Source organism: Oncorhynchus clarkii, chromosome 2, assembly GCF_045791955.1.
Source record: "Oncorhynchus clarkii lewisi isolate Uvic-CL-2024 chromosome 2, UVic_Ocla_1.0, whole genome shotgun sequence".
NCBI classification, from domain to species: Eukaryota; Metazoa; Chordata; class Actinopteri; order Salmoniformes; family Salmonidae; genus Oncorhynchus; species Oncorhynchus clarkii.
This window is the reverse complement of record NC_092148.1, coordinates 33,839,656-34,095,171: the sequence shown is the minus strand read 5'-3', so window position 1 is coordinate 34,095,171 and position 255,516 is coordinate 33,839,656. Positions and strand designations below refer to the sequence as shown.

At 43.4% G+C, this 255,516-nt stretch overlaps 1 protein-coding gene across 13 annotated transcripts; it reads left to right on the top strand.

Annotated features, from left to right (window-relative positions):
• Positions 1 to 65,185: 65,185 nt before the first annotated feature.
• Positions 65,186 to 236,731, top strand: LOC139367021 (plectin b). Of its 13 annotated transcripts, none has more exons than XM_071104956.1 (35): positions 65,186 to 65,491; positions 186,003 to 186,064; positions 191,847 to 191,861; positions 192,739 to 192,828; positions 194,638 to 194,715; positions 194,931 to 195,023; positions 197,490 to 197,656; positions 205,369 to 205,484; positions 206,000 to 206,100; positions 206,794 to 206,913; positions 208,738 to 208,833; positions 209,027 to 209,154; positions 211,706 to 211,799; positions 212,243 to 212,397; positions 212,651 to 212,951; positions 213,168 to 213,245; positions 213,415 to 213,576; positions 213,779 to 213,883; positions 214,121 to 214,216; positions 214,348 to 214,473; positions 214,799 to 214,951; positions 215,191 to 215,348; positions 215,601 to 215,727; positions 216,501 to 216,684; positions 217,937 to 218,094; positions 220,703 to 220,884; positions 221,069 to 221,207; positions 221,468 to 221,824; positions 222,080 to 222,163; positions 222,287 to 222,388; positions 222,529 to 222,627; positions 224,265 to 227,609; positions 228,119 to 235,369; positions 235,626 to 235,742; positions 235,900 to 236,731. In XM_071104956.1, the coding sequence occupies exons 1-33, from the start codon at positions 65,401 to 65,403 to the stop codon at positions 234,470 to 234,472; spliced, it is 13,716 nt and encodes a 4,571-aa protein (XP_070961057.1). In that variant the 5' UTR covers positions 65,186 to 65,400; the 3' UTR covers positions 234,473 to 235,369; positions 235,626 to 235,742; positions 235,900 to 236,731. The 13 variants fall into 13 exon arrangements, with proteins under 13 accessions (XP_070961057.1, XP_070961068.1, XP_070961087.1 ...); XM_071104976.1 differs by lacking the exon at positions 65,186 to 65,491 and adding an exon at positions 92,376 to 92,667; XM_071104915.1 differs by lacking the exon at positions 65,186 to 65,491 and adding an exon at positions 147,928 to 151,285 and having other exon boundaries at positions 235,643 to 235,742.
• Positions 236,732 to 255,516: the final 18,785 nt, after the last annotated feature.

Here is a 255,516-nt window from a genome sequence, read left to right as displayed (position 1 = left end):
AGAAAAGGATGTAATACCAAGCTACAGATTCAAAAAAGACTGAAAATGAAATAATAAACATAGCCAACACATAGCTATTACATTTATATGGTATATATTTGATTTATTTATTGATTCTATTTTGTACTTTTGTGTTCGGTGACAATTTTGTCTCGTACTGTTACTCCTCTGTGCTGAAATATGATTTGAATCCCACAATACAGATATCTTTAAAAGAGCCTCTTGTTTGTGTCTGGTCATGCGAAACAGTTTGAGTGTTGCATCGCGTTCATGTGGTCTCATCTACTGATTTCAAAGTTTCAAAAACGGCAAAACTAAAGTGCGTACTTTGTTTGACATTCTTTAGGTTTGAAACTACATATGTGTTTGATTAAAATACATTTCATGTGACTGTTGATGTAGCTTTTCAGTCTTACGGTTCATGGACAGCTAGGAGCGCTAGCTTTAGCTACGTGACACAAGCTGCCTTCGACACAAGCTGCCTTCGAGCCAGGGAGATTCGATATGGTCAATTGACCGTGACAGCATGACGTCACTGTGAACGGCCTGTAAGCCATCTTGACGTGTCCTCACGGATGGTGCAATGCCACATTGTGATGTCACCACCGTATCATTAATTTCCACCCTCATTATCTTACACATGATTTGGCAATAGAACTGCCTACTGTGCTTCCTTCACACACACACACACACACATACTCACCCCCTCTTTATTTGAGCACACATTAGATCTCATTCATTTCCAGGGTTTCAAAACATCAAATAAGTATAAAAATCATAAATGTGCTGGCTTGCCAAGAAAGGTTTAACGCCAGTCATGGCTAATTAACCTAGTGATGCATACTGTGTAATCATTGCCCCTTAAAAAATGTGAGGCTGTATCTGCCAGACAGCTTATGGACACACAGTAGCGAATGAAACAACGTTGTGTCCTATATCATCCTGGGAGACACCGACCGCAGGCTTCCTGTTCCTAGTAATCCTCTGAAGTCACACATGATTTTTCCAGAGGGAAAGGGGTGACGGTGTTGATGCTCAAATAACCCATAATACCCGGTTCGCCCATGTAGCCTTCTCGGAGAAGGAGTGAAACAAACCTCTTGCAGTGAAACAGTAGCCTCAGCTAGGAATGGTGAAGGCCTCAACATACAGTATGGTCTTTCACAGGTGTTGGAAAGGAGCACGGAGAAGGATGCTTGACATACTCTTCATTTTTACAGCTTAACACTTCCCTTAACCTTTCCCCTTGAAATGTATGGGTACTTATTGTCATAAAAGTGGAATATCATCTTTGATGCACCTTATAGAAATGAGAGATATCCATAAAGCCTAGAGTGCAGAACAGTGAGTGAATGGAAATGTAAAAGTAATACTAAGTGTTTTAAAAGACATCTGCTGCTGGTTAAAAGTTAATGAACGATTTACAGATGTCATCCCTAGGGCCAGACTGTCACTGTTTCAGACTGGGAATGAACTGCATTGAAGTGGATTCATTAAGGAGAAGACCACCAACACCACTGAAACACTACACAAGGTCTAGTGGGGGGGAAACTAAGTGCACACTGGAGAATCTCCCTTACCTTTCCGTTTCCAATTATTCCTCTGTCTTTCATCCATTCTGGGTGTATTTGTGTCGTCGGTGAGAAACTGCATTCAGGGTTTCTTTAATGTTGGTTAGTGCATCAACGTTCACCCAGACATCTGAAGGTAGCCCGGCTGATCCCTTTTTATTAGTGAAACCACTTCTGTAAACTTTGAGGCAGCTTAAAGGAAGCGTCTGTGTTTCTCACTCTGTGTGTGTGTGTGTGTGTGTGTGTGTGTGTGTGTGTGTGTGTGTGTGTGTGTGTGTGTGTGTGTGTGTGTGTGTGTGTGTGTGTGTGTGTGTGTGTGTGTGTGTGTGTGTGTGTGTGTGTGTGTGTGTGTGTGTGTGTGTGGTTGAAGGACATAGTTAGGTGGTTGAGGCTGAAGCTCCCTTTTAATGTGACTGGGTGCGTTTTCATTAGTTCAGTTCAGTCCTATTATTAAAGCCCACTTCAAAGGCCCAACAAGTGAAACCACAAACAGGAAATGTCGCAGTGGGCTCTGCACACTAGAGATCCATACTGTAAAATAGTGTTAAAGGGATAGTTCACCTAAATTGTATACTAATATCGAGTTTTGACAGATCACCAAAATGCCCAAATCATGTAATTTTGTAAATTTGGTGACTATATCTTTAGGAACGGTGTATCTTGCAGGTAACAAAGGTAAAAGCCAATTTATGCTCCGAATGGAGGTTGTGACGCAATTGCAGAACCTCCGGAGGCATGAAGAGGCCAAATTGAGTTCCACGCTGCATCACCGTGCGCCTCCCAAATGTTGTGACAATATGGAGGGCTCCGTATTGCTCCGAATTGACATGATTGGTTGACGGTAGGTGGGGTTGGGAGGTCCTGTATGAACACAAACTCACTTGCTCGATAACAGCTCTGCTCAACAGCTCTGACTTCCGCAGAGGCTGTATCACCATAAATGCTGCACGTCCAATGTAGATGGCGGATTGAACATGCAGCGCCTTTAAGGTTTTTTAAGCATACATATATTGCAGTCCCTCTCTTCAGCTACTTCAAATGTGCAGCACTTTGTGAGTGACACATTCGTTCCAACCCCAGATGGCAGAAGTGGAAGTTATGACATCGGTGGGTTAATAACATTGCCCGGGACAATAAACGTTGAAATCATTTGCTGTGTTTAATAACTATATAATTGGGCATCGGTTGCCCTTTGAGCTGAAGGAAATCTGGAACTATTAGCGTTCACATGGGCTATGATGACGCTTGGCATAGCCTGTTGCAGGCAGCACAGAGTAGGTACAATGAAACCAGTCTAAGGCTTTCTACAAGTTTACCATATGTCAGCTATCATATGCAGAGGCACAGAATGAAGGCAAAAACGCCATGTCTTTCATCCACCAAATTCGGACAAATTCCCTCATAATTGCAAAATGGTATCCGGTATCCACGTCCTTTTGAAAAGCAGATTGGCTTCATTAAGAAAAAGTTGCTAAGTAACATGTTTATTACAGGCATAAATAAATATGTAAATAAAAGGTAATTGTCTGTGACCCTCTCTCTGCGTTCTCGGGAGACAAATCGGATGGGTAATTGAAAGGGACCAGGCCCGGTAATGGGACTCCATAGCTAATGCTGGTGTGTTCTGCCTGAGTGCAGCTGAAGTGAGGCTTTGAAGGTGGCTATCTTAGGCAGTGCTCGTGATTATAGCTGTCAGACCTCTTATATCTGTCCCCACTGCTGGAGAGAGATGGACCAACCTAATGATTCTTACTGAAGTCAATTGTTTCCTGTTTACACTGCGCGTCATCATGTTCTGTTTGATTCTTTCAAATGGCCAGCCTTCGACTTTGTCAAGTAGGGGGATATTTCTCATGTCCAGACTTCGACTTTGTCAAGTAGGGGGATATTTGTCATGTCCAGACTTTGACTTTGTCAAGTAGGGGGATATTTGTCATGTCCAGACTTCGACTTTGTCAAGTAGGGGGATATTTGTCATGTCCAGACTTCGACTTTGTCAAGTAGGGGGATATTTGTCATGTCCAGACTTTGACTTTGTCAAGTAGGGGGATATTTGTCATGTCCAGACTTCGACTTTGTCAAGCAGGGGGATATTTGTCATGTCCAGACTTCGACTTTGTCAAGCAGGGGGATATTTGTCATGTCCAGACTTCGACTTTGTCAAGTAGGGGGATATTTGTCATGTCCAGACTTCGACTTTGTCAAGTAGGGGGATATACTGTATATGACTTATTGCCTTGGGCTGTGTTTCTTTAGTTACATTTCAACAGGTGCAGAATATATTATATTCCTGACCTGGTATGAGGTTTCCTTAGGGGCTTGGCAGTCGTTTTCGGTCTGTTTCACCTAACATTCCTCTTCTCCTTTCCAATGACTCATTTTGCTGATGGTGTACCACCACCAGCAGCACCATGGAGAGAGTGTTGCTTTTTTTTCTCAAGTTCAATAAATCAACAGTGAGGCCCAAACAATGAAAACACACAACCATTTCCCCTTACCTCCACCTACCTTCACCTGAGGGAAATAAGCACAGGGACCCTGTCCTTCCATTCAGGATGTGACACACATGGTCTTTATGACCCCAGCTGAATCATACTGTGCACTTAAAAAACATTAGTGATTACCTAGCGGAGCAAACAATTCCCCTTACAGGCAGACAGAGAGCCATGGGCATAACTAACTGTATTTAGCTCGGGAGCCAGCTGGTAAGGACGTCCACGAAGACTACTATTTTCCCCCCTTTTTTTGGCAGCCCTTCTCCATTCATTGACTTTTTATATGTGCCTAGTAGCTGCGTTACCACTGGTTTCAAGGGAGAATTCATCAACAACAGCTCTCATTAAACCATGTTAAGACCACTCGTGTTGGATATAAGGTGACCAGCATAGGCCCAAAAGGGCCATGTCTGTTCCATGGAGCTGACACAAGTGGCCCCTCAAGAAATGGGTGTCCTCTATCATGTAGGGGAGCACAGGTTCCAGGGGGGCCATTTGAGCATGAGAGCCAAGAGTCGTGCATTCATGGTGAGAGGGGTTAAGTGTGGTTAGGAGGGTATAAGTAAAGTAGAGGGTAATGGGGTCTCATTGTCCTGGAATGCTCACCCCACTTTCCCCCATGCCTTCATTGAGCGGGGGATTATGCAGCGCCATGCTTCATAGTCAACCTCTGCCTCGATTTGGAGGATCTTGAGTGGAAATCTTCATCCAGTCACACCACACACATAAACACACATATGCACGCACGCACGCGTGCACACACACTCACAAACGTCACCACACATAATCTACACCGCAATAAGGAGCCTGTTGTTTCCTGCTTCCAGCCAGCGATGGCGGTCTCCTCTTAGAGTTGGTAGGTGTGGGTCTGGTCTGGGCTGGAACCGGGCCAGGCTGCAGCAGGGTGTCATGGCTGCTGTCTCTCCTGACTCCTCTGTTGTCTGGAGCCATGGAGCCAGCCATAGAACACCCTCCACTCCATCAGCCCCCCCTCAGACTCCCGCCTGCCCGTCTTTCCTCCTCAGCAGCCAGCGCCAGCTTTTATTGGCTGCATTGTGCGATGGGTCTCAGAAATGGGTTTAATCAACTAGCCATAGGGGAGGTCGTGACCTCATGTCAATTGTTCCCAGGTCTGGGTGTGAAGTGTGATCTGTGGTTCAGTCACTATTTCACACTCAGGACTTATTTTTGGTTAAAGTGATCAATTATATGAAAGTAATGACTAATGGGAGGTAGCCTGACAGACAGCGCAATCCATATAACTGCACATTATCCACAACAATCAATTTAAATTAATAATTTAATTAATAATTATCTCAAGGCACTGGTTATTGCAAGGCAGTATAGTTCCTCTGCTTCTAGAACAGGGAAAGATTGCTTGTAATCTTTCATCTATAAGTGTGTGTGTGAACAGAACAGGCGATATTTCAGTACATGTACAAGCTACATCCCTCTGGGGTGTGTGTGAGTGTGTGTGTGTGTGTGTGTGTGTGTGTGTGTGTGTGTGTGTGTGTGTGTGTGTGTGTGTGTGTGTGTGTGTGTGTGTGTGTGTGTGTGTGTGTGTGTGTGTGTGTGTGTGTGTGTGTGTGTATGTGTGTGTGTGTGTGTATGTGTGTGTGTGTGTGTGTATTTTAATGTGGTCGTCTAATTATCACAGTGATTTGTTTTTACAGTAGGCTGAACAAATCCACCTACCAAGTATCAAATTACCAAACAAACAAACAGTAGATTTTCTGGGATATAAATCAATAGCATGTACTTATTCTCTGGGAAAGTGGAGGAATTAGCAATTAATACATCGGAGCAGAGATATAAATGCTATATTCAGGCTGTACTATCAAATCCTCACTAAAGTACTTCAGCAGGACCGTCAGTAGCGTTTAACATGTTTTGTCTGCTAATCAAATGACTAACAATGATAGCATCCTGTGGGATCCTCAGTTTGCTGCCCTGCGTGGAAATTTCTTCACTTTAAAACACTGCCGTGAAGATTTATAGAGACAGATTTATTGGAGCAAACCAATGAGACAGACATTTAATTGATGTTGCCTGCCTGGCTTGTATGCATTGTGTGAAATAAAATAAACCACATGGTCTATGTGTGTGTGCGTGCATGCCTGTTTGTGCATTCCCGCGTGTGTGTGCTCGCAAGACAGCTGCCGGACCTAGCTCTCTGACTGCATTGTCTGTCTCCCTGTGTGGCTCGGCTTGGCAGCGGTTGTGCTGGTACGGGGGTGTACAGCAGGCATCTGTCTGGGCGCGAAGCATGGCAGTGTACTGTTCAACCCCCTGCAATGGTTGGCTGCTCTGAGGTCTGTCTATGAGAGTGGGAGTCTAGCAGGCAGGCTCCAGTCTCTGTGGTGGGGTTAAGCCCAAAACCAATAGGCTTATGGAGACCATGGGTTTACTAGTGCCCACACACATACGCCTTTGACAACCACTCACAATCAGACAGATCACACATATGCCACAGCAACTGGCAGCTGATTACAATGTGTGAACACACAATGCCTTGACCTCTCTGGCCTATGTCCGTATCACGCATCTGTTCGTGTGCCATGCCACTGAATCTCAGTCTATGTTTTCTATACATTTTTTCACTAAATTAAATACCATGCCATTAATGAACTTAGTGGTCATTATAACAGCGAGGTGCGATCCATCCATGCCTAACATAATACAATAGCACACATGCCACCCTGGCCAACAGCCCTATCTCCCTGTTGGTGAACAAATTAAGGAGAGTGGGGCTGTGTGTTATCTTTTACCATATCTAAGGTGTTATATACTCCTACATTAATTTCACATTTCCACAAACTTTAAAGTGTTTCCTTTCAAATGGTATCAATAATATGCATATCCTTGCTTATATCCTTGAGCTACAGGCAGTTAGATTTGGGTATGTCATTTTAGACAAAAATTGAAAAAAGGGGCAGATCCTATTAATAATGTTTACATACTGCTTTACTCATCTCATATGCATATACTGTATTTTAGTCAATGCCACTTTGACATGGCTCGTCCTAATATTTATATATTTCTTAATTCCATTCCTTTAGATTTGTGTGTCTTGTGGGGAATTGTTCGATACTACTGCACTTTTGGAGCTAGGAACACAAGCATTTCGCTACACCCGCAATAACATTTGCTACATTTGCTAAATATGTGTATGTGACCAATACAATTGGATTTGATGTCCTGGTAAAAAAATGTAAAAAAAATAACACAACCATTCACTACCCACATTGACTAAAAGTTTCTCTCCCTGAAACAACTCAAAACGGTTCTAGAAGGTGGGAGCAAATCATTGACGATGGTTGATATGGTAAATCACCAACAGGCTATCAAGAGATTCGACAAAGCACTAGGTCAATGCAGGGCTGAATTACCTCATGGTTGTGGGCACAACACAACTGGGTAATACAGCTCAAACTGTCAACCGTTTCCAGACCTGAGTCCACCAGTAATGAGTTCTAGACAAACAGCCTGCTAAAGGTATGTCAAGTGTTGGATAAGTGAGGTTCTTTTGGATTTGGGTTGAGCAGGCAGAGTGAAGTAGAGACCAAACAATGTTTTTTTTTTTAAATGTATTAAAAAAACAAAAACACAGAATATTTAATAGAGCATGTGGCTCAGGTAGTGTACATTCCACAGCTTTGCTAGCCAATGCATAGTTTAAAATACCAAAATCATCAAACCAAACACAAAGGGAAACAGGAAGTGATGCAGCCCAGGAGGCAGGTGTCCAATTTCTAAAGTTCTCCATAGCTCAAACAACTCCATTATCCATGTGCACTAAGCAAATGACTCCATTACCTCTCTGCACTCAGGGACCTGCCATTATCTCTCTGCACACAAGGACCTGCCAATATCTCTCTGCACACAAGGACCCCCCCATTTGCTCTCTGCACACAAGGACCTGCCATTAGCTCTCTACATACAAGCACCTGCCATACCTGTGGACTGCATTCACTTCCTGTGGACAGCCACCTAGAACACCAAAAGAGTAGGTTTTTATACACATTGAAGTCACATAATCAATGTGAAAATGCTTGCTGCATTAGCTGAATGAAAAGGGGCCATCAGTCACACCTGTGACAGTTACTCCTCACATCCAACATGGTCCCATTAGAATATGTCATCTTGAGGCATGAGGTCTTGCTACCAGGAATACATATCTCCAGGGATTATTTCGTTTTCTGGAGAATTTGCAAACTGCTAACCATTAGAGCAGGGCTCCCCAACTGGCGGCCCAAGGGACAAATTTGGCCCACAGGTGGTTTTATATGGCCCCCCAAGTCTCCCCGTCTCCCCCCCCATTAAAACAAAATATATTTATCATTTTCATTGTTTGGACATCAGAGTGACCAAAAATATGGAAATCTGTATTCCCATGCATAATAGTGATCGTAATGGTGATCGTATACAAATGTAAGCAAGGTTTGAAATGATTTGAAATGATTTTAGTCAACAGCTTATTGCAGTCAATTTGCAGTCACTACATTATATTATTTGTAATTATGATCCAGCCCCCCAACCATCAGCTCAAGAAAAAAAAATGGAATCTACATATAGTTGATGATCCCTGCATTAGAGGATGTGCAAGTCAAAGTAATCTTGGAAGAGGGGGTGGGGTTATTCCGCTCTCATCTATGTTTTTTCATTGGTTGAAGCAGCCTCTTCCTTGGTACAAAGGTCACGCTCTCACTCACACACATGCATGCATACACGCACGTATGGTATGCTGTATTTCCTCAAATATAGTGACATTTAATATGGTGACACCCAAGCTGACCTATTAGCTACAGTATGTCACTTATGGTGGGTAACGTCACATCAGAGTGAAGGTGAACAAAGGGCAACTAGGGGGAACTTCTCTCCATAATTCACATTGTAGGCTAATGTGCTTCTTTTCCCTCCTTCCTCTGGCAATGTGCACAGCCACGGATAAAAAGATGTTGTGACATGGGAACTCTGCCAAGGCATCTGTAAACACAGGAAGAGAATTCAATGGGAGACCGGTGTAATTAGCCTAATAAATGTTTTAACGTGGGTGTATTGGAAACAAAGCAGAGCTTATTGCAGCACGCATGGCTTTTATTGTGAGACCTTGTAAGCGGATGATGTCTTCTGCTCCGTGTCAAAGGGCTCTCTCATTCGGTGGCAATGAAACTAGTTCAAGGGAGCACTTGCACTAACAAAAACCGGTGTTCTACTACTGAGGAAGCAAAATGTGGAACTGCTCTCCTTTTTTTTTATAATATGAGGATGCAATAAAAATGCGTGTATGGATTTTGTTTTAATTCAAGACCTTTTTTAATGATCGCAGTAACCCCGATAAAAGATATATGAATGAAAAGTGAATGAGGGATTACAAAAGGAGAGCATGCTGATTTGATTCCGTTTTTGAACGATGTGCTAAGTAACATGGACGCTTGTTTGAAGCATCCGTTAAAAAAGCCATGTGAGACTGTATGAATGGTGGTATATAGAGTTTACTGAGGTACTGAGCAGGGTGACATGTTTCTGGTTTAATACTGTTACAATAGGCTGTCATGCTCATTACCGAGGAGGCGGCTGTACTGGTTAGGAACAGCTTGCCCAGAGCCTCTGGTTAGGACCTGCACACACACCAGACTGCCCTCCTTTAATGGGCTGGGGCTGCCAGTTAGTGCATTGCTGGTTCCTGCCCTATAGATGTGGCTTTTGAGAGGGTGTCGGGGGGGGGGGGGGGTCAGGCTCGCTCTCCACTGAGTGTCAGCCGGCCAAATTGCTGCCACATGAATGCCTTGTGCACTTGTGATTACGAAACGAAGGAAAATTATTTATTTTTTGAAAATGGCTTCCCATGGCGCATAATTGAGCCTTAATGGGACACGGCCGAACTTGAACGCATCTTTAGAATCTACACAATCCAAGCTCGAGGGATGAACAGTGTGTAGACACAACACATCCATCTAAGCAGGGGTCTCTGAGCATGGAAGAGGTATGTGAGAGGAGCTGGTCACATCATGGCCACCATGTGGATCCATCCAGTTACACAAGTTGTGTTGGTCTCTTATTTACTATGTCCTGTGCAGTGTTGGGGAGTAGTGAACTAACTACATGTATTTCAACTAGTCATTTAACTACATTTTGCAGTAGCTTGGTGGTACTGTAGTTTAACTAAATTCAAATATTGGTAGTGTTTTCAGTAGTTAATTACTTTCTTGCCATGTAGCGTGTAGCTAACTTCTGGAGCAACACAATAATTTCCTTTCCTTTTCAGGCATCAGACCTGCCTAATTCTCACTTGAAACAATGCTTTTGTGTTTAATGGGATAAATTACACATTCTATTAACATCTGACTACAGAGTGATCTGTTCTTGCAATTTGTATTCTATGACATTACAGAATTCTATATGATTTTATCTTTCATGAAGTAAAAGTAGCTTTAGTTAAGTAAACTATATTTTTCTTATGGGTAGCTTTAGTGTAGATTAACTTCTTCTAGTGTGAAGTAATTGGTAGCTTGGTAAACTATATTTTGAGAGTAGCTTCCCCAACTCTGGTCCTGTACTACTTAATTAACCCCCGACAGGCTAACGTCATCAGGCTCAACTGTTTTATATCTTCCTTTCTTGATGGAGGCAGATATATTTAGCCATTTAGTGTGGCACTGTGGCGTGGTTGTTTAGAGGAGGTTGCTGTGCGCCGTGGCCTTCTCAGTTGTAGATTACAGTTGAAGTTGTAAAAATGTTTGTGAAGTGAAAACCTCTCAGAGCTGTGGTGCTCATGCCAAAAAAGGGTCTTCACAGCAGCCCTCAAGTTTGTTCAGCTATCTATCTACCCAAGGGAATTACACACACACCTGCTCTTATTTTAGCTGTCAATGACCCCACGTATTAAACCTTTTCACTACTAAAGCACCTAAAAACCATGTCTACATAACTATGCTGTAAAGTAAGAAGCTTAACCTCAGGCAAGCCAATAAACGTCCTTTATTCATTCAATGTCTCTCTAGTGGTGGAAATAGCTTGAATCTCCATCCTCTGTCTACTATTACTGTAAGCCTAGCCTACCTACTTGACTAGAATTAGCCTGAGATCTTAATTTGCTTACAAAGTTAAGTCATCAAAATAACTCGGGAAAACAGACTCGTAAAGACATACATACACTAGCACTTGTATTACATTATTGAGACATTCACAATGGAAATGCTTAGCCTTGTCTTTTATTTATTTTTATTTTACCTTTATTTAACCAGGCAAGTCAGTTAAGAACAAATTCTTATTTTCAATGACGGCCTAGGAACAGTGCCTGTTCAGGGGCAGAACGACAGATTTGTACCTTGTCGGCTCGGGGGTTTGAACTTGCAACCTTCCGGTTACTAGTCCAACACTCTAACCACTAGGCTACCCTGCCGCCCCTGCCGTCTTGCAGCCACGCAGGACTATTTAGTAAGCAAAATGGGCTTTTTCAACACCACGTTATGTCCTTCTTTCGTTGGTTTCTCGTCCCACCATTTCTTCCAGCATGCTGTCAAAATGAGGCACATTGGAAATAGCTCCTATTTGATCCATGTTGCTTTACACCCAGCTTTTATAACTTAACGTGGCAACTATTACATGGTAAGGGACTAATGATATATTTTCTCAGCTGGAACGTGGGAATCGCACCGCGGACACGGAGCAGTCTCGGGTCTCAGTAAATTAGTGCGTGAAGCTAAGTGAAAAGTGAGCCGCTTGCCAGCCCAGCGCCGCGCTGGTTTGTGATCCATGGGGAACCCGCTGCCCACATGTTATGAGAGGGAGGGAGTTGCGAGGGATTGAGAGAACCTATAGTGAAACGAAGTCCTCTTTCACTGGAGAGACACTCAAAACCCAGACCCTCTGACAGCTCGGAAATACCCATTTTAATATGGGGGAAAAGTGGATTTGGCCAGACAGTTTCGTTCTTCATGTGGAAACTCATCTGTCCCGACTCTCGTCTCTCTCTGATGTGAGGCGACACCCAGTGACTTTAGGAAGAGGAGATCATATTCGGGCAAGCACGGAGTTAGGTCACGTAAATGAAGGTTCTTCTGAGGTCTGGTAATACAGGGTGTGGGTCAGAGGCCATAGAGGGAGCTGGAGACATGGGTTTGAGAGGAAGGTTTGAGTGGCTCACAGCCTTCAGCATTCTACACTATCCTGCTCGGATGTGCACCTTTCACATATGCCTCTCTATTGGTCTTTACTTTACTTAATCAAACCTTAAACCTCAAACCTTGAGTTTCTGGGACTAAAATCTGTACACTGTAAGAATGCAGATGTGAAATGTAATGTTTTACTTAAGCTACATTGACAAAAGAATGTGGACACCCCTTCAAATGAGTGGATTTGGCTATTTTCCGCCCCACCGTTGCTGACAGGTGTATACAGTCGATGGACAAACATTGGCAGTAGAATGGCCCATACTGAAGAACTCAGTGACTTTCAACGTGGCGCCTTCATAGAATTACACCTTTCCAACAAGTCAGGGGCAGATCAAATTTCTGCCCTGCTAGAGGTGCCCTGGTCAACTGTAAGTGCTGTTATTGTGAAGTGGAAACGTCTAGGAGCAACAAGGGCTCTGCTGCGAAGTGGTAGGCCACACAAGCCCACAGAATGGGGCCGCTGAGTGCCGAAGCGCGTAGCGTGTAACAATCGTCTGTCCTCGGTTGCAACACCCACTACGGGTTCTAAACTGCCTCTGGAAGCAACGTCAGCACAAGAACTGTTCGTCGGGAGCTTCATGAAATGGGTTTCCATGGCCAAGCAGACGTACACAAGCTTGATCACCATGCTCAATGCCAAACGTTGGCTGCAGTAGTGTAAAGCTTGACTGGCCTGTACAGACCCCTGACCTCAACCCCATCGAACCCCTTTGGGATGAATTGGAACGTCGACTGTGACTGGCCTAATCGCCCAAAATCAGTGCCAGGCCACACTAATGCTCTTGTGGCTGAATGGAAGCAAGTCCCCACAGCAATGTTCAAACATCTAGTGGAAAGCCTTCCCAAGAAGAGTGGAGACAAAGAATAAGAGTCCCTGATGAAATCAGAGCCACGATTGTGGACCATGTCATAAACCACGGTCTTACAATGGAAGAGGCTGGTCAGAGAGTACAGCCTAATGTAAACAGGTTCACAGTGTCATGTGTCACATGGAATTGACGCTGGAGAGACGAAGCAGGTACGGGGAGTCAAACATTTAATAAGGAACGGACATGGAACGAGACAGGAACAGCGTCAGCATACAAGAAAACAAAGACAACAAACAATCAATGCATCAGCAGGGAACAGAGCAGGGGAACTGACAAATATAGGGGAGGTAATAAACAGGTGATGAGTGAGTCCAGGTGAGTCCAATATCGCTGAAGCGCGTGACGAGGGAAGGCAGGTGTGCGTCATTGATGGCAGGAGTGCGTGATGCCGGGCAGCCTGGCGCCCTCAAGCGCCAGGGGAGGGATGAGCGGGAGCAGACGTGACAGTCATCAATTGTGCAAACATTCAGTAGGGAAATCAGGTAAATATGCACTCGTTGTTTACTTCTGTTACAGCATTTCATTCACAACAATACAGAAAAGTTATAAAGGTAAATGCAAGTCACAATGTACCGTAAGATATGTATGAGGAATACACAGTAATACAGCATAATTTCAATACAATATACTATCTGTAACACGATCTATTGGTGAATTCTACATGTCATATATAGGACTGCACAACGACCACATGCTGGTGGCAGAGCAGCAGTATTCAACCATCAGCAAGAACAAGACATTTGAAACATGGTCATAGCCAACAATTCCATCAGGCTAAGAGAGATCCAAAGTGCAATCATAAATGGCAACCATATCTTGGCAAATCAATTCTGTCGGCATTTCCACTATAGACAGACTTTTGAAAAAAATCTAATGACTATGAAACAACTCTACAAGGTGCCATTTGAGAGGAATCGTGACAGAGTGAAGGAGCTGCAGTACCAGTATGTCCAGGTAGGAGCTGCGGTAGCAGTATGTCCAGGTAGGAGCTGTGGTACCAGTATGTCCAGGTAGGAGCTGCGGTAGCACTATGTCCAGGTAGGAGATGCAGTAGCAGTATGTCCAGGTAGGAGCTGCGGTAGCAGTATGTCCAGGTAGGAGCTGCGGTAGCAGTATGTCCAGGTAGGAGCTGCGGTAGCAGTATGTCTAGGTAGGAGCTGCGGTACCAGTATGTCCAGGTAGGAGCTGCGGTACCAGTATGTACTGGTAGGAGCTGCGGTACCAGTATGTCCAGGTAGGAGCTGCGGTACCAGTATGTCCAGGTAGGAGCTGTGGTAGCAGTATGTCCAGGTAGGAGCTGCGGTAGCAGTATGTCTAGGTAGGAGCTGCGGTACCAGTATGTCCAGGTAGGAGCTGCGGTACCAGTATGTTCAGGTAGGAGCTGCGGTACCAGTATGTCCAGGTAGGAGCTGCGGTACCAGTATGTCCAGGTAGGAGCTGCGGTAGCAGTATGTCTAGGTAGGAGCTGCGGTACCAGTATGTCCAGGTAGGTGCTGCGGTACTAGTATGTCCAGGTAGGAGCTGCGGTAGCAGTACGTCCAGGTAGGAGCTGCGTTGCCAGTATGTCCAGATAGGAGCTGCGGTACCAGTATGCTCAGGTAGGAGCTGCGGTACCAATATGTCCAGGTAGGAGCTGCGGTACCAGTATGTTCAGGTAGGAGCTGCGATACCAGTATGTCCAGGTAGAAGCTGCGGTAGTATTATGTCCAGGTAGGAGCTGTGGTACCAGTATGTCCAGGTAGGAGCTGCGGTAGCAGTACGTCCAGGTAGGAGCTGCGGTAGCAGTATGTCCAGGTAGGAGCTGTGGTACCAGTATGTCCAGGTAGGAGATGCGGTAGCAGTATGTCCAGGTAGGAACTGCGGTAGCAGTATGTCCAGGTAGGATATGCGGTAGCAGTATGTACAGGTAGAACAATGCTGATGCATTGATTGTTTTTTGTCTTTGTTTTCTTGTATGCTGACGCTGTTCCTGTCTCGTTCCATGTCCGTTCCTTAGGTAGGAGCTGCGGTAGCAGTATGTCCAGGTAGGAGCTGCAGTAGCAGTATGTTCAGGTAAACCATTGGTGTGCGCGTGGTATATTGTACAGGGAGTTTTACTGTACTTCAATGATGCCTGTATATACTTCTTGAAGTTGTAGATACCCATAAGAACAGAAAACACTTATACTTTACTATACTCTCTGATTCTAGAATAGGCTATATAAAACTATCTTTATATTTTGTTTCTGTGTTACTATATAGAGAATAATGGAGCTGGAAGGACATGAAATGACCCACATTCTTATTTTTGTGGACGAGGCTGGGTTCAATCTGGCCAAAGGCAGGAGACATGGCAACAATCTCATTGGACGCCGAGTCACAATTGGCACACCAGGCAATATTACAATGTGTGCTGCCATTTCTGAAAATGGTGTGAGCACACATATTCCACACATTGGGCACTATAACACCCAACTTCTCCTGGCCTTCCTCAATACACTTTACGGAGACCTAATACCAGAACGCGAAAGAGGTTTAGTTATAAAGTGCCTTGCGAAAGTATTCGGCCCCCTTGAACTTTGCGACCTTTTGCCACATTTCAGGCTTCTAACATAAAGATATAAAACTGTATTTTTTTGTGAAGAATCAACAACAAGTAGGACACAATCATGAAGTGGAACGGCATTTATTGGATATTTCAAACTTTTTTAACAAATCAAAAACTGAAAAATTGGGCGTGCTTAATACTTTGTAGCGCCACCTTTTGCTGCGATTACAGCTGTAAGTCGCTTGGGGTATGTCTCTATCAGTTTTGCACATCGAGAGACTGAAATTTTTTCCCATTCCTCCTTGCAAAACAGCTCGAGCTAAGTGAGGTTGGATGGAGAGCATTTGTGAACAGCAGTTTTCAGTTCTTTCCACAGATTCTCGATTGGATTCAGGTCTGGACTTTGACTTGGCCATTCTAACACCTGGATATGTTTATTTTTGAACCATTCCATTGTAGATTTTGCTTTATGTTTTGGATCATTGTCTTGTTGGAAGACAAATCTCCGTCCCAGTCTCAGGTCTTTTGCAGACTCCATCAGGTTTTCTTCCAGAATGGTCCTGAATTTGTCTCCATCCATCTTCCCATCAATTTTAACCATCTTCCCTGTCCCTGCTGAAGAAAAGCAGGCCCAAACCATGATGCTGCCACCACCATGTTTGACAGTGGGGATGGTGTGTTCAGGGTGATGAGCTGTGTTGCTTTTACGCCAAACATAACGTTTTGCATTGTTGCCAAAAAGTTCAATTTTGGTTTCATCTGACCAGAGCACCTTCTTCCACATGTTTGGTGTGTCTCCCAGGTGGCTTGTGGCAAACTTTAAACAACACTTTTTATGGATATCTTTAAGAAATGGCTTTCTTCTTGCCACTCTTCCATAAAGGCCAGATTTGTGCAATATACGACTGATTGTTGTCCTATGGACAGAGTCTCCCACCTCAGCTGTAGATCTCTGCAGTTCATCCAGAGTGATCATGGGCCTCTTGGCTGCATCTCTGATCAGTCTTCTCCTTGTATGAGCTGAAAGTTTAGAGGGACGGCCAGGTCTTGGTAGATTTGCAGTGGTCTGATACTCCTTCCATTTCAATATTATCGCTTGCACAGTGCTCCTTGGGATGTTTAAAGCTTGGGAAATCTTTTTGTATCCAAATCCGGCTTTAAACTTCTTCACAACAGTATCTCGGACCTGCCTGGTGTGTTCCTTGTTCTTCATGATGCTCTCTGCGCTTTTAACGGACCTCTGAGACTATCACAGTGCAGGTGCATTTATACGGAGACTTGATTACACACAGGTGGATTGTATTTATCATCATTAGTCATTTAGGTCAACATTGGATCATTCAGAGATCCTCACTGAACTTCTGGAGAGAGTTTGCTGCACTGAAAGTAAAGGGGCTGAATAATTTTGCACGCCCAATTTTTCAGTTTTTGATTTGTTAAAAAAGTTTGAAATATCCAATAAATGTCGTTCCACTTCATGATTGTGTCCCACTTGTTGTTGATTCTTCACAAAAAAATACAGTTTTATATCTTTATGTTTGAAGCCTGAAATGTGGCAAAAGGTCGCAAAGTTCAAGGGGGCCGAATACTTTCGCAAGGCACTGTATTTGTCAAATGATGTCATTGTGTGGGATAATGTCAGCTTCCACCGAACCAACATTGTTAGGGAATGGTTTGCTGCGCATGAAAGGATAACCGTGTGGTTTCTTCCACCATCCTCCCCATTCCTGAATCTGATAGAAGAGTTTTTCTCAGCATGGCGGTGGAAAGTATATGATTATCGGGCACAAGATCAGATGTCTCTGTTAGATGCCATGAATGCTGCTTGTGAGGACATCACAGGCGATCATTGCAGGGGATGGTTGCGCCACTCAAGGAGCATCACAAGGGAAAACATCAGCCGTGATGTTGACGAAAATCTCGGGCCAGACCAACAAGAGCGACATGATGTCCACCAAGAAGATGGGAATTTGTAGTGTTATGTACTGTGAGGAGGTACAATGTTTTGATTTTTTTTACAGAACTACCACAGGGTTTTTTTTTTTTTTAGCACGGATATCATGTGGCAAATTTTCTGTTCACTATATACAGTGGGGAGAACAAGAATTTGATACACTGCCAATTTTGCAGGTATTCCTACTTACAAAGCATGTAGAGGTCTGTATTTTTTATCATAGGTGCACTTCAAATGTGAGAGACGGAATCTAAAACAAAAATACAGAAAATCACATTGTATGATTTTTAAGTAATTAATTAGCGTTTTATTGCATGAAATAAGTATTTGATACATCAGAAAAGCTGAACTTAATATTTGGTACAGAAACCTTTGTTTGCAATTACAGAGATCTTACGTTTCCTGTAGTTCTTGACCAGGTTTGCACACACTGCAGCAGGGATTTTGTCCCACTCCTCCATACAGACCTTCTCCAGATCCTTCAGGTTTTGGGGCTGTCGCTGGGTAATACGGACTTTCAGCTCCCTCCAAAGATTTTCTATTGGGTTTAGGTCTGGAGACTGGCTAGGCCACTCCAGGACCCTGAGATGCTTCTTACGGAGCCACTCCTTTGTTGCCCTGGCTGTGTGTTTCGGGTCGTTGTCATGCTGGAAGACCCAGCCACGACCCATCTGCAATGCTCTTACTGAGGGAAGGAGGTTGTTGGCCAAGATCTCGCAATACATGGCCCCATCCATCCTCCCCTCAATACGGTGCAGTCGTCCTGTCCCCTTTGCAGAAAAGCATCCCCAAAGAATGATGTTTCCACCTCCGTGCTTCACGGGTGGGATGGTGTTCTTGGGGTTGTACTCATCCTTTTTCTTCCTCCAAACACGGCGAGTGGAGTTTAGACCAAAAAGCTCTATTTTTGTCTCATCAGACCACATGACCTTCTCCCATTCCTCCTCTGGATCATCCAGATGGTCATTGGCAAACTTCAGACGGACCTGGACATGCGCTGGCTTGAGCAGGGGGACCTTGCGTGCTCTGCAGGATTTTAATCCATGACGGCGTAGTGTGTTACTAATGGTTTTCTTTGAGACTGTGGTCCCAGCTCTCTTCAGGTCATTGACCAGGTCCTGCCGTGTAGTTCTTGGCTGGCCATTGTGGAGAGGTTGGAGTCTGTTTGATTGAGTGTGTGGATATGTTCTTTTATACAGGTAACGAGTTCAAACAGGTGCAGTTAATACAGGTAATGAGTGGAGAACAGGAGGGCTTCTTAAAGAAAAACTAACAGGTCTGTGAGAGCCGGAATTCATACTGGTTGGTAGGTGATCAAATACTTATGTCATGCAATAAAATGAAAATGAATTACTTAAAAATCAGACAATGTGATTTTCTGGATTTTTGTTTTAGATTCCGTCTCTCACACTTGAAGTGTACCTATGATAAAAATTACAGACCTCTTTGTATATAGGAAAACCTGCAAAATCGGCAGTGTATCAAATACTTGTTCTCCCCACTGTATGACTTTACATGTAAGAAATATGTAAAAATGATCTTGCAATGTGCATTTTATGTTTACATGTAGCACATTGCTACAAAATAAATGTACTGTATACATACAAATGTTCATATCCTTTTTCTGTGTACTACAGTATTGTACAGTATTGACTTTTCACAGTAATCGTTTACCTACTGTTGAAATCGGTATCTAAAAAGCTCAGTGTGATACACAATAGCATTCAGTTAGACCAAACTGCCCTTTTTGTATAGTACTGGAAACAGTCAGTGTCAACAAAAAAGTAGACCAAAACTGACATTTGTACATCACAAACATTTCCAGGGTTGACTGCCATGGTGAAAAAACATAGAAACATTTTGACCAGTACTGCTCACACGATGACAAAAAAACGTTTAATTTTGGTGGCATTGGCCAATTTACTGACAGAATAACTAGGTTTTGAAGCATGAATTAAATGTCTTGGGTGAGTTACTACATTTTTCAGAAATACAATAGAGTTGTGATGTCCCATAAAACAGTTGTGACAATTGCAGTTACAGTTTAGAGAATGTTAAGACTGTTTCAAAAAAATGAGCCAAAGCGATTGAGAACCTGTCATGCCCGTGATTTTGGAACGAGATGTTCGACGAGCAGGTGTCCACATACTTTTGGCCATGTAGTGTATATCCGGCCATCTGTTTGGATTTAATAAGGCCCTACTTCTAGACTTAAATTGAATTTACTGATTGAAAGTCGTTTTGGATATGAGCGTGTGTAAGAGCTTTTCATGTGGGGATCAATTTCCTACATAGGATTGTTTTATTTTCTCCAGAGTATGTTATTGCCAATTGTTGCATGATATTCTGAAAACTCAATGTTTGATTAGGAAAAGGTCTATCTAAACTGTGAAAACTGAGCACAAGAACAAGGCGCACTCACGTGGAAGCATCATCTGTCCCCAGATAAGAATAAGGATCACAAAATATACACCCTTTATGTACTGTAGAATATACATTACCTTGTACTTATGATTGCTACTGAAGCTGTTTTCCTTGAAGTTATTCAGTGAACTACTAAAAAATCAACACAAATATATGAACTAAGGTGTTTTGATTATAATGGGGCCTTATTTAATACACATGTACGTAGTAATATTCAGCAGCTACGCAACCCTGCCTCCAGGGCATTCTTTGTTTTTAACTAAAGAGAAGCTAAAAAAACGTCCACATGCTAACATTTATACAGTGATTTCTTTTAATTGCCCTCTACTTTTTAATTTGCCTTGGACTAATGCTTTTAAAAGCGGTGCTGGAGGTATTTTATTGAAGTCGTGCATAATTGCAGGACAGAGTTTTCCTAATTGCTGTGGCCTCATAGCCGCCCAGCTCCTTCCTTACCTGACAACCTGTGTTATTCGTTTCATTCCCAATGTCCACCACGCCACATAGCATTTAGAGTTGGAACAGCGAGGGGAACACTTAGTGAGCTTCCTCCAGGTTCGAAGCTTCAAAGGATTACCGTGAATTAACATGCCTAGATTCTGGGCTCCCCGGGTTAAAGTCCAAAATGAATCAAATCAAATCAAATCAAATCAAATGTTATTTGTCACATACACATGGTTAGCAGATGTTAATGCGAGTGTAGCGAAATGCTTGTGCTTCTAGTTCCGACAATGCAGTAATAACAAGTAATCTAACTAACAATTCCAAAACTACTGTCTTGTACACAGTGTAAGGGGATAAAGAATATGTACATAAGGATATATGAATGAGTGATGGTACAGAGCAGCATAGGCAAGATACAGTAGATGGTATCGAGTACAGTATATACATATGAGATGAGTAGGTAAACAAAGTGGCATAGTTAAAGTGGCTAGTGATACATGTATTACATAAGGATACAGTCGATGATATAGAGTACAGTATATACGTATGCATATGAGATGAATAATGTAGGGTAAGTAACATTATATAAGGTAGCATTGTTTAAAGTGGCTAGTGATATATTTACATCATTTCCCATCAATTCCCATTATTAAAGTGGCTGGAGTTGAGTCAGTGTCAGTGTGTTGGCAGCAGCCACTCAGTGTTAGTGGTGGCTGTTTAACAGTCTGATGGCCTTGAGATAGAAGCAGTTTTTCAGTCTCTCGGTCCCAGCTTTGATGCACCTGTACTGACCTCGCCTTCTGGATGATAGCGGGGTGAACAGGCAGTGGCTCGGGTGGTTGATGTCATTGATGATCTTTATGGCCTTCCTGTGACATCGGGTGGTGTAGGTGTCCTGGAGGGCAGGTAGTTTGCCCCCGGTGATGCGTTGTGCAGACCTCACTACCCTCTGGAGAGCCTTACGGTTGAGGGCGGAGCAGTTACCGTACCAGGCGGTGATACAGCCCGCCAGGATGCTCTCGATTGTGCATCTGTAGAAGTTTGTGAGTGCTTTTGGTGACAAGCCGAATTTCTTCAGCCTCCTGAGGTTGAAGAGGCGCTGCTGCGCCTTCTTCACAATGCTGTCTGTGTGAGTGGACCAATTCAGTGTGTCTGTGATGTGTATGCCGAGGAACTTAAAACTTGCTACCCTCTCCACTACTGTTCCATCGATGTGGATAGGGGGGTGTTCCCTCTGCTGTTTCCTAAAGTCCACAATCATCTCCTTAGTTTTGTTGACGTTGAGTGTGAGGTTATTTTCCTGACACCACACTCCGAGGGCCCTCACCTCCTCCCTGTAGGCCGTCTCGTCGTTGTTGGTAATCAAGCCTACCACTGTTGTGTCGTCCGCAAACTTGATGATTGAGTTGGAGGCGTGCGTGGCCACGCAGTCGTGGGTGAACACGTTCAAATTGAAAAGTCATGGTTGACTTTTTCGGGTTGGACTTTAAACGCAGATGGCCTAATAGATATATGCGGAGGTGAAGGGGAAATAAAATATGTTTTATAGATTTCAATCTAAGCAGCCAGGAGGAAAAGGTGATATTTAGTTAAAGACTTCCAGTTATAATAAAGCTTCTGTCAAAACAGTGAACATAAACTCTACTTGACAAGCTAAGTCCCTAACTCAGCCTCTCTGACATCTTGGATGTCTTCCTTCTTCCAGGGGAATACACGTCCGTTATTAAAGTAAATATCACACAAAGTGACAGTAACTATGGCTCCATCCAACAGCTTTCAGTTGAACGCCTCAATAGAACAAGCTATGACTTTTACTTTTCTGTCTTGATGGAAAACAATTCTGCACTGATGAGAAAAGCAACAAAGTAAATATCCTCCTAATATTTATGATTATGAGCTTCCAGTTCCTGTGCTGTCCAGAGGCCCTATATCTCCCCCAGTGGCTGTGTGTCAGCTACACACTGGGTGTCAGGAAGGCCAGCCAGGCCCCACATCTGCAGTAAACTAACTCTGCACTGCCACGCTTGACAGCTCCATCGTCTGTTAGCTACGATACCATCCTCCTCCAACAGGAAAAAGAGAGAGAGAAGAACTAGAGAGTGAGGGAGAAAACGGAGAGTCGTTCTGGATGTTAGGAGAGAAAAAGGGTGAAAATAAGTGTTGTGCCGAGGAGTTATGGCTGGGGTTTGACCCCTCGTGCCTTCTGAGCCACAGTGCTACTGTATCTCATCCTCACTGCTGTAAAGACCTCTGTTTTATGGTCTCAATTTCCGATGTGAAAAACTAAGGAGCAGTCCCAGCCAGCAGATGTTCTGTTCTAGGTCCAAGTGTTTCTTCGTCTGATTCTCTCTCTCTCTCTCTCTCTCTCTCTCTCTCTCTCTCTCTCTCTCTCTCTCTCTCTCTCTCTCTCTCTCTCTCTCTCTCTCTCTCTCTCTCTCTCTCTCTCTCTCTCTCTCTCTCTCTCTCTCTCTCTCTCTCTCTCTCTCTCTCTCTCTCTCTCTCTCTCTCTCTCTCTCTCTCTCTCTGTGTGTGTATGGTTGAGGCTGACCCTTTGAATGCATGCATGTGTTTGCCTGCATGCACGGGGGAATTGTGTGTGTATTTACATCCTGGTATGTGCAAATGTTCAGGAACGGTAAGGTGAGAGGTGTTACGAGTTCCGCTGATCAAATCTTATTGGGTGGTAAAAACGTCCTGAAGAGTTAAGTGGCGGCAGTATTTTTGGATGAATTTGTGCGCTCAAAATAAACATGAACGCTTCATTAGAGGGGTAAATGGAAAGTGAGTGTTTATGGTCTCAATTACCACCTTTGCTTTAGTGCCTGCTTTAATCACAGCCATATCCCTCTAACACTCACCAGAACGCAATCTCCCACTGCAACACACATCAACACGGAGACTGGGAAGTTAGAGTTACTAAATGGCCATGAATTTGTCAGCAAGAGAACAGAACATTGTGTAATGTGACTGCATACACCTTGGCCCACAGTGGACGTTGCGCCATACACATAGTACTGAAAACATCTATACTTTCAACAAATAAATATATACACTAAGTATACAAAACGTTAAGAACACCTGCTCTTTCCATGACATAGACTGACCAAGTGAATCCAGGTGAAAGCTATGGTTAAGGAAGGATTTTTTAAAGAGACAATTGAGACATGTATTGTGTATGTGTGTCATTCAGAGGGTGAATGGGGATGAGAACTGCAAGAACTGCAACGCTACTGTTTTTTTCCCCGTGTGTGTATCAAGAATGGTTCACAACCCAAAGGACATCCAGCCAACTTGACACAACTGTCAGCATTGGAGTCAATATGGGCCAGCATCCCTGTGCAACTCAATATTAGGAAGGTGTTTCTAATGTTAGGTATGCTCAGTATACTGTATATCCAAATATGTGGTGTTTTTTGGGGGGTTGGTTGAAATGCCTTTAAGAAATGGAATCAAAACTATTCAGTATGTCAAATAAATATGTTGTAATCACCAGTAATATCAAGTGAGAAAACATCAAATGTTCTTTGGCACTCAACATTTCACATGTACAGCCTGTAGTTCATCAAACTTAATCACCGTTCAATTCCAGTTTCACAAGAGCCCACAAGATCAAACTTGGGTAGAACATGTTTTGAGTTTCCTATCGCATGGCCTCGAACAACAATTCGGAGAAATTGAAACAATATGTGCCATATCAACACTTGCGGTCACTGAACCATCGCCACATAATGGGGTCATATTGTTTTCTGTTTCTGGCTGCCACAAGAGTCCTGCATTATGGTTCATGCTCATACATGCTCATACCAGTGACCCCATCTTGTGGACGTATTGTAGTAGGTAACCTCATGCTCTACAAATGGGAATTTACAGTGCATTCAGAAAGTATTGAGACCCCTTTACTTTTTCCACAATTTGTTACGTTACAGCATTAATCTAAATAGTTTTTTTCCCTCATCAATCTACACACAAAGCAAAAACAGGTATTTAGAAATTGTTGCTAATTTAAATATGACATTTACATAAGTATTCAAACCCTTTACTCAGTACTTTGTTGAAGCAGCTTTGTCAGTGATTACAGCCTCGAGTCTTCTTGGGTGTGACGGTACAAGCTTTGTACACCTGTATTTGGGGAGTTTCTCCCAATCTTCTCTGCAGATCCTCTCAAGCTCTGTCAGACTGGATGGGGAGCTTCGCTGCACAGCTATTTTCAGGTCTCCCCAGAGATTTTCGATCGGGTTCAAGTCCGGGCTCTGGCTGGGCCACACAAGGACATTCAGAGACTTGTCCCGAAGCCAATCCTGCGTTGTCTTGGCTGTGTGCTTAGGGTTGTTGTCCTGTTGGACAGTGAACCTTTGCCCAAGTCTTAGGTCCTGAGCACTCTGGAGCAGGTTTTCATCAAGGTTCCCTCTCTACTTTCATCCTTTTATCTTTCTCTTGATCCTGGCTAGTCTCCCAGTCCCTGCCGATTAAAACATCCCAACAAGATTCTTGTTTCTCTTGGTCTGAGAGTCTTTAGGTGCCTTTTGGCAAACTCCAAGTGGGCTGTCATGTGCCTTTTACTGAGGAGTGGTTTCTGTCTGATTGGTGGAGTTCTGCATAGATGGTTGTCCTTCTGGAAAGTTCTCCCATTTCCACAGATCAACTCTGGAGCTCTGCCAGAATGACCACCGGGTTCTTGGTCACCTCCCTGACCAAGGCCCTTCTCCCCTGATTGCTCAGTTTGGCTGGGCGGCAAGCTTTAGGAATAGTCTTGGTGGTTCCAAACGTCTTCCATTTAAGATTGATGGAGGTCATTGTGTTCCTTGGGACTAGCGAGCCAAGTTAGGCATTACTTACTATGCACTGAATGGAGCTGTATGCATGCTACCGAGTGATGCTTAAGTAAAGACTTTCTAATCAACATTACCTTGGTCTTGTAAGAACAAACAGCACAGAAAACAGGGACCTTCAATGCTGCAGAAATATGTTGGTACAAACTTCTTCCATTTAAGAATAATGAAGGCCACTGTGTTCATGGAGACCTGCAATGCTGCAGACAATTTTTTGTTACCCTTCCCCAGATCTGTGCCTCGACACAATCCTGTGTCGGCGCTCTACGGACAATTCCTTCGACCTCATGGCTTGGTTTTTGCTCTTACATGCACTGTCAACTGTGGGACGTTATATAGGCAGGTGTGTGCCTTTCCAAATCATGTCCAATCAATAGAATTGACCACAAGTGGACTCCAATCAAGTTGTAGGAACATCTCGAGGATGATCAATGGGAACAGGATGCACCTGAGCTCAATTTCTAGTCTCCATAGCAAAGCGTCTGAATACTTATGTAAATAAGGTATTTCTGATTTTATTTTTTTATACTATTTGCAAACATTTCTAAAAAAACTGTTTTTGTTTTGCCATTATGGGGTATTGTGTGTAGGTTGATGAGGAAACAAGTCATTTGATCCATTTTAGAATAAGGCTGTAATGTAACAACGTGGAAAACGTCAAGAGGTCTGAATACTTTCTGCATGCACTGTGTGTGCAGCTGTATTGTTAAACAGTATTTTACATCTACCACAGGAATAAACTGTTACTATTGTTTGGTCCATAACCTTTGTCTGAGGTCACATCAAAGTCAGCGTATGATGAGAACGATTCTCCAGATTAGATGCCTCTAAATTTAGATATTAAACGTAGTACAGGCCTCATGCCTGTTTATGGGATTTACAACCAGGTTTAAGAATACACAACTAAAGGCATTCTTTATTGTTATACACTTGTGGTCTTTTTTCTTCTTTTTTTACAGCGACTACATTTCCCAGATTTAATTTCAAGCTTTCGTATTTTTCTGATTTAGCTCTGCACATTCCTTTTCATGTTGTGCATGTGCCAGTGAGTAGGGTTGACCTGTAACATGGTGAGATGTGACAGATCAAATACACCGTGGTCAATAAGGCATCCTGTGTGACCACATGGAAGCAAGGACCAATGAAACTCCTGCTCCAGAAGAATGCCCTCTAAACCCACACTGGGCCCACCACATCAGTGGCTGAAGGGTGAAATCACAGGACGACCAACGCTCACAATACCGTTTCCATTTGGATCTTTTTCCTCCCGCTCGTGCTCAGTCCTCTTTACCACTTGCGACCGCAAGGCAACCGTAGGACCCGTGACGTTGACATCAGCCAGTCAGACCCATGACGTCCTGCCATCCTTAATGTCAGGTTTTACTGCAAAGGAGGAGCCCACAGGGATGAAGGACACAGTGGTCACAGCAGAACCTTAAGCACGGATGAATTGCACCCTAAAGATACTTTACGCAATGCCGTATATCTACTTAACGAGACAGCTTGTGTTCAAAGTCAATCTAATAAGAGGGAACAGCAGTGTAACTGAGACACAGTGCTAATGACATTCAGGGGGACAACATCAACATTTGGGGCATTAGCAGTACGCAGAAAAGGAGGGCTTTGGCTTTCACAAGGTCATGTTTTAGAAATAAGTTAAGAACCCAGTTCAGGTGACACATAGTGAATAAGTCAACTGCTTTGGTTGGATCAGAAGGTACTGGGTTGGTGAGGGAAAGTCAAGAAAAACACCTCGAGAATCCATCACCCTCACTAAACCTGGGTTGCTTGAGTGATCGGGGAATGTACTGTAGGCCCTTAGTTAGAGAGGGAACCTGTGAAAATGTATTTGCTGACCGTTCTTCACCAGACAGAGTTATACCCGTCATTATAAATCAATTTCCTAAGCTGTGACTTACAGTAAAAGTACGATTTACAAACTGAGACCTGTTCTGGTCAGTGTACTGTAGTACATAATCAGTTTATCCCCTGGATAGCAATAAGCTCAATAGCAGTAGCTAGTACATGGTGAGTGTGACATGGGAACACCTACTTTTGTGCGAAGGGGTATTCAATTTCAGGCCTGGAGGGCAGACACATTTCTTATCTGGCTTTCATTCATTCCATCTAATCATGGACTGATTCAGACCTGAGACACCAGGTAAGTGGACTCTCTGGCCAATCAATTAACTAGGTATAAAGAACCGGAACTTTGGCCCTCCAGGACCCCTGGACAATGCTCACAAACGTGTGTGTGTGGGGGGATGCATGTGTATGAGTGTGCATGTATGCATGTATGCGTGTGTGTGTGCATGCGTGTGTTTGTGTGTGTGTGTTTGTGTGTGTGTGTGTGTCATTCAGTAGCTGTGTACTTAAGACACTGGTGCCCATCTGTTGCTGCTATTGCCCCTGCTGCCTGTGGCTCCCTGTGTGAAGTGCACTGGCACGCGGTGTCTGGGTCTGCAACACAGAGAGGGAGGATGTTTTGTGTGTGTGTGTGTGTGTCATTCAGTAGCTGTGTACTTAAGGCTCTGAATCAAACAGCTGGTGCCCATCTGTTGCTGCTATTGCCCCTGCTGCCTGTGGCTCCCTGTGTGAAGTGCACTGGCATGCTGTGTCTGGGTCTGCAACACAGAGAGGGAGGATGTGTGTGTGTGTGTGTGTGTGTGTGTGTGTGTGTGTGTGTGTGTGTGTGTGTGTGTGTAAAAATGGTTCCAAAAGGGTTCTTTGGCTGTCCCCATAGGATAACCCTTTCGGGTTCTAGGTAGAACCCTTTTGGGTTCCATCTACCTGCAACCAAAAAAAGTGTGTTCAAACGGTTATCCTATGGGGACAGCCGAAGAACCCTTAAGGTTCCAGATAGCACCTTTTTATCTAAGCGTGTACGCATACAGTATGTGTGTGATTGTGGGATGGGTGTCTCCAACTAAACATTCCTCTCAGTGAATAGAATCCAAATAAAGCACTCTGCTGCCCTCCAGGGCCCATGTGCTAATGTACCCTACCATATCAGTCTTACTATCCATTCCAAAACACTACTTTCTCATTTCAAAATGCTCTGGCTGATGTGTAAATTGTAATTGGAGATGACTTTGGGAATGTTTGAGCGAAATGCCGCATTACCACTTTATCTTGTGGCCATGACCATCCATTGCGGGCACTTTTTGGCTCCATCTTCGTGACTAAAATACGACCACGACAAGGGTATCACAGCTCTTTGTCCAATCATATTTTGCATATTTGTTATGCTAAATGACTCGATATACAGGTGGAATATCAGACAATAAAAAGACGAGAGACCGCGGAACAGCTCTGTGTAACGTATTTCCTCTTCTGTCCTAAGTCTGATAATAACAATGTCCATGGGTCTGCAATCATCTCCTCCCTGGTTCCATCTTTTGTGAGTATCCCACTGCCTTAACCCTTCCCTCTCCAAGAAAATGACCACCCCTGTCTTGACCACTAAACGGTCTCCTCAAAATATGATTTTATACTGTTATATACGAAATGTAAATATCCTATGGAAATGTGTGAGAGACAACTATAAATATTACAGTATATGTGAAAGAAAAAACACTTGAGATCAAACACCCATGTCAAGTTATTAGCCAAGTAATTACATAATATGATGTTCAGTGAATATTTAATACTCAACCTATATCAGAGTGGTATAGAGGAGATTTAGGTCAGGTCTGGGGACTTTTGGACTGGACAGACTCCTCTTGGCTCTTGGGGCAGCCTTGCTGGACAAGCCAAGCACTTTACGATGACTCAGCTCCCTGTGAAAGTGGGCCTGCTTGGACTCCTGACAAGTGGGCTATTTCTGGATTGGTCTTAGGGACAGATACTTATAGTGTCAGTGCTGTTTCTCTGAAGCCCACACTGAGTTGAGAGGGCTGGATAAGTGAGGCTCCAGACAATCCGTTACACAGGTGTGTTCTGTGCTACTGAATGAACTGTCACAATAGCAGCACCACCACACAAGCAGAGGGTCAGCGGCAGCCTAACCGCTCACAGAGCTCAGCTTTGTTCAGCCCTTCTGATGCTTTGGCTGCATGGCCACATCTAGGGGTTTTATAGTGAGGATTTGGATCCAAACAAAGACTTCAGAGAGACTGAAGAGAGGATTGAGTGAGCTGAATGTTAGATGAACCCAAAGAAAGAGAGAAGTTTGGTGGAAATTACTGACAGAGGATATAGTCAGATTGCCGTGACTTTAGCCTAGAGTGTCTCCATTGAGATCTGCTCTGACTGATGGCATACATGCAATCTGTTACTATTGAGACCATAGCCCTAAGATACAGTATCCACGAGCCCATCAAATAGCTGTGCTTCATGGAGCTTTAGTGATGAATCATCGGCTGAGAAGTATATTATTTGATCTCTTAAACGTTCAGTTTCACTCAAAATCAACAGGGCAGAAGGCAGAGAAGTGATAATCGGAAAACTGAGGTTATCAACAGAACACCTCATCTTCATAACAAGGGCAGAATATATTTACTGCAGTAACTTGTGATAGGGTTCCACTGAGGCCCCAGGCGAATAGCTTACAGTCATCTTAGAAATACAAAAAAATACCAGAAATGGTCTTGTGGAGCGATATCAACCAATCCACACTGCACAAATTTTAGTTTGAAAAACAATGCATCCTCATTTAGAGATCCTCCTTAGGGCAGAAATAAGGTTAAACGTCAGTCCCACAGAAACACAGCCATAAAACTGATCATGTTGATGGTGTCAGCTAGTTCTTTGCAGTCTTTTTGTACAACATGGTCAGTATATCAGAGGCAATCAACTCATTTAGGCTTTAAAATGCAAGATAATTTATGTTGTGGTTTTTGTCACAAGGAAATCTTCATCATCATAAGCCAAGCACTGGAAGCCAAGCACTGGAAGCCAGCAGGGCTCATCTTTTCAACGAGCAAACTAATCTTGTTTTGTAACGGTTTTCTATATGAGAAGGAGAGTCGGACCAAAATGCGGCGTGTAGATTACGATCCATGTTTATTGTGACTATAGCAACACGAATCTAAATACAAACAGTGCAAAATAATAAACGTAATGAAAACCGAAACAGCCTAAACTGGTGCAAACTAACACTAAGGACAGGAACAAATCACCCACGACAAACTCAAAGAATATGGCTGCCTAAATATGGTTCCCAATCAGAGACAACGATAAACACCTGCCTCTGATTGAGAACCACTTCAGACAGCCATAGACTTAGCTAGAACACCCCACTAGCTACAATCCCCATAAATACACACCACATACAAAAACCCATGCCACACCCTGGCCTGACCAAATAAATAAAGATAAACACAAAATACTTTGACCAGGGTGTGACAGAACCCCCCCCCTAAGGTGCGGACTCCCGAACGCACCTCAAAACAATAGGGAGGGTCCGGGTGGGCGTCTGTCCATGGTGGCGGCTCCGGCGCGGGACGTGGACCCCACTCAATCAATGTCTTAGTCCCTTCTCCTCGCGTCCCTGGATAGTCCACCCTCGCCGCCGACCATGGCCTAGTAGTCCTCACCCAGAACCCCACTGGACTGAGGAGCAGATCGGGACTGAGGGGCAGCTCGGGACTGAGGCAGCTCGGGACTGAGGGGAAGCTCAGGAGTGAGAGGAAGCTCAGGAGTGAGAGGAAGCTCAGGCAGGTTGATGAATCTACCTGGCTGGCTGGTGGTTTCGGCAGATCCTGGCCGACTGGCAGATCTGGAAGAGTCTGGCCGACTGGCAGATCTGGAAGAGTCTGGCCGACTGGCAGATCTGGAAGAGTCTGGCCGACTGGCAGATCTGGAAGAGTCTGGCCGACTGGCAGATCTGGAAGAGTCTGGCCGACTGGCAGATCTGGAAGAGTCTGGCCGACTGGCAGATCTGGAAGAGTCTGGTCGACTGGCAGATCTGGAAGAGTCTGGTCGACTGGCAGATCTGGAAGAGTCTGGTCGACTGGCAGCTCTGGAAGAGTCTGGTCGACTGGCAGCTCTGGAAGAGTCTGGTCGACTGGCAGCTCTGGAAGAGTCTGGTCGACTGGCAGCTCTGGAAGAGTCTGGTCGACTGGCAGCTCTGGAAGAGTCTGGTCGACTGGCAGCTCTGGAAGAGTCTGGTCGACTGGCAGCTCTGGCTGCTCCATGCTGACTGGCTGCTCCATGATGACTGGTAGCTCTGGCTGCTCCATGCTGACTGGCTGCTCCATGCTGACTGGCAGCTCTGGCTGCTCCATGCTGACTGGCTGCTCCATGCTGACTGGCAGCTCTGGCTGCTCCATGCTGACTGGCTGCTCTGGCTGCTCCATGCTGACTGGCTGCTCTGGCTGCTCCATGCTGACTGGCTGCTCCATGCTGACTGGCTGCTCCATGCTGACTGGCGGCCCTGGCTGCTCCATGCTGACTGGCGGCCCTGGCTGCTCCATGCTGACTGGCGGCCCTGGCTGCTCCATGCTGACTGGCGGCCCTGGCTGCTCCATGCTAACTGGCAGCTCTGGCGGCTCCTTGCAGACTGGCAGCTCTGGCGGCTCCTTGCAGACTGGCAGCTTTGGCGGCATCCTGCAGACAGGCAGCTCTGGCGGCTCCTTGCAGACTGGCAGCTCCATGCAGACTGGCAGCTCTATGCAGACTGGCAGCTCCATGCAGACTGGCAGCTCCTTGCAGACTGGCAGCTCCTTGCTAACTGGCAGCTCCTTGCTAACTGGCAGCTCTAAGCTAACTGGCAGCTCTATGCTAACTGGCAGCTCTATGCTAACTGGCAGTTCTGAACAGGCGGGAGACTCCGGCAGCGCTGTAGAGGCGGAAAGCTCTGACAGCGCTAAACAGGCGGGAGACTCCGACAGCGCTGGAGAGGAGGAGGGCTCCGACAGCGCTGGACAGGCGAGGCGCACTGTAGGCCTGATGCGTGGTGCTGGCACTGGTGGTACTGGGCCGAGGACACGCACAGGAAGCCTGGTGCGGGGAGCTGCTACCGGAGGGCTGGGGTGTGGAGGTGGCACAGGATGGGTTAGACCGTGAAGGCGTACTGGAGATCTTGAGAGCGGTGCTGGCACAGGACGTGCAAGGCTAGGGAGGTGCACAGGAGGCCTGGTACGTGAGACTGGCACCATCTTCACCAGCCGACTAACACGCACCTCAGGACGAGTATGGAGCGCTGACCCAGGTGCCATCAAATCCCCGACACGCTCCGTCGGGCGAATTCCATGTTTAAAACACCAACACAGCAACTCCCTCATTTCTCTCTCCTCCAATTTCCCCATTAACTCCTTCACAGTCTCTGTTTCGCTCACCTCCAACACCGGCTCTGGTCTCCTCCTTGGCTCCTCACGATAAACAGGGAGAGTTGGCTCAGGTCTGGCTCCTGACTCTGCCACACTCTCCCTGAGCCCCCCCCCAAGAAATTTTTGGGGCTGACTATGGGGCCTCCGTCCGCGCCGCCTTGCTTGCTTCGCAAACTCCATTCTCCTATATCCTTCCGCGCACTGCTCCATCGAATCCCAGGCGGGCTCCGGCACTCTCCCTGGGTCGACCGCCCACCTGTCTATCTCCTCCCAAGAAGTATAGTCCATACTGTACTCCACTTTGGGCTGTTCTTGCCTGTTGACACGCTGCTTGGTCCCTTTGTGGTGGGTGATTCTGTAACGGTTTTCTATATGAGAAGGAGAGTCGGACCAAAATGCGGCGTGTAGATTACGATCCATGTTTATTGTGACTATAGCAACACGAATCTAAATACAAACAGTGCAAAATAATAAACGTAATGAAAACCGAAACAGCCTAAACTGGTGCAAACTAACACTAAGGACAGGAACAAATCACCCACGACAAACTCAAAGAATATGGCTGCCTAAATATGGTTCCCAATCAGAGACAACGATAAACACCTGCCTCTGATTGAGAACCACTTCAGACAGCCATAGACTTAGCTAGAACACCCCACTAGCTACAATCCCCATAAATACACACCACATACAAAAACCCATGCCACACCCTGGCCTGACCAAATAAATAAAGATAAACACAAAATACTTTGACCAGGGTGTGACATGTTTTCACTTTCTGTTTTAATTACACGTGTTTTCCCAGAATTCTGAGAGCCCCCTGGGGTTGTCTCTCTCTGGCTCTATAAGTATCATTAACATCAGCCATCGACAATAATATCTTTGGGTGAGTTTCATGTCAGTGTGACTGGTTGCACCTCTTCATAACCCCTCTATTACAGAAAACATCTGTATCAGCCATTCATTGTTGCTGTGCTATCCTTATCGCATAAGTTATTGTTCTCTGAATCCTTATCAAATAAAAACATCCTCCTGTAAATAAGGATTTTGTTTTTCTTTCATGAATAAAGCTTGCCAAGGGCCTTTCTTGTCCAGAACAAATTTGTAGGAATGCCTATGATCATTATCATTATCTTATTGGCCTCACTGGCATGCTTACCCTAAATGACTCCACCTCCCACAATTCCTGGCTGCAGCTCAGGAAACAGCTGTGGTGGCCATTTGTAATAACAAAGGCATTCTCGACCAGAGATGGAAGAGGAAGCCAGACACCCCACTTGCTGTATTTTGTAGTTTTTTTCTGGTTCAATGAAAGTCAATGAACTAAGTAGACCAGACCCAGCTGCTATTGACCAGAACTGACAATTTTTTTCAATGGTAAAAGGCCTGAGGGAACTATCTTCACTTAACCACCATCTTTACTCTCTACTAAAGCACAAGGAAGACAACTCCACAGGACACCAAGGGAGAATCTCAATTACATACTCCTCCCGTTAAAAAAAGCTAACATATGGAATTGTTTTAAGGTGGTCATACCATGAATCATTTAGCTATTTGATGTAACACATTCATACATTTTGAAAAATACAGTAAAAAAATAAATAATATCCTATGTCTAGGAGATATAGGAAAGCTCAGAAAATGTGTGTTTTTTTGGACACATATTTAACCCCTATTTTGTTGGCACAAAACTACCTCCATACTTCCATTCATTTGTATGGTTTACCTTCAGACAAGTCCCATGACACTTGTGGGGGTTGTAGAGTGAAACGGTTCATGATAGTATCATCTTGCCATATATGTTTGTAGGCCAAACCATTCGCCCACTACAGACGTTTTCGTGAGAAGACGGGATGCCTCATGGTCTGACAAAGACCACTGTAGCTCGGCCACATTACACCACAGATGCAGAAGGTTGACATAGGCGGATGCGGGGGATTGAGATGAAGCCCATGCCCAGATATCTCTAGCTGAAACTGATGGATTTTGATGGGATTTTTTTTTATTATGCTACTTAGATTAACGCGCGGGTGTCAACCATAAATACTTGTAAAATCACCCACACATCTGATGTCAATTGCAACCAAATTGACCACTGGAGCCTTGTGCAGGCCTTAATACTCAAATCAGTTTTGTTTTTCAAATCCTTTTTGTACTACTGACTGTCCAATCAGCAAGTTACAAGTTACCAAATTGAATTTGTGTGTGTTCAGACAGCAGTCATTTGCTGGCAAGGCTACACTAGTTGTAATAGTAACGACTGGTCTATGTGTTCGGGTGGTGTAGGCTGATTGGTGGTGGTTGCTCTTGCTTCCTATCACTCAGAAGTTATGTAGCAAGCTAAGATGACAACAATGCCTGCCATGGATGTTTCCCAGTTGCTTTGAATGTTCAAAATCATAGGGTAAGAACACCTTTAAAGCCTCAAAGAATAAGATGATCCAACTTTCAAAACAAGTCTTTGGCTAGCCACAGCAGTCAACTAGCTAGCTAGGTAGATGTTTAGCTTTCTACCACATTCACAAATTTGTTTGTAAACTATTAACAAGCTAGTTATCTACCACATGTTCTTGTCAAACTGTCAACCGAGTAGTTAGCAAGAGACAAGAAATGCCGAATAACAATTTAAGAAGGGCAACTAAGTCAGATTTGACCGTTCAGAAATGTTTGAAATGTGGCTTGAAATAGCCAGTTCCATGTGCTTTTTGGCTGTATTTCCTCATTTACCACAGAAAATCTACTGTGGTAATTTACCCTACATGTTGTATGAATGGTTAACACATGTTTCTTATCCAGATTGGGGGTATATCCCTGCACTGTGCATATGAAATGTGTAACAAAATCAAGTCAATTGTGAGTTAATTCATCTATAATTTCTATCAAAGTATAATAAAGTTATTTCAAATGGCACATATTTTGACATTTAAGATGAAATGTTTGAATGAAGTATAGCCCTACTACGGTTCTTATAATAACTATTTTATGTCCATCAGCTTTATGGTAATCCTATGCTCCTGATAGGTTGTTATTTAGTTGAGGGCAGGAACAGAGAACCTAGACAACGAAAGTTGCAGCTGTGTGGTACAGTATGAACATAAGATCAGCTAAATCACTGGCATACAATCTCCTGTTAGTATCGTTTACAAAAAACTGTCACCACTGACATTCCCAATATAGGCCTTTTTTACAGGTCTCTACGCTTATTTGTTACTGTATAGTTTAAACTATAGAAGTTATCATCAATAAAAACAGGGAAGTTTTGGAATTCCCAGACCCTAATAGGATCCAGTGTCATATCATGAATATTTGCATCATTAGGGTATTTTTTTTGGGGGGGGGGCTACTGTCATCTGTAAGCAAAACTGTTTAAAATATATATATATATATATATTATAGGTCTCGGGAACATATTTGTTACTGTACCATTTGAACTATAGAAGTTGATACCATTATAGGGGTTGGATTGTAATCCTCTACTGATAGGAAGATTTTCATCATTAGGCAGTTTTTTTTATATTACTAAAAAAAAAAAAAAAAAAAAATGCACACAGGAGGAACTCAAAATCCCAAAACACCCCACGGCCATCTAAAAATAAAAAATAAAGTTTAAATTAAGTGCTTTAAGCAACTTTAAACTTTAATTTTGGTGATTTGTAATCAGAAAAACATCCTGTAACAGTCAAATAAAAACATTTCAGGCGGACTTTTACTTTTTATTAGAAATATGATCATTTGACCTTAATGTCGCTAGCTTCACAGTGCTCATCGGTGCATTGTGTCAGATCAGTACTTCTTTGAAAGCTGCATCTGAGCATCGCAGCTCCGGTATCAAGCTTCCCATCACTACACTGAAGTGGACATGACAACTTTGAGGGCCTGAACCTCTTTGGCTGATCAATGATAGGTCATTTTTTTTAAAATTTTGCTTGTTGGAAATCTCTGTTGAAATGTAACAGGCTTAAAGAAGTTGAGTTGGACTCGTGCACCTTTTACGTTTTAAAGAAAACAAGTGGGGTGTCTGAACTTATAAATACAGGGTGGCTGCACAAATCCCTCTTTTCAAAGAACGCTTCCTCGCACTAGCCTTAACAGAACCACGTCTTACAGGAACACGCTCAACAGCCAAGCACACGCACGTTTGTGGATGCAAGGGCCGATCACTTCCGATACCAGTATTGACAGGCAGGCAGGGAGCATGTAGTCTGGCTAATACGTGACTCTCGAAGAGCTCCTGACTTCTGAGTTTGGAATGGCTCTTTGATGTTGTCGACACAATGTGTCAATAATGAAGGGGGCTGTGCTTTTACTGGTTGGCTCTCCTCTGTGTCTTTCTCACTCAAACATCCATACGCACAGCCCCCGAGCACCAACCTATTCCATTACAACGGTTGGATTTTCAAATCCAGACAACGACAGGTCTCAACCACCAATAATTGTTGTTGTTGTTGAGAGAACCAATCAAATCATTTCTGAGCGAATACTGTCACAGGTTTTGTTTATTTGAGTGTTGTTTCCTTAGGTTACCGCTGGAGGGCACTCTTACCTTGTTTTCTAGTTTCAAGGTTACCCTAATTATTTCTTATTGGTTTCACCTGTGTTTAATTACCTTCTCTGTTAACCTGGTTGCCTTGGTATTGAGGTTCCTCAGTTGGCCTGTATTATTGCTTTGGTCTTATGTGTTGTTAGTGTGCTCTTGTGCTGTTGCCTTGTTTCTTTTAAGACTCTAAGTAAAAGTTCTGGATTTACCCCTACTTGCTGTGTTTCTCTGGGCCTGGGTTCAAGTTCGTACAAGCATTACTATCACAAATACTGCATAAACAGCCTCCTTTCCAGACCAGCGTGGTCACAGCTCTCCCTGCACTTTGATTCACATGGGTTGCGTCAGCCAGGCTAGGAAGTATGCTTATCCACAGTGGTATTTGAACCCCCAACCTTCTGGCCCATAGCCCAGGTTGCCATAGACTGTGCCACAAAAGCATGCTCATGTGGAAGAGTAGATCAAGCGGTTATAAACACAGGGTCGCTACAATACTGGAAACCAAAATTACTGTACATTTGGGCCAAGTACTGTTTCAAATCCTGCCTATGAAAATGTAACATAATTGAGTTGTCCTCTTGTCAAGCAGAGGTTAGTTGGCCCAGTGACAAGTCTTTAGAAAGACAGAGTCATGTCTGTGCACTGTTTATGAGTGAGTTTGGATCATATCAATTGCAGTGAGTCAAACACAATGTCAATCAACATGATGATAATCAGACACAAAGAGAGTCAACCCTGTCAGTGTCTGAGAGTTAGTGTGAGTGAAAATCAAGTGTACTCTCGTTGGGTGTAGCCTAGCTCTCGTTCACCAAAGTGGGCTTCGTCTTTGGTTCTCAGTTGAAGCATTAATGAAGGCATAGGAATGTTTACAACAGTCCCAACGCTCTGTCTAAACGTTAATAATCCTTGCTTGCGATAGGTTTTGAAAACCTTGGGAATTGTATTTTCTTATGATCGAGAAATACATTTCATAAAACAAAAGGTTCAATTATTACACATCCTTTTAACATGATTCCCACCATATTCCTATGTTACTGCTTGTTTACAGAAGAGAGAGATGACCACCTGTTCTAATTAGCTATAGCTCTCCAAACACCTGTGTATAACGGAAGGACTCCAGAAAAGTGTTGTAACTGAGAAATACTGTCTGCTGCAAATGTGTTAAAACAATGTACATTAAGTGTATATTTTGTATTTGCACAATTATTCTGATGTGATATGAAAGGAGAGCTTTATGTTTCTAGAACCGAATACCAATTGAGAATCGATTCAAGTTTAGATGGAGTATTTAGATGTTTTGGCTGCCAGAGCCAGTTTACCTCTGAACAAAACATATAAGTTATTTGGATGTTAAAGGAGTAGGCTAGCCTGGACTCCTTAAAGGAGCTGCGTGGTCAAGCCGACGTCTGCATTGGCCGTGCACCATTTACGGTGGTGATAAGGCGTCTCCAGAAGCCAGAACTTCGCGGAGCAGCGCAAAGCTGTTGTGAAGGAAGTTGTCAGGAGGTCACGTTGTGTTTATACAGGACCTCCTGCCCCCACCTACCATCAACCAATCATGTCAGTACTGAGCTATACGGAGCCCTCTGCATTGTAATAAACGGCGCTGCGTTACAGAGCTACATTTGGGCCTCTGCATGCCTCCGGAGGCTCCGCAATTGCGTTACACTCTCCATACAAAGCCTCTGACCACATTTTCGGAACAATCATAAAGGCCCAGTGCAGTCAAAAATGTGATTTCCTTTGTTTTATAGATATTTCCTCAAAATTAGGTTGGAATAATACTGTGAAATTGTGAAAATTATGACAATGCCCTTTTGGGGCGACAGGGTAGCCTAGTGGTTAGAGCGGTGGACTAGCAACCGGAAGGTTGCAAGTTCAAATCCCTGAGCTGACAAGGTACAAATCTGTCGTTCTGCCCCTGAACAGGCAGTTAACACACTGTTCCTAGGCCATCAATTAAAATGTTGTTCTTAACTGACTTGCCTAGTTAAATAAGGTAAAATATATATATAAAAAAAGTGGAAGAGCTGTTTGAAAAGGCTGCCTGAAATTTCAGCCTGTTTTGGTGACATCACCAGTCGGTAAATTAGTTAATAGACCAATAAGAAACAGAGTTCCAAACCTCTCTGCCAATAACAATTATGTATAATTGTTACCCAGAAATGATTTGATATTGAGATAAAATTGGCTGCATTGGACCTTTAACAGTACATCTTGGGCTAGGTGTAGCCTAGCACATTTTGTCCTGTTCCTTAGACAGAATGATTTGTGAAGTTTGTGCCAGTGTGTGACAGTGATGGATAATCTGGTTGGGCTGTGTATTTAAAGGAGTGCTTTCTGGAGGAATAATTCAGAGCGCTCCAACACCTTGATAGCAATATAATTTAGTCAGCAATACATTTGACATCATCTCTGGATGACTCCTTGGCCGAAGACATCCGGCTTTGTCAAGCACTCCTATTACCCATAGAGCCTACCTATTCATCACTGCAGTGCAGTATGAGACTTCTCCTCCCCTGTGTCTCAATTTCTCTATGAGAATACAGCCATGGATTCAGTGAAATGCTATTGCGGGCGTATGGTTTTCCTAGTTAAATACTGTACTTTATATACAGTAAAATGTAAATGTGGCAAGCGTCGTCATTAAAAGGATGGGATGTTCACTAGATTTATTCTCCATTACACAGCGGTGCCGGGTGCTATTATGATACATGTGCTTGGGGGACCTAGTGGTTGATGCTTGTGGGCTCAGCTCTTGCAGCTATGATCTCTTCTGTGGACTACTCTCACTTTCCTCTGTTTCCATGACAGAGGACCTGAGCACAGAAATAAGAGAGAAATCAATCATTCCATTGTGAATTGTTTCCACCGGAATCTTCTAAATCATAGCCTACCCCACAATAACTGTTTTTGGAATTAGGAAAATAAAAAGTAAAAAGTAAGTTTTATGTGGGATAGTCATATGCATGTAATACTTTATAACATATAATAACAGCCATGCTACTGAGGATGAGGAAGATGATGATGGTAATGATGACGAAGGCATCATGTGTCCTGTCAAATTGACAAATGGGCTATCACTCTGTTAGATTAATCAGTATTTTAGGTTAGTCTTCTGATTTCAGAAACATGACTCAAGAGCATCTCTCTAACCTCGGCTGGGTTCTAGCTCTCCTCAGGACCAGGATAACTAATCATCAACGAAGCACGTGCTCCGGGTTAAATTCACTGCATCAGAATCTTCCAGCAGACCCAGCCCGTGAAGGTACCGTCAATTGCTCTCGAGCGTGTTGTTGGGTCAGTGGGTCGAGCCGCCACGCAATGAAGTCTGATCTTCTGCTTCCATCGTTAAATGATGAAAGGGATAGATGTTTCTAATATTCTCTATCGGGTTAATAATTTATCGTTGACGTTTAGCTCTAACAACAGACGCGGGAGGGGATGGTGAGTGAGAGCGAAGGAGACGTTCACATTCACAAATGCGTCGAGGGAACATAGTAGAGGACTGCAGATTCTGCAATTCGGCTTGTCTCTCAAACCCTGCCTCCCGAAAAGGAGTGGCTATTTAAACATTACACACGCAAGCACGGTCGCTGACAGGGAGCAAGTTTATTTGTTTTGGTTGCAGCCATAGCCATTGCAGCGAAGTCGTATGGACACCCGCATTCATGGCAATTTGACAGCAGCCCTTAATTAAAGCAGCAAGCGGAACCAACATAGGCTACAGTAAGGATATTTTGTCACTCACAACAACTATACAGGACTGTACTTTAATATTCCGTTTGTGTATCTCTATTTAATGCAATGCCTAGACTACAGAGTTATCAATACTGTAGCTTCCATGGTCGATTCACTTATCCACTGGGGGGAATTATGGGCTGCATTTGCAGCAGGTGCTCAGTACTTTCATAACGCAACATCATTGACTTTTTTCAATAGCAAAGTAGTTGTTCCATGAGATGTTTACTCGCTTTGAAATGCACACAAGAATTTGAAGCGTAGGCCTATTATACTTTTACATAGCATCATGCCTTCATGTAAGGGACAATAATTGGTCAATAGTTTGGTAGGAACCCATCAGTGGCGGTTGTTGCTGTTTTCAGATTAGGGAGGATTTTTTTTTTTTAAATGAGCATGGCCTTATTTCTGTTAAAGCATATTGGATGACTGTCATTCATATTCCACTCACCCAGCTCAATGTAACACTGATAGATTTAGGCTACTACATAGTAATCAAATTTTCCCTATACCCATCATGAGATTGCTACAACCTAGCCTATGAATAAAAGTTGATAACGTAGGGGCACAGGTTCAGAGACAAATTGGAGAAATCAAGGTGGCAAATAGTGACACATTCAATACGGGCGGCAGGGTAGCCTAGTGGTTAGAGCGTTGGACTAGTAACCGGAAGGTTGCGAGTTCAAACCCCCGAGCTGACAAGGTACAAATCTGTCGTTCTGCCCCTGAACAGGCAGTTAAAAATGACGGCTGTTCCCAGGCCGTCATTGAAAATAAGAATTTGTTCTTAACTGACTTGCCTAGTTAAATAAAGGTAAAATAAAAAAAATAAAATACCAGCTTGTATACTCTTGCCTGCATCTAGCTGATCTATGGCGTAATCATTATTTCAAACATGAGTTTATATTGGACAAATTCAGGTAGGTGTTATGCCGCTTCGTTCTGTTTGCTTCCTTTTAAGAAACTTTTTTTCTACAAAATCGTCGGAATTAATACACCACTGATCACCCGCACACGCAGTTCACTTTCATAGCAGCCACATACAAACAGCATCATCACTTTGCTCGTTGTATAATTCATTCTTGCATCTATCCTCCACTCACAACTCCACAACAGCTGTCTGTGACTAGGCAAAAAAAACTTTCCAAACCTACATACTGAAATAGCTCCTTGGATTAAACTGGTCCACATGAAAAACTAGGCAAGTAAATTACTTGGTAACAGGAAATACATTTATTTCCGTGACAGAATAAAACATTTATTTTGGACTGACCAATGTAAATACCCTTAACAAAAATAGAAATGCAACACATTAAATGTTGGTCCCATGTTTAAAATAAAAGTTTCCAGAATTCTTCCATATGCACAAAAGTCTTATTTCTCTCTAATTTAGTGTACAAATTAGTTCACTTCCCTGTTAGTGAGCATTTCTCCTTTGCCAGGATAATCCATCCACCTGACAGGTGTGGCATAACAAGAATCTGATTATACAGCATGCTCATTACACAGGTGCACCTTGTGCTGGGGACAATAAAAGGGGACTCTAAAATGTGATTTTTTTTGTCACACAACACAATGCCACAAATGTCTCAAGTTTTGAGGGAGCATGCAATTGGCAGGAATGTCCAGCAGATCTATTTCCAGAGAATGTAATGTTAATTTCTCTACCACAACGCCGTTTTAGGGAATTTGGCATTACATCCAACCGGCCTAAGAAATGCAGACCACGTGTAACCAGCCCAGGACCTCCACATCTGGCTTCTTCACATGCGGGATCATCTGAGGGACAGCTGATGAAACTGAGTATTTCTACCTGCAATAAAGCCCTTTTGTGGGAAAAAAACTCATTCTGATTGGCTAATCCAGGCCCACCCATGGCTCCGCCCCTGCCTAGTGATGCGAAATCCATAGATTAGGGCCTAATGGATTTATTTCGGGTTGACTGATTTCCTTATATGAACTGTAACTCAGTAAAATCGTTTGAATTGTTGCATGTTGCGTTTATATTTTTGTTCAGTGTAGTTATGGTCTTTGATGTCGATCAAAGGCCTGTAATTTCACTTCTTGAAAACATTTAAATAAATGCAATTAATTTGTGGGCCTAATGTATGCTCAGGCTGGTCACTAGATCGCCCAGCACTCATGAGGCTCATAGTGCGCGACTTAGACCACTGCGCTACGACAGTTCACAATGCTATAACAAGCACTAAAAATATTATGAATAGGCTCGTGATGATACATAGGCACACCATTTTTGTATTACTTTGTTTTAAGCCTTCCCCACACCATAGCCTAACCTTAAGCACTTGGAATTAATGCCTTAACCGTTAACCTTTGAGTTGTTTCTGTTTTAACCTTGTAACCACGCGGAATTAATGCATAAAAAATAGACGTTCATCCATGAGTCAAAGGGCAGTGAGCCGGATTCGAACCTTGCTTACTGGCATATGTGTAATGGGGTCAGTGGCTGTAACCGTAACTGACTGACTTGCCTAGTTAAATAAAGGTTAAATAATTTTTTTTAAATTAAACTGCAAGACCATACAAGCGCTGAGGTGACCCAAAAAAATGTATTCAGCCTATTGCTTGCCTTCAACATAAAATAAAACAATTTATTAAAAAAAGGACATTTCCCTAATGAAAATACATCTCCCCCTACAATTATGTCAATGTATTACAATATACATAAGTATTCACGCAAAACACGCTGTAGCCTGCAATGTAGGTACGGTACTGCATGGTATACAAACACCGCTTCCAGCTGCCCCCCTGGCGGTGATTCTAAATATTTATTCAGATATTCAAGTCCTCCTGCTGCAGGATTATTTTACTCCTGTGACGAAAGGGGTCAAATTAAAATCCAACATCTGTACAGTACATTTTCCATGCTCATTTCCAGATGTTAAAGTTACAGTAAGAAGGTGACAGCAAAGTACATATTTTCAAGGAAACCTTGACATACTGGCTGAATGGAATAGAACAGAAGAATAGAATTGTACTTTATTAGTCCATCAGAAATTGGCATTATTCTACTCTGCTCCCGACTGCCCACCAGACAACACACAACGCACGTTGAATGGAGCACAGGGCATCCGCAGTGCAGTGCCCCTGGAGCTAAGTAGGGGTTAAGTTCCTTTCTCAAGGGCATAACGGCAGGAGATGGTACAGAGGAACTTAAACCAGCAACCTTCCAGCTACTGGTCTGTGTTTCTAACACCTGGGCTATCTACTGCCACCAGATGCACTGTGTTTCTATGAAGAACTCATTTGCACTCAGTCCAGGTTGACACTTCACAGTAGCATGTCTCTGGGATAGTGCTTCACTGTCTAGGACCTTGGAGCCACAGGACTGCTTTACACCCATATGCTATGTGTCACAGTAGGAGTGTCACTGTGCCATTGGTACCAATCATTTGCAACTCAAATATGCAATATGCATGTCTATTAAGATAACATGGTTATTCTCTACATCAGCTACAGTTGGTCTTTGTTTTGGCATTGACCTCACACCAACTTGCTGATTGCCACGTTTCATGAGGGGACAGGGAGACACTAGTTATCTTATCGTCCTATCCATCTCGTTAGTAAACCTTTCAGGAAACACAGTTGAATAAACATAAACAACTCTCGCTCCATTGGCTATAATGAGGCCTAGACTGACCCACATCCTCATAGCTGAGGTTAATTTGACTGTACCCCTATATATTTTACTGGCTTCACTGTATCGCCTGTGTACCCACTTTTCCAGAAGTCAGGAGGACTTCGAGTTTGGTATCAGCCAGATCTACATTCCACTGCCAGGGAGCCTTTCTGTCTGTCACCATGCCAACCAATGATTACATGGGAAGCAAGTAAATATGTTAGTAGTTCCCGAGTCAGGAGGGGTTGAAATCTGAACAAGTTGATAAAACTATGCACTGAAGGTGATTGGTAAAGAGAGAGGTAGTTTCAGTTTCAGAATACTAGAGCAAATTTTCCAGTTTCATGCACTGTGGGTTCAACACATGACTTCTTGGTGTGGCAGTTTGCCTTACGGCTAGCTTCAAAATGCTACTTGGAATGTACAGCCTAACAACTTTGCATCTATGTGGCTGTTTTCTCTGCTCTGTGTTTCTCCATTTACTTATAGATTTTGGAACTAAAAGTCCTCCAGGTCCCTTTTCATTTTTGATTTACAACATTTCCAAAAGTACCATATGGGAAGCAAATGCCATAGTCTCGTGTGAAAGATGTGAGATTTGGTTTTGGGAGCTGAGATTATGGCCATTTTCTTATGCGAGACAATGTCAGCGCAGTGACAATGTATTAGACGTAAGAAACAAAGTTGACTTTAGTCCCTTGTCCACAGAAATAAACACACCCAACAAAACAGAAAATCGTAAACAAACCTTTACCATGCACAGGGAAGAACAAGGCTAATGAAATTATGTAATCGGAGGCAGAGATCGTTAATTCATTATGTTTTCCTGTAAACATCATAAATTGAAGACGCAAAACGTGCTCCCACGTGGCCTGGTTGTCACAGCAACGTAACTTCAAGATGAGAGAATACGTGACGCTAGTTTCTTATTTACTTTACAACAAATACATGTATCGGTGACACTTTATTTGGATAGTCCATTTCTAGATGCTCTACAGACTGTCAGTAACATTTCAACTACCTATCTACTAACACTAACCCTAACATTAACCCTTGCCCTAACCCTTATTCTAAACCTAACCCTAATCATAACCTTATCAACAGATAGTTTGCTGATAGTATGACCATCTGTAAAAATCGATGCCTTATGCTTTTGTCTTCATTTTGTTACAGTATAATCAAATAATTTGATTACAAATATTAACAGATTTGGTATAGCTTACATGTTTTTACCCACCAAAAACAAAGACATTAGTGCATTGTTATTGTGTAACATTAGCAGAGTGGGTTTTTGCATCCTGAGCAGAGGTTAAGGTCCATCACCTACCGATAGTGGCCACTTAGTCAGACTTTATCCAGGACGCTCAATAGTTCATAGTCAGCCTCGTCTCGTTTTCCTATCAAGTGCCCAAGTCTATGGACAGTAAGGAATGCAAATGGGAATTTGCACTTTGTTCCACTGTATGACTGTAATATGGAAATATCTTTCCTTAACATTTATCTTGGCTGCATATTTTCATGGTGGTTAATCATCAACTGGGAGTTGGGTCACAGCGAAAGTCTCCCTCCTTTTAACACGTGAAAATTGCCTGGCTGACCCTAAATGAGCTACAAATGTTGGGTGTTTTTTTTTTTGACACCTTGACTGGCAGCGGCTGGTTGATATCCTGGTGTGTTGGCTAAGGCTTGCCATTAATCAAGTGGTAAGTAGATCAAAGAATGGTGTAGTCATTCTCCTACTGATATCTGAATACCGGTCTGGAACTCTTCTTAGCTGACCTGGATGCATGCTCTGTCATTGTTGGATCACGTTTTTTGATGCAACATGACATACTAGGTGATCCCAGAGAGTCATACTGTAAACCACAATAGTTCCGGTGTATCCACTTGACCCATGTTAGGAAAGGCTTCCAACTCAACCTGTTATAGACATTGCCAGTGTGTGTACCTGTGCCTGTGTATATTTGTATAATGTGGACTGTATGCCATGTTCAATTGTGGATCTCAAAGTATGGACAATGTATGTTTCTAATATGCATAGGTCTATACACGTGCAATGTCTCACTGCTGCTCTCCTCCATGTCATTCTACTGTACTGTAGGTGATGGCGTCGGGGCGTAAGGACAGGCAGAAGGACAGGGACCGGGAGAGGGAGAGAGCCCTGCTAGAAAGATATGGAGAGAGAAGCTTCCCTGCCCCCTGCCCTGGGGACACACTCCCCTGGAACCTGGACAAACACCAGAGGGTCAAACGCTCTAAGTCTGCCTCGGGCTCCGGGGACGTCCTGGACCCGGCTGAGAGGGCCGTCATCCGCATCGCAGGTAGGCAGTCTGCTGTCTGCAGCCCCACGACACTCCTCCTGCCACCTCTCACACATGCTACTTTGCTATGCTATTGTTCCCACCAGACCTCATACTAGAAAATTGGGTCTGCACTAGCTTTGTCTGAATGGGGCTAATGACACATTCTGTGTATGAGTGTGTTTAGCATACCAGCCATTGAAGTAGTTGATTTCTGTAGAATTTTGTTGACTGTTTTCATTGGCAGTAGCCTACAATGTGTGTGTGTGTGTGTGTGTGTGTGTGTGTGTGTGTGTGTCTGTGTCTGTGTCTGTGTGTGTGTGTGTGTGTGTGAGTACTGTGTTCGGTAGGTGTCTTTGGACTAAGTTTCACCAACTGAACAGGATGTGTGGGGCCATAGCCAAGTATTAGGTGTGGTTGTCCATATAGGGCTCAATCAATAGAGAGGTGTCTAATTCACATTGTTTATTTAGATAGTGGGAGCACGTAACGTTGATGTTGCCTTCTTATTAGCTGGTCCTCCCATAATACTGTAATTCATTGGGTGGTTGCGCAGTGAGAAAACAGGATAGTTTCAGAGACATTAAGTCAACTGTTTACGTATTTGTCACAACTGCATCTCTCAACTGGTAGTCGAGAATATCTTATCGTGGGGATGGATGTAGATTCTCAACAGCAGTGGTTCCCAAACTTTTTATAGTCCCTTACCCCTTCAAACATTCAACCTCCAGCTGTGTAACCCCCTCTAGCACCAGGGTCAGCGCACTCTCAAATGTTGTTTTTTGGCCATCATTGTAAGCCTGCCACACACACACTATACAATACATTTAGAACCCGGCTCCTGGGAAGTGACAAAGAGCTCTTATAGGACCAGGGCATAAATAATAATAATCAATCATTTTGCTCTTTATTTCGCCATCTTACATATAAAAGTTTATTTCTTCATCAAAAATTGTGAATAACTCACCACAGGTTAATGAGAAGGGTGTCCTTGAAAGGATGCACATAACTCTGCAATGTTGGGTTGTATTGGAGAGAGTCTCAGTCTTAAATCATTTTCCTAAACGCATAGTGCCTGTATTTAGTTTTCATGCTAGTCAAGGCCGAGAATCCACTCTCGCATAGGTACGTGGTTGCAAAGGGCATCAGTGTCTTAACAGCGTGATTTGCCAAGGCAGGATACTCTGAGCGCAGCCCAATCCAGAAATCTGGCAGTGGCTTCTGATTAAATAAAATCTTCACAGAACCGCTTGTTGGTTCTTGTTCAGATATTGGTAAGTGGACTGGAGGCAGGGCATGAGAGGGATAACAAATCCAGTTGTTTGTGTCATCTGTTTCGGGAAAGTACCTGCGTATTTGCGCACCCAGCTCACTCAGGTGCTTCGCTATAACACATTTGACATTGTTCGTAAGCTTGAGTTCATTTGCACACAATTCTTTTTACAATTATGGAAAGACCTGTGTGTTGTCCTTGTTAATGCAGACAGTAAAGACCTTCAATTTCATAATGATAGCTTCAAAAAAAATCATCATTCAGGCGAGAAAAAACATCACCCAGACAGGCCAGTCGTGTGAGAAACTCGTCGTCATGCAAGCTGTCAGACAAGTGAAAATTGTGGTCAGTAAAGAAAACTTTAAGCTCATCTCTCACTTTTAAAAAAACGTGTCAATACTTTGCCCCTTGATAACCAGCGCACTTCTGTATGTTGTAAAAGCGTTACATGGTCGCTGCCCAGATCATTGCATAATGCAGAAAATACACGAGAGTTCAGGGGCCTTGCTTTAACAAAGTTAACCATTTTCACTGTAGTGTCCAAAACGTCTTTCAAGCTGTCAGGCATTCCCTTGGCAGCAAGAGCCCCTCGGTGGATGCTGCAGTGTACCCAAGTGGCGTCAGGAGCAACTGCTTGCATACGCTTGACCGCTCCACTATGTCTCCCTGTCATGGCTTTTGCTCCAACGGTACAGATTCCAACACATCTTCACCACCAAAGTCCATTTGATGTCACAAAGCTGTCCAGTACTTTAAAAATATCCTCTCCTGTTGTCCTGTTGTCCTGTTGTTTCCAGTGGTTTGCAGAAGAGGATGTCTTCCTTAACTGACCTCCCATAAACATAACGGACATATACCAGGAGCTGTGCCAGGCCCACCACATCTGACTCATCCAGCTGTAATGCATATAATTCACTGGCTTGTATGCAAAGCAGTAATTGTTTCAAAACATCTTCTGCCATGTCACTGGAACAGTGGAACAGTGTTGTTTGATGAAGGGTTAGTTTTTAGTTTTTGGGCCTTTTCCCGCTGCGTTGTCTTAGCCATGTCCATGGCAGCAGGAAGAATTAAGTCCTCCACAATAGTATGGGGCTTGCCTGTCCTCATCACTTGGTAGCTCAACATATAAGACGCTTCTAGAACCTTCTTGTTAATGGTATCTGTTGCTTTTATACATGTCTACATGCCAAAAATCCCTGTGGCTTATTTTTTCAAATTGGCATGTTTTGATTCTAAATGTCTGCACAAGAGTGAAGGTTTCATTGAGTTGTGAGATAGTACTTTTGCACATATAACACACTGTGGCTGAGGAAAGGCACTACTCCCAATATAAGTGAACCCCAAATCAATATACTGTAGTTCTCATCATATTTGCGCCTCTTCGATGGTCCAACGTCCCTGTCTGTTGTTCGGTACGTTCCCGGGTAAGGGGGTAGTAGCTCTTCGGCTGCATCAGATTCACAGCTGTCAGTGTCCATGCTAGCTGGGCTAACAAATGTAGAATTACTGATGCTAGCTTTGGATGTGCTCGTGGAAGCAGAACAACTTGTGTCGTCGACAGGTGCAGTTGTAGTACTGCTGGTAGTAGCAGTACTACCAGTAGAGGTGGTATGTGTGTCTATGTACGCGGGCCTTACTTTTTTAAAACCATTTATCAATTTCCGAGCAAACGGAATGAGTAGCAGCTACTTTTGGCTACATAGTGGATTTCCTGCGAGAGAGTAACAGTTAATGTGATTGGATGTTCATTATGTGACTAGGCTACCTGTATTTGACATTGTGTTGTTATTTCGCTGAACATTAGATGGTTTAATTTTATTGTTGGCAGTGATACGAGGCTACTCAGGCGAGAAGAAAAACTCACCAAAATGTATAGCTCCATTGGAAAATATAAATGGACTGTTTGAAAATCCCAAAAATATATTTATCAAATTTTGTTATTTTTATTTATTTTTAAAATGGGAATCACATTTTTATTTGGCGTACCCCCGACGGCATTGCGTGTACGTACCCCAGTTTAGGAATACCTGCCCTACAGTATACTGACACCATATTCACTCAGTCTGTCTGTACTATTGAAGTCCCGGATTGCGGTGTATTGGGCACACGTGTAAGTAAGTAAGTTGGCCTGGCACCAAGAGCCCAATAAGATTACATTTCACCATTGTATTGCCATGGCAACATGGAGTGTGAGTTTATGACCTCAGGTGCACGTTGGACTGAACACATTCCCCTGAGTCCCATATCTGGTCGCAATTAATAGTGCTAAAATCACCCCTCCTCATTACAAATAGTCTTCATTAGAAGCTTGGAGGAAATTGATGTTCCTTCCCCTCATGCTGTAGCATAATTAGAATAAGGACAACGCCATTGTCCACACACCATGTGAAAATGTGCCTTTGGTTCACAATATCATTTTTGACATCAAACACAAACAACATTAATACATCAATATCATTATCGGCATCTTGCTAATTTCAATGAAACTATTCAGTGTTTTGCTGGTCTCCTCCCTGGTTAAAGTAAGGTTAGATCTACCAAGTGTTTGCTGATGAAGGCTTTGAGGCCTAAACGCATCCATCGCAACTGCTGAGATTGAAAATAAGTCTAAGTAATAGCCTACTCCATTTCATTATATACTGTATGATTTTTATTTTTGAGGGGGGGGGGGGGGGGGTTGTCTCCTGTTCCCTGTCTCCTATGCTCTTCCTCTGTCATAGGACCTGGTGGGGCTGTGTCAGCACACATGGGGCAGCCTTTGTTCTCTCCTCTGCTGACATGCTGCCCAACGTAGGCTGTAAACCCTGACAGTAAGGGGAATCATGCATATATCTCAGCCCCTAGCTCTCCAACAGCCAGCCAGGGGCATTAAGCTAAGTCTGTGGGGTGCACATTTCAAATGGCAAGTGTACTGCCTCTGCTGCTGCATCTGTGTGTGCACTGCACAGGTACTTGGATGTGTGTACATTATGTGGGAAGCCTTTGCTGAGATGCATCCAAATTCTCTATACTTCTCCCAAAGTGTGCACTTGCACATTCCACATCATAGATTTAACGATGGTAGAAAGTGCTAATGCTCACTTTGGGAAAAGTATGGCGAATTGGGACCCACACCGGTCATGATTGCTAGTCACAGGTGAATGGCACCAATTAAAGCCATGCATGTGTGGCACAGGAGGCTGCTGAGGGGAGGACGGCTCATAATAATGCCCGGAACGGAGCAATTGGAATGGCATGAAACACATGCTCTAGTCACTACCACAAGCAAGTTTCCCCCAATGAAGGTGCCACCAACCTCCTGTGCTGTGTGGTAGTAGGCGTTGCTCTGAGTGCAGCAGTGTTCGCTTGAGGCAGGTGTGTATGTGCAGGCTGGCAGGAACCGGAGAACTGTGCCTACTGCAGATAGTTCTCTCTTAAACACATGTATCCACTAACCTCTCCCTCGTGTGGCGAGTCTTAGACAGACAGGTTTTCATATGTACTACTATGTATCTAATTACTTCATCGAGGCTGATTTGAATCCCTTATGGGAGCTCTCTGGCTCAGAGGAAGGGGCTGGAGAGTTGTTGGGCTCCTCTGTCATGTGTTAGGTTATAAATGAAATGCCATGAAGCTGCATCACCTAGCAGTGACATGTGGAGTATGGCTATTTATCATATAACACTCTCCTTTGGCACACTTGGAACATGTAAGCGCCAGGGCAGAAGATTGTGTGGCACCCTTAATGTTGTCCCCTGGGACCTGAACTCCAGAGCAGTGTCCCCACTTTTCAGTCACTCACACGTCAAGGTCAAGGGAGAGGAAGAGACTCAGGACAGCCACCCAGTGGTTGAGTGAAGATTGGTTGAGTGAAGATTCACCATTCACAGTGTACAGCCCTAGTGGAACTAGTGTATACCCCTACCAGAGAATTCGCTGTGGGTTACAATACAATACACGTTTTGAACACCAACACCACTAGATATACTAGCCTTGATTTTGGAGAGCTGAAGAAAATCATTCAATGATTTCACCTTAGACAGGAGTTATTAATAAATATGTTGACACTGTTGACACGTATTCATGACATATATATATATAAAAAAAATGCAAAAATGTATTACAACATCTGGTGCCATGCTAGTTGGACACCTTGACCTTGTGTTCAGAGCCGTAATGCGTGTGAACGGTGTCTGTTTCTGACAGGGCCCTCCCGGGGTAAAGCTTTACTTAACCGGCTAACATCCCTACTGAGTGGCTGTCTATTATTCATAACAGAGCTGCTATGATCTAAAAGCTGTCAAAGTCACGGCGCCATGCATGAATGCACACACACACACACACACACACACACACACACACACACACACACACACACACACACACACACACACACACACACACACACACACACACACACACACACACACACACACACACACACACACACACGCATGCACACACGCATGCACACACACACACGCATGCACACACGCATGCACACACACGCATGCACACACACACACGCATGCACACACACACACACACATGCACACACACACGCATGCACACGCATGCACACACACACACGCGCACGCATGTACACACACATACACACACACGCACACACGCACACGCACACACACACGCATGCACACACACACGCATGCACACACACACACACACGCATGCACACACGCATACACACACACGCACACACGCACACACGCATACACACACACACGCATACACACACCCACTCACACACACACACACACACACACACATTCACACACAGAGCAGATTTTAATGTGGAAAATAACCATTAGATGAATAGGTCCATGTGATTCTGCACTGACTGTAATATCGATGACTGGATGAGTCATGCGTCCTCTCTGTTCCTCTCAGAGTGTGTTCCCTGTGCTGTAAACAGAGTGAAAGAGAGTCTCTTCAGTCAGTGTAATAAATAATCCACCATTCACACACATTGGTACAGTCACTGAGGGACTTTGGGTTGAAGCCATGCCTGAGGCCTGCCATCAGTAGAATCACTAAAAAGAACAGGCTGTCTGTCATTACACACTGTGGTACAGCATGTGACTTATTTGTCTCTCGCAGATCTCCAAACGCCTCAGGCATTTGCTTGACAGGGGCCTGTCGTGTGTCAGTGGACCCTTTTCTCCATCCCTCCAAAAGCCTCCAGACTGCAGTAGCCGTATTCACCACCAGGTGGCAGTCCGCATGGGAAAGCTTTCGACCCGGTCCATTTGAGCCTCTGGAAAATGTGCCTCATTGTCTATCGTTTTAAATAGAATGCATTACATAAAATATTCCATTGTGGCTGATCTTTTTGGCACATTGGCTCTCCTTACATTTCATAGAGGATAAGTTTCATACTTATTGAAAAGTCAGTCAGAGGGGCTCAATTTCCTTTTTATGTGTGGAAATGACTTTGGAGACAGAAAAAATGTCTCACTGACAAAGCTCCATTGCATGCTCACGCAAATGAATGACTAAAACACGTTACTAGTATGTCACCAAGATAGAATGTCAGACTGAATGACTTGTCAGTAACCAGAGGGTGGCACCAGCCGGTTGCCCTGGCATTCTCCTGTACTGTCACTGTCAACATCATTACACAGTCCTTGCACAGTCATTAGACACGTAGTAAGTACACTGCTCATAAAACTCCATATAAGCTGGAGGCTACCTAATGCATAGGGATTCTATATGCAATTATATACAGTATGAACCTAAGCCATGTTTTGAGACTCCTGTCCTGGCTGTAACTGATTAGCATAGCGATATGTTGTCAGAGGTAGGAGTGAGAGAGGGAGCGATCAATAAACTGAGAGATGGGCTTTAGGAGGCCTCTGTCAGAGAGCCCTCTCTCTCTCTCTCTCCCTCTCTCGCTCTCGCTCTCGCTCTCGCTCTCTCTCTCTCTCAGGACACTAAGGGACAGCTGGCAGGAAGGTCACTTTGAAACACACACAGACCAGAGACACATTTATGTGGGTGACGTAGTAGCCTGACATGAGTAATATTCTTAGTGTCATCCATCTTGGTCATCACATAGATGTTGGTCTGTGACACAGATTTGATTTGTTACAAATAAATCTAATGAGAAACAAGCAGAGTGCCCAGCCCAAGGCAAACGCAAGGCCCAAAAAAGCGGATATTGTTTCAGTAGAACATTGGAATAATAGTCCTGATAGACAGTATCTCTCCACAACCTTCAATTCCAGATTCATTTCTCACTTGCCATATTAATTTCCTCCCCATTGCAAAGGACTATAAATCATAGCTGCATAAATAAAGACCCACACGCATACGCAGTTGTAACCGGTGTGAAATGGCTAGATAGTTAGCTGGGTGCGCGCTAATAGCGTTTCGATCGGTGACGTCACTCGCTCCGACACCTTGAAGTAGTTATTCCCCTTGCTCTGCGCGGCTTTTGTGGAGCGATGGGTAACGATGCTTCGTAGGAGGCAGTTGTTCATGTGTGGAGAGGGTCCCTGGTTTGAGCCCAGGTTGGGGGCGAGGAGAGGGATGGAAGCAATACTGTTGCATTGATGCTGTTGACCCAGATCACTGGTTGCTGCGGAAAAGTAGGAGGTCAAAAGGGGGGTGAGTGTAACTGGTGTGAAATGGCTAGCTAGTTAGCGGGGTGCTCGCTAATAGCGTTTCAATTGGTGACGTCACTCGCTCTGAGACCTTGAAGTAGTTGTTCCCCTTGCTCTGCAAGGGCCGCGACTTTTGTGGAGCAATGGGTAACGATGCTTCGAGGGTGGCTGTTGTTGATGTCTGCAGAGGGTCCCTGGTTCAAGCCCAGGTAGGGGCGAGGAGAGGGATGGAAGTTATACTGTTACACAGTGGTAGTTATGACTTTAGAATTACAGCTCAGGAGTCTGTTATCTCCCCTGGGATAGGCTTTCTGCCCAAATGAGTTTTGTGTGTGTGTGTGTTTGTGCTTAACTGTGTTTACGTGTGTGTGTGTGTGTGTGTGTGTGTGTGTGTGTGCACGCGCATCTGTGTGTACACGTGTGTATGTGCGTGCGTACTGTGTCTTTGTGTGTGCGAGCCTTTGCTTGCAATCTGCAGCTTCCCTGTATCCGTTCTGCTTACCGTAAATGCGCTCATCGTTACCATCCTCCAGCAGAGTATTCATTAATAACTTAGACAGACGTTTATAAAAGCTGCTGAGATTTGTGTGGCCCCTCCTGATTAATGACTCTTCACTCTCGGGATGTACAACGCTGAGAGAAACATTTCATGAACACGGATGGATGCTTACAGCAACAGAACGCTTCATAAAGGGTTCTACGGCTGTTTTAACTGTCCTCGTTGGAGAACACTTTTTTTGGTTCCATGTAAAACCCTTTCACCCAATCAAGATAGTCAAATAAAAGGTTATAGTTGGAACCAAAATAGTTTTTACCTTGAACTTAAAAAGGGCTCTCCCTACAAGGAAAGTCCAAGAACCATTTATGGTTCTAGGAAGCACCTTTTTTTCTAAGTATAGGCCTACTTGAATATCAAACGATCTCTGTGCTTCCTGCAGAAGAAAGGAGAGTGCAGAGACCTAGAGGTGTGAGGTTACTGAGGTGGCATGTTTCAAGCCCGAGTGCCTTCATCAATGGCATTACACATGGGGAAGCTATGAAGGACTCCCAAGCCACCTGGGTCAAAGCAAATGGCACAGGTCACAGGTCAAAGTTGGGCATGTTTAATTCCCGTGTTTGTGTCAGCTGTGTTTACATGTTAACGTGTTCATGCAGTGTCACTCACCTCATAGGCCGACGTGGACATAATGAATTTCACACCCATGTCAGTTGTGTTCATGTGTTTGTTTCAAGGTCATACATCCCAAGGTGCTGTCAGCACGCACAGTATCATACATCACACACTCAATGTCACACACATGCACTCTAGGGATGTGACAAGTGTAAAAAATTATATTTTTAAACGATAAGAAAAAAAATCTAAAATTACATGTGAATTCACAATGTAGATATGGTCCTGCATATGACCGCTAGGGAGCCATTCAGTCTTGGCTACCATACGGAGCTCACCTTATTACTGTCCCCAACCCACTCAGTAACGAGGGTAGTAAATTACGTTTTTTAGGTTCTCTGCTGTGTGCCTTTCCTCCATTTTCTCAGTCCCATTCCCTCAGTCTCAGTTCTCTTCAATGGCTCGTTGCAGTGATCTATGACAGTGTGTTCATAGATGTCCAACAATCTGTTGTTAACGCCATGTATGGGGAGTTTGAGAGCTTGCGCTTTGTACTTGCAGAGTAATCATTATACAATTTCTCCACCCGGGCAGTCACAGTTTTTCGACTGGTTCTAGATGGTTCTAGATATGCCATTAGGATATTAAAGCCGACATCCCCTACCGTTGACAATGGCTGCATATCAACTGCAATCATTTCTGTAATCAACTCTGTGATTTTCTCACTCCGTCTTTTATTGCACTTATTTTGTGTGAAGAGCCTGTCTGTCTGTTGTCGGGGGGCCTGCAACGGCTTGGGTCTCACGGTGCCTCCCTTTCAAGCATTGCACCTGTACTGCCACTGTAGCTCAATTCCACCTCGCAGAGTTTGCATTTCACAGCTTTTTCCTTTAACTTCTCAAGGTGTTGCCATACAGGACTTCGCTGCTGTCACTTCCCTGTCTTGCCCTCTGCCATTTTCCCAAGTGTTAACAACAATGACATGCGTAGCGCTTTATACCCGTGGCAAATCATTTTAAAGATGCATATCTCCTCCTACTAGCATTGAAAAAACATGCAAGTTTAAGTTTGTTCCACCTGAGCGAGTCTGACCACAAATCAGAGAACATATGATGACATAGAAAATGTGTTGGATGGATCGCGGGAAAAGAGCAGGAATAGGCTTTTGTAGGCTACAGTCCAAGCTGTCTTCCAGTGGTACGACTGCTGTCGGCATCCAAAGATTATCCAACTTGAATCAACGCTTGGAGATAAGGATGACAGCAGTGGTGTAGTCTACGGGGATACGGATATGACTTATTATTGATGTCTACATAACGTTGTGACTCACACTGCTGCTCTCTCATTTAGCTATTTGCGCGTTACGGATTGTGGTTGTTGTGGATGGCTGTTAAAAAAATCTAAATGTGTATTTGAACAAAATAATGGTTGAATTCAAGAAGTTTAAGCTGCCTATCAACCATTGTGTTTGAAACCAGTGGACATCCAGTGACAAATGTGCTCTTGCAACAGCTGCATAGTGCAGATCCAAGCCTGTGGAATAAAAGTGGGGCTTTTATTGCTCAATCTAATTCATGCTAATTAACAAATTTGCACACTTTTGAATAGACTTAAAGGGGCAATCTGTAGTTGCTACATCCTCTTTTGGACTTATAAATGATATATATATCCATTGATTCTTGAAGAATATAACTTGTAAATGCCTCATGTGCTTAGTTCAACTGTCACACTCCACGAGAACCCAAAATATAAGCTTGTTTTTCTCCAATGTTTGTAAACATTGTAAATGTAAACAAACACTGATAACATGGTTAAAACAATAACGTTGATATCATGGATGGTCAGTCCTTGCATCCATAGCTCTGTCTATTAATCTGAGAGTGGTTACATTTCTTCAGGCCCATCCCTCAGCTTTTTACCAAAACAGAGGCGGGGCGTCCGTTTTGTTATTGTTTGGTCTGTGGATTTGCCCTTTAAACAGCTGCATATTAACAAGATATCAAAGTTTAAACAATAGGCCTATAGCAAATGCAGCAAATGACATTCATTTTTCACATTTAAACTGCACTTTTCAGTAGTGCTCAAAGCATGCCATTCCATGAGTGCAGCATTTATTTTTCAACTCAAATCAATGAGCCCAATCAGTCCTCCATGGTAACAAAATAAACAACAGAGTAGGGCTGGCTAATAAGTCCTTAGTTTTGGGGTTATGCTCAGGTAAAACAATTTGCTTAATCTATATTTCCAAGTCCTATTCTTGAAGATCAAGGGGTATAACATTTAGTGGAATGACTGGAATTCTGATAGACTTTGGTTTTCAATGTAAAGATGTAATTTAATTGTATTATATGTAGTAGAAAGCAATGGTTTAGAAGAAGCCTACATAAACAACCCATAAAGTAAAATGTAACATGCATATATGGCCAGCTATGTAAACTTTAACATGGAATTATCCTGCAATAGATTTGGTTCAATTGGTAATGTACATTTTTGTCTTCTTCTAGTGCCTCTTAAGGGGAAAGTAATCTAAAAGTAAATTATTGTAATCAGATTACGTTACTGAGTTTGGGCAATCCAAAAGTTACGTTACTGATTACAATTTTGGACAGGTAACTAGTGACTAACAGGTTACATTTAGAAAGTAACCTACCCAACTGTTCACACATGGTTATCTGACCAAATGATCAGGGGTAGTATCTACCATAATTTCTATTACTATTTATCTCTCACACACACACACACACACACACACACACACACACACACACACACACACACACACACACACACACACACACACAAACCTTCTCGAACCCTCTCATGTGGACAGCGTGTGTGAGTAACTTAATCCCCATGCCAAATGCCTACACACACAGCATAGCACACGTGTTGTCTGCATTGGGAGCTGGGAAACTGCAAACAATCATCTCAGATTGTGGTGACACAAAGTTAGATATACATAGATACACATTCAAATATACACTTAGTCACGCACACACACGCACACGCACGCACACACGCACACTGGTCATCGTTCACCTCATATAGACAACTGGAGAGTCATCAAAGATGTCGTTAACTTGTATCTGGTTAACAACTCACAACTTTAGGGGGGCTAGCTAAAGAGTCAAAGCACGGAAAGAAGCAAGAAATGTAAATATTTCGAAAGGGCTGAAACACCAGTAACAAGTATGCATGTGTGACGTGATGTGTGTGTGTATGTACATCTATGTGTATGTACATCTCCAGGTGGGGTGTAGAGGAATGGGGTGAATGGGGTTGTACAGGAACACACCACTCCACTCATCTGTTAAGCCACAGTACAGTCTTCTAATACCCTCAGCCCTTTAACCATTGTCAACACAGCAAACAGCCCTCTCCCTCCATTGAGAGACTTGCCACACTGAACTGGACTGTGATACCTGTCTAAATCCAGCCCATACTATACAGTATATAGATGCTGTAAAGGAGTCAATGGAACACAATTTTCTAACAACGTGGATATTCGTCAAATCCTTCATGATTTATGTGTTGTGACAGGCCCACAGTGTGGTTACTTAGGTCCGATTGGATATATTTCGCTGTTTTCGCTGCATAACATTTAGAAATTCTCTTTTTTGTCCCTTTTCAGGTTTAGAAGAAGTGACTACTAAATGCTAACTCCTGTTCGTATAAGATGGTTAGCATACAGAAATTGGCGGTTGTAGTCAGTCGTTTTTAACTGTAATGAAGTTGATTGGTGACAATGACATGAACATGTGTTGGGCTTGGTCCATACAAGCATTATTCTCAGAATTCTAGCTCAACATAGTGTGAAATACACATATAAACAATAGCCTAAATGTAGGCTAATTTTGCTGGGGGGCAATGAGGAGACTTGGTTATTTTCCCCATGGCCCTTTCCCCCACACGTTTCCATGGCAATTTCATTATTTTGATCGAGTTCAAATGACCCTCTTTACCGCATCTACAGTATGCTGAAGCCTACTCTAGTTTTCTATTGTTATGGCACATGGCAACGATAGAAAATGAGAGTTAGCTTCAGCACAGTACGTACAGTACAGTAAAGTATGGATGCAAGCTTGGTCCCATATCTGTTTGTGCTGTCTTGCCAACTCCTATGGCCATTGTCACGCCAATGTTTGGCCTGACAATAAGAATAATAATTTATCAAATGTATATTTTGTGCTTTTCATAACAATCTGAAAGTGCTTCAAAAGCAAAAAAACAAGCAATACATCATTATGAGTAGCTTAGCTATAGTTAGGTAAACCAATAGAGGCCAAGTCTTTGAGTGTGTGCATCCTGCATTGATGGAAAGGGACAGTTCATGATTTGATTAGAGAAATAACCAACAATGGCCATAGGAGTTGGATCTTGGACCAGGCTAGATGAAAATGTGGTGAACCACCAGGTGTGTGTAGTCCTAGTCCTGTCATGTGCCAGTAGTGAAACAGTTTCCATTTCCTGTCGAAGTGTGGATGTTTGTCTGGAACGGCAAAAACGGCTCCTTTTCCAGTGGCGAGCGAGGCATTTGGACTTATCCTGTTCCCTCACAGGAAAGCCTCCTGGCTGATGTCAGGGACTGGCCTTTGTCATGAGAAACTCGCTGATAGAAGGGCCAGGACGGAAATGAAACAACTAGGGGAGAATTTCCTACGGTACTGTCTCTACTCCCTGCCAGTGTGCTGCTGAGGGGATCTGACACAGAAATATAATAGACTATACTTGGAGGAGTTAACACTAGAACCCTTGGGCCTCGATGGACCAAGTCATTCTGACTGCAACATTCTAACAGTGTAATTAATATTTTTTTGCAAAAATAATAATTTGGTAGTGTTTATGAAGGCCGTGGGTAACATTAGAAAAACATTTTTATTCAATATTTTATAACACAATAGCATTTCTATGAGTTTATGTTACAGTAAGTTAAAAAAATCATTTTTTAAAATTAAAGTGTTCAATCAATTTTATTCGTGTTTGTTAAAACTATGAAACAGAAAGCATATGTGTTGGAACACATTTTTATAACAATAAAATAAAAATACCCCAACCACCAAAACACACGGTCAAGACACACGGTCAAATGATGAAAACATCAGTAGCCTAAACATCATTATAAGTGCCAAGTGGCCTTGATAAATAGTGAAATTAAATAACAACATTATAATGAATATAACAGCAGTAGATTTTGACAGCAGTCCAAAATAGTCAATTATTGTCAGCTTGTGTGTAACGATCGTTGTTGGAAAGATGGTCCGACCAAGATGCAGCGTGGGATAGGTTAATCATTTTTATTTATGATAACCAGCACAAAACAATAAAGAGAAACAAAACGAAACGTACAGTTTGTAGGGCTAAAAAGCTGCAATACAAAATCAAGATCCCACAAACAATAGGTGGGAAAAGGCTGCCTAAATATGATCCCCAATCAGAGACAACTATAGACAGCTGCCTCTGATTGGGAACCATACCAGGCCAACATTGAAATACACAAACTAGAGTACCCACCCTAGTCACACCCTGACCTAACCAAAATAGAGAATTAAAAGGCTCTAAGGTCAGCACGTGAGGTGCGGACTCCGGACTCCAAACCTGACTCTATGGGGGAGGGTCCGGGTGGGCATCTAGCCTCGGTGGCGGCTCCGGTTCGGGACGTAGACCCCGCTCCCCTCGCGGTTCCCTCCGCTTCCGTGGAACCGGACCTTGGATCGTCGCCGGAGGCTCTGGACCGTGGATCATTGCCGGAGGAACCGGACTGTGGATCGTCGCCGGGGACTCCGGACCGTAGATTGTCGCCGGGGACTCCGGACTGGGAACCCTCGCTGAAGGCTCCAGACTGCGAAGCCTCACTGGAGGCTCTGGACTGGGAACCCTCGCAGGAGGCTCTAGACTAGGAACCCTCACTGGAGGCTCCGGGCCATGGATCCTCACTGGAGGCTCTGGACTAGGAACCCTCGCTGAATGCTCTGGACTGGGAACCCTCGCAGGAGGCTCTGGACTGGGAACCCTCACTGGAGGCTCCGGGCCATGGATCCTCACTGGAGGCTCTGGGCCATGGATCGTCGCTGGAGGCTCTGGACTGCCGCCCGTAGCTGGAAGCTCTGGAATGCCGACCGTCTTTGGAGGCTTGGTGCGTGGAGCTGGCACAGGACGTACCGGGCTGGGGAGACGCACAGGAGGCCTGGTGCATGGAGCCGGCACAGGACGTTCCGGGCTGTGGAGGCGCACTGGAGGTCTGGTGCGTGGAGCTGGCACAGGACGTACCGGAGGCCTGGTGCGTGGAGCTGGCACAGGACGTACTGGGCTGGGGAGACGCATAGGAGGCCTGGAGCGTAGAGCTGGCACAACGTGTCCTGGACAGATGACAACCTTCGCATGGCAAGTACGGGGAGCTGGCACAGGACGTACCGGGCTGTGGAGGCGCACTGGAGACACGGTGCGTAGAACCGGGCACACACTGTACCGGAACAATAACACGCTCCTCAAAGCGAGTGCGGAGAGCTGGCACAGGACGTGCAGGGCTTGGGGAGGCGTACTGGAGACCCGGTGCGTGGAGCCGGTACAGTCTTCACCAGACGGCTAGCACGCTCAGGATAAGTACGGAGAGCTGACTCAGGTGGCATTAAACTGATGACACGCTCCTTAGGGCGAATGTTGTGCCTCATGCACCAACACAACAGCTCCCTCATAACTCTCTCCTCCAATTTCCCCATCAACCCCTTAACTGTCTCTGGTTCACTCCCTTCACTCCCCTCCAAGTTCACCTTCCTCTCCCAGACTGGCTCTGGTTTACACCTCGGCTCCGCCGACCACCCCGTGTGCCCCCCAATTTTCTTTTTTGAGGCTGCCTCCTGGGATTCTGTCGTGGTCGCGAACCCCGGTGTCGTCGTTGTTGCTCCCTCGCTGCCTCCTGGCACCGCGAACCCCGGTGTCGTCGTTGTTGCTCCCTCGCTGCCTCCTGGCACCGCGAACACCGGTGTCGTCGTTGTTGCTCCCTCGCTGCCTCCGCCTGCTTCCATGGCAGGCTTTCATATCTTGCCAAGACTTCCTCCCAAGTCCAGGATATTCTCTCCTCCACCTCCTCCAAAGACCAGGATGCCATCTCCTCCCGGGCACGCTGCTTGGTCCAGTTGTGGTGGGATCTTCTGTAACGATCGTTGTTGGAAGGATGGTCGGACCAAGATGCAGCATGGGGTAGGTTAATCAAAAGGAAACGTACAGCTTTGTAGGGCTGGCCAGTCTTGTTTTCTTTGCAAGCGACTTGTTCGGCAATGACAGTGACGAAATTCGCCGTAGTGACATTTATCCCCTTGCCAACATAAGGTTCCACAAGCCTGATCACCACATTCTCCATCTCTCGCTCACTTGCTGCCGGTTGTGGATATTTTCTCAGATGTGAAAGCCGTTCAGCATGTACAATTACACATGCGCTCACTCTGTAGCCTACTTCAAGTGGGCCAGAGTAGACTGATATGACTGCTTTGATTCGCTGGACTGATGTAGGGTACATCAACTCACCCATTCTCCCCCTTTCTCCCCCATCGTACTTTACTTCATTTATTTCATCTGTTGTCATATGTGTGAAATTAGTTATGGTATAGTTTAGGTTCAGTTTCAAGGAAATTATCGGGGTGATTATCAGCTGGGCACTGCACTTTCAACTGTTGGTAGAAGGACCAGAACAGGCCCTACTGTTGGTAGAAGGACCAGAACAGGCCCTACTGTTGGTAGAAGGACCAGAACAGGCCCTACTGTTGGTAGAAGGACCAGAACAGGCCCTACTGTCGGGAGAAGGACCAGAACAGGCCCTACTGTCGGGAGAAGGACCAGAACAGGCCCTACTGTCGGGAGAAGGACCAGAACAGGCCCTACTGTCGGGAGAAGGACCAGAACAGGCCCTACTGTCGGGAGAAGGACCAGAACAGGCCCTACTGTTGGTAGAAGGACCAGAACAGGCCCTACTGTTGGTAGAAGGACCAGAACAGGCCCTACCAGAACAGGCCCTACTGTCAGGAGAAGGACCAGAACAGGCCCTACTGTCAGGAGAAGGACCAGAACAGGCCCTACTGTTGGTAGAAGGACCAGAACAGGCCCTACTGTTGGTAGAAGGACCAGAACTGGCCCTACTGTCGGGAGAAGGAAGGGGAACGGGACAAAAACATTTAAAAAATGACATGCCCTCCTAAAACTGGTTATAAAACAGTTATGTTTGTGATATTAAGATTCTAACACCGACAATGTGTTATATAGACTTACAGTATTTAGGAGAGGTCAAGGACAGAGGGGGGCATGACTTTCAAAATGGCACAGTAATAATAATAAAACAAATCATGAGCAGTCAAAATGGCTGCTTTCGCGGTTCTACTGTTAATGCACGGAATGGATATTTGATTCTTTTGACGTGACACTTCAGTATGGAATAAACACAGTTTTATGTTGATGTTCCTGTATGGCTGGATGGATGCTTTCAGTACAATGTCAGCAATATTAGTTGTTTTATTGCTTTCCCACCCCTATAGATGATTCACCAACACTTCATGAAACGTTGGCTTGTATGGGTGCAGTAATGAGGCCGCTAAATCAGGCGCGATATTAAATTGATAGATGTCATGACATATAATATCTATATATAATTTTCTGTTGCTTGCTCTCGGAGGAGTGTGTTCCCTGAGGATGTCATGGTCTCATTCTGCACTGTAACTCGTTTTTAAACGTATTCACAATTGAGAGGCAAAACATTTACTTCCACTGCTTGGTGAATGACCCGGACACGCGAGCTAGGCTGCAACAACATAGAGCATTGGCATAATCTGGGGAAAGGAGGGAAAAATATCCTTGTCCATTAGATTTAGTTGCTTTTATTTGGTTTCTGTGATTAGGATTGCAAATACTGTACATTAGAGTATTTTTTTTGCCTTCAAAACTGTGTTTGGGTCTCGCATCTAATAATGAGAATGTTTTTCTTTTTTTCTTTTTTAACTTTAAGTCAGATGGGAATTGGGCCAGCAGTAGAAATGAGGTAGCAGCTTGTTTGTGTGTTTGTGTGTGTCTTACTTGTGTAGGAGTTGCTACTGGGTATGACTGAGTTTTGTTTGGAAAGTATATGCTAAACCCTTGTGCGTGTTTTTTTTACCCAATAAATAGCTAGGAGATTATACATAGGGAGTGTGCGACTCTCTTTGTTTTCATAGCTTTTCATAGCTTTACCGCTGTGCAATAGTTTAATGGTGTGCCTGGCTGACAAGTCCTGCTGGTGTGCCCAAAGCTTCTCTCTCTCTCTCTCTCTCTCTCTCTCTCTCTCTCTCTCTCTCTCTCTCTCTCTCTCTCTCTTTCTACGTGCTTCCACTGCCATGTGTCTTTAAGAGGAGGGACCTGGCATTTATATTGAGTATTTATCTGCTACGTGAGGGGGTGGGGGGGGGGCTGGTTGCTGACCACTGGAATGAAGTTGAGCGCTGTGGAGAGCTCATACACAACTGCGAGAACTACAGAGAGGACAGACAGACAGACCGTCAGCAGAGGTTTTCAACAGGGAAAGAGAGAGAGGGAGCCACTGACCTCAAAAGAAGAAGAAGGGAAAGGAGGAGGACAATAAAAAGAGGAGAAGAGGGTGACGGTCCCCATTGACAGCCATGGCCATGTATGAACCCGCATGCCTCCCCCCCAATGCAGAGGAGCAGGACTTCATCCAGGCGTATGAGAACGTCAGGGAGAAGTACAAAGGTACATGCCAGCCAGGGCCCACACACTCACATAGAGGAGTGACTGCTGCTACTGCCAGTTAGGACAGGATATAGTCCGTGTGTGTGACTGAGGACGTGTGGGGGAGAGGGAGAGTGTATGTGATATTAGTAGCTCTGCACAGGGGTGTTAACAGCATATGTGTTTGTATGAGCCTGTGTCTCTTCATCTGTCTTTCTGCACATCTTCTACACCCTTTTGTGTGTTTGTGTGTGTGTGTGTGCGCAACAGGGAGTGCAGCCAGCCAGCCACACGCTGCTCCTCCAGAGTGCTGAGGGATGTATTGATTGGATCACATGTTTGCTGTCACTCTGCCGGTCTCTCTCTGTGGCTCTCTGTGGCTCTCTGTGGCGGTTGTCAAAGTTCAATGTGTAGATTTACTCCACTGCTTTATCTTGATATGTGAACATAGCCAACTAGGTCTACCATTCTAACCTTTGACCTTAATGAAATGGAGAGGAGAGGGGCTTACATGTACTGTAAGTGCTCATCTGATTGTGCTATATTTTGCCCAGCTACAGTTTATGGGACGTGGACAGGTGTTGCTTCTCTACAATGAAGTATACTGTCCATCAATTTACCGGAGCTTATCATCACATTATGTGTCATCTACCACAATGAATATAAATGTTCTCTTTAATTGTTTCTTTTGAGCCACTTGGCTAATGTTCCTGGGAAAGAATGTTCTGTCGTTCATAGTCTGTCACATCCACTGGTTGAAGTGTCAAGATCTTCTTTTTGTTCATGATGTTCATATTGTATAGAGGCTGGAATTCAATGTACAGTCTTTGTTTAAAGCGATCACCCTGTTTCCACACATCTGAAGGCATAGCTGTGAGGGGAGTTTACCTGGTAGTTTGTATAGGGCTGTACCCAAGACCAGTCTCTGATTTTATATCACCATGGGGAAAAAGAGCTAATGTGTAAATACATAATGCAATGTGGACTTTATTGAATCGAGCCCACAGTCAGAAGATAGTGGGTTGGGGATCTCAATCATAGACTATCATAGATAGTAGACTATCATAGACTATCATACTTCATCCATTGACAATCAGGCCTCATCCACTATCCTCATCCACAGAAAAACCCCATCCACACCCCAAAACCCCTCCATTCCTATTTCACATCTGCATTAGTGTGTCTTTGTACCCATAGCTCCTTCTCTCCATATCCCACATATCTCCACATCTCTCTCCATGTCAGTCCTTATCCCCTTACTGTTCTGTACATCAGAGCATTAACTCCCTCCATTTCTCGCACCCCGGTGTTCCTTCACTCTCCTTCTCCCTACATCTTGCTCCCCTTTACGCATCCCCATTCTGCTTTCCCCAAGTACGTAGTCCTTCCAGCTGATCTTTCCTTCAGAAAACAAGAGAGCTCCTCTATAAATATTGCCCCAGTTTCTTGTCTCGGAGAGAATCTGGAGAATGAGCCCCTGTGCTGAATCAATTTAGCTGTTTTTCAGGGGTGGATCTGCACATTTGTGGGTTTCTGTTTGTGCTCTATATGTGCGTGTGTGTGTATGGGCGCATGCATGCACGTGTGTTTTGTTTTATTTCAAGCTTAGTTCTGTGTGTGTGTGTGTGTGTGTGTGTGTGTGTGTGTGTGTGTGTGTGTGTGTGTGTGTGTGTGTGTGTGTGAGACCTATGACCAAGAACAGTGGCAGCCAGGCAGGTGTTTATATTTGAGAGTTCCTCTGTGTTCTCTCTTCAGTCTCTGTCCTACAGGCAAGGAACGTAAAACAGGCAAGACTGTCCTGCTCTGCTCGCATTATCCTTATTAAGGCACATGAGGCAGGGAGGCAATGAGCTGCTCATCTGTCTCTCTCCATCTCTCCCAGTCTCTCTCTGTCTCAGCCCCCCCTCTTTCTCTCTCCATCCGTCTCTGTATCTCTGTCTGTCGCTCTCTCTCTCTCTCTCTCCATCCCCCATCCCTCTGTCTCTGTCTCAACCCCCCCTCTGTCTCTCGCCATCCCTCCCAGTATCTCTCTCTCTCTCTCTCTCTCTCTCTCTCTCTCTCTCTCTCTCTCCATCCCTCTGTCTCTGTCTCAACCCCCCTCTGTCTCTCGCCATCCCTCCCAGTATCCCCGTCTCTCTCACCTCTCTTTCTCTCACCTCTTATCTCTCTTTCTCTCTCCGTCTCTCTCCATCCCTCCCAGTATCCCTCTCTCTCTCTCTCTCTCTCTCTCTCTCTCTCCATCCCTCTGTCTCTGTCTCAACCCCCCTCTGTCTCTCGCCATCCCTCCCAGTATCCCGTCTCTCTCACCTCTCTTTCTCTCACCTCTTATCTCTCTTTCTCTCTCCGTCTCTCTCCATCTCTCCCAGTATGTCTCATTCTCTGTCTCTCGCCTCTCACCTCTCTCTCCTTCCTGATTGCTTGAGTTAATTATTTTAGAGAGAACCTGTGTTCTTTTCAGTGATGTCATGGTGGTGTTTACTCACTACCATGCACAGGTGAATCTAAGGTCATGACTCATCAGACTTCTTGCCTTCAACTCTTGTTCTTGTTCTTCTCTGTGTATCTCTGTATATAGTAGGATGTGTGTGTCTTAGTGTACCTACTGATGTCCGATAATAGACAGTATTTATTCTGTAAACATTGCTAAGTCTAGTTGTTCTTCCGCTAGGCGTCTTTAGCCATAGCAGCATACCGTGACAGTATTGGAGTTTCACTGGGAGATTTTATTCCATTGTCACACTCACCACTCGCCAGAGAATTCCCCATTTAGTTTTGATCTTTAGCGTGCATCTCGCCTCACTGTTAGAAGTAGGAGCGGTTGCCATAGAAGTGCTGGATTATGGGACACTTGAATGACTGCGCTCGGAATCTGGGGGGGAGTTGTCAGCCGATGGTTCAGAAATGATCGTATTCAATGAGAGAAGAAAGTTGGTGATGCATATTATGGGGTAAGTTGACCTGTATAGAATGCTAAGTCATTGCTCTGGCACTTTGTACTGATGCGCCTCCATTACATTAGTCGGAGTTTACACGGTAGGAGACGTATCCCCCTGGGTGATGAAACAACTATTTGAGAATTCTCCCTGTTCCTCCCATTCTGTCATCCTGCAAGTTGGAAAACATGACACTACAGTCTTACATTCATCACAGTATGTACAGTATATAGAATGTGTCCCTCTCTAGGAGTCACTCAGCCTGCGGTCTTTGATCCACTGTCATATCAGGAAGACGGACAGCATTAATGGATAACTATACTGTCATACGTTTGTAAGCGTTTATATAAGACGTATCCCTCTGTAGGAGTTAGTCAAACATTTCTCTTTGGTTCATTCGCAGATCGGGAGGCAACATGACGCTACTGTCTTACATTCGTCAGAGTTTGTGTGTAGGACATATTCCTCCTCGGGAGTTAGTCAGCCTGTGCTCTACATATTTCATTCTCTTGTGCTGTCTCATTGTCCCCAGCATGGCGGAGGGAGGGAGGGAGGCAGACAGGCTGGCTAGCTGGCTGACTGTCTTCCCAGCGTCCTTTAATTCACTTTGTGACGGCAGGTGATGTGGGCGGGATGTCACTGGGCAGCCGGTGAGGAGGATTGCCCCGGTCTGGGTGGACGTGCCGGGTGGACGGGCGGACTACGGTTGGCATCCACGCTCTCTCCCACCGCCTACTTCCATGGCGCCCTCTTACGCCCTGCGGGGGCTTAAAATAACCCCCAAGTATAGCCTCAGCCTTGTTCGGCCGCCCAATTAAATAGTTATTTTGGGCCCGGGGGCAGACTTTGATTGTACCATGTTTTTCTGGGGTATAAAACAAATATATGGACTGTGGTTAATAATTTGATTTGATCTAAATGTGCTTGTTTTGGAATGATGGAATCATTACTCATGCCACAAAAAAAAATGGATCTCTATAGCTCAATGAAGAATCTATCAGTGGATGACTTCAGTTATATTTAGGTGTCTTGTGTAAAGTCCTTTGGGAAGTGGTCAGTCACCCAGCTTTATGAATGAACAAACTATTTAAAAGCAGTGGTGTCTATTCTAGCTGTGTAGTGTGCGAGTGTAGTGTGTAGTGTGCGAGTGTAGTGTGTTTGCCGTTTTAAAGCGATGAGTGAGTGTGTATACTGAACAAATACATATATAAATGTAAATATTTTTTTTGTTGTCACATGTGCCTTAGTGAAACGCTTACTAATCAAGCCCTTAACCAACAATGCAGTTAAGGAAATACCCCCCCCCCAAAAAAAAACAACCCAGATAATAATAACATTATCGAGCAGCAGTAAATAACAGGGCTATATACAGGGTGTACCGGTATAGAGTCAATGTGCAGGGGCACCAGTGTCAAGGTAATATGTACATGTAGAGTTATTAAATTGACTATGCATAGATAATAACAGAGAGTTGCAGCAGCGTATGGGGGGGGGGGGGGCAATGCAAATAGTCTGGGTAGCCATTTGATTAGCTGTTCAGGAGTCTCATGGCTTGGGGGTAGAAGCTGTTTAGAAGCCTCTTGGACCTAGACTTGGCACATCGGTACCTCTTGCCGTGCGGTAGCAGAGAGAACAGTCTATGACATAGGTGGCTGGAGTTGAGGGAGCGTGCAATGCTGACTGCTGGAACGTCCAACAGATAATTTCCAGATAATTTTGTTAATTTCTCTACCATAAGCCGCCTCCAATGTTGTTTTCGAAAATTTGGCAGTACATCCAAGCGGCCTCACGACCCGCAGACTTCTCAAATTAAAATCACTTGGAGCTGATTTCCTGGTGTTTTTAGTTAATGTGTTTTTGCTCAGAAAACCACCCGTCGGTCAGATTCAGTTTGCGGGCCGCAGTTGGGGAACCCTGTATCACGTTTCAGGTAAGACCCAAATGCAGACTGTGTTGAAGTAACAATGTTTATTACAGCAACAGGGGCAGGCAAACGACAGGTCAAGGCAGACAGGGGTTGATAATCCAAAGTAGTGGGGCAAAGGTACAGGACGGCAGGCAGGCTCAGGGTGGGCAGAACAGGAACAATCACTAGACAGGAATAGAGGGAAAAATGCTGGTAGGCTTGATGAAACAAAAAGAACTGGCAACAGAAACAAAGAACACAGGTATAAGTACCCCAGGGAATAATGGGGAAAATGAGTGACACCTGGAGGGGGTGGAGACAAGCACAAGGACTGGTGAAACAGATCAGGGCGTGACAGTAACCCCCCCTCCCCCTCCCTCTAGTGACACCACCTGGCGTCCTACCTGGGCGCATACCTGGTTGAGCGGGCTGCCGGAACTCAGAGATGAGGCCTGGGTCCAGGATGTCCCTAGCAGAGCACCTCTCCTCTGGGCTATAACCCTCCGTCAACCAGGTACTGGAATCCCCTGCCCCGAGGTCAAACCGTCAGGAGATGTTTCACCATGTACGCCGGTCAGCCGTCGATGAGACGGGGGAGAGGGGTGGGCCTGGAAACAGGAGACAAGGGGCAGTAAGACACGGTTTTAACTCTAGACACAGAAAAGGTAGGAAAAATACAGAGGGTACGGGGCAACAGAGAACGAACAGCAGAGGGGCTAATCATCTTGAAGCGGGGGGAAAGGTCTCGGCTTCCGGGGGTGTAGTCGCGGCCCTATAGCGGCGTGGCATCGCCTCAGGCTTGACCTTCTTGGATACCGGTCGGTGCTGCGGAAGCGAAGCGGCCCAGGCCTTACTGAACCCCTCCCAGAGGTCCTGGTACTCTGCGGGGCTGGCGGAGAAGTGCGGGGCAATTTCAAAGCCCCCAGGAAGATGTTCCGGGACAGGCAGAACTGACTTCAGGCAATGAGGGTGGCAGGACGGGCTGGGCCAGTTCGTACTATCACGTTTCAGGTAAGACCCAAATGCAGACTGTTCAAGTAACAATGTTTATTACAGCAACAGGCAAATGACAGGTCAAGGCAGGCAGGGGTCGATAATCCAGAGTAGTGGGGCAAAAGTACAGGACGGCAGGCGGGCGGAAAAGGTCAAAACCAGGAACAATCACTAGACAGGAATAGAGGGAAAACCGCTGGTAGGATTGACGAAAAAAATCGAACTGGCAACAGACAAACAAACAAAGTACCCAGGGGATAATGGGTGACAGCTGGAAGGGGGTGGAGACAAGCACAAGGACAGGTGAAACAGATCAGGGCGTGACACCCTGCACTAATCTATGGATTTCACATGAATGGGCAGGGGTGAAGCCATGGTTGGGCCTGGGAGGGCATAGGCCCACCAACTTGCTCAGTCATGCCCCTTCTCAGTCATGTGACATCCATAGATTAGAGCAGGGTTCCCCAACTGGTTGGTTTTATTCGGCCCCCCAAGTTTTCTGAGCAACAAAAAAACATGCCCTACCGTTCAAAAGTTTGGGGGCAGTTTGCGCTGTTCTGTGAAGAGAGTAGTACACAGCGTTGTATGAGATCTTCAGTTTCTTGCCAATGTAACTTCCTTTCCAAAACAAGGACATTTCTAAGTCACCCCAAACTTTTGAACGGTAGTGTATATATTTTTTATTTTCATTGTTGGACGTACAAAACTGTAAAAACACCAGGAAATCAGCTCCAAGTGATTTTAATTCAGGAAATCTATAACCAAATATTTCCATAATAGAGTGACGTGATCATATACAAATGTAAGCAAAAGTTTAAAATGAATATGTTTTAGTCAAATAATATATCTGTTGGGGCTTCTTGCGGTCAATTTGCAGTCTACAAATGATTTGTAATTATGTTCAGGACCCCCCGACCATCCTCTCAAGAAAAATCATCCTTCAGCTGAATCTCGTTAATGATCCCTGGATTAGGGCCAACTGAATTGATTTCAATTGACTGATTTCCTGTAACTCAGTAAAATCGTTGAAATTGTTGCATGTTGTGTTTTATATTATTGTTCACGTTATATATGAGATGGCACATCAGGTTTCCCGCAGTGGACAGGCTAGTGAGTGATGGGTGTGTGGTGGGCCCAAGGAGCTATTTGTGGCTGATAGGGATTTTAAGGATCAGAGTCAGTGACACGTCAGATCTCCATGAATCATGAATCACTGCTCTCTCTCTCTCTCTCTCTCTCTCTCTCTCTCTCTCTCTCTCTCTCTCTCTCTCTCTCTCACACTCTCTGTCTCTCACTCTCTGTCTCTCACTCATACACACTGTCCACTCCCTCATTCTTCTTTCTTTAAAACAATAATAATAATTTCACTCCCTCGTTCTCTCTCTCCCTCGTTCTCTCTCTCTCCTTCGCTTTCTAAGACTCTGCATGCATCTCAGTCTCCTGTCGACAGGCTGAATTAAGGACTCCCAAAAGTGTTAAATGAAAGATGTATATATATATTTTTTTTCATATACAGTATGTATGGATCTATTCATATACCACTTGCTTTTACCTTGCTACAGAAGTACTGAAATTGAACAATACATATATTTGAGAACCATGTAACCATGATAATCACGTGTCTCTGTCTGTCTTGTGTTCTGTCTCATAGGTAAGCATTGTCCCTCTCCTTATTGACTCCAACACAGGAGAGGGACACTCTTTATGACTTGGTCAATGGGTGCATTGGAATCAGGTGTTGTAGCCTACTCTGCTGTCTTAAATTGCTTTGCTGACAACATACCTGTGAGTTTCCAGTAGTACCCTCATTGCATGTCTACTTGTAAATCACCCCTCACCCTCTGCGGGATTTGTCCTGCTGTGGCCCCTGTGAATCACACACACACACACACACACACACACACACACACACACACACACACACACACACACACACACACACACACACACACACTGAACTGACGCAGAGGTCAACCAGGCACAAATGCAATGTGAATGCTAAATTAAGTCATGAACAATTGAGCCAGTCTGCTGTGTAAAATGTGTGACATAAGGATATTTTCCTTAATTGAGTAGCTGCCAAAATCTTCCCTTTCAAAGAGCTTAAGCTGGCAGTTTTCCAGAGCAGAAATTTAGAGGGAAAATCTCAGTAATGGAAATCTTCTGTACAGTATGTCTGGGAAATCGTTACAGCAGAAATGCAGCGGGCTCAGAGAGTGTGAGAGTGAAAAAATAGAGCGAGCGAGGGAGAGTATGTTAGAGTTGGAGAGAGAGAGCGGGAGAGAGAGATGGGTAAAGTATGAGTGGGAGAGAGAGAGTCCTTTTTTCCATCTAACTTAACTCTGAGAGGTGTCGGAACCATGCTAAGGGAAAGACACTGGGTTATTCCTGGTCTTTTCCCGGCCTCTATGTGTTTCTGTATTCTTGTCATTTCAGCATTTTTAGGGCCGGTGGCAGCAGCCTGGGATAGATCAGCACTCAGGTGAGAGGTCACTTCAGGGCCAGGAGGATCATGGCTAGACGGGATCCAGCTTTTGTCAAATTAACGTCAGATTTTACTTTTCGTAGCAGGTCAGGAGAACTTATGCAGCACGTTAGGAGAATTAGGTTAAGGTTAGGAAAAGGGTTAGGGTTAGCTAAAATGCACCAAAAAAAATCGCCTTTGGACTCTAATTTGACAAATGCTGGAATACCTCCTGGCCGGTCATGGCTAGACCCTTCTAGACCCTTCTAGCCATGACCGACCAAGGGGGATGATAATAGATGCTTTGCAGAGATTCCTCTGGCCGTATATGGACTTGAGGGTCCGCTGGGAGGCTTCCCAATTATTTACTGTCCGTTTCCTGTCAGAGAGGCCTAGCTGTGCAGAAGCTAGTGTTCAGTTTGATTGGATTACAGCAAGTGCAGAATCACATCGGCTTATTCATCAAATGGCTTTTTTCTTCAGTAAAATCTTCAGTGTCTCTGTGTGGGCGCACTCCCTCACGCGTAATGTCTGTTGAAACTCAGTCTTCAACAATGTTGTCAAGCATTACACGTGAGGGAGCGGCCTGCTGCTGAAGAAATGCAGAGCCGTCTCATTCGCGTACGCTCATGGTTTTTGCCCACCTCATCTCTTCTCTTCAAGCTGCACGACTTGACACCTCGTTTGATCGTTTCTCAGCCATCTTTGTTTGAAAGCGGCATGATGGAGCGGTTTAGTTTGAGTGACAAGGTGTCAGCGTTTGATGGAGTGACAGCTCAGCATACTGCTTTAGTGTCAACCTCGTGGGTCAATTTATACGCAGGAGTCACTGCATCGTTTTGGCAAGAGTTCCTTTCTACGGAGACATGACTTTCATTCAACTGTCGTTGGGAATTATGTGGGAAACACTGTTTGCACCTGGACTGGGTTTGACACAATGCCTCTCTTTTCTTCCTCCCATCTCTCTGTGCCCCTGTTCCTCTGCCTTTAGGTTAGGCTCTGGCACTTTGTTAACTGCGCTATGTGTCTGGGACGGCTGCCCCAAGGCGTCAGTAAGCAATGAAAACATATAGGAGTAATCATATTGCTCCTCCAGATGCACACATAGATGCATGAAACCACATACACGTGCACTCGCGCACGCGCATGCACTCAAGCAGGCACACACACATGCAGGCATGCAGTGACAGTTGCACATCGCAATATTATATCGACACTTTGACTCCCGAGTATCGAGTTGATAAAAAATGCAATATATTGTTAGGTAGAATTAGCTAGTGCTAGGCTGCTGTGCTTGCACACAGACTCTGGTATTGTTCATCCTATAGCTTGTTCTCCAGCTTCTTTTGTAATCGTGAGGCAACATCTGTTCAGCACTTTTTATTTCCATGACTGATCCAAACAAATGTTCTCACGCCCTCTCTCGTTTCTCTGCAGCAGACATATAGTGAGCAATAGGTTCTCAAATTGCACACATGCGTCTGCCCAACTTAGGCGCGATGTATACAGGATAAAGGAAGAAGATGCCATTTGGACAGCGTTTGCTCATGGCCAAGATGTCTTGCAGATGCGTTTAGAGTTCTACATCGTTTATACGTTGGCCAGACATCAACATTCCTATTCTGATGTCTCGCCGACATCTTCCCAATGTGCAAACGCTCTCTAAACTACACATCCCCCACGCAATTTGATACGCCGGCCAATGGTGTGCGTGTTATCAAAGGTTTGAAACATCAAATCCCAATAAAAGCGCAGTATCGAATCACAATACATGAGAAATCTTGAGAATCGCAATACATGTCATATCGGCACGTAAGTATTGTGATAATATCGTATCGTGAGGTCCCTGGCAATTCCCAGCCCTACATGGGCAAGCAGTGGCACATGGACACACGCACGTACAGTAGGTACGCACTCATGCACATATTTGCATGCGTACTTGTATGCATTTGCATGCGTACTTGTACACACACACACACACACACACACACACACACACACACACACACACACACACACACACACACACTCACCCGGGGACTGGGACATGGGGGGAATGGGCCGTTAAAGCAGCATTCGGTGTCATCTTCAGTCAGTGCACTAAGTATCTTCCTTCCCCCTCATTTCCCAACCCTCTCTTCTCACATGCTCATTATAACCATAGTGACGAGGGTGTGTGTGTGTGTGTGTCTGAAAGTCCTGATAGGTGTGTGTGTTTGAACATTGACATCTAAGTCAAGGTGCGTGTCAACGTATCAGGATGGATTGGATTTTAGTGTGAATGGCCACAGTGTGTATTTATTTCCCATGGGCCTAATTGAACCTCTCCTCTGGTGTGGTCTCTGTTCGTGCTGGGATGAGTTTTTAAATGGAAGTGTCTGTCTGTATGCTCTGTGAAGGAGCACTGCACGAGCTCTGTTTGATTGGCTGATGGAAAGTGTTTCCGCTCCAGAGAGAGGGTATGGATTGAAATAGACATGAAACAGTTGAGCATTCTTCTAGCGGGTAACAGTGCTCAAACAAAGTCCCTAAAAGGTCATATGTTTATTAGTGATACTGTGAGCAATCAGTGAGAGATGTGGGTGCTTTCAGTGTGGAAGAGATTTAGATCGGTCTGTGTGTGTGTGTGTGTGTGTGTGTGTGTTAGTGGTCTGCCTTGTCATTCTCTAGAACATTACTGCTTCCAGACACGCTGCGCAATGACGAGCCGGCATGACAGAGTCACCACGAGGCCCGGGGACGCCACAGCAAGTCATCCTGCACAGCTGCCGCACACACGCACACAAGAATGCGTGCACGCATGCATGCACGTGAGCGCACACAAACACACACACACACACACTCACACACTCACACGCAGAAAACCCTGGGGTAATACAGACTGCCCTTGAGGTATCACTTGCTACATTCTCCTCTGGTAGCAGGCTGCTTGGTTTGCCGCACATAGACATGCTAAAGACTTTTGAGAAGTGTTGCCTGGTGTGCAGAGACAAATACCTAGCAAGCTGTTATTCCCCAGCCTGAACAGTACCAAACAAAACTCTGAGCTTACACACTTTTACCTCAGTCTGAGTGACAGAAGTTGCCGTTACCCAAACTTCTTGTATAGATAAGGAGGACCAACTTCTCTATCAGATGTGTGAACAAGGTCTCGGATACGGTTGTGGTAACTGCTTTTGGATGCTATTGATTGCATTTTGTATTACAGTTTTTTTTTGGGGGGGGGGGTATTCTCATTTGAAAAGGAGACCTGGGTCTCAATATGACTCCCTGCGGAAAGAAAGGTTAAATGAAATGTGACGTTGGTCTCTAACCTCTCCAGCCCAGAGGGGTGTAACTCTTCTCCTCTGGGGAAGAATGGCCACACTGGAAATCAGATTGTTTTTATTTTCTCATCAAAGCGCTAAAAGCACAGCTAATTCTGGGCTTCCTGTTGTAGCCGCACTTTGGCACAGGGCAGTGTTGTCTCACAGAAGTAAGGGATTGTGGGGCTTCCAGAGAAGGAAATGGCACTCTCCCCTCTCCCCCTTTTTGACTGATTTTAATCAGTCAGAGCAAACTGGGGTCAAGGTCGTTCAGTGTTTTTAAGCATTCCTCAACAGTAGCAAAGCAAGGTCCTATCTGAGCTCTGTTATTAGTGCTCTCAAAAGCAGCGCTAAAAATCAAATATGAAAAGATATTCAGCAACTTTTGGCAGGACAATGGAAGTTTGCTTTGACATTGTCCTACCAAGAGTTGATGAATATTTTTCAGCTTCAGTCTGCTTCACTGTTCACCTTCTGAAAGTGAGTTGGCTTCAGCATTTGACCTGTGTAGGAGCCTGTGCTCTATCCACGACACAGACTGACCAGATGAATCCAGGTGAAAGCTTTGATCCCTTATTGATGTCACTTAAATCCACTTCAATCAGTGTAGATGAAGGGGAGGAGACTGAAGCTGACGTTAAGGAAGGATTTTTTTAGCCTTGAGACAATTGAAACATGGATTGCGTATGTGTGCCATTCAGAGGGTGAATGGGCAAGACTGAAGATTTAAATGCTTTTGAAAAGGTTATGGTTGTAGGTGTCAACTGCAACGCTGCTGAGTTTTTCACGCTCAACAGTTTCCCGTGTGTATTAAGAATGGTCCACCACCCAAAGGACATCCAGCCAAATTGACACTACTGTTGGAGTCAACATGTGCCAGCTTCCCTGTGGAACGCTTTCGACACCTAGAGTCCATGCCCCGACTAATTGAGGCTGTTCTGAGGGCAAAAGGGGGGGGGGGGGGGTGCAACTCAATATTAGGAAGGTGTTCTTAATGTTTTGTACACTCAGTGTGTAGTGTAAATGTCATGTCTTCGGGCTGACAGCTTCACTCTGCAGTTCTATTGTCATGTTAGGAATCTGTAGCTCAATGACAGCGTTCGTGTACATGGATGCCGTGACAACTATTTGTTGTGTCACCGCCAGTGTACATGTCTGTGTGTGAGCGTGTTTCTTTTAAAGTACTTGTTTCTGTTTTTACTGAACTGATAGTACTTGACCTGAATCGTTGTGCAATAATCTTTACTCATCTCACATGTATATACTGTATTCCATTCTACTGTATTTTAGTCAGTGCCACTTCGACATTGCCCGTCCTAATATTTATATATTTCTTCATTCCATTTTTGTACTTTTATATTACTGCACTGTTGGAGCTAGGATGTGTATTTGACCAATAAAATGTGATTTGATTTTAATAAAGCATAATCCTAATGCATTGTAGTGTGTGTGAATGGATTATTTGTGAAATTCTTTCAAAGACCGTTTCAGATGTCACATAAAGGAACGTCTTTAGTTAAACCAGTGTGAATGCTGATTTTACCACGCTAGTAAAGCCGTGGTCATTTTTATGTATTGTACCTGGTTGCAGACGATAGATTCCCCCAAGGCCTGCTGGATGTGGTCCTTATGAGGAAGCATTTAGAGGAGAGGAGAGAGACGTATGTTTATTCTGGAGATGCTGAGGCTCCTGTAACAGAATCAATGCGACAGTACCCAGTTCCAGACAGACATCTTGGATGAGTCTGGTCAGGCTCCCGGGGAACAAAGGAGCCAAGCCGACGCCTTCAATGAAAAACTCCTTGCATCATTACATTAGAGAGAGAGAGAGAGAGAGAGAGAGAGAGAGAGAGAGAGAGAGAGAGAGAGAGAGAGAGAGAGAGAGAGAGAGAGAGAGAGAGAGAGAGAGAGAGAGAGAGAGAGAGAGAGAGAGAGAGAGAGAGAGAGAGAGAGAGAGAGAGAGAGAGAGAGAGAGAGAGAGAGAGAGAGAGAGAGAGAGAGAGAGAGAGAGAGAGAGAGAGAGAGAGAGAGAGAGAGAGAGAGAGAGAGAGAGAGAGAGAGAGAGAGAGAGAGAGAGAGAGAGAGAGAGAGAGAGAGAGAGAGAGAGAGAGAGAGAGAGAGAGAGAGAGAGAGAGAGAGAGAGAGAGAGAGAGAGAGAGAGAGAGAGAGAGAGAGAGAGAGAGAGAGAGAGAGAGAGAGAGAGAGAGAGAGAGAGAGAGAGAGAGAGAGAGAGAGAGAGAGAGAGAGAGAGAGAGAGAGAGAGTTTGAGTTTTTATAAAACCTTTATTTTTTACTCAAATGTTAACATAAAATAATGACACACTGCCTTTTCAGAAATAAAACAACAAATGTAATTCCTAAACAAAAATAAATACATAACATATACATTCAACTTATTTCAGCAGCAAAAAATAATTTCCCCTCCTCTACAAAACAAAGCGCTCCTTCGTAGGCCCACTTCTCCTCAAATAATAGGAGATCTTTTACAGCTGAAAAGAACTCAAAATCTACTTTTATTCTTGCTTTCACTAAACCTTTAAAAACACATCTTACATCCTGCCCATATCCCGTTTCTATCTTATGTTTCCTACTCAGAAAAATTGACATCTTAGCTTGTCCCAAAACAAAATTTAACATTTGACATTTTCTTTTCTGTTGTTTACTATAATGAAACCCCAAAATAAAAACAGTGTTATTGAAAAACTCCCCTACAGCTTTAAACAAAGATTCCAGCATTTCCAATAGAGGTTTTATCCTCTCACACTCCATAAAACAGTGAAAAATGGTTTCTCTTATATTACAAAAAGGACATCCATCTCTAACATCTGAGTTAATAACAGATACAAAAGCATTAACTGCAATGATGCCATGTAAAACCCTCCATTGCATATCACCAGTACCCTTTTGTAACGGTGGTTTGTACAGTGCTCTCCATGCTGGCTTTACCTTGTCATCAATGCCCAATTTTACCCTCCATGGAGTATCTTTTCTATTTTTCAATTTATCTTTATTCAACACCTTGACACACCCTCTATACAATTCCTTCCCATTCACCTCATCCAAACCCACCTCCTCCAACCCTCTCAAATCCAGCAATAACGCCTTTCTTTCTGACTCTGGGATATTTGGTGTAATCCCTAGTTTTGGAAATGAGACGTCTTCATCTTGCACAATCTTCTTGTGGCTACTAAGCATACCCCATTCTTCCGCTGACAGAGCCTTCCTACAGCTCCCCAGCATTTGTCCGACAATCCTTTCCGACCTCATCCCCAAATGTTCTGCCATCCGTCTTCTATCCATTAAGGCGGGCCCAGCCATGGCCATTAACTGTCTTAAGGTGATGATTTTCCCCTTCACCAGAATCTTGGAGAAATGTGGAACAGCTGCAGTTGTACAGTCCAGTCTTGCCCCATACACCAGAGGTTCCTCCAACAGCCAATGCACTGACTCCGCTGAAGTTCTTCTGGACACCTTCATTACGCTCCACACTCTGAGAAGGCCTCTGTAAAACGGAGGTACTCCCTCCCTAGAAATCTGGCTACTATCAACCAGAAATAAAGCCTTCTTTAAACCTAATCCTCCAACCCGCTGTAATATAAGACCTGCCACCCCTCTCCACACCACATTTTCCGGTCCATAAAGCAACCTTTGAATAAACTGAAACCGGAAAGCAGCAGCCCTACTAGCAAGATGTACAAGACCTTGTCCCCCCTCCTCTTTTGACAAATACAAAACACTTTGTGGAACCCAGTGATATTTATCCCAAAAGAAATCCACAATAATTGCCTGTATCTTAGCCAGAAGGCCAGATGGTGGTTCTAAAACTGACAACCGATGCCACAGTGCAGATGCAATCACATTGTTAACTATAATAGTACGCCCCCTATATGACATACGAGATAGTAACCAACGCCATCTCCTCATCCTCCCTTCCACCATTTCAACCACCCCACTCCAATTTTTTTCCATAGTCCCCTCATCTCCTAGGTACACTCCAAGATACTTAAAACCTCCCTTACACCATTCTAGCCCCCCTGGCAAAGCCATGATCCCCCCAGACCATTCTCCAATCTGTAAAGCACAACTCTTTTCCCAATTTACCTTTGCAGAGGATATTCCCCTAAAACGATCAACCATTAGACTCAAACTATCCACCTCCGCTTGATTTTTCACTAGCACAACTACATCATCAGCATAGGCTGAAAGACGAATAGGAGGAATATCCTCTGAAAGGCACACCCCTGCAATACGACTTCTAATGCTATTTAGTAGTGGCTCTATAGCAATAGCATATAACATCCCTGACATAGAACATCCCTGCCTAATACCTCTACACACTTTAAAAGGAGCACTCAAACCACCGTTAACTTTCAATACACTTTCAATGTCACCATATATCACCTTTATCATGGCAATAAAACCAGAGCTGAACCCAAACGCTTCAAACGTGTGCCATAAATATTGATGTTCAACTCGGTCAAATGCCTTTTCCTGATCAATTGAAATTAGACCAGCATCCAACCCAATAGCCCTAGAGACGTCCAAAAAATCACGAATCAGAGAAATGTTATCCCCTATCTGCCTGCCAGGAACACAGTAGGACTGATCCGTATGTATGATTTGCCCCATCACCTCCCTCAGCCTGTTGGACAAAGCCTTTGACAATATTTTATAATCAGTACACAATAAAGCCACCGGCCTCCAGTTCTTCACCTCCCTCGGGTCACCCTTTTTAGGCAGTAGGGTGAGGACAGCCCTTCTGCAGCTTATTGGTAGTAACCCTCCGGTTAAACTATCATTAGCTACTTCTAACCAATCCTCTCCCAACATAGCCCAAAAAGACTTAAAAAAGTCAACGGGAAGCCCATCAATGCCTGGTGCCCTTCCATTTTCCATTCCTTTTAATGCAGTGTATAAATCCTGCAAAGACAATGGTTGCTCAAGCTCAACCTGAGCTTCTGCAGGCACCTTTGGGAGCCCATCAAAGAACTGCTGTGTCACTGTTTTGTCCTCTTTGTACTCACACTTGTAGAGCTCAGCATAGAACTCTACTGCCCTCTTTCTAATTTCACTAGGGCTAGTGAGCTCTTGTCCAACAGCTGATTTGAGACAATGAATAATTTTTCTTTGTCCATTCTTTTTCTCTAAACCAAAGAAAAATTTGGATGAGGCATCCATTTCAGATATGCCCTGAAATTTACTTCTCACCAATGCCCCCTGTGCTCTGATACCCAGCAGATCTGCCAATGCAGCTTTTCTCCTCTTGAGGGCCTGAGTATGGCCTCGATCTCCTGTGGTCTCAACCAACGTCATGAGTTCCACTATTTCAATCTCTAGGGCTTTCATTGATCTGGTGATATCCTTGGTGACATTCCTCGTGTATTGATTACAAAATTGTTGAATCTGGATTTTCCCTATATCCCACCATTGTTGAAGGGATACAAAACTGGCCTTTTGAGACCTCCACCTCTCCCAAAAAAAACTGAAACAATTCCTGAAGTGAGCATCACTCAATAAAGTTATATTAAAATGCCAGTATGCGCTTTTAGGTTTTACATCGTTAATGAACACCACCTCTGTTATTAAACAATGATCAGAAAATCCCACTGGAGTTATCACACTTGATTTACAGACCTGAGATTGATGCTCAAAAACATAAAACCTATCTAACCTGGCCATAGAGATGATGTTCTCTCTCACATGCGCCCAGGTGTACTGCCTTGTTCCTCCATGTTGACTCCTCCAAATATCACACAGTTCATTTGTTACAATAAGGCGTTTTAAAAACGTCCTTGAGGCTATATGAGGTTCTTGGTGATTTCTATCTAAATCACTAACTGTGCAGTTAAAATCCCCAGCAATAAACAAATAATCTTCTTTGTTACATTTCTCAATGGTATTTGATAATGTCTCTAAAAAACATACCCTCTCAACTGTCACCACTGGGGCATATACATTTATCAGACACATATTGATGTTTTCATACCTTGCTCTAACTTTTAATAACCTCCCCTCAACTACCTCTTCAACCTCATATGACAAAGGCAAAAACCCTTTTGAGAACAAGATAACCACACCCCCACTTTTTGAGTTTTTATGACTACACACCACTGTCCCCCCCCACTCCTGTTGCCACATAACTTCATTTTCCAAATTACTATGCGTTTCTTGTAGAAAAATTATGTCACTTCCCTTTCCCCTCATTAACTCATACACCATGGCTCTTTTTTTAACATCTCTTGCCCCATTTACGTTTAAAGAAGAGATCTTAAAACTGCTCATGGATAAGAAAAAAATACAGAGGAAGATACAGCCACCACATCTCTTTACAGAGTTAAAACTGCAACTGAACTCTTTCATTTTCTTTAGAATTTGCATCACTTATTACTCTCGTGACCACTTTCTTGAGTCTAGCAATTTCAGGGCTTTTCAAACCTCCCCCTGTAATTTTTGACATCAGAAACTTTGCTGATTCAATAAACAATTCACGTTCAGGGAAAAAATCAGTTACATTGTAATCCTGCATATATTTCTTCCCTTTTGTCAACTTCAGAAATTGACGTATCTTCTCAATCCCATACCTCCCTTCCACCCCATCTATCTCACTATATTGTTGTGACGCGTCAGATGACTCACTCTCGCTATCCTCCCCAGAAGAAAACCCCATCTCTACAACCTGTTCATCTTCACCTGATTTATCCATCTCTACCTTTCTCTTAGAATTAGACCCTTCACCACCCCTTAAATTCTTCCTTTTACTCCTCGGTATTTTGAAAACATCCGCTTCCTTTTCCGTTATTTCAATCTCCTCTTGACCTCCAATTTCATTTTCCAGCACCACCTCAGCGACAGCAGTCGCAATCTCACCTAGTGTTTCCCCTCCCTCTTTGTTCTGATCTACCACAATTGCCCCCGTATCCACAATGCCTTCCTCTCCTACTTTTCCAACCACATCTGCCCACCTTCTCTCTTCCCCTACACCTGTAGTATTTTCATCCCTTCGCTGTGGTACGTTAGTTGCACCCGCACTAAAGCTACTACCAGGCTCAGCGCGTTCATTCTCGGGACAATTACGCACCAAATGCCCCTCTCTTCCACATCCAAAACATTTCATTGATTCAGTAGATGCATAGAAGACATAATCAAATCCATCAATCTTAAAACTAAACGCTAAATTCAGTTCATCTCCTTCCTTTTTTAAAATCATATGCACTTGTCTCCTATGAGACACGACATGTTTCAACAACGGAGATTTGCATCCAAAAAGAACCTTCTTTATTGTAGATACGATTTGACCATGACGAGATAACTCTCGCTCTAACACTTCATCTCTAACAAATGGTGGCACGTTAGAAAGCATAACTTTCTTCGCCGGATTCATAAGCGGAAATACCGGCGTCTGTGTCTCCCGCAACACAACACCCCTCTCAACTATCTTATTCACCTTTTCAATTGAATCTAAGAATATCACTACAGCGCTATTCATCCTTGAGGCTGATTTGATGCTATCATACCCAATGATAGCACCCACAGCCAAGCTACATTCTTCCACTGAACACCCAGCCGCAGCAGGAATTTTTACTCCATGCCTCCGACTAAGTTTTTCAAACTCTACATTTCCGCGAGTGGCCATTGCAACCAGCCCCACCCGCTGGTTGTGCCCTCGCGAAAAACCAACCTCAAAGATCCCACCACCCCTATACGTGCTTAGTGATAGTTAAACAATATACCCTTAAAACAACTAAACTAATCAATATATATATATGTACATACCAAAACCCAATAGAGTGAAAAGAAATTTCATTCGCGCTCACAAACACTCTGCTTGACGACTCACTCCCAGCATGCACTCCGAGAGAGAGAGAGAGAGAGAGAGAGAGAGAGAGAGAGAGAGAGAGAGAGAGAGAGAGAGAGAGAGAGAGAGAGAGAGAGAGAGAGAGAGAGAGAGAGAGAGAGAGACTCTCTGTCTTACTGTATTGATCAGCTGTGAGGTTGGCTTCCACTCAGCAGTTTGTTTCGATTATTAGACATGTGTAAGGTGACAGTAAAGCCCTGTCACTGTGGGCCTCATGTTCAGCCCTGAAACGGCTGTCTGTTTCTGCTGATTCACTGCAATGATATCTGGGCAAGCATTAAGAGGCGCAATCACCCCCCCCCCCTCCAAGGAGACAGCCTCTTGGCAAGGGCAACATTTTGAGCCATATGTGAGACATTATAGCTCCCATGGCCTGCTATCCTGCCTGTGAAACTACAACATGCTGACTCAGCATTTTATTTTATTGATCTAGGAAATGCATGTAACCTATTAAAAATGCATGTTACTGTGGGTGGCATCCATAATGAATATGCTGTTTCATATAGGTTTTATGTAAGAAATATGGTAAAACTACCCCATTTCCCCCATGCCCAAGCACATGTATGATTGTGACTTGATCTGTTTGTGACTCATTGTCTTAAACAAACCAAAATAGCATTTTCTTGCTGTCTTGACAGTAACTGCTGTCTTGTTTCCTGGAATGTTTTCTATATAAAAAAAAAAAAAATGGGTTGTCTTTTCACCCTTTTTCCACTGAGAGTCCTACGCAGAGAGTGGGTGATAGTTAGGCTGTACAGTGTAAGCACAGCCCCTAGTGGAACGTAGTCCACATAACAACATCTAAAAACTCTTGGATCCACTGTTCAATTATTTGAAAGAGCAAGGTTGTGTCAGGCTTTGTATAAAAAGTACCTCCGGAATACTATAGCCAAGAAATGAACAGGGACAGCGAATGAGTACTGTGATTATTAACTTTCAAATATTGCAATGAATACTCCCTTTAAAAGAAAAAATGAGTTTGAATTTGAACATGGATTTTTACAGAAGGACATGGATGTTTCGATCATCTGGAACACACTGGATTAGGTCTGCCTTCAGCTGGTGGTTCCAGCATGTCTACATAAATCTGCTGAGATGACAGTGTGTCTCTCCAGTGTCCAGCGGGGCTGTTGGTCCAGCTCCAGCCCTCTGACCTTGACTCCCGTGGCCATTCCCTTTGAGCATGGGTGTGTGCCTTAACCCTGGGGCCTGGTCTGGTCCCTGGTCTGGTCCCTGGTCTGGTCCCTGGTCTGGTCCCTGGTCTGGTCCCTGGTCTGGTCCCTGGTCTGGTCCCTGGTCTGGTCCCTGGTCTGGTCCCTGGTCTGGGACAGAACATAGAGGAAACCTGGCTTCAGTCATCACATTCTGTGCTCCATTACCCTCCAGCCCCATTCCCAGCATTCCTGCACCAGGCCAACGCACGCCACCCCGCCAGCCGCCCAGCCTTTCGGGTCGGAAAACCAGCTCCCTCGGCAGAGTTAGGGCAGCTGCATGCTGTATGCTTGTCAACATTCTGTAGGCAAGCAGACATAGTGAAGCAGATCCACAGTGACAGTGACCCACTCATTCTCTCTCTCCACACATATAATGTATTCGTCAGTTTAAAGACAGAACTCCGCATCAAGATTGTAACATCAATAAAATGTCATGGTGTAAATAATGACTTAAGTAATAGTTGTTTGAAATACATGTTCAGTTCTTATTGGAGACTTTTTTGAATATTGAATGAAAGTTATGGAAGTTGATGAGCTACAGTTACTGCATGGATGATTTGGCCTTTCGGGAAGTGTATTCAGCAATATCCTCCTGAGGGTATAAGGTTGAAACTCTGGGTTCTCTTACAGTGTGTTAACATGATCTTCTTTTCTCGAGAAGTGAATGTCCGGTGAGGTGGAAGATAAGGCAGTATGATCCTGTGGTGGACAGCCTTTAGTAGCAGAAAGCAATGGTAGAGGTGTGTCGGGCCGAATGTGTGCCAAAGCACCCTGCCCTCTCAGTACACTCTTACAGGGGATTATATCTCCTGTGTGTGTGTGTGCATTTTATGCAGCTTATGTGTTTATCACTCTGTCGGCTATTCAGCCTCTAGATTATTCAAGTGCACCTGCAAGAGGTCCTCAATTACCATCACCAGTGACCTGTGCTGAGGATCACTTTTATGAAGTAGACCGTGAGTGATGTTTCACAGGGATATTTGCTAAGTGTGTGAGTGTATGTGTCCTCTTTGTAGTGTGTGATCCATAGACCGGGACCTGTTGTGTTTGGCTTTTGCCCGTCCATTGACTAATAGTTGTATCACCAGATACTGGCTCTGTGCAAGGCTTTTCTCTCAGTGCTGGGGGAAAGCTGTCCGGCCTAGCTGCTGCCCTGCGCTCTAAGCTGTCACATTGGACTGGAGATTTGTGTGGCTGTGTGACCTCAGAGAGATGGAATGTTTTGTCTGAACGTTCACAGCGGGGCTACCGGCGTAAACTGGCCAGGGGGCTGCAAACACACTCGTGTCCCCCACAGTCAGGGGTGGAAGAATAGGGCTCTGAAATGGACAGGACTGTGAGGGAGTGTCCACTCCGATACAAGGTGCCACACTATCCCCACACAGCCTTTTCTGTGATAGATTGAAAGAAAGAGAGCACTGGAAAGAGTTCTATCCTACATCCCACATTCAATCCACATCCACATGCTAGCACAGTCTACAGTACTTTTCCTCTCTGCAAATGTACAGAGTCCTGCCCTTCCCCTTAACCCTCCACGGGAAGCCAGTAATATCTTGACTTAAGCTACGTGTGAAAACCAGAGCTTAGATAGATGCATAGAGCAGTAGAGACATCATTGGGAGAGTGAAACAGGCCATTGGATTCATCATGGTTTTGTGAGAGGAAAAAAGAGGATTCCTTTCGCAGGCGTTAACACTTTGTGAGCCGGGACCGCCAACAAACGGCTGTGTGGATTGACATGTTCCCCCGTAAGTCTGCACTCTGCATGTAAACTGCAGACAAGCACATAGCTCCAACACAGGCCCTACTGTAACAACAAAAGGCCTCTGCCTCACACCTTCATTCCACTGAGACTCTTTGTCAGTAGCAAATGCCCTCTACTGACACAAAGTTCCATCTCTGTATCCTTGACCATATGTGACCTAGATTACTATTACTGGAACAACCCCCTTTAAAAACCCTTGTGGTCACAACTGTTTGTTGTCTCGAGTACACCCCATCCATACTGTAGCTCATACTTGTTTTTAAATAGCATTTGAAATCTTTCAAATAGTTTGGACGTGTGCTGGGGCCTTGCTGGAGTTCAAGATGGGCAGGGTTTCCACTTTTGGGAATATCAAGCTCAATCAATCACAGCTGAAGTATTTGAAAGATGACAAATGTTATGTAAACCAGGTCTGATGTATCTAAATCTCAGTCAGTCAGTAAGGCTCACTCAAACATGAAGTGATGCTGGTGAAATATGTCTGAGAAATACCATTAAACCTCCCTCTGGCCAAACTTCAGACGTTTGCTGACTCATTCAGTAGGCTGTAGTTACAATAGCATAGGATGAATTCGGTTTCCATTCATGCCGCCAAACTAGGAAATCCTTAATTGATAGCCAGCAGCCCTGTTTGAATTTGCTCAGTGCTTATTCAAGCACACAACCAAATACGATAATGACTGAACACAAGCAGTCAACACACTAATCGAGCATGCAAATAAATGTTGTGTAGAGTAGAGGGAATACAGTAGATCTCTGGAATTCTCTTCTCAAACTCATTAACACATGCTGTAGAGATTCTCATGATGAACAATGAGGCACTTGTGAAAAAATATCCGGTGTGGAAAAATGCATTCAGCATTTAATCACATGCATGCAATACTACAAATTAAATTGGCCGGATGTATTCATCTCTCCACACCTTCTATCTTGTTTCACCCTGTTGCACCTGTGAGTGACATGTGGGCAGGCCAGTTCAAGGCAGTCCAGTTTTAAATTGGATCCACTTCTCTCTTAGTCAGCTCACCCATCTGGGAGTCATTGAAGAGTGTTGTTGCTATTGTCCCATCTAATTCATTACAGTTTTTGCCTATTACCTTCTGTTGGTAACAGGCTGGTTAGTCTGTCACACTGACAAATTGGGAGGTACAGGAAGAGAGGGAGGCACAGGTCCAAAAGGATGCTGATGTGAGCCAATCCAAACAACGGTCACCCCATACACAGCTGTGCCATCTCTCTGTGTCTTTCTTTAGCCGTTTAGTCTCTCTGGTACTGTGGCATGCTGGGATAGCAGGGAACACATCCATAAGGAAATAGTCAGGGATCCCAGCCATGGACACACACTGTTTTGTGTATGTATTTTTCCTTGACATTACAGAATGGTTAGACTACCAGTTCCTTTGCTGCCAACAATATGTCACTAATTTCCTCCCCCCTTCCTTTATTATATGAGAGAGAGAAAGCTATATTTATTGTGACTCAATTAATTAATTGTGTACTCTGAATCAGACTGATGCTTCAGAATATAGGGTCATTTCCATGTACAGTTCATTCGGAAAGTATTCAGACCCCTTGACTTTTGTCACATTTTGTTACATTAGTCTTATTCTAAAATGTGTTAAATATATATTTTTCCTCATAAATCTACACACAATACCCCAAAAACAGGTTTTAGGACATTTTGGCAAATTTATATACACTGCTCAAAAAAATAAAGGGAACACTTAAACAACACAATGTAACTCCAAGTCAATCACACTTCTGTGAAATCAAACTGTCCACTTAAGAAGCAACACTGATTGACAATACATTTCACATGCTGTTGTGCAAATGGAATAGACAACAGGTGGAAATTATAGGCAATTAGCAAGACACCCCCAATAAAGGAGTGGTTCTGCAGGTGGTGACCACAGACCACTTCTCAGTTCCTATACTTCCTGGCTGATGTTTTGGTCACTTTTGAATGCTGGCGGTGCTTTCACTCTAGTGGTAGCATGAGACGGAGTCTACAACCCACACAAGTGGCTCAGGTAGTGCAGCTCATCCAGGATTGCACATCAATGCGAGCTGTGGCAAGAAAGTTTGAGGTGTCTGTCAGCGTAGTGAACAGAGCATGGATTCACTACCAGGAGACAGGCCAGTACATCAGGAGACTTGGAGGAGGCCGTAGGAGGGCAACAAGCCAGCAACAGGACCGCTACCTCCGCCTTTGTGCAAAGAGGAGCAGGAGGAGCACTGCCAGAGCCCTGCAAAATGACCTCCAGCAGGCCACAAATGTGCATGTGTCTGCTCAAACGGTCAGAAAAAAACATGTAATTCTGTTACAAAATCTTTAACAGAATGACTGAAATTGAATTGGCTAAAATAGGTAATTATAGTAGTCACAAACCACAGTTGGTTCACGTGCTACTGTTCTTCCACTGGCATACTGTTATGTTCAGCTCATAATTGTGAAAACAGTCTGGACAACCGCTCGCTCTCTGTCTCTCTTTTCTCTGTCACTCTCTTCTCTCTGTCTCTTCTCTCTGTCTCGCTCTCACACTCCTCTCCTCTCCAGTTAATGTCACCTCTTCCGGCTCTTACTGAATAGTTGAGTAGAGTATAGGTCAGTACAGTACTGTAGAGTTTAGTACAGTAGAGCACACTACAGAGTACAGCGTGATTTACTGTACTGAACTCTGCTGTGCTGTACTGTACTCTATTGTGCTCTACTGTGATGTCTAAACTTGTGTAACATAGACGTCTATGATTGGTTCAGAGTTGGTCTGGTCCGTACCAACCAAATGTGGTCTTTTTTGGGGGGGGTGGGGAGCTCATTAGAATAATAGTCAATGTGTAGAATAATACCCAAACAATCAGGTGTTAATCCACTTCACTTACTGTAGTTCAATAAGCAAAATGTATTTTTTTCAAACTCAAGGTGTCATCGTATTTGACACCCCATTATTTTTTGCAAACATCTTTGAATGTTACTTCAGAGTAGATATTTAAGAGAGATTTTGGAAAACTTCAAAACATAAAAAACGGAGGGAGATTTTACCGTCATTCTGTTATGAAACTATACATCTGCGCTGTTCTTCAAGTAGACATGTTTTAGTAAAATGTTCAGTGGACATTTTTGAAATTAGTCCTTGTGCTTAGAGTTCTATAGTTTGTTTTCATTTGGCATACATTTTAAAGTGAGTCATCATTATTTTACCATGGAATTGCCCATAGTCTATCATTTACATGAGGATCTCACTGCTATCATTAGTTATTATGTGGTTTCAGGGAGAGTTGTCTCCATCCATGAGAGTGGAGCAGAGGTTGCTGGGAAATATGCTCAAATTTTGTGCCTCTCTGTTTTCAGTGTAGCCGGGGGGCTCTGTGTAATATTGAAGGAACTCAGGGGACTCTAAAGATGGGATGGGTTCTGTTGAAATTGAACATGGACCGTAACTGGAACATTTGACACAGTCCAAAGACCTGGCAGTTTTTCCATTGGCATTTCAATGTCAGATCAGCAGCTAAACAGTGATATTTGAGCTTTGGTTAGTTGCTCCTGTGGACAGTTCCTGTATGAATTAGAGTAGATGCTAAAGTAAAGTCATGTTGATGGGGGGTCTTAATTAAGTCACTTTTACTGGGTCAATAGTTCTGCAGTGATGATCATGGTTTTGTAATGCAGGTGTCAAGCAGTGCCGGACGATTTGAAATAATATAGCACCAGGTTTGACACCGCTGCAGGTGAAATGAGGTTTTATTAATGGGAGTGGTTCTGATTGTACCTATTCACCCTGTTGTGGTATAGCATAAATGAACACTTAAAGATAAGGTTGTCGTCTCCAATGTTACAGGCCAGATTTAGAGTGGGTTACTGTTTGCGTGTCCTCTCACTATTCCCCCAAGCCTGAACGGGGATAGCTCTCATACGGGTGTGTGAGATGGCGTCTAGCCTATACATTTCAGTGTGTTGATAAGGGATCTTCCTTCCTTCGTTTTATCTTCCATTTCCACATGACTTGGGATTTCTGGTCTGTCTGGTTCGGAACTGGGTGTGGCACGGGGATTTTATTCCTCCCCAGCTTCACTTTCCATCCTTCCCACCATCTCTCTGTATGTCTATTACTCTATCCTTCCCCTTTCCCCCTCTCCCCCCTTCTCTCTTTCTCTCTTTCTAGCTCTCCCTCTCTGCCGCCATCTCTACTTTAAAACTCACCATCACTCAAACTCTACTTGTTACAGGAATGTGTCTGAATGGTAGAGTTACACTGTGATTGGTTGAGCTATAATGAAGCGGATGCCGGTGCCCTGCAACCATTGGCTGAGTCATAGTGAACGAGAGGACTGTGCTGTGCAGTGATTTGCAGAGGCACAGCCCTCAGTGAAAAGCCGGCTTTAGGCGGAGGGAGGAAGGGAGGGGCTTCCCACAGTGTATATTCCTGTACACACAGGGTGTGTGTGTGCATGTGTATTTGAGAAGGACCCAAACACAGCAGCCTCTCCCGGCAAGCAGCACTACAGAGACAGAAAGAAAGAGAGCAAGAAGAGGGAGACAGAGATTGGGCAGTTCCTAAGCCTGTAGAGGAGTACCCAGGACTCACAGACGCTTGCAAAGTCAACTTGAGGCAGAGGTACACAGTAAGAGCTGCACCGAGAACTGGCATCAACATCATCACTGTCATCAACATCACAGAGAACTGTCATCAACCATCAACAGGAGGCCAGAGAGTCCAAATGGATGGCCACAGGTCCATTCAGCAGGAGATCACTTCTCTCAAAGGTACTTTCTGTCTGGACCGGGGGCAGACTTTACTTTGTACTGTCACTGCAGAGTTACAGTATACTTGTATCGGGAGAGACAAAGACAAAGACTGGAGAGAGAGAGAGAGAGAGAGAGAGAGAGAGAGAGAGAGAGAGAGAGAGAGAGAGAGAGAGAGAGAGAGAGAGAGAGAGAGAGAGAGAGAGAGAGAGAGAGAGAGAGAGAGAGAGAGAGAGAGAGAGAGAGAGAGAGAGAGAGAGAGAGAGAGAGAGAGAGAGAGAGAGAGAGAGAGAGAGAGAGAGAGAGAGAGAGAGAGAGAGAGAGAGAGAGAGAGAGAGAGAGAGAGAGAGAGAGAGAGAGAGAGAGAGAGAGAGAGAGAGAGAGAGAGAGAGAGAAACCATACAAATCTATGCAGAATTTCCACTGAAAGTTTTACAAAACACATTTACTATAAGTACATTCCAGATGCAAAGTTTGGTAACAGAATGATGGCACAAACCGTCAATCTGTTACCAAACTTTGCGTCTGCACTGTTCTTAAAATGTTCTGTGGAAATTGTTAAAAGTAATCCTTGTGCATAGAGTTGTATGGTTTGTTTAACTTTACAGTCATTGGTTTTAGTTTGACATACATTTTAAAGTGAAAAATCTGTCTCAGTTGTGGAATTGCCCCAAAGCAACATTGTTTTTGTTTTTTAGGCAGTCTGGGAGGGAGGGGCGTCCGGCAATGGCATTGTTTTCAGAGCAGTGGGGGGAGTTATGGGAGAATATCTCCCAGCTCAGACATTTATACTGAGGTCCTGCATGTGTGTTTCAGAGAGCGAAAGAGAGTGTGTGTGTGTGAGAGAGCGAGAGCGAGAGAGAGAGAAAAGATGGACTGCGAGAAGACATACAGGGAAAGTGTCTGTTTGTGTCTCTTAAGTCTGCATTGTTTGTATAGAAATGCTACAATGTCATTGCTTCGACTGACCTGTCACCTGACGGACACCTGCAGTCCTGGAGGAGTTAGTGTGTAGTTGTGTGCTGACGGGTGTCATGGTAGCGCTAGCATCTCCACCTCACATTTCCTATGCAAACCCATCAGGCAAATCTGACTTGGAGCTTACCAGCAGTTAGTACTACTACGGCTAACCATTTAGAGATTTGTATTGTCTTTTCTTTAGGTCTATGTAAACGTGCAGGAGTAACCAGTCTTCTAAAGAATACTTCCCCATTACAGTTTCTGTTGTCATGATGTGACGACGGACACATGATTTCATCAGCAAAACAATGCTAAGTATGTCGACCTACAACTATCTGCCACCATTTATTTGTATTATTTTGAATAGGGACAACTGTAGGACAATTAGCATGGCCATAGCCTAAATGATGAGTGTTTTGATGAGGATGACGATGAGGATGATGTTGTCCACGGTACTTACTTGCATGTTTGCCACGGTACTTACTTGCATGTTTGCCACGTGTGTGTGTGTGTGTGTGTGTGTGTGTGTGTGTGTGTGTGTGTGTGTGTGTGTGTGTGTGTGTGTGTGTGTGTGTGTGTGTGTGTGTGTGTGTGTGTGTGTGTGTGTGTGTGTGTGTGTGTGTGAGTGAGTGAAAGATGAAGTCATTCAGTAATAATCCTGTGGAGCACCAGACAGTGGTGTGACCTAATGATGTCATGACGGGCACTCCTTGACCCTGCTACTCGGCCAGCAGAGCTGAGATGACATTTCACCAGGTGGTGTGAGAGCAAAGGGAAGGTGTTTGTGTGTGTGCGTGCACATGTGCGTGTGATCTTAATTGAATTGAGTGAGGATACAGTAAATCCACCAACCTCACGCTGACACAAATGCACTTCTCCCACACCCATGGGAAGACTGTCGTTGAGCGGGCAATAGACTTTGACTCCTGTCTTAGTCTGGCTTAAGCACTCCTCTCAGCCACTGTGTTCATCGGAAGTCCAGGATCAATCGCTCTGTATAATTACAGACATGTCACTCGCTCTCTCTGGCGCCCCGTCCCTAGGCTAGCCTGTTAACACTGGCATGCTAGTAGAACACGTTGGGTCTCGCCGTGGTGCTACATATGGGCAAGGCCTACTGATACGTTTTAGATGACGCCTTGTCATCAATGCCCATCGGTCAGATGGAGGAATTTGCAGAGTCCCGGTGAAGAGGCAGGGAGGAGTGGGCATTAGGCTAGTTCTCTTTCAGCACTGGGATAGAGATACTGAACGAATTAGTGACACGTGATCTTGATCAGTCTTAAGCCTACTTGTGTGTTTGTGTGTGTTTACTGCGTTTTGAGTGTGCCTGCATGAGTGCATTGGTGTGTGTGTGTGTGTTTGTATGTTACATTATATATAATATGTGCATCAGTGAGTGCTGTAAGAGGGTGTGTTGCCAGGAAGTGGCTCCTAGATGGGTGGTTAATCTCATCCCCCCCTTCATCACCAACCCAGCAGCCTCTCATATATCAGCACTCCGGAACCGCCTATCGATTTCAGTCTGAGCTGGACTTCCTGATGGAGATCTACAACCATATAAACCCACTGTAGCCCATTTAGATGGGCTACAGCTCTGCAACGTACTGTATGATGAATAGCAGCTTTATGGCTGGCCTGGGGAAGAGGGGGAGAATATCCAGCTTCTCCCTCTCGTCTTCTCCCTCTAGTCTAAATCTGATGCTGTCACATTACATTGTAGAATATTTAGACTCTACCAATGAGGGATGATGCCATTGTGTGTGTTTAAAAATGCCAGGGTATCTTGGAACCTAAAATAGTGTATTGATGCTTTGGACGGTCTAAAAAAACTCCCCACATTTCCGAGTAAATACCAAGTGAGCAGCGGACTGCGAGGCTAAGCATTTGCTTGAGGAAGGACGATCCGCTCATGTGCTGGATGTGCCACTTGACTATTTGATAGGCTGTGAATCTCTGAAATAAAAGAGCCTTTAGCGGTATGGGATAGGTTTTTGATTTAAACTGTCAAAACTCAGTCCATTAAACCATTGCAATGCAGCTGAGCAGAGAGCTGGTGAGACCCAAACACAATTGAAATGCGTGAACGCACACACGCACACACACGCACACACTGAACAAAGGGTGTTGCTGTCGAAAGGAAACACCTCTGATTACACAGGAAATGCTCCAACGACATGTGTGTGTACTTCACCTCCCATCTACTGTATGTGTCAAGAAGAAGTTATGGAGAAGATTACTGTTAATAGGTTAAAAAGAACAAGGTTCATATGCTGCTCAAAGCATAGGTCTATTAGAAGAAAAAAAACATACAGTAAATCAGGTTTGACTCCAGGAAATATCCTGTATATATCATAAATAGCATCAATAAAAAAATAGTAAATCTTGCCTTTATTTTAAGCAAAATAGTGTCTCTGCACATCCTTCAACTAGCCTAGGCACACTCTCTGAACCTCTTACACACAGTGAACAGCTATTTTTACATATTTTTACTATTTCCTACATTGTAGAATAATAGTGAAGACATCAAAACTATGAAATAACACATGGAATCATGTAGTAAACAAAAAAGTGTTAAACAAATCAAACTATATTTTATATGTTAGATTCCTCTAACTTTGACTTGATGACAGCTTTGCACACTCTTGGCATTCTCTCAACCAGCTTCACCTGGAATGCTTTTCCAACAGTCTTGAAGGTGTTCCCACATATGCTGAGGACTTGTTGGCTGCTTTTCCTTCACGCTGCGGTCCAACTCATCCCAAATCATCTCAATTTGGGTTGAGGTCGGGTAATTGTGGAGGCCAGGTCATCTGATGCAGCACTCCATCACTCTCCTTCTTGGTCAAATAGCCCTTACACAACCTGGAGGTGTGTTGGGTCATTGTCCTGTTGAAAAACATATGATGGTCCCACTAAGCGCAAACCAGATGGGATGGCGTATTGCTGCAGAACACAGTCTCCTATGAACAGTTGATGTTGATGTGTCTGTTACTTGAACTCTGTGAAGCATTTACTTGGGCTGCAATGTATGAGGCTGTTAACTCCAATGAACATATCCTCTGCAACAGAGGTAATGCTAGGTCTTCCATTCCTGTGGCGGTCCTCATGAGAGCCAGTTTCATCATAGCGCTTGATGGTTTTTGTCACTGCACTTGAAGAAACTTTCAATTTTCGGTGCAGTTGCCATACCAGGCGGTGATACAGCCCGCCAGGATGCTCTCGATTGTGCATCTGTAGAAGTTTGTGAGTGCTTTTGGTGACAAGCCGAATTTCTTCAGCCTCCTGAGGTTGAAGAGGCGCTGCTGCGCCTTCTTCACGATGCTGTCTGTGTGAGTGGACCAATTCAGTTTGTCTGTGATGTGTATGCCGAGGAACTTAAAACTTGCTACCCTCTCCACTACTGTTCCATCGATGTGGATAGGGGGGTGTTCCCTCTGCTGTTTCCTGAAGTCCACAATCATCTCCTTAGTTTTGTTGACGTTGAGTGTGAGGTTGTTTTCCTGACACCACACTCCGAGGGCCCTCACCTCCTCCCTGTAGGCCGTCTCATCGTTGTTGGTAATCAAGCCTACCACTGTTGTGTCGTCCGCAAACTTGATGATTGAGTTGGAGGCGTGCGTGGCCACGCAGTCGTGGGTGAACAGGGAGTACAGGAGAGGGCTCAGAACGCAACCTTGTGGGGCCCCAGTGTTGAGGATCAGCGGGGAGGAGATGTTGTTGCCTACCCTCACCACCTGGGGGCGGCCCGTCAGGAAGTCCAGTACCCAGTTGCACAGGGCGGGGTCGAGACCCAGGGTCTCGAGCTTGATGACGAGCTTGGAGGGTACTATGGTGTTGAATGCCGAGCTGTAGTCGATGAACAGCATTCTCACATAGGTATTCCTCTTGTCCAGATGGGTTAGGGCAGTGTGCAGTGTGGTTGAGATTGCATCGTCTGTGGACCTATTTGGGCGGTAAGCAAATTGGAGTGGGTCTAGGGTGTCAGGTAGGGTGGAGGTGATATGGTCCTTGACTAGTCTCTCAAAGCACTTCATGATGACGGATGTGAGTGCTACGGGGCGGTAGTCATTTAGCTCAGTTACCTTAGCTTTCTTGGGAACAGGAACAATGGTGGCCCTCTTGAAGCATGTGGGAACAGCAGACTGGTATAGGGATTGATTGAATATGTCCGTATGTATTGACTGACCTTCATGTATTAAAGTAATGATGGACTGTCATTTCTCCTTGCTTATTTGAGCTGTTCTTGCCATAATATGGACTTGGTCTTTTACCAAATAGGGCTATCTTCTGTATACCACCCCTACCTTGTCACAACACAACTGATTGGCTCAAATGCATTAAGAAGGAAATAAATTCCACAAATTAACTTTTAACAAGGCACTGTTAATTGAAATGCATTCCAGGTGACTACCTCATGAAGCTGGTTGAGGGAATGCCACATGCTACATGATTCCATATGTGTAATTTCATAGTTTTGATGTCTTCACTATTATTCTACAGTGTAGAAAACAGTACAAATAAAGCAAAACCCTTGAATGAGTAGGTGTGTCCAAACTTTTGACTGGTACTGTATATGTATTTTTTGTTGTTGCTATGTCTTTGTTGCAAATGCTTTACGGCCAAACTGGTGGCAGTTGTGAAAAAAGACAATAGTTGGAAGAGCTGCAGAGTTAATTGAAAATAATATTTATTAAATTATTATTATATTTGATTTAGATGCTTTAAAAAAAAATTAAGTAGGTTATTTTCTCTTGAACCATATGGTCTATTCACTAGAAAGTCATGGACAATATGGACACAGATTAAAACATGTATACTATATATTAATACATTATTTTTAAGGTATTCAAGTATAATTGACTAAAATTACCATGCATTGCCATAGATGACCTGTTAATTACCTAAATTATCAAAGATTCCGGCAGGGGTATTTCTAGAATTTGCAGATATTGGGGGCATAGCCCAAAGCCAGTAGAGGTTCTGGAGGCATCATTGACAGATCAGAACATTTGAGAGTTTTGATATTTTTCAAGTAACTTACACCTTCCAACCTGCCACAACAGACGTCAATTACAGTGGCTACTGTGGGTCTCTACCCTGGAACATACACTGTAGATGTATTGCCAAAAACCTCCATACCACTCAACAACTTCAAACATAGGCTCTGACCTGTCCAATGAGACAAACGGAGTAATCCTACTGACGTTAGAATCCACAGAGCAGCTTGAAGTGATAGTCTACTGTGTGCTCAACACATCTCTGTTTGCCCTCTTCTGTCACTTTCTATGTGTCTTGTCTGTTGCTGTCTCAGGTTCTTGTATGTTACGGTCTTCTTTGTCTGTCCTCTTCTGTTATGGCCTGTTCTGTTCTTCTGGTCTCTATCTCCATCATATTGGGGTGACAGCGTAGCCTAGTGGTTAGAGCGTTGGACTAGTAATCGAAAGGTTGCAAGTTTGAATCCCTGAGCTGACAAGGTACAAATCTGTCATTCTGCCCCTGAACAAGGCAGTTAACCCACTGTTCCTAGACTGTCATTGAAAATAAGAATTTGCTCTTAACTGACTTATCATATTCTTCTTGTCTGGTGTGTCTCTTTTAGTGTTGTAGTCTAAAACAGTCAAGGAGATACTGGGTCACTGAAATCATTCTCTTCCCTACCAAGTGTTCCACTAGCCTGCTGTTCTCATCTGTCCTCCTCCTTGTTGAATTTGCAAGATAGAAAGCATATTTAAAGGGTGACTGTACTTCCTAATTTGGCCTCGCTTTAGATTTGGTTAATTAAGAAATGCTAGTGGCCATTACTGAATTCAAATGAGTTGGTTTCGGGGTGTGGTTTGATGTGGGTGGTGTGTGTGTGTGTGTGTGTGTGTGTGTTCGCAGGTGGGAATAGTTAGCCAAATTATTTCAACAATTGGCTTCAGCCAGCTGGTGTGCGACTTGACTTTTACTTTGGATGGCCTATCTCAGGGGCTAGTTAAGGACCGTCAATAAATGATGCAATGTAAATGAGACAATATTTTCATGTTGCACACTTTTTTAGTTTTCTCATGAAATGCTTTCAATATTTGTATATTACTTGTGTGCTGCTAGCTGTGGGAATGTGGGCAGGATTGAAACAAACCCAACCTTAATTTATGTTGTGATGCAGTCACGACCACAAGTCTCACAAAACTCTCACAATTTTTGGGGGACAAATGATCCTATTTACACTTTGTAGTCCATTTTGACACTATAATAAATGTTTCGGACTCACATCGATGCCACATAGGCTGTTTTTTAAATGATAAGTTGTATTTTAGGTGCAGTTGCATTTGAAAGTTACTGTATACTGATATGACCAGGGCAACTCAACTGTAAAGAAAAGTGTCTGCATAACCGAGCAACACAACTCCAAACATGACAGATAAGAAGCTATATATAGCCCCTAGGCTATATCAATATAAAGAGACAGGAGAACCAAAACATTTTACCTGTAGAATGGAATAATACCTTTATGATTTATTTAGTCAGTTCTACCAACTAATATGAGATTGTAAAATTACATAACATTTGAAGACACAACTATCTACAAGTAACTGTAAAAATAACGGGGGAAAATGTAGTAAATTAGGGATACAAAGTACTTTCAAAGCAGGCGCTTCCATACAGGTGTGGTTCCTAAATTAATTAAGCAATTACCATCCCATAATGCTAAGGGTCATGTATAAAGTTGACCATTGTTTTGACTACCTTGGCTAGAAGAAGAGAGCTCAGTGACTTGGAAAGAGGAGTCTCAAAGTAGCATAGTTGGTGTGTGTGTGTCTCAGCCACCAGATCTCAACCCAGTTGAACACTTATTGGAGATTCTGGAGCGGAGCCTGAGACAGCGTTTTCCACCACCATCAACAAAACACCAAATTATGGTATTTCTCAATGAAGAATGGTGGCGCATTGAAGCTGTTCTGGCGGCTCATGGTGACCCAGCGCTCTATTAAGACACCATGTTGGTGTTTCCTTTATTTTGTCAGTTACCAGTATTTTCAATGTTTTGTTCACCTACAATCTAACCACAAAACTGGCCATATTGTCCCCTCTCTTTCTGGCTGACCTCCCCTTTCCCTGATATACATGGAGTACACAGCGCAATCAAATGCTTACTTGCAGGTTAACCTCTCGACAATGCAACAAGAATAGAATAAGTAAGTACCTACTGGGCACAGACGTCAATTCAACGTCTATTCCACATTGGTTCAACGTAACTTAACTGAAAGGTAACTTAACTGAAATGTAGAAACAACATTGATTCATCCAGTTTCTGCCCAGTGGGCAGCTAAGTGAATAAAATGAGTAATACAAATAAAAGCTCTGAAATAATTTCACAAATTTTATGTTTAAAAATATATATATATATATTTTTACAAATAGTTACAAAGCCTATATGGAAATTACAGACATGAGCCAAGCATGTTTACCTGTAGAATAGAATAGGTTATAAGACCTGTGTTAGAGGAATTTAATTCCTATATGTTCGTTAACCAATTCAATTATAACAAAGCAAAACACAATAGCGTTTATTCCCGAGAGCTCTGGTCATAATACCATGTACATTGGTTTATATACCTCACATTTCGTCATAAATGTCCCTCCTCCTCTCAGATACAATGGAAATATAGTTCACAAGCCTTCTCACATTGTCTGCCGCCTGTTAAACAATCTACTACAAGCCCAAGGTCTCTCCCCTCCCTGGGTAGGGACAGAATGTCCTGTAAGGAACACAGTATTCCAGCCGGTCTGACGATAGCTCCATTCGTTTCTAACAAGGAACAGAAAGTCCTTGTTCTAATTCTTGACTAAAACTACACACCTTATATTCAGTATTATGATTATAATAAGATTAATACTATTCTGTTTACTTATAATTCTAATCTAAATGTATACATAATTTAGTCATTATTCATAAAAATCCCATAACAACCTCTATGATTCATTTCACTTTGGCAGTTCTTCCACCTCCATATTGCCCATTTTTAACCAGGTTAAATGTCAAATTGTAGTAATGTTCAGCTTCCTTTCACAGGGGGCCGCTGTGCCACTGTCAGAAGATATGTGCTTCTGTCAGAAAAACTTTTTCATCTCTTCGGTCTCAGCTAGCGAGCCAGCCAGTAGCTACCAAAGTGGCTAGCCAGCCAAGCCAGCTACAGATATGACTTATATCAACATGCTTAGCTTGCCCATTCACTAAATATACTGTTAAATAATGTTTATTGACACTGGTCATATACAGCGGGTGTTGCACGTTTGTAAATTCATCAGTTATTCTGCCCTGTGGCACATTCAGATGAGAGTGCTCTGAAATCGGAGTAGATAGCCAGACAGAGTGAATTTGTGAACGCAAGAGATATGCTAATTGGATAACAGTTGTTCAAGTTCTTGCTAGCTAACCAAATGACACCTGCATCTCTAGCTAATGTTAGGCTCCGTGTTTTTAGCTTGCTACATAAATAGATACGCTAGCCTATCAGCGACGTTATGACTGACATGTGATCATTGCCCTTGCTAGTTTGATTGTATTGACATTCCCAGCCTTAGTTACATTCGTCCATTTGTGCCCAAAATATTGAGTAATTGAAACACAAACAGTGCATCCCCAATGGAGGCAGCAAACAATGTAACATGCCAATTATGATTTACAACCTGATAGCAATATCTTTTGGACTACCAAGAAATGTATTGGTGAATTATATTAATCATGCATTGAACTGCATCCAACAATGCCTTAGTGTATGTCATGGAATGTTGAGTCAAATATAGCCTATTTGTAAAACCTCTTATAAAGTTGATTTTATATGATAAACTGGGAATTTTGATATTTTTGACTGATATTATGATTCATAGTAGTTAAACCTCTCTTGGGTAGGGGGCAGTATTTTCACGTCCGGATGAAAAGAGTGCCCAAAGTAAACTGCCTGTCACTCAGGCCTAGAAGCTAGGATATGCATATAATTGGTAGATTTGGATAGAAAACACTATAAAGTTTCTACAACTGTTAAAATAATGTCTGTGAGTATAGCATAATTGATATGGCAGGCGAAACCCCGAGGACAAACCATCCCCCTCAAAAGAATTCAGCCTACCACTTGATTATAAACGTTGTTTGACTTGTTTGGAAAAGTTTATTAGTAACGTTTGGGATTCATTTTGTATGCATTTTGATGCAGGGAAACTGGGTGAATTATTGACTGAAGCGCGCCAGTTAACTGAGTTTTTATGGATATAAAGAAGGACATTATCAAACAAAAGGACCATTTGTGATGTAACTGGGACCTTTTGGAGTGCTATTTCTGACTTTCGTGTCACACTTGCCTGGTTGAAATATGTTTTTCATAGTTTTATACGCGGGACGCTGTCCTGTACAGACCTGCACAATGGTCAGGAGGAATTTTGGACCATTCCTCTTTACAAAACTGTTTCAGTTCAGCAATATTCTTGGGATGTCTGGTGTGAACCGCTCTCTTGCGGTCATGCCACAGCATCTCAATCGGGTTGAGGTCAGGACTCTGACTGGGCCACTCTAGAAGGTGTATTTTCTTCTGTTGAAGCCATTCTGTTGTTTATTTACTTATGTGTTTTGGGTTGTTGTCTTGTTGTATCATCCAACTTCTTTTGAGCTTTAATTGGCGGACAGATAGCCTAACATTTTCATGCAAAATGTCTTGATAAACTTGGGAATTCATTTTTCCATCGATGATAGCAAGCTGTCCAGGCCCTGAGGTAGCAAAGCATCGCCAAACCATGATGCTCCCTCCACCATACTTTACAGTTGGGATGAGGTTTTGATGTTGGTGTGCTGTGCCTTTTTTTCTCCACACATAGTGTTGTGTGTTCCTTCCAAACAAATCAACTGTAGTTTCATCTGTCCACAGAATATTTTGCCAGTAGCGCTGTGGAACATCCAGGGGCATTTTTGCAAACCTCAGACAGCAATGTTTTTTTTGGACAGCAGTGGATTCTTCCGTGGTGTCCTCCCATGAACACCATTCTTATTTAGTGTTTTACGTATCGTAGACTGGCCAACAGTAACGTTAGCATGTTCCAGAGATTTATGCAAGTCTTTAGTTGACACTCTAGGATTCTTCTTAACTTCATAGAGCATTCTGCGCTGTGCTCTTGCAGTCATCTTTGCAGGATGGCCACTCCTAGGGAGAGTAGCAACAGTGCTGAACTTTCTCCATTTATAGACAATTTGTCTTACAAATGAACATTTGTCTTACTAATGAACATGAAGGCTTTTAGAGATACTTTTGTAACCCTTTCCAGCTTTATGCAAGTCAACAATTCTTAATCTTAGGTCTTCTGAGATCTCTTGTTCGAGGTATGGTTCACATCAGGCAATTCTTCTTGTGAGTAGCAAGCTCAAATGTTGGGACTCATTGACTGGACTCCAGGTTAGCTGACTCCTGACTCCAATTAGCTTTTGGAGAAGTCATTAGCCTAGGGGTTCACATACTTTTTCCAACGTACACTGTGAATGTTTAAATTCTGTAATCAATATAGACAAGAAAAATACAATAATGTGTGTGTTATTAGTTTAAGCACACTATGTTTGTCTATTGTTGTGACTTGAAGATCAGATCAAATTTGATGACCAATTTATGCAGAAATCCAGGCATAGGGTTAACATATTTTTTTTGCCACTGTAGGTAAACTTTTGTACTATGGGGATAGTAGATTGACATAGGCTAGTGCTTTTGCTGTTCGTTACTCATCTTGTTGGCTGACGAACAGTAAATGTTGACAGTTCAATATGTGCCTTGAAATTTGAAAAGGACACGTGCTGTTGCATCCCCAATGTGTCTGTCTTCACTTGTAGCCTACTTCGGAGCTATGATACCTGTGAAAAGGACCCGATCACATGACAGGCATTGGCTAATAACAATTGAGATATCTGAGAGAGTCACGTGGGTGAGAGGTGCTTTGGAGCGTTGTGATTGGCAGCTGGGAGAAGGGAATTATTATATTCATCCCAAGCACACAACGGCTGCAAGGCATGGATTTTTTTTACGGGGCAACACAAGGGTCCATGGCCGTCGATGCGGCCGGGAAATTCAAGGCCTGGTGAGTGGTCCACTACATTCTGAAATCTCAACCAATCACAGCAGGCAACGTGCCAGGATACTGGCCTTCTAGACAGAGCTGCAACGAAAAAGCCATATCTCAGACTGGCCAATAAAAAGAAAAGATTAAGATGGGCAAAAGAACAGACACTGGACAGAGGAAGATTGGAAAAAAAAATTATGGACAGAAGAATCTAAGTTTGAGGTGTTAGGATCACAAAGAAGATTTGTGTTGATTCAGCTGCGGGATCGGGGCACCACCAGTACAGAGCTTGCTCAGGAATGGCAGCAGGCAGGTGTGAGTGCATCTGCACGCACAGTGAGGCGAAGACTTTTGGAGGATGGCCTGGTGTCAAGAAGGGCAGCAAAGAAGCCACTTCTCTCCAGGAAAAACATCAGGGACAGACTGATATTCTGCAAAAGGTACAGGGATTGGACTGCTGAAGACTGGGGTAAAGTCATTTTCTCTGATGAATCCCATTTCCGATTGTTTGTGGCACCAGAAAAAATCTTGTCCGGAGAAGACAAGGTGAGCGCTACCGTCAGTCCTGTGTCATGCCAACAGTAAAGCATCCTGAGACCATTCATGTGTGGGGTTGCTTCTCAGCCAAGGGAGTGGGCTCACTCACAATTTTGCCTAAGAACACAGCCATGAATAAAGAATGGTACCAACACATCCTCCGAGAGCAACTTCTCCCAACCATCCAGGAACAGTTTGGTGACAAACAATGCCTTTTCCAGCATGATGGAGCACCTTGCCATCAGGAAAAAGTGATAACTAAGCGGCTCGGGGAACAAAACATCGATATTTTGGGTCCATGGCCAGGAAACTCCCCAGACCTTAATCCCATTGAGAACTTGTGGTAAATCCTCAAGAGGCGGGTGGACAAACAAAAACCCACAAAGTCTGACAAACTCCAAGCATTGATTATGCAAGAATGGGCTGGTATCAGTCAGGATGTGGCCCAGAAGTTGATTGACAGCATTTCAGGGCAGATTGCAGAGGTCTTGATAAAGAAGGGTCAAAAATTGCAAATATTGACTCTTTGCATCAACTTCATAGAATTGTCAATAAAAGCCTTTGACACTTATGAAATACTTGTAATTATACTTCAGTATTCCCTAGTAACATCTGACAAAAATATCTGAAGACACTGAAGCAGCAAACTTTGTGGAAATTAATATTTGTGTCATTCTCAAAGCTTTTGGCCACGACTGTACACTATCATGTAGTTAAAGTAGGTGTGCCCATGCCTGGTAAGTCTGGATGCTATTGTTTATGATTTGATATATTATCTTCGTTGTAATTAAAAAGGTAGCTAATATGACATTATTTTTCTTCTTAGCCATAAAGCTCTAACTGCCCTCATCTGGCTGGGTTATAATATAATAAGATGTGCTATTTAGCAGACAATTGTGTCCAAAGTATAGTGCAGTGAGGCTATACATGTTATGGTTCCAGTGGGTATTGAACCAACAACCCTGGTGTTGCTAGTGCCACACTATTACCAACTGAGCCACAGTTAGCCCCTGTTAGCTCCATGTGATTGTGTGGATTGTTTGCACTGGGTTGTGCCCTCACACTGTGCTGGGCTCGTCCCTGAATGGCAAGCAGGGTGGCATAAAATACCTCAGCCTCTTTCAAAATCCAAGTGCTGAGACTTGACCTAGTTTTGCTGAGAAATGTTGGTGTGCCTAACCCCCTCTCACTATTGTATACGCCTAAAAAAACTCCTAATGCCAAATTACTAGACTTTTAAAGTCAATCAAACACAAATTGGTACTTTACTGAGCAGAGGCCTTGAATCTCAATGTAATTTGTATTTTCCGTAGGTGTTACTTAGGCTAAGGGTAAAGCCTCAACAAAATGTACAGACAATTATCAATATGCAAGGCGTTTGTGATGGTTATTTTCTCGTTACAGATGTTATTCAACTTCAGTAGTTTAGTGTAGCCTATGTTCTTTGACGTGTCAACCTGAAGCTACTCTACCATCATCAAGACCATGTGAACAGAGTGCCATGCCAATAACAAACGGACCCTGATCAAATTACCACCAGTCTGATGATGATTACAGAGCACTGTTAGACATCAGTTTGACAGTCAAATCTACCCCACTGTATTGCTACACTACTTTTCAGTCAGACTTCAAGAAGCGCCACGGTAGGATATATGGTGAATGTTGGCTCATTTGACGACAGCGTGAGAGAGGGGAGTCTCCTAACCTGTGGGTGTTTGCTTAACCCTTTTCCTGGCCCTTTGTGGCGCGCGTGCGTTTGCAGTTCTTTTGTGAGACTAACTAACTAAATCAATGGGGGTAATTCGACCAATAGCTGGCCTGTGTGTGTGTGTGTGTGTGTGTGTGTGTGTGTGTGTGTGTGTGTGTGTGTGTGTGTGTGTGTGTGTATATATATATATATCCATGTTTGACAGTGTTATTTTACAGCTGACTGATCATCCCCAGCGCCTCCCCCACACACCTCCTGACTGATTAGGAAAGACACAAAGGTGTGAGGAAAGACAGCTTCCCAGCAAGGCATGTTCTGGTTGGCCTTTGGGTTGGGGTTCACAGGACCTTACTGGTGGTCCACACTTACCGCACTGTTTATTGTTTGTTCCAATTGCCTGATACATCTCCCCAATAGGTCTTCTTTTTTGATTTCCCTCCATCTTTTTAAGTTTCATCAGTGTTGATATGTTGTAGGATCCCTCCTGCAACATTCTTCATACTCAGGAATGCAAAGTACAGTACAGATACTTGGCGTCATTGATCTCACTTGTTACTGTAATTGTGGAATTAGCTGTTTTGACACATTTAGTGGAAGTCTATGGAAGCAACTAGCTTGCTAAACATGGTGATGGATTTGCCTGTTTGTGTGCTGCTGTGAATACAGTACTATGTTGTGTGTACTGTGTGTGTGTATATATACATGTACATTACTTTCAGAAAGTATTCATACCCCTTGATCAGTTCCATATTTTGTTGTTACAGCCTGATGGATTCAAATCAGTGTTCGTTCTCATACACAATACCTCATAATGACGAAGTGAAAAAACGAAAATGAAATACAGAAATATCTAATTTACATAAGTATTCACACCCCTGAGTCAATATATGTGTAACAGTTTTCTTGCGGTGAAGGAGAGGCGGACCAAAACGCAGCGTGGTTGTTATTCATGGTTCTTTAATGAAGAAACTACACATGAACAAACTAACAAAACAATAAACGTGAGAAAACCTAACAGCCTATCTGGTGACAACAAACACAAAGACAGGAACAATCACCCACGAAACACTCAAAGAATATGGCTGCCTAAATATGGTTCCCAATCAGAGACAACGATAAACACCTGCCTCTGATTGAGAACCACTCCAGACAGCCATAGACTATGCTAGATACCCCCACTAAGCCACAAACCCAATACCTAACAAAACCCCAAGACAAAAACACACCACATAAAAACCCATGTCACACCCTGGCCTAACCAAAATAATAAAGAAAACACAGAATACTAAGACCAGGGCGTGACAATATGTTAAAATCTCCTTTGGCAGCCATTACAGCTGTGAGTCTTTCTTGGTAAGTCTCTCTGACAGCTTTCCACACCTGGATTGTACAATATGTGCACATTATTCTTTTTTAAATGATTCATGCTCTAGACAGCCATTTTCAAGTTTTGCCACAGATTTTCAAGCCGATTTAAGTCAAAACTGTAACTAGGCCACTCAGGAACATTCAATATCATCTTGGTAAGCAACTCAAGTCAAGTGTTGCTCTTCTTTATATTTTCCTCCGTTCCTTACTATCTCTCCATCTTCTTTGTTATTTTCCCGCTAAACTGTGCCCAAGTCACAGAAGTGAGAGAAAAATGACAGCTCGAATGGATACGAGGGAAGAGTTCTTGCATCTTAAGGCATCGTTTAGATTTATTAGCAAAAGAAGGTAAAATATTCCAAACAGAGGATTTCTTTCATGAAGCGTGTATGACATGTTGTTGGACAAGATATCAACGAATGTCGACGAGACCTCGCCGTCATCCAGAAGGCTTGATTGAAAAGGTTTGCCGTTTGAGCTGCAGAGAAGTTCTAATTTAATAAGTGTTGACTACGGAGACAGTGGGAAAAAAAGGGAAACGTAGGAGGAAAAAAACTCAAAGATTAGCTGATGACATGTTCAACTGTGCACATAATAAAAGGCTTAGTTAAAAACGCACATGCTGTTTGTCAATTATAAAAATACAAATAAACTGGAAATTAAGTCCAGGTAATCTCATGAAGTGTAAATAACAGTATTTCTTATGGCAGCTTAATTGAATGAATTTGACTCAGTTTAGAAATAATAGAATTACATTCACTTTCAAAGATCCCCAATACCGTCTGTGAAAAGGTGAAAAGGAAACAAAAATACACGGCTTAATTCATTTACAAAGATAGCGATCACAATGAATCTGATTTCCTCTAAATTAAATTGACCTTGACTTAAACTATAGTAGTTCCCTCCAAAACGTGTCTCCCACTCTCTTAAAGGGATAGTTTACCCAAATTACACATTGGTTATTGTCCTGCTGAAAGTTGAATTTGTCTTCCAGGTTCTGTTGGAAAGCAGACTGAACAAGGTTTTCCTCTAGGATTTTGCCTGTGCTTAGCTCTATTCATTATATTTTTATCCCCCCAAGAAACTCCCTAGTCCTTGCCAATGACAAGCATACCCATAACATGATGCAGCCACCACCATACTTGAAAATATAAAGAGCGGTACTCAATGATGTGTTGTGTTGGATTTGCCCCAAACCTAACATTGTATTGAGAACATAAAGTTAATTTCTTTGCCACATTTTTTTGCAATTTTACTTACTTGCTTTACACCTAATTTCCTGCAGCTCTACACATTTTGTTGTAGGGTGGAGAGAAATGTTTGCAGTTTTTTAGTGAGACTAACTAACTAAATCAATGGGGGTAATTTGACCAATAGCTGGCCTCTAGACTAATTGACCAATCTGAACGATGTTGGTCACTCAGTTAGCCCATGTCAGCTATCAGTGTCTGAGAGAAACTGCTGATGCACAACCACATTTTGAAATTGCACCATGTGTATTCTACTATTCTAACCTGCAACAGTAAGTTGAGACTCCGACTGAAGGCCTTCAAAAGGGCGTCATGCCAGTCGCCCATCCCTGAATAATGTTATGAAATCCAGAGGGTTACTCTTCCATCTGTTCAGAGGGCAAGGATTCCCCAAAATAGGACATCATTCCTAGGGAACAATGCAGATGTAAGGTATGAGGCCAGCAGATGAGATATCTGGCTAGTGCTGAGTGATTAAATTATTATTTATTTTTTTACTGTTAATTTACTTGACGTCGGTTTAATTACTTGAATTCCCATTTTGTTTACATGTTCTTGTGAGCTGAGCGCACTGTTTCTTTAGAGAGAAATCAAATCATTCATGAGAGAAATCAAGTCAAGAACTATGTGGGACGCTGGGCAAATATTCAACCGAGTTCAGCGCAGAAACGTGGCAAATTAACTACAATGACCATAATACATTGCACCCGTTCTTCCCAGCTTGATAGTTGTAGTATGCATCTACTTTGAAGAACTAGTCAAATAATTTTGCGAGACAGCTCTGCAGCTCTGCAGTCACTAGCCTAGCTAAAATGATGTCTCAAAGACAGTACAGTATGGGGCGCATTGAGAGAACATTTGGATGTCTGGCTGGCTGGCTGGCTGGCTGGCTGGCTGCTTCTACCTGAGCAGAAATGAGATGATGATTTTAAGGAATGAAAAATTATTAAGTCATCAAATAAAAACAAGGTAATATATGTAATCTCCTATTTTTCTATTGATGTCTACCCAATGTGGACTTGACAGGGAAAATTAAATGTTTTCAATGTTTTGGCAATTGAATTTTCACTATATTGGGCTTTGGAATTTCCAATAAAAAGTTCTAAAATCATTTTAATGTCATTATTTGATAATGCATTTCATGTTCATTTTTTTTTGTTGATGTTGAAAACCGTGATTATTTTGTTATAAACATACCTAAATCGAACCGATCTCAAAAATCCCTCCGCACTAGGCTATATCTGGCATACTTGTTATCACTCAGTCTGTTTGTTGCCTGTGCTGTTTTTCTGCCGTCTACTGTTGACTTGAGGACATCCATTTCCTACTATGGCTTCAAACATAGACCGAAATGTTTTTTGGGGTCCAATTCCTATTTATTGATTAGCAGTTACTATTAGCCAATACAGATATCTAGGTAAAAGGCCTATATTTGCCAAAAATATAGGTGAACTGATACAGTGCCTTGCGAAAGTATTCGGCCCCCTTGAACTTTGCGACCTTTTGCCACATTTCAGGCTTCAAACATAAAGATATAAAACTGTATTTTTTTTGTGAAGAATCAACAACAAGTGGGACACAATCATGAAGTGGAATGACATTTATTGGATATTTCAAACTTTTTTAACAAATCAAAAACTGAACAATTGGGCGTGCAAAATTATTCAGCCCCTTTACTTTCAGTGCAGCAAACTCTCTCCAGAAGTTCAGTGAGGATCTCTGAATGATCCAATGTTGACCTAAATGACTAATGATGATAAATACAATCCACCTGTGTGTAATCAAGTCTCCGTATAAATGCACCTGCACTGTGATAGTCTCAGAGGTCCGTTAAAAGCGCAGAGAGCATCATGAAGAACAAGGAACACACCAGACAGGTCCGAGATACTGTTGTGAAGAAGTTTAAAGCCGGATTTGGATACAAAAAGATTTCCCAAGCTTTAAACATCTCAAGGAGCACTGTGCAAGCGATAATATTGAAATGGAAGGAGTATCAGACCACTGCAAATCTACCAAGACCTGGCCGTCCCTCTAAACTTTCAGCTCATACAAGGAGAAGACTGATCAGAGATGCAGCCAAGAGGCCCATGATCACTCTGGATGAACTGCAGAGATCTACAGCTGAGGTGGGAGACTCTGTCCATAGGACAACAATCAGTCGTATATTGCACAAATCTGGCCTTTATGGAAGAGTGGCAAGAAGAAAGCCATTTCTTAAAGATATACATAAAAAGTGTAGTTTAAAGTTTGCCACAAGCCACCTGGGAGACACACCAAACATGTGGAAGAAGGTGCTCTGGTCAGATGAAACCAAAATTGAACTTTTTGGCAACAATGCAAAACGTTATGTTTGGCGTAAAAGCAACACAGCTGAACACACCATCCCCACTGTCAAACATGGTGGTGGCAGCATCATGGTTTGGGCCTGCTTTTCTTCAGCAGGGACAGGGAAGATGGTTAAAATTGATGGGAAGATGGATGGAGCCAAATACAGGACCATTCTGGAAGAAAACCTGATGGAGTCTGCAAAAGGCCTGAGACTGGGACGGAGATTTGTCTTCCAACAAGACAATGATCCAAAACATAAAGCAAAATCTACAATGGAATGGTTCAAAAATTAACATATCCAGGTGTTAGAATGGCCAAGTCAAAGTCCAGACCTGAATCCAATCGAGAATCTGTGGAAAGAACTGAAAACTGCTGTTCACAAATGCTCTCCATCCAACCTCACTGCGCTCGAGCTGTTTTGCAAGGAGGAATGGGAAAACATTTCAGTCTCTCGATGTGCATAACTGATAGAGACATACCCCAAGCGACTTACAGCTGTAATCGCAGCAAAAGGTGGCGCTACAAAGTATTAACTTAAGGGGGCTGAATAATTTTGCACGCCCAATTTTTCAGTTTTTGATTTGTTAAAAAAGTTTGAAATATCCAATAAATGTCGTTCCACTTCATGATTGTGTCCCACTTGTTGTTGATTCTTCACAAAAAATACAGTTTTATATCTTTATGTTTGAAGCCTGAAATGTGGCAAAAGGTCGCAAAGTTCAAGGGGGCCGAATACTTTCGCAAGGCACTGTATATCGCTTTAAATAAGATGGGGATTGGGGAAGAGTTGCATTGGAGAGGCAATTGGAAGGGAAGATTAGCCTGGGACTGGGTGGTCACGGCAGTACAGTATGAGGGGCCAAGTTTATTGTTTGAGCCAGGAAATATATATCAATGATGTCATTCTTGCTGCGGGTGATTCTAAGATCCACCTCTAGATCCACCGCAGACGACGCCATTCTGTATACATCTGGCCCTTCTTTGGACACTGTGTTAACAAACCTCCAAACGAGCTTCGACGCCATACAACACTTCTTCCGTGGCCTCCAACTGCTCTTAAACGCTAGTAAAACTAAATGCATGCTCTTCAACTGATTGCTACCCGCACCCGCCCGACTGCACATCACTACTCTGGACGGTTCTGACTTAGAATATGTGGACAACAAATACCTAGGTGTCTGGCTAGAATGTAAACTCTCCTTCCTTACTCACAGTAAGCATCTCCAATCCAAAGTTAAATCTAGAATCTGCTTTCTATTTCGCAACAAAGGCTTCGCTACATATTCGTCGCCAATCCCACTGGCTCCAGGTCATCTATAAGTCTTTGTTAGGTAAAGTTCCACCTTATCTCAGCTCACTGGTCATGATAGCGACACCCACCCGTAGCACACGCTCCAGCAGGTATATTTCACTGGTCATCCCCAAAGCCAACAACTCCTTTGGCCGCCTGTCCTTCCAGTTCTCTGCTGCCAATGACTGGAACGAATTGCAAAAATCACTGAAGTTGGAGACATATCTCCCTCACTAACTTTAAGCGTACCGATCGCTGCATCTGTAGATAGCCCATCTGTAAATAGCCCATCCATCCAACCAACTACCTACCTCATCCCCATATTTGTTTTGGTTTATCTGCTCTTTTGAACACCAGTATTTCTACTTGCACATCCTCATCTGCACATATATCACTCCAATGTAAATTGCTGAATTGTTATTACTTCACCATTATTGGCCTATTTATTGCCTTACCTCCTTACTTCATTTGCACACAATGTATACATATTTTTCTATTGTGTTATTTACTGTACGTTTGTTTATGTGTAACTCTGTGTTGTTGTTTGTGTCACACTGCTTTGCTTAATCTTGGCCAGGTCGCAGTTGTAAAAGAAAACTTGTTCTCAACTGGCCTACCTGGTTAATTAAAGGTGAAAATAAAAATAATAAAAAATGTACAGGACCTTGATCTATTGTAACGTTCTATCTGAAGGCAACACCCTTTGCAGGGCAGTGGCCCTGATCGACATCTCATTACTCTTTGAAGTTATTTGCCCAAGTCTTTAAAAGGAGTGTTTGGCTTTCCCATGGATCACTGGTGGTATGGTGGTTGGGGATGCGTCACTGCCTGCTCCGTCAGGGAGAATCAGAACGCCCTGTTCAGTTTTATCTGACCCATACGTCTGTCTAGTCTGAGAGTCCTGAAACAACAACAGTACCCTTGGGATTTATCACTGATGATCGCTATCGTACTCTAGTCACCTGGCTACTGTATACTAGCGGAGCTGGCTACAGTGTTTTGGTGTGTAGAACAATGGCTGAGTGGCTGCTGGTCCCATTGTCGTCTGGTATTGTTTATGTCTGCTTGTTTTGGTGGGGCAGGGAATGGGATCTCCCAGTCCGACGGTTGTCCTTCCCAGTTTATCCCAATTGCTTCATCTGGGAAACCCATCGAACACTCTGGCCATGATCCTGAGGGAGATGTTGATGGATGGTGTGTGTGTGTGTGTGTGTTGGTGTGTGTGTGGGTGGTTATGTGCGTACTTGCAAGCATGTGTGTATGTTGGTGGGATATGGAAATACTGCATTAGATATCAAAACACTGTCCCTGGATAACTTCTCAAGGATAGCTTCTATTGAATGATCTCTTATGTATAGGGGGATTTTTAAAGCTTTTCAGTTGGTAGGAACAGAAAAGGTTGAGACCCTTGAACTAGTTAGTAATAACAACCTTTTAGTGAATATAGCCATTGTCAGCAGTGTCCTATTATTGTTGAACAAACAATGCAGAATCCTACATTCATTCAGCTTTATTAGTTCTACTTCAACAAGCTTGGCAGCACATCAACTTTTCCAAAATGTCACCACATGGGATTCAGACCTGCATTCCTGTGGTTTCACGTCAATTCACAATTTCCCACAACCACTCTGCCACCCAGCCATTACAAGCTTCCTGAAAGCAGGACATTCCTTTGACATGGTCATCACTGGTAGGAAATGCATCACAGGACTGTTTTCCGCCTCTGTTGTCCAGCTATTCACAGTGATTGTGAGGCCCAGGGGAGCAGTACACTAGATAAACATAAGGCATTTTCCTCTACAGCTGCAGGTTAGGGCTTTCGCTGGGTGAAGTGTCCCTCTGCTGGTGGTTAATATGTGGTCAGGACAGAAGCAGAAACAGGGTGCAGCTGGGGTTTGTTCACGAGTGCACACCGTAACAAAATGTTTTGCAACGGAAAAGAAAGAGATTTGTTTGGTATTTCGCCCATTTTTTAAAAAATGGTAGAGTACAATAAATGGCATTGGACAAAAAAGGACAAACATTCTCCACGCTTTTCTTTGTAAACAGCCGACAAAACAAACAGTCGCGTCCCTCACCGCCGTAACAATCCCATCCCTCGCCTCCGTTAACCCCCCACCCCATCTAGTGTTACTAAGGTTTGCAAAAAAGATTGTGTCCATTGTCTTGGTGTGGAGATACAGTTTCACTCAGCTCAATGGTCACAGTGGGGCCTCTTTTGAGGTCAGTCATACTTAGCGTGTGTTGTGCTCACACACAGTATGCCATTAGGCCAAGACAACTGTAAATTATTAACTGCATGCACATACAATCATCAGTCTCCCGCGGCTCAACACTGCACCTTTTTGAACTACACTACCGTGAAGCTACACGTGTAGTGAGGCATGGCACACATACACCACACATGCTACACATTCTTTAGTGTTACAGTGACTTATCAATGCTAATGTTGTACACTACACCTATTTGCTTTGTACTTACTCGGTATAAACTCTGCATAAAGGTCAAGAAACAACCTCTAGTCCTTAGACTTACATAGACTCGTATAGATCTTTAATAATTGGGTGGGCGCAAGCAATACGGTGTAGAGTATACATTTAGTTTACTAGAGGGCAAGGTGGAGCTATTACCATATTTCTTACACCTGTCTAATTCTTTCACATCTACATACAGTGTTTAAGGGAAGGTTATGTATTCTACCCCCCCCCCCCCAGTAGGGTTGGCAGAGGGCCATGCCATGCCACTAAACCACTCTGTCACTGTGCCAGAATACTCAACCCCCCCGCTTCCGTGGAACCCTGTGGTGATAGTCCCCCCCCCACACTGCTGCTTTCATCAAGTCTGTTCGTCTGTCCGTCCATCTGCATCTTTGTCTGGCTATCTGTCCGTCTGGCTGTCAGTCAGGATATATACTTCACTCAACCACAGGATCTTTCAGGAGGTGCAAACGGTTTTAACACCGCTAGGCTAGCTATGAACCGTGCAATAGAGGATGGCAGCTGGGGACGTTATCAAAGTATTGCACTTGTCTCCTTTATAATGAATCACGAGCCTGCGTCTCACGTCTCAAGTGCACAGTGTAAGTGGTTGGCTGGTTTGCATTTGTCATTGAATCGAATGCAGAACAGTTTTCTGCATTCTTGTTCTTTTCTTTTGAAGTTTTTATTCCCGCTGGCCTTTGTTGCTGATCTGAATACACACACACACGCACACACACACACACACACACACACACACACACACACACACACACACACACACACACACACACACACACACACACTCTCTCACACAAGCGGTGCTTACATGGACCTTATGAGTGAGGGCGGCTCTAACCTGTGAAGGGGGAGGGGGACTCCTATTCTGTGGAACTATGAGGTGTGACGTGTTAGAAAGGGAGAGGACGATAGACAAAGACAGAGACCAGGCTGCACAAACTGAGATCAAGAGACGGGGAGAAAGAAAAAGAAAAGGTTTAGCAAGAACTGAAGAGACCCTGAGAACCTCCTGCAGTTCCAAAGGTCTCAGTAGCTGCTAAGGCATGTCCTCTTCCTACTCCTCGACCAAAGGTAAGACAACGGATTGTGTTGGTGGTAGAAATGTGGACGCCGAAAGTGAAGAAATCCAAAGAATGGTGGAGGAAACAAATGCAGGTGCAGAGTATGCATCACAGACCCTCTGGACTAGCCGGGGAGTATAGACACCATAGCAGACTAGGGCCAGGGGCTGCATATTGTAGGCCAGGGCGATTCAGATCCTTCTGCATCATATTTACTTCACGGTTACGAAGGCATAATGTGTGTGTGTGTGTGTGTGTGTGTGTGTGCGCGCACGTGTATGGGAATGAGATTTGGGGAGGTGCAGAGACCACACATGCATATCTACAGAGATTAGTGCATAAAACTTGATGACATAAACAAACAATGTGTCGAGCCAGGTTCTTAAGGTTCAGCCTGGCTGACTGCCAATGGGCTGTTTACGCTACAGTTCAGCTAGTTTACTGTGTGCTCCTTCTGTCTGTGCTTGCAGGGTAGACACGACCGCAAGCTTGAGTGCTGGTAATGGCTGTGTATACCTTTAGTAATTAGGGGTCTTGGTTTTGTTGTCCTTATACCTCTGCCTTGGTCTTGTATGTGATTGATGTTCATTTCTAGACTGTCCCAACAAGCAAAAAGGGTTATTTTAATGTCATAAGAATCCCAAGCCTAATCGTTGATGTGGGTGAATCTGTTTGCTGTTTTGCAGGATCAAGCAACTGTACCCACCTGCCCCCTGTTTTACCTCTACTACATACTAATCTGTCTACCTCAAACACACACACACACACATATATATATATATATATATACACTCACTCGCACACACAGAATGCAGCAAGGCCTATACAGACAGATGGATGCACTACACTGTGCACACACACATCTGCTTGTCTGTCAAAGGTAAAATAAATTACAAATAGCCAGCCACCTGTTGTTTCAATCTGTTTTTGACAGATACAGTGCCTTGCGAAAGTATTCGGCCCCCTTGAACTTTGCGACCTTTTGCCACATTTCAGGCTTCAAACATAAAGATATAAAACTGTATTTTTTGTGAAGAATCAACAACAAGTGGGACACAATCATGAAGTGGAACGACATTTATTGGATATTTCAAACTTTTTTAACAAATCAAAAACTGAAAAATTGGGCGTGCAAAATTATTCAGCCCCTTTACTTTCAGTGCAGCAAACTCTCTCCAGAAGTTCAGTGAGGATCTCTGAATGATCCAATGTTGACCTAAATGACTAATGATGATAAATACAATCCACCTGTGTGTAATCAAGTCTCCGTATAAATGCACCTGCACTGTGATAGTCTCAGAGGTCCGTTAAAAGCGCAGAGAGCATCATGAAGAACAAGGAACACACCAGGCAGGTCCGAGATACTGTTGTGAAGAAGTTTAAAGCCGGATTTGGATACAAACAGATTTCCCAAGCTTTAAACATCCCAAGGAGCACTGTGCAAGCGATAATATTGAAATGGAAGGAGTATCAGACCACTGCAAATCTACCAAGACCTGGCCGTCCCTCTAAACTTTCAGCTCATACAAGGAGAAGACTGATCAGAGATGCAGCCAAGAGGCCCATGATCACTCTGGATGAACTGCAGAGATCTACAGCTGAGGTGGGAGACTCTGTCCATAGGACAACAATCAGTCGTATATTGCACAAATCTGGCCTTTATGGAAGAGTGGCAAGAAGAAAGCCATTTCTTAAAGATATCCATAAAAAGTGTCGTTTAAAGTTTGCCACAAGCCACCTGGGAGACACCAAACATGTGGAAGAAGGTGCTCTGGTCAGATGAAACCAAAATTGAACTTTTTGGCAACAATGCAAAACGTTATGTTTGGCGTAAAAGCAACACATCTGAACACACCATCCCCACTGTCAAACATGGTGGTGGCAGCATCATGGTTTGGGCCTGCTTTTCTTCAGCAGGGACAGGGAAGATGGTTAAAATTGATGGGAAGATGGATGGAGCCAAATACAGGACCATTCTGGAAGAAAACCTGATGGAGTCTGCAAAAGACCTGAGACTGGGACGGAGATTTGTCTTCCAACAAGACAATGATCCAAAACATAAAGCAAAATCTACAATGGAATGGTTAAAAAATAAACATATCCAGGTGTTAGAATGGCCAAGTCAAAGTCCAGACCTGAATCCAATCAAGAATCTGTGGAAAGAACTGAAAACTGCTGTTCACAAATGCTCTCCATCCAACCTCACTGAGCTCGAGCTGTTTTGCAAGGAGGAATGGGAAAAAATGTCAGTCTCTCGATGTGCAAAACTGATAGAGACATACCCCAAGCGACTTACAGCTGTAATCGCAGCAAAAGGTGGCGCTACAAAGTATTAACTTAAGGGGGCTGAATAATTTTGCACGCCCAATTTTTCAGTTTTTGATTTGTTAAAAAAGTTTGAAATATCCAATAAATGTCGTTCCACTTCATGATTGTGTCCCACTTGTTGTTGATTCTTCACAAAAAAATACAGTTTTATATCTTTATGTTTGAAGCCTGAAATGTGGAAAAAGGTCGCAAAGTTCAAGGGGGCCGAATACTTTCGCAAGGCACTGTATAAAGTTTGTCTGAACATGGCCTAAAGCACAGTAACACACACACTGCTGTTCTCTATCATTTAAACTCTTTTGTTGATAACCCTCTTCCTGCCCCCCTCTCAACTCATTGTATGAAAAGGTCCTGGGGGGGGACGCAATGAATTGATGAAAGACTTGATTCACCTCAAACTAATCCAGACCAGACCAGTGCTTTATGGGAACCGCTGGCATCAGTTATGTACTGTAGAGGTTAAGTGAGCTCATTAGGCCTCCATTTCTGGCTCCTCTTCTAAACACTAAGCAGCACAGTGACCTCTCCAGATCAGCCCGTCTGTCTGTCCAACTGAATGTGAGGCTGCAGCTAATTTATAGTCTAGTGGCCACTGGCAAGGCTACTTCTCATTAGTTTTTCTCAATTGTTTAAGCACAATTTTGAAAACAGGGCCCGGTTTTTCAAAACACGACACACAATTAGCACAACCCAACACCAAAGTAGCACAACACTTAAGATAATTTGCAAAATGGAACACTTGTCAAAACTATACACGACTTCATAAAAATATTTTGTTACCATACGAAACACACATTTCATACGACTTCAATCTTTTTGAACCACTTTTAGCAAGTCTAACTGTCAGTGATTAGCGTACTGTAAATGTACTGTAAAGTACACAGAGAAAGTGCAACTATACAAACACTACACAAGACCAATGCTGCAGACTGAGGAAAATATAATTTATTTCTCTCCATATACCCAAATCAGTCAACATGGAGAATCACAACAAAACAGTTTTCATGCTACTACAGTAGTGTGCATAACACTGTTAGCTCAGCAAACAGACAAACGTAAAATACTGTATCCAGTACAGGTTACAATTACAGTAAATAACAAACAAAAAATAATCTGAAACAAAACGGACAATATTGTACAGAAAATACTACAGTGTACATACCCACCTCTTCGCATACCCATCTCTTCGCCTAGCTGGATCTGGCCAGAGAATTTCATCAACATCACAAGCAATATCGTCATTAGCAAGACAACACGGGAAGAACCGTCTTGAATGTCGAATCCATCCTTACACAGCTGCGGCGTCGGCTTGGTCACAGGCGTCCTCCATGGCCTGAATGAGGGGTACCTGAGCCTGGGGCTGGAGATCGTAAACCTCCATGGCCTGAATGAGGGGTACCTGAGCCTGGGGCTGGAGATCGTAAACCTTCCACCGCCATGCAGAGAAAAACTCTTCGATAGGGTTTAGAAACAGAGAGTATGGTGGAAGGTATATAGTACTGTCAACTGTGGAGGGTGTTGAAACCAGTTCTGGACCAAAGCAGAGCGGTGGAATGACACATTGTCCCAGATGACCGTGTATTGCATCTGGTGCATTTCATTACCTGCTGTGACGATGTGGTGCAATCGGGCCAAACATGCGAGGTGTGTTGTAAGGGCCCATTTTGGCATGACGGAGGACAACCCCATGCTGTGAAATTGCAGCGCCAAGGTTGATGTTACCCCCACGTTGCCCTGGGACATAGCCCCGTGGCCAATGATATTTCTGCCTCTCCTTCTTGCTTTTGTGAGGTTGAACCCTGCCTCATCAATATATATGAATTTATGCAGGATTTCCTCAGCATCCATCTGCAAAACTACAGTGAAAGACAAGATTGTGTAGTTCAGGATAGGTCTAGTATACAGTCAATGTAAAAAAGTAATGTGTGCAGAATGCAACATCACAGTGCTAAAGTGAACAATACAAACCTCCATATACTCATGCCGCAGCCGTTTGACCCTCTCTGAATTCCGCTCAAAAGGCACTCGATAAAGTTGTTTCATTCGAACCTGATGTCTCTTCAGGATGCGTGCCAATGTTGACTGAGAGACCTGATGGACATTATTGAAAATGGGATGGTCACCGATAATGTTGGCTTGTAGTTCTCTGAGGATGATAGCATTATTGGCCAAAACCATGTTTATTATCTCTCTCTTGTTTTTGCGTGAATATGGGCCCCCTTGTCGTTCCCGACCCTCAATCCTATGTACAGAATAACACATGTAACTTACTGTACATTGTCACAGAAAGGGGTATCACAAGTGCTGATATGTTGCATACAATAAGCAGCTGATTACTGTAACTGTAGACAGATCTTATTTTACCCATTTTCCTGTCGAAAAGTCCTTATGACAGATGCCACTGTATGTCTGCTAAGATTTGGCTGAACTCTCAGTCCAGCCTCCCTCAGCGTCAATCCGTGGTTCACAACATGGTCCACTAGTGTTGCACGAATGTCATTTGATAAGTTTGGTCCTCTTCTTCTTTGTGCATGTTCTCCTCCTGCTTCAGGTCTTCCTCGACCTCTGGCTCAGCCTCTGCCTCTTCCTCTACCTCCTCCTCTGTGTACTCCTCCTCTCACCCTCACTCTTCTTCTGACTCCTTCCATTTTGGTTGAAGGCAGGTGAACCTACCTGCTGCATTTTTTATAGTGCTTAAACCTGATTGGTGTGTCTACCAGTGACATCATGATATACTTCTGTGTCTGATGTACATCAGTGTGTTTAGTGTTTTGCAAATCACTGTGTGTAATGTTTTGCAACTAGTGTGAAGCTGACAATGTGCTTACAGTTGTGCAAATCTAGCCTTGTGTTGTGCTCCTTGAGTGTAAGGTTTTGCTAATTGTGGGAAAAGTTCAATTTTAGTGTGTAAGCAATCTTAAAAAACTGTAAGAGTATTTTAATGGAGAGTGTGTTTGTGTGCATGTCCATGTGCGTCTGCGTCTGTCTAAGTGTGAAAGGTCCCTCTGTCTCCATCATCCTCCCATGGAATGGAAGGAGGAGCGTGTCTGGCTGTGATTTGTGTGGCTGTGAATGCCAGTTGAGTTTAGGAAAAGCCTAAAACTGCAGTCTGACTGAGATTGCAGTTTGACTGGTTGAGGCAGAATGCATTGGCCTGTATTCAGAGAGTGAGAAAGGGAGTGAGTTGAGGGCTTGGTGTGTGTGTGTGTGTGTGTGTGTGTTGTGTTTGGGAAGTGTTGGATGACAATGGCCAAGGGTGTATTTTTCTCCACCAAGTCCCCCCCGGTGCTGCAGTCTTTCTTCCTACTGGGATTGATGGGCGTTACAGTAAACACCAGCTCTGAGGAACAGACTGCCAATGGGAGCATATTAGGCAGAGTTTCTGATTGTCGTGTGTGTGTGGGGGTTGGTGGATGTGTGGGTGGGCATGTGTATGTGGGCATGTGAATGTATATGTGTATGTGTGTGTGTCCTCAGAGAAGAACATTTCTCAATGAAGTAGTGTATATTTAAGTCATGGTGTCAACCTTGAATATAGCCGATTACAATGATAGAGTTACAATGCTTTTTTCTACTTTTTGACGTGCTCCCTTGAGGCTTGACTGGTTTGAGTCTTTCTGGCCCTCATGCAGCTGGTTTACGTCCTTGCAGGAAATGTGACTATCCTGGAATGTTCCAGAGTAGGAGTAGTGAAGAGTTCAGAGAGTAGGAGTAGTTATGAGTTCAGATTGTTTTCCCTCACAGATTCTCATTGTGCTCTTTGATTGTTGTCCATTTCCAAAGTGCACAGAACAACCCGTACGTCACACAGAACGTCCCCCCCCAACCCCACCCACAATCATCACTCACTTGCCCGGTCCCAGATCTGTCTGTGCCGTCTTGTCAACTCCTACAGGAGCTGGCTGGACGGCACGAACAGATCTGGAACAAGGCTACATCACTGTTAAACATCTTCAATCATGGAATCTTGGGTGTTAGTTCCTCTGAGGATACCACCCTCGTAGTAGATAATTGATGAGTCCATGAATCACCAATTGTTCAAAGATGCCGGCTGTTGTGAACCATTGCCTCTTTTAGACAAGGCCTATTTTAAGGCTACTCTATAGAGGTCCTCTGGTTCAGAAATGTCACCACGGTGGTGATTTAAGGTAGTGTTGGTTATGCACTGGAAATGACAGCAGGGCTTCGTGGGTGGTAAATGCACAGGGCAGGTTGGAGTGACCTCATTTTCAGGCCAGCTGTAGTGGATGAAATTTCCTAGTAGCCTAGTTTAAGTTGAAGTTTCTATAAAAAAACAAAAAAACATCACTATCTCACGTTGAGGAACACTCCGGTATAAACACATCACATAATGAATGACAAGCTACGAAGGCGTTACTCTTTTAGGTTTAAAGGCTAAAGTAGGCAGCAATAGGCTATATGGGTACTTGCTACATTTTAAAAGGTAGATGCCAAGGTAAATTATACAGTGTCATATCAGTGAATAGCTGTCAGTATTTTACTTCATATTTGAAGTAGACCTACTGGCCTATGTCTCTAGTAGGAAAGTTATATTGAACTTGTATTAGTAGATCATTTCTACATTGATATACAGTTAGTATTAGATTATACTAGTATAATTATACTTCCATTTGGGGGGGATGAATGGTCAAAACCCACAAGTGCCCTTAAGTAAGGTTGTTGACTTATGGCCAAAGCTTAATATGACACATTTTGAACATATGGCTCTACTCTTTTATCCCAGCAGGTGGCAATGTTGGCAAGTCAACCAGGCCTTGCCATGGTGTGAGGTATCTCAGTGCAAACTAGGTTGATGTGTCAAGCAGATTATATACAGTGCACACTTCTACAACGACCATAAATCTATCACTGAAACATCTACTACTAAGCTATAGCCTAGACTCCTCGGTATCACGAATCCCCTCTGAAAACTCAATACTTGTTGCTTACTCTGCTATTCAGTAGTTTTAGTTTCTTTGCAAAACTCAGATGTGAAAGGAACATTGAAACAATTCAGTTGTAAAGCAGATCCCATTGTGCTCTTTTAACTGAAGGCAATGTTTCGACCCTGTATCACAGGCGAAGTGGGAAAAAGATTTACCCGAGAGATTTACCCTAGAGATTTACCCTAGAGATTTACCCTAGAGATTTACCCCTGCTAACCACGGAAAGTAAATAGTTAAATAGCCTCACACGGGTGGGTTCTGAGACACGCAGCTGTTTAACTGAAGACTTTGAAAGAGTCATGGGTTGTTAATAAATTGATATGTTTGTCTTGGTATGCTTTACTAATTGCGAACATATGGAAGATGTAAGTTGTCTATACCTATTTAGTTTTTTAAAAACTGTTTTTTTTTTTACGTTCAAATAAGCAATGAACTAATGTCTTGTTTCTCTGCCTTTTTCAGGTGAGTTCTTCTTCCATTGTTTGACTCATCAGAAGGAAGGGTTAGGACACCAGGGCCGTCTGCCGTCTGTCTCAGTATAGGTACAACACTCTAATAACACGAGCATAACATTATAAGGTATAGAAGGAATCCACATGAAGGTAAATGTATGAGAAAATGTTGGACAGATAATGTTATTGTAATAGATGGAAACAATGTTTGCCATGAGTGTTCTCTGGCAGGGTTAGTGGTGGTGCTGTTTTGCATTTGCCGGATACGGTATCTATCTGTATCCAAGGCTGGGATTTGTATAAGAGATGACAGGACGATGTGTGCAGATGTAGGAGTGCAGCCTTTCGGTTTCTTTGCCAAATCCATCACAATGATGCATCGACTTTCAGGGCAGTGTAGTTGTGCAGGGCGCCGCCTTGTATCAAATAGTTAGGGGATATTTGAGTGTTTCAAGGTGAACAGCGATGGACAGTGAGGTAATAACAATTATCTCCAAGGTGGCGCATTTGGGAAATGATTCATTGGCATGTAGATATGAAATTCCTTAACACGCACGCACGCACGCACGCACGCACGCACGCACGCACGCACGCACGCACGCACGCACGCACGCACGCACACACACACACACACACACACACACACACACACACACACACACACACACACACACACACACACACACACACACACACACACACACACACACGTTAATCATACTGAAACATCACTGTAAAATGTTTGGTTTTTATGCTGTCTTGAAAGAGAGCCCCTCAAGTGAAGTGCTGGGCTGTGACTGGGCTGGGCTGTGACTTGCCCTATTCTAACTCACGTCTTAAATGCTTACTCGCCCCTTCTGACCTGTGAAGGTGCTGTAACACCTAGATGAGAAACACCTGAGTGAGAGGGCTTGCCCAAAACTGGAGACTGGGAGAGTTCACCACCATGCTGCAGTTTTGGTAGAGGAGCATGTTTTGTTTTTTTAGGATGGGTGGGGTAGATAAAGCAACACGTGCTCTAACTTTGGACTTTGCATCCCGTTTTGTGAAATCAGTATGTGAAGAATGTGTGGGAGGGGGTCTGACACAGCTAGAAAGGAATTTTCAGTTTAGCAATTTACTTTCAAGTAGCTAGAGTCAACAGAGTCATGACTGTGCATGCATTTACATGTACAGTCACCATAGGAGAACCCTTTTCGGTTCAAGGTAAAAACCCTTTTGGGTTTTATGTAGAACCCTCTGTGGAAAGGGTTCTACGTGGAACCCAAAAGGATTCTACCTGGAACCAAAAAGGGTTCTTCAAAGGGTTCTGCTGTGGGAACAGTTGAAGAACCCTTTTAAGTTCTAGGCAACACCTGTCATTTCAGCACCTGAGGGCATGCAAAAAACCTGGGCACGCCATGCATGTGTCCTCTTTCTGTTAGACAATCGAAGGGAAGTTATTTTGAAGGTAAATCCATCTTGTTGGCATTAAATTCCCCTCTAGGGAGGCTGGTATTACTTTCCGTCCACCAGTGTTATTACAGAATGTCCGCTCGACTTTATTCTTGCGAGCCATTTTCAAAATATTAAGCTAGCTATGAATCTCTCTGGGAGAGACTACCTCCACCTTCCACCACAGGATAAAATTAGCCCATATTTTATAAGTGTCTATGTGAATGCGGAGCTGTAGGATTATCTGACTGATTTTAGTCTGTTTCTAATCACAAGCCAAATCCTCCATAAGATCAAAGTGTGTTCGTTGACGTTCATGTATTGTCTCTAGTGGCCATAATAGGTTACTGTACTACTACTCTCTGGGGAGCTGCAAAGCGTTGTCAGCGTTGTCAGGGGAGAAACATGATAGGCTACTGGCCATAGATATACTATATACTATACTGTGCTGCTTTTTTTCTCTTGCTCTCTCTCTCTCTCTCTCTCTCTCTCTTTCTCTCTCTCTCTCTCTCTCTCTCTCTCTCCCCCCGCACAAGTCCACACTCTGAAGGACAAACTGTGAACACGCTGTAACTCACACCGTAACTCACACTGTTGCCCTTAGCCTCTTCTGGGTGGGGTCTGAGAGGCCCACATACTGTAGGTTTTTTTTATATCCAGAGGAGTCTGTCCTCGGCATTGTTTCATTTAATGACCAGCGCTGAAATGAAGGACTGAAGAGCGAGTGTATTCTGCCTGTTGTTTGCACTGGCTCTTTCTCTGTAGGAAGGAGTGTGTTTGCTTTGCTTTGTACTCATAGTGTAAAACAGGATAGGGCGAGACCCAGTCCAGCCTTGTTAATAAGTGAAGGCAGCGATGGTGACTGGTGACATTAGCACATGCTAGATATTAAGAGCCCACAGATCATCATTTTGGTCATGATATGTTTGGCTCTAGAAATAGCCTGACGCTGGAGGACTCAGAGAATTACTTTTTTTCTAGAGCAGTGAATCCTAATGCTTTTGAGTTGATGTGAGCTAAAGGCTTAGCACCTCAACATCTCCACCATCACTGCACCGCGCCCCTCTGCGATCATTCTCAACCCTAACCGCTGTGTGATATTTGAATTGCTCTGCTGCACTGTGACTTTGGGGTGCGGTGGATTTGTTGTTCTGCCCCTGTGGCCCTGCTGAACACATGGAGCCGGGCCAGAGGTGTCTCAAAGACACCGCCTGAAAAAAAGGAAAGAAAACATACGCTATGAGATTGTGTTCTTGGATTATTGCGTAACATTTAAGAAATATCCTCCCAATCATTTCCCTTGGTGTGGCATGTTTATCTTTGTGACAGATCCTTGACCTACAACAGCCAATGACACCAAACTATAGTGATGTTGACTTTATAAGCGTAATAAGAGTTCTCTAACAGTCACCTCTAGCTATTTGGCATGTTATCTTGGGTTTATGTTGTGTAATGACTCAGAAGTTAGGACTGCTACATTTTATAGACTGAACTATACATGTAGAACTCCTACGAGCCTAAATGTAGTAGGAAATTAGTCCTAAATGTAGTAGGAAATTAGTCCTAAATGTAGTAGGAAATTAGTCCTAAATGTAGTAGGAAATTAGTCCTAAATGTAGTAGGAAATTAGTTCTAAATGTAGTAGGAAATTAGTCCTAAATGTAGTAGGAAATTAGTCCTAAATGTAGTAGGAAATGAGTCCTAAATGTAGTAGGAAATGAGTCCTAAATGTAGTAGGAAATGAGTCCTAAATTTAGTAGGAAATTAGTCCTAAATGTAGTAAGAAATTAGTCCTAAATGTAGTAGGAAATTAGTCCTAAATGTAGGACTCCTACATTTAGGACTCCAACATTTATAGACTGCTAGTGGAGGTCCCACCTGTTCTACCCATAAGAGTAAACAAGCAGAGAATGATCTGAACCATAGAAATATAATTCTAGTAATTCTGTTTCTATGGGCTCAACTTATATAAAAGCACAGTTAGGTCAAGGGAAAGGCCTCGGAAGTTTCTTCATCTCTGCAAATACACAACATGACCAAATGTATGTGGACACCTGTTCGTCAAACATCTCATTCCAAAATCATGGGCAATAATATCAGATTTTCTCCCCTTTGCTGCTATAACAGCCTCCACTCTTCAGGGAAGGCTTTCCACTAGATGTACTGCCACAAGAGCGTTAGTGAGGTTGGCACTGATGTTGGGCAATTAGGCCTGGCTCGCAGTTGGTGTTCCAATTCATCCCAAAGGTGATCGATGGGGTTGAGGTCAGGGCTCTGTGCAGGCCTGTCAAGTTCTTTCACACCGAACTCGACAAACCATTTCTGTATGGACCTTGCTTTGTGCATGGGGGCATTGTCATGCTGAAACAGGAAAGGGCCTTCCCCAAACTGCTGTAGCGTTAAGATTTCCCTTCACTTGAGCTAACTGCCTAGCCTGAACCATGAAAAACCGCCCCAGACCATTATTCATCATCCACCAAACTTTACAGTTGGCAGTATGCATTGGGGAAAGTAGCGTTCTCTTGGCATCCTCCAAACCCAGATTCGTCCATCAGACTGCTAGATGGTGAAGTGGGATTCATCACTCCAGAGAACGCGTTTCCACTGCTCCAGAGTCCAATGGTGGCAAGCTTCACACCACTCCAGCCGACGCTTGGCATTGCGCATGGTGATCTTAGGCTTGTGCGGCTGCTCGGCCGTGGAAACAAATTTCATGAATATTCCAGACAAACATTTATTGTGCTGACGTTGCTTCCAGAGGAAGTTTGGAACTCGGTAGTGAGTGTTGCAGCCGAGGACAGATGATGTTTACACGCTACGCGGTTCAGCACTTGGCGGCCCCGCTCTGTGAGGTTGTGTGGCCTACCACTTCATGACTGAGCGGTTGTTGCTCCTAGACGTTTCCACTTCACAATAACAGCACCTACAGTTGACTGGGGCAGCTCTAGCAGGGCAGAAATTTGACAAACTGACTTGTTGGAAAGGTGGCGTCCTATGACGGTGCCATGTTGAAAGACACTGAGCTCTTCAGTAAGGCCATTCTACTGGCAATGTTTGTCTATGGAGATTGCATGGCGGTATGCTCAATTGTATACACCTGTCAGCAACGGGTGTGGCTGAAATAGCCGACTTCACTAATTTGAAGGCGTGTCCACATACTTTTGGATATATAGTGTATATATTGCTTCACTTCAGTTGCTGGTGATTTTTCTTGGCATTGTAACTTCCTGTAGTGCCCTTGCATTCAGCCTTAACATTCAGAAATGTACACCTTTACCATTCAATTCTCCCTCCAGCACCTCTGTATAGATGGTTTGACTTCACTTCATGGTTGACTTTATACCTGTCAGTCACTGCCGTTGGGGCGTCGTCTGTCTCTCTTCACCTCCATAACAATGGTAATGGAAGGATTTCAGGAACTGTTTATTTTCCCCGCCTCGGAGCATACACTTAGAATAAACAACGTATTCATTGTTTAAGGAATGCTCCTCTTTACTTTCCTCTAAAATAAAATTTGATACATGTAAAAGTTGTACTGAAACATTGCGCTCTTAGAGCAAAAATAATGTCCTCAAGTTTCCAGTTAAGAGATACATAACTTCCAGTCGGATTGTGGCTGATCTATGCCTCTTTTAGCCTCCCTAAGTGGCTATAATCTATGGATTAGTTCAGTAGATGTTGAACCAAGGTTGCTATACTATTTTAACCAGAGGGTCTATTTTATTTGCCCGTTCACCTCACTTTTCAAAAATCTCTTAACCTAACGCCATACACATTTTATTAAATGTTTATCTCTTCTCTATTACCCTTCTATTCACACATCTGCTCAAATCTAACAACTTACATTGACTGCTGAGAGAGATGTACTGTAGGTTATAGTAGGCCTGCACAGCCATTCTGCAGAATAGTTATCTGCTGAGTGTCACTAAGATGGGTACTACACACATGATAGTTGGTATAAGGATTCAGAAATAGAGCTTAGGGATAGTTCCCTTTCTGGTTCTCCAGCTAAAGCCTGCAGAATGAACACACCCTGCTACGTTGCTGTCTCTGACTACTGTGTCCCTGTCCCTGGAATCCCAAAGAGCACCCTTTGTGGAGAGATCAGCTCATAGACAGTCCATTTGATGATAGCTAGAGAGGAACGGCAATGTTGGAACGTTACTGCTGACATTGATGTCCAGAGCTGTTAGAGGAAGGACCCTTTTTTTTTCTCTCAGCCACAAACAAACTAAATAAATTACAGCAGGCTGCTTTTACAGTTCTGGCAGTTCTTCCAGGTCTTTTTTTCCTCCCCTGTTCCGCTCAGAGGAAAGAATGAGCCTGATTCATTCTCTCCAAATGGAGGGTTTTTTTATGGGCAAAATGTGGATAGTAAATCACCTTATTGTGTGTGTGTGTGTGTGTGTTTCATTTGTGCGGTGCCCGCTGTGCCCCGTGTGCATAATATGTGTGTGTGTGTGTGTTTGTTGGTTTAAATGTTGACAAAGTTGATTGTCAGGATGCCTGTCTAAAAATGTAATACAGCCAAGCCTCTTCAGGCTCGCAATGCAAATTCTACCCCAGTCACTGCCAGTAAGGAAGGGTATCCTGTGTCAGTTTTGTTTCGGCGACGGTTGCTGGGACAACAGTCGCGTTCTTTCGACCTCAGCCACGGGCGGCTATTTACGTAGCCTGTGTCCCATTTACAGGCGGCGTTTCTATGGAAACACGTGGATCAGCATGACCACTCCCATGTGTGGTTTTGTCGTCGCTGAATGTCGCTGAGTCATAGCACAAACATTCCCAAGGTTTTTTATTGTGCTTTTGCTCTCTCCACACTGTAACTGCTGCCCTTTAGTTTTACTGTGGGACACTTTTGAGTGTGAGACTTTTTTTTTTTCTTTGTCACCCAGATCCTTCCCCATGCTGTGTGGTTTAACTTCCTTAATCATATCAACACTGTGGAATGAATGCTTCCCTCTGGTCTGGAAGCAGCCGCCGGCTCTGGGTGGCGCAAATGGGCCGAGCCCAGTGTTGGCTGGTACTCCTGGCCCAACGGACATTTTCTCCCTGCTCCTCCATCTTAGTTCCATTTCAAACTCTGACAAGAAGTACAGGAGAAAATCAACACTTATCACTCCAGAAACGGCCTGGTTAATAGTGTGAGAAGAAGTCAATGACAGGGTATTGCTTGTAGTGTGTCTCATACAAACAATGTTGATGCAGCTCTTATTGAAACAGTGTCCTTGTAGTGTCACCTTAATGCCACACTGCTCTTGTGATTTAAAACGGCAATAATGCCACAGGCGTTTCTACATGTTCAAATGAGACCCCAAAATGAAAAACCTCATAAGAGAGTTATCACCAGTGCTGTCTAGGAAAGCAAGCAGAGACAGGTCTGACGCCTGCAGGCTTATTTTGTTGTTGAAATGTGTTATCTTTTCTGCCTTGATCTTGTCCTTCAAAGTGCGTTGTTAAATCGACTAAGAAGGCATCCAGGCAAGAGAACTAATGTGCACTGAGTCATTTCCGTGTGTCCCAAATGTGTTGCGAATGTTATCTTCCAGACCGTGTCCTCTCCCAAAAAAATGTACAATTTGTGTAATCCTTCCTCAGCCACTCAAAACAAAGAGAGTATTGATTGTTAATACAGGCTTGAACTGTTATGGAGGCTTGAGTAAGGGAGGATATCTGGATCTCTTTTCGATTTCTCCCTCATTTCACCCTTCAACTGTCTGCAGAAGAACGGAATGTTTCTTTTAACAACCTGGACAAGGCCTAGTCCCTCTCCTCCATGAACTCAGGGATGAGTAGGAGAGAGTAGACAAGAGGCGAAGATTGACTGTGTGGTGAACTTGGGTACCATTGCAATACTATATTGCTGCTTTTACTGAATAAGACTGAGTATAAGCGAAGCAGGCCAGAATCACGCCTTGCTTTTGTCCCCTCTCTAGTTTTCTCTCTGCCTCTCTATCGCTCCATGGCAATGTCCGCCCTTCGTCTTAATCAGCAAGGCTGAAATTTGTGAGGCCTCCAGGGACAAGGCGCCCTGTGTGTGTGTGCTTGTGTGTCTCGCCTGACCGAGTGTTTCTGGAACAATGTGTGGGTGCTCTTAGATGTAGGGAGTACGGGGTAGCGAGAGAGAGAGAGAGGGGCGGGGGGGAGCCCAGAGAAGGACTCATTGGTTCTTGGCAAGGACTCAGATTTATGGTGTAGGCCTCCTCAGATGTTGCTTTGTCTTTATGGGCACATTGGACATAAGATGAAAAGAAGCTCTTGTTCCAGCCCTCCCAGCACCTTTACCCCCCCCCCCCCCCTTCTCTTTCTTGTCACATCTTGCATGCAGTGTGGATCTGCAAGACGGGCAATAGGTTTCACATGGGGGAGAGGAGTGGTTTGATCCTGGCCTAAGGAGGTGGTGGAAGGTTTAGTATAGTCTATTAGGTCTGGAGGGTTGGAGAGGTTGGAGTGCATGGACCCAGGAGAATCTGAGGTGACACTGAGAGGTCAAAGCGCTGTGGACATGGCTGAGAGGTCAATGGGCGACCTTCTGGGAGACCGCTTCTGGCGCAGCCCTAAGAAAGGTAGGAGACAAACCAGACTGATACGACAGTCCTAAGAAAGGTAGGAGACAAACTAGACTGATACGACAGTCCTAAGAAAGGTAGGAGACAAACTAGACTGATACGACAGCCCTAAGAAAGGTAGGAGACAAACTAGACTGATACGACAGTCCTAAGAAAGGTAGGAGACAAACTAGACTGATACGACAGTCCTAAGAAAGGTAGGAGACAAACTAGACTGATACGACAGTCCTAAGAAAGGTAGGAGACAAACTAGACTGATACGACAGTCCTAAGAAAGGTAGGAGACAAACTAGACTGATACGACAGTCCTAAGAAAGGTAGGAGACAAACTAGACTGATACGACAGTCCTAAGAAAGGTAGGAGACAAACTAGACTGATACGACAGTCCTAAGAAAGGTAGGAGACAAACTAGACTGATACGACATTCCTTAAGAAAGGTATTTCATTTGGACAGGTGGATGGTTGAGGTGCATGCCTTAAAGTCTTGTTCAGAGCACTCCTCCCTCACCCACATTCTTTTTTTTCCCAGTTGCTTTTCAGTTTTCCACATTTACATACGTTTTAGACGGATATGTTCTGCAGGTACTGCCATCAGCCCAGTGTGTGACTGAGATGATTTATTTTGGTCTAATTATAAATACGATAGAGTTTGGGGCTACTTTCGTTTACGTTCTAAGCGTGGCTGAAATATGACATGTCCTGCTTTCCATTCTACGTACACTGCCATCCAGAGGGGCTATAGTGGAGAGATTGATATGAGAGATTATTGGACCCCACAGTCTGCCCATCAATGGTTAATCCTGACTGGAGAAAAAATGAAATAGTCATTCTGATGTTTTGGCTGCTGCAGAGCTATGCTGTGTGGAATGGCTCTCACAGGGGATCTGTTTCACATTCCCTCCTGACCTCCGATCAGATCCCTATGTCTGCGAGAACTTGTTTACTGCACACAAAGCCTTGGTGTACAAAATGTACCACCAAACTCTCAAACCTGATTCTCATTATGAAATGTTACATGAAAATATGGGATTTTTGGCACACATCTTACTTTTTCTCTTCAGAATTGAAACATGGATGTGAAATGAAGCTTTGCTCGATAGTCTGACAGGTTTTACAATAGTAATGATGTAGTTGATAAATATGGTAATGTACTGTAAATCGGCATGACTCTGCTACAGGCCCATGGTTTCATCCCTTGCCCATAGTGAGTTCCATTGGGCTCCTCTGCCAGGGACTGCAGGGGGCGCACTTACTGTTAGGTTGGTCAGCGTGCACACCACTGTCCCCCACCAAATGTCAGCTCATTAAATTAGACAAGTAGCAAGACTGGGAGAAGGAGAGGTGCTTATATTTGTTGGGTGAGGGATAATCTCTGACTTCATATCCACTTTCCACTCTGGAAAAGGAGAGGTAGTTTTTCTTATACCTTATGCTCTCCACCCAATTTCTAGGTTTTCCATGTGTGTTTTGTGCTTCTGAGAACTCGACAACAGCCACGCTGCTCTCCCTTACACCTACGCTACTGCTAAAATGATTATTAATACCACGACAATACTGTTCATTGATTATTGATTGCCATTATTAGTATCTATTGATTTGTCCTGCTACTGGTCACTTACTGCTGTTAACATTTATATTACCATTAGTATATTACCGTAAGTATTTGTACCTATATTCTTGCTACCAGTCACTTTTCAGCCCTGTTGACATGTATATCCACCTATCATGCCTACACTGACACTCTTGCACACTCGCGCACTAACACCTATACACACATTCACCATCACGCACACACCCAGCCACCACTTGTGCTGCTGCCATATTGTTTACTATTATTCATATTATTATTATTTTCTCCTGCTACCAGTCACTTTCTCTCAAGCCCTGCCTATATGTACAGTTGAAGTCAGAAGTTTACATACACTTAGGTTGGAGTCAATAAAACTCGTTTTTCAACCACTCCACACATTTCTTGTGAACATACTATAGTTTTGGCAAGTCGGTTAGGACATCTACTTTGTGCATGATTTTCCCAGATGATTTCACTTCTAATTCACTGTATCACAATTCCAGGAGTTTACATAGACTAAGTTGACTGTGACTTTAAACAGCTTGGAAAATTCCAGAAAATAATGACATGGCTTTAGAAGCTTCTGATAGCCTAATTGACGTCAATTGGAGGTGTACCTGTGGATGTATTTCAATGCCTACCTTCAAACTCAGTGCCTCTTTGCTTGACATCATGGGAAAAATCAAAATAAATCAGCCAAGACCTCAGAAAATATATTGTAGACCTCCACAAGTCTGGTTCATCCTTGGGAGCAATTTCCAAACGCCTGAAGGTACCACATTCATCTGTACAAACAACAAGTATAAACACCATGGAACCACACAGACGACATACCACTCAGGAAGGAGACGCGTTCTGTCTCCTAGAGATGACGTACTTTGGTGCGAAAAGTGCAAATCAATCACAGAACAACAGCAAAGGACCCTGTGAAGATGCTGGAGGAAACAGGGACAAAACTATCTATATCCACAGTAAAACAAGTCCTATATCGACATAACCTGAAAGGCCGCCCAGCAAGGAAGAAGCCACTGCTCCAAAACCACCATAAAAAAGCCAGAGTACAGTTTACAACAAAGATCGTACTTTTTGGAGAAATGCACTCTGGTCTGATGAAACAAAAATATAACTGTTTGGCCATGATGACCATCGTTATGTTTGGAGGAAAAAGGGTGAGGCTTGCAAGCCGAAGAACACCATCCCAACACCATCCCAGCACGGCGGTGGCAGCAGCATGTTGTGGGGGTGTTTCGCTGCAGGAGGGACTGGTGCACTTCACAAAATAGATGACATTATGAGAAGGAAAAGTATGTGGATATATTGAAGCAACATCTCAAGACATCAGTCAGGAAGTTAAAGCTTGGTCGCAAATGGGTCTTCCAAATGGACAATGACCCCAAGCATACTTCCAAAGTTGTGGCAAAATGGCTTAAGGACAACAAAGTCAAGGTATCGGAGTGACCATCACAAAGCCCTGACCTCAATCCTAAAGAGAATTTGTGGGCAGAACTGAAAAGGTTTGTGCGAGTAAGGAAGCCTACAAACCTGACTCAGTTACACCAGCTCTGTCAGGTGTTTTGGGCCAAAATTTGCCCAATTTATTGAGGAATCTTGTGGAAGGCTACCTGAATCGTTAAACAAGTTAAACAATTTAAAGGCAATGCTACCAAATACTAATTGAGTGTATGTAAACTTCTGACCCACTGGGAATGTGATGAAAGCAATAAAAGCTGAAATAAATCATTCTCTGCTATTATTCTGACATTTCACGTTCTTAAAATAAAGTGGTCATCTTAACTGCCCTAATACAAGGAATTTTTACTAGGATTAAATGTCAGGAATTGTGAAAAACTGAGTTTAAATGTAGTTGGCTAAGGTGTTTGTAAACTTCTGACTTCAACTGTACATATCTACCTCAACTACTCCAGTATCCATGCACATTGTACATTTGGTACTGGTACTGACCCTGGATATAGCTTACATTCTCCTTTTAATTTTAATTTTATTGTTATACTCGTTCGATATTGCATACTGCACTGTTTGGAAGGGCTTGCAATATAAGCATTTCACTCTACTTTTGCATGTTACAAATAACACTTGAAACTTGAAACTTCCTCTTATATAACACACAATAGGCTATTCTTCAGATGTGACATCAGCATAATTTTTATATAGGCGAACTCTGCCAATGACTGTCCAAGAGAAAAGTGCTTGGCAAACCCACATCTTATGTAAAAGCGTAGTTTTTATTCCGACTTGCCTTACTTGATTCCAAAACTATTTCATTTATTAGGCAGCGTCTGGAGACAGTTCTAGCTTGGCTGAGTTTACAGAACAGCTCTTGGAGTCTGACATTGATCACTGCACAACATGTGTGTTTCTCTCTCTCTGTTCACCTCTCATGGCCTCAACATCCTCTGTGTCAACATGCCATAACTTTCTCCCCTCGCAGTCAAAGTAGACGTTTAATTTCAATTATCCGAGAACAGTCAACTTGTTTATTTTACTCACAATGTGTGGAATGCCGATGGCACCTCTTTTCCTCTCCTTCTCCCTCTCTCTTTTAGCCAGCTCGTGAACAAAACACTGCTCCTTTGTCTGCGACAGTCCTCTGTGGTTTTCCAGTCTTTCCTTGTGGTGGTCTTTGATGGTTTACCGACAGAGGCTGTCCTTGTGATGCCAACTCACCCACCACACCTCTTTTCTCTCTTCCTCTGGTTTAGAACTTCATGCCAAGTCACACCAGTGCCCCTGAAGCCCTCCATTTTGGATCTCACGAGATCATCCCAATTTATTTGTCCGCTTCGTGCCAGGGGTTAATCAATGCTGCTCTGGCCCTCTTGCGTTTCAAAGGTGCCACTCAAGACTGGCCAAGTTGCTAATTGGCATGGCCCGTGAAGCTGCCATGAACAAGACACACTGTAGATCAAGGTTACCTCAGTGAATGAGCTCTCTGGCCCTTAACGTCGCATGATGCAGCTCTGGTCATAAACCATGTTATAACAAGTGATCACTCAAGAGATAAAGAATTATGGTTTTAAAACCTGTTGAACTTTGTTATTTTTTAAAGCTGTCAGTCACCTGGATGACACTTTTAACCATTACCGTACAGAGAAGGGGTTAAAAGGTGCTTTCTAAAACTAAGTAGCATCTGTCAAGTTGCTGAGGCTCCCAAAACCCTGTTACCCCAATTGGGATGGTGTTCTTCGGCTTGTAAGCCTCCCCCTTTTTCCTCCAAACATAACGATGGTCATTATGGCCAAACAGTTCTATTTTTGTTTCATCAGACCAGAGGACATTTCTCCAAGTGCAGTTGCAAACTGAGGTCTCGCTTTTTTTATAGTGGTTTTGGAACAGTGGCTTCTTCCTTGCCTTTTAGGTTATGTCGATATAGGACTTGTTTTACTGTGGATATATATACTTTTGTACTTGTTTCCTCCAGCATCTTCAAAAGGTCCTTTGCTGCTCTTCTGGGATTGATTTGCACTTTTCGCACCAAAGTACGTTCATCTCTAGGAGACAGAACGCGTCTCCTTCCTGAGCGGTATGACGGCTGCATGGTCCCATGGTGTTTATACTTGCGTACTATTGTTTCTACAGAAGAACGTGTTACCTTCAAGCATTTGGAAATTGCTCCTAAGATGAGCCAGACTTTTGGAGGTCTACAATTATTTTCCTGAGGTCTTGGCTGATTTATTTTGATTTTCCCATGATGTCAAGCAAAGAGGCACTGAGTTTGAAGGTAGGCATTGAAATACATCCACAGGTACACCTCCAATTGACTCAAATGACATCAGTTAGCCTATCAGAAGCTTCTAAAGCCATGACATTGTTTTCTGGAATGTTCCAAGCTGTTTAAAGGCACAGTCAATTTAGCGAATGTAAACTTCTGACCCACTGGAATTGTGAAACAGTGAATTATAAGTGTCTGTAAACAATTGTTGTAAAAATGACTTGTGTCATGCACAAAGTAGATGTCCTAACCGACTTGCCAAAACTATAGTTTGTTAACAAGAAATTTGTGGAGTGGTTTAATGACTCCGACTTCCAACTTCAACTGTACATGGAGGAGACTTAATCAAGGCATCTTGACTAGTCGTCTTGACTACTTTTGTCACGTTCTGACCTTAGTTCCTTTATTATGTCATTGTGTTAGTTTGGTCAGGGCGTGAGTTGGGGTGGGTAGTCTATGTTCTTTTTTCTATGTTGTGTTTATGTGTTTGGCCTGGTATGGTTCTCAATCAGAGACAGGTGTCGTTCGTTGTCTCTGATTGAGAATCATACTTAGGTAGCCTGTTTTCCCCATTTTAGTTGTGGGTGATTGTTTCTGTCTCTGTGTCTTTACCAGACAGAACTGTTTCGTTTTCGTTCGTTCTACTTGTTATTTTGTTTTTGGTGTTCAATTTTAATAAATTATCAACATGGACACGTACCACGCTGCATATTGGTCCGATCCTTCATACTCCTCGTCTGAGGAGGACGAATCGCGTTACAACTTTCTTGTCTCTTTCTCTCTTGCATCAGGTTAATCTTGCATCAAGGTTAAACATGTTTTAATAGGAGACAGAATGCGATCGGATCATCATCTAATTGGCCTTCACAGGTAGATAGTACAGGTAGATAGCAATCACAACGATACTACAGAGATACAAAATAAGTTAGAGAAAAAAACAAAAAGAACTTGAGGAACTTATTCAAGAATGATCTAATGTAATCTATTACAAAAATAAAGCGAACTGGAATGAATATGGAAAGAAATGCACCAAATTCTTCCAGAATCTCCAATACAGGATCACTAACGAAAATAATTTGCAGAAACTCATTACTGAAGACGGAGTCATCTGTGATTCTCCGAATTATATTTTAAAAGGGGAAGCTAAATATTTTAGGCAGATGTTCTCTTTTCCGTCTCATCCTCTCCCACTGAAGGAAGATTACGGTAAGGAATTATTTCCAAATAATATAAAAAATGAAAATTAACAAATGTACAGAAAAATCAGTGTGAAGGCCAAATTACAGAGGAAGAAATTTTTGAGGCTATTAAATCCTTACATTCTGGAAAAACCCTAGGGCTTGATGGCTTACCGGTCGATGTATATCAAGTATTTTTTGAAATACTAAAAGCTCCATTGTTAGATTGTTTTAACTACTCCTATAGAAATGGTAGTCTGTCAGGTACTCAGCAGGAAGGTCTGATTTCACTATTATTAAAACAAGACCCAGATGGCAAATATAAAGATCCAGTCTATCTAAAAAACTGGAGGCCTCTTACACTTCAATGTTGTGATGCAAAAATACTAGCAAAATGCATAGCACTTTACATTGGAGATAATATACGACATCTACTAGAAATAATAGAACATCACAACACATCTAAGAAGGCAGGCCTGGTATTTATAGCGGATTTTGAAAAGGAATAGGATAAATTAAGACTTTATATATGGCCTGGATTTTTTCAATTTTGGGAATTCTCTTATAAAATGGGTAAAAATAATGTATATAGCAACCCCAGGTGTAAAATAGTGAATAATGGCTACATCTCAGAGAGTTTTGAATTGTCAAGAAGAGTTAAACAAGGGTGTCCGCTGTCACCATATCTATTCGTTATGGCCATCGAAATGCTAGCTATTAAAATCAGATCCAATAACAACATTAGAGGATTAGAAATCCAAGGCTTAAAAACAAAGGTGTCCATGTATGCTGATGACTCAAGTTTTATATTAAGTCCGCAAGCTAGATCCCTGTAATGTCTCATTGAAGATCTAGATAACTTTTCTGTACTCTCTGGACTAAAACCGAATTATGATAAGTGTACAATATTACGTATTGGATCTTTAAAAAAATAAACATTTTACATTATTCTGCAGTTTACCGATAAAATGGTCTGATGGTGAAGTAGGCATACTTGGTATTCATATCACAAAATATATAAATAAGCTCTCCACAATGAATTTCAATAGAAAACTTGTATAAATAGACAAGATCCTGCAATTATGTAGAGGTGTCTATTTATGTAAAAAAAAATGCCCTGATTAACTCCTTAGTCATATCTCAGTTTACTCACATACTTATGGTGCTGCCTACTTCTGATGATTCATTTTTCAAATCATATGAACAAAAAATAATTTGCTTTATCTGGGATGCTAAACCAGACAAAATAAAGCGTGCCTATCTATATAATGAATATGAATTGGGTGGTTGAGATTATTAAATATAAAAGTGCTAAACCTCTCTCTAAAAGCTTCACTTGAACCCAAAATGGTTCTCAAGAAGAAAAGCTCATCCATTGTTTAAAAATTGCCTTTATGCTTTTGTGCAGATTGCCATGTCTCATTTTTGATTAATTGAAAATTCTACTTTTTTCAAAGTAACTCTCTTTTTCAAACAAGCATTGCACAGCTGGCTACGATTTCAATTTCATCCGCCTGAAAAGTTAAGGCTTATATATTAAGGCTGAACTCAAATGTGCTGATTGATAAAATACCTGTATTTATGGGAAAGATGATTGAAATTGTGTTTTGTTCTTAAATTATATTGTACATTGGAATGGTAGTTATGTCCTTCATGGGTTATCAGAATTTTACAGGAAGGTCTGCTCAATCCAAGAGTACAACCAATTGATTACAGCATTACCTCAAAAATGGAGTAGGCAGGTGGCAGCGGGAGGAGGTAGGGAACTGGTCTGTCTGCCCAATATAAAGGATCAAAACTGGAGGAGGCAGGTGGCAGCGGGAGGAGGTAGGGAACTGGTCTGTCTGCCCAATATAAAGGATCAAAACTGGAGGAGGCAGGTGGCAGCGGGAGGAGGTAGGGAACTGGTCTGTCTGCCCTATATAAAGGATCAAAACTGGAGGAGGCAGGTGGCAGCGGGAGGAGGTAGGGAACTGGTCTGTCTGCCCAATATAAAGGATCAAAACTGGAGGAGGCAGGTGGCAGCGGGAGGAGGTAGGGAACTGGTCTGTCTGCCCAATATAAAGGATCAAAACTGGAGGAGGCAGGTGGCAGCGGGAGGAGGTAGGGAACTGGTCTGTCTGCCCAATATAAAGGATCAAAAATGGAGTAGGCAGGTGGCAGCGGGAGGAGGTAGGGAACTGGTCTGTCTGCCCAATATAAAGGATCAAAACTGGAGGAGGCAGGTGGCAGTGGGAGGAGGTAGGGAACTGGTCTGTCTGCCCAATATAAAGGATCAAAACTGGAGGAGGCAGGTGGCAGCGGGAGGAGGTAGGGAACTGGTCTGTCTGCCCAATATAAAGGATCAAAACTGGAGTAGGCAGGTGGCAGCGGGAGGAGGTAGGGAACTGGTCTGTCTGCCCAATATAAAGGATCAAAACTGGAGGAGGCAGGTGGCAGTGGGAGGAGGTAGGGAACTGGTCTGTCTGCCCAATATAAAGGATCAAAACTGGAGGAGGCAGGTGGCAGCGGGAGGAGGTAGGGAACTGGTCTGTCTGCCCAATATAAAGGATCAAAACTGGAGTAGGCAGGTGGCAGTGGGAGGAGGTAGGGAACTGGTCTGTCTGCCCAATATAAAGGATCAAAACTGGAGGAGGCAGGTGGCAGCGGGACTGGTCTGTCTGCCCAATATAAAGGATCAAAACTGGAGGAGGCACAGCGGGAGGAGGTCTGGTCTGTCTGCCCAATATAAAGGATCAAAACTGGAGTAGGCAGGTGGCAGTGGGAGGAGGTAGGGAACTGGTCTGTCTGCCCAATATAAAGGTCTAGGCAGGTGGCAGTGGGAGGAGGTAGGGAACTGGTCTGTCTAAAGGATCAAAACTGGAGGAGGCAGGTGGCAGTGGGAGGAGGTAGGGAACTGGTCTGTCTGCCCAATATAAAGGATCAAAACTGGAGTAGGCAGGTGGCAGTGGGAGGAGGTAGGGAACTGGTCTGTCTGCCCAATATAAAGGATCAAAACTGGAGGAGGCAGGTGGCAGCGGGAGGAGGTAGGGAACTGGTCTGTCTGCCCAATATAAAGGATCAAAACTGGAGGAGGCAGGTGGCAGCGGGAGGAGGTAGGGAACTGGTCTGTCTGCCCAATATAAAGGATCAAAACTGGAGGAGGCAGGTGGCAGCGGGAGGAGGTAGGGAACTGGTCTGGTCTGTCTGCCCAATATAAAGGATCAAAACTGGAGGAGGCAGGTGGCAGCGGGAGGAGGTAGGGAACTGGTCTGTCTGCCCAATATAAAGGATCAAAACTGGAGGAGGCAGGTGGCAGCGGGAGGAGGTAGGGAACTGGTCTGTCTGCCCAATATAAAGGATCAAAACTGGCAGACGAATAAAAATAGCAATAAATAGGAAAGTATACCAGTTTCATTTGAGGACCAGGATGTTGACAACTATGCCATCCAGTTTGCAAAATAGTTGGGAAGAGATTTCTGATGTACCAATTCCATGGTACAGGGTGTATGAGATTATATATAAAACAAAGCAAGATTCAAGAATTCATATTTTTCAGCTAAAATTATTATATCGAGTTCTTGCCACCAACAAAATGTTGAATATTTGGGGCATAAAATCCTCAAAGCTCTGCAGATTTTGTTGTGAGGATACAGAATCAATAGACCATTTATTTTGGTTATGCCCTCAGGTAGCCTGTTTCTGGTCTCAGGTTCAGGAATGGCTGAAAATGCATAGCATTGTTCTAAAATTGACCCTAGAAACAGTACTTTTAGGAGATCTGGAGAGACCGGGTCAGTCAATTACTAATATACTAATACTCTTAGTAAAAGTATTTCTCTTCAACTCGCAATCTGTGGATTCTATTAGATTATATAGATTGAAATTGTATGTTAAACATCACAGCATAGATGAAAGATATGTGTTGTGTAGAAATCCAAAGAGGGTGGCCAGCAGAGATAGATCGGATGCGCTGAGGGAAGCTGAAGGTTGGGATGTAGAATTGGAGACAAGTGGGAGTGGAGTTGCTGTGTGGGATATAGAATGATGGTCAAAGATAAAATTAAAAAATAAAGTCAAAATAAAACATAATAAAAAGTCAGTTTGAATGACACTGAGGGGCAGTGTTTTTACAGCTAATGCCGGTTTGCCTGAGGCTGAATGCCCGTGCAGGTGTTTGTACACATGCATATACACACACTCTCATTCAAATAAACATATACAAGAACACACACATACATGTAATAGTGGCAGACATGCACACAAACATATACAGTTGGCCTTGGTGTTATGGTTTTAGTTGTCCTTGATGTCCCTAGTTTTGCATTGTTGTTTGCTGTTTTCTTCTGTCTTGTTCTTTTTTCTCTTTAGTTCATTTTCTTGGTTGTTGGTGCATTGGGGGGGGGGGGGGGGGGGGGGGGGTTCTTGGGGGGGGGAATGGAATTAATTGTATTTTATTTTTTTATCTTCTTGGGGGGCGGGGACTGTGGTAGAGGTCTTGAATGGTTGAGGGACAGCTATTGGGGGGGATCTTGGAGGGTTCAGGTTCACTTTTTTGGCCTGGTGGGAGATCTGCCAACGTGTCCTTGAGCAGGGCATTGACCCTGGATGCTTCCGTGTGTCGCTCTGAATGGGAGTCTGTGGGATGACAGGTGTGGTGTAGTTGTTGAGCAGCTTCACTGCAAGTATATTGTATGTTTCGGATATAAAAAAAAAAAATCCTGTTGACTCGCCCTCTTTATTTCTCTCAAGTTGAGATCAGGTCAACTCCAGCCAACTTTGACATTCTACCTCCCAGAGACAGAGGGTAGGAGTCTCAGTCATTTATTAGCAGCTGTAATTACATTTACCAGCCACATTAATTTCAGCTCCATTTGATTCCTGGACGTACTCTCAATGCAACAGATATACACAACTGGTCTCTAAGAAATATCCTGATGACCTTTGATTCCCCCTGGGAGTGGCTGTAATCGCTTGGGGTCTGATATCAGAGTGGGCAGGCAGTAGGCACGTGTCTCGGATGGGCCATTGAGCCCCAGAGCACAGACCGTTTACAGTGGGCATGGAGCCCAGTCAGCGTCGCTGGTGTGGGTGCTGACATGTCTATTCTGGGCAGAGTGGGTTCTCTGACACATCCAAGCAGACTTACCAGGAACAGGATCTGGCTGGAGTGGACTTTCCTACAATCACACCTCTCTTTAGTTTCTGATTATCTCGTTCATCTCTCGATCTATTATCAATGTCTACTTCCACTGCCTGGCCCGACGTTGTCCCATTGCCAAATTCAGCAGTCCAGAGATAATGAACAGCTTATTCAGTACAGTGGAAACTCTTCCCTCTCCGTTAGACATCTATTTCTGACCATTCATTTGTCTGATAATGCAAACATACAGTATCAGCAATCATAAAGCAATTGCAACCATTATGACATGTTGAAAGACTGAATTGATGGCCAGCTGTGTTATAGTGTCATGTTTTTGAGGAAGGGGTTATAAATGGGTCTGGGCATTTAGCCAGTTCATAGGTCAATGTGAGACATTGGGTGGTTCAGTTAGCACTGTGTGCACAAACAGTGAATGAAATCCCACTGATGGGCAGTTCTAAGAGGAGGGTGCAGGGCATGTATGTGGATGCAAATTATCCATAATGAGGAGTGCTGGCATGGGTAGAGGGGCACAACTAGGGGACATGGCATGGCACAGTGAAATTGGGGCTATTGCCAGTTTATAGTTTTGAACCAGGAGCACATTTTCTTAAGAAAGTAATAGTGTAATCTCTGTTCATTATAACCTGATAGATCACGATGCAGTGCAGGAAGGCAGTTATTCCTTTTGAAATGGATGATTAATTGGATACATTTAGTTTTTTAAAGGAAAAATTAAATAGTGACTTATAGATCTGTCGTTATCATTGAAAGCAAGTCTAAGAAGCGATGGATCTGTTCTATGTGCCCTATTTCTATGCTTCCTTTGCTTAAGTTTAGTTTGTGCTTCTTTTACTTTCGGTTTTGTACACCAGCTTCAAACAGCTGAAAATACAACATTTGTAGTAATTGAAAATATATTTCACAGTGGTTCAGATGGTACAATGAGGTACATAAACTGAAATTAGGTGAACTATTCGCATTTTAGCAACCAGGAAATGGCAAAGGGATTTCTGCATATTGCAACTTTTTAAAAAGGGGTACAAATGCACACCTGCACCACCTTCCTTTCTGTGGTTAGGCAGACTGTAGCATGTCAATGGTCATCCATTCCATTTCCTTTTACAGCATTCATTGTGCTTTCATGCTATTAACTGTGGCCACCGCCACTTCTTGTGAAAGGGCTTGAGTGTCTGTAAAGACATGTTAGGTTAAAAAGGTTATGGTGTTTTATCATTTAGATATCCATGTTGGCAATAGAATAAGCTCTCAAAGGGTATCCACCTGACCCAGATTTCGATGTATACTGGAACGTTTTTGGATGATGTAAACAACAACAGTAATCGTGTGATGGCGGGGACACAAGGCTGTGTTCCAAACAAAACAACAAGTGTGCTTTCTTCAGTTCCTCAGTGGCAAAGCTTGGAGAAAAAGAAAAAAAAGCCCCTTACAGTTAAACTATTTTCTTTAGTCATAAAAGTATATTGAAATGACCCAGTTCGGACATGTGTGGCCACTTGGAGACACCAGTTAGACATCTCACTCAAACCCCTGTACTCATTTATCTCTTATCTTGCCCCTACTCCAAAATTACAGTGAGTATTCTTATTATGTTGAATATATTCCAGAGTATTTTCAGATTTTGTTATTGATTGACAAATGCTGTGAAAAGTACGGTAAGTGTCAAATACACAAACAAATCTACATTGTAATGTTCGGATACAGTCTTGTGTCAGGTGAACAGTTGTGTCCTCACTTTTGCTCTGACAATTTCCAGTCTTTTCTTTCAATCGCTACCCTGCTCATGCATATGCTTTTAATAGTTCCTTTTTTTTAGAAACATTTACATTTGTCTCTATATAATGCATAAAAACAAGTCTTCAGTGTTCATGAAGTAGGCTATTATTGTGGCAGTATGCACTTTTTTAAATGAACGCCTTGGATCTAATTGCATGCAGTTAGGTTTAACGAGTTATCTGTATTCCTAAAATACAGACCCAAAGAGTGGAATTGCATCAGGTTATTATTTAAGATGACTTGATTGGTGATGGGAGGCCGACTTGCACCTAATGGTTGTATAGTTTGACAGAGAGCGCAATGCTAACTGTTGCAGACAGCTGTCTTTGAAGTGACAGTAGAGTCAAGCTGCCCTGAACAACATATTTATGGCCCACTGCAGCCCTGAAAGACGATATAGAGAGAAATAGTAATGGTGTCTTTTTGTAGGCACTAACTCCACCATGGTTCCTTGGACAAAGCCTATGGGGAAATGAATGGTGTTTTTTACGGCAAAAATAAGATTTGTGGTATATGTTTTGTTCTATGAGATCATCTTCATCAGCTAACGTCACTTGTGAATTTTGAAGCATTTATGTAATCGTAAAAATTATAATTCATAAAGGTCACGTTAACTGACTGATATTATCTCTTAGAACATAACGTATTTCCTAAGCCTGTGTTAACCTCAGACCTTATTTTGGGCGTTTATCCCAAAACCCTATTCTTTTCCCATTCATTTTCCCAATGGCTGAACGATGGCTGAACGAACCAGAGGTAACTCATTTCCGGGTTTTAGGACTACAAGCTGGTGAGCTCTATTTGACTTACTCTGAACTGGAACACTGGCAATGGAACAAAAATATAAATAATTCAGTGTATGGATCTGGATCTGACTGCAACCCACTGTGGTTGGAAATAGTAGCCTATGAGTTTCTTCATGGCTTTTTTTCATTGTTGCCGCAGGCGTTACTCACATACAGGCACTACTCAGTCAGTTCCTGTCCCAAGTTTTTTGTGTATCTGATAAATGTGTGAACAGAATAGAATTTAGACTAATGAAATGTTCTGCCTCGATCTCTCCTCCTCTAAGGGCACGGTTTCCAGTTTCTCTCTCTTACACACACGTGAATACACTAGAGACTCTCTCTCTGACACATCGATAGGTGAGCGAGACAGGTGCACTGAAGAGAGAGAGAGAGAAGTGATCTCGGGGGAAGGTCATCTGATATCATGTTACTGGGTGCTGTTAAAGGGTAGCGATAATGCACAGGCTCTTTATATAGTCGAGTCAGGCAATACGAGTTCACTGGCTATATCAGGGCAGGAACCCTCCGTATGAGCCGTTTGGACATTGGGAATAAGTGGTTCTTACAGCCTGTTGCATCACTTTAATGGGTTACATTGGGAGGAGTTGGTGGGACTCTTTTATTTCCTCTCCACCTGGTGCTGACTGTGTAATCTACTAACAAAACACTGACGTGAATGGAGTTGAATTAAATCAATTGTTTTATTAGATATATGAGTGGGATCTGGCTATACCTCTTTGGCTTGTAAACTCATTTCAGTCCATAAGGCTATTTGTGTTTTCAACCGTGACTTGTCTAACTATCAAGTTACTGGAGTCTAGTTTTAGTCGGTCACACCAAAGCTTATGTCCATGTTACCGTAGCTGTGGCTATAGCCTATCTCTCTTTTATCTCCCACACTATCTATATATGTCATACTACATTCAAGAAGAAAGTATTTCTGCTTTCTTAGGTGTGGGGTCTGGAGACATGCAGTTCTCAGTCAGTTCCTCTGTGTGTAGGGCAAAAGTCAAGCAGTCAGTGATACTGGATCTGAAATGTGTAAACCAGGGTAGTTGAGAGTGACAAGCTTCCCGTAAGTAAATGTCTAGTGTGTCTCTGCAGTGTAGGATGGCATGCCTAAAGGGTGTCTCCCTTTACTGTCGCTAGCTAATCTTTCCTGTTCCAACCCACTACATCAGTGAGTGACTGTGCGAGCACACGTATGTGGGTGGGCGTCTTCTTTTAGTAACAGCCCTGCATATGCCCAAGTACTACAGAGGTGTGTTAGTAGCTTCCATTCATTTGTCTTTTCTTTCACTCGCTTATCCTAATCTAATCTCGATTGCACGCATTTATTTACCCCCTCATCAGTCATTTTCGGCCTTCTGTCATTGTTTATGTTTGTTTACTCAGAAGTTGTTTTTTCTTCCATGCCAACTTTTCCTCAACTGTAGAGAGAAGGTAGGAGGAGCCGTGGAGTAGTGTGCCTCTCTCTCTCGTTCTTTCCCTCTCTCACACACACACACACACACACACTCTCTCTCTCTCCTTCTGTCACTGCCGTTGCATGCATCAGACCGGAGTCTGTTCACTTCCAAGCAAGTCTGACTAAAGGGGGGAACAGTACTCTTTTGACTTAGTTTCTGGATTCTTCACGACATCTTCTCAGAAAAACGTTCTCTGTTTCCCCACGCGCTCAAAGGCAACAAGAAAAGAGTGAAGAAGAAGCAATAAGAGAAAATAAGAGGATTTATTCATACTTTTTATGATTGGATTGAAAAGCACGTGCAGACGGTTTTAGCCCACTGGACCCTTTCAGAGACTGAGAAGTGAGGTCATCCTGTAATACATTCTCCCTTGGCGGAGTGGCTCCAGCTTTGCTGTTAGTCATACTTTGAAGAGACAAACACACACACACGCACACACACAGAGCAACAATGGTGGCCGGAATGGTGATGCCCTTGGTGGACTTGAGGGCCATCTACGAGCTCCTGTTTCGCGATGGTGTCATGGTGGCCAAGAAAGACAAGCGGCCCCAAACCAAGCACCCAGAGATCCCCAGCGTGGGAAACCTGCAGGTGATCCGCGCCATGGCCTCCCTCAAGTCCAGGGGCTACTTGAGGGAGACTTTCGCCTGGAGGCACTTCTATTGGTACCTGACCAACGAGGGCATTGTTTACCTGCGCGACTACCTCCGTCTGCCTGCTGAGATCATTCCCTCTTCCCTGCAAAGGGTTCGCCGTCCAACAGCAACCCTGGCCATTGCCCAAAGGGCTGCGCGTGGGGTCCAGTCAGTGGACGGCCCCACATCTTATGTCCCCAAACCTGGCAGGGAAGAGAGTCAGGAGGCGATGGCTGAGCGCCAGGTCTACCGACACAGGAGGCTGGACGCAGCCGAGGAGGAAGGCCCCTCTGACAGGACGCCAAGGTTCAGAGGTCGCCCGATGGCCACCGAGCCGGTCAGACCAAGAGCATCATGGGAGTCCCAGGCCCAGCCTCCCCTGTGGAAGGGGCGGGGCCTCCGCACTGAGGCTTCAATGATGGAGGAAAGCCAGGGGAAGAGGGCCTCCACGGTTACCTTCTCTCAGACCACTGAGGCTAGTAGCAGTAAAGCAGGGGTGTCCTCCCAGGAGACGATCATCACTAAGGTTTGTGCAGAAAAGTCCCAGGTGGTTCCGGTTCAGAAAAATTATACTTCAACACATGAATCACAGGTCAGCATCAAGTCAGTCTCCTCCAAAACAGCCTTCCCATTAGCTGTTACTGCAGTAGCTAGTGCTGCAGGAGCTGGGGCTGCATTAGTGAAGGTCTCAGCTGAATCCTCTTTCAATAAAGCAGGTATAGAAAAGCCCAAGAAAGCTGCAGCAGTTGAAGAGGCCCCCAACGTCTCTGCTGAACCTGTACCCAGTAAGCCAGCCATCCCAGCACCCCTGCCCCCTACTAAAGAGATTAAGGAGGAGAAAAAAACAGAAGTGAAGGTGACTCCAGAACCCAAGAAAGCATCAGAAATGACTGTCCCCCAAGAGACCCCCAAACTCTCAGCCGAACCCACCAAATCATTTAAAGTTGATATCACTGATCCCTTATCAGTGGTCAGTGGCAAAGACAGTGTTGTCACTGAAAAGGTTATTGAAAAGGTTATTGAAACTAAAAAAGGGATGATTGAAGATTGCTCCAAATCAAAGAAGAAGAAAAAATCTCCCAGAGAAATAATGAAGGCTGCGATGGCTGAATCACCTGTCACAAAGGTGTCCCCAGAAAAAGGACTGAAGACCCCCGAGGAAGAGACACAGGAGCCCCCCAAACCCCCACCAGCTTTTGCATCATCAATAAAGCCCAAGGGACCAGAATCCACTAAAGAAACGAAGGCTGAGGTTCGAAGAGAAACTAAGGCTGAGGTTCGAAGAGAAACTAAGGCTGAGGTTCAAAAATCAAATGAGGCTGATCATCAGATCCCCAAACCAGCAGTGGAACAGAGCAACACTAAGTCTATAGTATCACAAGCTGCATCCCATCCCGTTGCAGCCCCTCAAGTGCAGGAGAAGGCTGAGACGACCAATAAAGTGGCCTCAGGCTCATCTGGAAAATTCACCCACGGGTCAGAGATGAGTGTCACTAAAGTGGAAATGGTAAAAGTGCAGAAGACCATAGAGATGGAGATGAAACAGGAAGCCCTCAATCCTGTGGAGACCTTCACACTGCCACCGCAACCACCACAACCTGCCATAGTGCCGGAGGCTAAAGCCCCTATAGAAACAGCTGTGGTTGATTCGTCAAAGGCAAAAAAAGCTAAAAAGAAAAAGCAGGTTTCTTCCCCAGACCGTGAGACCACAAAATCATTATCTCCACCTGCAGCTAAAACATCATCACCAACAGAGAAGGTGTTGATGACCAGGGCCGCCGTTAAGGTTGACTTCCCAAACACCCCTGGGGCAAAAGTAATGGACTGCTCTCCAAAGATGCCTCAGGAAGGAATGTGGTCTGAGGAAACCAGCATGGCAGCAGCTGTGCAGGCTGGGGCCCCTGCTTTAGACAAAGGAGAGGCGGAGCCTGCCCAGCTCTCTGCTGAAAAAAAACGGGAGGACTCGAAACCAAAAACCTCCTCTGCAAGGGAAGCACCCGGAGAGACAGCGTCAGCCGGAGCCGAGGCACGGGCCAGCCTACACACTAAGCAGGGGGAGCTTCCCAGAGTTGTTGCAAAACACGCTCTAACAGCAGCACAGAGCACAGAGGAGGAGAAGAAAAGTCTATCTGTTCCTCCCAAGGCCTCGGAGCAGGAGAAGGACAAGGAACCACCACAGACCCCTGCTACCACTGCAGCCACCACCCCTCTGCCAGCACAGCCTCACCTGGGGGACACCTGTGACCAGCCTGTAGACGAGGCCAACATGAGGAAGAAGATAGTAGTGGTGGAGGAGGTGATTGAGGTGCAGCACATCACTAGCCCGCAGGCAGTGGCTGGAGGAGAGGTTCCTCCTGCTGTTGTACCTGAGATAACAGGGCAAGAACTGGACTTTGATGTCCTGCACGCACTGGCCGTTGAACGGGCTCTCCTGGCCGGAGGAGCGGTGGTCGAGTCCGCCCAGAGCACCATCTCTGACGATGACTGGGACCACTCTCTGGACGTACCCGAGGAGAAGACCTTCCCCAACTTCATAGAAGGTTTGAGAGAATTTCTTGTTTCCCCCTAGTTACTTCCTGTCCTGTGTGTTTGATGTGTGATGTCACTGCAGTTGCCAAGGTTTCCTCCCTTGCATGTACTGTGGGAAGTCTTAGGTGGGCGTTGTGGTGATGGCACTACCATGTCTTTTACCATGTGCTATTATGTTCTATTTGCATATGGTATAAACAGTGTTTTAGGTTATTATAATTCTCTTCACAGTGTATCATTTGAAGATGAACTTATAGTATTATGTTGGTCAACAAAAATCTGTATTATAGTCCCAAACGTTAGTTTCAGTGCTTGATCTATTCTATTATAGAGTCGGTTGCTCATTAGGGATAGTTTCAGTGAGATGATGAATGAGTACAAACCAATTACAATGAATCTGTGATTTAGGCATCTGTGCGAGAGCATGCTACTATAGTTTCACTGTAAGGGGAGATAACTCACACTACAAAGTGACAAATGTAATAGATTTCCATGCACAACAGCATATTGTAGCATACGAAGCATGTTGAAGCCCGTATTTTATTGTACAGACCTCAGTGCCACATGACTTTGATTTTAGACTTGAGCAATGCACACTCGCTGTCTCCCTGCCAGAAATGATTCAGACCTGCAGTAATTCCTGTGGTGTGGTACGCCTAGCTTACTCCCCTCCTGTCTTTTCTCCGTGGAGATGACCTGAGTGATAAAGGGAAGAAGAGAATGAATGAGAGAAGGGGGTGTGGTGCTTTTGGACACGTTCTCTCTCTCGCTCTCTCTGTGTTTTTTTAGTCAGGAAGGCTGTGTTCTTGGCACTGTGATTATTTATTTTTTAACGCTGGTCTCCAGTTCCTGGTTTCCCCTCTCGGGTCAGATAATAGTATGAGTTTGTATGTGTTATCTAACAACAGGCTTTAGGTGGGCTTTCTGAACAATATGTTATCACGCCTGCTGACAGCTCCCCCCCCCCCACCACCACCCACCCCAGATTGGCTCATGAAAAGTGCTGGAATGTGCATAAAAATGCTGGCAATGCTATCCCATGTTGTTGGCGTTGACTAAACTGAACGTACACGTCTTTGTTTCTCTGCTGTTGTTTGCTGCTATTAAAGCAAGATGCATGTTGGTTGACACTGGTTTTTGAAATGTGTTATGTGGGTGTTAATGAGTGTATACTGGAGCATATAACCCTTGCACAGAGTGGCAAGAGACTGCAGCACACATGGGCGTTGTCTGTACTGTTGTGTGAGAGAGAGAACAGACAGGAAATTGGAATAGTTTGCTCATACCATAGCTGTACTATTCAGGGTGTGTTTTCTCGGGTTCCACACGTGACACTGCTTCTGCAGGTCTGGAGTAAATTAGCAGCATTACTCATATGACAGGCAGTGGTCAAGCTGTGTTAGTCATCAGGAGAATGACTCCATTTTCGGAAATTTGAGGTTAGTGTGTGTTTACAGATCACCCGGTCAACAGCATTTAGAGCGTTTGAGATCTGGATCAAATAACACATCTGGAAGCAAAATCTTCTTCAAAATATCCAGGGGCATATTGTTATACTGTATGTTAGGGCATTTACATTCCTTTTGTTTTGGCATCAGTACAAAATGTAAAGAAAATAAGGTTCCTTGCTCTTTATGTGAATATCAAGGGATAATAAAGGCTGTGTAACTGATCAGGCATGAAAGCCCATCATGCTTCAGAGTGCCATCCTAGCCACTGATAATACCAATGTTTGCTAACTCACTGCTGCCACCTACAGTGGATGATCCATAATAGCCATGTGTATACGTGAATTACCCCAGAAATACCAATGTGAAAGTGTAGTGCTGCCTTTCTCTGGGCTATTTTTATTCATTTTGGAATGCATGTCATGTGACCAATCATGGAGTTTGTCAACCATACCGTAAGATACATTAGGCACAGCATCTATTTGAAGGAATATATAAAATGGAGATGTTTAGCAGACACCACATTGGTATGCGGGTGTCTCTTCATGTCTGATGATCCTAGAGCGTATTAGTATTGATAGTGTTGATGGTATGAAATCGAATTATATAGCTGTAAGATTCAGTAATACCCTCAGATTGTTCTGCACCACGCCTACTTTTATACTGCTACCGTAGCACTGTCTGAGACTCTCAGAACTCAATCAGCCCTTTCTCATACTTCTGTCAACATGGCTTCGGTAGAAATCAAAACAGGGAACTTTAGATTGGGCATCGACAGGTTCGTAGCGTGTCGCTTTAAAGCTCTTTACACATCAGGCCAAGCCAACAGTGACTCTTGATCTGGGAAATCCCAGGAAAACACTTACGCTGTGTCCGTGACATTTGCAATCATGTGTGATGAATGAATATGACTGCATGTTCAAACAAAAGCTACATTGTTTATGATTAGTGGGGCACAGGCCATTAACCTAACTCATGTTTCAGACATGTCGTGTTGTTTTCCTAGGCTTCTCCCTCCTCGGTGCACGACATTCCCACATATTTGTGAAATGTATGAAACTACCAGCAACTGAGGATTCTCCTCTGTCCTTTTTCGTACTAACGGCTCACGATTGGGGTGTGGTGTATGTGAGTGTGTGAGCCTGACCTTTCGCTAGTGAAAAAAAACATGGGGGCCGAGCACTGTTAGCCGTCACGCTATCAGTAGCCTGTGTTGTGACATCGCAGCGATGAGCATGTTGAGTACAGTTTAAGGCTGTAAATCTGGGCTTTGCTGTTGTGCTCAAAACAAAGTTGGGTGGCTCAGCTGCTCCTGTCTTTCCTCTGACACCACCTGGCATGTCTCCTGGGTTGGAATCGCACCTGTGTGTTTACAGGCCGCCTGATGAGGGAAACACGCGTTGCTCCATATTTCCAAAATAACGAGATGAAATGAGAGATCGTACTTCGTCTGCTTGCACAGAATTGCGAATTGCGTCACATGCTTGATGTCACACGGGTCTGATCCAATTGTAGGAATGTTTATCAAACATTTAAACAATGTAGATACTAGTATAATGTTTCGCTGAAGTGTATAAATGGTGTGTAACATATACAGTGGGGAGAACAAGTATTTGAGTCACTGCCGATTTTGCATGGTTTCCTACTTACAAAGCATGTAGAGGTCTGTAATTTTTATCATAGGTACACTTAAACTGTGAGAGACGGAATCTAAAACAAAATCCAGAAAATCACATTGTATGATTTTTAAGTAATTCATTTGCATTTTATTGCATGAAATAAGTATTTGATACATCAGAAAAGCAGAACTTAATATTTGGTACAGATACAGTACAGATCTCTGTAATTGTTTGCAATTACAGAGATCATATGTTTCCTGTAGTTCTTGACCAGGTTTGCACACACTGGAGCAGGGATTTTGGCCCACTCCTCCATTACAGACCTTCTCCAGATCCTTCATGTTTCGTGGCTAGGCCTCTCCAGGACCTTGAGATGCTTCTTACGGAGCCACTCCTTAGTTGCCCTGGCTATGTGTTTCGGGTCGTTGTCATGCTGGAAGACCCAGCCACGACCCATCTTCAATGCTCTTACTGAGGGAAGGAGGTTGTTGGCCAAGATCTCGCGATACATGGCCCCATCCATCCTTCCCTCAATACGGTGCAGTCATCCTGTCCCCTTTGCAGAAAAGCATCCCCAAAGAATGATGTTTCCACCTCCATGCTTCACGGTTGGGATGGTGTTCTTGGGGTTGTACTCATCCTTCTTCTTCCTCCAAACACGGCGAGTGGATTTTAGACCAAAAAGCTCTATTTTTGTCTCATCAGACCACATGACCTTTTCCCATTCCTCCTCTGGATCATCCAGATGGTCATTGGCAAACTGCAGACGGGCCTGGACATGCGCTGGCTTGAGCAGGGGGACCTTGCGTGCGCTACAGGATTTTAATCCATGACGGCGTTGTGTGTTACTAATGGTTTTCTTTGAGACTGTGGTCCCAGCTCTCTTCAGGTCATTGACCAGGTCCTGCCGTGTAGTTCTGGGCTGATCCCTCACCTTCCTCATGATCATTGATGCCCCACGAGGTGAGATCTTGCATGGAGCCCCAGACCGAGGGTGATTGACCGTCATCTTGAACTTCTTCCATTTTCTAATAATTGCGCCAACAGTTGTTGCCTTCTCACCAAGCTGCTTGCCTATTGTCCTGTAGCCCATCCCAGCCTTGTGCAGGTCTACAATTTTATCCCTGATGTCCTTACACAGCTCTCTGATCTTGGCCATTGTGGAGAGGTTGGAGTCTGTTTGATTGAGTGTGTGGACAGGTGTCTTTTATACAGGTAACGAGTTCAAACAGGTGCAGTTAATACAGGTAATGAGTGGAGAACAGGAGGGCTTCTTAAAGAAAAACTAACAGGTCTGTGAGAGCTGGAATTCTTACTGGTTAGTAGGTGATCACTTATGTCATGCAATAAAATGCAAATGAATTACTTAAAAATCATACAATGTGATTTTCTGGATTTTTCTTTTTTAGATTCCGTCTCTCACAGTTGAAGTGTACCTATGATAAAAATTACAGACCTCTACATGCTTTGTAAGTAGGAAAACCTGCAAAATCGGCAGTGTATCAAATACTTGTTCTCCCCACTGTATAAAGTCCTCTCACAGGAGCCTGCAGGGTATTGTCTCCCAGCGTAGGCAGGCAGAGAGGTTGCCAGTTGGAGCAGAGCTGGCTCACATGGAGGAAAAAGGCGGCTGGAAAAAAACAGCGTTAATTATAGTTTGTAATACAATGTACTGAGTGCAGCCTGGCAGGCTCACGTCAGAGTGGCTGGGAGATCTACTGCCTCCATATAACAGTTAACTCACTGTAGTCTAAACTATGGAACAAACACACAAATCAATAGCATATGTTCCTATAATGAGTACTAGTCCAAGATGAGCTGATGTTAGGTATTTCCCATGGTACATATTGGATTTTGGTCCTTGGTCATCAACACAGCTACAGTGCCTTCAGAAAGTATTCACACCCCTTGACTTTTCCCACATTTTGTTGTGTTACAGCCTGCATTTAAAATAAGATTGTGTGTCACTGGCCTACACATAATATCAAAGTAGAATTATGTTTTTAGACATTTTTACAATTTAATCAAAAATGAAATGCTGGAATGTCTTGAGTTAATGAGTATTCAGTCCCTTTGTTATGGAATGCCTAAATACGTTTGTGAGTAAAAATGTGCTTAACAAGTCTGTATTTTTGAAGGACGAGCTTGTCTTCGTACCCCACACATATACTTATCTCTAAGGTCAAAACACAGATTAATCTACAAAGACCAGAGAGGTTTTCTAATGTTTCGCAAAGAAGGGCACCTATTGGTAGATGGGTAAAAAAAAAATGCAGACATTGAATATCCCTTTGAGCAGGGTGAAGTTATTACACTTTGGATGGTGTATCAATACACCCAGTGTATCATCACCGTAATGATGAGACCAAGGCGCAGCGTGATAAGAATACATTCTTCTTTAATTAACGAAGAACACTTAAACACAAACTAACAAAACGAACATGCCGCTATGCTAAACCGAGTGCTGACATGCAACTACACATAGACAATAACCAACAAAACCAAAATGGAAAATGGCAACCTAAATAGGATCCCCAATCAGAGACAACGATAAACAGCTGCCTCTGATTGGGAACCAATTCAGGCCACCATAGACCAACATTTACCTAGACAAACCAAAACCTAGACAGGACATAAACACACGTACCACCCTTGTCACACCCTGACCTAACCAAAATAATAAAGAAAACAAAAATAACTAAGGTCAGGGCGTGACACCCAGTCACTACAAAAATACAGGTGTCCTTTTTATCTCAGTTGTCGGAGAGGAAGGAAACCGCTCAGGGATTTTACCATGATGACAATGGTGACTTTAAAACAGTTAGAGTTTAATGGCTGTGATAGGAGAACTGAGAATGGATCAACAACATTGCAGTTAATCCATAATACTAACCTAAATTACAGAAGGAAGCTTTTACAAAAATAAAATATATTCCAAAACATGCATACTGTTTGCAATAAGGCACTAAAGTAAAACTGCAACAAAAAAAATGCAAAGACATTAACTTTTTGTCCCGAATACAAAGCGTTATGTTTGGGGCAAATCCAACACAACACATGACTGAATACCACTCTTCATATTTTCACGCATGGGTGGTGACTGCATCATGTTATGGTTATGTTTGTCATCAGCAAGCGATACAGAGTTTTTAGGATAAAAATAAATGGAATAGAGCTAAGCACAGGCAAAATCCTAGAGGAAAACTTGGTTCAGTCTGCTTTCCAACAGACACTGGGAGACAAATTCACCTTTCAGCAGAACAATAACCTAAAACACATGGCCAAATATACACTGGAGTTGCTGACCAAGACAACATTGAATGTTCCTCAGTGGCGTAGTTACAGTTTTGACTTAAATCGTCTTGAAAATCTATGGCAAGAGTTGAAAATGGCTGTCTAGCAATGATCAACAACCAACTTGACAGAGCTTGAAGAATTTCTTTAATAATAATGGGCAAATATTAAACAATCCAGGTGTGCAAAGCTCTTAGAGACTTACCCAGAAAGACTGGGTGAGTCTAACATGTATTGACTCAGGGGTGTGAATACTTATGTAAATGAGATATTTCTGTATTTCATTTTCAATATATTTTAAAAAATATATAAAAACATCTTTTCACTTTGTCATTATGGGGAATTGTGTGTAGATGGTTGAGAAATCAATTTTGAATTCAGGCTGTAACACAACAAAATGTTGAATACTGTAAGTGAAGGGGTATCAATACTTTCTGAAGGCACTGTGTGTGGCTCAGGTATGACTATCCTCCCCTGGGTGTTGAGAGGAGTGAAAGGAATGGATTCTAAAAAGTAAATGCACACACACACACACACACACACACACACACACACACACACACACACACACACACACACACACACACAACACCCACCCACATACAAAACACTATAGGGTTTTTCTACTCCTTTCAAAGGTCTCAGAAACATTTCACCTTTGACACAAACCTACCAAACTGTAACAGTTTGACGTTTTCTAAGTCAAGATGGGACTTTAACTAGAGCAGAGAGAGGGACTCTATGGTTTAGACAGAATATCTGCACTTTCTTCATTAGACATGTCTATACATGGGGCCCTTTTATGGTTTGGTCGAAACATTTTGTGCCTTTCTTGGACACTGTTCCTGTATTTGTTACATCCAGTCTTTCTGTTGAAAAAACATCCTTTATAAAAAATGTCATTACAAAAGGTTTAAGAGAGATTGCAAAGGTAGCTGCATTTCTCAGGTCTTCAATGTTCAAAGCCTTTTTAGGCACTAACTCCTCATCACTCCAGAAATGTGAGTGATGTGTGTATGGATACCACAAGGGTGAACTATAGGGGAAAGGGGGGGATACCTAGTCAGTTGTACTGAATGCATTCAACTGAAATGTGTCTTCCACGTTTAACCCAACCCCTCTGAATCAGACTACTCTATGAGCCCCCAAGGGGTGTCGTAATATAGCTCTATTTCAGAAATGATTGCACCTCTTTATGGGTTAATTTGGTGGAAATATTCCATGTCAATATCACTAGGAACTGTGTTTGGGCCATAGATAATCCTATAAGAACATCAGTTCCTAGCAGACAAAATATTGAAATCTTCAATATCTGTAACTGTAAGCCTAGTTAACATTGAACACACAATGGTGATTTTAGAAAGGCCTATTTCATACTCAAACATAGTTTGACAAAGTTGTGAATGGAACATACATTGTCAATACTGCAATTCACAACACCACATGCACACTTAGATACATAGCCACCAACAAAAAAATGCTATATTTAGCCAATGTTATACATTGCAAGGGTCCCCAAAGCATCAGGGGGTCATTAGTTAGAGAGGCTTGCCAATCTATCTCTCACTAAACAGGAGTGTGTTCACTGGCATTTCGACAGTTAAGTTTGACATTCCTAACCCAGTGCCAAAGAAGACCACCAAGCCAGACTGAGCCGGAATAGTTCCAGTTCTGGATATGAGAAATTGTCTTTTTGTTGGGGCGTTTTGTGTCATTTTGTTTTGTGTTTTTCTGTTTTCACATTTCCATCGGGTTTATGTTAGAGTACATTGTAATTGACACAGTGCTTCATTGAGAACCATTTGTCCTGCTTCACCTGTTGATGTTTCACTTGTGTCATCATGTCACATAGATGATAGGCTTTTGGCAGAAAGCTCAACTGATCGTAGTGGTATTAGATGCTATTTGCTGACAGTATTAGCTGATGGAAATACTTCAGGTATGTAGACACAGTATGTGCTCAGGCAAACTGGATACATCATCAGATTCCTCTTAAATGGGTCAGGTCTCTTTCCCGGTGGCTGAAACCTGTGACATGATCTCACTGAATAAAGATCTCCTCCTCTGAGAAGAAAAGTAGCCTGGCTTAGTGGGCTACTGCAGCAAAAAAAAATGGCCGCCAGAGTGGTTCCATCAGCTTCTAAACTGTGATGTTGTGATCATCTGTCTCTGTCTGGTATTTATAGCCCACCGTAAGCTTCAATACCGCCCCTTACCTCCCCCTCTCCTCCTTCCCCCTCCACTCCCATGTCCCCCCCCCCAGCCCTGTCGTGTTCCCTTGCCCCCCTTCTAATTGTGAGGCCACTAGAGAGACAAATCCTAGCAGCAGGCACGGGGCTGTCAAAATTAAGAAGGAGGAGAAACGGGGCAGCGGAGAGCAAACAAACAGGAGTCCTCCTCTCTCCCCTCATTTCCCCTGATTCGGCTCTCTCTGTTCCTCCTACTTCCTCTTCCTCTCTCTTTTCCTGACAGCATAGATGAAGATCATACCTGGTAGGTCAACCGACTAGGGTGACTGTTGTTGTGGTCAGTGTCTCTCTGTTGGCTGTCCGTCTGTGTGTTTTTGGCAAACTCGGTGTGTGAAATGTTGTTGTGTTGCTGAAGGGGGGAGGGGGGGAACGCACATCCGTACTACACACAGACGCACATTCCCCACTCACACACACACACACACACACACACACGCACACACATAAACACCACGGCCGCTTAACCGCAACCTTCAGCTACCGAAGTAGGGATTCTATTCCATATTTAAACCTGTTGGCACTATGGCAGACTTGAATTGCGAATCATGTCTGCTGATATATATATACAAGAGGGTTGTGACTGGCTCAAAGGATGGTGTTGCTCCCTTTGAAACTCCTCTGTGTGTGTTTGATGGCTGTCTGTGTCTGTCCGGGCTATTTGTGAATACTCAATAGATATTTAAAAAATAATTAAAAGACAAATAAAGCCTACACCTGTTTTCCTGTCTTGCTCAAGCCACAAGTGTCGCCAGGCCATTTGGGATTGTTGTTGTGTGTAAGCAAGGTAACCGGTATTCGATCTGTTTCTTTCAAAAAGATTTGAAAGGCAGGAGTATTTGGTGCCACTTTAAATTGTCTGTGCTTAGTTCACTCTTATTCTCGAAGGAAATTAGATAGAGGTGACACTGTACATAGGGCATGTGTGAAAGTGTAATCGATGGGCTAGTATGGTAAACATGCCGCTCCCCTCTCTATCTCTGAGACAGAGAGTGAATAATGCATGTGAATGCCACAACGTTTGCGTAAAGACCTTTACCCTCGGATGATGGGCCTTACTATGATTATCATTCCTACTTCGGGCTGGGCTTTTTTCTTTTGAAATCACTCAGTGACAGGACCATTGAGATAACACTTCCAGACCAACCAGTCCTGCTTTAATTGACCTAACAAAGACATTTGCATCACCTACTTCCCTGTGAAATACTGTAGAACTAGATCCTTGTTCAGTTGAACTACGATCTACTGTATGTGTAGAGGTTGAAAAAGAGGGGGGTCGTTCATTGGGGAACATGATAGTGATTAGGCTGCAATGAGAGAGAGAATGGGGAACAAAACGAACATTGATACTCTAGGATGGAATGAGTCAGAGAGGGGGTTCAATTCAATGTGGTAAGAACACAGTACTTCCAATGTAAACTTCCACCTACTGTCAATGTTGACTTAAATTATAACCATATTATCAGATTGTTTTAGTGCTACTATTTCAAGAGGAAGAGGATTTTGGCATAATTTTACAGTGGTACAGTAGTTCTTTTTAAATTGTTCCTTAATTTGAAGTCTAACTTGCCTTTGTGACTCCGTGTGTGTCTCTGTATGTCTAATGAACAGAGTCTAGTAAAGGGCCCAGTGTGACTAGATACACTTTAGTTTAGACAGCCCTTTGCAGTGAAAGCAGATACCGTAAACACGGAGTGGGCCGGTCATTGAAGAACAGACACATACATTATAGAAATATACATTTAGAATGTAGAGAGAGGAAGAAAAGAGAAAGGAAGAGAAAGACTGAGTTGTTAAACACAGAGGACTAGATGAGGGACAGAAGAAGTGTTGAAAGAAGAGAGGGCGTGGCAACATGTGAGAAAGCTAGGGGTTCACTGTTTTGGCCGGGAAAGGTTGAAACTGCCCGTCTTTATTTTTTAAACCACCCTCCCACCTTCTCTTCTCCTCTGGCACACTCACACGGCCCCACTCCTCTCACTACATGCCCTCCCACCTGTCTGTCAGTGCTGCCAAAGTTTTATCTCTGTCCTAATGCCAGCTGTGGCCTGGTGGTTTTTGGGCACATAGTGACCCTGATTGCAGTCTGGCACTTGACGAGACTGGGGAGGCAAAGTAAGAGAACTTCAGGAGAGGGGAATGGGCTTTTCACTGTTATTCTCCCACCAAGAAGACGCACTAACCTTAAATTAAAGAGAGTCAAGGTCATAGAGTAGCCAGCTGTACCATTCAGTAAGAGGGTGTCTCCTTTTCCCTCTAGTTCTCTCTCACCAGCCCTCTCTCTTCCTAAAGTCTCTGTCTCACTCTCATTCTTGCTTTACTCTTTTCAGCCCTCTTGTGTTGGAGGTTAACCCTCTAAATGCTGGCTACTATCCTAGTCATGTTAGCAGTCATGGTATGTGGTATGAGAAGCATGAGGGAGTGTGGCTGATCTGTTCACATCACGCTAGTTGTTATTCTTTGGATCTGAATCAGTGTCCAAGGTGTGAAAGGAAGTCATTACTTATATCACAAATATATGAATTGCAAATAAGGCCAAGCATCTCTGAATATATAGTAGCTACAGTATTTACAACACTTGTTTATTTATTGTTTTGATCCCCACCAACCATTTTGCACATTCTTTGTGAGAAATATTGTTTCAATGTCCTATATTTTGATGTTAAAGTCATTCCACTCTCAATACTGCAAAGGCAAGAGAGAGAAAGTTTATGACCAGCATTAACTCAAGTCTATCCAAGACGGCGTAGCAGCAAGACGTGTTTGTTTTTGTCCCGTTATTGTCCCATGTAAATATTCAGCTTTTTCTTTTTTTCTGTATACATTTCAATCTCTTTTTCCATTTTTAAATTAAATGTACCTTCCTGCAACCCGCCTCACCCAATGTGGTACGAATCTGCTATTTTGTTTAGACCTTATAACGGGAACCTCCACCAGGGGCTAGCCTTCAGAAGCCAGCCAGCTAATTAGCTACTAGCTATTTAGTCATTGTTAGCTACTGCTAGCAGTCTTTACCTTTAGCACAGACACCAGCCGCTTTAGCCCGGATAGCCCGGATAATATCCGCCAGTCTGCACAGCGCGATAACATCCCGGAGCATATCGGAATAGTTTTTTTTCTCACTACATCACCGGATTCCTGTCGCAAGCTCTGGACCATTACACCGGATCATCGCAGCTAGCTAGCTGCTAGCGAGTGGCTATCGTGGCTAATGCCCTTGTCCAGAAGCAAACACCAGTTAGCCTCGAGCTAGGACCATTCCCCCGGCTAGCAAATGAAGAACACCAACTACAACACCTCTCTTGCCAATTGGCCTGGACCCTTTGTCGACACGGAGCTCCGCCGATCCATCATGACTGATCTGTTGACATATTTCGGTTGATGTGCTCTCACCCGGCCCCTGCGTCGTTGATGTCGGTCAGGACCCAGCTACTAGCCCCGGCCTGCTAGCTCTCTGAGTGCCGTGTCTCCCGCTCGCCTAGCGTAGTGACTGCCAAGCGGCTCCCTGTTTTGTCCATTGCTGCTTATTAGACCCTATAATCACTCGGCTACACAGCTGATGCCTACTGGACTGTTCATTAACACGGTACTTAATTTTGTTTATCTGTCGGCCCCTACCTTGAACTCAGGCCCTGTGTGTAGCTAACTGACCATCTCTGCCCATTCATCGCCATTTAGCCGTTGTTGTTGTCTTAGCTGGTTTACCCGTTGTTGTCTTAGCCCTCCCAATCAACACCTGTGATATGCCTCCCTCTAATGTCAATATGCCTTGTATACTGTTGTTTAGGGTAGCTCTCATTGTTTTGTTTTACTGCGGAGCCCCTAGTCCCGCTCTACATGCCTCGGTTAGCTCCCCTGCCCCACCTCCCACATATGCGGAGACCGCACCTAGCTTAACTGGCACTTCCAGAGATGCAGCCTCTCTCATCGTCACCCAATGCCTAGGTAGGCTGGACACATGACATTTTTAACAATAAAAAGTCATTAATTGCATCAGTGGTGGAGCCCAGTTTCATAATATTACCATATATCCCAGCTGCCTGCCGTGGTTTTGAAGTGATCATGAAAAAACAGGCCTTATTTTAGGGCATTTTTCACCCTGCCAGCTCCTATTAGTTCTATTGAGCACTGTGGCACCAACTCAACTTCCGAACATTCTAATCCCATTTTGTTGTACTATGTCACAATGGCAGCTTCGCAATGGAGACCTGCTCACATTGTATATAGTTCAAATGTAAACATAAATCCCGCATGTTACTCTGAGGTCATCCCATTGTTTCCTATAAGGAAATATAGGTATGTTTGTCTATTTTGCCAAATATCTCGCAATGTGTATATTTTGATGTTTTCAATTCGGACACCATGCTAATCATGAGAATCTCCTGTTTCGAATTATGTAATGCTGGGCAGTGTATCTTGTTGTCATCAAATGCTAGACCAGAAATAGTCAGAAGTTGCCATTTTTTCCTACTTCCTCATTATGCAGACATAAGCACACTTGGCACCATTGAGGTGCGGATGTTTACTTTCTACACAAGTTGTTATTTTTCAGTTTCGTCCTAAGAACAGATTGTAGTGGTAAAATAAAAAGGGATAGATTTTTTGGTGCCATTTAAGCTAAATGGAATTCTAAGCTTCACTCCAGTCAAAACAGGCTCTGCGAACGTTCGATTCCATAAATTTGCCATGGGCTCGCGCTAGTGTTCCAGCTTAGCCAACATTCTAAATACTTTTTTCAGCCTTGGGTGAATTTTGACTCATTCTATTGTCCAGCCTAGCCTAGGTTTACCTCCACTGTACTCGCACCCTACCATGCACAGACAGTGCATTATGCCCTGAATCTATCCACCTGGCCCGGATATCCTGGAAGGATATTGACCTCATCCCATCAATAGAGGATGCCTGATTGTTCTTCAAAAGTGCCTTCCTCACCATCTTAAATAAGCACGCCCCTTTCAAAAAATGCAGAACTAAGAACAGATGTAGCCCTTGGTTCATTCCAGACTTGACTGCCCTTGACCAGCACAAAAACATCCTACTTTTACAGTAACTCAAGAGTTCCAACATTTTGATTAGAATTGATCTATGCTTACATTTGAACACACACAAATCATTATTAATCATTATCATTATCATTAATCATTATGTCCAAGAGATGACACAAACACTCATAATGCTGTAGTAGGCTGATGCTATAGAAGGACTGGGGTGAGTGGCTTGGCACTGAGTCTCCGGTGTGGAGTAAAGCTCCACAGTGTTTCCTGCAAACAATCACAACTCCCACACCTTCTACTCTGGAGGCTGTGACCGGCATTCTGGGAGGAAGGGAGGGAGTGATTCAATTTGATTCACTTGTGTGCTTTTTATCATTCCAGGAACCATGAGTGTGTACAAAATAACACATATCCCCCCAACACCAACACTCTGTCTGTAAAGCTGTGTTGGTGTGGGACAGTATTCATAACAGAAAGTTCCAGAATTTCAAGGTAAACAGTGGACATATGCAACATGTGCACATGGGGAGCAGAGAGTTATAAATGAGACATGTAGTTTGGTTCAGATTATTGACTTTGGATGCTGTTCAGTGTCCTCTGGGAGAAGGGGAGAGGGCAGAGCAATTGGCCCTGCCAAAACACAGAGGAACAACGTACAGACCTCATGTGGACCTCATGAGTGCCAGTCATTGAGGCTGTATTTTTGAGTTGCTCGGGGACCATGGAAACACATCCGGTCCTAGGCTAAGAGTTTATTTATACCTCTCGGCCCTCACCGGGGGATTTCTCAACAGCACACCCTTGTTAGTATACATACGCATCATACTGTATATCCCGAGAAGTTTAAGTGATATTTAATCTAGGAGAAGTATCTCCCATTATCTGTGAAGCCCTAAAATCCTGAACAAAGCTATGTGACTGCCCACTAAAGAGTACTGGTAATCCCCAGTGGACGATCTCCTGATGAAAGCTGAATGACCTTGACACACAAGACAACTGTTCACCCGCAACAAGGTGCAAGAGATCCAATATAAGATTATGCAAGTCGGTTCATTGGACTCCCATTATATGTAATAAATGAATGAAGAATTCTCTGACACCTGCTGTAAGTATAAGAAGGAAAAGGCACTCATGGCCATCTGTTTTGGACTTTAATTACAACTTTCTGGGAAAATGTCAAAATGTAGTTGGAGGGCATGTTCATATGTCTTATAATAATGGATGGACCCATGGCTATTTCCACTAGTTGTCGTCGTGAACAGGCCCTCACTTACCTTAGCACAGCTCAATCTTAAGAAATTACACTTTGTGGCCTGCAAATGCATTTTCCTTAGCCGGATGAAAGACCAGCCACCAACAATAAATCACTGGTACTGTGAGATCTTGTGTTACTAATGGAGAAAATTAGTGCTATATTTAGGAACAAGGAATGAGATTTCTATGCGATATGGGATCCCTTTTTACTATCCCTTCCTCCTAATCTTGCAGATACCCTAAGAAGTGTCAATATAAAAAAATATATGAATTTATTGGTCAACTGGACCTGGTCTCTTTCTTGTATACAGTACAATAAATATATTGTTGTATAGGCCTCTATACTCTTTTAGGGGTATTGTACACACTACAGCCACACATTTTGCAACAGTCAAAGGATTTAAGGTATGTACGGAAAATACAAAATAATAATGTTATTGGAATTTATGAGAAAAAAGTAATGCAAAATGAAGAGCAGAGAACTGAAAGGGAATGTATAATTGTTGTTGCTTTTGTATGGGTTTGTTTTGGTGTTTGTTGGTTATGTTATTTTGGAATTAAAATATATGTACAATTTGTGTATGATGACCTGAAACAAGGAAAATGATATAATAATACAAATATATGTATACTTGAAGAGTACTGGTTACATTGAATGTTCATGGCCATTGAAGGGTACAGGTTTGTTGTGCTCAAACAACATAAAAGCCTGTACTGGAAAAAGCTATGCAACATTAAATGATACAGAAATGGAAGCTTGTCTGAGTGACAAGCTTCAATTTACAACATACAGTGCCTTCAGAAAGTATTCATACCCCTTGACTTATTCCACATTTTGTTGTGCTACAGCCTAAATTCAAAAATGATTAATATATATATTTTCTCTCACCCATCTACACACAATACCCCATAATGACAATACATTTACAAATGTATTGAAAATGAACTACTGACATATCTAATTTACATAAGTATTCACACCCCTGAGTCAATATATGTTAGAATCATCTTTGGCAGCGATTACAGCTGTGAGTAATTCTGGGTAAGTCTCTTAAGAGATTTGCACACCTGGATTGTTTAATATTTGCCAATTATTATTTTCAAAAAACGATCACACCACACTCAAAAAATTATTCAAGCTCTGTCAAATTGGATGTTGATCATTACTAGACAATCATTTTCAAGTCTTGCTATAGATTTTCAAGCAGATTTAAGTTAAAACTGTAACTCGGCCACTCAGGAACATTCACTGTCTTCATGTTAAGCAGCTCCAGTGTAGATTTGGCCAGTTGCTGGTGGTTGCTGGTGGAAAGCAGACTGATCCAGGTTGTCCTCAAGGTCTTTGCCTGTGCTTAGCGCCATCAAGGTTTATTTTTTATCCTGAAAAACTCCCTTAATGATGACAAGCATATCCATAACATGATGCAGCCACCACTATATTTGAAAATACAGAGAGTGGACTCAGTAATGTGTTGTATTGGATTTTCCCCAATCATAAAACGTTGTATTCAGGACTAAAGTAAATTGCTTTGCCACATTTTTTGCATTATTACTTTAGTGCCTTATTTCAAAGAGGATTCATGTTTCTGTACAGAATTCCTTCTTTTCACTCTGTCAATGTCGTTGATCCATCCTCAGTTTTATCCTATCACAGCCCTTAAACTCTGTAACTGTTTTGGCATGGTGAAATCCCTGAGCAGTTTACTGAGTTAAGAAGGACGTCAGCACCTTTGTAGTGACTGGGTGTATTGATACACCATCCAAAGTGTTATTAATAACTTCACCATGTTCAAAGGGATATTCAATGTCTGCATAATATATATATTTTTTGTATCCATCTACCAGTAGGTGCCCTTCTTTGCGAGGCATTGTAAAACCATACTTTTAACTCTCCTCAGGGCACATTCCTACATTTTCCCAAATGTCTCCGTTTCACTCAATACTCATCAGCAGTAAAAGGTAGCGGTTTTTCTGTGTATACACGTTACAATGGGGAAAAACAAGTGACTTAAGTGACTTTGAGTGCGGTGTGATCGTCAGTGCCAGGCGCGCCAGATACAGTGTCTCAGAAACGACCGCCCTCATGGGCTTTTCACGCAAGAATGACGCGACAAACAAAAAAAACATCCAGTCAGTGGTAGTCCTGTGACCGAAAACAGCTCGATGATTAGTGCGATTCAAAGGAGAATGGCAAGAATTGTGCAAGCTAACAGGCAGGCCGCAAACAGACAAATAACAGCACAGTACAACAGTGGTGCGCAGAATGGCATCTCGGAATGCACAACTCGTCGAGCCTTGTCACGGATGGGCTATTGCAGCAGACGACAACACCGGTTCCACTTCTATCAGCTAAAACAAGAAGAAGTGATCCAGTGGGCACGCGATCACCAACACTGTACAATTGAGGAGTGGAGAAACATCACTTGGAACATGACAGCGAGTTCAGTTTACTTGATTGACCTGCGCAAGTCCCCTGACCTCAACCCCATAGAGCATCTTTGGGAGGAGATGGAACGGGCTGTTGGCAGCATGAATTTACCACCGTCCAATCTGCAGCAACTGTGTGATGCCATTGCGTCAGCACGGAACGTTTCCGATACCTCATAGAATGCCCTGACGAATACAAGCTGTTCTGGAAGCAACCAGTACCCAGTACCAGATGGGTGTACCTAATGAACTGGCCAGTGAGTGTAGTTCACCACTGTGTGCCTACGCTCATTGATAGGCATGCGAGGGTTGGAGAGCCCCCTGTGGGTAGCATCTGGCAGTAATCGTCTGAGCTCTGACACTTATTCTAGAAAGTTTCTCACAGGGTTTTCTCTCCATTCAGGGCTTGCAAACTATTACAGACTACAAAGGGAAGCACAGCCGAGAGCTGCCCAGTGACATTAGCCTACCAGACGAGCTAAACTACTACTACTACGCCATTTTCAACCTCTCCCTGTCCAAGTCTGTAATACCAACATGTTTTAAGCAGACAACCATAGTCCAGGTGCCCAAGAACACTAAGGTAACCTGCCTAAATGACTACTGACCCGTAGCACTCACATCTGTAGCCATGAAGTGCTTTGAAAGGCTGGTCATGGCTCACATGCTGACTCCTTGCTGTCCCCAGTCCACCTGGCCGTGCTGCTGCTCCAGTTTCAACTGTTTTGCCTGGCTATGCCTGGCTATGGAACCCTGACCTGTTCACCGGACGTGCTACCTTGTCCCAGACCTGTTGTTTTCAACTCTCTAGAGACAGCAGGAGCGGTAGAGATACTCTGAATGATCGGCTTTGAAAAGCCAACTGACATTTACTCTGGAGGTGCTGACCTGTTGCAACCTCTACAACCACTCGGATTATTATTATTTTACCCTGCTGGTCATCTATGAACATTTAAACATCTTGGCCATGTTCTGTTATAATCTCCACCCGGCACAGCCAGAAGAGGGCCACCCCTCATAGCCTGGTTCCTCTCTTGGTTTCTTCCTAGGTTTTGGCCTTTCTAGGGAGTTTTTCTTAGCCACCGTGCTTCTACACCTGCATTGCTTGCTGTTTGGGGTTTTAGGCTGGGTTTCTGTACAGCAGGTGTAAGATATAAGAAGGGCTTTATAAATACATTTGATTGATTGATGTGCTGAATACAACAACAGTGAAATGCTTACTTACAAGCCCTTAAACAACAATGCAGTTTTAGAAAAATAAGTGTTAAGAAAGTATTTACTAAACTGAAGTAAAAAATATGTAAATAAAAAAGAAGACAATAGAAAAATAACTAATCAGAGAGCAACAATAAAATAACGGTAGTGAGGCTATATACAAGGTGTACCGGTAACTAGCAATGCAAATAGCTTTCTGAGATACTAATAATATTACTACACAGATCATACACATGTAACGTTAGCTAGTGATCCAGCAAGCTGTTGTTCGCTAGCTAGATAACAGTACTCTTTAACTTGCAATGAAAAAGACTTTCTGACAAATTTAGAAACTTATAATATCTGAAAATGTAGCTAGACTCTTACCCCTGTGCATAGATGAAGGCTTCACAGCAGACTGTAACCCCTTTTCACTCTGTTTTGTTTGTACAGCTTGTTTGACCCACATTGTGTCAAGTCACTCTGGTTCACAATGACCATGATCAAAAAGTAGTCCATCACAACTGTTTCCCACTGATCTTTGTCAATAGTGCCTGCTAACTTTTGGCAGCAATGTTGTTGAGCAGTAGCAACACTTTTGCAGTTCTCCATGGCTAATAAAGCCCCGGTAGCAAGGTTTATCTACACTTACTGAGCAGCTTATGTTCTAGACAAAAGCATGCTTCATGGTAGACCAATCCGAACTCATCTCTCGGCATGTCCAGCCCATCCATCATCTCAGCCAATCATGACTTGCGGGAAAGTTCCGGCCTTTTTGCATGGCTAAACCAACTCGGCTCGTAATTTTAACAATAGTATTCCTATTTACAGATGGCATACAAGTTTGTTGTTAAGGCACAAGAACGTTCACATGATCCAGAAGGCATTTCTGCCCCCCCCCAAAAAAATGTGATTTAAAAAAATATATGCTAATTCCTCTCCTGTGAAGTAGCAGCATACGCCTAACTTCCTGAAATGGGTCACATAATATTGCTTAAAGGTTAGAAGTGGGAATCATCGGTCCATTTTCCTGGACCCAGATTAAGCCTATCCATGGGCTAAAAATCACTTTCAATTAAGATTCTCCATTGACCATATGCTTTTTAGTCCAAAGGAGGCTTTTTATAATGGGTGCGGGAAACCAGTCCTTAGTGCCTGAAGACAAGTGCAGTTGTATGTTTGTGGAGCATAGGTCAGTCATCTGTAAGAGAAGTCTCATATTCAGGCCATCTGTCCACTCTTTAATCTGACCTAGGATCAGGTCAGTTGTGACCTGTCGTAAATTAGCCTCTCTTGACTGACGACGGTGGTGTTTGTGTCGGTCGACCCAAGTAGACAGTCATACATTGTTTAATTAGAGTTCTAATAGAAAGAGAGAAAGTAGTCTGCTTTTTCCCCCTCCTTTTACTTTCATGATAGGCTTAATGATAATTCTGCCTTAACAGTGGTAGAAGGGTTGAAGACTTGAAGTACTGTGAGTTCCAAGGTGGAATGCAGTACTAAGGGAGCCTCAAATGTAAATTGATGACAGTTTTTATAATTATAAATTCCTATTATAAGATCTGTATCACCCCGGGCCACTGTTAAAACTGCCAAAGAGCCCAGACAACACACTCCATAAACCATAACAGGTTCTGAAAGGCATTTTTACACACACAAAGTGAAATAATTAAACTATGTATTTCACACTTTATATTTCCCACCGAAAATAAAATTAACTGATTAAATATTTGCTTTCATTGTCACACATAAATATTGCAATTGTAATTGAACCGTATCCCAAGAATATTAAAATAAATTCGAACAAAGTTTAACATTTCATATTTTTAAAAATTATTATTATTTCATTTTTTACATTTCACTGTATTGAATGGATAGGCCTATATACTGTATATATCTATTGATATGGAATAGAGTACAAGTCCATATACCTTTGGGAAATAAAAGGACTCAAATTAGATGGGCAGGGCTGTCATGAAAGTGCAACATTCACCCATCCATTAGAAAGCATTTTTTTTTATATCCATTGACTGTTGCACCATGTCCAGTTCGCTCTGAAAACGAGTGTGTTTGCATTCTTGCGCTCCGGATTGTCGGTGAGCGCATCTTGAGATATCGTGTCGCTTTTCACCTGTTGAAGTTATGGCGACGCAGGGGAGCCCCGAAGTTCCAACTGGAGCGTTGTCGTTTTTTCATCTGGGAATAGATTATGAACGGGAATATCACCTGCACGAGATGAGCTATGCAAAAAGAAGCAAATATTTGTACTGCAAAATGTGTTGTGTAGGTGAGTGGCAGAAATATAAATACTGACATGGGGAAGGGTTAAGCAAAGTAGGCGTTCCCCACACTGGTTTTAGTCCTACCAGTAGTAAATATGATCACATGTAATACAATTGTAGTTACAAGTAATAAGTAAGTTTCATATATGGTCTAGGGCCCTGTGTTTTGCGTAATCATTTGACACAGCAAGATCTGTTCCTATATTTTAAACCTAGTCCAGAAATGAGATTTACACCAAAAATGTCAACAACGGTGCTGGACCACCCTCCTCAGGCATGTAACATGATTGAGCAAAACACAGGGCCCTACAACATGATAATTAATATTGTATTATTTTCCATTTCAGAGTGAAAATTAAAATGTTCTTTCAATTAATGACCATGTAAATCTTAGGCAACTGAATGTTTTCAGAATGTGTGGTATGATTCTCAAATAAATACATCGTACATATTAGCAGCGTGTGAGATTTGTGAATGGGGGAGAAGGCGTAAGAGACTTGATTATCTGTCTCTTTTTAGTGTTACAGTTAAACTAGTCTTGGATTCCATTGATATGATGTCGGATGTTTTGCTGATTGCCTCCAGCTGTCTCATGTCCAACTCACTTCCATATGTGTTCAAAGTAGGACACTGAAGGAGCCCTTACTCCCCAGCTCTCACGCAAATCACAAATGACTACCATCATGGGCTTTGGCAAGCCTTTCCAATGGGGTGTGTCTTCGTGACTCACAATCCCACATGAATTATGCTACCAGCTATTTGTTCTCTATGCGTGGGAACTGCCTACAGGTCAAACAGTTAACAGTTTAGTATTAGTCTATAGTAAATAATAACTACTCCAGTATATGGCAAGTGTTAAATAATAATGCACTTGTTATTCCTCTGTAGCACGTTCACAGGTTTTTATTGTACTCTGGGTGTGACATGGCAGCTGGGTAACGTGCAGAGTGACTGTGGGAGGGGAGGGGTTTTATTGGGTAGGGATAGTGCTCTGTGGATGACTCACCCTGACTGGATTAAGCAATGTCCTGACAGTTAGGATCAAGGGTGTCATTCAGCTATTATAAATATGACTATTTTAGAGACACTGATGACGAGTAATGTCTTTAAGTAACACTTCCAGTTGCTTGTGACTATCTAGAACCCAGTTTTAGAGTATTCCGTGGGTATGGTTGTGCATCCCCTTCCATAAATGCACTCTGAGAGGGTCTGAATGGCACCATCATTATATTAGCTTTTTCATACATTTCTTTTTGTGTGATTTGAAATGTCTAATGAATGCAGGATTGGCAGGTTTTCATTTCTCTGTTTTTTTTAATTACTTGTTCATTTTTCATGATAACTAGATCCAGGAGTTTTTCTTCCTACCATGTAACTTGACTATAACTGACTTATATGGAGCTCAGAGTTTATCCTGGTTAGGTCATGGCCACAGCAAAGAAAGTATAGCAACATAATAACAAGACCAGCAAAAAGTCACCCTGTCCTCATTGTGCTGTGTTACCATCTAGTGTTCACTCTGTGAACCTTCTATTATTTTCTCCCTCCAGAACCACTGTTTTCCTTTCTCTATGAAGTTAGTCAATCATGGAAGACACAGCCCCCAGTCTAAAAATACAGCCATGAGTAATAGAACTAAAATAACCCAGCCACAGGCGCAAAAAGCTACCGTTTGTTTGGAAATGTTGGCACAGCAACCCCTCTCAGGTTCCTCTTTTTCCACATTCAAATGTACTGTCGGTCAGATAATTCTCAATTCAGCCCTCCGCTAATGTTTATCAAATATGGAAACTAGTAATAATGATCTTTGAAGGGATAGGGAATGAAGTGAGAGTGACGTTTTGACAGGTTTTCTCAATAGCAATATGTCATTTCCATTTTGACATATTTTAAATAAAGCGTCTGTTGCCCTCTGTCGAAAACTATTGTACGTAATGAGTACATAGGCTGGTGCAGTATGATACCATCTCCAAAAGAGGGAGACTGGGTGTTGTATTGCAAAGGTACTGTACCTACACCTTGATTAAACAGACACACTATAATCTCTGTGTAAGTTTACTAAAGGAAAGTCCACGAGAGTGAGCGTTAATTTACAGATGTGGGGCTTTCCACCATGGCTCCAGGAGCGGTAAACTAATTAGCCATTTTCAACCTCAGCTGTCAGGGGTAATCCATTCCTTGTTGAGTCGGAGTTAAATTGGGCTTACAGCTTCATCCTTTGATCTAATTCTGACTATGACGTCTCATCCTGCTACCGGGATTTAGATCTGTGAAGATAACGTCGGACATTCAGTGAGTCTTTCCAAAGCTATGGCAGAAATCCCCTCATGTCCTGTTATAACAGACAGAAAAAGTACATTGAAGACTGGACAATATGGCTCTTGAACTTCATGAATATCTCAGCTGATGACCACAGCTGACCCAAACAGACTGTGTGTACACACACACACACACACACACACACACACACACACACACACACACACACACAGTCAGGAACAAGGTGTTGTAATGATCGTTTGTTGAAGAAGGTGTGGACCAAAGCACGGTTTTATTTTTATTTTACCTTTATTTAACTAGGCAAGTCAGTTAAGAACAAATTCTTATTTTCAATGACGGCCTAGGAACAGTGGGTTAACTGCCTGTTCAGGGGCAGAACGACAGATTTGTACCTTGTCAGCTCGGGGGTTTGAACTTGCAACCTTCCGGTTACTAGTCCAACACTCTAACCACTAAGCGCGGTAAGTGTTCAAACTTTTTTTTTTTTCAACTTAACTAACTAAACTAAATAACAAAAATAACAAAGAGAATGAACGAAAACCCAAACAGTCCTGTCAGGTGCAGAAACACAAAACAGAAAATAACTACCCACAAAAACCCTGTGGGGGAAAGCTACCTAAGTATGGTTCCCAATCAGAGACAACAATAGACAGCTGTCCCTGATTGAGAACCATACCCGGCCAAAACAAAGAAATACAAAAACATAGAAAAAAGAACATAGAATGCCCACCCAAATCACACCCTGACCAAACCAAAATAGAGACATAAAAATCTCTAAGGTCAGGGTGTGACAGGTGTATCCCAGTTGTTCCTCTTGGTTTTATTTTATTAACATTCCGAGCACACGCTCCCACTTGCATTGGGCTGGAGTGACAGGAGACTGGGAGGGGGAGTCAGTGAGGTGGATGTCCCTCTAAGGGAGTGCTGAGGCTGCTCCCTTCTCTGGAATGAAGGGCGTTAACCCTGCCATCCTCTCCTCCCTTCTTCTCACCTTTTCTCTCTCCATGATCTCAAGACTATCTAAACCATGATGGCGGATTTCTGTTCTGCTTTAATTTCTGTTTTCCAAAAGGAATCATGTTCCGTGTGACTACACGACCGATTGTCTGAGTCAAAGATGCTTGACCGGATGATTTTTACAGATGAACTTGACATGAGTTGATGATGAACTTGACATATACAAATGCTCATATGGAGAGCATAGTGGCTTTGACGTTCCAACTTTGAAGGGTCAGGCAATAGCATTGCATTTATGTGACCGTTTACAGTTGTGAAAGAGTTTAAACAGATAGGGCGTGAATAGTGTTGTGATTATCTCATGTTATCTTCTGTTTACTTCGGATGGTTCTCCATTCCTCTCCCCTTGAACTCTGGGTTAGAATGTCTGCAGGGGACACTTTTCTATCTCTGCGGGAGTAGGCCTACCTCTCCGGAGGTTTTGCAATGGAAAACGGGAACAAACCTTTCTTATTGGACAAGTTTAGGAGGTCACTCCATGTTTCAGTCCGTTTTGTGGCTCATGAACACAACCTTGGTTTATTATGGCTGTGATGCTAATCTCTGCTGAGTTGATGAGTGAGTGGGGTTGAGTACAATGAGAAGCAATTTGAAATGGAACCTAGTTGTTTTCTATTTAAAATGGAAAACAACCACCACTGTTGATTTTGGAGAAAAATCACAATTTCCGTCAACCCAATTTGACAGATCTTTCTGAAACAAGGACGTAGTATTTTGGGAACTGTTCAGAGGATTCGCAATGATATATAGACGTGTTTGGTGTTTTCATCTGGGACTTTCTACAGATATATAGACGTGTTTGGTGTTTTCATCTGGGACTTTCTACAGATATATAGACGTGTTTGGTGTTTTCATCTGGGACTTTCTACAGATATATAGACGTGTTTGGTGTTTTCATCTGGGACTTTCTACAGATATATAGACGTGTTTGGTGTTTTCATCTGGGACTTTCTACAGATATATAGACGTGTTTGGTGTTTTCATCTGGGACTTTCTACAGATATATAGACGTGTTTGGTGTTTTCATCTGGGACTTTCTACAGATATATAGACGTGTTTGGTGTTTTCATCTGGGACTTTCTACAGATATATAGACGTGTTTGGTGTTTTCATCTGGGACTTTCTACAGATATATAGACGTGTTTGGTGTTTTCATCTGGGACTTTCTACAGATATATAGACGTGTTTGGTGTTTTCATCTGGGACTTTCTACAGATATATAGACGTGTTTGGTGTTTTCATCTGGGACTTTCTACAGATATATAGACGTGTTTGGTGTTTTCATCTGGGACTTTCTACAGATATATAGACGTGTTTGGTGTTTTCATCTGGGACTTTCTACAGATATATAGATGTGTTTGGTGTTTTCATCTGGGACTTTCTACAGATATATAGATGTGTTTGGTGTTTTCATCTGGGACTTTCTACAGATATATAGACGTGTTTGGTGTTTTCATCTGGGACTTTCTACAGATATATAGACGTGTTTGGTGTTTTCATCTGGGACTTTCTACAGATATATAGACGTGTTTGGTGTTTTCATCTGGGACTTTCTACAGATATATAGACGTGTTTGGTGTTTTCATCTGGGACTTTCTACAGATATATAGATGTGTTTGGTGTTTTCATCTGGGACTTTCTACAGATATATAGATGTGTTTGGTGTTTTCATCTGGGACTTTCTACAGATATATAGGCTTGCGGCATGTTATTTTCTATCTAGTTTGGAGATGAATACACAACTGATCGTGTGGGATGCTGACTCATTCTGACATCTGACAAACATCTGACAAAGTTCGGCTATGTAGAATATCTAAGTTCTTCGAATATGCATGAGCCTTGAAATTAAACGTTGGGCATACAAATTAGAGGGGTGGATCCCGGGGGTTCCCCCCTCTTCCCTCCACCAGAATAATCCATCCACATCATCCACAAAGAAACTCATGAGCTGAGTTCCCACTTCTGGTTTGGTTGAATAGCTGTATCCCTGAAAACCGGATACATCTGGTTGTGGGCAAATCCGCTAAGGGTGTCCACATATGACGCACAGTCAGTGTGGGAACACATGAGGAGAACCCCAAGACACTCTCATACTTTAATCTGTCCCGTTCTATGTAGCAATGAGAGAACCTCAAGCATGTCATTTAGAGAGAGAGAAAAAAAATCTCAACAGTCTTTATGTTTTTAAAAGGCCAAGCGTTGCATCTGGTTTAGATGAGGGCAAATGAGGGAGCAGGGTTATAAGCATGTGTAGACCTTAATGATACATCCTTTGCAGCGTCTTTGGCGAAAACAGTTTAATGAGTAAGATTTTCCACGGTATCTCTGACGTTGGCTGCTCTATTGAGTTTGGGCCTTCCTGTGACATTCCACATTTCCCGTTGTTATGCCCCCCTGGGCTTGGTATTGTTATGTGTGAAGTACCTAACACCCTGGTGTTGGTACAGTGCCTTGGGAAAATATTCAGACCCCTTGACTTTTTCCACTTTTTGCTATGTTAGCCTCATTCTAAAATGGATGAAATAAAAATGTGTCAGCAATCTACACACAATAACCCACAATGATAAAGCAAAAACAGGTTTTTAGAATTTTTTTCAATTTATTAAAGATTATTAAAAAGAAATACCTTATATACGTACTGTAAGTATTCAGACCCTTTGCTATAAGACTCGAAATTGAGCTCAGGTGTATCCTGTTTCCATTGATCATCCTTGAGATGTTTCTACAACTTGATTAAATTCAATTGATTGGGCATGATTTGGAAAGACAAACACCTGTCTATATAAGGTACCACAGTTGACAGTGCATGTCAGAGCAAAAACCAAGCCATGAGGTCGAAGGAATTGTCCGTAGAGCTCAATAGGATTGTGTCGGGGCACAGATCTGCGGAAGGGTACCAAAACATTTCTTCAGCATTGAAGGTCCCCAAGAACACAGTGGTCTCCATCATTCTTAAATGGAAGAAGTTTGGAACCACCAAGACTCTTCCTAGAGCTGGCCGCCTGGCCAAATTGAGCAATCGGGGGAGAAGGGCCTTGGTCAAGGAGGTGACCATGAACCCAATGGTCACTCTGATAGAGCTCTAGAGTTCCTCTGTGGAGATAGGAGAACCTTCCGGAAGGACAACAATCTCTGCAGCACTCCACCAATCAGGTCTTTATGGTAGAGTGGCCAGATGAAAGCCACTCCTTGGTAAAAGGCACATGACAGCCTGCTTCGAGTTTGCCAAAAGGCACCTAAATACTCTCAGACCATGAGAAACAAGGTTCTCTGGTCTGATGAAACCAAGATTGAACTCTTTGGCCTGAATGCCAAGCTTCATGTCTGGAGGTAAACTGGCACCATCCCTACAGTGAAGCATGGTGGTGGCAGCATCATGCTGTGGGGATGTTTTTCAGCGGCAGGGACTGGGAGACTAGTCAGGCCGTAGGCAAAGATGAACTGAGCAAATTACAGAGAGATCCTTGATGAAAACCTGCTCCAGAGCTCTCAGGACCTCAGACTGGGGCAAAGGTTCACCTTAAAACAGGAGAACGACCCTAAGCATACAGCCAAGACAACGCAGGAGTGGCTTCAGGACAAGTGTCTGAATGTCCTTGAGTGGCCGAGACAGAAACCGGACTTGAACCCGATCTAAGATCTCTGGACAGACCTGAAAATAGCTGTGCAGCAACACTCCCAATCCAACCTGACAGAACTTGAGAGGATCTGCAGAGATGAATTGGAGAAACTCCCCAAATACAGGTATTCCAAACTTGTAGCGTCATACCAAGAAGACTTGAGGCTGTAATCACTGCCAAGCGATGTTTTTCTTTATACATTGGCAAACATTTCTAAAAAACAGTTTTTCTTTGTCATTATGGGGTATTGTGTGTAGATTGATAAGGGGAGGGGAAAAAATGGTTCAATACATTTTAGAATAAGGCTGTAATGTTACAAAATGTGGAAATAGTCAAGGGGTCTGAATACTTTCCGAATGCACTGTATGGAGAAGGGTGAAGTTGCCCCTACACACTGGTCTTGGGTCAGTTTTGCATTTCCCCCATGAATGGTTAGGGTTCAAATCAAATCAAATCAAATTTTATTTGTCACATACACATGGTTAGCAGATGTTAATGCGAGTGTAGCGAAATGCTTGTGCTTCTAGTTCCGACAATGCAGTTCAGAATGGGGCAGGGGGGGCTGATCCTAGATCTGTGCCTGGGGTAAAATCAAAGCGGAGCTGTTTGTATCATTATGTCACACTGCTGAAGAGAAGTGCCTAACATTGGTGTTCACACCTGTGCCACTGCTTTGCAGTGTTGACCTTCAGGTATAAAATACTGTACGGTCCAGTATGTCAAGCTATTTACGATCCAGTGACAAGCTATCAAGTTCTATACAATAAGCTACACCCAAGATGTACCTTTATATTTCATGCTTGTACAACTAATTGTTTATGTGATATGGCAGATGACGGGATTGTGATCTGTATGGCCAGATTTGTCACATACTGTATCAGCCTCTTGCAGGCCTACCAATCCTTGCGGTGTGGGGGTGTAAGGGTGTGTGTTTGTTTGGGGTGGTGGGTTAGGATATTTAGGTTAGGACTTTGGCCCAGTGCACCGGCCAGCAGAGAGGAGATCGCAGACACATTCCAACGGCTCATCACGTCGCCCTGCTCTGTCAGCATCCTCCTAGCTGCATAAGCAGTAGTCCACGGTCAAAGCCCTTTCACTTCACCTATTTTTTAGCTTTCGTTCAACCCCATGCACATTGAAATTGGATTCCTTAAAGTCACTCTGTTTCATAAAACTCCCAACCTGTTTTGAGGTATCAGTAGCAGTTAACGTGTTGTGGTTTGCTAAGCACATTGAAATCAATGACATCATATGTTAATCCTTTCTTTTCCCAGGCTACACTATCCAAACTCTCCTGTGAGAGGTGACCATATGAATCCTCAGTGTTTTTATGTTTAGCCTCCAGCCCTGTCGAGGTGGGATTATGTGTGTGTTGTTATTACTGTTCTCTTCCCTTGTATGTCTTGGACTGTACAGTATTATGGTATTTGCTTGGCCTCCTTAATTCCTGCTCTTGCCTAGACGAGTGGGAGGACACAAAGCTATTATTTAAGGTGTGCCTCTCCACCATTTTCAAATTTTGTGAACTTAGTGTCAAATAAAACAAACACACATCTTGTGCACATCAACTGCTTCATGTTCAAACAAGATGCAATTAATCACCTCACATTGGAAAGAAAAGTGTTTTTTTTTGTTTGTTTTACATCCTTCCTAATGTCATGTCAGACAGGGTGTGGAAATGAGATGCATACCTTCTTAATGTTTAGAGGGCCTGTTGGTCACACCCTGTGGCATTGTTTTGGGTGTCAGCACCCTACAGTTCTTAGTGAAGCCCAAAAATACACAGGCCTAGGAACCCTGAGGGGTATTCTACAAAGCAGATTCAAGGAGTTAGCCAACTAAACTAAATATCGTCATAGAGGTAAAATGCATGTTTTTGAAAGATATTGAAATGGGTATGTTCTAATTGACTCAATAATCAAAAACACATATTTAAGTTAAACTTTTTTAATGAACTAGAAAATCAAGTATTTTGTTGTTGTTTACCAAAGTAAGCTGGCTAGCTCCTTGAGCCTACTTTGTAGTATACCCCCTGGTTCTTACCTGGGTCTCCCTTAAGTGTATTTTTGGGTCTTCCCATGTTATTATGAGGGAATGAGACACCAAAACAAGTCCTCACTGATATCGTGTCTTATCAGTTATCTGAATGGGCATCTCTGGGTTAGAGGCTGATAAAGGACTGATAATCATAATCACTGGTTCAACAATGCTAGCTGGTTGTAGTGGAGTTGTGCTAGAATGTCTCTGTAATGTCGTTACATGTGAGTGTGGAGTTTGAGGAAATCAGGTCTGTGAGCGTGCATGAGTGTACTTTAGTTCATGCTGGTGTAGTTAAAGGGAAAACAAAAAACACACACGCTGTCAGGCCTTCAGCAGAGCAGAGGGAATATGTACTCCTTCACTAATTGTCTAGTTCGAGAATCTACATGTCCTTAGATATAGCTAGTACTGTATAGTCTTGTTGAGGGTTGGGTCATGGCTGATCTCTCAGTGTGTGTGGATGCCAAAGTAGCCCTTCCCTTAGCCTCCCCCTCTTCCTCATCACACTGAGTAACACCCACAGCTCTCTCAGGAATGCAGTGAGTAGGCAATGATTAATCGTGTGTGTGTGTGTGTGTGTGTGTGTGTGTGTGTGTGTGTGTGTGTGTGTGTGTGTGTGTGTGTGTGCGTGCGATTAAAAAAGTAATTAGATGTTGAACTGTGTTCTAAACCAATATGAAATTATATCAAACCGTAAAACAATATTGTGTTATTTATTCCGGTGCCATTCTTCGTTATTGCTTATACTGCCATCGTAACGCAGTATAAGGATTCATGGTGTATATTGTGTACCCTTCAGTAAACGAAGGTAAGATGACAAGTAAAACTGTATGCAGATGGTGTCTTTTATGGCACAACGGCCTGCTGGCCACCACACCTTGTCTGATCACTCACTTTCCTCTGTTCCCCGCCCCCTTCCTGCTCTCACCAGCCACACCAATATGACAGGGCAGAGGAAGGGGTGTGGTCGAGCCTCTTACCCACCACAATGTCCTCCAAACTGCTCAGGCAGTTATCATACTGTACAGATCAGCACAAGGACAGGCCCAGACACTGTACCCCACAGGGATAACTTATTGCGAGAGGAGGAGAGGGAGAAAAAAAATCTGCGGGAAGAAAAGAAGAGGAGAGCTCATACGGAGGTAGAGCGAGAGAGGAATACAATCATAGGCTGGATCGACAGTGCTGACTGGAACGTAGCCATAGGACTGCATGCTCCCTCCGAGTGAAAGGAGCACTGAGGAATTTTTAAGCGGAGTAAGAGCAGGAAAGAGAGAAACGTTATAGCTACCGTTATAGCTACCGACAGAAACCTTGTGGTGACAAAGCATAGAGCGCGCTAGAGGGGACTTTTGATTCATTCATTCGGAGTTGAGTGGCACCATGAGCGGTCAGCAACAGAGATACAGGAACTTCTCGACAGATAGCAGTGGTGGCAGGGATGGAAGGGACAGGGTGCCCTCAGACGAAGGCTACTACCAGGGGATGCTCAAGTCTACGGACGGCAGGAAAGGTACTAGTATGTACAGCATTAACCTAGGAAGTGTTTACAGTACATGAAAAGTTTGGTTCTATGTATGACAGTGTTCACCTAGCCAGTGTGTCAAATAGGTTCATATGGAAAGTTTGCCTCTGATACTATGGTTTGTGATTACTTAAGGGAGAGAGTTCAAATTCTGGGTGTTTTTCTTTTCCTGTGAAAGGGAAAGTTTTACTGCTGTAGTTATAGGATTGGACCATTTTCATATCCCTGCACAGACAAGTCTGTGAAATAATGAGCTCCTTCATGATGCTGAGATACATACCAACTGTCAGTGTCAATTTAAATTGAAAGAGGGCTTGTGGCTTCCACTGTGGGCCTTTAGTGCACTCTCAATTACAGTTTGAGCTTTCTCTAATCATCATCTATGGGAATACATTTAGATTTAAAATGACGTTGTTGTTGTTTTTTTGCTGTCATGTTTTCTGTGTCTCTCCAGTCGTCCACATTTGTGACCAAGAGTGGACACTCCCACTAATCTAACACATCAGCCGTTCCCTCCCACCCTAGTGGTCAGCGAACCCATTCACAAAATGTGGGGATGAAATCTCAGTAGGCCTATACATTGTTGATAAAGCTCCTATAGAATGACCAAAAAACATTCCTTACCCCAGGACACTTTAACGGTTGACTATCCAGGATTACAAAGAAAAAGGAGCACTCTGTTTCTGCATGGATCTGAAACATTTCTATACGGTACACGAACAGGCTCCCGTTTCGGTGTAAAACGCCTTCAAGACTCTAATGAAGGTGTTTCACGCCGAAACAGGGAGGCTGTTTGCGTCCTTTAAATGTCGTTTTTGTTGTTGTTTTTTTTTCCTTTCCTGCATAGTCACCCATTGAAATGTCCTGGGGTAAGGATTGTTTTTTGGAATTTCAAGTCCCTCAGTCGAGCACATGACTCTCATTTAAGCTGGGCTGAAGTGTGTTTGGGTATACCCTTTTTCTTATTGAATGACATTTATAGATATTTTCTTACTTGCTCATTCACTTGTGGTTATTTTATAGAAGAGTGGAGTAGTAGTCATGTGTCTATTGGTTAATGGCCAATTATAAATCAAGTGCTGAGAGTGACTCACTCAGGAGGACCTATTAGATTACCACTTGTAAGATGGGCTGAAACACTCCTTTGTCCTGCAGTGAATCAAGGAGATGGCTTTGGGTAAAGGAGGTAGGACTTTCGCCCCTTTTACCATTGTGAATTTGTGATCACTGTGTTTATCTTTGGCATCACACAATGCAGTTGAAATAGTTTGTCTTAGCCCGAGTCATGACTGGGTGCACTGTGTATGCTGATGGCAAGCTGGACACCACTGCTGGACTAACACAAGTATTTGTGTTTAGTCCCCCCGACCGTGATACTTGAGCATTTTTACCTCGCATAAACTGTGAGCGGGAGTGTCCCGTATACATCAGGATTGCCCACGTATCGTAGCTTTATTGATGAACGACAGAGAATGACAGAAGTCAATAGTCTCCAGGCACACACACATACCCTATGGTTGCCACGGCAACGTGCTCCCATAACACAATAGCAACATAGCGGACGCGCCCACCTGAGAATACAAAAGTGTAGCCTGCGGGTTGAGTTTGCAGTCACAGTGAATCAGCACACACCGTTGTACTTTGGTTCTGCAGTGCCTAGCCTGTGAGTGGTACTTAATATGCTTTTCACCACCTTGTAAGACTGATAACGTTTAACTTATATAGCATGTTTAACAGTTCATTCAGTAACATGACCTGAGCTGTCATAGGAGTAGCTGAAGACCCGAGGCTTCCTTAAAGTTGCACTATGCAGAAATTTCCTGGTTGCTAAAACTCAAATAGTTTGCCAAATTTCACTTTATGTGACAAAATAAGCTAGTTTAGTTTAGAGAATCATTTTAACATCTAAACTGCGGTGAAATACATTTTCCATACCCATGAATATTGTTGTTTCAGCTGTCTGAAGCTGGTGTACCAAACCCAAAGTAAAAGATGCAAAAGCAAAACTTAAGAATGGGAAGCATAGAAATACCGCTTCTTAGACTTGCTTTCAAGTAGAATGATAGATCTATAACTCGCAATTCTATGTGACTTTGGTCGAGGCCAAAAAGTAACATATTGCCACCTTAAGGGAAAATTCAAAAAGAAATGCAACTTCGTATTCATCATCTCCAGCACATATGTGAAAATGGCGCATTTTTATTTATGTTTTTGTAGAAAAGATAGAGGAAGATAAGTGTTTCCAATGACACCATTGGTGTGCACCGTGTGATTTTAACCTATTATTATTATTAGGCATTGTCTACAAATTGATGGTGTCATTAGAAACATTTTATCTTCCTCTATCTTTTTTTACTACAAAACATAGAAACGCGCCATTTTCACCATGTTGATTTTGGGGGGCAATTTTCCCTTTAATGGTACGGTAGGCTTTGATGAAGAACCTTAAATGCAGTTTGTTAATGACATATTATTAATATGGACACCAATATCTTTGGTCTGGATAATGAGTTATCAGTGTAATAAATACAGTATTTTCTTCAATGCGACGTATGACTTTCGAAAAACAAACCTATTGGAATTGCTATTGGATTGGCCATCAGTACTATCTCACTTGATATAACTGATGGGCTCACTTGAAGAGGAGATGTATATCTCAATGTGACTTCTTTGGTTAAATATACAAAAATATACAACAACAAAAAAATCAAAAGTGGTCTGGCATGATGACTAACTGTTGGTGATGTGCCTCTTAGTTGGGGAGGGTCAGTGTCTACAGTTGGTACGTCAGTGTCTGCGCTCTGCAGTATGTTTATCAGTACCCTAGAGTAGTGGGGTGGTGAGGCTGAAACCGTATCGATCTGCCCGATGTGGTTATCTGCCCGTTAAGGCACCGTTGTCTTACTCTCTGAGAGCTACCATATCTTGTCATGTTCCACAAGCGCAACAGTGTCCGTTACAGTACGTAGCAACATATGTGTACATACAGTACCAGGCCTGTAGAGATACTGAGCACCTGTACAGTGTAAATGCTTCCACTAAGCCTCAGGCCCTGCCTGTAGTCATTTGTTAGTGAATAGCATTTGCAGACACAACTCGACAACGAGGGTGTATATCTAGACACTGACTGTGCTATGATGATTTCTCGTGAGTCAGACATGTTTAGTCCCGACGCTCTGCTGTCATGTCTCACCGGGCTAGACTAATCCCATCCAATGACTTCTCTTTGTCTCGGGGATGTGCAAAACGATGGCGGCATCTGGGATACTTGTTAGATATCAGCGCTCGCTGTTCATGTTAAATGTATTTTAAATCCTTTGGTCTTCTCCTTATCCCCAAATACCCTGCGATCTGTTTTTCATTTAGACTGAGTTTTCTTAACCCTCAGTAAAGAATACCTCAACATGACTTATTAATGTACTCCGGGGGTTTATCTAATCTTTGTTTTTCTATAATCATGTCTGACGTTTGCTCTTTGTGTCTTGCAGACGAACGGGATCGAGTACAGAAAAAGACCTTCACAAAATGGGTGAACAAACACTTGATAAAGGTATGGTCACACACTACCAGAGTACATTTATATGCTCAATAACTCAATACCTAACTTACTCTCCCTGCCTTGCTTACTTTAATGCACTCATTGCTGGTATCAATAGTTTAGACACAAAGACAATCACGTGCACACACACACACACCGACTCATTTTTAACCAACATCAGTTTGATTTCAATAGATTTGTGTCAATTTTGTTTCTGTGCTTTACTGGACTTCTCACAATGACTCATACAGCATTTTCAAAAGCAGTATTCCTGTGTTATTATCCATAAATGTCAGTCAAATACCATAAAACTAATGAAAATGGTGGTTACTGAAGTGGCAGAACAACCACAGAAGTTGTCAAAGTAGGATTTTATGTTGAGTTGGATCACTACTGGTCCAGAAGTGATGTGTAGGAATGGCAAATGGCAGATATTTCCTTCGTGAGTCATGCCTCATAATTGGCCAACCAACCACATGGGGGCTGAGCTGTGTGTTTTCTGACGGTTGCAATTTAGTCTCTCGGCAAAAAAAAGATTTTTAGCTACAGAAGTCATTTTGCCACTAATGACAGGAGTAGGCTATAATCTTTGGCAGGAATCGTAACGACACCGGCCAGATACTTTATTGATGTGTTTTGGATGTGTAGTTTCGTTTTTCAAATTTAAAACGGGGACGACTCTTTAACAAACACCAGGGCTTGTATTCATAAAGCATCTCAGAGTAGGAGCGCTGGTCTAGGATCAGTTTTATTTTACATGATTTTTACATTATAACGACAGCCCCTCCCACTAGTACATGTATAAATACCCCCGGGTCATAATTCATTTGACAAAATCCCACCAGTAACCAAACGTTTACAGCTCAAGCCATTAAGGGACTCCTCATAATTCTCCATTCTCCCTCAAAAGAAACAAACCCATTCATTTCCCCTCAAAAAAAAGAACAAAATACTATTTTCCTTTCCATGCACAGTGTATGTGCGCCGTGCGGTGCGAACACACTCTGTTCCTGATATAACACACAAGCACACAGTCTTTTCGTTGAGTGTTTTATGTGAGTCACAGACATCTGGATTCGTTTTGCTCTTTGCCTCTGAAGCACCACATTCTGTTCTGGGCCCAAGGCCCGGTGGCTCCTGGCTGGGCCAACAGTAGCACATGTGCTACACAGACTGACTGTTGAGTCTGGGTGGCTGGCTGACTGCCCGCCCGCCCTTAGCTCTTTGCTAGTCAAGGTCCTTAAGTGCTCCTTACAGACATTATCAGAGGAATCAATCTGTGTCTCTTGTCTTCCCGCTACCATTATGACAAAACGGTAGGCCTATGTGACAAGATTTGCATCTCATTTAATGTTCGACAAACTGCGAAGACGGTACATTTTACCTTTAGAAAGTTTAGATTAAGTCGGCTATGTATTGACATGAAGTAGACAAATGCTTAATTAAGAGCTTTCTTAAGAGAGAACGGTCTTCTGAGAAACGGTTTAATACCGTACACAATATGTGGTATGCAATGCATTGTTACAGAACTAGCCTCGTCATTAAAATGAATTTAGCGGGTAAAACGAAAGTGTTATAACAGCCTGTCCGTGTGAAAGCCTGCTCTTCTGATGTTGAACTAATGTTGAACTAATGTTGTTAATGCGTTTCCAGTCAGGCAAGGATATGGAATAACTTTCACTCGAGCATAAATCTTGTTGTGTGTCAACAAGGGTGGAAAGACCGAATGGAGCGTTTCTCAGCCGTTATTTTACGGTGTTACGTAAAAAGAAATCCACTGTGGCTTACATCATTCTGCAGATGTAATGCCCCGTTCACTTTTAATGAAGTGTACAGACCGGAGAGACAGAAAGTATCCCTATTTTCTTATACAATGACGTGTGTATTTTTATTTTTCTTTATAGGCGTTCAACATTATAATACTACGTGTAACCCTAGGTTAACTGAAGGACGCATCACCTACGTGTAACCCTAGGTTAACTGAAGGACGCATCACCTACGTGTAACCCTAGGTTAACTGAAGGACGCATCACCTACGTGTAACCCTAGGTTAACTGAAGGACGCATCACCTACGTGTAACCCTAGGTTAACTGAAGGACGCATCACCTACGTGTAACCCTAGGTTAACTGAAGGACGCATCACCTACGTGTAACCCTAGGTTAACTGAAGGACGCATCACCTACGTGTAACCCTAGGTTAACTGAAGGACGCATCACCTACGTGTAACCCTAGGTTAACTGAAGGACGCATCACCTACGTGTAACCCTAGGTTAACTGAAGGACGCATCACCTACGTGTAACCCTAGGTTAACTGAAGGACGCATCACCTACGTGTAACCCTAGGTTAACTGAAGGACGCATCACCTACGTGTAACCCTAGGTTAACTGAAGGACGCATCACCTACGTGTAACCCTAGGTTAACTGAAGGACGCATCACCTACGTGTAACCCTAGGTTAACTGAAGGACGCATCACCTACGTGTAACCCTAGGTTAACTGAAGGACGCATCACCTACGTGTAACCCTAGGTTAACTGAAGGACGCATCACCTACGTGTAAACCCTAGGTTAACTGAAGGACGCATCACCTACGTGTAACCCTAGGTTAACTGAAGGACGCATCACCTACGTGTAACCCTAGGTTAACTGAAGGACGCATCACCTACGTGTAACCCTAGGTTAACTGAAGGACGCATCACCTACGTGTAACCCTAGGTTAACTGAAGGACGCATCACCTACGTGTAACCCTAGGTTAACTGAAGGACGCATCACCTACGTGTAACCCTAGGTTAACTGAAGGACGCATCACCTACGTGTAACCCTAGGTTAACTGAAGGACGCATCACCTACGTGTAACCCTAGGTTAACTGAAGGACGCATCACCTACGTGTAACCCTAGGTTAACTGAAGGACGCATCACCTACGTGTAACCCTAGGTTAACTGAAGGACGCATCACCTACGTGTAACCCTAGGTTAACTGAAGGACGCATCACCTACGTGTAACCCTAGGTTAACTGAAGGACGCATCACCTACGTGTAACCCTAGGTTAACTGAAGGACGCATCACCTACGTGTAACCCTAGGTTAACTGAAGGACGCATCACCTACGTGTAACCCTAGGTTAACTGAAGGACGCATCACCTACGTGTAACCCTAGGTTAACTGAAGGACGCATCACCTACGTGTAACCCTAGGTTAACTGAAGGACGCATCACCTACGTGTAACCCTAGGTTAACTGAAGGACGCATCACCTACGTGTAACCCTAGGTTAACTGAAGGACGCATCACCTACGTGTAACCCTAGGTTAACTGAAGGACGCATCACCTACGTGTAACCCTAGGTTAACTGAAGGACGCATCACCTACGTGTAACCCTAGGTTAACTGAAGGACGCATCACCTACGTGTAACCCTAGGTTAACTGAAGGACGCATCACCTACGTGTAACCCTAGGTTAACTGAAGGACGCATCACCTACGTGTAACCCTAGGTTAACTGAAGGACGCATCACCTACGTGTAACCCTAGGTTAACTGAAGGACGCATCACCTACGTGTAACCCTAGGTTAACTGAAGGACGCATCACCTACGTGTAACCCTAGGTTAACTGAAGGACGCATCACCTACGTGTAACCCTAGGTTAACTGAAGGACGCATCACCTACGTGTAACCCTAGGTTAACTGAAGGACGCATCACCTACGTGTAACCCTAGGTTAACTGAAGGACGCATCACCTACGTGTAACCCTAGGTTAACTGAAGGAACGCATCACCTACGTGTAACCCTAGGTTAACTGAAGGACGCATCACCTACGTGTAACCCTAGGTTAACTGAAGGACGCATCACCTACGTGTAACCCTAGGTTAACTGAAGGACGCATCACCTACGTGTAACCCTAGGTTAACTGAAGGACGCATCACCTACGTGTAACCCTAGGTTAACTGAAGGACGCATCACCTACGTGTAACCCTAGGTTAACTGAAGGACGCATCACCTACGTGTAACCCTAGGTTAACTGAAGGACGCATCACCTACGTGTAACCCTAGGTTAACTGAAGGACGCATCACCTACGTGTAACCCTAGGTTAACTGAAGGACGCATCACCTACGTGTAACCCTAGGTTAACTGAAGGACGCATCACCTACGTGTAACCCTAGGTTAACTGAAGGACGCATCACCTACGTGTAACCCTAGGTTAACTGAAGGACGCATCACCTACGTGTAACCCTAGGTTAACTGAAGGACGCATCACCTACGTGTAACCCTAGGTTAACTGAAGGACGCATCACCTACGTGTAACCCTAGGTTAACTGAAGGACGCATCACCTACGTGTAACCCTAGGTTAACTGAAGGACGCATCACCTACGTGTAACCCTAGGTTAACTGAAGGACGCATCACCTACGTGTAACCCTAGGTTAACTGAAGGACGCATCACCTACGTGTAACCCTAGGTTAACTGAAGGACGCATCACCTACGTGTAACCCTAGGTTAACTGAAGGACGCATCACCTACGTGTAACCCTAGGTTAACTGAAGGACGCATCACCTACGTGTAACCCTAGGTTAACTGAAGGACGCATCACCTACGTGTAACCCTAGGTTAACTGAAGGACGCATCACCTACGTGTAACCCTAGGTTAACTGAAGGACGCATCACCTACGTGTAACCCTAGGTTAACTGAAGGACGCATCACCTAAAGTGTGTTTTGTAATGGGAAAGCCTAGTGTGTGGTTTGTGGTGGATGAGGGGTTGTCAGGTTCTGTGTTGACTGGCCCTAATGGTTTTAACCTTGATGGACTCACAATGAGGGCCGATCAAATGGATCACTTGACTCGAGTTGACTGGAGTGCACATGACACCACCTGATCACGCTGACTCAATCTGAGCTTCTCCGACATGGGCTATTGTGTTTTGATGACAGACAGGGTTTAAACATATGCTTACAGGACAGCAGAGAGAGACTGTTGTAAGCTACCATGGAGGAACCAATGAGAGAGAAGAATTTCACACTGCAATTATACTGTAGAATGCCTTCAAATTTAAGTCGGATATTGACTGACCTGAGGTAATTTGGCCACATCGTTGTGTTGCAGCCCCACGCAGTTCAACTGAAGAAAAACACTTGAATGTTATGCGATCTTGTCCCATCAGTTCCAGACGTACAACTTGTATAATATTGTTGAAGTTGGAGACTCTTAGTTGAAGTTGAACAATCTTACACGATTAATGTGTGAACAGGGATCCCTAGTGGCCATCATCAACCCTCGCTGCATTTCAAGCCACCACCGGTGGAGTGTGTACACCACAGGTGGGCAGGAGTGAGTTACTGTGTTCACACACAGGGTTGTATAACTACTTATAACACACAGTATTATATAAGTACTTACCATTGATGCCAGTAATAAAACAAGGTAGTGGGTGTTACAACTTGCAGGGTCGAGACTTGCATACATACTTGCGTACATACCATACCTGTACATACCTGTGCGAGGACAGAGCAACACACTGACACAGTAGCAAGGCATTGCATGCAATCTCCCAACATTAACCATGTCATAAAGCATTAATGTTAGTAACTATTTTGACCATTCTCTTTTAATCTATTCATCTAACCTTTTTCATTTTCTCTCATCCTTTATTTTATTTTATTTTTTTACTGAAGTGCCATTTGAATAATGAATCATTCTAATCTCAGACTCATATTCTCTTCCTCTTTCGGTCATTCTCCCTCTCTATTCCCTTTGTTCTTTCCGTCTCGTCCCTCACCCACTCATTCTCCTCCGTCCAGCACTGGAAAGCAGAGGTAGGTACCAGCTGCCTGCAAGCCCCAGCAGAAGGGCACTGTATGTGGGACACATTCTGATGTAGCTCACTTTCTCCCCTTCCACCTGAACACTATCCACTCCCCACGCCTATGCCTTCGCTGTGAAAGTACGAGGAATTAAACTGACGGTGTCACACAGAAATAGGACTATGCCTTGTGGACTGTGGGCCCACAAATCCCTCAGTTTCAGTCATTCCCTTACGTCTCTTTCTAAGCTTACACCCTCTTCTGCTCACGATCACGGTTCATCTTTCTGACTGGAATTGATTATAGCAGGCATGCAGTCCCAAGACTCACTGTAGGATCTGTTTTCATGTGCAGGTATCTGCCTGTGTTTGTACTGTTTATATGTATGTGCGAAAGATTTAGTCATTTTTGATTGATGCAACTTTTTTTTATTTTTATGAAGACTCCCTGTCATCCGTCCATCCATCATATCTCAGTAGATCAGGCAGCTGCCAATTAGCAGGTGTCTGAGTGTCGAACGCAGGCTGATTGGTTGCCGGCAGCCATGCGTTCCTGTCCTTTGTACAGATGTACAGAGAGAGAGAGAGCGAGCGCTGACGGTTTATAGCATGAGCCACGTAGACTGATCCGAGAGGAGCTTGAACATTTTGTCTAGTTTTATACTGTAAAGATTGGTTGCTCTTTCCAAGGTTTACTGTGAGAGAATGATCCCCATGTCTAGGTACCCTATCAAATCAGAATCATAACCAGATCCAGAATATCAAAGCGTTATTACATCAATACAATGCACGGCTTCTAGGTATTTTGTCTAGGTGTTGCGCAACAACAAAAAATGCATTGTGATGACAACCCTTGCCTTACATCTCTCCCTTCTCTTTCTGTTCCACAGTCACAGCGTCAGGTCACAGACCTGTATGAAGACCTGAGAGATGGACACAACCTGATCTCTCTCCTGGAGGTCCTCTCTGGGGAGACGCTGGTGAGTGCTGCTGACTTCTGATTGGTGAATGGACTGATCTTGGCATCTTGCGACCAACCTTGATCCAACCCCCCCCCACTCTGAAAACCTGACCCTAAGAAACATAAGTCGAACCCTTATTTATACCTACCTAATCCAAACCGGTATACAATCCCCGAAGCAAAGCAAAACATTAGCTAGACTTTCAAGTCATAGCACAACCTAACTAGACAGTAACTGGAAAGTAAACAAAGACCCATTTACTGTCTAAGACAACCCCTGCTTACCTACCTTTCATTCTTGTCCCCGGAAATGTTAACCATTTGTAGTTGTTTTGATTTAAAAAAAAAAAAATAAGTCAGTAAGATGCTAGCAACACTGGATGCTTGCACATTATGATGATGCATTATAGGTTACTGCAGAACTCTATGGATGCCTTGCACTCTGTCTCTGCTACAGTAGCTCATCGCTCTGCTGGTCTCTGCTGGTCTCTGCTCATCTACCAGACGCCTCCATGGTCCTAACACATTAACCCCACTTTGGCTTCTCTTTTTGTACTGTGTGCTCCTGTCTGACTGTTCTCTGGTTCTCCTTCTCTGCTCCCCCCCTCTCCTCATGTCCCCCTCTTTACCCCCCTACACTCTCCCCCCCTTTCCTGTATGCTGACCTTTGCCCTTTGGCCTATGCCTCCTCTCTTTGCACTGCTCTTTGCTGGGGCTAGGCAAGGGAGAGAGACGTGGTCAGGAACTTGCGGTTGGTGAGTGGGGTTTTCTATAACTCGGCCGCCATCATCTTCTACTTCATGTGGCTTGAGTCATCCATTACCCAGTGGCTCGGCTGTGCATGATGTCACTTGCTGTGCTTATGATTCCATTTTTTTCCCCCCCTTTTGGGCATCACTTATTTATCATTGCAAAGTCTCAGAGGTGCATTAACCATTTCGCTGCTGGCTGTAAACAAATACCCTCTGTTATTAGTAGGTGCCATGGCTGAATGAAGGAAGGACATAATTTACTAACTACTTCATTGACTAGTCATTGATGCTATAACAATACTTGAAGCACTGGAAATTATCAGTTTGAAAATAACTTGGTTTCTGTTTAGCTCAATTACTAAAGCTTATTACATAGCACAAATACAGTATTCTTTGGAAGTGGAAGTCTTCAGTTCATTGTTCTCCAATCAGAACACATGTATGAAGTGGTGACACAATTCAAAACCAATCAACCAACCAACCAACCAACCAACCAACCAACCAACCAACCAACCAACCAACCAACCAAAGATTCCTGTACCTAATAACTAATCATGTTATTGGCTCAGCCAATGCATGATTGATGCTCCCCCCCTTCACTCCAAATATATCTCCTATTTACCTCTGTGTTTGTCTGTCAAAGGTGAAGAACAGGTATGATGTCAATCATGTGGTTTTATAATGAGGGAAGTTGTACTTGGAGATCTGTGAGACACATCAGTTATTCATCGTATTCTTTGTCGTTCATCCTTTCCTTTGGAGGAAAATCGGGTGTACTCTTGTCATTGAGTCCACAACTTATTTCCCAATTTCCCTTTTCCTGTTTGTCGAATATTGTCGTAGCTGCATCACATTTTTCTCTTCCGACGTAATGTCTCACTCGCATTTCTCCACGCCTCTTCTAAGGTAGCATGAACTCCTGTCCAGTCTGTTTCTAACCCCCCCACCCACTGTCTCTCTCGGTCTCCCCCTTCTTTGTCTCTTTCTCTCTGTCGTTCTCTCTCTTTCCCCCCCCCCTCTCTCTCTCTCTCTCTCTCTCTCCCCCTCTCCCTCTCTCCCTCTCTCCCTCTCTCCAGCCCAGAGAGAAAGGCCGCATGAGATTCCACAAGCTGCAGAATGTACAGATGGCACTGGACTTCCTCAAACACCGACAGGTAAGAGAAACAACAATTGAAATATAATAATGGAGAAAATGTAACATGAGTTACCCTCTGAGTTTACTTATCTTGTACTGTATTAAGATGACTTACTGTAAGTGACGTGACTGAGACAATTATCTAAATGCATTGGAACAGGGTAATAATGTATCTACTATGATGTGAGCTACTATAATTTTTAAGTCTCGCTCTTCTCTGTCGTCCAATCACAGGTCAAGCTGGTGAACATCAGAAATGATGACATTGCGGATGGTAACCCCAAGCTGACCCTTGGGCTGATATGGACCATCATCCTTCACTTCCAGGTGTCCTTCTCTGTCAGTGTTGTGTTCCCATATCATATAGCTCCTCATCCTCCTATCCCCTTGGCTCTGATCCAAGCCAATCAGCAACAATCACAAATTGAACTCAATCCAAACATCGCTTTCAGAAAATCACATTGCTGTCAAATCTGTTATCAAATTATTATGAAATATATTTCAATCATAGTATTATTACAGTTTAATAATTATAATTATTTTAACAGAGGTGGAAAAAGTACCCAATTGTCATACTTGAAGAAAAGTATAGATACCCTAATATAAAGTTACTCAAGTAAAAGTGAAAGTCAGCCGGTAAAATACTACTTGAATAAAAGTCTAAAAGTATTTGGTTTTAAATTAAAGTATCAAAAGTAAATGTAATTGCTAAAATATACTTAAGTATCAAAAGTAAAAGTAAGTCATTTAAAATCCCTTATATGAAGCAAAGCAGACTGCACATTTTTTTTTATTTTAAAATGTATGGAAAGCCAGGGGCAGACTCCCACACTCAGACATTATTTACAAATGATTTACATTTGTGTTTAGTGAGTCCACCAGGCCAGAGGCAGTAGGGATGACCACGTGTTCTCTTGATATGTGCTTGAATTTGACCATTTTCCTGGCCTGCTAAGCATTCAAAATGTAACTAGTGCTTTTGGTTGTCAGGGAAAATGTAGGAAGTAAAAAGTACAATATTTTCTTTAGGAATGTAGTGAAGTAAAAGTTGTCCAAAATATTAATAATAAAGTAAAGTACAGATACCCCCCAAAAACGACTTAAGTATTACATTAAAGTATTTTTACTTAAGTACTTTACACCACTGCTTTTTTTTCTCACAACTTTCAACCAAAATCAAATGACATGGTGAGATACTAGAAGTTGAACTGACGTCTGTGCCCTGTGGGTATACTCTACACCAGTCTTACTGCACAATTTCAATAATCATTTCAAATCATTTAGCTAGGCTTGATTGAGTTTGCCTGGCATAGTGGAACCAATACAATAGTCAAACCCTGCCCAACTGGCACTCCAGGAAGGCTTAAGGAAACATGCAAAGTATTTGAAAGATGTCAAATAGTATTTGAACCCAGGTGGGACCCATGTGCCGATGAAGGCAGAGGAACTAAAATAACATTGTGTCCTGCAAACTATTCTCCAAGGTAGCATTGACTATTGGTTAAATTAAGCCAAGTAATCTCAATCAAGCCTAGCTAAAGTATTATAAATTATTTCAAATAGTATTTGAAAACAGGTCTGATACCTAACTAAGACTGGTATAGAGTATACCCACTGGGCACAGACATCAGTTCAACTTCTAGTTGTTGTTATACATTGGTTTACTGTACTCCATGTACTGCGTTGGATAGAGAGGGGTATCTCCCATTTCTCAGAAGGAGAAAACACAGCAGGGCCGGTGCCTGGTGAGTCATCATAGGAATTCTCCTCTTCTTCAGAGGGGTGAGGTTTAGGGTGGGGCCATCGAGGGTGGATTGGATCCCGAGGAGAACACACACACACACACACACACACACACACACACACACACACACACTTACAGTATAACCACACACACTGACTACAGAAAGAGACCAGTCGGCAGAGAATTTGGTAAATGAGCGGTCTTTTGGCAAGAACAGAGAGTACCCTCTGAGCCTCTGGTGACTGTGACTAATTTAATTTCCATTCTAGCCCAAATAAAGTCCTGCCACATTAGCCAATGGTGTGTGTTCCCGCACTGGACCAGATAGTGCTTAAGTTGTGTCTTGAGACCCAAAGCAGGAGCAGTCTCCGCCGGACATCCCTCCCACCTATTCAATGACCTAGGAATTGAGATCTAGTTGGCGGTTCACTTTGATGTCACATATGTACTATTGATGACAGAGTTGCCTCCCCTGGCTGAAAAACTATGTTTTTTCTTGTTTTCCACCACAGATCATTGAGGTAGACAAACCTGATTCATGTTGAACCAGAATATCATATGATTGAATCAAACCCCATCCATTACAATGCATAATCAATTTTCTCAAATAGATGATATCTTTATTGTCTCCCTCTGCCACCATGACAAGCAGGGTTGGGATCAATTCCATATCAATTCATTCAATCCAGGAAGTCAACTGAAATTCCATTTTCTATTCCAAATCTTGTCATTGAGGAGGCGTTTTCATCCAATTTGAGTTAACTTCCCGTATTGACCAAATTTAAATGGAATTGACCCCAACCCTGGTAGCGTGTGGCCTCCTCCCCTGTCTAACCCCGGTGTCTATCCTCCCCTGTCTAACCCCGGTGTCTATCCTCCCCCGTCTAACCCTGGTGTCTATCCTCCCCCGTCTAACCCCGGTGTCTATCCTCCCCCGTCTAACCCCGGTGTCTATCCTCCCCTGTCTAACCCCGGTGTCTATCCTCCCCCGTCTAACCCCGGTGTCTATCCTCCCCCATCTAACCCCGGTATCTATCCTCCCCTGTTAGATCTCAGACATCCAGGTGAATGGCCAGTCAGACAACATGACGGCCAAGGAGAAGCTGCTGATGTGGTCCCAGAGCATGGTGGAGGGCTACCAGGGCATCCGTTGTGACAACTTCACCACCAGCTGGAGGGACGGCAAGCTCTTCAGCGCCGTCATCCACAAACACCAGTAAGTGGTCCTCTGTGGGTCAGTTGGTAGAAACATGCTGCTTGTAATGCCAGGATACTGGGTATCGATTCCCGTGACCACCTGAATGTAAAATATATGCACGCGTGATTGGCGGAAGGGTCTGCTAAATGGCATATGTTGTTATTATTTGGCGGCCGACACCTCAAGCCACAATACGTAGTGTAAGGTTTACAGTATTTAATCTCTGTACCCAGAACCAAATCTTGGGTAAATTATGTCAAAAGAGACTATACTGCACCTAATGTTCAGATACTGGTGAACATCTTTGGATTGGAACATCAGAATGTTACACGTAAGCCCCGCTGTCTCCTCAAATGTAGCCTCACCTCCAGCCATTTCAGGTTTATTCTTAAAGGTGAGATTAACCCCAAAAATAGTACCCCAAATGCACCCATCTGTAGACTGTACACACTCATGTTATTACCCACAGTAGTAACATGAGTGGGTACAGTGGCACTATTTGGTGTTAATATGTCTTGTCCTAGCGTCTCCGGTAGTGCTAAGCTACATGCAACGGGGTTGTCATGACATGATGTGAAGCAGATAGGGCAGGAATGGGACATATTGTCAAATGGTAGTGTGTGCCATGCTGGTTCTGACTAGTCCTTCAAATTATTATTATTATTATCACAAGGTCATACATAAAGTAATATATAGGTACAATCATTGGTAGGTGTGCCTGGTAGAAGAGCTGCTTCAAATGTACAATATAAATAGCTAGCTGCTTGACCATTAGTATCTAAATTACCAGTAATTCATAGTGGTATTTTTCTCTTTTACATGTGTCCAAATCCCTCCCCATCCACCCTGGGCAATATTTATTTTATTAAAAAAATATATATTTGTATCCTCGTATTGATGTTCACATCATATTTAATATACACTACAGTTGAAGTCAGAAGTTTACCTACACTTAGGTTGGAGTTATTAATATTCGTTTTTCAACCACTCTACACATTTTTTGTTAAACAAACTATAGTTTTGGCAAGTCGGTTAGGACATCTACTTTGTGCATGACACAAGTAATTGTTACAACAATTGTTTACAGACAGATTATGTCACTTATAATTAACTGTATCACAATTCCAGTGGGTCAGAAGTTTACATACACTTAAGTTGACTGTGCCTTTAAACAGCTTGGAAAATTCCAGAAAATTATGTCATGGCTTTATAAGCTTTTGACAGGCTAATTGACATCATTTAAGTCAATTAGAGGTGTTCCTGTGGATGTATTTCAAGACCAAACTTCAAACTCGGTGCCTCTTTCCTTGACATCATGGGAAAATCAAAAGAAATCAACCAAGGCATCAGAAAAAAAATTGTAGACCTCCACAAGTCTGGTTCATCCTTGGGAGCAATTTCCAAGCGCCTGAAGGTACCATGTCCAAAGTATTCGGCCCCCTTGAACTTTGCGACCTTTTGCCACATTTCAGGCTTCAAACATAAAGATATAAAACTGTATTTTTTTGTGAAGAATCAACAACAAGTGGGACACAATCATGAAGTGGAACGACATTTATTGGATATTTCAAACTTTTTTAACAAATCAAAAACTGAAAAATTGGGCGTGCAAAATTATTCAGCCCCTTTACTTTCAGTGCAGCAAACTCTCTCCAGAAGTTCAGTGAGGATCTCTGAATGATCCACCTGTGTGTAATCAAGTCTCCGTATAAATGCACCTGCACTGTGATAGTCTCAGAGGTCCGTTAAAAGCGCAGAGAGCATCATGAAGAACAAGGAACACACCAGGCAGGTCCGAGATACTGTTGTGAAGAAGTTTAAAGCCGGATTTGGATACAAAAAGATTTCCCAAGCTTTAAACATCCCAAGGAGCACTGTGCAAGCGATAATATTGAAATGGAAGGAGTATCAGACCACTGCAAATCTTCCAAGACCTGGCCGTCCCTCTAAACTTTCAGCTCATACAAGGAGAAGACTGATCAGAGATGCAGCCAAGAGGCCCATGATCACTCTGGATGAACTGCAGAGATCTACAGCTGAGGTGGGAGACTCTGTCCATAGGACAACAATCAGTCGTATATTGCACAAATCTGGCCTTTATGGAAGAGTGGCAAGAAGAAAGCCATTTCTTAAAGATATCCATAAAAAGTGTCGTTTAAAGTTTGCCACAAGCCACCTGGGAGACACACCAAACATGTGGAAGAAGGTGCTCTGGTCAGATGAAACCAAAATTGAACTATTTGGCAACAATGCAAAACGTTATGTTTGGCGTAAAAGCAACACAGCTCATCACCCTGAACACACCATCCCCACTGTCAAACATGGTGGTGGCAGCATCATGGTTTGGGCCTGCTTTTCTTCAGCAGGGACAGGGAAGATGGTTAAAATTGATGGGAAGATGGATGGAGCCAAACACAGGACCATTCTGGAAGAAAACCTGATGGAGTCTGCAAAAGACCTGAGACTGGGACGGAGATTTGTCTTCCAACAAGACAATGATCCAAAACATAAAGCAAAATCTACAATGGAATGGTTCAAAAATAAACATATCCAGGTGTTAGAATGGCCAAGTCAAAGTCCAGACCTGAATCCAATCGAGAATCTGTGGAAAGAACTGAAAACTGCTGTTTACAAATGCTCTCCATCCAACCTCACTGAGCTCGAGCTGTTTTGCAAGGAGGAATGGGAAAAAATTTCAGTCTCTCGATGTGCAAAACTGATAGAGACATACCCCAAGCGACTTACAGCTGTAATCACAGCAAAAGGTGGCGCTACAAAGTATTAACTTAAGGGGGCTGAATAATTTTGCACGCCCAATTTTTCAGTTTTTGATTTGTTAAAAAAGTTTGAAATATCCAATAAATGTCGTTCCACTTCCTGATTGTGTCCCACTTGTTGTTGATTCTTCACAAAAAAATACAGTTTTATATCTTTATGTTTGAAGCCTGAAATGTGGCAAAAGGTTGCAAAGTTCAAGGGGGCCGAATACTTTCGCAAGGCACTGTATGTACAAGTGTAAGTATAAGCACCATGGGACCACGCAGCCGTCATGCCGCTCAGGAAGGAGACGCGTTCTGTCTCCTAGAGATGAAGATGATTTGGCCATAATGACCATCGTTATGTGTGAAAGAAAAAGGGGGAGGCGTGCAAGCCGAAGAACACCATCCCAACCATGAAGCCCGACAGCATCATGTTGTAGGGGTGCTTTGCTGCAGGAGGGACTGGTGCACTTCACAAAATAGATGGCTTCATGAGGAGGAATATTATGTGGATATATTGAAGCAACATCTCAAAACATCGATCAGAAAGTTAATGCTTGGTTGCATATGGGTCTTCCAAATGAACAATTACCACAAGCATACTTCAGATGTTGTGGCAAAATGGCTTAAAGCCCTGACCTCAGTCCCATAAATATGTAGGCAGAACTGAAAAAGCGTGTGCGAGCAAGGAAGCCTACAAACTTGACTCGGGTACACCAGCTCTGTCAGTAGGAATGGGCCAAAATTCACTGGGAATGTGAAAAAAAAATAAATAAATAAATCATTCTCTCTGCTATTATTCTGACATTTCACATTCTTAAAATAAAGTGGTTATCCTAACTGACCTAAGACAGAATTGTTACTAGGACTAAATGTCAGGAATTGTGAAAAACTAAGTGTATTTGGCTAAGGTGTATGTAAACTTCCGACTTCAACTGTACATCTACAAAGGTATGTGGACACCTTGTCAAATTAGTGAATTTGGATATTTCAGCCACACCCGTTGCTGATAGGTGTATAAAATCAAGCACACCGCCATGCAATCTCCATAGACAAACATTGGCAGTAGAATGGCCTTACTGAAGAGCTCAGTGACTCTTAACCTGGTTGACACCAGGTTACTTTTCCAAGTCAGTTCGTCAAATTTCTGCCCTGCTAGAGCTGCCCCGGTCAATTGTAAGTGTTTTTATTCTGAAGTGGAAACGTCTAGGAGCAACAACAGCTCAGCTGTGAAGTGGTAGGCCACACAAGCTCACAGAACGGGATCGCGGGGTGCTAAAGCGTGTAGCATGTAAAAATCGTCTGTCCTCGGTTTCAACACTTACTACCAAGTTCCAAACGGCCTCTGGAAGCAACATATGCCCAAGAACTGTTCGTCAGGACCTTCATAAAATGGTTTTCCATGGCCGAGCAGCCGCACACAAGCCTAAGATCACCATGCACAATGCAAAGCATCGACTGGAGAGGTGTAAAGCTCGCCGCCATTGGACTCTGGAACAGTGGAACCGCGTTCTTTGGAGTGATGAATCACGCTTCACCATCTGGCAGTCCGACGGACGAATCTGGGTTTGGCGGATGCCAGGAGAACGCTACCTGCCCCAATGCATAGTACCAACTGTAAAGTTTGGTGGAGGAGGCATAATGGTCTGGGGCTGTTTTTCATGGTTCGGGCTAGGCCCCTTAGTTTCAGTGAAGGGAAATGTTAACGCTACAGCATACAATGACATTCTAGACGATTTTGTGCTTCCAACTTTGTGGCAACATTTTGGGGAAGTCCCCTTCCTGTTTCAGCATGACAAAACCACCGTGCACAAAGCGAAGTACATACAAAAATGGTTTGTCGATCGGTGTGGACAAATTTGGCTGGCCTGCACAGGGCCCTGATCTCAATCCCATCGAACACCTCTGGGATGAATTGGAACACATACTGTGAGCCAGGCCTAATCGCCCAACATCAGTGCCTGACCTCACTAATGGTCTTGTGGCTGAATGGAAGCAAGTCCCCACAGCAATGTTCCATAATCTTGTGGAAAGCCTTCCCAGAAGAGTGGGGGCTGTTATAGCAGCAAAGGGGGGACCAACTCCATATTAATGTCCATGATTTTGGAATGAGCTGTCTGACGAACAAGTGTCCACGTAATTTTGGTAACGTAGTGTATATTTAGTACAAATGTAAACTATCAGGTACATAAATCAATCAGACACTAGTTTCAACAAAAGAGAGAAAGGTTTTCCATTTCTTATAAAATAGGTTTGTGTGTCCACTTAGTGTTTATTTCTCAGTTCTGACTAGTCCTGAGGTAAATTAAATTTTCATTCTAACTCTGTAGTTGTTCAATCTCCTCTCCTGGCCGTACCTGATCGTACAGGTTTCAGGCAGCTCTAATAAGACATTCCTTTGAACTTGTCAGTGCCCTGGGCTTGGAATACCACAGGTGGGTGTTGTGCCAGATGGATACAGGTACCGGCACTGATTTGAGCACTTACTGTGTATGCTGTTATTATTATGTTATTAGACTCACTAATATACGTTCAGGTGGAGAGGGTGCTGTCTGAGGCACCTGGGTGGTATAGAATTGGGAAAGATGGGTTTGTTTACTTATCCTTTCACTTATTACTTATTCTTTCCCTGTGCAGCAGGGTAGCCTAGTGGTTAGAGCGTTGGACTAGTAACCGAAAGGTTGCAAGTTCATATCCCCGAGCTGACCTGTTGTTCTGCCCCTGAACAGGCAGTTTACCCACTGTTCCTAGGCCGTCATTGAAAATAAGAATTTATTCTTAACTGACTTGCCTAGTTAAATAAAGGTTAAAAAAATGTATAGGAATCCTTTTTTTAGGGAGCCCTGGACTAGAGGAGTGACTAGATGAGTTCTCAGTCCTTCTGTTAGTATTACAATGGCCTCGGAGCTGCTTTAGTCACTGTTGAAGCATACAGTTACATGTAGACATGAATATGAGAGTGGATGAGTGGAGACATGTCTGTGGTCTCTCAAAGTTTAGGCGGAGGCCTAAAAAGTCACAGAGACAGCCACATTATCTGTAAATAATAGTGTTTTCCAGCACATAACATGTAATGAAAGCAGCACCCTGCACATCCCCAGGGAGTCTGAATGAATTATGAGAGCGACTGAAAGAGGGACATGTGATGAGGGAAATCTGGGTAAATACCCAGCAAGGTGTGGCACTAAAGGAAGGAAGAAAGAGAGGCCCACAGGGCAGGTTCTATCAAAGCTGTGCGTGTACCTGCAAAGTTGAGCTACACCCTGCTCTCTCTAACAGAGAGCGAGAGAGAGAGAGATAGAGAGAACACTTTTTAAGTTGTGAGTGTCACCTAAGGCAGTCTACTAGCTGATTTTCATAAGGAGAGAAGTGTGTCACTGTAACACTCCTACTCAAACGGCGAACACCGCAGAGTTACTTTTTGCACAGCCTACAGTCGGCACTATCCACCAATTTGCGGCACTTTTTTTTTAAAACACTTATTTGGACGATTGAATGTTGTTGTCACCCTGGGAACCAAGGACCTTACATTGGACTGGTGAAAGTTACAGTTGATATCGGGGAGCTGTTTTGGACAGACAGGGCTGAGGTTGGGAGGTCAGGTCAGGAGGGGATGACAGCAGTTAGTCTCCTAGTGGTACCGAGATGTTTCTTGTCTCACGGAGAGGGTTGAGCACTCGTTGTGACCTCAACATGAAGATCGTGTCTTTTTGAAGACGTCGGGTGGGATTAAACCTGCACATTCTGCAGACCTGGACCCGGCTGTCTCCTGAGCAAACGCCAAACCATCACAAGGAAGCTGGTTAAAATGATTGGAGCAGCAAGCCTTTTGGAATTGGAAGCTCACTGTTAAGTGCAACGTTTTTCACTTGCCACTGGAAGAGTACGAAACATCTAGCCAGCTAGCTCTCCGTTTTGGGGAGACTACAACTCCCAGAAGGCACCATGATGTCGAATCTGAAGAGGAAGCTGTCCTTGAAGTCCAGGAAGAGGACTGGCAGGTCGTCCAGCAGGGTCACGGGCTTGGTCAGCTCATTGGAAGACCGTGTGGTCATGCAGTGTGACGATATCCTCTCAGAAGGCTCCTCCTGCGACTCAGGCCAGGGCTCCCACAGCTCAGTGGCCCACTCCAGCTGCGACTCCCACTCAGAGGACCATGAGCTGGGCCAGGGGACAGGGCTGGGACATGACTGGAGCCCTCACAGCCTCCAGGGAGGGGAGGGGAGGCTGGTCAGCCCCAGTAGGGTAGAAGGGAGGCCCCCCAGGCCACGGAAGCAGCTCTCTCTTAGGGAGGTGCGGTGCCAGGAATCAGCCCCAAGCCCTGGGGACTACTACGCTGTCCGCTCCACCTATCACGTCAAATCGCTGTACGGATCTGCTCTAAGCTTCTCTCTTATTTGTCTTGAGTATATCAGAATAATGTGAGCGTATTGTAAAGAGAGAATGAGTATACTGTGCCATAAAATATAGAATGAGCTCTAAACGGTGACATTTTTACTTAATGGATGCAATAAAAAATGAATTAGAGAGGGAATTTTTGTTACCGATTTTTTTTTATTTTTATGTTATGTTTCAATTGGTTAAGATTTGAATTTGAGTAACAGCATGATTTTAATGTTTCCTTTATGGGTATTTTCTGTTCACTTACTATCCTCTCCGTGGTGCAGATGAGTGTAACGGGGAGCGAGTGTAGGTGTTTATCTAATTTGAAATATGTCTGCCCTGGTTGTCTGCTGCAGCCCCATGTAACATTCCGTTCATATATAGATGCCAAGCACCTCAGGGGAGGCAGGTGTTCACTGCAGATTTATGACATACAGACGTGCCATTTAAAAACATTTTTTTTTTAGGACAAGTGATATGTAGGTATGAATTATCAGTATCTACCCGGCCAGTCCTTATACCCTCCTCAACTGCCTATACTGCCTTTACACCAATCGTGACAGATGTCCCATGGTTCTGTCTCCTCAGGCCTAGACTCATTGACATGAGTAAGGTGTACCGCCAGACCAACGTGCAGAACCTGGAGTACGCCTTCAACGTGGCAGAGACAGACCTGGGCGTGACACGCCTGTTGGATCCAGAGGGTAAGACTGCACAGAGATCCTCCAGTACATGGCTGACCTCCGCACCAGGGGTGGAATCACAAGTGCACACTGTATCAAAATGTTTCGCAACGGAAAACGTTTTCTTCCAACGCAAACAATAGTTTCTATTCGGCAAATTCCCTCCCCATTTTCGTGGTTTGCTTCTGTTTTGTTCCTAGCGAATGCACCGCAAGTTCTCCGCCCACGTACCACCTAGCTTTGTACTTTTGATATTTAACGGAGGAAGAGTCAGGCGTGAGAGACTCCAGATGGAACACGAAGAGCTTGGAAATATAATCCATACCCCCCCCTTTCTCCAAATCCACCATGAACATGATCTAAGTGTATAACTAATGTTTACAATCATCTTCACACACCAAATAATGACTGGGTACACTGAATGTTTTGTTATACAATGAACCTCAAAGTACTTAATTCCGTTTTTGGTATTTGCAGAGTCTCCATTCCTCTTTTGCTGTGAAAAAAAATCTATAAACACACAATTATTTTCCCAGATGTTGACGTGCCGCACCCTGATGAGAAGTCCATCATCACCTACGTGTCGTCCCTGTATGATGCCATGCCCCGGGATGTCCAGGATGGAATCCAGGCTAACGTGAGTGTATTTCTGACCTCCACTGATCTCTGATCACTTCAATTATTTTCTACAAGATTGTCCCTAAACCTGATATACTCACTAACTGGACATATCTTATGTCCGAGACTCAGATTGATACATTCAAAAAGGGGCACGCTAAGCCACTGTTATTGCAATCCATCCTACTTTCAATGAGAGTGAATTCCGAGGACCCCCCCCCCAGGATTACACAGGCTTGTGACAGTCAGTCAGAACATGTCATTTGTTTTGTTTAAAACGCTGACGTCCAGAGTCACTTCAGTTTGGAACCACAGAGGAAATCCTGTGATCGTTAATGGAGCTGCAGGAACTTAGCAACCTTCTGTGTTTACCTCAAAGAACCTTCTACCCAATAAACACCCTCTCACACCACAGCATGATCCCAGCACACAGAAGAGCCATGTTGGAAAAGCAAAATGGTGTATTGCCAAAACAGATTTTAGTGTGCCATTTGTTCTCCAATGATAACTAAACTTATAATGAAAGTGAGTAAAGGAGGGAACCTTTGTTTATTGCACATAAACATACTTTCTCTCTCTCTCTGTTGACACCTAATTGAGTGAGGGTGGTGTGTGAGCAGGCAAATTATCATGGCTCTCCAGGAGAAGGCTCTTGCTGTCTGTTGTTAAACCCTGTTATTGTCTGCTGTTTTCTGCTGTGTCTGTGTTACAGGAGCTGGAGCTGCGCTGGACGGAGTACTATGAGCTGGTCACTATCATTCGACAGTGGATAAGCCACCATGTCGTTATCTTCGGCGAGAGGAGGTTCCCAGGCAGCTATGAGGAGATAGAGGTGAGTCTCCTACCTGGACAGTTACTAGTAGCGCTGTTGTGAGTGGGATTGGAATGCTACTTGCTGCTGGTCATATAAAGTACTATTACTAGACATATGTATACTGGAGCTTGGATACTGAATATACTGTATGTGTTTCTGTGTCTATATATCGGGGTCTGTAGCTAAGGCATTTTTTTGTATTGCTGTGAATTATGTTTATTACATTTCTCCACACACACACCTTCATTTATTTTCGGTTACCATAAGCCTATTCAGAGATGCCTTAGATGATCAAATCGTTCTGGAGATTCGTTTCTCTGAGCTCTTACTGATATGTATGCGCACGTGCATCAACAGAAGCCACGCACTCCTGAGACGTGTGGCCGCTAAATAGTTAAGCCATTATGACCAAGCGGGTAGCTCTGCCGTTCGATACCACATCAACCGGAGCACTTACAGCGTGTGTCCAGCCTAGAGATTGCGGGCATCGTGTGACATCTGGGTGGATGGCGCCGGAGCTGAGGAAAGCAGACCCGAAGGCAAACATTATTCTACCTCAACCTCAGTGGAATCTTCCGTACTGCCCCTCCCCATTCCCTGGCCAGCTCTGAGTCGTAAAACGTTTGCGTGACTGCAACTTCCTCTGTGGAGACAAAAAGGGACTGTCAGATAAAGGCTCGGTCAGCTAAATTCTCCTATTGGATAATGTATATAATATTCACGAACCTACCAGTTGCTGTAATCCGTTTCCAAATCTTGTACAGTACATACATAGGAATTGTACAGTAAAACAGAGGAGGGCTCACTTCTGTGTCCAATTTCCTTTATCAACTCGAACCCCTATTATAATGGTCCCACCTCCTTTTCATCCGATGTAATGGCATGATCAGAATGAGCGGTACAAGGCTGGGTATATTGTGCTTCAAGGTGGTCTAGTTCCAAGATCTCTTTTCCTAGAAAATGGTTCCCAAAATACAGGCATAAGCAGTATCTCGTGAAGTCTCCTATTTGTTTCTATTTGTGTTTATACGCCATCTGTGTCTTCTAATAAAGGCATCTGACTTTTCTATGTGTTCTTCTCAACAGCCCTTATCTTTGCTAGCGTGCGTCTTTGTTTGAGAAGGTGTCAAAATAATCGGGGTTAACCACTTTAGTGCATATTGGATTTAGATAATCCCATTTTTTGAATGGCCAATTGAAAAGGTCACGCTCTGTGTGTGTGTATGTATGTGAATTAAGGACATTGGAACATGTTATAAAGCTACAAGGTTACAATCCGTCCTCAAGTAACTCCCACGGTTAGAATGTAAACATGTCAACTAACTCATCAAGAGCTGTAGTTTTACACTTCACCGCTTTAGCAAATCAGAATCATCACCTAGACTAGAGTCAATGGAAGCAGTTTGTACTGCTGTCGTGGTTGGGGTCAATTCCATTTCAAATGGAATTTCGGTTTACTTTCTGAATGGAGTGTCTTGAAATAGAATTGTCCTCAACCCTCTTTAGTGTTATGTAGCGTTTAAAGAGGAAGCAAGAGTAGGATGGATTGATTCACTAGCTAGTAAGGTAGCTTGCGGTTAGAGCGTTGGGCCAGGAACCCGAAAGGTCGCTGGTTTGAATACCTGAGCCGACAATGTGAAAATCTGCGGACGTGTCCTTGAGCAAGGCACTTAACACTAATTAGCTCCAGGGATGCCGTACTACTATAGCTGACCCTGTAAAACAACGCATTTCACTGCACATTATTTTATTTTTTATATATATACAAAAATGTCCCCCTTGTGACCGTTCATTCGAGAACGCTGGGAAAATGTTCTCCTTCATTCTGTCTCTCTCTTTCAGATCCTGTGGCGTCAGTTCTTGAAGTTCAAAGAGACAGAACTGCCTGCAAAGGAGGCCGACAAGCACCGTTCCAAACTCATCTATCAGTCCTTTGAGGTTAGCCATGCACAGAGCTTCTATTCTATTATTTTCTATTCTGTTTGCATTCTAGTCTATTCGATTAATTCTATTCTATTGTATTCAATTGTACTCGACTCTAGTGGATCCCATTCCATTATACTCTAGTCAGTTTTTTGACAAATTGATATAGATAGATAACACTTATTATTTTACACCACCCCCTCTACAGAGTGCAGTGCATGCTGGTCAGGTCAAGGTCCCTCCAGGCTACCATCCCATTGATGTGGAGAAGGAATGGGGCCGTCTGCACGTGTCCATCCTAGAGAGAGAACGACTGCTCAGGATAGAGTTTGAGAGGTGAGTGAGTAAAGCTGTGTGGTGCATATCAATGTCTGGCCATATTCTTCCACGAATTCCACGATTCCATCAATCCTCATCTGGATCTACACTGAACGAAAAATATAAACGCAACATGTAAAGTCTTGGTGCCATGTTTCATGAGCTGAAATAAAAGATCCCAGAAATGTTCTATATGCACACAAAGTGTATTTATCTCAAATGTGCACAAATTAGTTTATATCCCTGTTAGTGGTGATGCCAAGATAACCCATCCACCTGACAGGTGTGGTATATTACGAATCTGATTAAACGCCATGATCATTACACAGGTGCACCTTGTGCTGGGGACAATAAAATGGCACTCTAAAATGTGCAGTTTTGTCACAAATCTCAATACCACAGATGTCTAAAGTTTTGAGGGAGTGTTCAATTGGTATGCTGACTTCATGAATTAATGAATGTTGCCAGAGAATTTAATGTTCCTTTCTTTATCATAAGCCGCCTCCAACGTAATTTTAGAGAATTTGGCAGTGCGTCCTACCGGCCTCACAACTGCAGACCACGTGTATGGTGCCGTGTGGGTGAGCGGTTTTCTGATATCAACGTTGTGAACAGAGTGCCCCATGGGGGTGTTGGGGTTATGGTGTGGGCAGGCATAAGCTGCGGACGACGAACACAATTGCATTTTAGTGATGGCAGTTTGAATGCACAAAAATATCATAAGGCCTATCGTAAGGTCCATTTTTTTTAAAGGTATCTGTGACCAACTAATGCGTATCTGTACTCTCAGTCATGTGAAATCCATAGATTAGGGCCTAATGGATTTATTATTTCAATTGACTGATTTCCTCATATGAACTGTAACTCAGTAAAATCAATTAAACTGTTGCTTGTTGCGTTTATATTTTTGTTTAGTATATATCTACTCTCTTCAAGTGACCTTGTTAGTTTCTGCCTGTTTTGTTAGAAAAGAATCGGTCTTCATGTTGCAAAATGGGAAGAATATGTTATTGTTCGACACAATACCGGTCATTGATTCGTTGGTCTGTGTGAGAGAATCCTGGATAACTAACTCCATTAGTCGATTAAACCCAGTTTTCCTTGGTTGCACTGCTCTGGGGCCTTGTTTAGGCTGGTTTGTCTACAGTCAGTTCCTCTGGAACAGTAATGCCATTGGCACACCCAAGGTTTGCTATCTATGATGCCGTAGGGGCTCGGACACTGTCCTGCCTGATTTCTCTAAGCTCTTCGGGGATGACTTCATGCGTCCTTGACTTTAGATGGACGTTTCCACTAGTTTCTTTGATTTAAGTAGCGCCACAGAGCGTCGATTTAGAATATCAGACCGTTGATGAGTGCAACTTACTTACAGCGGATGATTCATGATTCATATAAAAACCACAGAAAGTGACGGATGGATTCTTCTCGAGACAATTCTATCGGACCATTTCCTTGTTAGTTACATGTGCCGTTTAAACCACTGCAAGAACAACATCTGAAGCTAAGTAACGCACAGTAATTATATTACCCATCTCCCCTATTTCGGAGACTCCGTATCCAGATGTTGTGATTGAATCATGTTTTCCCTCTGCAATGAAGGGATTGCAAAGAAAGACATCCTCTGTTCACAGGGGCCAAGTCTTGTACAGAGCGATTTTTTATTTTTTAGAAAATGCATTCTCGTAACCTAATCAGATCTGATTACCTGTCAGAAGACATCAAATACCAATATTATCAATATCATAAGGCTAGATGGCTGGAGTGGTGTTGTGTTGCAAGTCGTCTTGAAATGGGCTGGTCCACTGTCATGAGACAGCCTTGTTTGCTGGGTCCACGTTCAGTATAATGGGCAGTTCTCGTTTGCTAGTTTCAACTAAGTTCACCAGACTGGGCTGTGCTCTATCTGGGCAGCCTTATTCATGAACTGGGATGAGGAATGGCTGAACAAGCGCAGCAGAAATGTGTTGTCCCTGCCAAGACGGGAGAGAATTCCCATGACGCGATGGGGCTGTGTTAAGAAGAGCCACCTCTCTACCTGGGACTTTAGAAGGGAGAGCATAGGGACAAGAGTATGGCATTTGTGACGGACCCTTGTAGAGTAGAGTACCTGCTGCATTCAAAGAGGCTGTAAGTGTCTTGTTCTGGACTTTCAGTGATTGTGCTGTTGTGGGTAATTGTGTTACTATGTTATGACGGTTTTAGCTGTGGCCAAGCAAGGAATATGTTATATTTGATACTTGATACATAAAACGTTTTTGTTTGTTTGTTTTTCTATTGATTTGTTCACTTTTAGCATTGTACAGAAGTGAAATTCTATACCAGGTCAGTGTTTTGTCCAGATCGGTGTTAATGCTCCTCTTCTGGGGCGGCAGGTAGCCTAGTGGTTAGAGCGTTGGACTTGTAACCGAAACGGTTGCAAGATCGAATTTCCGAGCTGACAAAGTAAAAATCGGTCATTCTGCCCCTGAACAAGGCAGTTAACCTACTGTTCCTAGGCAGTCATTGAAAATAAGAAATTGTTCTTAACTGACTTGCCTAGTTAAATAAAGGTAAAATGATCTTCCCTCAGGCTGGAGAGACTACAGAGGATTGTCAGTAAAGTCCAGATGGAGTCAGGTGTGTGTGAGGAGCAGCTCAACCAGCTGGAGACCCTGCTGCAGACGGTGAGTCTTGGACTGTACAGTGAGGAGGAGGCTGGGACTGAGGCTGGGACTGAGGCTGGGACTGGGACAAACTAAGGACAACCATTGTCCTCAATTATGTAAAGTTGCTATAGGCCAGTGATTGTCTAACTGGAGTCATATGCTCCAGTTAGAAAATCATTAGCTGTCTGTTTACTACCTCATTCAAAACCAATGTGTCCAGTCATCCAATCAGAACGGTATTCCCTCTCCTGTCACACAACAGCATGAGGTGGGCTGGATAAGTACAGTCTCACAGAACAAAAGGAAGATCTTAACTATCTCCAACAAATTTTGACAAGCCATGAAATCCTCCAAGTGGAGGAAGCATTACTTGTCTGTCAACCATAGAAACCCTTTACCTTCTGTCTCTCGAAAGCTCATAGGTTAATGACATTAATATTGGTATGCCCTCCTCCCTCTAGGACATCCGTCTCCTGAGTGCAGGGAAGCCGGCTCAGCACACTGCCGAGATGGAGCGGGACCTGGACAAGGCAGACGGCATGATCCGCCTGCTCTTCAACGACGTGCAGCTGCTCAAAGATGGACGCCACCTGCAGTCCGAGCAGATGTACCGCAGGTGTGTTGGCCGTCACAAAATGGATAATAAAGTATCTATTTTCTATTTGATTCTATTCTATTATATACACTGATCGATTACAACGATTTGCTTTGTGAGGATAGAAACAATTTTCTCTAAATGATAAATGATATCCCCTCCCCCTCTAGTCATAATTGAAACCTAAGCTTGTTGTGTAACCATAGTCATGTAACCGAAGAAAATGTGTTACAGGACAGAACACTTACCTGTCGAATGCGTGTCGTTCCCACAGGGTATACCGCCTTCACGAGCGTCTTGTGAACCTGCGCACCGATTATAACCTGCGCCTCAAGTCACAGATGATCCAGTCCATCCAGCAGCCCTCCACCAGGGCGCGTCCTGAGATGGACGAGGTGACCCTGCGCTACGCCCAGGACCTGCTGACCTGGGTGGAGGAGAGTCAGAGGCGGATTGACGAGGCCGAGTGGGGCTCGGACCTGCCCACCGTGGAGTCTCAGCTGGGCAGCCACCGGGGCCTGCACCAGACCGTGGAGGACTTCCGCGCCAAGATCGAACGGGCCAAGGCTGACGAGGTACTAGACCTTAAGGGGGCAAAGGTGAAATATGTTTTAGTGGGGTGTTATAATAACTTTGTTTCATAGACTCTCCGTATATTTCCATATCTTTTGTATTTGATCCGAGGGAATGGAGACATTGCATACGTTCGTTACCAACCTCAAGTGCTAGATCCTCTCTATCTGACTGTGACATTACATTGATGTTGCCTGTGTGTCTCTTGTGTCCCTCAGACCCAGCTATCCCCAGTCAGTAAGGGGACATACAGTCAATACCTGGGCAAACTGGACCTTCAGTATGCCAAGCTGCTGGTAAGATCTTTCTTCAGAAGCATTCTTTTGGGTTAAATGTCATATTTTTGGGTGAAGATGCTGTTATGGTCAACTACCACCCGGATTGGTAATAATTGTATTCTCATAAATGTACACATACAGTATGTCATTTAATCTGTATCTTCCCTCTTTCACCGCTCTCTCCCAGAACTCCTCCAAGTCTCGTCTGCGTAACCTGGACTCGCTCTATGTGTTCGTCAGCGCGGCAACCAAGGAGCTGATGTGGCTCAACGACAAAGAGGAGGAGGAGGTCAACTACGACTGGAGTGACCGCAACACCAACATGACTGCCAAGAAAGACAACTACTCGGTAGGTCTAACCGCCCACCCAGAAACCCATATACATAACTTGACAAATATATCAGAAATGCTGTTAAGACAGCCTGGTTGCTCAAATGCAAATTTTCTGAAGCATAGAAAAAGATTGAATAGATCATACAGTATTTCCAAACTCTGGAGTAGTGTTCATAAGGCTGTTGATAGCTCATTGATAGCTCATCTTCATTCGGAAGGGTCTGATGCGTGAGCTGGAGCTGAGAGAGAAAAAGGTCAACGACATCCAGGCCACTGGAGACAAGATGCTGAAGGAGGGCCACCCCGGCAAGAAGACAGTGGAGGTGAGCACAGCACTACCCCCTAGTGGTCTCCATGTGCAATAACAGGGTAAACCTGGATGCATGCATTAGTACACAGAACCGCATACCGTAGTAGATTGTTTTGCAACTGAAAACAAGCATGTCTTATTGGACAAGTTCATGCAGTCCCTCCGTGTTTCAGTCTGTTTTACCCCACTTGGTGCCTAATGAACATGACCCTGTTTTGCCCAACTCTTGATGTCCCCCTTTAATTTCCAGGCCTTCACAGCAGCCCTGCAGACTCAGTGGAGCTGGATCCTACAGCTGTGTTGTTGCATCGAGGCTCACCTCAAAGAGAACACAGCGTACTACCAGGTTTGGATGCTCAGAATAATTTTCAAATGAAAGAATGGCTCATAAACCTGCACGTCTCCATGAGTAATAGTTCCAAACACAATTGTTGATGTCCTCATTGATTGTTCAAACATACATGCCCTTTTTCGCAGTTCTTCTCGGACGTGAAAGAGGCTGAGGAGAGGATGAAGAAGATGCAGGAGATGATGAAGAAGAAGTACTGCTGTGATCGCTCCACTACGGCCACGCGACTAGAGGACCTGCTGCAGGATGCTATGGTGGGTAGCCTACGACACAGTTGGACTGTGTATGGATGCTTGTGCTCACATAAAATGTGAGGTCACCTAGCTCTGGGACCCATATTCATAAATCGTAAGAGTAGGACTGCTGATCTAGAATCAGGTCTGCTTTTTATATATAATGAATGGAAAGGGGTTATATGATCCTAGATCAGTACTCTTACTCTGTGATACTTCATGAATATGGGCCCTCGTCATAGGCACAACTTTAGTCGCTCAAATGCAGAGAAAGCAAACCAGGAAACCCTTATCTTTTTGTTCCATCTTTTTCGGGAGATTTTGAAGTATTTCCCTTCTTCGCCAGGAGGAGAAGGAGCAGCTGAATGAGTTTAAGACTCACGTGGCCGGCCTGAACAAGAGAGCCAAGACCATAATCCAGCTGAAGCCCCGTAACCCCACCAAGTCCATCAAGGGTAAACTGCCCATCCAGGCCGTGTGTGACTTCAAACAGATGGAGGTAAGCACATCATCTTTATCATCACCTTTTGAAGGTATCTGGTGTAGGAATAACGCTCTACCTATGTAGAGGAGGTAGAGACTTTCTTTTCATTTGTTTGTTTCGTTCATCACTCATTTTTTTCCCCCATTCATTAATTCTTCCTGGTTTATTCATTCATTCTTGCTGGTCTTGCCATCCACCATCCATCCATCCATCCATGGACTGTAACGTCTCATATACTCTGTCTCCCTGTGCAGATCACCGTCCATAAGGGTGAGGAGTGTGCTCTCATCAACAACTCCCCACAGCCCAACAAGTGGAAGGTCCTTAACCGCTCAGGCATTGAGGCGGTGGTGCCTTCAGTCTGCTTCCTGGTTCCACCTGTCAACAAGGAGGCTATGGACAGTGTGTCCAGGTGAGACTCTTACATCAATACACAGTGCTCTCCATCAATGGATCACGCAGAGCCCGTTTTTATTTTGTTTTTTTGCCACGTCCCATATCTGTTTGCGCTGTCTTCCCTGACAATGACCATAGGAGTTGGCAAGATGATACAAACAGATCTGGGACCAGGCTGGTTTTTCGTAATCTAGCCACGAACAAACTCTGGGCCCTAGTTATATTTGTTTTACAGTACAGTAACACATCCTTCTGTCTCCTTCCCCAGTCTGGACTCTGGTCACCAGTCGATGCTGATCCTGTGGCAGAGAATGCATGTGGACATGAAGAGCATGCTTTCCTGGCAGTACCTGACGAGAGACATCACACAGATACGTAACTGGAACATCACCATGGTAAACACTAGTCATCTGTGTTTTTGTTTATCTTAAAATCAACATTTTAGAAAGATATATAGTAATTAGAATAGTTTGACATGAGTTAACTGTTTGACGTTTAGACGTGTACTCTTTTAAGTTAAACGCAATCCTCACAAACAGTCAATCAAGGGAGTCGAGTGGTCACCCTGTTTGTGTTACTGTAAGTGTGCTGAATTGAATGGGGAGATTTCCCATACCATTGTTGCTTTACGGTGAGGTTGAGTCTCGAGCTCTGTTATTTATAGAGCAGACCATGTAGACATGGACAAGTGTTTGATTGAGTTAGAAAACCTCATGGGTTTCCAAATGGAATTATCTGCTACGACAGTATGGAGCCGTGTCTACCAACGCGTTTGTATTACGTGACAAACAAACTAAAAGCCTTGATTGTGTTGTAGATTTGATTTTATAAAATGTAACCGCCCTAAAACAGCTTGTGATACAAGCAGGGTACATGGACAGAATGACAGGGACAAATTGACCGGCAATTCTGATAGATTCCTCTCTCAAGGAGGTTTTGAAAGATGACCATGCCTTAGATGGACTATTTACTTACCCATCTCCTTATTCTACCTCTCCCTCTTTTTCCCCTGCTCTCCTACCTCTTCTTCTCTCTCTGTCTTCCCTCTCCTTCTCTCCTTTTCACCCTATTTCTTCCTCTCTCTCCTCCCTCTCTCTCTCTCTCACTCTCTTCTTTCTCTTCTTTCTCTTTCTCCCTCTTCCCCCCCTCCCCTCTCTTCCCTCTATAGTTTAAGACCATGAAGGTGGAGGAGTACAGGCTGATTATGAGGAACCTGGAGCTTCACTATCAGGACTTCATGCGTGACAGTCAGGATTCCCAGCTGTTTGGTCCACACGACCGTATGCAGATCGAGGGCGACTACTCTAAGACCACACAGTACTACGACAACCTTCTGCGCTCTGTGGAGAAAGGTCAGTTCCACCTACATGCTCATGAACAAACACAACAAACCTCTGGAATCCTTTATTTTACAGCCTGGTACTTACCTGGCGTTTACATGGTATTAACTAAGAAACTAATGGGGTATTAGTGGGTACTTCCTGGTTTGGTGACTTCCTGGTTTGACAAATAATGAATGTGTAATTACCTAATAAACAGCAGGCTGCAAAATAAAGTTTTGATCTCAGTAAGGGTGGCATCTAGCCTCCTTCTCTGAGTACCACCAGCAAACAGTCTTTTATACAGTGGATGTGTGTAGTCCGGGGTGAAAGGCGTGTTACTGTACACCAGTTCAGCAACATTGGGTAACTGTCAAATTCACCTTTCAGGACCAGTGGTTAAAACCAAAGGTGAGTGTGTCACGCTAGGCTATAGCTCACACAGGCAACAGTGAACCCGCCATGCTCTTGAACTATGGATGGTTGGGGCATTCAAGAATGAACGATTTGTTGTTTTCGTCACTCCACCCCCGTCAACTTACAGTGTTCACATTGACAGCAATTTCGCTAGCTCTTACAGCTTTTGAGTGAGTGCATGATATCTTTTGTCTTTTTTTGTTGTACATTTCCTGTTTCCAATGTGGCTTTGTTTTTTGTTTGTTTTTGTTGTCATGCAATATCGTGCTTTAGAAAGCACATTCAGGTAGTGGTCAAGCTGTGTTTTGCTGTGTGTAGAGATACCACTGCACAGTGTAGTCGCCTGCATAGAGGATCATTCGGAATGAAATGTGCTTTGTTTGAATGCGTATCGAGCTGTGTGACACACTACATGTGAAAACATGCATGTCTGATCATGAACCATATGAATGCACTGCACAAAGGTGTGTGTGTGTGTGTATGTGTGGGGGGGGGGGGGGGGTGTATATTTAGCATTCTCTATCTGCAATTGTAATTCCATTCAAAGCAAAGAAGTATTGCAAGGTAAAGAACGTACATGGAAGACATCAAGGGAAAGGCCTCACCACACTACATTCAACCCTCTATCTTACTACACCTACAGTGACCTCACACCCATCCTGCCCTAAGCTCCTCACCATGATAATATAATAATTGTATTATTATTGCCACTCAGCAGGCGCTTCTATTCTAAATTATTTACAGTACAGTGAGTGCATACATTTTGAGTGTGTGTTCCCTACGGGTATTGAACCCACAACCTCGGCGCTACTCGTGCCACGCTCTTACCAATCCTAACCAATCTCCACAATGTCCACGCTGCACACAGGTGAGCAGGACGAGTCGACGTGTGTGACCTACATCACCCAGATCAAGGACCTGCGTCTACGGATAGAGGACTGCGAGGCTCGTACCGTGGCCCGCATCCGCAAGCCCGTGGACAAAGACCCCCTCAAAGACTGTGCCCAGAAGACCACCGACCAGAAGGTACTGTACCTACACTGGAATAACTAAAGAATACGTTCCGACTTAGGTCGAACCTGTTTGTTGGACAGGTGTCCCCCGTAAAAGACGCTCAGTGGATCAACCTGTATAAATAGAGGATAATGAAGTATAACCTATATACAAGTGAAGGTAGCGGTGGGGGAGGGGCATGTCAGTGCTAGTGTCCATGACACAACAGATACCGAAGTTAATCCCCGAAACACAATGGTGTTTTATTTGAACACTAGGAATAACATCACAATGAGCCCTGAATGTATTTTTTTAACAAGGAGCTACTGTAAAACAGTTATGGGAGGAGGAAACACCAAAAATGTGATACCGAGCAGGGTTTGGTAGGTTACTTTGTAAATGTAATCCATTAGTTACATGTCAAATTGTAAGGGACTTTCCCCTTAATAAGAGGAATTAGAAGAAGGCAAACCTTTATATTACCAATTTACCGACATCTATTACAGGACAAATCAATGTTAGCGTTTACATCGCTGGCCATATGTCGCATTTTACTTTATGGGTTGTTTATGTAGGCTTCTTCTAACCCGTTGCTTTCTACTACATATGATTAGGCAATATCTTGACATTCAAATCCAAAGTCTGTCAGATATCCCGTCAGTCCAACTAATTGAATACCCCTTGATCTTCAAGAATAGGACTTGTAAATATGGAAATCTAGATTAGCCAAATTGTTTTACCGGAGCGTTACCCAAAAACGAAGGACTTATTAGCCTACTCTGTTGTTTATGATTTTGTTGTCCTGTAGGCTTATTGCTTTGAGTTAAAAAAAAAAAAAATGCTGATCTCATGGAATGGCATTCTACGAGAACTACTGAAAAGTGCTATTTGCATATGAAAAATGTATACCAAATTCTGTGTTTGCTATAGGCTTATTGTTTCCATTTTTCTTTGGTGACACTTTGATGCTTCTATAATTTGCAGCGGTTTAAGTCTATCAAAAGTGTGCGAGTTTAAGCACGTGTCCATTAGGCCTATGGGCATTTATCTGAATCAGCACACATTAGATCCACCAGTAGAAGCCCCACTTGTGGTCTTCTTAAATGAAATGTTGTTTTTGACAGTATGGAGCACAATACCACGGAGGAGTTTAGGAAGGAAGGAACTCCCTAAAACGTTTTCCCTCATAGGCTGGGATCTGCACTATGCAGCGTTTGCAGGATCACATTTTTCACTGGCTGTCTACTGGTCACAAAAACAAAGATTGATAGTCAGCTTAACCTTATTTAATTCAACCATTATTATGTTAAAATATGCATATCCATTTGTGAACAGCCATCCACAACCACCACAATCCGTGAGGTGTAAATAGCTAAATGAGAGAGCACCAGTGTGATTCGAATCAATGCGCTATGTAGATATCAATAATAAGTGATATCTGCTGTCATCCTTACATCCAAGCGATTATTCAAGTTGGATCATCTTTGGATGCCGACAGCACTCGCACCATTGGAAGACATAGCTTGGACAAAAGCCTATTCCTACTCTTTTCCTGCGATCCTATTGCATTTGCTGTGTCATCATAGTTGTCTCTGACTTGTGGTCAGATTCACTCAGGTGGAACAAACTGGAACTTTTTGCAATGCTCATTTTTTCACAAACATCCTTTTTGAATGTAAAAGTAATCCTATAAGTAATCATCTAGTTTTTCAAAGGTGTCTGTAATCTGATTACAATATTTTAGCTGGTAACGTAGCACAGTTTTTTGTAATTTTTTGTTGTTGTAATCTGTTACATGTAATACGTTACTTCCCAGCCCTGATACCAAGCTACAGACTGGCACCGGAAACAGGACAAAGCACTACACAGAAAAGGAGAGCGAGAGAATGAGGAAGAAAGAGAATGAGGGAGAAAGAGAGGGAATGAAATATAGAGAGAGGAGACAGCGAGGCTTAATTACAGCAGATTGCAGCTATGGATAGGGCTTTCTGCAGTGAGGGAGAGAAATGTGAGAAAGAAGGAGGCTTGAGAAAGGACATATACACCTACTGTACGGGAGCCAAGTGCAGCAAGAAAGAGTGGAACGATGACTCAGTAGACGGGTGGATGGGCGGGGCGGAGGTAGATCGAGAGGGAGGGAATGGAATGGCATGGTCGCCGCCTTCTGCGCAGCCTCTGAGGGGGGGAAAGGGGGGAGGCGATTCGTGAGAGTAAGACAGAGAGCGCAAGAGGGAGAGAAAGAGAAAATTGAGTCGTGGCTAAGATCAGTGTGTCCAGTAAGTACCTGGGCTGTGTTTCTCTATGGAGACCTCCTTGCCTGAAGGTGCTTGTGAGGGAGACTGGCTGGAAGGCCCACTGCCCAGCCTGCTGATCCAGCTCCTCTGGACCCTGCTGGCTCTGGGCTTAGTGGGGATCCTTTCTCTGCTTCTCCACCAAGAACCCTGGCAGCTCCTCACCCAGAGAGTCCACACACAGGTCAGGCTCAGGAACACACTGCTTCCTTGGACCTGATCGAGGGGACTCGTTCAACATTATGATACTCGGTGGAAGTTTTGTAGTCAGAGGAGGTTTCCTCCCTTTGTTTTGCTGTTTGTCCTTCCTTTATCTTAATCGTCAGGTGCTTGTTTTTCTCCTCTTTCAGAAAGTCCAAGTAGAGCTTGAGGGTATCAAGAGGAACCTGGACCAGGTGGCCGTGAAGACCGAGGAGGTCCTGAATACCACTCCTAAGCAGTCCAGCACTGCGCCTGTCCTGCGCTCTGAACTGGAGTTCACCCTGAAGAAGATGGACCACGCCTACATCCTCTCCTCTGTCTATCTAGAGAAGTGAGTTGACTCTTCGGTTTTCTTTCTGTAGCCAGTTGCCGTTTCTCTGGGTTCTTATTGCCCTGACAAAAGCAACAAACAAGCAAGTGAAAAATGCAACATTCTATTTAAGACGTATTAAATCTCCCACGCCACTTCCCTCCGCATCCCTCCTCCGCTGACATTTCCTTCTCCTTGCCTGAAGGCTGAAGACGGTGGACGTGGTCATCCGCAACACGCAGGGGGCCGAGGGAGTGCTGAAGAAGTACGAGCAGCGACTGCGCGAGGTCCAAACTGTTCCCGATGACGTCAAGGAGGTGGAGAAGTACCGCACCCAGCTCAAGGTGAACTGACTGGACAGTCAGCACTGGGCACTGCCAACGCTCATACATTTTTACGTTTTATATACCATTGTACTATGAACATGGAAACAAGGCAGGTTTAAAAATAACTGTTTACGTGATGAAACACAAAATACATACATAACTTGCTTCTGTGATGGAATGTAACTTTGTCAACGATTTATTTTGACGCCAGCTCCACTTATTGACAGCTTATTTAACAATCTAACTGTTGCTCTTCCCTCCCGTCTCTTTCCCTGTAGAAAATGCGTGCTGAAGCGGAGGGTGAAAAGCCTGCATTCGATTCCCTGGAGGGCGAGCTCGGAAAGGCGGCAGCCGTGAGCGAGAAGATGTCTCGTGTGCACAGTGAGCGTGACGCTGAGCTGGACCACTACCGCCATCTCCTGTCCGGTCTCCAGGACCGCTGGCAGGCCGTGTTCTCCCAGATGGACCTGCGTCAGCGGGAGCTGGAGCAGCTGGGCCGCCAGCTGGGTTACTACAGAGAGAGCTACGACTGGCTCATTCAGTGGATCGGTGGCGCCAAGCAGAGGCAGGAGAAGATCCAGGCCGTGCCCATCAGCGACAGCAAGACTCTGAAGGAGCAACTGGCCCAGGAGAAGGTTAGCTACTGTACTGATGGGGGCATATTAAGGGGTCCATTACATCACTGCATTGCTCTAGGTGCTTAGCTGATCAACTGAACATTGTGAAACTTTGTGAAAATAAACCATTGACACCTTTTTTTATACTACTTATTTTGTATACTACTTGTCTATTAATGTTCTAACGGTGTGTTTTGTGTCGTTCTCATCATTGAACATATGCACACCTTGAAATCACATCCAGACTCATTCTGATTATTTCCCCCAACATAGACACTTCTGGAAGAGATCGAGCAAAACAAAGAGAAAGTTGACGAGTGTCAGAAATATGCCAAGGCGTATATCGACACTATCAAGGCAAGCATGCACAGCATTCGTGTACAAATGTGGAAAGCATTATTGCGTTCATATACAGCTTTATTTAAGTGTCTTCATTTCATAGGGTTTTTGGTGTTAAAACATCCTGTTGGTTTTTATTAGGATTATGAACTCCAGTTGGTGGCCTACAAAGCACAGGTGGACCCTCTCTCACCCCTGAAGAAAACCAAAATGGATTCTGCCTCAGATAACATCATTCAAGAGGTCTGTGCCGCTTGCGTTATCTGAACGCAGATTGTCATTCTCTGGCAACCATTTGCAGTGTTAGGAGAAAAGCTTAGATCAATAGTTGAAGCCAACACACACTAAATTAAAAGTGTCCTGTTTCATTTCTCCTCCATCAGTATGTGACACTAAGAACCCGCTACAGCGAGCTGATGACTCTGACCAGTCAGTACATCAAGTTTATCACCGACACACAGCGCCGGCTGGAGGACGAGGAGGTGCGTGACAACACACTGATATATCCTAACCCTAACCCATTGACAACCAATGAAAAACAAACGCATGACCGCGCTCTTGCACGCACAAATGCATACACAACACATTAATGTATGGTTGACCTGACACTCCTATATTTTGAGGTAAAGTATGGTTTGGAACATTGGCATTTGCATGCTGTACTGTAGCTGCAGGATGTTAGGGGACCAAGCAGACAGGAAATCCTATCGCTTAGAATGATGGCCAAGCTGAGCTATTTGGCAAAAATGAACGCTCTACCAAAAATAATCCTGGTACTAAGTGTCATGGTTTTCACATGGGCGACCAGGGACTATCAATATACATTAGAATATGGCTAGAGTGTCATATGAAATGTTTATGGTGCCTTAAAATATCTAGGACCAAGTAGATACCTTTCTATTATATGAACATCAATGACAATTGCATACTATTTTGATAAGCAGTAGTGACCTTGTCACAAAATTCAATGAATTGATGAAACGTTTATGTTCAGTCTGAAGCAAAAGAAAGAGAGCATCCTCAAAAGATGAAGAGACCATTGAGAGAAAATTTCAGTGGGTTAGACAAAATAACTCATAGGATTTGCACATTTTATATTTTGGCCTATTCATTTTCATGTCATTTATTGAGGCGTCCATAATATTTTTTTCAAAGGGCGTTATTTATTTCGCTATGTCTTTTTTTCTCATTGGCCACTCTTTCTTAGATCTCAACCTAAGCTCTCCCACTATATGCTTCAGGCTGACTGCCATGTTCTTCGACTTTCCTTTTTTTTCAGATTAACACAAATTTTCCGTCTCCCGTTCTTTTCTAACCCTAATGTTTTGTTTGTTTCTTTGCTTCTCTTAACTGCTTGCCAGTGCTTTGTCATGATGAATGCTTGTCTTGTTTGGGCGTTAAAAGAGGTAAATAATCCACTACGCTCCAGTTACTATTCTCTCATTATGTGCCTTACCATCCATGCCCTCAGGCTTCAATTCATCACCTAAACTGCCAAACATTTCCATATTTACCTTACATTCACTTACTTCCATGTCTTGCTTATTCTGTGTTAGCATGGGCTTTAGGTGCTATTTTCTTATTACATTTTCAGACTATCCTTGCACAATCCCTGCTTTCCCCTTTGCACATATTCGGCTCAGTTCCTTGATAATAGTGATCTAAAGAATCAACGTAACAGGTTGTTTAACAGTGTGAATAGATTAACTAGTTACTGGTTGATTGTGATATCATTTTTGAATCATTTCAAGCTGAAAAGATAGATGATTTAAAAAATAAATGATTCACTTTCATATTTCACTATTGCAAAATGGTTGATCACAAAATAATTCCTTTATGGACACCAATATGTAAAAAGATACAGTTGCATGCCACATGAGTTCCTCACTTTGTTGTGTTGTGAAGTGGTGTCTTGTCTCCATACATTAATTGTTACATAACCATTTCCCATCTCACTTGTTTCTACCTTGAATTGTCTTTGTCGAAGATAACTTGCTTTAACAGCATCCTCCTAAATGAATTTACATCTAAACATATATATCTTTAAGCTAACTATTAACATTTAACCTGTCATGCTTAATTTTTATATTTTCTTTACCATTTGCTTCCACTAATACAGAAAGCTGCTGAGAAAATGAAAGCGGAAGACAGGAAAAAAATGGCAGAGATGCAGGCTGAGTTAAACAAACAGAAGCAGCTAGCTGAATCTCATGCAAAGGCCATTGCCAAGGCCGAGCAGGAAGCTCAAGAGCTGAAGCTCATGATGCAGGAGGAAGTCAGCAGGAGACAAGTTGTTTCAGTAGATGCAGAAAAGCAAAAGCACAATATCCAGCTGGAACTACATGAGCTCAAAAATCTCTCAGAGCAGCAGATCAAGTCCAAGAGCCAACAGGTAGAAGAAGCCAATCATAGCAGAGTCAAGATTGAGGAGGAAATCCGCATCATCAGGATCCAGCTGGAGACCACTGTCAATCAGAAGTCTACAGCTGAGGATGAGCTCAAGCAACTCCGGGAAAAAGCTTCTGAAGCCGAGAGGCTGAGGAAGCTTGCACAGGAGGAGGCTGAGAAGCTCCGCAAACAGGTCAACGAGGAGACCCAGAAAAAACGCAAGGCAGAGGAAGAGCTCAAGTTAAAGTCTGAGGCTGAGAAGGAGGCTGCCAAGCAGAAGCAGAAGGCTCTAGAAGACCTTGAGAAGCTGAAGATGCAGGCGGAGGAGGCGGAGAGACGCATGAAGCAAGCTGAAGTGGAGAAGGAGAGGCAGATCAAAGTTGCCCAGGAGGTGGCACAGAAGAGTGCTGCAACCGAACTCCAGAGTAAACGCATGTCCTATGTTGAAAAGACATCAAAGCTGGAGGAATCACTCAAACTAGAGCATGTCACAGTCATCCAGCTGCAGGAGGAGGCAGCTCGTCTCAAGAAGCAACAGGAAGAGGCTGATATGGCCAGGGAGGAAGCGGAGAAGGAGTTAGAGAAATGGAGGCAGAAGGCCAATGAGGCACTCCGCTTGAGGCTCCAGGCTGAGGAAGAAGCTCACAAAAAGAGCCGTGCCCAGGAGGATGCCGAGAAACAGAAGGAGGATGCTGAGCGTGAGGCCAGGAAGAGGGCTAAAGCTGAGGAGTCCGCACTGAAACAGAAAGATATGGCAGAGCAAGAGCTGGAGAGGCAGAGGAGGCTAGCTGAGGGAACTGCTCAGCAGAAACTCTCAGCAGAACAGGAGTTAATCCGGCTAAGGGCAGACTTCGAACATGCTGAGCAACAGAGATCCCTGCTTGATGACGAGCTGTACCGCCTGAAGAATGAAGTCAGTGCAGCTGAGCAGCAAAGGAAACAGCTCGAAGATGAACTGGCCAAAGTGAGGAGTGAAATGAATGTACTCCTGCAGCTAAAGTCCAAAGCAGAAAAGGATAGCATGTCCAACACTGAGAAGAGCAAACAGCTCCTCGAATCTGAAGCTGCAAAAATGAGGGACCTTGCTGAGGAGGCAGGCAAACTTAGATCCATTGCTGAGGAAGCCAAGCGACAAAGGCAAGTTGCTGAGCAAGAGGCAGCTCGTCAAAGAGCAGAAGCTGAAAGGATCCTCAAGGAGAAGCTTGCTGCCATTAATGAGGCAACTCGTATGAAGACTGAAGCAGAAATTGCCCTCAAAGAAAAAGAGGCTGAGAATGAGCGACTCAGACGACAAGCTGAGGATGAAGCTTACCAGAGGAAAGCTCTGGAGGACCAGGCCAGCCAACACAAGCAAGATATTGAAGAAAAGATCAATCAACTCAAGAAGTCATCTGAGAATGAGTTGGGAAGACAAAAGACACTTGTCGATGAAACTCTCAAGCAGAGACGAGTGGTTGAGGAGGAAATTCGCATTCTCAAGCTAAACTTTGAGAAAGCCTCATCTGGCAAGCTTGATTTGGAGCTGGAGTTGAATAAACTGAAAAACATTGCAGAGGAAACACAGCAGAGTAAACTCCAAGCTGAAAAAGAGGCTGAGAAACACAGGAAACTTGCCCTGGAGGAGGAGAAACGCAGGCGCGAAGCAGAGGAAAAAGTAAAAAAGATCACTGCTGCAGAGGAAGAAGCAGGTAGACAGTGCAAAAATGCACAGGAGGAAGTGGAGCGCCTCAAAAAGAAAGCAGATGAAGCCAAAAAGCAGAAAGAGGATGCTGACAGGGAAGCAGAAAGACAGATTCTCGTGTCTAAACAAGCAGCACAAAAATGCAATGCAGCAGAACAGCAAGTTCAGACTGTCCTTGTCCAACAGAAGGAGGACAACCTCATGCAGAAACAGCTCAAGGGAGAGTATGAGAAAGCCAAGATGCTTGCAAAACAGGCAGAGCTTGCCAAGGAAAAGGCAGAGAAGGAGGCTGCTCTTCTCCGGCAACAAGCAGAGGATGCAGAACGCCAAAAACAGGCTGCTGAACTCGAAGCTGCCAACCAAGCCAAAGCTCAAGAGGAAGCCGTAAAATTGAGAAAGGAGGCAGAGTTCGAAGCTGCCAAGCGAGCACAGGCTGAGGCTGATGCAATCAAACAGAAACAACAAGCAGATGCTGAGATGGCAAAGCACAAAAAGCTTGCAGAGCAAACAGTGAGTCAAAAGTCTCAGGTAGAGAAAGAGCTCGCAAAGGTCAGGCTTCAGCTGGATGAAACTGACAAGCAAAAATCTGTCTTAGACGAGGAGCTGCAGCGCTTAAAGGACGAAGTCGGTGATGCGGTCAAGCAGAAGGCCCAGGTGGAAGAGGAGTTATTCAAAGTCAAGATTCAGATGGAGGAGCTGGTCAAACTGAAACTCAGAATTGAGCAGGAGAACCAGCGTCTTATCAAAAAGGACAAGGATAACACTCAGAAATTCCTGGCTGAGGAAGCTGAGAACATGAAGGAGCTTGCAGAGGAAGCTGCCAGACTCAGTGTGGAAGCCCAAGAGGCTGCACACATGAGACAAATCGCTGAATCTGACCTCTCCCAACAGAGGGCACTTGCAGAGAAGATGCTAAAGGAGAAGATGCTTGCCATTCAGGAAGCATGTAAACTGAAAGCAGAGGCTGAGATGCTCCAAAGACAGAAGGACCTGGCTCAAGAGCAGGCCCAGAAGCTGCTTGAGGATAAACAACTGATGCAGCAGCGTCTTGAGGAAGAGACTGAGGGCTTCCAGAAATCCTTGGAAGCTGAGCGCAGGAGACAGCTGGAGATCACAGCCGAAGCTGAAAACCTCAAAGTGAAAGTGTCCCAACTTAGTGATGCTCAGTCCAAAGCAGAGAATGAGGCCAAGAAATTCAAGAAACAAGCAGATGAGATCAGTGCCCGTCTTCATCAGACAGAGCTAGCGACTAAAGAAAAATTTACCTTTGTGGAGACACAGAGACTGAGCAGCAACAACGAGGCTGATGAGCTACGCAAAGCCATCGCTGATCTAGAAAAGGAGAAGGCCAAACTGAAAAAGGAGGCTGAAGACCTACAGAATAACTCTAAAGAGGTATTGTGTTTAGAGATGGCATAGTAGTGCAGCTTATGTCATTGTTAACCCTCTCTCTGAAAACAAATCATCTTAAATTATTTCATTACACTTCTTTATCTATTCCTTCTTAAAATTAACCACTTACACAGTTCTATTATGTTGAGTTATATTTATTTTACAGTACACTAAGCTTAAAAAGATCATATCCCTTCCAGATATTTTCATTTTGTCCAGTTGGACAAAAGTATAGATTCATTATTGGTGGTGTTCCCCATAATGTTCTTCCCTTACTGAGAAGAGTATATATACTATTATGTAACATAGGAATAATTGAATCTATTATATATATATTTTTTAAACTATTTGGGACTGATTCTTATAAGTGGAGGGCATTGTACTAAAATGTTGTAATTTCTTTACTAAAGTGCACAATATGTTGATTGATGGAGTTTTTCATAACATTTTAAATACAAACGAAACTCAAATTGTTCTAATTATGTTCTTGTTTTCCATTTTTCTCAATTTAGATGGTCAATGCTCAGCAGAAACAAATCCAACGCGAGAAGACAGTACTCCAGCAGACATTCGTCACAGAGAAGGCGGAACTGTTGAAGAAGGAGAAACAAATTGAAGAGGAGAAGAAGAAGCTGGAGAACCAGTTTGAGGAGGAGGTCAAGAAGGCCAAGGCCCTCAAAGAAGAACAGGACCGCCAGAGGAAACAAATGGAGCAGGAGAAGGATAAACTTCAGGCTACCATGGATGCTGCCCTCAACAAACAAAAGGAGGCTGAGAAAGAAATGCTCAACAAGCAAAAAGAGATGCAGGAGCTTGAAAGGAAAAGACTTGAACAGGAAAAGCTGCTTGGCGAGGAGAACAAGAAACTTCGTGAGAAACTGCAGCAGCTCGAGGTCGCCCATAAAGAGCCCGTCTCCCACACGAGAGAAATCGATATCCAGACTGACGATGTGCCTGAGGATGAACTGATCCATATGACCATGGTGGAGACAACAAAGCAGGTTATCAATGGCCAAAGTGTTGGGAACGAGGTTGACAGTAAGAAGGATGCATTTTCTTTTGATGGCATCCGCGAGAAAGTACCTGCACGCAGACTTTATGAAGTTGGCCTTTTGACAAAAAAGGAGTTCGATAAGCTGAAGAAAGGCAAAGCCACTGTGCAAGACCTCAGCCAAACTGACAAGTTAAGAACAATTCTGCAGGGCAAGAACTGTATAGGGGGTGTCTTGACACAGTCTAATCAGAAAATGGCAATATATCAAGCTATGAAAGAAAAGAAAATTACTCCTGGCTGGGCTTTGATCCTCCTGGAGGCACAGGCAGCATCTGGCTATGTAATAGACCCAGTTAAAAACAAGAAACTCTCTGTCAGTGAGGCTGTGAAGGAAGGCCTGATCGGACCTGAACTGCACAACACAATGCTGTCTGCTGAGAGAGCTGTCACTGGTTACAAAGACCCTTACACCGGTAACACGATCTCACTCTTTGAAGCTATGAAGAAGGGCTTGATTGACAGAGACCATGCCATTAGGCAGCTTGAGGCTCAGATAGCTACTGGTGGACTCATTGACCCCATAAACAGCCACCGTGTGCCCATCGAGACTGCATATAAACAAGGGCAGTTTGACACAGAGATGAACAAGATACTGGAGGACCCTTCGGATGACACCAAGGGATTCTTTGATCCTAACACCCAGGAGAACTTAACATACTTTCAGCTAATGCAGAGATGCAACACAGATCCGGAGACAGGACTACTGCTCCTGCCCATCACTGACAAGGCTGCTCTGAGCACATCAACCTACACAGAGCAGGAGACCAAGGATGTGTTCAGCAAGACGACTGTCTCTGTGCCATTTGGAAAATTCAAAGGGAAGACTGTAACTATCTGGGAAATCATCAATTCTGAGTACTTTACCGAGGACCAGAGAAAGGACCTTATTCGTCAGTACAAGACAGGAAAGATCACAGTCGAAAAAATCATCAAGATTGTTATCACTATGGCAGAGGAAAAGGACAAAAAGAATGAAATCGCCTTTGAGGGTCTGAGGGGAACAGTCCTTGCTACTGAACTACTGGAGTCCAAGATAATTGACAAAGACCTCTACAACAAGCTGCACACAGGCAATAAAACAATCAAAGAGGTGTCTGAAATGGAGCCTGTTCAGAAATCCTTGAAGGGTACAAACTGCATTGCAGGTGTAGTTATTGACTCAACTAAGGAGACTATGTCTTTCTATCAAGCCATGAAGAAGGATATGATGAGGGTAGGGCCTGCTTTAACTCTCCTGGAAGCACAAGCAGGAACAGGATTTGTTGTTGATCCTATAAAGAATCAGAAGTACACTGTTGATGAAGCTGTGAAAGCAACTGTCATTGGTCCTGAGCTGCATGAAAAATTACTGTCAGCTGAAAGAGGTGTTACAGGCTACAAAGATCCTTACACGGGAAAGACTGTGTCTTTGTTCGAAGCAATGAAGAAAGAACTCATTCCAAAGGATCAGGGCATCAGACTCCTAGACGCGCAGCTTGCAACAGGAGGCATCATTGATCCAGTGAAAAGCCACCGCATCCCACATGATGTTGCCTGTAAACGAGGCTTCTTTGATGATGAAATGAACCAGATTCTGAAAAATCCAACTGATGATGTTAAAGGCTACTTTGACCCCAACACACAGGAAAATGTCACATACTCACAGCTATACAAGAGATGTGTCACTGACAAGAAATCTGGCCTTCAGCTTCTACCTCTGTCTGAGCAAGCAATCAATGCGAAGGAAGAACATGCATACACAGAGGTCCAAACCAAAGAGGCCATGAGCCAAGCAACAATGGAGCTGCAGTCTGGTCCACTCAAAGGGAAGAAACTCACTATCTGGGAAATGATCCACTCTGAATATATTACAGAGGAACAGAGAATTGACCTGATGAGGCAGTATAGGTCTGGAACGATTACAATAGAAAAGATCATCACGATTGTGATCACCATTGTAAACGAGAAAGAGGCTAAGAAACAAGAACAAGACAGCTTCAAGGGGCTTAGAGCACCTGTCTCTGCTAAGTCACTGTTTGATTCCAAAATCATTGACAAAGCTACGTTTGACATGCTCCAACAAGGCAAAAAGACACCTACACAGGTCAGCGAAAATGTCAATGTAAGCAAGTACCTGCAGGGCTCTGACAGTATTGCTGGTGTCTACCTTGAACCGACAAAGGAGAAGATCAGCATCTATCAAGCTATGAAGAAAAATCTTCTGAGACACAACACTGGCTTGTCACTTCTAGAGGCCCAAGCTGCCACAGGGTTCATTATAGATCCAGTGAAGAACCAGTACCTGTCAGTGGATGATGCCGTTAAAGCAGGCATTGTCGGCCCTGAGCTACATGAGAAACTGCTTGCTGCTGAAAAAGCGGTCACTGGTTACAAAGATCCCTTCACAGGCAAAACAATCTCTCTCTTCCAAGCAATGGAAAAAGATCTAATCATTAAGGAGCATGTCATGCCACTCATGGAGGCCCAACTGAGTTCAGGAGGAATCATTGATCCTGTGAACAGCCACCGCGTTCCTATTGACGTTGCCTATCAGAAGAGCCTTTTCAGCAAAGAAATGACACACACCTTCTCGGAACCATCTGACAATAACAAAGCTTTCTCAGACCCAAATTCAGATGAAAAAGTAACATACAAACAGCTGAAAGAGAAGTGCACTAGAGATCCTGATTCAGGCATGAACCTTTTACCACTTTCCAAGCCACAGGCCCCTACTGTGGTGGAGAAGACATACCTCTACACGGAGGAACAGACGCAGAATGACCTGACCACAACCAAAATTGACCTCCCCAGTTCACTTGAGTCCCTTGCTGGAGGCTCAAAAAGTCTCTGGGACATCATGAATTCAAATCTACTTCCTGAGCAAGAGAGAAAGAAGCTGATGGAGGAGTATCGCTCAGGCAGTATCACTAAAGAGCGCATGATCATCATCATTATTGAGATTATGGAGCAGAGAGAGATCATCAGAGGTGAAACTGTTAAGTCCTGCAACACAATCAGACGTAGGGTCACTATCGAGGAGCTCTACAATTCCCGTATCATTGACCTGGAGACATTCAACCTGCTGAAGCAAGACAAAAGAAACATCCGTGACATTATGGAGATGCAGAGTGTGAAGCAGTATCTGTTTGGCACGGGCTGCGTTGCTGGTGTTATGTCTGACTCCACTTCCAAGATGAGCATTTATTCGGCGATGAAGAGAGGGTTCTTGAAGCCTGAAATTGCCCTTAGTCTCCTGGAAGCACAAGCAGCAACAGGATTCATAATTGATCCTGTGAGAAACGAGACACTCACTGTTGATGAGGCTGTCCGCAAGGGTGTGGTCGGCCCTGAGATCCACGACAGACTTCTGTCAGCTGAGAGAGCGGTCACAGGCTACAAGGACCCTTACAGTGGCAAAATCATATCTCTCTTCCAAGCAATGAAAAAGGACCTTGTTCTGGAGGATTATGCTCTGAAAATGTTGGAGGCTCAGACTGCCACAGGAGGCATTATGGATCCGGAATTCTACTTCCACCTCCCAGCAGACATTGCCACACAGAGAGGATACATCAACAAGGAAACAAATAAAAGGCTTGCTGATGACGTAAAGGGATTTGTTGACCCTGTCACTGAGGAGAAAGTTTCTTATGCCCAATTACTCAAGAGGTGCAAGATTGACCCTACCAATGGGATGCGCTTGCTGTCACTGGGAGACAAGAGACTGATGTTCAAAGGTCTTAGAAAACAGATCACCATAGAGGAGATGTTACGCTCTCAGATCATCGACCAACAGACAGTCAATGAGCTGAATGAAGGTCTGATTTCAGTGGAAGAGGTTAGCCGTAGACTCCAAAAATACCTTGAGGGCACAAGCTGTATCGCTGGTGTTTATGTAGAAGGAACTAATGACCGTCTATCAATCTACCAAGCCATGAAAAAGAACATGATCAGACCAGGAACTGCCTTTGAACTGCTTGAGGCTCAGGCCGCCTCAGGCTATGTAATTGACCCAATCAAAAATCTCAAACTTACTGTCAATGAATCTGTCAAGATGGGAATAGTGGGGCCAGAATTCAAAGACAAACTTCTCTCTGCTGAGCGTGCCGTGACAGGTTACAGAGACCCCTATTCCGGCAAGACAATCTCTCTGTTCCAGGCCATGAAGAAGGGGCTCATCTTAAAAGACCATGGAATACGTCTCCTTGAGGCTCAGATTGCCACTGGCGGAATCATTGACCCAGAGGAGAGTCATCGCTTGCCAGTGGAGGTGGCCTACAACCGTGGCCTCTTCGACGAGGAGATGAATGAGATTCTCACAGATCCATCAGATGACACCAAGGGTTTCTTCGATCCCAACACTGAGGAGAACCTGACCTACCTCGGGCTAATGGAGAGGTGCATCACTGACCCAGCTACTGGCCTTGTCCTCCTGCTCCTGAAGGAGAAGAAGCGCGAGAGAAAGACCTCCTCCAAATCCTCTGTCCGCAAACGCAGAGTAGTCATCGTGGACCCAGATTCAGGCAAAGAGATGACTGTCTATGAGGCATTTAGAAAGCAGCTCATTGACCATCAGACCTACCTAGAGCTTTCTGAGCAGGAGTGTGAGTGGGAAGAGATCACGCAGACATCCTCTGATGGCGTTGTTAAGTCAATGATCATCGACAGACGGTCAGGGAGACAGTATGACATTGATGACGCTCTCGCACGAGGCCTCATCGACCAGACTTCACTTAGTACATACCGCTCCGGAAACCTGTCCATCACTGAGTTTGCTGACATGCTGTCTGGAAACATGGGTGGCTTCCGCTCCCGGTCATCCTCTTTTGGTTCCACCTCTGGTTCCACCTCATCATCATACAATCCCATGAGCCCCATACCCTCCATAAGACCCCCTGCAATCATTTGGAATGACCCCACGGAGGAGACTGGCCCTGTAGCCGGAATCCTGGATACAGACACTTTGGAGAAGGTGTCAGTCACAGAGGCCATGCACAGGAACCTTGTGGACAATATCACAGGCCAAAGATTACTTGAGGCACAAGCCTGCACAGGGGGCATAATCGACCCGACTACTGGGGAACGATTCGCTGTTACTGAGGCAACCGAGAAAGGACTTGTGGACAAGGTGATGGTGGACCGTATCAATTTGGCTCACAAAGCTTTCAATGGATTTGAGGACCCAAGAACCAAAGTGAAGATGTCTGCATCCCAAGCTCTAAAGAAAGGTTGGCTGTATTATGAAGCTGGACAACGTTTTCTGGAAGTCCAATACCTTACGGGGGGGCTGATTGAACCGGATGTTGAGGGCAGAGTCTCACTGGACGAATCCATCAGAAAGGGCACAATTGATGCTCGCACTGCTCAGAAGCTGAGAGATGTGAGTGCTTACTCCAAATACCTGACGTGTCCCAAAACCAAACTAAAAATCTCCTACAAAGATGCCATGGATAGAAGCATGGTTGAGGAAGGATCTGGCCTGCGACTGCTGGAGGCCTCCTCACAGTCAAGCAAAGGGCTGTACAGCCCATACAATGCCAGCAATTCTGGGTCTGCCGCTGGCTCCAGGTCCGGGTCCAGGACTGGATCCAGAACAGGATCCAGAAGAGGCAGCTTTGATGCCACAGGTTCCGGTTTCACCATGAACTTCTCATCCTCCTCCTACACCAGCTCCAGCAGTTACGGTGGCCGCAAATATGATGCAGGACCTCATAATGGGCTCAACATGGATGAGCTAGCCCAAGCCCTTACGGCTCTAGCAATGATCAGGCCATGCAGCTCAGAAGAACAACAAGCCTTCCCAATGATGATACCAATGCATATCACGGTTGCATAATTTATAGGAAAAATCGTTTCACATTTGAAAAACAAATAATTAATTTATTCTGCTCCTCATGTGGTCACATTAGGAAATGGCTGGAAGTAATTAAATGCAGTTCCTCAGAAAGATGTCCAAAACAATGCCTTATCTCTCCAGCCTTAATTTCTTAGAATTATTAGATAAATTGAATGTTTTGTTCCGTTTTATTGCAATTTTTATTCATTAGGAAGTCAATTTATATTTTAAGAGCAAAGTATCAGATTTAGTTTTTACTTCATATAAAGTGACCACAACTGATTTTATAGTTTACGTTAACACAACTTGTATACTTAAGCTTTCCTTAACGAACATATGTACTTTGAACAGATATATTTTTCCAGTTTTCTTTTTTCTTTTTAAACTTAAGAATATTTTTATCCACTTTCTTTTATCTGTTTGATCCTACGAAATATGCCAACATAGATGTTACAGTGACACTTTTAGATGTCTTCATATTTCTGAATGTCTGTATAGAGTTTGACCCAGAGTTTTTTTTGTTTTTTTGTTTTTTAAGTGAAATATGTTATCCGGCAAAGTAAACAAATAGTCGCAGAGCAGAATAAAAAAAACACTACATAAACAGTGGAGGAAGACTGCAACATTCAAAGTTTAAACTGCTTCCCTGCCTACATCCCAGACAACATTGCCCTTTCTGTTCAGTGGACAGGCCCATGCACCAAGTCATCACCTTATTCTTTAATCACCCACTTCAAAATTCTGAACTATTATACCCATCATTATGGACTACTATACCCACCATTTACCTCTCATCAAGTTTTCCTGGTAGACTGTCCTAAGAAGATTTCAGGCTTCACCATTCTTCCTCTGACATTAGAGGCAAAGATCTGCATCCTGGATGTTGCTTTGGTTCTTGTAAGTTGAAATCGGTTTTCTGATTTGTAATTTAGTAATGTAGTTTTGTAATGTACTTTCCTTTTACCCCTTTCATCACAGCCATACACCTTCTCTACTCTCCTTTAAATCTGTTTTTTTCTCTCCCCCCTTTATCGCTAGTATTTCAATTCTAGTTTGGAAGAAGGCGCTATCAAACGTTTTTATTAGTTGGATGATTATGATCATGCCTTTTTCACCTCAGTATATTAAGATGATCAATTCCCTTTTTTGACAGATGTCTCATTCCATCAGAATTCGATGGGGATTTGCAGGTACTCAGATTGCCTTGGCTGATGAGTCTCTTTACGGGGACGGTATCCCAATTCGACAGCTTCAGCATCCAGAAATGCAGGTAAATTCATCATCCACCAAAAAAAGCATTAAATAATCAAATACATTTGCAATTAATTTATTTGTTTGCGTTACAATTATTTTAGCTTTTTTAAATTTATTTTTTACTGTTGTTGGTTTTGTTGTCTCAAAATTATTATTTTTGTTTTGTTTTTTAGATCTGCCATTGAGTACCTTGCTTCCATTGCACCTCCCTCATTTTTGAAGACAGTTGAGGCTTGTGACCCCTGAAGTCTCCCTGGGATACCATACTAGGAACAAACTCCATGAACTTCTGTCCAACATTCTTACTTGAATATTGATCATAATCCCCCTATTTTGGATTACACCACTCACATGTACACATCACTATGTTTATGAGCTTTCACATGGTCAGCGCCATGAAGATGAAATGCAATGTAATCTTAATTTCTGTAAGCAACATCAATGTAACATCAGTCAAAACCAAAGTAAATAGTTGCTGAGATGACATTGCAATATATTTACAATACATTGAATGAATGTACATATTTTCTAGGATGAATACATTTCAAGACATTTTCCTACATTTTACATTTTTCCTTTGCAAAAATGATTTTGAAGCTTTGTCATATGTTGCTTTTAAACCAGTATTGTAGCTCTTGTTTTCCATACCAATAATGTTTTTTTTCTGTTCTGCTTCTAGGAAGTGTTTTACTTCTGTAAATGTTCATTTTTCATCATATTTTTCTTATATTATATAATACATTTTTGCTTTGCATGTTTTACTAACTCGGTAATAAATATTATTTGAAAAAATAAATTGTAAGAAGAAGAGAATAGGACATGTACCTGCTCCGCAAAACGTGTTTTGTTAAATGCGGATTTAAGTGGTAACAAGATATTTAATCAAAACTAACTGGTTGGTTTTGCTCATTAACAGATTTTTTTTGTTGAGTGGCATGGTGAATGGAATCTGGTGTATGTTTTGATGATAACACTTTAATGTAAATAAATGTGCTATTAAAAAAGGTAATCTTGTCAACTACATTTCAATATCCAGGTAAATCACACATTCTGACAATGGAATTATCTACACAGTGACCGTACAGCATTTAGAACATATCAGTTAATTAAGCACAACACATAAGATTACATTGTGTGTACCTGTAGGCACATTATATATTTACACTCCAAAGGCTATGAATCAATTTATTGGTAGCAGCATCTGATACACTGTTTTTTCAATTGATGCAAATGGCTTCAGTTTAAGCCATTGTATTTTGTGGTAGGCCTTATACTTTAGTTTAGTCATTTTTTTGTGGTATGCATATACTTATACTTAAAACCATTGTTCTGGGCAGTGGTGGAAAAAGTACACAATTGTCATACTTGAGTAAAAGTAAAAATACCTTCCTAGAAAATGACAAAAGTGAAAGTCACCCAGTAAAATACAGTGCCTTGCGAAAGTATTCGGCCCCCTTGAACTTTGCGACCTTTTGCCACATTTCAGGCTTCAAACATAAAGATATAAAACTGTATTTTTTTGTGAAGAATCAACAACAAGTGGGACACAATCATGAAGTTGAACGACATTTATTGGATATTTCAAACTTTTTTAACAAATCAAAAACTGAAAAATTGGGCGTGCAAAATTATTCATTATAATTATATTATATTATATCTTTATGTTTGAAGCCTGAAATGTGGCAAAAGGTCGCAAAGTTCAAGGGGGCCGAATACTTTCACAAGGCACTGTACCACTTGAGTGAAAGTCTAAAAGTATTTGGTTTTAAATATACTGTACTTAAGGAATCAAAAGTAAATGTAATTCCTAAAATATACTTAAGTATCAAAGTAAAAGTATAAATAATTTCAAATTCCTTATATTAAGCAATCCAAACAGCACCATTTTCTTTTGAATTTATGGATAGCCAGGGGCACACTCCAACACACAGACATTATTTACAAATTAGGCATTTGTGTTTAGTGAGTGCCAGATCAGTGGCAGTAGAGATGACCAGGGATGTTTTCTTAATTAGTGTGTGAATTGGACCATTTTCCTGTCCTGCTAGACATTCAAAATATAACTAGTACTTTTGGGTGTCAGAGAAAATGCATGGACTAAAAAGTACATTATTTTCTGTAGGAATGTAGTGAAGTAAATGTACTCAAAAATATAAATAGTAAAGTACAGATACCCCCAAAAAATGCCTTAAGTAGTACTTTAAAGTATTTTTACTTAATTTACACCGCTGGTACTGTATACCATGTTAGTATCATTATAGGTGAATTAAGTAGTTTCTTTAATGCCCTTTACTTAATGTCTGCAAGCACTCCTGTCTGCATTATTTCATTTCACCATAATGAGGGCACTACTAGTTTGACTTACAAGTCATTTCAACTCATGTCCTCTTGGAATCATATGAGCAAACAATGAACCCTCATTCACGATTCAGCTACCAACTTAATTTAATGGATACGTGTTCTGTCAGCGACTTGGGGAACGTTATTAGAGACTTAGATATACGGTGTCTGTGTGTTATGAATGGGCGGGCGTGGAAGTAGTGCTCTATCGGCCTATCTCTATGTCTGTGTGTGTCTTTCTTTGCCAATGTTAGCCTTTGATATTGATGGAAGATCCAGCCAATATGAGAGATGGGCCGTCTACCTGCCAGAATACCTCTAATGACTGCCTTGACTACCCTTCACTGACCCTGTCCCTCCCACCCCTCCCAGAGAGGGGTGACGAGGAGGTAAGACATCAGAGAATGGGGTGAATGTATGGAGAAAATGTATGGAGTAAAAAGTAGATTGTTTTCTGTAGGATTGTAGTGAAGTAAAAGTTGTCCAAAATATAAATAATAAAGTACAGATGCCCAAAAAAACTACTTTAGTACTTCAAAGTATTTTTACACAACTGGCACTGTATGCCATGGTAGTATCATTATAGGTGAATTAAGTGGTGTCTTTAATGCCCTATACTTGCTGTCTGCAAGGACTACTGTCTGTATTATTTCATTTCACCATTCTGAGGGGACTACTAGTTTGACTTACAAGTAATTTCAACTCATGTCCTCTTGGAATCAGAGGTCTTGGAATACAAGCAAACAATGAACCCTCATCCCCTCATTCACGATTCAGCTACCAACTTCATAGATACTGTTGTGTCTTTGGCTATGCCGGATTAAGTGATATGACATGCTATTCTATGAAATAATTTCTTCGTAATTAATATTACCTGATTGAGCTAATCATGTAAATGTAATTAACTAGAGAGTCGGGGCACCACAAAATAATATTTATAGAGCTGTTATCTTCCAAATAAACTCTTAAAGACCTAGTAATATTTTACATCAATAGCAGTCAATATTAATCGTCACCTTAATTCAGTCTCATCTGAAAGTTGTAAATTCTTGGTTATCTGCACGAACTCTGGCTAACAAGTTGAATCAGCAATACAAAATTGGGTTTAATTATTTACTAAATACCTAACTAATCACACAGAATTACACATACACATAAGTCATGATAACTTGATTACAAATTACGTCATAAAGGAAAACGTCCCTAGCGGGCGGAACAGATATGACAGCTTGTTACTCAAAAGAAAAGGGGCTGGGTTTGAGTGAAAGAGCGGGAAGACTGAGGAACAAAGGGTGAAGCTGTGCTATCGTAAATACAGTATCTTATGCATTCTAAATTCCCGCCCATTTGGAAAAGGAAAATGCAATAAATATTTACTCTGAGCTGCGCTTTAGGTTGGTGGTAGATGGAAGGCCGTGTTGCCAAACCGAGTCCTTTGTCCTTTGAAGAATGTCTCTGGTGGTCAATTGGATACGTTGTAGTAACATCGTTGTGAGATAGACGGGATACTCTGTCTGTTCCTTCCTAACCCTCATTTGCAGCGGCTGTTGCTAACTCAATGGCTAGGAGGTATCACTTCTGTAGTGAATAAGAGTTCAAAGTTCATACCATTCGCAACCAAAGCTCACGCTGATGTTGGCTCCGTTCTGTAGTTATTATCTGAACCATTCTGACATCGGACCGTCGGCCTCACATCCTCGGAACAGGAGGTTACATTGTCGTCAAGGCTTTATATAGGAAGGGAGAGGTAAGGCGTGTTTTTGTTTATTTATTTTTCATTTCACCTTTATTTAACCAGGTAGGCTAGTTGAGAACAAGTTCTCATTTACAACTGTGACCTGGCCAAGATAAAGCATAGCAGTGTGAACAGACAACAACACAGAGTTACACATGGTAGTAAACAATAAACAAGTCAATAACACAGTAGAAAACAAAGTCTATATACATTGTGTGCAAAAGGCATGAGGAGGTAGACGAATAATTACAATTTAGCAGATTAACACTGGAGTGATAGATGATCAGATGGTCATGTGCAGGTAGAGATACTGGTGTGCAAAAGAGCAGAAAAGTACATGAATAAAAACAGTATGGGGATGAGGTAGGTAAATTGGGTGGGCTATTTACCAATGGACTATGCACAGCTGCAGCAATCGGTTAGCTGCTCAGATAGCAAATGTTTAAAGTTGGTGAGGGAGATAAAAGTCTCCAACTTCAGCGATTTTTGCAATTCGTTCAAGTCACAGGCAGCAGAGAACTGGAAGGAAAGGCGGCCAAATGAGGTGTTGGCTTTAGGGATGATCAGTGAGATACACCTGCTGGAGCGCGTGCTACGGGTGGGTGTTGCCATCGTGACCAGTGAACTGAGATAAGGCAGAGCTTTACCTAGCATGGACTTGTAGATGACCTGGAGCCAGTGGGTCTGGCGACGAATATGTAGCGAGGGCCAGCCGTCTAGAGCATACAGGTCGCAGTGGTGGGTGGTATAAGGTGCTTTAGTAACAAAACGGATGGCACTGTGATAATCTGCATCCAGTTTGCTGAGTAGAGTATTGGAAGCTATTTTGTAGATGACATCGCCGAAGTCGAGGATCGGTAGGATAGTCAGTTTTACTAGGGTAAGCTTGGCGGCGTGAATGAAGGAGGCTTTGTTGCGAAATAGAAAGCCGACTCTAGATTTGATTTTTAGATTGGAGATGTTTGATATGAGTCTGAAAGGAGAATTTACAGTCTAGCCAGACACCTAGGTACTTATAGATGTCCACATATTCTAGGTCGGAACCATCAAGGGTGGTGATGCTAGTCGGGCGTGCGGGTGCGGTTGAAAAGCATGCATTTGGTTTTACTAGCGTTTAAGAGCAGTTGGAGGCCACGGAAGGAGTGTTGTATGGCATTGAAGCTCGTTTGGAGGTTTGTTAACACAGTGTCCAAAGAAGGGCCAGAAGTATACAGAATGGTGTCGTCTGCGTAGAGGTGGATCAGGGAATTGCCCGCCGCAAGAGCAACATCATTGATATATACAGAGAAAAGAGCCCGAGAATTGAACCCTGTGGCACCCCCATAGAGACTGCCAGAGGACCGGACAACATGCCCTCCGATTTGACTCACTAAATTCTGTCTGCAAAGTAGTTGGTTAACCAGGCAAGGCAGTCATTTGAAAAGTTTTATAGCCCATGTTCCTTCACAGGGGCGGGCCACTGATTGAGCAGAGCCCTATCTTATGAAAACCCAAATCCCACATTTTAGAAGCTAAAATCACATTTCATCCCATCCCGAATAATTTCATATTCAAACATTTAAATTGAACAACAATTCTATGTGAATCCGATAACTCTGATGTGTAGACTTTCCACTGTAGAGTTTATGTCATCTTATCATTGATGAGAATGTCTCTGATGACAACCGAACTGACATCATATTCATTAAGTACCACCGCATATGTTCAGTTGGTCGGATTACCAGAATATAGTTAATTTCCCCCCACCGTCTGATGTTCCCAGAATCTCTATGTTAACCAAGGGTTTTGCAAATGTTGCATCAGTAGGGTAGAGAGAGGAAAAAGGGGGGTAAGAGGTATTTATGACTGTCATAAACCTACCCCCAGGCCAACGTCATGACAATACATTTTCTGTCAGTGACTTGGAGAACGTTATTATTAGAGACTTAGATATACAGTGTATGTGTGTCTGTGTGTTATGAAAGTAGTGCTCTCTCGGCCTATCTGTATGTCTGTGTGTGTCTTTCTATGCCAATGTTAGTCTTTGATATTGATGGAAGATCCAGCCAATATGAGAGATGGGCCGTCTACCTGCCAGAATACCTCTCATGACTGCCTTGACTACCCTTCACTGACTCTGTCCCTCCCAACCCTCCCAGAGAGGGGTGACGAGGAGGTAAGACATCAGAGAATGGGGTTGAGGCAATGCTTTGGGAAGACAATGCTATAACAGACCTACCAGTAGGGGGCAGTAAAATTTAATTCCTAAATTTGAACTTTGGTAGTACTATACTAATGTGTCGATGAGGACAAACTCAGTGTCCTGATCACTACCAATTCATGGTATTATACTGTATATTGAGTGAAAGCAAACACAAATGAATCATCTCTGATGTATTCTTATTTTTGTTGTCTGTTTCAGGAAGAAAGGGGGAGTGTGTATGGATTGGCAACACTCACATCCAAGGAACAGAGCTCTCGGTATGGGTAAATGCAAACACAAAGTAGCCATGGCTCAATTCAACACATAACCATCACAACTTCAACATTTCAACAATTCACATAATTGGTTGAATTTTCCTTTTTGTATGCATTTCAAGATCATAACATGTGTAATTAAATAGAAATTCAATGTGTTAGACGTTGTTGCACTGGGCTCCATGCCCGTCACCCACCATCAGTCAGGTCAAACTGAACAAATGGCTGGTGATGATGACAGTTGGTCGATTGTCACAGTTTAGTGGACCAGCGTGCCTGGGTCTAAAGTCATTGACCTGGATGGTCAAACAGAACAAAGACAATAACAAAAAGGAACTGTGAAGCACACAGTGTAAAAGGTCCAGTTACAAACATTGGGTAATTGGTATGGTTACTAGTTGTTTCAGTAAACAATGATTTTAATGAAAGAAAGAAAAACTGTCAATGGTGAAATGAAAGGTGTCTCCTCGTGCTCTCCCACACAGGTGCGGCGACTACAAAAAAAATAAAAAAATATGTAGAAACGGATTTTTATCAGAACCGCGCAATGTCGTTTACAGACATTTGTTAGTGAGCATTTCTCATTTGCGAAGATAATCCATCCACCTGGCAGGTGTGGCATAACAGCATGATCATTACACAGGTGCACCTTGCACTGGGGACAATAAAAGGCCACTCTAATGAAGCCCTTTAATGGGGAAAATCTCATTCTGATTGGCTGGGCCTGGCTTGCCAGTGGGTGGGCCTGGCTCTCAAGAGAGTGGGCCTATGCCCACTCATGGCTGTGCCCCTGCCCAGTCATGTGAAATCCATAAATTAGAGCCTACTGAATTTATTTCAATTGACTGATTTACTTCTATGAACTGTAGCTGTAAAATCTTTGAAATTGTTGCATGTTGCATTTATTGTTGTTCAGTATACAAAAAGTGCTGATCTTTTTAAACGGCGCACCCGATATGCATGGAAATACCCTCAAATTGAAGCTGACCGTCTGCACTTTAACCTCGTGGTCTTTGATTCATTTCAAATCCAAACTTTTGAAGTATAGAGCCCAAAATAGAAAAAATGCTTCACTGTCCCAATTATTATGTATGATGACACTTTAAATTACAGTATTTATCCAGGTTATTATTCATGATAAATAGTAATTTGCTGAAAAGAAAAAAAAAAGATGATAAATTCTATTATAAACTGGGTGGTTCGAGCCCTGAATGCTGATTGGCTGACAGCCGTGGTATATCACGAGTATGACAAAACATTTATTTTTACTGCTCTAATTATGTTGGTAACCAATTTATAACTGCAATAATGCATCTCGGGGGTTTGTGGTGTATGGCCAATATACCACGGCTGAGGGCTGTGTATAGGACTCCGCGATGCGTCGTGCCTAAGAACAGCACTTACCCGTGTTGTATTGGCCATATACCACACCCCCTCGTGACTTATTGCTTAAATACAAACTCCCCTTTCAGTGTAGCTGGAAAAGCAGTTTACAATACTCTAGGTATTTGAAGTTACTGCAGGTATCTGATTAGGCAGGTATTGATATATATATTAATATGAGATTAATAGTGACATAGACACAAGCTGTGTGGGCTTATATGCTTCCAGGAGGGAGTCAGAGGAGTGGAGCCAATGGCAGGGGGAGTTCAGAGGTCAAATCCGAGCCCTGCGACACTGGCTGAAGAGCATGGAGATGAGGCTACCTCCTCTGGACCATATGGTCAGTTGGGTTGTTGAGTTGTTAGGTTCCTTACCTTTCCCTCTTTCACTTATTTAACTCACAGCTTGAATGTCATTTGTTTTCTATTTATTTCTAAGAGATTTTATGTCAACATTACTAACATCAGTCTTTCCCCGCTGTAAAATTATTCTCAGAAACCTCTGAGTGCACATTACGCACTTAGCAGTAGAATACACAGGGCCTTGGCATATTTAGTAAAGCAACATCCTTGTGGTGGATTCTGCTGCAAGAGAATATCAACCTATTGCCATCATCAATGGATATCCACAGAACCATTAAAGACGGACATCGTCCTCCATCCTCTGTTGCTGTGCATCCAATAACAGAGAGTAAAAGACACTGGTGGAGAGGGGGCTGGATATTAAGTCAAGGAGAAGAATGAGTGAACAATGTGGATATATTATCCATTCACAGGATGCTAGAGGACTGGACAATACCCCTTCCCCATGATGCAACTTGTTGGTCTAACAGTAATTGTGTGGGCTTCCAAAGAAGATTTCAAACAAAAACAGTGATTTGAGGCTGGCCCCTATTGTGTAATCTACTGTCCCCATGGCGCTGAGCTGAGCATCACTATCGAATAATATGCCCTAAGCCCCAGAGAAAGAAATGCTTTCTCACCCAGGGTGCTGGCATGATACCACTTTTTTTTATTTATTTTTTTTTATTTTACCTTTATTTAACCAGGCAAGTCAGTTAAGAAATGCTTAACTGCCTGTTCAGGGGCAGAACGACAGATTTGTACCCAGGGTGAACTCACAACCTGGCATGATACCACTAAACAGAGAGCGAGAGAAAAACTGTACAAACAACAGAGCAAGAGTCAGGGGGGAGATACACATTACACATACAGGCGTATGACTTCAGACAGAAGGAAAAAGAGCAAGGGAATCAGTGAGAGAGAAGAATTTAGAGCCAGACGGACTCAAGCGGAGATCGAGGTGGTGGTCTTAGCTCCTCCATATCCTGCAGAGAGTTTCCTTTGGGGAGAGGGGCAGGCAGGCTAGCTCTTTTGTACTCTGCTAGGACAGGGAGGCTGGAGAGCCGCTCAGCAGTGGAGGCCCACTGCACACATGAGCGAACACCCTGAAAGGACATTAGACTCAGATGGGAGGATGAGGACAGAGAAAAAAAACCACAAAAAAACAGGATCTTACAGACAGAATACTGTGGTCTGGCCATAAAGGCATTTGTTGTGTATACCCCAGACATTCGTCTTTTTTATCTGTTAGTAGCGCATAATGAGATTTAAGTGTTGCACAGTAATTAGTGCGTCTTGAAGGGTGATATTTTATATCACAAACATTAACAGGGTTCTTTTAGACTGAGGATAATGAACAAGGGCCTCAACTCCGATAATTAGCCTAATCCACAGATTTAAAGCGGACATGAAACATTGATATGACCAGACTGAAGAGCACACCAATACTCTTTACAACACAAACACTGATTGAATCAACCGCCATACTGTGTTTTTCAGCGTCATGTTGTTACTCTCTGCATTATTCAGCCCTTTTGTCGTCTTTGTGTTTATTTTGTGTATTTTTGTGGTTGTGAGTACTGCGTTATCTCAGAGTGAAGGAGGACCTTATTGTGATTGGTTTTGGTTGATTTAGTGTTACTAAAAGCTCCATTGTCCTAATTGTTTGTTTGATTGATTGATTAATTGATTATAACACTAAACGGCGTAACAACTTGACCTTTGTGTAGTCTTAACATTCTGTATACTCCCCTTGTCCTAAGGGTAAAAAAAATGAACCGCCTTCACTAAACCCCTAAAATAAAGCAGCTTAATTGAATTTTAAGCCACAAATCTATTTTGCATGAAGAAACAACCTGTTATTCATCACAAACTTTGTGAATATCTGGGTTTTCCCTCTTCACAGTGTAGAAAGACTGCATTTAATCAGTGGACACTCGTTTTTATTACAACACACCTGTCATAATTGTTTACTAAAGTAGAGGTTTATTATTATTATTATTATTGCTAAAGGTACTGCATAGGTGTAAACATCCATTTTTTAGCAAGAGATTGCACTTGTATAGCCAAAGAAAGTCGCAGAAATGTGCAGAAAGTAATTTTGAATGCATTTTTTTGAGATAAGGTTACCTCCTCTGGACCATCTTTTGGCAACAAAGTGATATATTCTTATATACTGTCAACTACAAAATACTAGTCTTTTTTCATTTGTTTAACCATTGTATAAACAACAACAATAAATAAGAATAAAATAATAGATACAAAACAAAAAACGTGAAGAACATAAATCAATCAACTCTAATTAGTATGACAGTATGCATGTTTGTGTGCATGGACTTTGCAGATGTATTTCTCACATATGCAGCACATAGTATTTATTTTACAGTTCTTCTTTGGGGGTAGAATTGGCATCTCCTCCTCTTGCCTGCCCCAGCTGCAGCCTCAGGTGGATCAGGACAAGATTCAGCCCCCTGAACAGCTTTCACAAGCGCTGCAGAGGCTGCTGTACAGGGGAGGCGCTCCCTTCTTTGAATGTGTGGGGTTATAAGTGCCTTTCACAGCTGCTTCAGGAACACCCTCCTCTTGTTCCACTTATCAGGCATCCAGGTAGGGTTGATCTTGTTCCTTATCACGAAGACATTGTATGAGGACACATCAATGATGTTATGGATGATGACCAGGGGCCAGCGGGCAGTCATCCTCCTGCAGCTGTGAGTTCCAATCCCCTTGTCCAGGTTGTCCACACCTCCTTTGTTGTGGTTGTAGTCCAGGATGATGGCTGGCTTCCTGTCCTCACTATCACTGATCTCAGCCGTTTTGTGCAGTGTGCTCAGGAGGACCACATTTTTGTTCCTCTTTGGGAGGTAAAAAACTAGAGTGGTGGTGGGGGTGAAGGCAAACTTTGATGAGAAGGCCTCTCTCCCCCTTGTTGCAAGGAGTGCAGGGGGGAGCTCAGGCGTGTTCTTTCAAACTGTGCCAACCATGGGGCTCTTTCTCTTCAGGAGCTGCTGGCTGAGTTCAATTAGTAGCACACATAATCTCAATTTGTCATTGTGTGTGTGTGTGTGTGTGTGTGTGTGTGTGTGTGTGTGTGTGTGTGTGTGTGTGTGTGTGTGTGTGTGTGTGTGTGTGTGTGTGTGTGTGTCTTTGTGTGTGTCTTTGTGTGTGTGTGTCTTTGTGGTGTGTAAATTATTTTATAACTGCCGGGTCAAAAATAACCTTTGTACCCTGGTGGTGTACAGCTTTCATGGAAATATGAACAAAGATGATGTTTCACTTTTCTAATGTTGGGGTCACTCTAGGAAAGTCATCAAATTTCAAGTTGGAAAAATATAATTTAGGGGGTTTCCTCTGCTGTTATATATTGTGGCAGGTCATCTTTGACCCTTAAGACAACACATTGAACCTTAAGACAACACAACGGTTAATTATTTAATCTTATAATCAGGGCTCATGACCTTCGGGTGAACTTATCCATCAAGCCAAAGCCAATTGTTTTTCTCTAATATTGAATTGCACATTTTTTTTTGCATTATGATGCCATCATCACGCTTTGTTAAGTGTGTGACTCAAAAATGTGTGTATGACACATGCATGACTCAACTCAACTTTTTATGAGCTATAAGGTTGACCTCGATGTTCAGTGGTGAACTGAGGGTCTGGGGGCTCCTGTGCCTCTCCCAGTGCGCATGGGTTAAATGCAGGTAGTCTTTAATCAGCACTGTGCCTTTATCACAGTGCACCCCTCCATAAGCCTTTGTCATGTTAATGCTGCTAGTCTCTTCCACTGCTGCTTTCAGTCTGGTCTGTGGGGACTCGTTAGTTAGCTAGGCTAACTGCAATGAATGAGACACAACACAACTTCCCCCAACATGCCAACAATACACAGGAGAGAGACACACCTGCTCCTTAGCACAGGTCATGCTCTGACCCTGGGACGTGTTCTTTAGAACATACTGTCGCCAAATCTTTTGCAATGGGAAACAAACATTTGACTTTTGAACGACAATATCAGATAGTACTTCACTGTTTCACTCCGCTTTGGGACATTTTATTCTGTTCTGTGACTTACCTTGTTTCTCCATACAAACTAACCAAGTTTAACCAGGTTAAGGAGATTCATAAACAGCTGTGAAGCAGAAATTTGATGTTTTAAAAAAAAGTAGGCCTCGAGGTTTACGTTGTGAAAATGACTTGAAATGTTTGCATTGTGTGAGAAGTGCTGTATTGCGTCACTCAAAAGTCAGAAAAGCAATCTCTCCATTCAGAGAAACAAAATAAGGCCAAAAGTTCCTCTCTTCTTTGTTGTGTCCCCCAACTAATGAGGAACTGCTGGATAAAGGGTGTTTGTGTCCCTCTGTCTCTAAAGGTCTCTAATTTCCCTGGGTCCGCTGCAATTCTGCATCTCAAATAAGCCCTGCACACATAACCTGCAAACAGACCAGGAAGAGGGATGAGAGAGCCCAGTCTATTCTCCTCTCCTCTGTCTTGATGGCAGTGGGCAAACAGTAGTCCCTCTCTGATGAAGGCAGATAATGACTTGGAAAGATTTGTTTGTGTTGATTGCTGTGAATGGTACAGATAGGGAGGGAGGAAGGGATTGTGTGTGTGCTGGTGTGTGTATGTATGTGAGTGTGCGTGCGTGCGTGCGTGTGTTCGTAATGTTTTGAATTGTGATTATCCACTTCTTTATGGTCCCGGGATTGTTTGTGTTTTTGTGATTCTTTAGCATTTGTTGTGATCAACATTTGCACAGGAATACTAATGTTATTGACAATGTAGCTGCTTCTTTTCTGTTCTGACTCTTAACAATCTAATCTTCCGGCAGGTAGCCTAGTGGTTAGAGTGTTGGGCCAGTAACTGAAAAGTTGTTAGATCAAATCCCCAAGCTGACAAGGTAAAAATATGCTGTTCTGCTCCTGAACAAGGCAGTTAACCCACTGTTCCTAGGCCAACATTGTAAATAAGAATTTGTTCTTAACTGACCTGCCTAGTTAACTAAAGGTTAAATAAAACATTACATTCCTGTGAACAGACCAATCACATATGGGGGTTGGGTTGCTGATTTTGTTGTTGAATCCCTCCACCCTCCATCCTGTGACTAAGATGTCCAGTATCCAGGCCCCCCAGGGAAGCCCCTAACTCCTTTTCACCCAAACCCACACATTTCTGGGAAGCAATCCCTTTAGTGATAAATAACTGTGTGTGTGCGTGTGCGTGAGTGTGTGTGTGTAATGGTGTTGAATGGTGCTTTAGTTTTGACCCATAAAAGGGACCCCTTTTTCATTTCCTCGTGAAGAGGGCTCCCCATGTGAGGGGTGTGCATGGCTGCAGAAGTGCTAATTACCACATAGGCTAGTAGAGCCATAGAGGAGCCACTGAGGTCTTGTTTAATTGTAAGGCAGAGAAGAGAGGGAAAGAGAAGGAAGATTGTGGAGAAGGGGGGACATGCCATGCAGCCAGCAGGATTCATCTACTTTAGTGCTGTCAGGTCTTCTGGCACATGGGGTCTGTGACCAAATTTGGCCCCATTTGCAAACAATTTGGAATTGTGTACTTTTAGACCTGAATATCCCATCTCCCCATAGCAGAACCTACACTCCCCAGTCTTACTCCCCAGTCTTAGATGGGAGGTTAATGGTAGAGAAACTGAGAAATGATCAACTGCCTGGCTGCCTAGCCTGTTAATAGTGTGTTGCTTCATAGCCCCATTGACAACCAGTGTGCCAGTGGTTCTTCAACTACACCAGCCAGTCTTTTGGAACAGGGGGGGTACGTGTGGTTGAGGCCATGGTGTGAAATGGAAAGGGACTGCGGGTTTGGTGAAACGATTCAATTATTTCTAAGAGGATTTGGAGCTAGCTGAAAACCAGGATCAGGTGTTGTGGGTTTAGAACAGTGGCACTGGCATACCGGGGTATCACCCATGCCAGACCCACTCAGGGAGAAGGAGGGCTGGCTCACTTGCTCTTTGTTAAACAGCTAAAGACACTGCTGCTCTCTTATGGGACCAACCAAACCCTTATTTGGTGTATTGCTACTACTTTGAAAGCTTGATATTGTCTGGCTACAGTATCAATCTCTCTGTCAGTTGCAGATGTCTGTGCATTTCTGTCATTGCCTGCCGGTTCAGATCTTTGGGACAGAGAAGCTAAAGTATGGGAGGTCCTAATATGTGAGACGAGTATAATTTCGGACAGACAGGGATGGAGTAGTCACAGGGTTAAATAACTTGACCTCATGGGTGTGACGCTATTGAGTTCACTTTTCCTTCGCAGCCAGGGCATTTTCAGTCTCCTTTGTGATTCATGTTATCACCTCTTTCCCAGTTACTCCTTGTCCCTCGCTGTTTTCAAAGTGTTCAAGTAACACTGTCATAAAAAAACATTCACTCCTGGGAAAATAAGCCTAAGCAAGGTTAAATCTTGCATGAAGACATGCAATATCAGTATGACAATATCTTGGCACAGTGTAAAACACGTTACGTTTACACTACAGAAAGATGGTGTGTCGGTAATCAGCTAATCTTGGCACAGTGAAACGGGAGGGACATGTGATTCCGTGTCCCCTTCTGTCTTTGCACAGAAACAGTCAATATTTCGCTCCCTATTCCATCTGCCATGCATTTTCTCCTCTGACTAATCATTCTAGACATTAACTCAATTGAAAGACTGTGTAGATTATGGAAGAGGGAGACCGAGAGTGTGCGAGAGAGTGAGAGAGGGGGAGAATATTGGAGGAGGGAGAGAGAAAGATAAGGAGAGACAGACAGATAGATAGACAGACAGACAGACAGACAGACAGACAGACAGACAGACATGTTAAATGAGGTTGTTCAGGGCTTCAGGGAATTAACACCTCTTTGAAGGGGGTGACCTAAAATGCACCTGTCCTCCAGGGCTTCCAGTGCACCTGCTGCCCTGCACCTGTCCACTTACTCACAGCTAGTAGTACTCCCAGTTTTGATCCCGGGGAGAGATCACTACACACATCATCTCCAGGTGATCACATGAATGTGTGATTAGCTGGTTTCATTCAACTGGGGTGTTGGTTTCCCTAGTCTTAGTCTCCATGTAATAGGTAGGACAGGAAATAAAGCAATTAGGTTACATAGTGTTAATGTAAAAAGACAAATCACATGTAGATGCTATTGTATATTTGAGATGTAGTTAGACGCAAATGTAGTTTGATAAATGACATCCACAGGGTTCCATCATTGCTTTCCCAGGAGTCAGAGAGGTCTATTTTGCCCACATCCAATTTTCTCAGTTTCGTCTTCATTTACACTTTTTTGATTTATCATTGGAGTTGTAAGGGTCTGGAAGTGATTTGAAAAAAGTAAATCAGAGATGTTTTACAGTAATTAGTTGTCTTTGTTTCTGCTGTGGAGGCTGCTGCACTGACTCTGAATGGAGATGGGGGGGTTGGGTGTGGGTGGGTGAAGGTCCCTCCTTTTGTGGCCTTTGCGTTGCTCGCCCCTGCCGGCGATGTGTGAGCTAGAGACAGAGAGAAGGGACTGGAGGCAGCTGGAGGCATGTGAATGTTTTGAGGAGGGCGGCCCGGGGCTCTTTAGAAAGCTTTTTCCTCACTCTCTCTCTTTTCACCAGAAGCAGCATGGAGTTTCAGAGCCAAAATAAAACCTTCTAGGGGAGGGGCTATCAAAGGGGGGGGGGGGGGAATTGAGGGAGGGAAAGCGAAAGGAGAAAGGTAAAGGGAAGCACTTCGCTGTCTAACTGTCTGGTACAGGAGCACAAGCGGTGTAGATTGTGCCACTGGTCTACGGTCATATGGAGCTACCAGAGTGTGACCTCAATGTGAGAACTATTCCTGGCTGAGAACTGAGGGAATCTAGTTGAGCCGTTGGTACTACATTGTCTTGATCCGGGTGCACCATCGTCCTATTGGTGGTGTGAACAAGGAAAGAATTCCTCTATCGGAGCTCCAACAACAAAGGAGAAAAGGAGAGGAGCGGAGCCGGTGGGAGGGGAGAAGGGTGGTGCTGTGAGAGGAGGACATTGTTTGCCTGTGGCTGTGGGCAACGGGAAAGCATGGGTTATCAGGCCTTGTGTGTTTTTGTTTAGAAAATGTGTTTTGATATGCGGATGTCTGAGTGAGTTGTGAGTGTATGTGTGTGAGAGAATATGCATGTGTGTGAGGAGACTTCTTGGGAGGGGAGGGAGGCCATTTAAAGGATGCTCTAACAACGCAGGATTTTTTTCTCTCCTTTTTGAATGGTGACTGAGGACTAGCTGAATTCCTTTGCTCTAGCCGTTGTGCTCGTCTCTGCTCCAGGGTAAGTGTGCGTCACCTAAATCTCAAACCGCCAAAACTGCCACCAGGCCTGGATTGGCTTATAGGAAAAGTTCAGTAGGAGTTTACTCATCTGTGATTGCAGCTCGGAAGCGCTTGCGATGATGCAACGTGGCCATTGGTTCACTGGTCCACATTGGTTCACTGGTCCACATTGGCTCACTGGTCCACATTGATTCACTGGTCCACATTGGCTCAAACGGACAGTTCCGAGTCTGAACAGTGAATGTGAACCTAGAAGTGTTTTTATTTTTACTCCCCACGTAGGAAATATGTCTTTTTGATTGTTTGATACAGTTGTAAGTATAATGTCTTCCCGATAAAGGTAATGTGCAGAAATAATGTGCAAAATAGAATGTTCTAATTTACAGATTTGATTCAGGAAGAAAGTAGTGAGTGTGATATGTGAAATTGGGAAAATTGTATGCACCATTGCTACATTTTGTCAGGATCAGAATGATAAAAACTAGCATTGTGGTGTTAGAACCAGCATGTGCTGTTTTAAATGCAATTCACCAAAATATCAAACAATTTCACCATTGGATGCAACCATCCCATAATGTCTTACCATAGCCAATTTGCATTATGGGTTTAAATTATTCGAGATGTAATGTTATTTCCTAGATGCAATGTGAGGTGTTTAAATCAACCAAACAGTTTGACACAATCGTTTGTGGCACGCTTTGTTCTGTTTTAGTCATGAACGGATGACCTTTTTTCATATCTGTCATAAGAAATCTCACTGGTGAATGCACAGCTGTCAGCTTTAATTAGAAGACCTCTTATCTTGATTACCACATAGAGACCCTCTGTGAATAGTGACTGGCCTATCTTTGTGGGGCTCTAAGATTGTAATTCATGATTGTTATTCCATGGTTAATGGAATCAATGGTCGGGTTTGCCCATCATTGGATCAATTTTTTGGGGTTTGGATACACACTGAAACTATTGTACCACCAGACTCTCTTTTGTGTGTGAGTGTATGTTGGTGTGGGTGTGGGTGTGGGACTGTGCTTCTCGCAGATACTCGCCGAAACAGAAGCACACACACATCCAGCTTGGTCTCGTGTCTTTATCAGTGACACATAGATTTCAATTTGTAACGATTGAGTTCATAGTGTCAGACCTTTCACTGCCCTTTCAGGTCTCACTGTGTGTTCCATATATTGCAGAGTAGCCCTTTATTGTGACTAAATTGGATGCATCGGGAAATGGTCTGCAGGGATGGATCATACATCAGTCTTGAGAGCACACAAAGGGCAGAGTCTAAATCGAGGGTCATTTCTATGGGAGGTGAAGTGGTGGATTGGATTGGACCGGGTCATCTGAGATATGGGTTCGGTGAAGTGGTTGTCTGGCTTCAGCTTTAGCGCAGAACTAGCTACTGTGCACATTCGTATCATGTAGCAACATGGTCTTATTAAAATATGTCAAAACAGGATAGTTGAACAATTGGTTAGCCTGTTGCAGAATAATTGCTTGGGTCATTTGAATTCTTAGTTACATTTCTGTATGGCCTTGCAGATTATTTTAGATTTTGATGGACCTGGAGGATTGGCTCTTAGAATGACCCAATTACCATACAGTGGAGTTGAAATACATAACTGTTAATTTGGTTGTTGTAATAGTTAAACAAATAGCTACCTGGAACTATCTGCATTGACCCTTTTTGCACTACATTTAGACTCTTCACATACGGTGCTGCTACTGTTTATTATCTATCCTGTTGCTTAGTCACTTTACCCATACCTATATGTACATGTCTACCTCAATTACCTCGTACCCCTGCAAATCCACTCGGTACTAGTACTTTGTGTATATAGCAAGGTTACCGTTACTCGATATGCATTTATTCCTTGTGCTATTGTTTTCTATTTTTCTCTCTGCGTGGTTGGGAAGCTCCGTGTGGAAGAGTTTCACTGTTAGTCTACACCTGTTGTTTACTAAGCATGTGACAAAAGACTGTTCAATTTTATTTGATTAGATTGATGCGGTAATTAGCAACCTCGATGTTTGTTTTCAGATGGCATCTCGCTGTTAATGTAGTACGTGTGTCAGCAGGATGACTCACAGCATCTTCACCCTACATGCAGTATGTCTCATAGGAATAGTTTACAGGAGCACACTCATGTAGCCTGGGATCCAACCTGATATGCTCTGTTTCCATTGTCTTCTATTTTGAAGTGAAACAGTGGGGGAAACAGGACATATCAGTTCGAATTCCAGGCTACACATTTTTTTTTTTTGAACTCAGTTAAGAAAACAATGGCGGCCTACCCCGGTCAAACCCTTACCCGGACGACGCTGGGCCAAATTTGCACCGCCCTATCACTCCCAATCGCAGACGGTTGTGAAACAGCTTGGAATCGAACCGGGGTCTGTAGTAACACATTTTGCACTGAGCTGCAGTGCCTTAGACTTCTGCACCATATGGGAGCACATCATGTGCAATAGCCAGTCAGACATGGCACACCCTTTGCCTTGGTTTGTTAACCTACTGAACATGGACACAGCCGCCTGGCCGCAGATACTCTCTGGTTCTCCTCTGGGGAATATGAGGCTGTGATTAAGGCTAACAGGGTAATCATTGATCTTGAGCTGGGGCTTTGTCTGTGAGCCACTCTCCTCTCTGATTCCCCCTGGGTTCCATGCAATGGCCTACATCATCTGGGCTGCAGACATGTGCATAATACGACTGTAATTACTAAAATGCACATGGAGAGGTCTAATCAAAAATGTTCATTTCAGCGACAGCCTTATTATATAATAGAAGACAGGCACATCCTGGTATTTCATGTGGACCATGGCTGTGAAACAGAATGAACTGAATATAATTATGAATAGAATAGAATTACAGTACGACCTGAAATTGCTGACAGAGACGCAATGAGGTTATGTTCTACTACAAGCCGAACAAGCTGTTTTCTCTCCAGGAAAGAGAACAGCCGAATCTAGTCATTCAGCTAATTGTTTCGAGTTCCTAACCTGTCAATACTGAATATTCATTGTAAGCAAAAAACAAAGAGCGGATACAGCCAGCAAGACGGCACTGTAAAATCTGGCGTCTTCTGGACCAGCGAGCCAGAAAACAGAAAACCCTCTTGACAGGTTTTTTGGAGCGAACTTCCCCAATTTATCTGACCTGACCATCTGAGACCAGTTGCGACCAGCCGTGACCTGGAATGACCTGTTGTCGATCCACAGGCACTAATCCACTCTGACCT

Excerpts from the sequence above, each read along its gene's own strand:
- LOC139367021 (XM_071104915.1), top strand. The coding sequence starts at position 148,561 with ATGGTGGCCGGAATGGTGATGCCCTTGGTGGACTTGAGGGCCATCTAC. Across the intron at positions 151,286-186,002 it reads CTTCCCCAACTTCATAGAAG|ACGAACGGGATCGAGTACAG; the intron begins GTTTGAGAGAAT and ends TGTGTCTTGCAG. Across the intron at positions 213,246-213,414 it reads TTCAGTATGCCAAGCTGCTG|AACTCCTCCAAGTCTCGTCT; the intron begins GTAAGATCTTTC and ends GCTCTCTCCCAG.